Source organism: Lytechinus variegatus, chromosome 17, assembly GCF_018143015.1.
Source record: "Lytechinus variegatus isolate NC3 chromosome 17, Lvar_3.0, whole genome shotgun sequence".
In the NCBI taxonomy this organism is placed as follows: Eukaryota; Metazoa; Echinodermata; class Echinoidea; order Temnopleuroida; family Toxopneustidae; genus Lytechinus; species Lytechinus variegatus.
This window is the reverse complement of record NC_054756.1, coordinates 20123798-20326297: the sequence shown is the minus strand read 5'-3', so window position 1 is coordinate 20326297 and position 202500 is coordinate 20123798. Positions and strand designations below refer to the sequence as shown.

At 35.7% G+C, this 202500-nt stretch overlaps 6 protein-coding genes across 9 annotated transcripts; 4 read left to right on the top strand and 2 right to left on the bottom strand.

Annotated features, from left to right (window-relative positions):
• The first annotated feature begins 10651 nt into the window (after window positions 1-10651).
• LOC121431385 (meiotic recombination protein SPO11-like) lies at window positions 10652-24659 on the top strand. The gene is made up of 12 exons (XM_041628937.1): window positions 10652-11048; window positions 13278-13391; window positions 14237-14325; window positions 14909-14975; window positions 15491-15599; window positions 16866-16952; window positions 18110-18146; window positions 19990-20099; window positions 20951-21050; window positions 21470-21507; window positions 22002-22190; window positions 24540-24659. The coding sequence occupies exons 1-12, from the start codon at window positions 10900-10902 to the stop codon at window positions 24657-24659; spliced, it is 1209 nt and encodes a 402-aa protein (XP_041484871.1). The 5' UTR covers window positions 10652-10899.
• A 5315-nt stretch (window positions 24660-29974) lies between these two features.
• Window positions 29975-117158, bottom strand: LOC121431036 (rho-associated protein kinase 2-like). Of its 3 annotated transcripts, none has more exons than XM_041628498.1 (36): window positions 117052-117158; window positions 112298-112600; window positions 82334-82415; window positions 78337-78437; window positions 77456-77515; window positions 76284-76361; window positions 75395-75570; window positions 74485-74569; window positions 73332-73476; window positions 72044-72182; window positions 71368-71459; window positions 70888-71047; window positions 69733-69751; window positions 64679-64732; window positions 61179-61319; window positions 59559-59639; window positions 58746-58961; window positions 57824-57989; window positions 57330-57436; window positions 56704-56833; window positions 56069-56208; window positions 55543-55727; window positions 55031-55100; window positions 54073-54176; window positions 52632-52694; window positions 51345-51468; window positions 50339-50341; window positions 45891-45984; window positions 43958-44247; window positions 43134-43296; window positions 42418-42574; window positions 41617-41761; window positions 39573-39708; window positions 38804-38869; window positions 37968-38115; window positions 29975-36903 (listed from the first exon to the last, which is right to left on the bottom strand). In XM_041628498.1, the coding sequence occupies exons 2-36, from the start codon at window positions 112391-112393 to the stop codon at window positions 36825-36827; spliced, it is 4095 nt and encodes a 1364-aa protein (XP_041484432.1). In that variant the 5' UTR covers window positions 112394-112600; window positions 117052-117158; the 3' UTR covers window positions 29975-36824. The 3 variants fall into 3 exon arrangements, with proteins under 3 accessions (XP_041484432.1, XP_041484434.1, XP_041484433.1); XM_041628500.1 differs by having other exon boundaries at window positions 64679-64720; XM_041628499.1 differs by lacking the exon at window positions 50339-50341.
• Window positions 117159-126912: 9754 nt separating this feature from the next.
• On the top strand, window positions 126913-165749 carry LOC121430961 (serine/threonine-protein kinase dyf-5-like). The gene is made up of 14 exons (XM_041628401.1): window positions 126913-127078; window positions 147157-147817; window positions 149123-149177; window positions 150495-150616; window positions 151060-151139; window positions 153745-153877; window positions 154297-154468; window positions 155092-155259; window positions 156473-156975; window positions 157415-157551; window positions 159257-159352; window positions 162867-162986; window positions 163781-163886; window positions 164844-165749. Exons 2-14 carry the CDS (start codon window positions 147717-147719, stop codon window positions 164860-164862), a joined length of 1812 nt encoding a protein of 603 aa, XP_041484335.1. The 5' UTR covers window positions 126913-127078; window positions 147157-147716; the 3' UTR covers window positions 164863-165749.
• On the top strand, window positions 127557-141660 carry LOC121430959. Of its 2 annotated transcripts, none has more exons than XM_041628399.1 (11): window positions 127557-127805; window positions 130622-131308; window positions 131747-131875; window positions 132200-132305; window positions 132771-132981; window positions 133562-134102; window positions 134667-134853; window positions 135689-135934; window positions 136246-136417; window positions 136844-136992; window positions 137759-141660. In XM_041628399.1, the coding sequence occupies exons 1-11, from the start codon at window positions 127752-127754 to the stop codon at window positions 137935-137937; spliced, it is 2661 nt and encodes an 886-aa protein (XP_041484333.1). In that variant the 5' UTR covers window positions 127557-127751; the 3' UTR covers window positions 137938-141660. The 2 variants fall into 2 exon arrangements, with proteins under 2 accessions (XP_041484333.1, XP_041484332.1); XM_041628398.1 differs by having other exon boundaries at window positions 127557-127814.
• LOC121430960 lies at window positions 140801-144797 on the bottom strand. The gene is made up of 3 exons (XM_041628400.1): window positions 144067-144797; window positions 143114-143347; window positions 140801-142525 (listed from the first exon to the last, which is right to left on the bottom strand). Exons 1-3 carry the CDS (start codon window positions 144342-144344, stop codon window positions 142360-142362), a joined length of 678 nt encoding a protein of 225 aa, XP_041484334.1. The 5' UTR covers window positions 144345-144797; the 3' UTR covers window positions 140801-142359.
• Window positions 165750-176745: 10996 nt separating the features above from the next.
• On the top strand, window positions 176746-181599 carry LOC121430819. The gene has a single exon (XM_041628229.1). The coding sequence runs from the start codon at window positions 177466-177468 to the stop codon at window positions 179323-179325; it is 1860 nt and encodes a 619-aa protein (XP_041484163.1). The 5' UTR covers window positions 176746-177465; the 3' UTR covers window positions 179326-181599.
• Window positions 181600-202500: the final 20901 nt, after the last annotated feature.

Sequence of the window (202500 nt, the reverse complement as noted above, 5' to 3'; positions counted from 1 at the left end):
CTTTGTAAGCTGTGTCTTTTCTTTTGAGGGACATTGCTTCAATAAACGATACGTGAGAAAATGAATAAGCCTATTATGCAGTACATTGTACAAAGAATTTTTGCATACTTGCCAACACTGACGAAAGGTACAAAAAATGAAACGGCTAGATTCGACAAGAAAACGGATCTACCGAGTCGGTGGTTCTGGGTGGGGAATGTTTTTTCGACCTATATCAGAAGTTTATTTTTTATTTTATTTCTATATTTTTTGTTACCTTCGAAGACGTTTTCACTGTTACATTTATATGAGTATATAACCTGACGTTAAATTTAAACAATACAAGGAACAAAATAGACATGATCATTCTGCCATCTTGTTGACCTAAGCATGCATGGACCTATACTACATCATCTGAGCAAAAAAAAAACTTAAAATGAAAAAACGCAACCTATAAAAAAATGCATGTAAAATGAGGAAATTATTCAAACACGTATATAGGACCTACATCAGATGTGATTCATAAAAAAAAATGATGAAGAGTAGTATTCCCGTTTTCATTTTGTTTTTGTCCGAAACTTAGCCACGGCACTAATAGGGGCTCCCGTTGACCATCATCAGAAACTCCCTCTTTTAACTAAAAATCTGTTTGTATTGCGTGACGTGTCTAACTGATGAGTTGATGTGCATAATAATAATTATAGCCACATCGTGTCCTTTAGCAGTTTAGGGTTTTAGGTTGGTTATTTTGGCGACCATTTGGAATTCTCATGAGTCTTCGCTTTATCCTTTCCCCATTATCATGATTAGACACAGTTAACACTCGACTTGTGTCTTTCCGCTCTATTGTTATCTGAATAAAAAGAAAATCGACCTTTCAAAATGTGAAGAGGTAAAACATCGATAAAATTGCTTGTACCCCCTTTCAACTTGTCTTGTTCTTTCTTTCAGTGTTCGCACCTCACTGCTCTAACGTTCTCACTTCAGCTAGCTACAACGAGCATGCCGAGCCATACGCGCCTGTAATATGCTGACATCTTAAAGGAAAGTTCACCCTCAAGAAAAGTTTGTGTAGAAATAACAGAAAAATAATAAATAATAATGATAATGAAACATTGCAGATTTTTTTTTTAAGTTTTGAGAAAAATCCATCGAAGATTAGGCAAGCTATTACAATGCTTTTGATATGTTGTCATACACGAGAATCTGCCCCATAGGACCTATTATAAAATGCATAAATTTCCTCTTTTTTAAGCTCAATAGTATTTTTTTTAATCTACAAGGAGAAGGTGTGAAATAATGATTTTTGTTGATATATTATGTAGGTGTAGAAAAAATCATCTTTTTGAGAAAATGACATTTCATTAATCTTATTACGGGAAAGCTGCTCCTAATGTCAAAAATAAAAATACAAATCTAATAATTAACTTTTTCCAATCTTTGATGGGTTTCCTTTAAACCTTCAACATTTATATGTAGATGATGATGATGCTGATGACGAGATGATGATGATGATGATGATGATGATGATGATGATGACAATAATGGTGATGATGATGGTGATGATGATGATGATGATGATGTCATCATCATTACCATCATCATCACCATGATGATGATGATGATGATGGTGATTTTTTTTTCAATTTGTTTCCCCTCCACAGGGATTTTATTATTATTCAAACATAACAAGATATCTTCTCAATGACAAATCAAATTAATAACAACGAAATACAGTACAACAGTAATTGCAACAAATATATAAATTGAACTGTCAGGTTCACATAATAGTAAACAATTTAAGAAACAAGCGAGGAGTAAATGAACAATAATATTCATATGTATAATTGTACATGGAAAGGGAACTGAACAGATCACCTCATGTAAACATGGCACGTAATTGAAACCATTTCTTTGTAAACTTTACCATTTTACAATTTGACTCTGCGATATATTTTTCATTCTTGAAATAGTTCTGAAGTGCAAATTTGATATTATCAAAAACAGGTAATTGATGTTTTACTCTGGAAGTGTAAATCATTTGCCGTATCACTATCAATAAACAATTTAATGCATGATTACTTGAACCTCTTAAGCCAAATAATTTTTCTTTATTAGAGAAAAATATTCTATTTCCAGTTTTAAGAAATATCCATTGTTCAAACTTGTCCCATATATGTTTAATACATGTACATTCACAAAGTAGATGAGTGACTGTTTCACGGTGTACATTACAAAAAGTACATTCTTTTTGTTGAGCTAAATTAATTTTAAACAATATTTCATTTGTATATAAAATGCGTTGCATTATTTTGAACTGAAACCAACGTAAATTCACATCGGTAGTACAACTGAATCCAATAGAGCAATACGACTGCCATTGCTTGTCATTCATATCGAATATACACTTCCACTTAAGAAAACTTTTACACTCCACTTTTCTTTTCTTTTTAAGAATCGTATAGATGTGTGAACAACCTTTATCATATTTCATAACAAGTGCTATTGTATCAGGGATAATAGGTTCTTGGAACTTGCTAAAGTGTGTGCCATTGCTAAAACCGTCTCTTATAGCATCACATAATCCACGGTAAAAAAGAAAATTTATTTGAACATTGTATTTTTCCTGAAGGTCATTCAAAGAGAGGAAATTGCCATGTACATCTAAAATATCATTAACAAAACGAACACCCCTATTATTTAGAGATCTACTGTGAATTGAGCTATTACCTATTTTGATAAATTCATTGTTCCATAAGGGTTGGCAAGGTATATCATTACAGTGCATAGATAACAGTGTGCTATACGCTAAGAACATTTCTTTCCAAAAAGTATTTTTAATTTCGTGTGCCAGTCTAAAAAAATAGCTATTTCCCATATAAAGATCCAAGTTTTTAGTTTTATGCAAAAAAGAGTGGAGAAGACAAATAATATTACCGTCAATGGAACCGTTTATCATTTTTTTCATCCAAGAAATTTTCAATGACTGGCAATGCAGATTTATGTCTATCATTTTTACTCCACCTTCAGAATAACTCTGAGACATTTGATTTCTACTTACTTTATCTGGTTTCTCTCCCCATATGAATCTATGAAATTGGGAATTTACATCTTTTAGAAATAACTCACTTGGATTCGGGAGAGAAAGAATTAAGTAGTTCAATTTAGACACAAACAATGACTTGACAACCGTAACTCTTCCAAGGACCGTCAGGTAACGTCTCAACCATGAAGTCATTTGACTTTTGATTTCTTTAAACTTTTCATTGTAATTATGCACTGTCATTTTCTGAAGATCTGTACAAAAATCTATACCTAAATATCTGAAGTATTCATCAAATACCCAATTCAAATTCCTGTTGGCAAGAATACAGTCTTTCTTGTTCTTGTATCCTCCAATCCATATTGCATGTGTCTTTGTTATATTAACAGTCAAACCTGAAATTGTTTTATATTTTTCCAAGATGTCAAAAGCACTACTCAATTCTCTTTCTGAACCGTTTAATGTCAGAAGAGTGTCATCTGCATACTGTAATATTTTATGACATTTACCAGAGGGCATCCTCAAACCATCTATTGACATTGATTGTCGAAACAAAACGCCAAGTATTTCAGCACATAATAGAAAAATATATGGAGACAATGGATCTCCTTGGCGACAGCCTCGCTCTATTGAAAATCTGGGAGACAGGTGTCCATTGATTAAAACACAAGATTGAGCATTTTCATAAAACACATCAAACCATTTAACAATGGTCGGACCGAATTTAAAGAAGTGTAGTACATTGCGAATAAAGTCATGAGAAATTGAATCGAATGCCTTCTCAAAATCTATAAGTAACAATAAACCGGGAATATCGTTTAATTCAGTATATAATAATATATCATATAACAAGCGGATGTTTTCTCCGATAAAGCGTCCGGACATAAACCCTTTCTGATTTTCATGAATAAGAAGAGGGAGTACATTCTTCAATCTATTAGCTATACAAGTAGATCCTATTTTGTATACGACATTTAATAATGATATGGGTCTCCAATTTTTTAAATAGTGTCTATCTTTATTTCCTTTTGGGATTAAAGTAATAACTCCCAACTTCTGTATGTAAGGCATACCAGATAAAAATGAAGAGTTTAAATATCTAACTAAAAATATATGATATGATGATGGTGATGATGATGATTTAGCTTCTGACCCGAGACCGTTATTCCTCTCGGAAATTTGGTACTTTTAATTTTATTATTTTTTTCTTAAAACGTTCTGTTCATTAATGCGATTTTATTTTGATGATATCATGTCGAAGTGTGTCCATGTATATGAACTTTTTTAGGAAAAAGGGAAAAATTGATAGATTAAGAGACTAAAAGATTAAGATTAAGACCTTGTAATCGCTATGAGATTATCCAATATCCATCTCATACCTGTAGGGGAAGGCGGGGTAAGTTGAGCATAGGGGCAAGTTGAGCCACCAGCCCCAGGCCAATAATGAATGAGTCAGACATTGTGGTGGTGTCATGTATTGATGACCCATAGCATAACCCCTAACCCCACCACATTGTTTCCAACTTTGAAACAAAAAGTAGTTTTTTAGAGGGAAAAAATATGAATTTCAGCCAAAAAAGTAAAAAAGAGTGTGAAATAGATAAGTGCTTTATAAACACACACGTCTTTAAATATAATAAAGACATGATAACAACATTATTAGTCCAGGTATGGATCTTCATTCTTGTCATAGTCTTTTATATGATGGATGCATAATAAATATGTGGATACAAAATTATCGCACTAAGTTCGGACAGGGGTAAGTTGAGCCAAACAGCATGGGGCAAGTTGAGCCATGGTAATTCCTATGGTAATGTATCTTAAAAAAACAAACAAACCATAAAAATCGATTGAAATGCAGGCTGAAAGGAGCAAATTTACATGACTGCTCTTTTCCTTTTACAGGATGTTAGTATTTATAGAGAATTAGCAAGTGAAAAGACTTTAAACAAAAAAATGACATGCTGGTTCTCCCCCATACATTTTGTACATAGTTTTTGTGGCTCAACTTACCCCAGAAGGTGGCTCAAACTTACCCCATATATGGGGCAAGTTGAGCCATTTGACATCGTTTTTTTCAAAGGTCACAATGACTTTCAGTGTGGGGATAGAAAGTTATATATAGGTGGAAAATTTTTCAGAAGAATTAAATTTCAAGGCAAGGTACTTATTTCGACACGATTATTAATATCAATTCTAACATGCAAAAAGCAAAAACTGTCACAACTTACCCCGCCTTCCCCTACCTATTATTGTTAAACCATGTAGACTAATCAATGTGAGACACTGGAAATCGTTATCAAAAACGCACAAAAGAGTGACATAGCTGTATTGTCAAGTTTAACGCTCAACTCACTTATATACCGTGATCACGTTTGCTCTACGGCGAGTCGAAAACAGCCGTTTTAACATTTTTTGTCCAACTACTAGAGATTGAACATAACACCAAAGAGTATAAATGTAACAACCAAAGGTGTTTTGATAACACCTATAGGTGTAAGACTAACACCACCAATTTAACACCGGTGTAAAATAACTGGTTTGGTCCTCTGTGTACACCGGTTAACACCGCAGTTTTTGCTGTGAACTGATAATTGGAAAGAAAGGACTTGATCTGAAACCTATATGGGTCTATTTCACTGAGAAAAGATATAGATAACACAATATAATCCTGTCCCTTTCAAAATAACCTGACATGGGCACCGCCCCTGTTTTTAAACTGATCCACGCCTTGACTCATCTATAACAATAATTTACTTTTGAAAGTTGTCACTTGCAGATTCTGTACCATAATTGATTCACAGCCCTGATTTACATCTCAAGTTGTTAAAGTTGACATTACAGTGTATGCATTTCCATTATTTTGGAAAATCATCATCATTCTTTTTCCTATAGTGGGAGCGGGGGGGGGGGGGCTATTTTGTTCTTTTTGGGGGCTACAACTATATACTCACGACTTACTGCCTAATTCTGTAACATTATATAAGCTTTAAACCGTTGCAAACATAATTCTGTGGTTATCATTGATATCACCCTGCCTGTTTTATTTAGTATGCCTATGCAATAGGTTAACACTGCAGATATAAACATGATAAATAAGGATATTCGGGGATCATTATTATTATATTATTATTATTTCAAGTTTTCAGGGTCTGAACATTTTTAGGGCTAAATCGCTTCCAGCCCCTTGTAACTTTTTCCTGCATGGCCATGCTGGCGGGGGCTGTACCGAGAGGAAAGGGGGGTGTTTCAGAGAGAGTCGCATTTATTTTTTTTTTCTTTAAATCTATCAACAAACAATTAAGTGCAAGTCCCGAATACGCTTTTTTATTGGCTCATATAAAAAAAGTTTTTGCATTACACGTCATGATCAATCTCTCCCCTGAAACTGCATTTTCACAGTTTTGGTCTAGCGCCATCTACGATCAAAACATTATAAGTGAAATGTTGATCGATTTTCACGATATTATGCAATCGATCATGCAATCAGCTGTTACTGTCTTGTTTCTATTTTACTGACTCAGTAAGAGGAGGATTACTATAAATTACGCTGATACTAGTGCAGAAAATTTCCTTACGGTAAGAATACGGTAAGGAGTTATACGTGTGATGTGATTGTAGGATTTAAGTGGCCCTAACTAACTTCACTGTTTATTAAGAAGAATCAATGTTGAATTGAATGAGTGCTTGCCACTGCCACTGCACTGGCACTGCACCCCCAGCATCTCAACTCGGCTTGCCCTGGCCCTGTCCGGCTGTCGGCCTTGCCCAGGTCCAGGATGAGTGCAAGTCTGGGTATGCGGCTGGGCCTGGGCTGGGCAGCCTCGTATTCGGGTAGACCAAGCTTTAGAACATCAGACCTCTCGGTTGTATCGCTGAATGATCTAAATAAGAGATTGGTAGACCATGCCATGGGTAGAAAAATGTCAGAGTTGAAAAAGTAAATAAAATCACCATAATAAAAAGACGATAGGGCCTAATTCCTTTGTTTGCCAGCCCAAACCATGTTTGACTGAAGAAAGTGAAACATCAGACCCGGTCACTCACACGTATTGCGAGGTTAAGTATACTAATTCGGTCAGAGATGGCATCTTCTGTTCCTCTCTGCAATTTTTAAACGAGATAAGCATGCTTAAGTCAAAAAATCTAAGCATTTGTCTTATTTTCTGTCTAAGATAAAATTCTTAGCCAAAATGCGTATTCCATAAAGAATTGGCTGAGAATTTTGTCTTAGACTTTGGCTAAGAGGTTTTGCGCAACTAAGACAGATATAGGATGAATGGCTAAGTAACTTTTCTTAAAACTGCAGATTCTGTATTTCATAAATACAACACGGCTAAGAATTTAGCCCTAACTTTAAGACAGCTGTGAGTTGTCTTAATTGTATTTAGTTTCAAGGTAATTCAGCCAACAAAATTTTAGAATTTTTATACCTATATTGCATTTCGAGCTCCTGCCTCATTTGTTAAACCGATTTTCATGAAATTTTGAACACACATTGGTCTTAAGGTAAGGAGGTGGAAGATGCTTTTCTTTTTCAGAAATTGTGTTGCCATGGTAACAATATATTATGGCCCAAATTTTGCCGTTTAAAATACTTCATTATTTTTCTACCAATTCTCATGAAAGTTGGCTCACACATTGGATTTGAGGAAAAGATGTGCAAGACACATTTATGCATGTGTCGGAAATTGTGTTGCCATGGTAACGGTATATATTGGCAAAAATTATGTATAAATCTTGCTGTTCCAACTACTTCCTCAGTTTTTAACCAATTTTCATTAAATGTGGCACAAACATTAGTCTTGATGTGAAGATGTGCAAAACATATTTCATGCCTATATAAAAAAATTGTGTTGCCATGGTAACAAAAAAATACCAAAAATAAATGAAAATCTTGTGATTGAATTACTTTATCAGTTTTCAACTGGCCTATTCTCCTAAAAACTTGGCATACACATCAGTCTTGAGTTGAAAATGTGCAAGAATATTTTTTGTCTGTATCAGAAATCGTGTTGCCAAGGTAACAACATATTATATAATGAAATTAGGTGAAAATCTTGTGGTTTGAAACCCTTTTTAGTTTTCAACCAATTCTTATAAAAGTTGGCTCACACATTGATTTTGAGGTATAGATCTGCAAGACATAGTCTATATTGGAAAATTTGTTGCGTGAACCAATTTTTCTGTGGCCGGTCGAGACAAGTATTTCCTAATAAAACCAATATTTCGCAATTGGTAGCGAACTGATCTTCAAATAAAAGAAATGTGATTAGACATGTGAGAATCAAAAACTATACCGAGATTGCGACAAGAACTTGACAGATTTACAGCGAGGCCAGAAATGAGATTTAGTCGATGTGGATTTTACTAAGATGTACCGGTACTTTGGAGCCAAAAAGAAGAAATTCACATTTGGCTGGATTCAACTTAATGCTAGATCCCTAGCCTGCTTCCTTTTTCATAATTTCAGGCCTACTGTTAGATGAATAGATCTAGACTAGCCTACATTTACTATTTTTTAGAACTAAAATCTATATTTTGATGGAGTCTACAAGTCTCTACTTTAGATCTCGACCTATAACTATTAACACCTAGGCCTAGATTGTTATAGTTCTACTTCTACTAGATCTAGATAGGGTCTAGCTTTTAGTCTTATTTTTCATCTAGATCTAGGCCTACGTTAGAGATTCTAGATCAAACAGTAGACTAGTCTGACTAAATCAGCCAGTCCTATTGTTAGGGCTACCGGCTAGGCTAGATAAAGAATCTAGAATGAATATAAGAAAGTATAGCCATAAAAAATAGGCTAGGCCGCCTAGACCTGAAGTAAATTTTTATATAGATCTAAATCTAGGCCCCAGTCTAGACTGAGCTGTTGGTCTAGTACTAGGGTCCGACTAGGCTTTACTTTAGGCCTGTTTTTTAGAAACATTGATCTAAACAAACTCCCCAAATATATAAATTAAGAAATCCTCCAAACAAATATATGGACCTAAAACAGAAGTAGACCTAGGCCTAGATCTACTTGTCTAGGTCAGGACCAAGCCTAGATCTAAGTTAGGCGTAGTTGGCAAGCAATGCATAGCGATAGGCCTAGCAGTAGCACTGTAGACAGGAATAACCGTCGTTTCTGGGAATTTATTTAAAAGTTTCTGACATATAAGAAAGAAAGTTTATACTGTCACATCACATTGGTGAGATTAGGGTCTGGGCCAACGTAATGTTGTTAGACTGTCAAGTGTCGTACTCGTAGTCGTAGTTTAGTAGAAAAACCAAAATACAGTCGGAGACAGAAGCTTTGGTCTAAAATCTAGGGCTCGGGCCTAGGCCTAACTCTAAGAAATCAGATCTATTCTAGTCCTACATGTAAATCTATCCCTGTCCTAAGACTAAGTAAGGCTAAGCCAGGCTAAGTCCTGAATGTTGTTCTACTTCTAGGCCTAGACCAATACTACTATAGGTCTATATGATGTATTATTTTACTATTATAGGCCTATAGCTTCAGTCTCGGTTGCTCCACTATGGCATGCCACTACTACTTACTAGACTAACAAAGTCAAAGTTACGTTTTGCAGCCTTCATGAAACTAGGCCTAGTAAAAAAGTAAAAAACAATGTTTAATTCTCCTCCAAACAGACGGATATTATAGATCTAATTTGGCCTAGGCTAGATCTAGGCCTAATGTTAGACCCAAGACTAGTCTCAAAAGTTTTCCCTTAGGGGGCCTAGGTCTACTTAAACTGAAGTTAGAGTAAAGATGTCGAGAGGAATATATTCAATTTATATTTTGACAAACAATACATGAAAAGTAATATATGGGACTGATACACAAAAAAACTGTGCAAGTCACTCGGTTTGGGATTGAAATGTTTTGGTAATTAACAAAAATATAGATAAGTTGAATTAAAAATTCTTACCATATATGTGTGATGAATGCTCTTCTCTTACTACAATAGTTGTAATTAGTTTCAATAAAATCCAAATTTTTAAGAAAAAACAACTTTAGTCACATTTTTGCAAGTTTGTTGCAGTGACCTCTGCAGCAATTTATCATTAAGAAGGTCACTGAAGGTCATAGAATTTGAGACTTTGGCTTAGCCATATCGCCTGACTTGAGACAAATGTCTTAAAGTTTATGGAATATCGTTAGGGAAGATTTCTTAGACAAGCAAAATGCTAAGACAAATTGCTAAGACTTAAGCAAAAAGCTTATCTTGTTTATGGAATACGGGCCCAGGGGTATAGGCCCTAATTTGCAGTAGATCTACTTACCCTGTCATTTGTATATTATCAATATTTAATTTATTTTATATAAAATGTTCTGCTGCAGGTTTTGTGAAAAATGTTTATTTTTTCTTAATACAAACGGATGGGAATTGGTGTGTGCTTTCTAATTCTAAGTCGACCCCATCTAGGTTAGATGTAGATCTAGTTCTATGAAATTTAGACTTTGAAGATCTACCTGTTAGGCCTAACTTTATAGATCTCTATATGTTTGATCTAAATGTAGGTATTGTTGGATCTATTGTACATAACAATTAAGTAAGATCTAGAGGTTGAAAAAGAAGGTTAAAAAGAAGTTATCTCGGCCTAACTGATTTTTTTTTCACTTTCACAGAGATTGAAAACTTGGATGACTCACCCTAACCCGGTCCCGACTCTAACATTTTTTCATGGGCTTTGCAAATGATTCAAATTCAACTAGATTTTGTGGATTTGGCATCACAAGGCATTTAACTCAAGTTTGACTTTGATCTCCACTTGGCATCTATATCTACCTGCATTTTACTTTTTAGCTCAAAAAGTTTAAAAAGCGATTTGTTGATAGACACAGGACTGGTTGGTACTCCAAACAGGATTAGCATTAGCGGAGTATGATTGATGAAGTTGAATTCTGGACACAAATAGATAATTTGACTGAAGATTTGAAGAAAGAAGACAGAGCTCGCAAACTGAGAGAACAGTTTTGCCAAACAAGAGACCTAGGAGCTGTGAAATGTGTGAGAACAAAATGCATTGGGAGGTAAATATAAATTACATTAATTAGTAGGAGTGGGCTATACATGGGTCAAAAATACTTTTTTTGTAATTTCAATATGGGAACAGTTTTTTTTTATTCCTTGTAATGTATCTCAACATGAAATGACAATATTTTTTGTCTTGGGTCCGAGAAAAAAGTGTGCCGGGCCAAAATCCAAAATGGCCGCCAAAACCACCCAAAATCACAGTTTTGGCCACAACTTCTTTATTTGGTGGTCTTTTTCTTTGGTTTTGGTGTCTATTCATATGTATTTGGGGGCAGGCAATTTGTTTTTCCTATAATTCGTACTTTTAAACCATTATCTGTAGAGTTAAAAGGTAATTATAACTAAATTTTTCAATTTTTATAGCCTTTTTTCAGCCACAAAGTAGATTTTATCGTCCTGGGGTTCTTGGATATTAGATGGTATGAGGTCTACAATAGCAAGCAGCTTCAAAGAGCTATATCGCTTTTATTCCTCTACTATGGGTTTTACGGATATTTGTGAAATATATCTTAAATAAAAAAAAAATGTTAATTATCCATAGGGGCTATACAGTATACAATGTACTGTACATACTGCACTGCATAAATTCATCGGCCACCATGACAAGGCATGTATTAACTATAGTGTTATACATGTAGAAATGAGATCTTAGGTTTAGAATTAGATACCTCAGAAATTGAAGATATGTTTTGTCTCAGAAACTGAGGACATGTTTTGTCAAATATGCTAATTCAGGGGGCGGAGAAAACTAATTAACCCCACATCATGGCATTTAAACTAGATATTCTGGGCCCTGTTGCATAAAAATTTAACATTATGTTAAATTAATGGTAACTTACATGTAATCCTTGGTTCTGATTGGCTGTTTATCAACATTACCATGATTATATAGTTACCTGACCCCATAAACAGGCCAATTAGACACCACAACCAGGTAAAAAAAGCCTCCAAATGAAGAAGATATAGCTACATGTAGATATGTGATGTACGTATATGATATGTGATATTTTATGTGCAATTTTACGTTGCTGGTTTCATCATGTACATCAGCTGACAAGCAATCAAATTCACAATTCACAATCTAATTTTAAACCTTCTTAAGAGCTTATTTCTATGACTTAAGAGCTTATTTCTATGACGCTATAGTTTATATACAGGCCTTGTCATACAGTATGTCATGGTGGTCAATGCAAGGAAATATGCAGTGTAGTGTGTACAGTAACATTACAATGTATACTGTATTGCCCCTATGGAAAATTAACATTTTTATTTAATAAGATATATTTCACAAATATCCGTAAAACCCATAGTAGAGGAATAAAAGCAATATAGCTCTATAAAGCTGCTTGCTATTGTTGACCTCGTACCATCTAATATCCAAGAAATCCGGGACGATAAAACCTACATTTGGCTGAAAAAAGGCTATAAAAATTTGAAAATTTAGGTATAATTACCTTTTAACTCTACAAATAATGGTTTAAAAGTGCTAATTATAGGTAAAGCATATTGCCTGCCCCCTAAAACATATGAATAGACACCAAAACCACAGAAAAAGACCACCAAATAAAGAAGTTGTGCATGGCCAAAACTGTGATTTTTGGGGGTTTTGGCGGCCATTTTGGATTTTGGCCCGGCACACTTTTTTCTCGGACCCGAGACAAAAAATATTGTCATTTCATGTTGAGATAAGGTAAAAGGGACACAAAAAAACTGTTCCCACAGTAAAACCAAAAATCACCCATTTATAGCCCACTCCTATAATTAGAGGGTTTTTTTTCTATTTTTTTTATAACGGTGGAATTTTTCTGCATGTTTTCTATTTTTCCATTCAAACAGTTTGCAGATTAATTATGAAGTTACACTTGGGCTAACTGAAAGGATTGACAAGAATAATTATTTATTTAACATTTTTTACTTTCTGATGGAAAATATACAAATACACATTAATTTCAGAAAGTCTTTTGATTTGGTTGTCTCTCAGTCAGCAATTGAAAAACAAAAGATTGGGAATAGTGTCTGCAGTTGTATGTCTGTATTAAAGTAGTAAATTTTTTTTTTTTGTGGGAGGGGGACTGATGAAATCCAATGTTGATTAAAAATCACAAGAATCCTCTTAAACTTGATAATCATGTTTCTTTCTGTGACTTTTATTATGAATGTGACTGATTGACTTTTGGTTTTATTGACTATTATTGAACTTGAACTACATATTTTCCCTTTGACAGTCAAGATGTATTGCACAGGATAGAAGCTGTTGTAGAAAACATAGTGACTTGCATTGCCAGAGGAGAAGCACCATATCTTAGCTACTGCAGGAGAAACAGTTGGGATAGTGTTAGGTTGGTATTTACAAAATCATTAGGGATCTCTCTGGTTCAGTGACTCAACACGTAGTACTGCAATCAAGTCCATATTGCCTTAACGATTCACATAATTTTTCTCCACTTTCTGCAGTCTATTTGTTTAGGAAGCAATTTGAACTAATTTAAGGTCTCTTTTGCTGTCTGAGTAGTTTGATCATTTGTCATGTAGCTCTATTGACAAAATTTGTATTCTCTGTATAGAATGCAAATATGACAATTTTAGTAGATATATGAATGAAACCACTTTTATATCAAATCCTTTTAAGTATTAAAAAAGTCCTGGTACAGTGTATTCATATCTATATAAGAAAGCTACTAAGTAAAGGACCAATTCAAAGCAGTTCCTACTTTTTTTAAAAATCCATTGCTATTGGGCTGCTAATCATGTGAAGGTATGTGCAAAATGATACGACCTTTGTCATGGATTACCTCTCTCCCTCTCTTTCAAACTACATTGATCTTGTATGCATGTCTTTCACTTTCTTTCCTTTCCCTGTATAAATCCCTTCATTTCCTTGCTGCCAATGAAACCCCAATTTCCTCCCATCTGTTTGCTTAATTTTGGTTTAATAACTCCTGCCTTTTCATCTCCATTTCTTTTATTCTCCCTTTCTTCCATGATTACACCCTCTTTCTTTCATTCTACCATTCGCATTTGACCTCTTCCGAATTCCACTACCCCCTCTCTTCCCCCATTGACCCTTCTTTCTTGCCTCTGCCCTGTCCTCCATTTTCTCTCATCCTCTATCCTTTTCTCTCACACTCCCCCTTCTCTCTCTTGCTCTCTAACTCTCCTCTTCCTTCTTTCTCATCTCTTACAGTTTCAGAGAAGATGTCGGACTGGAGATGAAGGATGATGGAAAGATGACTGAAGTGAGATTTGATGTACCTACTTCCACAAATAAATTTGGTAAGTTTCAATCAAAGCAATAATGATATTAATAATAACAGCATTTAAAGGAATAAACTGTCAAATTCACATTCATCTAACTATGATTGAGTGTGACAGACATTGATCGAATGCCAAAAAAACTTCAGTGGTGCAGCAAGATTTAAAACACTAAGTTGTAATTGTCCTTAAACATGTGCACAGCAGTGAATGAAACCAATGCAATTTGTACGTATGTTCTTAGCACTTGTCATTTATGTATTTTTTTTTCATTTTGAAATGAATGTTGTTGAACAGCTTTTTATTTATCTTAAGGCAGATTAAAGAGAAATTTATTTATGCTGGGATATAGAAGTACAGTGTACTCGTGAAAAAAAAATTCTTAAAGAGTCATTGAGAGTATTCCTGAAGTTTTCTCATGCTCATTTAACAAAATATGTCTGATATTTTCGAGCATTTAAAATCTTGCTCCTTTTTGATAGGATATAAATGTGGAAGAATGAGAAAATTTTTGGAACAAAGTTAATTAATTTGATTAACATTCTTGTAACAGTGATTGCCAGTAAGAATTTATTTTCTATTATTATTCATTTCCTTATAATAGCTCTCATGTTGAAAGTTCTTGCCTTGTGCTACAGGCTTGTACAGACTGATACATATTCAACAAAGAGGTAAGTTTTTAGTTGATGCATTTCATAAACATCCCACACTATGTGTAAGAAAAGAGGTAAATAAAGTAATTTCATTGGCAATTGCTTAATGTAACTGTATGACAAAATTTATTTTTGGGGTATTATACATGTAGATTGTTTTTAATTGAAAATGAAATGAAATGTGTGCATTCCTGTACCTTTTTGTCATTCCCATCATCAAAATTTATTCGCAACAAGGCAGGCAGATGTTGTAGCAGACTCAATATTTGTTTCTTGTCCACCAGTTTTCAAACCGGACCTAATAAAGAACAGTAATGTTATATCAGCATTCCAGAACTGGGCTAGCTTCCTATAATTTGATTTCTATCATGTATCACAACTCATTTTTATGCATGTTCTTTATCCTTTTTATTTGTTCAAAAACACAAACAAACAAGCATTCAAGCAATCCTTAGCAAATGTTTGATACAGAAAATACATTTTAAACACACACTGTCTCTTATTCATCCAAACTGTGTTTTCTTTGTGTGTAGAGACCTGTACTACAGCGATGTTCAGTCATTTGGCAGTCAGTCAATTGTTGATGACATCGTTGATAACCTATGTTGTCTGTTGCAAGTTCCAAGACGATGCCTTCATGTTGTAAGTTTATCTCTTTTTACATTTTCATCTGAACCATGTTTGAATTATTAGTCTTTCCTACCAAACTTGACCTTCTTCATAGCTTTATCACTGTGTCAAGCAGTTTTAGAATACCTTATTAAAACATGCATTTTCAGTGAAATATTGGTGAATGCTATTGGGTTATGGTAAGGTTTAGGGTTAGTCACACCATAAAAATAATAATCCGTGTTTATATAGCGCTTAATATATTGAAACGATGTGTCTAAGCGCTTTACAGATATATTATTACCCTGGTCATCGGATTCAATCAGTCATTCCTGGACATAATGTGTGCACATCCTCCACTCCTTGGGGAGTATTCCAGTCTGTCGCCTGTAAGGCACACACAGTACTGGACAAGCTACAATGACTTTCACATCCTACTGGGTACCCATCAGCACCTGGGTCGAGAGTGGCAAACTGCGGATTAACGCCTTACCAAAGGACGCCAGACCGCGGTGGGATTTGAACAGATGACCCTCAGTTTACAAGGCGAGAGTCAGAACTACTACACCACGGCTCCTCCACACCAATGAAATCGACTCCAAAGCAACAAATGTTATGCCATTCAAAATAACACAATAGCTTGCATTGGTCAGGGGTCGGCTTTATTGATGCGGCTGTAGAATTAACCATTGCATGAGTTGATTAAAATGAGCAAAACCAATGAGCAACAGCTAAAGGAAATTACCATGATGGATCCAGTTTGACACAGTTGCATTTTATGGGCAATATTGGTTCATGTACAAGAGAGGGCTCCTCCAAAGTGTCTTCAATATGGTGGGATCACGGGACATATTACACTTGGAATAAAAAAAATATATAAAGCCACTTATCCATTATTATTAGATCTTTCTCTGTTTAGCCTTTCTTGTTGTTATATGGATGATAAGATAAATCATGTAGGTTGTGTTATTGTTTTCTATATTTTATTTGTTATTTTTCTTTTTTATTTATTATTTTATTTACCTTAAGACTAGTCTATTCAATGCCTCTTACTCTTAATTGTTCCTGGATCTATTACTATTATATTTGTACCTGTTCTCTTTCGTTCTTTCTTTCTTCTTTCACTGCGCCTTGGGCATTCTGCCGAGTGGATTTGGCGCATTACAAATCACATATATTATTATTTCATTATATTGTTTGTTTGTTTTTTTCAGGGGGAGAGGGGGTTAAAATTAAAAGATAAAGAGTGTATCCTCCCAGAACATTAATGCCTATTCTACTCTTATGTTTTGTGGACAGCTGGCTACGTCAAAAGGATTGGTCTATGGGGACCTACGCTTTACTGATGTTTCTGGATCCTACATTGATTGCAGCAGGAATAGAACAGTGAGTATGGCTAACAAGTAATAGTATTGGTCTCCTGATGAATTCTATCCTAAATGACGTAGGTGGAATAATCTTGGTATGGTAGTCCTGATTCGTGTCTGTCATTGAGAGGTAATAATCCAAAGAGGAGTAACCATGTTACTTGGGCAGAACAATACACAAAGTCCATTGGAAATGCTTAAGGTCAAGTCCACCCCAGAAAAATGTTGATTTGAATAAATAGAGAAAATCAACCTAGCATAACGCTGAAAATGCCATCAAAATCGGATGTAAAATAAGAAAGTTATGACATTTTAAAGATTCTCTTATTTTTCACTAAACAGTGATATGCACATCTCTGTGACATGCAAATGAAATGGTTGATGATGTCTCTCACTCACTATTTCTTTTGTTTTCTATTGGTTGAAGTATACAATATTTCATTCTTTACAGATTTGACAATAAGGACCAACTTGACTGAACCATATACATTAAGCACTGCTAATTCCACATGTTCATGGAGGAATTAATTCTTGTTTCACTTGACAAAGAGGAGAAAATAAGATTATTTCATATTTCATATTATAAAATACAAAAGAAGTAGTGAGTTGATGCTGTAATCAGTCTCCTCATTTGCATACTGACAAGGATGTGCATATAACTGTTTTGTGAAATTAAGCGAAACTTTGAAATGTCAAAACTTTTCTTATTTTACATTCAATTTTGATGAAAATTTCATTGTTATGCTTGTTGGATTTTCTCTTTTCATTCAAATTGATTTTTTGTTGGGGTGGACTTGTCCTTAAGAAGCATTAGCACAATATGTCTGCAATAGAGTGACACATCTTTACAAAGTAGGAGCGGGCACATGACCTGGCTACCATTTTCAGGAGGCACAAATTGATGAAATAATAATTAAAGAGAGAGATGAGGAAAAAAACATGAAAGGTAGGAAAATAAAAGGAAAGAGAAAGAAAGCAAGAAACTTTACCAACAACATCCAAAACCAAATGGCATGTAAGTTGATAAAGGCCACAACTAAAATGATTTCCAGTCGCTGTTTTCATAGATATGCCTTTGATGCAATATGATTTATACTAGAAAAGATAAAAAATGTGTGTTGCAAATATTGTCATTTCGCAAATGCTCTGTGCAATTGTATTTCTTCTTTATTACAGGGAACACAAGTGCCAAATCATGTTGAAGGAGTGACAAGTATCCTTTGAGATGGAGAAAGAAAATGTAGTTGATATTTCTATGGACATGTAAACAAGAAAAACACTGATTTGTTGAAAGAAATAAACTAAAAAAATTGAATTACAGCTTCAATCATGCAATGGATATAATATGAAATTATGTTGTGTTATGAAGCTATTGACCATACATAGCATTCCTTTGATGGTAGTTGAATTCATGTCCAGTATATAAATTTCTCACTAGGAGGCGCACATTGGCTGTTGGAGAAGCTTTATTTATCTTTGAATGTCAAATTATCTACATCCTTCTTTGAATGGAAATGCATATCCATGAAGAAAATGAAGAATATAATGATGGAAATAAAATGTTTCTACATCTAATGAAGATGACGATCAAAATTTATTATGGATGCTTTAACAAATAGCTTTGTGATTGATCTTGGAGTTGATTTCTAAGATTGATTGCATTCATTGTGTATGATCAATAGTAAAAATCAGCCCCACTATCTGTATCAATCACAAAGTTTATGTTACAGTTTGCCCTGAACTTATATTCCATGGAAAATTTGCCATATTGCTCAAGTGTTGAATATATTACAGCATAACCATTGACCACATCAGTTATGCACCATACAAAATTCAGAGTTGTATCCTTTCTGCAGGCATCCTACAAGTGTCTTTCACTGGCAATCTCCACATAACATCATAGACAAGGCGATGAAGCTGCAAGAAAGTCACAAAATGCCTCTGTGCAGGGATTCCTACAACATGTCTCTGCATCATAACTTCCTGCAGCCCTATTGTTTTATCTGTGTTGAAATATGACGATGAGAGATAGAAACTCACTTTAACTGTAGTAATCCTGTGGGGAAGATTGGTCTCCGACTTTTGGCAATGCCCAAAACTGATTGCAGGCTTTGTGTTAATGTATTCATATCTTATGAAGATAGTGGACAACTTCTGCTGGTAGTGTCTTTGAGATGATTCATTCATTCATTCACTCATTTATTTATTTATTTAATTCATTTATTTATTCATTCATTTATTAATTTTATTTATTTATTTATTTGTTTGTTTGTTTGTTCGTTCGTTCGTTTGTTTATTCATTCATGTATTTATTTATTCAATCATATATCTATTAATTTATTTATTCATGCATGTTCACAATGTCAAAATAAGAAAATAGTTTGAGACAACACAGATAATATTTGTAAGTATGAGGAAATTGTCATTTTCTTTTTGGATGACATAAGTTACCTTCTCGGTGACTCAGGTCAGATCATCAAATTCTTTCCAGCTTGTGTATGCTTTGGATTCTTATAGATATGTATCAGATATGATTATTTATTTACGAGATGACGTTTTAAGTCAACATCCGATAGACAGGAAAGGGTAAAATAAAATGAAAATCACAGGGGCATAAGTGACTTTACTGGAGATTTGATCCCTGGACTTCCATGTGCTTAATCAGGGGACTTTGTAAACCAATCGTCCAAGGCATCTCTTAAAAACTACATTCTTCAAGGCATGATCAGTTGTGACCTTGTTTTTTATGTTTTTATCGTGTAAATAAGCACTATCTGATTTTTTTTTACAGTAGAACTTTATGTATGTTTAAAAAAAAGCATTGAATTTCAAGTTTGTGATCTCAAACTGAAAGCTTCCTTTAATGTTACAAGAGAAAATGATTTCATATCTCATGTAGATAACTCAACAAACTTAATTTAAAGAGATTATTTCTTTTTCATAATCTACAAAACACACACACAGGAAATCATTAAAGTGGTTGAGCAGTCATAGCAGCATAATAGGTATTTCAAGTATTGGTTTGATATTATTCCTTGACCAAGATCCTGTTACAGACATCCAAAGTCACGCTAGATTTGTGTTGATTATTGAGAAAGATGCTACCTTTCAGAAGATAATTGATGATGGTCTGTTGGACAGGATACCTAACTGCATCATCATTACTGTAAGTAGAATGAATGCTTGTCTCCTTAATGAGATAGTTTTGCATTTTCTTTTCTCCTCAATGCCCGCAATTAGATATGAGGTGTGATTAGCAAAAGAAAAATATCCTGAAAATTGTAGTTCTTCAGTAATGTACGTTGTTTTGTTGCTAAAAAAAAGTTTGAAAAAAGTTGAATGAATAGTAGTTAACATGTATATTGAATGAGACCAGTGTCTCCTAAATGAGATACCTTTGCAGTTTTGCTTTTTCCTGAATACTAAGAGTTGGAATACGGTGAGAAGAAGAATTTTTTTTGTGCAGTACATCAGTTCTGTTGCTGAACAAAAAATTTTAAGTACACCCCTGAAGTGCACTAATCATTCAGGGAATGTAATGAAAATAATGATATTGCTGTTAACTTTTTGATTAAATCTTTCTGAAAATTATTTTTTACAAACAATGTTAGAGAATGGATGATAATAATTGCTACCACTGTGAGAATGAAATATGATTCATCATAACTAAGACCATTAAAAAAATAAAAAAAATCAGTGGCCATGACATTTTCCTAAGATGTATTAAAGAAGATACTTAAGTATAACTTGCATTATTGACCTTATTAATGCTGACAATGTAGATGGGCATTGGCAGAAGTGTTCTGAGGTGTGTCAATGATTATGGGTGGCCAAAAAATTATTTTTTCATTGAGGCATAGAATTACATCTAGAAACATATCTGATCAATTGAATTACCGGTATCAAAATTTGCAACTGTCTCCAAGAGTTAATATTGTCAGTAATACTTTATTTTGCTTGTTTTTGGAGAGAGGGTATATAAGATATCCTTACATTCCTATTGTTGTTCTTGGGCAGGGTAAAGGATTCCCTGATATCAACACAAGAATGCTGGTCCGTACGCTGTGGGACACCTTGCATATACCTGTATTTGCTCTTGTAGATGCTGATCCCCATGGTAAGATATGCTTCAACGCCAGATGGGGATGACATTAATGATATAAATATAAGAATGATACAAATATATGACAGTTTATTTCGAGTAAGACAGGAAAAACAAAATTATTTTTGTGCATGTCCAATGAGGATTTTGACTAGGTTCTCATCCATTTCATGTATTCTGGGTGGAATTCCAGGATGTGAATTACCCCGCATGATGAAATACAAAAACTAATACTGCAATTAAAAAGGAATTTTGTGGAAATCTCATAGAACACTAAACATTGATATATGTGTCATGATAAATTTGACTGTTAGATAGATAACTATCTAGATATTTTATTTGATTATATTGTTTAAATTCATATAAAAAGGATACTTCAATTTCTGTTCCTTTGTAAAATTATCTCCATCCCCCTCCCTCCTCTCTCTTTCCAGGGCTAGCAATTCTCTTTGTATACAAGTTTGGATCAAGGGTAAGTCTTCATTCATGATATCAATTCATTATTTGTACAAAATATTCCAAGTCCTGCCAATGACAAATTATGTTTATCTGTAATCCTCGAAGGTTTAGTCCTCATTTGGTACCAAATCCCCACAGTCTGTTGAGGCTTTATGAAGCCACACTCAAATGTACTTGAAGGTTCTGATTTTTCTTGTAAGCTCCATGCATTATCATCAGATGTCATTCTGTATAGTCTCTAAACAATGAATACGATGGCTTGGTGTATGGCCATCAGATTAACAATGTCCAATTATTTCTTCTTGACAGTCTTTAAGCTACGAATCTCACAGCCTAACAGTTCCATCCATACGATGGCTCGGTGTATTATCATCAGATTCACGATGTCCAATTATTTCTTCTTGACAGTCTTTAAGCTACGAATCTCACAGCCTAACAGTCCCATCCATACAATGGCTCGGTGTATTACCATCAGATTAACAATGTCCAATTATTTCTTCTTGACAGTCTTTAAGCTACGAATCTCACAGCTTAACAGTCCCATCCATACGATGGCTTGGTGTATTGCCATCGGATGTGAAAGGATTGAGGATCCCAGAGGAAGCACTCATACCACTCTCTCCATCAGATCTGAAGAAAGCTTCTCATCTCATGAGAAGACCATTCTATAAAGAGCTCCCTCAGTGGATGTCAGAGGTTAGTGTTCAGGGCCCCGTCTTACAAAGAGTCACGATTGATCAAATCACCTCAAATGTATGGAAATCCATCAGTGTCATATTTTTTGCAATAGGAAATTCGTAAACAAAGAGAAGCACCCTCACTTTTCAAGAAAGCAATGACTGTATGAATAAACAGCATATCTAGAAAATATTTTAAACAAACATGCATTTCAGATTTTGACGTAGCTGGCTTTCCATACTAAGTAGTTGTGATTTTGGATCAATCACAACTCTTTGTAAGATTGGGGCCCAGATGAATCTTTGTATATTGCAAAGGTCGGGAAGGTGTTTCACAAAGATTTAAGTGTTACTTAGAGTGGCACTTAATTTCAGTTGTATATGTTATAATGTATAATACTTCATCGCATTGGTTGGATCATGCACATGGGATACGCACAATCATGTATCCTTTTATAAGATTGTGTGTTAAATAAGGTGATACACAATAACCAATGCAATCAATTATAGAAATCAGCACTGGCGTTTATCTACATTTGCCACTCTCCACCCAGGTGTAGTGAATGGGTACCCGGTAGGAATGAATTCCTTGAATGCTCGAGCGTCTAATCAGGATAGCCTTGCTAAATCTGGGTTAATAGTATGCAGTGCTTAGAGACATTTGTATGAGGCACTTTACAAATGTCGCATATTATTATCAGTAAATAGCGTGCGCACGTTGGCGTGTAAGCATGGCTCTAAGTCAACTTAACACCTCCCATTCCTTGTAATGGTTTAGATCTTGGGGTTGATTTTACGATTGTTCATACACAATTGCAATCAATCATAGAAACCAGCCACATTGTCAATCGCTAAGCTATATGTCAGGGGCCGCAGAACGGTTTTTTGAAAGTGGGGGGCTGACCATGCTAAAAATCACAATTATATGGTCATTTTTATGTTTTTTTTACACGGTTTTGGAAAAGAGTGGGGGGGGGGCTGAAGCCCCTCCCCAGCCCCCCCCCCCCCGGTTCCGCGGACCCTGTATGTTACAGAGCCCTAAGCTCCGTTCTTTGTAAATGATAGCGATTCTTTTGCCTGATTGCTAAGAAAGCACGAATGCTTGTAAGCAAGCAACCAGAGGACTAACAGCTTAAGGTCCTCTCCGAGGGACCTAGTAATGAGGAATCATAAGGCACCATAAAACAAGTCTAAGCTGCATCATTCAGCCAGAATCATGCTCAGCATCTTATCTTTATATTAGAATGATACTGATCCTAATCAAATGATTGACTGAAATCTTTCACATGACCAGTCATTTATTGTACATTGTAGCTTACCAACAAATATGCTAATGAGTGGGTTTAATGACTAAATTCGGTGAATTCACAATAAAAGAACACTATCTATTGATTGGCAGCGGACGACCAATTTCAATCTGTTGGGTCGACATCACACGCTGGCATGGCGCAGCTAGCACATGCCAGTGCATAGTTCTGGGCCCCTACTTACAAAGAGTTACGATCGATCGATCCAATCAATCCATCAGTGTCATAATTTTTCATACAGGAAATTTGTAAAATGTCGTTTGTAAACTAAGGAGAACACACCAAATTGTCCAGAAATCAATGAATTTATGGATATACATTCATATCTAGAAATTCTTTTTAACAAACAAGCATTTCATATGTTGATGTTGCTGGCCGTCCATAGTTGTGATCGATCGGATCAATCGCAACTCTTTGTAAGACGGGGCCTGGTGTAAAGATGCTTCAAAAATGAAAACCGTAGGATAAGCGGAGGAAGAATGTACTGAAAACGGTCTAAATTTCCCAAAGAAATCTGCAGCAAATTTCTCTCCCATCACCAAGGCCCTGGTAAACAGCACACTTAAATGCAAACCGGCTGAGCCGCGTTGGTGAGTGAATAATCGGATGCATACACACTAGCGCGCTCAGCAGATGTGTTGACTTTTTCCCATGAGGCATTGCAAATTTCAGCCTGTCCGCTGCAACCGATAGGTGAATGGTGCATCATATTGTGAATCCAATGAATTGACAGGACATGGTTTTTAGATCAGGATGCTTTATCACAGGGAATAATTTTGCTTTACAAATTTGAATTTTTGGTCATAAGAGAAAAGCTCTCAACCAAGGAATGTACAGTCCTATGTGAAAGTATGCTATACAAAAGACTTTATGCATAGCAGTCTTTCAAAAATGTGGAGCAAATTGCGATGCGATGCCAGGAAAATTATTCCTTGTATCAATTATACAAGGATCCACATCATAGTTTTATAAAACGTAATACTGATCACTGTGCTTTGGAATTGATAATCACATGCAATTGAAACAATTGAATTGAATCAAATCCATTCATATCTTTATAGCTTCAAGAAATGATGAGATCAGGATACAAGGCTGAGATCCAGAGCTTGACGTCAATCTCAGAAACTTTCCTCACCAATGTTTACCTACCAACCAAACTAAGATGTGGAGGATGGATTTAAGAAGAGCTTGAGATCGATCTCGGAAACTTTCCTCACTTATGTCTACTTACCAACAAAATTAAGATGTGGATGGATTTAAAACGAGCTGAGTAACTGATAAAATATGGTTCATTATCTCAAATTGAATTGAATTGAAAAGGAATGTACTAACCAATGTACCTACATTATATTGTAGACTTGATTTGGTTTATAAACTGTTTATTCATTATTTCTTGCCATGTCTGTGGGTGCTCTTTATATTTGACTTTTAGTTGGCAGTTCTATGACTACCAGTCTACAAAAAATGTGGAAACGTATAACAGAAGTGACAATTTGAAGAATATTTAAAGGAGGAAAAAAAATTGAATATAAGAGGGATAAAGAATTTAAGTGGCTGATTGGTTATATAAACATGAATGGAACAAAGCCTCCTGGTCCTGGAAATATTAATTAGTTGTAATATTAGGCATTTGTGTAACCTTGTAAGTTGTTTTGGTTTAGAAGCTATATTTCAGAATGTTTGATACCATATTTTGAGCATGATGAAATACCTCCACTACCAAAATTTGGTGAGAATCGGTCCATGAGGACCTGAGATGACCTCATAAATACATTCAAGCAGTCAATATCGTTCATATTGCAATCAATAGTTGTATATTACTATTAAGAATAAGGAGTAAACAAAGTTTGAAATTTTTAGTTCACTTTAGAATGCACACGAATACTTGCAAGCTGGGTTAGACTTCAAGCAGCCCAGAAAAAATGGTGTCAAATAAACCCTGGAATCTTTTGTTTTTACGTATCAACTTTAATTCATATATTTTGTTAGACCAAATTTTACTATTTTGGCTTATTACAAAAAGCCTTGCCAGGCAACTTGTTGGTTTGAGGTGAAAGGTCACAATTAATATTTCATAATGTGCAAATATAAGATTTGTGCATACTTCTTTATCATTATGTAAACATGGCAAAGATATGTAGTATATTGTAACTCCTTTGTAAATATATTTATTGGAGAATAGTTATTTTTCTTGTGAACAATATGTATTGATAGCAATGTAATATCTAAAGAAACTAAAGAACTTATTTTTCTCATGAGCTTTCATTAAATGATACAATGCTATCAATTCATTATTTTTATACCAAAGCTTTATTCAATTACATGTACTTCACTTTAGTACAAACGTGAAAGCATTTCCTTTTATTGATGGAAATATCAATTTTTTCTTTTACGATGAATCTGTATTTGTCTATAATAATTTACATTTCCAGCCTTAAAAAGTTTTTCTTTATAAGTTTGTTTTCATAATGGTATGAATGAATTTCTTCATATCAATGAGTTTAATAGACTTCAAAAAATTATTGAGTTATTCATTTACTTTATAGATTATAAAGAAATAGATATGTTGATATATTTTGTATGCCATTGTTTATTGAGTAGTAAATGATTTGAATATTCCAATAAAGCTATGATTTAAAATGGATTTGCATTAATTCCTTGTACTGATTTTCAAAAGTGTAAAAAGGTACATGTAGCATTCCTTATGCTAAATAATAAAGATATGTTTGGCCCTTTTAGCATAAAGCAAAGAGAGGTGAAAAGTGAAGTAAAAAAAAAATTGCAAAAATTACAAAGGGAATTGAGGACAGTATCGGAAAGTTTGTCCGCTGTACTAACAAAGAAAAACATGATGGTGATGACAATGTTATTATGTCGATGTGTACTCTATTCTGAGGTTCACAGTTAACATGCAGTGAAGCCCTTATACATTACGTACATTACCATAGTTAAAGGTCCAGTCCACCCCAGGGAAATGTTGTTTTAAATAAATAGAGAAAAATCAAACAAGCATAATGCTGCCAGTTTCATCAAAATCGGATGTAAAATACACATAAGAAGTTATGGCATTAAGTTTTGCTTATTTTTCACAAAACAGTGATATGCACAACTCTGTGATATCGGGAGTGACATGCAGATGAGTCATTCTATGATGTCTACACTCACTATTTCCTTTGTTTTTTATTGTTTGAATTATACAATATTTTAATTTTTACAGATTTGACAGTAAGGACCAACTTGACTGAACCATAGTATTAGACAATGCTACATGTAATACCACATGTTCTGGGAGAAATTAATTGTTGTTTTACTTGACAATGAGGAGAAAATTAGAATATTTCATTTTTCCTATGATAAATACATAAGACATAGTGAGTGGATGACGTCACCAGTCTCCTCATTTGCATACTGACCAGAATGTACATATAACTGTTTTGTGAAATTAAGCAAAACTTAAAAATGTCATAACTTTCTTATTTTACATCTGATTTTGATGAAATTTTCAGTGTTATTCTTGTATTTTTCTCTACCGGTATTGATTCAAATCACCTTTTTGTTGGGATGGACTTGCCCTTTAACTAACATCACTTTACAAAAAGAGACAATGGATCCATACTTTGTACAATAACTAATTGTACATGATTGTATGCTGTGTGTATGGTATAATGCATTATGGTCTGATATTACATGTGTATTTGATAGTGTGTATAAATATGCACTAAAACAATGGATCCAACCATGTGACCTGATTGAGTGCGCAACAGGTGGTACAGACTGCAAGGTAGATTTCAGACAAGTGGTACACATGTCATTACAAAAGCTCTCTGTTGAAATACAACCTCTCGTGGCATTCTCAAACAGCAGAGGTGGTGGTGAATTGTCTGACATTTCGTCTGGTATTTTGATAACACTTGACTATCGGTGCAATGCAAATAGAGAATTGCGAGATTACCATTCAGCGGTTTAGGCAGGGTAATGACTGTCATTCTACCAGAAAGGATTAGAAAGGAGAATCAATTCCATAACTTCATCAATTAGGCTGCAAAATTTCTTCTGAAAAGCTGGCAAGGATCGGTTACTACACTGGTAAAATGCGTAAGTAAATGTTTACCATTAATTACTTTCAATTATTATTTTTTTTCATTGCAAATTTCACTGAAATACGCAGTCAAAAGTGGCTCTTTGCTGTAGTAAAGAATATCATGTTACCGGCAGTGAGTATCTAAATTATCATCATTTTTGTACAATTGGTGTATATTATTCCTCATCTAAAATATTCCGGATTATGAGCAGTTGAAAATAGAGGCACTGCTCATTAACAAAAAAAATAAAATCACTTTTCAACTGATTTGTTAGTATGGTCTTCCATTATGAATAAAAATTAACAAAAACAAAAAACCTTTTCTGCTGGTACATGAATGTGGTGGACGCACTGTATGGTTACTTATTGTAATTTATACGATAAAGGATAGGGAGGTTGGTATGAAATAAATGGGGTGCGAAATTTGTATCACATGAATAGACATGCATTTTGTATAATTCTAGTATACACCCTGTCAAAATACATTTCACACTTTAGGAAGTCATTCAATTTAAATTGCATGAAGCAATAGATACAAGATTTATATAATAATTATATAATTATCTGATTTCAGATTACTACAGGGGACCAGGAGTGTGAAATATAGGGATGCTTAATAATCTGCAATTATCTACAACTTTTTTCACATGGTTCACCATGTACATATATGTATATATATATACGTGAATATAGCCAGTTCTATAGTCAAGATACCACTTCCACCTACATGTATAACATCATGTGAATGCCTGCATATGGTGCCTTTGTAAACTATTATTGACACAAACTGCTTAGATACATAATCCCCTTTAGGGCCCTGGTATAAAAACATGCTGCTCAGGTTGCCAAATGCTAATTGTTGAATGCGTACTTGCATTAGGCACATCTTACAATATAAATGTCACCCCCTAAAAAAGTCATTTTCATATTTTGAATCAATAGAGAAATATATACCAAGTATAATGCTAGAAGTTCATTAAAATTAAAAGATGTGTAATTAGAATTTCATATTTCAAAGTTTGCTTCATCTTTTGTCTCTTCCTATTCTCTTTTAGGTGATTCACTTCACCATCACCACATTGCAGAGCTAGTGAGCCAACTGGAACCATTTGAGCATTGAACAACAGAACAATTTCAATTGTACAACTAATGTTACTACTCTAGTCCTACAATGTATCTGATTCTAAATTGACTGGTTCACTCTTCCTGTTCAGTATATCGTCGGTTTTTATGTTATACAAAATGCAAATGTAACTCCACTAGAAGTACATGTACTATGATCTATGTACTCGAGATCAACTTAATCATTTGTGACGAGTTGATGGCATTCTTCGTTTCTTAGGCTGGTGCTTAACTGGATTTCCTTGGAATTGGACACCTAGCGGTTAGCTGGACAGGAGAAGTCTGATTGACTAACGACATAAAAGCAACGAATGTGCCGTTATGAGAAATACTGACAGTGTGAGCACCCTTACCATGTAATATTCAAGGAGATACATGTTAAAAGTTAGTATCAAAACAGCTATTCCATATACATGTATCGTACACAAAAGCTTGTCTTTTCAATCCTGCATTTTGAATCACTGCTCCAAGGAAAAAAATAGTCCCTTTCTGCCGTAATATTACAGGACCATGGCAAGCATTAACCGTGATGTGCTACAGAGACGGCTCTCTACTGATTCATCGTGCTCCGACGACTACGAGCCGTGCCGTACACCCCAAGCAAACACGACCTTCATTCGCATCTCTGTTGTCATCCTACTGATTGCCATAACAGCCCTAGTCATCAGCTGTTTTGTGCCGCGCAATGTTGAATTGGACGAACACAAACTCACGGCACGGGAGTACGAAGCCGCGCAGTTGCACTTCGCCCGACGCGCGCACATGATGGATGTTCTAATGGTCGTCGGCTTGGGTGTGTTGTGTGTAGCCTGTTTTCTGTTATCGGCAGCGCACGTGTCTGCGTACTTGAGAGAAATGTACCGGGATCCTGGACGAACAGAGGCTCAGGGTCTTAGGTCAACGATGAACATCAATGGTCATCATGGTTATGGTGGATTGTGGGACAATTGATTAGGTGGAGAGCCATGAAATTTTCCATATGCCTTTTAGGAATGCAAACGCCTTGTAACTCCTTGCTTTAACACATCCTCGAATCAGCAAATTATCAGAATGAAATGCATTCATTGCAGTCTGTAAGGGTTTCTTTACAATATGATTTGAAAAAAACTGTATTTCGTCTGGATTGATTGTTGGGATTATCACTAAAATTAAATGTATGATATATAGTTTCTTCAGAAAATATCAATAAATTTAATGTATGATCAATAGTTTCTTCAGATTTAAATGGTTTTTAATACAATACCATCTTGTGCACACTAAAAGCTAATAAACACGAAAAGGACAACATAATTAAAAGATTAAATGAACTATTTCATTTTTTTTATTGTGAAAACTCTACTTCTGATGTACTTCACTACATATCTCCTTTAATAATTAGAATAATTTCTACATGTACATTTTGTCTCCAACATGAGACCCCATCACGACAAAACTAAATAGAAAATCGTCTGCTTTTTCACTTGACCAAAATAAGGCAAGAAAGTCTTGATCACATGGAAAAGCTTAGGGGTCAAAGGTCATAATTACCTCATATCAGCAGAATACTTGAAAAATTGTACAATTCAATTAGTATTCTCACTCTAATGCAGTAACTTTCTTTTACGATCACATCAAAATTCAGGAATCCCACTTAGAGTGGAAATCGTTCATAATTATGAAAATGATAATGAAATCCATAATGCACATGATGTTACAAGTTTCTTGTATGATATATTTACACACTGATTTCTGATAAATTATTGTTCTTGCAAAACACATGAATAATACTTTACATGTTAAATGATAGATGTACATAAAGCAATATGGTTTACACTTTATATCGTAACAATCCATCATGGATATAATAATATTGTATAAATATGTATAAAAGTGAAAGCAAACTTTAACAAACATAAATGTCTATAGCTGGTACAATGTACAACACGATATCTCATATAATGATACAAGATTTAATAATACAATAAATAGTTTTGTACTGAAGGAAGTAGGGTTTTTGGTAAAGAAATTCACAGAGTACAACACCCATGTAATATACGCCCTGAAAACAGATTGAAATAATAAACCGGAAAGTATCATATAGACCAAAGCATGCACTGGATATCAGCTCTGTAAATGATAAAATCTCTCATGAAGTTGTTCCAACTAAAAAACCATCCTATCTCCTGGATCGTAAGTTTTCTTGAGATCACATTTCTTCATGCAGATATCTTAACACAGATTTGAGACAGACAAAATGAAAAAAATGAAGCAAAAGAAAATAATAGAACTCAAGTCAATCTAACTTTGATTTGCATCATAAATCAATGAACTTAATTGAGAAAATAAACAGGAAGTTAAATAATGAATTGATATCCGGTCAAGTATAAATCAACATGAATTCCTAACACGAGTGTGGAAAAACATAAATGTACACATGAATCGACATCTGTGCACATCACACATGCACTAGGCACAGTAGAAAAAGGAACATAATTTCCATACCATATATACATAATAAAACAGTACATCCCTGTGATTACATAGCATTATTAGAATTTGAAAATATGGAAGCACTTATTCTGGTGGAGTTGACATTTATTGTAATATTTTGGTATACTGGTTATCTCTCTTCCCTTTTCCATTTCAATTGCTTTTTGAGACATCCCATTCACAAACAAGCCTTTGTGCTCTTCAAAGAGTAAACAAATGAATAAAAATGAAGAAGTAATATATTAGAATCAGTTATAAACATCTACAATGGGCAGTGCAAAGCAAAGAGATTTGGGGTTCAATTCTTAATAACTTCATAATCAGGAAGGGTTTTTCATACTCAAAGATAAGCCTACATCCGTGTTTGTGTCTGTGATTGAGCTTTTACAGACATGTATCAATTGGATATGATTATTTACGTCTGGGGCCGACCTTTAACATTACCATTCGAAAGGTGTGAACAGGGCTCAAACCCAGAACATCCCAGGCCCCCATTGCATAAAAGTCATCATTATGGTAACTTTGCCATCCAATGGTTACTTGCATGGAATCCTTGATTCTGATTGGCTGTTGATCAGCGTTAAAATGACAGTTACCATTGGATGAGAAAGTTATCATAATAGTAACTTATATGTAACAGGGCCCTGGGCTCCATACACAGAGCTAAGCTATTGATCGTAAAACAGATTTTCACGTTTGATTGCACTGACCACAATGTACAGGTGCTTCATTCATGAGAAGCATCTTTCTGATTAATTGCAAATCTTTGTGATATGAGGCCCAGGATGCTACGGTAGCATGAAGTGTCAGCATTGTCAATGTTGCCTTTCTCTAACGGTTAACATGTACCATAGCCTAAGACAGAGACCACTGCTTCTGTTCAATCAAATCGAGGAGTTTCACTGAAATGGTCTGAGCGACAATTTAGTCAGTGCGGACAACTTCGATGAAACATCCCAAGTGCTTCTCGAACCAAACTAAACGAAGGATTTCACTGGACTTTTAGAGCCGACGCTGTTAATAGGCAGTGCTGACAACTTTAAATCATATGGGAATAAGGTACATGTATCCAGCACTCATCTTATTAGAGTTATACATGATACATCTTAGCACAAACTCTTTCAAATAACTGTAATTACCAATCCTTCATTAACATAAACCTTAAGAAACCTTGGTTTAGTGGATAATATAGTCTACAATTTTTTTTCATTTCAGATGCCATGATTTTTTTTTCTAAAACTAATTTTTAAAAGAGCAGATCTACAAAAACATGCAGGGAATATACTTCACAAAACTACCTTGCATGCAAAATAAACATTCAAATATGGTTAACCAAAAATGGAACAAAGAAATGGTTAACAAAAACCAAATGATTGAGACTGGATTGAGTTGAATTAGGGATTGTGTGATCAAAGCATTCCCTCCAAACAAATTTAACCCTGTAAAGATTGTACAAACTATATGGGCAGTTCTGTAAAATAAAACAAACTTTTTTGTACATCCGACCCCCATTGTTCTTGGGTTTTACTTCACTTTGTTAACTGACTAAATCATGGTCATTTGACAGCATTACAGACTGTCATAAGAACCAGAAATCAGAGACAGAAGATTTCGTAAAGGTCTTGCATACATGGGGTCGGACGTACATATTTCATGGAATTGTCCATATGTTACGAATCCCCATAAAAAGTTTAGTAATTGGTTGTAACTTGTAAGTTGAATGTCATAATTGATTGCAATACAATCATATCAATCAATCATACAAATCTGCTATACCATCAATCGACAAGCCTGTGTAAATGGGTCCCAATTTCTTTTCCATGGAAGTTCCTAATTTGGTATTTATTTAAGAAATAGAGTATGTATGTACACTCATGAAAGACATGATACATGAAAATGATTTCACCAACAGCATTTTTTTTTACAAACGCAGGAAGATTCGGAAATTAAGCAATCAAAAGATAGCATGATTTTAAAGTGATTTCAAATGAAAAGGAAAAAAATATGAAGTCCCACCATCAAAAGACGTTTCCTGATGACTGTCTTTGCTTGGGATGAAATCAGCATGATCACCCACTCACAGAGTGGGTATATAATTCTGTCTTTGAGCTTGTTATATACATGTAGACATAGTAAATATTTCCTGAATTTACACATGATTATTCCTCTGCTTTCATAGCGAGAGAAATATCAAAGGAAGTTCCAGGTCTCCAACATTATTTGCTCCACAGATTTAATTCATTCTCAAGACTTCCAACTCCCAAGGTTTTGCATACAACATGAAGTCCATCTCATTCATACTGTATAACAATATTTTATCGGAGAATTCCTTTGTTTTAATCAGGAAAGACAGGAATAAGATTTTTAAAATCACGATCTATAAAGAACAAACATTCTTTCTTTACTTTCAACTAACCAATCAAACTACTACTCCACATGTATTTCAGGATAGAATGCCTACATGAATCCACCAAATCATATCTGTAAGATTTTATGGAGATGTTACACAATCAAAGGACGAATCATCTAACACAGCTTGATTGATAATAACTAACATGACAATACATACACAGGACTGGCCTACAATAAAAGTCTATAGTACATGTACATCAAAAAATCAATATTTAAGAGAGAAGTATCAGTACTGGTTTATATCAAGACACAAAATTTGATAAATTTTTCTCATGAATAAATGCTAGACTACAAAAAGTCCATTTCCAACGATGAAATTTATTTGGTTAATCAAAGAGATGGATAAACAAATAGGAGTAGAACCAATTTAAAGACAGAACTTGACCAAGGCAGTATAAAGGCAACCATGAATTGATTCAATTCTGTTTATAGATGGCTAGTGAAATAGGTACATGTACATGCACATCTGAGATGTAACTTACAGATATGAAAACAATCATGCCAGACAGGTACTTTCGAAAAAGGAGGAATGTTTAGTTTTGTGCTTAAACTCATTTTCTCTCGTAAAAATTCATTTTGAGCACCTTCGGTGAATCGGAGTACTACTGCTCACATGCAGTTAGAATATACAGATTATTTTTCCTTCTGTAAACATGCAGAAATGGAATCGAACAATTTTTTGGCTACAGATCGAGGATCTAATCTTTATGATAAAAATGTTTCCTATACGTTTAACCTTTAAACCAACATGAATTATTAGGTTCAAAAGATTTAGGTACATTAATATGATAATCCAAGAATTAAACGTTATCCTTTAATTCCCATTGATTTTATCCATCCCTTTCATTAACCAACAATTACTAGGCCTACACCTTTACATTAACCAGAGGCCAATTACACAAAGCGCTCAATTGATCATATGATTGATTTTCATGATTGATTAAGCATCTTGTTCAATGCATTCAATTTAATGATCAGTGGTATGACCAATCACTAGGCTTTGTGAAACTAGCTCCCTGATTTTTACAGAGTTGCATTGAATTCAAATCAATCAATCAGAACTTTGTATAAATTGATCTTAATTTAGAAGTGAGAGAATGGGGTGACGCTTGTGATCAATCTTAAATTTGTCACTGATTTGAACCAAGGCAGGAGGCCTGAGCCTTATAAACCTACTTCATAAAACGACTTTTTACTCAAATCAATGATATAATTATAAAATAAAATAATACTCATTTCATTTGAGATGAATGAAAATCAACTAAATTTCTGTCCAATTCATGCAATTATGATAATTCATTTCCACACACTTTGTGCAATATCCCATGCAATTGAATTTAAACTCGGTAATAACGGTGCAGGGCATTATGCTAGAATTTTAATAAGAGAAGACTGCTTAACATAAATATTCTAAAATGAATGTTATGATCACAAGTTTTCTGTGTAATCACAAAATAGACCCAAATTAGTTTTTTTTTGGTGAATGGGATAAAATGTGTATGTCATTTGGACATAAATCAAAGAAATATCATATTTCTAGAATAGTTGATGATTATTCATGAATACAATTTGGCCAGGAAGAGGAATATCCTTACATAAGGAATATCAATGAATATTATGGTACCATACATCAATCATTTCCTTATATCAAAGTAGAGAGTAAATCCCTTTCCAAATGATAAAATGTAAATAATCAATTGGTTGTGTAATGTTGTATTGTTTCTCGGGGAGCAAAATTTTGAACCCTGAACAAAAATTATGATCTGGCAAGTGAATAAAGAACAAAGAAACATGGCGGCTACAAAACTGCATTCAATGAAGCAGTTTACCCTGTATCATCATGATGTCGGGGCTTTTTTCCTTAAAAATAACGAGTTTATATATAACTTATAGAGGTACAATCCTTTCCTAAGACTTAAATTTATCTGTTCTCTCTCTTCAAATTGACAAAAACAATTAAGTTATAATTTCAGGAAATCAAATCAGAGACTGCCTCTACATTTATGATTAAAGAAATCCCTTGAAAATTGAGATAAAAGATCTTGTCACTGAGGCAAACAAAAAAAAGAGAAAAGAAAGAAAAAAGTGGTCTTTTAATTCAAACTCCAATTGAGATGAATGTCGGGATATCTCTCTGTTAAAGGGTTCTAGCATGAACACATCTGTGCAGGGAAGATGCACATGATACATCAGATGATCGGGGGATTTAAATAGGATATTAATAATGGACACAAAAGATCCATGTATCATTACAAAGATATAAAACTGGTTGGATCTACATTCAACATAGACCAAAGACATACAAAGAAACCTACCTAGTAACTCACAGTTACCACCTTGCCTACTGGAACAGAAATGTCCTAATTAAAGCCTGTAGGTATTACAGACTCTAGTAGTCAATGGGTTGACCAATTTGAACAGTAGTCACTCAACAAGTGCCATAGACCCTATTTAATTTAGACTTCTGCCATTAATGACCATTTTCTAATATCCCATAAATGACTTCATCAACAGTGTTGACTGTATAATTCAAGGCACTAATGTTCAGAAGATAGTTCATCTATTTTTTTTCCAGAAAATGCATGCAAAATTGTCTATAGTGACAAGCAAATGTGAGTGAAAGAGGGAGCATTTTTAACCAACATGCTCTGTACTGATATACATTTGCAAGCTTTTACATGTAGATCTAACAGAGGACAGTTTAGTTTCTCAAAGATTGCAAGCTTAACACACACACAGAAACTAGTGCATCTTGTTACCGTTGTGTGCAGCAACAGAGAATGCTTTGGCAATGGTAACTTGACTTGACAGATGCCCTCGCTCAGCCAGTCGAAGGTGCGCTGAAAGAATAATGAAGAATCCATTATGTCAATAACATGACAAGTCCACGATGGGCATTCTCAAGACACTAAAGAACAATCATTGATAGAACTTAGACCTGGGATGCAGATCTCAGAGCAGAAATCTGCGAACAGGAAGATTCTTCCACAGTCTGGTCCAACGAATACTGTCCTTTGAGCGATATCTTCAGTGGCAGATGCTGTACGGTGATAACCTTGACCACTCTGATGTAACCAGAATCAACAACATGAAAGGAAAGGTATCCCTTGGTGATAAAGAACTGCTTCTCCCAACAAGTCATCACTTGAAACCCTGTCTCACTGGCATGCAAATCACCAGGTCATAGTTCATTTCCTGTTGCTCGCTCACAAAAAACATGCTCTGTCACATGGTGTAGTCATGTGACATGAGATGGGCGTGGCTACCTCCCTCTGTTCATGCTTGAAGAAGAAGTGACGCGAGCAGGTTGACTGACACGACGGTTCTGTACCACAACATTCCTAATCAAAGTAATGCAAGCAAGAAAAAGAAGAACAAGTAAAATTGAAGTGACGATACTGGATAACGTGCATGCATAAACAAATTCTGGCAGGCAAAAAAAAATATATATGATAAAAACAGAGCATTTCAAAGTGAAAAAAAAGTTCAAGCTCATTCAAATATGATGCCACAAGGCTCAGAAACATTTACCAGTGTTCAAACATTGCCAGACACCATTAAAAAAAAGTACATTGTAAGCTTAATGTCCCCCCCTCCCCCCAAAAAAGGATAGAATTGCATGGACATGCATACAGTAGCTGTCAAAACTACAAGTCCAAAAAACGTGGAATAAAGGATAACAAAAACAAGAAAATTAAGGACACTAACTTTTCCATACAACCCAATGGTACAAACTTTCAAAGGCAAAATTCAGATAGTGTCTTGCCCACCCATGACTACATAACATGAAGGCTTACCCAGGTACATCCCTAACCAAGTTTGATTTCACAAGAACTTCTTGCAGGTAAACTTGAATGTCTGATTTCAAATGACCTTGACCCGACAACGTTACCTCTAATGACGGCATTACACACAGATCCCCAAAGTTCATCTACAACCCAAGGTTAGTTGATGAGTGAAAAATGGGTGCAAAGTTATCTGTCATGTAAGAGCCTTGCAGGTAAACTAATATTTGACCTGGGGAGCATTTCATGAAAGGACTTGTCGGACGTTTTATCCGACAAGTCCCATTTTATCCGACAGTTACTATAGGGACAGTGCCTCTCAGCCAATCAGAATCAAGGAAAGATGTCAGATCTGACAACTTGTCAGACAAAAATGTTCATGAATCGCCCCCCCCCCCCCGGGAGCTTTTCATGAAAGGACATGTCCGACAATTATCATAGTAACAGTGCTTCTTAGCCAATCAAAATCGAGGAAAGTTGTCAGATCTCACAACTTGTACAAAAGTGATGATGAAACGCTCCCCTGAAAATGATCTTTGACTTCACCATCTGACTTCCAAGTCAAAGTACATAAACATAGATACGCAGATTTGCCAAATCATAGACACCATAGAGCTTACCTTGGAGAGGAGCCAATAGATGAAGTTCTTGGCAATGACACTCGTTTATCTTGAATCTGTTTCGCAAGTTTACTGATCCACCTTTGTTGTTCCTCTTTGGAGTTGGCCATGAGTAACATATGCTTGGCTGTCTCTGCATCGATGTTAACTGCAATGAAAGAAAAAGAAATCAGATTAGAAACTAAGCATGCCTTTCATAAATGCAAAGAGGGGCCCTTTATAGAGAGAAACAACTATTGTAACTTTGACATTATGTCAATTACCATGGCAACAGGGAACAGCAGTCAATCACAATGAAGGCAAATTTAAAAAAGGTCAATAGTACTTTCCAATAGTAATAAGACATTTTAGTCAATGGCAATTTTTTTTAATGAAATACCCCCAAGTGTTGTTCATTCACTGTTAATAGCGAATTGACGCTTTCATTAAATGGTATCATTAAATTATCTTTTTCCCGCCTCTCACTACATAAAAAAAAAATGTACATTCTGTATTTAAAAAAAAACACACACACAAAAAAAAATGCTCATATGATGTTTCAATGTTTTTTTTTGACAAAACAACCCATAACAATGTTAATTCCTGGGCACTGCTGCAGTATACAACCACAAAATCAAGTCTTAAACTAGCAGAATGGTTGTTGAAAAATTCCAATGCATGCTTGATAATCTAGGCTACGGACCAAACATCATCAACTGACAAATATCATTTATTATACATGTAAGTTATGAAGTTGGTAAAATTCTATAAGTTGTTATTCTTTGCACCTCTCCCCCTCTTGTATTATCTCCTTTCCCTAAGGCCTCCAGACGACATTAAAATGAGATGCCTCTTACCTTTACATGGAGGGCAAAATTCTTCTTGCTTGTCATAATGTTCCTTGTGTACTTTTAAGCGACATACTGCACCAAAATGAGAAAACAAATAAATGAAGATTACAGAGGAATAAATGACAGTATGCCAACATCGAAGGTAATGATGTTAGTTAACTCTTTCTGCCTCTGTTCACTCTTTGTTCTCTGAATTGGTATGTATTCCTTATATTGTTTTAATTTTCAAATAAATACTACTAATAATAGCCAATTTTTATAAAGCGCTTTTCCCAGAATGGCCCAAAGCGCGTTACAGCATATTATTACCCCGGTCATTGGATTCATTTCAATCAAGCATGAAAAGTGCACAATTTCCACTCCCTGGGGAGCATTCCTTGCATTCATCGCAGCCACATTATGGCGCTGGCAAAATCAAACATACAATATCTTTCGCATCCTACCGGGTACCCATTTAGCACCTGGGTCGAGAGTGGCAAAGTGTGGATTAACGCCTTGCCAAAGGAGTACTACATTCTTTGTATTATCATCTGAACTACTGCTGCTACTACGAGTGCTTCAACTACCATACTACTCGATTCATTTCAATTAAGTTGGTTAATATCTATTATGTACATGTATTGTTATTCTTTGTTCTCTGAGTTGCTATACATTTCTTGCATTCATCTTCATTCCCCAAATATATACTTCATCCTTTATATTATCTTCATTTGCAAAATATCTGTACAACTACTAAATTCATTAAGTATAATAGCATTGGTTTGTAAGTACTTACATTTACATTCCAAAGAAGGTGGAGGCCTGACGAGATGACTGAGGGTTTTACCACAGCACTCACACGTGGTAGGCATGTGGTAATGGACAATAGTAAACTTATGGTTCTTGTGTACAATAGTGCCATCCTCGTCTCCCTGTTGACAAAGTAAAAGAATAAATAATTTCAGTTTAACCCCTTCACTGCTCACCACATTATACTACATCCTTGGCATGTGTACATTCTCTTCATATTCTCCTTATCGATAGCTGATCCTTGGCGACATTACGTCAATATCAAAAGGGTCATTTTACTGGGACATGCATTTCCGGCAACAGTTAGCACAGCAACTCTACCAAGTGCAACCATATATACATGCAAGTTTTCGAGCTCAGCTGATTGTGCAAATTTGAGAGTACAAAGTGAAAGTGCAAATTTCATCATTTCTCCAGTTCTACCAAATTTTAAACTTGTTTGCTCAGTCATATGGATAAATTGCAGGTGCTATCGTAATGAAATGACCATTCTAGTCGAAGATGGAGGCTTACAAGAGAAAAGTTGGTGAAAAAAGGAAAGCAGTAAGGTTGTCTAATGAAGAGGATTTACACAAAACAGAAAGAAGTGGAAGCAGGGAGTGTCATCAGAGTAAAAGATTCAACAACCATCCAAATGAGAGAAAATGCTGACTGAAATGACTACAAATAAAATGCTCTCCTGGCACAGAGCCAAACCTGTCTTAGCGGATATCAGTCTATAGTGAAAAGCAGTCATTAGCACCCGACAAAATTTTCTCCCATTTGAAATAAATATGTGTTACAGAACCTGTTTATAAAGGCTACCTGTCTACAGTGGCTGCTATTTCTGTTTCCCTCGGGTACCCTTTGGTCTAATGCCCACTCGCCCACTCTCCACATGGTCTGACTTCATACAGTCTTATGCCATTCCATCCATCAACATTTCGTCTTATAACCATTTGGTCCAATCATCACTTCGTCTAATCACCAGTTTGTCTTTGACCATTTTCATCTCACAACCAGTTGGTGTAATATCCATTTTATTTTCATTCATTTCGTCCAATTAACACCTAGTCCAATTAGATCAAATGGTATATGGACTACATGGCTACTGGACCAACTGGTTATTAGACAAAATGGTGAGTGGACAAAATGGCAATTAGACTATGTGGATAGTGGACGATCCGACAATAGACCAAACGATAGTAGACGAGTTGGTAATTAGACAAATTGACATTTAACCCTAAATAGACTGGGCTATTCCGACGCCTAAAAAGACTGGGGGGGGGGCTGATTATGATCTCGGCTGTTGATCGCGCGATCGCGACGAAAATTGGCACACGCGTTACCCATGGCATTATCTACAAAACTATAACATCAAATTTGGCAAAAAATCTCATGTCTCATTAATTATGCTAATTTATGCGTAAAATCATAAGTTTGCTCTAATTAATAAAATAATGCCCCTGAAATGCTAATTTTTGTTTCACATACTCTAGATAGGCATCTGATCATATTGATTTTTAAAAAATTTCAAAATCAAATTTATTTTTTTATGTATTCTATTGTTTTCTAAATTTCTTATGTATTTCCTTGTTTTTTGACTTTTTGTTTTTTATTGTTTTTTCAATGGAAATTGTCAGGGACTTTATTTTGACCATAAACAAGATAAAATTAATTGATTTTGAGCAGTAAAAGGAAAAATAATGATACATTTATGAATTTTGGCTAAGAACACTATTTGCATTGGATTTGTACACGAATTCACGTTTTTGAGTAATTTTGGGTCTGCATGCACTTACGAAATGTTGCGTAATTTTGGAACCGCGTACCCGGGGGTCACAATTTTGGTCTCAAAAGTTGCGCGAGACTTGAAAGTAAAAAGTCAGCGAGCGACGCGGTCAAAAAATTTTGCGCAGCGGATTTATCGCGAAAAATGTCGAGGGGGGGGCTGAATCAGCCCCCCCCCCCAGTCTTTTTAGGGTTAAAGACAAATTGGAAACAAACCTTATAGATAGGTGGTTTGACTGTACATGGACATTAACACATACCTCTGGATTTTCATTTGCTTCGTCAGGGACGACCCTCCTGTTCTCTCCCTCCCCTGCATAGAGTAGTTGGAAGATTCTTGGGATGTCTCTCGCTTCGGCTCTGATGACATCACCCTGAGTCACAGCTCGCACATGGAAGAGTTTACTTCATAGTAGAGATAACATTGAAAGGCAGAACGTTTTCAACACTTGTATAATAGAAAATGAAATGAAGAATCTTTCAACACAATTGTTTTTAACCAGGCTCAGTAATTAGATTGAAGAAGAGTATAATAACACGTGTTATATGTAGGACCCATTGAAACAGCAGTTGTCTAACTGAAGTGGTTACCCTGAGACAATAAAATGTTATTATTTGTTACGCAACACTGTACATGTATATGAATGGTATTTTACTTGTGCACAAGTCAACAGGAATTTGATGATTAAAAAGATTTTACAAATCGCGTCAGAGTTTTAACTGCTCACCTTTTCCGATTGAATATATTAATAACGTATAATCCAACATTCAAATTGGAATTTACTCTTTTGCTAGTATCAGATAAGGTTCCTGTTTGTTAATATATTGCTTAAAATTCATATGGAACTAACATTCTAGCTAGCACCAGACATTAATTCTTTTCCTATTATAATATCCTCTGAAGTTCAAATGGAAACTTGGTCTATTGCAAGCATCAGATAAGGTTTCTTTTACTATAACATCTTTTAAAGTTCAAATAGAAAGTTACTACATGTATATCGCTAGTATCAGATAAGGTTTCTCTTACTAAAATATCTTCTGAAATTCAAATGGAAACTTACTCTATTGCTAGCACCAGATACGGCTTCTTTTTCTCCTTCTGTTCCTCCGATTCGTAGAAAAGGATCTTCTTCGAGCTCACTTCAACAAAATGTTTCTTCCAACCATGGCGGCGAAGGTTCTTACCGGGCAAAGATAACCAACCCTCTAGTCTACCACCTTAAAATACAAAGATAATAAAAACATATCTCCAAAATCATTCATATAATAGAATATTTATATTGTACATTAAAGTCTGTATAAAGCCTTAGTCACAGTTCAATAATGTGAAATATATTGGAGTGTTAGCAAACATTTCAATCTGCTCAACTGAAGTGACCATTAATTTTTTTCATTTTTATTATTATTATCATCTTTTTTTGCATGGGGGGGGGGTAAGGGGAGATATATTCTGTGAAAATTTACATTTATTTTGGAAAATATTTATTGATTGCTCGTAGTAATATTCAATTATCCTTTTAAAAAAGGCCAAAGTTAAAAAGTTTATACCCTGAAATTCCCAGCTCATTAAGAAAAAAAATGATTTCACACCAGAAAAAAATAAAGTTTTTATTTTGGTCGGGCTACCAAACAAAATAATTTTTAATGTGAAATTGCAATTACATCCCTATACTTCACATCATCACACCATAATAATTTCAGAACCAAATAAGAAGTAAATTATAATCAAATCTATGCAAGAATGTTGTATTCATTAGAGCCACATTGTTCAACATACCCTGGCCATTCTCTGCCTCGCCAGCACTGTTGATACTCCCAATATCAGAAGCCTGTAAAGCTGTAAGGTTCTTAATCTGCTGCTGGAGTTGTTCAAGCTCACTGTCTCGGCTGTCCAAATCAAGCTGGAGCTCATAATGCTTGACATACTCATCTTGATATTGCTGTAAGAAGAGGAAATATAAACTAATTAATTTGTATATACATATACATACAGTTGAGGCCAAAAGCTTACAAACATCCATGGAATTCAGTGAAATTTGTTCGCTTATCAAACGTCATAAAATTGACTATATCTTCAAAATTTTAAGTACTATCATGACAAATTTTGTATCAAATGAAAGAGCGTACATATTTAAGCTCTCATACATGCACATGATTGGGATGCTGTTGGGATTATTTGTACTTAATAATTTTAAGCAAAACATAAAACAATACATCTGCTTGCCACCTATCAGTATATTCTCTATATCTTGTTTTTTTTGTCATGTCTTGTAATTTGTTTTTACACTGCTCTCATGCCCCTGGGCAAGACATTTTATTGACATTGCTTTTCAAACATCTTTTGGAGGGTGACATTACATGTCGATCCCAGACATTTAATAATCATATCTGATTGATAAATGTACACTAAGGGATATACCCGAGGTCGGTACTTGTAAGTCGCCAGGCAGCTCGAGAAAACATTCTCCCATAGATTTTGTTCACAAGACTAGGCACAATGCCAAGGCTGGCAAAATGTGGCCTCAAGGCTGGCTTCAACTACATACCTATTGCACATGAAAACATTGTAGAAGAGATCAGAACCTGAATACCAAAACTTACCACAGTGAGTTCTTCCTTCTCCTTGGTAAACTTGGTGACCATCTGACTGTATTTATCCCTCTCCTGGTTGAGCTCCTGCTGGAGCTTCCGGCACTCTTTCTCTTTCTGGCTCAGTTGGGCTTGACTGACCTTCTTACCCTTCCTTGACTTGGTGAACTCGTGTCGGCTCATGATCTCGGCCAGCTTGCTGACGGCCTGCTCCTTCTTGAGCTTCTCTTCGGCAAAGAGCTTCTTGTTGTGCTCCATCTGTTTCTCCAGGTCAGCGTTCTTGGTCTCCAGTGCATCTTGTGCTGTAAGGATGGGTAAGAAGACAAACGGGTCGTATGAGGTGAAGATATCTTGACATACATGTATCACGAAGATTGCTTTGAGAGAATTCTACAAGAGGGATGGATTGTATGAGATTAGTGCCAAGCTTGAAACCCCCCCCCCCCAGGAAATCAAATTTCCTTATTTTGTACCATCATGTTTTTCCAGTGCCCCTTGTACTCTGATGACAACAAAATAAGGAATGATTTGATATTTTTTTTCTTTCTAAGAGGAGCGCGACATAACTTTTGAATAATGCTGCCTCTGAAACCCTACACTGAAATACTAATACTATGCAGCATTTATATATATGTAGCACTTTAAACAAAGGTTTTCAAGCTCTACATTTTCCAAGAAGAAGGTACTCCAGCTCAAAGAGATTTTTCATCACCTGGGCTCCATCTTACAAAGAGTAATGATTGATCCAATCAACCATAACTCTGGAAATCCATCAGTGTCATAATTTTTTTATACAGAAAATTTGTAAAATGTCCTCTGTAAACAAAGGAGAAAACACCAAATTGTCAAGAAATCAATGAATTTATGGATTCATATCTAGAACAAATTTCGAACAAACATGCATTTATATCTTGACTTTGCTGGCTTTCCATAGTTGCGATTGATCGGAACAGCCCAGGAGGTACGATAGCTCAGTCGGGAGAGCGGTGGCATAGCAATCCAATGACACACATTCCAATACCTTAACCCTAAATAGACTGGGCTATTTTGACGCCTAAGAAGACTGGGGGGGGGCTGATTCAGCCCCCCCTTATGATCTCGGCTGTCGATCGCGCGATCACGACGAAAATTGGCACATGCATTACCCATGGCATTATCTACAAAACTATAACATCAATTTCTGCAAAAAATCTCATGTCTCATCAATTATGCTAATTTATGCGTAAAATCATAAGTTTGCTCTAATTAATAAAATAATGCCCCTGAAATGCTAATTTTTGTTTCACATACTCTAGATAGGCATCTGATCAAATTGATTTTAAAAAAATTTCAAAATCACATTTATTTTCTTATGTATTCTATTGTTTTCTAAATTTCTTATGTATTTCTTTGTTTTTCGACTTTTTGTTTTTTATTGTTTTTTCAATGGAAATTGTCGGGGACTTTATTTTGACCATAAACAAGATAAAATTGATTGATTTTAAGCAGTAAAAGGAAAAATAATGATACATTTATGAATTTTGGCTAAAAACACTATTTGCATTGGATTTGTACACAAATTCACGTTTTTGAGTAATTTTGGGTCTGCATGCACTTACGAAATGTTGCGTAATTTTTGAACCGCGTACCCGGGGGTCACAATTTTGGTCTCAAAAGTTGCGCGAGACTTGAAAGTAAAAAGTCAGCGAGCGACGCGGTCAAAAAATTTCGCGCGGCGGATTTATCGCGAAAAATGTCGAGGGGGGGGCTGAATCAGCCCCCCCCAGTCTTTTTAGGGTTAATGGTGCACTACTGCCCTTCAATAACACATTTATTCTCATAACCATGTCCCTCAGAGAGGACATTAAGCCATTTGTCCGGTGTTGGCTTGTTTATAAGCACGCATGCATTCCTAGCAATCTGGTAAGAAGTCACAATCACACCCAGCATTGGCTACTTGACCTACCTTCAACCGCATCCTTTAGTTTCTTGTTCAGTTCATCCTTCTCGGTGTTGAGGGTCATTATCCTGTTATTCAGTTGATTCTTCTCTTCCTCAAGCTGTAAAAAAAATAAATAATAGTAATAGATTGTGACATACTGCTAGCGTGCCTTACCACCAGTGTTGCATCATTGCAATGAAAAACAATCTCTCTGAAGTCTGGTCTTATCTCTCACGACCGAAATACCCCGGTATTCCAAATTCAAATTTGGTACCATCTAAAAGTTGGAAGGCTGATCATTCATACCACGCATGGTCCAACACAGATTTGTATCTCGTACTTTTATGTTATATGCATTCGAATGGTGCACGACTTTGCTCACACTGTGTTTGTACCCAAATCCCATGAGTATCAAAAATGTTTTCTTTGACAGAAGTGATGCTTTGTTTTCTTTCCATGACAGAAATTTTGAAATATATGTAAAATCATGGAGTAGTAGAGTTGAATATACATGTACACAAGGAAGATATTTCATGTGATCAATCAATATGAGCCAAAATTGCTGTTCTGATGCTCTATTCACCATTGGCATAGAAATGTAACTCGCTGAACCTACCTTTAAGGCTGGGGACCAAGGCTAATATGGTCATGGTAAGGTTAAAAAAGCCACAGGAAAACTTTCATACACCCCTATTATGATTTTTTATTCTTGCATGGACAAAGATATATAACTGGGTGGATACATAATTTTAGGAAGAATTTCAAGTCTACCATGTCTATTAAATACTGTCTGGGTACATGTATATTGTGAATGCAGTAATACCGGTGTTTTTGTAAGTGCAATAAAGAATGAAGCAATAAACTACTTTAAAGAATTTTTCAGTGTAAAATTATTTATAATGATGCTGGGGAGGGGGTGTGTCACAGAGATTTAAGTATGACTTAAGTCGCACTTAAATTCTGACGCGTACTTGATATGCAACGCGCGATCTTATTGATAGATACGCAGTAGTGCGTATCCCCATGACACGTTCTGACCAATGCAGTCAATCCTTTCATATCGTACGCAACTCGGTATTCAAGTGCGACTCTAAGTCATACTTAAATCTTTGTGAAACACCCCCCTGGTGGGTGTTTTTTTAGAGTATGGGGTGTGTTTCAAAAAGAGCCACGAATGACAAAAGGGCCAATGCACACATACGGTAATCTATATATATCTATAATAAATCATACATGTACTACCAGTGATCCATACTCAGTAGATCTGTATCCCATATGTGACCAATACGCTATTCTGTCACATATCGCATGTAACTGAGTTGTGCAATCTTTAGTCAAACTTAAATCTTTGTGAGGCACCCGCTACAAGTGTGATGTCATAACCATATATCCCCTTGACAAATGGTCCTAAAAAGCTTGAAATTGTAGCCCAAGCAGATGTATGTAACATGGTGCTAACAGGTTTCCAGATAAGACGTCATGTATGCACGCCTTGGGCAAGGATCCATTGCTATAATGTAATGAAATATTGTGACAAGAGTGCAATGTCTTGTGCATATGAATGTTTGAGATGTATGCAAATAATAAGTGCATCTTGCTATGTCACATTTCAAATAAAATATATACTCCCTTAAAATAAAAATGCATTGTCTTTACATAATTTGTTCATTTGTTTTCTTGAATGATAAGTAGTAAGCTTTTGTAAACCACCATCTTGACTGTTCTACCTGCATGTACAGTTGGCCTTAATCTGATACAAACATTTTCAAAACCCTCAACTACAGGTATAATTTTTGTTTTGCAAATAACAATAACATCGCAGCTCGATTTTACGTCAATAATGTATGATTTTAAGATTTCAAAGTTAAAGAGGAATGCCAGTAGTTGCAGTAAGCACTGATTTCATGAGAAAGTCTGTAAATCCAGGTTTAATTGTCAGTATATCATCGAGGATCTACATAAACTGAACTTTGTGAAATCTTGAAATCTACATTGTATGCTGAAAAATGTTCACACTGAAAATCACCAAGACAGATAGGAACACGTGGGACAGTGTATTATTATTGCTGAAATAAAGACCCGACGGAAGTGACCGAATCTGAGCTTATTTTGCTGATTTCTCAGCAATTACACAATTTCTTCCAGAATCCTTTGGCACATATTTTTTATTCATACAAACAGACACTTGGGTGGTCATTATATTAGATTCTGTAAGTCATTTTGAGATCGTTACCAAAACTGGAATTTATCTTTAATCTCATACAAACATTTTCAAAACCCAGAACTACAGGTATAATTTTTGTTTTGCAAATAACATCGCAGCTCGATTTTATGTCAATAATGTATGATTTTAAGATTTCAAAGTTAAACTAAATATGTGTACATGTAGCTCAACATCAGACCGGATGTGATATTCAAGTACTGTGCATAATTCATCATGATGTGCATGTCATCAATATCTCTGGCTAAAAAGATTTCCCTTCAAATTGATGGCTTGTATGATAAGATAAAATGTGCATGGAAGTGATTCAGAACTCCAATTATCTCATCAGCAAAATTTAAAATATGCAGATGTAAACTAAAGTCAATACTCCTAGCAAGCGTTTTTTTTAATACATTAAAATTACATTCTCAAAGGTTTGTTGTTTCATATTAATGTTGTTTGTAAAAGCATGCATAAATTTACAACCAAATTTGGAATATATCCCAGCTTGGTAAAAGTTGAATTTTGTACCTGTCATTGAATATCTAATTACAATTCAGTGTTCTCACATGTAAGCCCAGAGGCCCGTATTCTGAAGTCAGGTTTAACTTAGAATCAGGTTTAAAGTTGTGGTTTAAGTATGGGAAGCCAAAAGTATCAAATTTTTAAAATTAAGTTGTACGTTTCTTATGTTTACTGTGCTCTTTCCTGATTCATTGATGGTGAAGACAATAATCTATATATACTTCCTAGACAATTATGAATGATTTGAGAGCCAAATGAGCTGAAACATGATATCTCTACCATTAGTGATTTATGTATTAATCGGCTGTCCATACTTAAACCACAACTTTAAACTTGAATTTAAGTTAAACCCGACTTCAGAATACGGGCCAAAATGTTTATATTGTCCAGTATCCACAGAGGGTAAAATTGGTTGACTCTCATGAAAGTGAAAACAGTTATGAAAGAAAACTATGACATCCTAATCGAGTTGGACCTCATGAATCTCTGTGCGTATTCTCTATTATCTCATTTTTACTTACATGATTACATTCACTCTCAAACTGTACCAAACAAAATAACAAAGTATGGTTTAGGAACAAGATGAACACATGAAATGACTGGCAGTTGAATTACCAAACATTTTACATAAAAGCATGATAAAAATGTTCAACACTTTCAAATTATCAAATGAAAATAAATTTTTTTTTTTTTGTCTAGCCTTCAGATTTTCTGCATCACTCTCAATTGTTTTGTGTATACAGTGTACACAACTTCAAATTGCTATAAAATCATTTTTTTAAATCCCTAAAAGGTGTTTTTAATTTATTTTTTTTGTAAATTATACTTGCTTGCATTTTTTTTCCATGCACAAAGTTTCAGCACTCAATGTTAGAGAAATAAAATAAAATCATTTTCTTTTCAGCACAAGATCATCTCAGTCAGGTCGGGAAAATTACTTGAATCGCAAGGTGTTACCAAAAAAAAAATCTTCATGCAAGAACCCATGTACCTCATAATGATCACCAATTTCAAAAGAATGTTAAATTTAGAAGCTGCTATAACGAGGGGTACCATAAACTATTACTTCTCCTGAAAAGAATAACTTTGTTCTTTGCTGTTAAAAAAAAAAAACTGAAATGAAATGAATGAATACTAGAAATCACTGCTTAAAATCAAATTTAGGAAAATCAAAACCCCAACCTTATCACAAAAATACTCCTTAGAAAAACAATTTTCGAAGGATATCCCAGTTTTTACTGAATGAGAATGAGCTCTAGATATAGATCCAATGTACATCTATGTATGACATACATGTAAGACTATGACTATGGAAAAAAATCATATATTTCCATTGAGGCAGGAGGGACTGGATACATTCATTAACACAGATCCATAGGTGGTGGAGATTTAGGATAGAAGATATGGAAAAAAAAGGGCAAAAGAAATCATCTATGGTGTCCGGGAGGGGGCATTGTCTCCCAGGAAATATATTTTGGAAGAGGGCAGGGGGGGGGACGAGTAGTAAAGAGTATTAAATGAAGAACTGAACAAAAGATCAAAATAAAAAATAATTACAAAGTAGGGGGAAAAATTAGAAAGCATGAAAGAAATGTGATGAAAACAAACAAAATTTCTATCATTAAAATGTTTGCTTCTGGTAAAAAAAAATGAAACAAACCCAAATCCTCCTCAATCCATAAACTACCATGCTCATTTGTTCATTAATCATGCAGAAACGTCCGACACTCAACATCATACTCACTTCCTGGTCATTTGATTTTCAAAGACCCAAAAGAAATGGTGGGAAAAATAAGAAATTTACAGTAAATCATTACTATTTCAATTTCTAATGTCTCCTTTTAGAAAGGAGCATGCTTCATAGTTGTCATTCCATAAATTGCTTTCAACATACATGCATCTTTACAAAATAAATTCATACTGTACAGTGTATGAACGATGATTGGTCATTAGTGCCCGAGACTACTTCATGTTAATGAGTAGAGCAATTCCATACAATATGTACATCCAATCCCCTATACGTGGGAACTTTACGACATTTTCTGTCTTTGATGTCTTGTTCTTTTGAGAGTCTGTAATTTTCTCAAAGGACCATGACTTCAGTTTATGAAGTGAAGTAAGACTTGAAAAAATTGGGAATGGATGTACAAAAAGGTTGAATATTTCATGGAATTGCCCAGTAGAAATGAAGCATAGGAATGTTCAGACATCTACCCTTGGTAAGACGACTTTTTTCTATATTCAAATTATTTGAATACACTGTAGCTCAGCGAAAATAAAAAATGGAAAATCACTTTTTCTCCACACCCCACAAAAAATTGATATTTTGATAGCTAAATATGATATATAAGTTATCAAAAAAAGATGTTTAGAGTACCAAATATTAAGTAACAGACAATATTTTTGTAAAACACATACATTTTCACCTTTCGTTACAGGGTCCTTTTTTGCATATCAGGGCATTGCATTTTAGAGAAATGACAGACACAACAAGTCCTCTTCCAATTAGGGGTCAAAAATTTGAATGCACTTTGAAGCCCATGTATCTGCCCCTAATTAAATTAATAGCAACATGATACTAAATACAGTACCATAAACCCATTGAGTAGAATAGAATGAGAAGAGGGATATAATCAGGACTATCGACTTCTTCAAGATGAACAGGACACAAAACAGAGGGATATAACTATGACGAGTGACTACTTCACAATGAGTAGAACACAAAGCATAGGGATATAATTACTACTAACCTTGTTAATATGACTATTCTTGTCATTAAGTGAAGACTTTTGTCTCTGGATCTGTTCTTTATATTCTAGTTCTACCATTGTCTTCTCTTTTTCAAGGTCAGTATACTGGTCTTCAGCGATGCTCCTAAGGTAAAGAAATAGGTTGAAGATATCGATATACACTCAAATGCATTGTTATTATGTGATAAGCTAAAAAAAAATATCACAGTATTCTGAACACTGGAAAATTTGAAAATCTGAATTTCATATGCATGTACATATGGTGAAACAAACCGTGCCATTTATGCTAATAAGTATGCATTATCAAGTTTGCAAAGTAGCCATATAAACTTGTGTGGACAAAAATAATGTTATGACATGTGATTTCATAATGACTTCATTATCACATCATGAGTAAAGTTGAATGATGCCAATGGTGTGGGATAACATGTATCTGTCTGGAATCTTAATTGTTATCTCAGCTCTATGCTTGTATTATTAGCAGTCATTACACTATTTACTTTTTATACTACAGAAAGCTATTCAAGGATGAACAAGACAACATTTGCTATATCTGCACAGTTTGAACTCCATTTCTATTTTAGGTAAACACATGTACACATTCAAATAAAAAGCGTTGATTATAAAGCATTATACTCAATGTCTTATCTCTGGGAAATCTGTGTTAACATCCTGGCATTGTGATCTACATGTATTAATTTTCTATTTAAAGTGGATTATTTTTTACTTTACTTGATATGTAGTCTATAACATATCAAAAGTGATGCTTAAGCATAATTTTATCGATCATCAGTATTTCCTATGAATGTAAACAAAGACGAACTGATTGTATAGATAGGGTCATGGAATTATGTTTGGATTTGAAATGGGAAAGATGGAGGCAGTTGGTGAGAAAATAGGGAAAAGGGGGTCATCATGATCGGGAAAGGAGAATTACCCCCTACCCTCCCCCAAAAAAAAGAAAAGAAAAAAAGGACAGGAGTTGATAAAATTAGGAGGGAGGGGGGAGTTATAAAAACGGGCGCATTGAGTTGATAAGATTAAGAGCAGGAGGGAAGCTACTAAAGTAAAAGGGGAGAGAGATCGCAAGATAAAATATGAAGAGTTGGTAAAATAGAGAAGGGGAAGGAAGAAGATAAAGGGAAGGCGGATGATGAGTTTAAGTACGATGAAAAGCGGAGTTTGGAAAATAAAAAAAGTGGAATGGGAATTGGCAGAAAATGGAAGAGGACTGGTACGAAGGGGGCGTGGCTAAGGAAACATGGTTTGAGTGGAACGGAACCATACCTAGCTAGCTGCTCGGAGTCGGCTTTGGTGAGTGTGAGCTCGAGTTGAGCTGCCAAAGATTCTCTACAAAGGTGAGCAAAGTTTACGAAAAAAGGGGGTTAAACGCGTTAATCACATAAAACAGAAAATAAAACTAGATGTACTAGTACGCTGCAACCTGCAAATACTGTAAAGATAAAATATCTCAAGCCTCATTAATATTTCCAAACTACCCACAATCTGCAAACTACCTAGTGTTACCTACGCTTTATATTAAGTTCCCACTGTCAGGATTCGTGGCACAATTGAAACCGTTGTCTGAATTGTTGAGTAATTGCAGTGATCGTGTCAGAGCTTATCAGATATTGAGATCAGTTGTGGCAATCGTTTCTGACTAGAAACAATTTTTGGATGGCTCAAAAATGTTTGCGATCAGCTACCAAAGTCAAAATGTAACTGATCGCACGACAGAGGGAACAAAGTGCTACATACAAAGTTTTTAAAAGGGCAATGCTGCAAAATGTAATATGAAAACAGAAAAAAAATTAGGTTCAACTTCTGTTAACCCTGCCAAAATTGTAGGATCTTTCTTGAGTTATGATCTAGCTTTTTAAATATCATACCAATTAAAAAAACTAAAGACATTTTGTGATACATGTTAGCTTTCCTATCTAGATAACCTATAAGAAACATATTTTACCACATGAAAAGTACAAATTATTAGATGTTATATGCATAAAACCAAAAAAAACTTTGACAAGCTTCACCAAATTCTATGGACACTTACTAGTATTAGGAGTTAAAGAATTTAGTTGATTTTATTAAAAAAAACATTATTTGTTGTTTATTGCAACGTCATAAGAAATCTTAATTTCTTTAAACAAGTTCAAAAGGCAGAAAATATTTGCATGAAGGTCAGCAGAATCATTTCTATTAGGAATTTAGAAAATGAGTTGATTTTAACCAAATTCAATTTACAAACTATAAAGACATTTCATAAATATAGTTGATCCATAATAAGTATTTGACTTGGGGAAACTGATCATGTTCTATTATGCTATTATGTATAATTTACTATATCCACTTTGCTAGCGAAAGGGGACACAACTCTGATGTCTTGTCCCGTGCAATAGCAACAACATGTGCCGTTACTGAACCACTTTTGCGTTGGACGGATGGGGTTTAACAAGGGGACCTAGTCCATCTATCTATATGGTCAAATGAATTGGGGAAACAAATCACAAAATGTTGCAGATTTTATTTTGCAGAGTTAATAGTGAACATGAATTCATCATTTACAAGAAATGCCGTTTGACAAGCAACTGATCCTGCACTGTGCAAGTCTAAAATCATACTATCTTTATTACAGCATCATCTCTACTAAACTAACTATTCAAAACAGTGTTTCTCATGGCTAAGGTAGCAATGAGGGACTAAAGCTATGATAAAATGTTTATCTTACTTTTCGTTGCTCAACTGATGAACATCCTGTTTCAGCTGCTGATATTCTTGCTTAGATTCCATTAATTCTTCATTCAACACCTGGTTTTGACTTTTGTACAAAGCCTATGGGAAAAACAAAAATATATAGAAAAGTATCGTTCAAATGAAAAAGGAATATGAAAATGACGAATAACTAGACGGAGGCAAACCAATTCCATTCATCCACAGAAATGTTGTTTGTGCAAACAATGCGCTAACAGAGTCCCTTCTAAAACCGGTAATGTCCTTACGATGCCTAATGTCACAAAGTGTTACTTACATCTTGGATAAACATTTGTCATCACAATGACTGGGCCAACTGTTAGTGCTAAGTTAGCACTAAAAAAAAAAACAATGTTTCTGTGTGGCCAGTACAGGCAGTTTCAAATATATTTCAAAGCCAAATACAGCAAACGATCACTTCAAGAGAAAGTTTTTGAGACCAAGGTTAGTTGCCACCATATCATACTAGATCTGAATATTTTGCATAAAACCAACTTGGTAAAAGTCAAAGCTGCAAAAATGATCACAATGAAGACCACCAACACAGATAAGCTCATGTGGGAAAGTGCAATTTTACTGCTTGGAAAAAGACTCAACATATGAGCTAAAATGCAGGCTCATTTTGTCTTTTTCTCAGCAATTACACATTTTCTACCAAAAAATATAATTTGGCACTTCAAAAAAAATTATGTATATATACATGTATGCTCCAGTAATTATTTTATTGCTTTCTGTTTGAATTTATTTTTCGATTTTTACTACAACCAATATTCATCTTTACTTGCATTAGACAGAAGAAATGGTAAAAAACATGTAGATGAATATAGAATAATGTTGCATAACATAAAAATTCTCAGTTTGACATTCAGATTCTCCCTCAATTCCTTTTCCTGTAAAACATAGAAAGTGAAGAGAAAGTAATCAGGCCAACTTACAGTGAACGTGTGTTCTGCTTCGAGTTGCTCCTGAAGGTCACTGATTTGTGAGGCGTTCAGAGAGGCGATGCTGAACAAGAAAAAAGGTTAAACATTGATTCAATTAAAGCCAAGATACCCTCCATCTCAAGACCTAAACTACTCGCATAGTCCAAGAATCCTTACCCCAGATTCAGCATTTTGATCAGGTGGTTACTCTGCATGCATTTAATAATATTTGCTGCTCTTTAAAAACAAATTTAACAAGAAAGTTATGTTTGTATTACATACTTCCAGTCCCACCTGTTCATTATAGATCAAATTTGATATCCGATTGTATTTTTCAAATTATTTTCTGCATGAGACTTATGTAAATCGTGTTCCTGTATTTCAGAGTCAATTTTCTATTAAAAAACAAAACATGTACAACTTCCATACGCATGAATGTCTGGATAACTTCCACCACTGATGAAAAGACTGCTCTTTGTTTTACGATCAGTCCGGTTTCACAAAACAACTCAATTGATCCTAACCTCTTTGATTTCTCCAGCGCATCCTCATAGTTCTTTATTTGTTCTTTGACAGTGTTGAGCTCGTTGCGTAGTCTCTTGATATCAGTCTGATAGCCACTGCTCGTCTGTTTGGAAGCCTTCAGGTCGTTCTGAGTGAAGCGATGACGCTGCTCCTCCTGTTCAAGTTGAAGCATCTTCTCTTTTGTCTGTAAGATGAGGCAAAGGGGAATTTCTTTAATGTTTTATTTTTTTTTTTTTTGGGGGGAGAGGGGTTCTCTTTGAGTTGTTCCATTTGAAGGGTGGTATAGGACATAGGTGTTTTCATCCTTGAGATCACCATATTAACAATTGCATCATCATCATCTTCATTAACCTCATCATCATCATCTTCATTAACCTCATCATCATCACTGCCATTATCACCATCATCACCACCACCACCACAACCATCATCATCATCATTATCATCACTGCCATCATCATCGTCATCATCACCACCACCACCACCTCATCATCCTTACTACTCCATCTTCCCTTTGAGACCTACCTTTTGTTCCTCCATCTTGATCATATTTTCTAGCCTGTCAATCTTCTGCTGTGCTTGCTTGAGGTCCAGCTCAAGAATAGAATTTTGTTTGTCCACCTGGTTCCTCATCTCCCTCTCTTGGATCACCGTCTTCTGAAGTTCTGTAAGAGAAAAAACAAGAGAAAATACAATTCACTTATGAATATAATCCTAGCAAAATACTGCTTAAAATTCTGTTTCCAGATATATATTTCATTATTTTCAGTTTATTCTGATTCAGGTTATACATAAATCTGAGCTTGATTTTTTTTCATATCATGTATAGCAATAGTGTCACTTCATTCCTCCTCAAATCAGGTAATACAACATTACACCAAGTATTTGGGACTGAAATTCATCAAACTATATGTTAGAACTAAATTTTAGACAAAGTATTCAGGAATATCTTTAAACCCAAATTTATACTAAGTATTGGGGACTGAAGATCGCCAAACCCAACTTCATACCAAGTATTTGGGACTAAAGATGTTCAAACCAACTTTATACCAAGTACATAGGACTGAAGATCTTCAAACCCAACTTTATACAAAGTATTTGGGACTGAAGATCTTCAAACTAAACTTTATACCAAGTATGTGGGACTGAAGATGAATTACCTTCTTCTTGTGATCTTGTAATTCTCTTCTTCTCAGCATTAACTGCTGCCATAGCATCCCTATGTTCCTTTACAACTTGCTCATGTTTATTCTGCAATGCCTTCAGATCGAATTCTAAACTGGCTTTAGTCTGAATAGAAAAGAAAACATATATTAAATTCAATTCAATTTGCATATTTCATTCTCAATAAAAAAAATGTACATTATATAAAGCAAGATATGACAAAATATTAACAAGCAAGAGTAAAAAAGAAAACGAAATGGGGAAATGCGTAAATAAAGCCAAGAGGCCTTGTATAACAGATGATAATGAAAGCATAAATTATGTTATGAAATTCAAATATTTCTTAATCTTAGGTGAAATTACGTTAAATTCTAGGAAGAAAATGTTAAATCAAATAAATCTATGAAACGATTCTCGACATGAGCATGGTTTCTGATGAAAACATTTAAGAAATCTGAAATTGCAAATATGCATGGAACACTCGTTGATACCTCTAGATTTCAGTGTATAAATAAAAGGCTCACAGATGAGTATCAAATGCATATATCAATAGGGACCCCCTATTTCATAAATGATCTACCCCTCCCCCCCAAAAAAAAGTGTTGATAATCTGGTTTTGTACCTTTTCTAGGAGAATGATGCTTTCTTGATGGGTCTGCATAGTTGCTATGGAACGACTCTCTCCTTGTTTCAACCGATTCATCTCCGTCGTTAGCTGGACATTTTGCCCTTGAAGAGAGAGAGAGAGAGAGATAGGAAATGATGAATGTGTTATCATCTTCTCACTTAGAAAAATGAGCAATGTGTATATTCAAACATGTAGGCCCAAATTAAGGAAGGTGGTTTAGAATCAATGGTTGAAACCATGGTTTAGAATCAATGGTTGAAACCATGGTTTAAGAGTTGTGCTGAATTTAAAACTTGGTATATATTACTGTATTATCAGTAATGATATTAGAATAATAGAATACACTCGATTGCAATCAATACAGTGTATCTACATTATTATCACCTGTCATAAGAGTTTTTTTTCAAGGCCCCTCTTATAAAGATTTGTAATTCATCAAATATATCACAACTTTGGAATTGCAAGGTAACTATATAAGGCATACTTACTTTCTAGCTCTGTTTTGAGATCCTCCATGCGTGATCTTCCGAGTTGTTCCTCCTCTAGTTGTGTCTGCATCCTAATGACCTCTTGGTCTAGGATCATCTTGTTATTTAGTTCTCTGGTGTACTTGTCTCGAAGATCATGGATCTCCTGTTCCAGATGAGCGTAGTTCTACAAAAAAAATAGAAATAGTGAGGTTTCATTTATAATGGTTGGCACAGTTTCAACATGGTGCACTTGTCTCGAAGATCATGGATCTCCTGTTCCAGATGAGCATAGCTCTATTCCCCAAAAAATAAAAATAGTGAAGTTTTATTTACATGGGTGGTATGTCTTCTGCTCTTGCTCTACAACTCCACTCGGCAACTTGAGCCAACCTCCTCTCATCTACTCAAGCCTCTCTCACCTCTCCAGCACAAACCAGCTCTCATCCTGCCTACTCCCCATTTTTTTCCACTCATTCCCATTTACAGTCCTTTTAATGACCACACATTATTCTGATGGATACTTTAATCTCTAAACCTCCACTTGCTTGCCTCTTTCACTGCTACCTCTATTCACCTTTTCTTAGTCCTTTCCAGGACTTCACACATGTTGTACCGGTTGGTATGATAAAAATAATACAGTAAATCCTGTTAAGATGACCCACCTAAGGGTAACAAGAAAAGTCGGTCTCCATGAGTAGATTGTCTTCATGGATAGGTTTCTTCAATGCCTATTTCAATGCATTACTTCCTGAAATGATTTGTCTCTGCTTTTATGCTTTAATATGGAAAGATGTATATGCTTAAATTATCATTAGCTAGAATTGTCTATAAAGTAATGGTCCATGGTTGAATATTTTACATGTACTTACAGAAAAATACTGAGTTAAGTACTTAAAATTCTGGTTTAAGGACCGAATTGAATACCAGCCGTGGTTCTTACCTTTTGGTGATCACCAAACATTTTCTTGGCCCTCGCATGTTGGTCTGCCTCAGTCTGGAGCTGTTTGTTCAGGTTCTCCACCTGTCTCTCTAGCATAGTGGTCTTCTCAGACCGGAGCTTCAGCTCCTTCAGCTCCCTCTCCATATCTGTGATGTGGGAGACCTGACGCTCCACCCTCTTACGACCCTCCTGCTCCTGCTCTGCTCGCCTTTGGAGCTATGGGGAGGTCATAAAGAGAAACAAAGTACAATAACAATAATGAATGAGCTATGCAACCCATACATGACAGAATATCACACATTTTGTCATCCCGTGTCGGCTCTTAACACAGGATTTTCCCAAAATTCATGCACAAATTAATTGGAAATACCCATTTTTATAATTTGCTACATATCATTGCTCAGTTCACATTCTAGAGTGTTTTGACTCAATCAAATGCAAAGTAAGGAAATCATTCAGTCATGAAAAATAATGAAATGTATATAAAGCAATTGATAAATTAAAAAGAAAAGAATAAATTCAAGGCTTTTGTGTAGCTAACTATAGTGTATTGCTCATCAAAATGTTGATGTCAACACAACTAATGAGGGAAATAGCAGAAAAATGCATCAAATTTGCATGATTCAATGTACTATATCATAAAACAATTTTCTTGGTAACAAAAAACAATGAGACACCCTTTATACATGCTTAATGCCAAAAATCACACCTATCGTAGTCTAGGCCTAAAAAGAAATGGGGAGAATTGATCCACCCCCTCCCACACCCTCAAACTTGTTGAAAATGAAACCCAAAGAAAAGAATGATTCTTACCTCTTGGAGTTTGTGTTTGAGTTGAGCCATATCCCTCTCCTTTTCCATCAGTCTATTCTCAAGATGAAGCTTGTCATTGTTCTGAAAGAAAAAGAATGAAACAATAACAAGGACAAAATGATAAAAGGAATAAAATATATATAAAACTACTTGCAGCAAACACTTATTTCATGAAAAGGTCTATAAAACTAAAGTTAATAGTCACTATATTGTAGATCTTGATATGGTATATTCAAATAAATTTAACTCTGTGAAATAATGAAATCTAAGCTGAGAAATTATCACATTGGAGGTCACAGACACAGCTAATCACATGTCGCATTTGACTTCTGCACAGACCGATGTTCAGGTACATTTGTACTTTTAATTATGACTTTGAACTTGACAGTTTTTAGTAAAAACAGGAAACTTGATTTCCTGCTGCCTCTATATCATGAAAAGCAGAATTAGATTGTTCAGAAATGTAAAAATAGCACATTTTTGTGTTTCTATGGTCACAAGCTTAAAGGCAAATGAAAGTAGTAGCAGCAAACAATTATTCCATGAGGAATCTTTAATATCAAGGTTAAGTGCCACAATATATCATACAGGTAGATCTAGATCTGGTACATTGAAATAAACTTATCTTTGTGAAATTTTAGCTGAAAACCGAATATACTGATGACCACTGACACAAAAAGGCATATGTGGGACAGTGTATTAATATTAATTGGAAAAATACCCAATGGAATTCCATGCTTATTTTGCTTGTTTCTCAGCAATTACTTTTTATCCATACATACAAACTCTTGGGTGGTCATTTTATTTGATTCTGTCTAAACTCATTTTGAGATCATTACCACAACTGACATATTTTATCTTTAACCTGCTGAATTCAACACATTCTTTCCTTGAGCCTCAGCATGTCTGAATTCAGGATGTGTCCAACTGATTGGTAAAGATAAACATCTCTGCCATTTCCCCCAACACTTCATTCTGTTTCCAATCCAATGGAGTGTAGTGGAACAGCGTTTATAAGTGGAATAATTTACCTGCTCATTCACATAATGCCGAGTTCATCTGTCATTTTAAGACCCTAAAATCACCATTTCAACAGATGATTCTCTTGAATTTGGCTTTGATTTTCAGTATCAACTGATTTAGAAGTTTCATTTGGAATCAATAGATTAAGTTTATAACTTTTGCATTCTTAGGCCCATTTAGTTTTGATACTTGGTACTAATTATTAATACAAAACAGCGCGATTAGAAAGGCTCGCATAAACGCTTAACAAATGTTTTTTTATTATTATCATTATTATGCAATACTCAGTCTCAAAACCCTGGTACCTGGTCCCTGTCTTACCAAGAGTTGCGATTGACCCAATCGACCACAACTATGGACGGCCAGCAACATCAACATCTAAAATGCATGTTAATTCAAAATATTTTTTTAGATTTGATGTATATCCATACATTCATCATTCTCTTGAAAATTCAGTGTGATTCGCTTTGTTTACTAAGGAGATTGTGCAAATTTCCTTTAGAAAAAGACTATGGTATGGATGGATTTCCATACAGTTGAGATTGATTGGATCAATCGTAATTCTTTGAAAGACAGGGGACCTGGTCTGTAACCTACCTCTAGTTCCAGGTCCTGTTTAATTCTATCGAATTTGGAAGCAATGTGTTTATTCTTCTGGTCCAGGTCTTTATTTCTCCTCATCTCAGCTTCCAACTGCTTCTCCAGGCTGTGACTTTTCCTCTTCATTTCTTCATATTCCTATAACATCATGAGAGAGAAGAAAACATATGTCTTTTAGCGCTTCCATGCTGGAAAAATCAGCCATTTTCGCAATATTTTTCAACCTACTGTCCAAACAAATGAGGAACCTCTATTATCTTTTGTCATTAATAAATTGTGTGTAGCCATGTGAAAAACTGATTATAAACAAAAATATGTTGTCCATGACTGAATAAGAGGTGAAAAAGTTGTGTGTCGTACGGGACATTTCTGAGCCCTTACGACACACAACATTTTCACCTGTAATTCACCCATAATCAAACATTTTTTGTTGGTAATCAGTTTTTCACATGGCTACCCACTATAAATTCATTAATGACAAAAAATACATTGTTATTGCTCAAGCAATCGGCTAAGAGATTAGAAATTATTGTCAAAATGTCCCGTACGACACATACAGTATGGAATCACCCTTTACAGATATACAGCGCCATTGAACTTGTATCAGATCCTGGGGTGGTATTCTGAAAACGTTCTTATCTTTGTTCTTATCTTTTATCTTATCTCACTGAGATAAGAAGACGCTAAAATCATTGCAAATCGGTATTCTGAAAATCTTCTTAACGCGTTCTTATCTCTGTAAGGACTGCCCCCTTCTTATCTCCAACACGCCCATTTTTTAGATTTTACCAATCAAAATGCGCTTTATATTGGCAGTTTAACCAATAGAAGCGTTCCTTATGTGAAGAAAATATCATGGGCGCTGCGCGTTTACCGTTTCTGGCGCATTGCGCGAAATAGGCATTTTATACGCAATGACTGATTTTATTATTTCGAGACGTCCACGTGCAAAAAAAAGTAAGAAAAGTAAATAAAGCAGGTACGAATAAAGAACAAAATATGAAGAAAGAAAGTAAGTAGGTATGAAAGAAAGAAGACAGAAAAGGGTCAGAATGAAGCAGAAAAAAAGATGAAAGGGACAAAGCAGAAAATAATGAAAAAATAAAGAGTAAACGAAAGAAAGCAAGCAAAAAGAATTCAAAAATAAAAAAGAAAGAAAATAGAATGAATAAAAGAAGGAAAAGGAAGAAAAAAATAGAACAATTATCCATGATAAAGTGAAGGAACAAAAATGAAGAAAAAAAAAGAAATTAACTAAAAGGAATACACACAAAAATAGAAAAAGGTCAAACTAATATATTTTTAACAAGGAACCGAAAAAGAAAACAAAGTCTAAAAAAAAACGAATGAAAGAAAGTTAGAAAGAAATAAAAAGAAAGAGAAAAAAGGGAATAAAAATGTAAAAAGTGAAGGAAGAGAGAAAAAAAGAAAATTAAACAAAGAAATAAAGATGAGAGAAAAAAATGAAAGGAAATTTGACGCAAATATAAAGACTACAAAAAGATAAAGAAAGAAAGGTAAATTCATAGAAAAAAGAAATAAGGAAAGAAAGAAAAAAAGAAAGAAAGAAAGAAGGAAAGAAAGAAAGAAAGAAAGAAAAGGAAAGCGAAAGGGAAATTTAAAAGTTTGGAAAAAAAAACGTTCAGGAGAGCTGCATGACATGCTTGAGGTAGACATAATCAATTTGAAAACTGCGACCACAAGTGCGAGCGAAATATGAAGCGAGCGAGTAACTCAAGAAACCAAGTACGGGTAATTCAAAAACGAAAATGGCAAAGCGTGTTGGCAAGCTCAAGAAGGTCTAGAGGTCTAAAGAATAAAGAAAAAGTTAATAGAAGAAAGACAGAGAGAAGAAAGAAAGTAAAGAAAAAGAGTAAATAAAGAACGAACGAAAAAAGAATGAGCAAAATAAAGAAAAAAAAGAAAGAAAGTAAAAAAAGACACAAAAGTGTCAGAAAGCAGAAATAAAAAAATAAGAAAAATTAAGAATTATTAAAGGGAAGGAAGAAAAAGGGGGGAAATGAAATGAATGATTAAAAAAGGAAAAGCATGTATAAAAACGAAAGAATGGAAGAAAAATAAGGAAGAAAAATAAAGATTACAAACAAGTGAAGGAAGAAAGAAAGAAAAAAGAAAAAGAAAGAAAAGGAAGAGAAACGGGGGGAAAGCAGAAAAAAGACTCAGTAAAGAAAAAAAGAAAGGGATAAAACGAAAAGGGAAAATAAAAAAGGAAGAAAGATGAAGTATAAATGAAACAAAGCAAAAGAAAAAAAATAGAAATTAAAAGATTCAAACAGAACAAAAGTAAAGATATAAATGAAGAATGAAAGAAAAGAAGAAAGACAGACAGATAGGAAGAAAGACAGACAGATAGAAAGGAAGAAATACAAACAGATAGAAAGGAAGAAAGACAGACAGATAGAAAGGGCGAAAGACAGACAGATAGAAAGGAAGAAAGACAGACAGATAGAAAGGAAGAAAGACAGACAGATAGAAAGGAAGAAAGACAGACAGATAGAAAGGACAAAAGACAGACAGATAGAAAGGAAGGAAGAAAGACAGACAGATAGAAAGGAATAAAAAATGGAAAAGAAAGAAGGGATAGAAAAAAGAGACGGGCAAAATAAAGGGTGAATGAAATAAATGGTGGGAGGAATACTTGTGGGTACTTGTTATTACTAGAGGCCATCGATTTTGAGCAAGAAAAAACGCGGACATCGTGAGATGTGATAACCCTCTAGCTATCTTAAATATTATCTTAAATATCGTGAAAGATAAGAAAGAAAAAAGATAAGAACGTTTTCAGAATACCACTAGCTTATCTACATTCTGTTCTTATCTTTTAGCGCGCTTTGGTATTATATGCGCGAGTTGTAAATTTACGCGCTCAGCATTGGGTGGAGAGCAAGATAAGAACAAAGATAAGAACAAAAGATAAGAAAAAGATAAGAACGTTTTCAGAATACCAATTTAAGAAAGTGACGTAGATAAGAACAAAATTAAGATAAGAACGTTTTCAGAATACCAATTTAAGAAAGTGACGTAGATAAGAACAAAATTAAGATAAGAACGTTTTCAGAATACCGCCCCTGGCCTGCACACAGTGTAGAAACTTTTTCACTCCCTGGGGAGCATTCAAACAAGAGATTCAAAACTCAACTAATAGGCATATTACAGGCTTTCAAATCCTACCAGGTACCCATTTAGAACCTGGGTTGAGAGTGGCAAAATGTGGATTAACACCTTGTCAAAAAGTCAAGAGGAAGGTACATGTATTTCAGTCATGAATTTCATTCTTTAAAAGAACTTACATGGTGCATGCTCTATTTTGTTTCTGTATTTTTTTATCAACTATGAAATGTAAACATTACATACATATACCAAGTCAAAATTAGACATATATTGTCTTTGATACGATGCTAGAAATTTCCTTTAACAATGCAAAACCAAATTGGAATGAATTGTTATACATGTACATAAAGCTCTGTGCTACTCACCCTGCCTCCAACATTGGGGGTTGATACATGTCCATCTGCCTCCTTTATACCACCCTATAACACAACAACAACATCAACATAGATTGCTAACCTTTCTATAAAGGCTATATCATATATCATGATGCCTTAATAGACAGGTTCATTGAAAAGATAATACAACAAAATTACATGAATATTGCAAGAACATAATATACATCTATGTGCATGTGGTGTATGACTTTGGAAAGTAAAAGTATGCGAATCCTATTATAAGAAAAACATTTAGAGAAAGAAAATTTTACCGATATGTTTCTTGTATTTTTCCGGCTGTGAGTCAAGTATTCATATTAGAATAAAGTGTTATAAACTAAACTAAAGTGAACTAAAATGTGGTTTTAATGTAAATTGAAAATTAGTAAAAGAAGGATTTGTTATTTGTCAAACTCATGTGTTGCATTCTCTTATGGTCTTGAAAGCATTAGCTGCACAGCAAACGTCTCATGATGCACTCATATGAAAGATGGTCAAGTTTGAAAGAAAAAAAATAATAATGACAAGTATAGGACTTAAAAATAAGACTTGCAATAAATCACAAATAAAAATTCTATCAAGCTTTCATTCTACAAACCAAGTTCATATTAAAAGTTTTTTTATGCGTCTTGAAATGAATATTTCATTTTTTGAAGTGCAGAATAATAATCTATTCCCTCTCATTATTCAAATACTTCATTTTTTTCCCTCAGGTTTGACAATGAGCATGATTCATTTACATTGGGCAACTCTGAATATGATATCTTGCCCCCCCCCCTAAAAAAGACTAAAGGGGGTTTCTTTTCATCATGGAATAGAGAAATAAAAATAATTTGGATTTGATAACATTTGCTCTGGTGACTTCTTGGCAAATCTCTTTTCAGGAAACAATAACTCTTCATCACCCAAATCGAATATTCAAAGCAATTACCAAGCACAATCTGAGATGGAAACATTTGATTATAAAAAAACCAATGGTAACATGCATGTATGGTCTCTAGAAACTTCTATCAAAACTTGACTGTGACAAGCAAATTAACAATGTTACATTGATTTACTTTTAGATTTGCAAGTGAAAATGGTTGAATGATATTGGTGATTTAATTTCAGGGCACTGAATGCCTCACATTTTTTTTTTCCATCATGTCCACTATAAAAAGAACACAAAAAACATTGTCCTAAATCTAGGGATGATGTACACTCACAACATTTCCCAGACCATACATGTCGAGTGCGATCTTATAGGGGCTTATCAAATGGGTCCACTTGACTACAATGACACATGTGAACAGTGGAATTGAATGCCATTATCCTCCAGACAGCCTAAAACTCCCCAATATTGATGATGATAATATTACCATGAATTAATTACATTGATTTATTGCAAAAGGGCTAGCATTCCAATGAAAATTTGAAAGAAATGATTGTCAAAGGTCGCCAGAGCATATGTCATTTCCTCAACGTACACATAGCACTCACGTTTGTAATAGGGGTTTCAGGTCACCGCAAACAGACAGACGGTAGGAGGACCGGACAGTTAGTGACCAACCACACACAAGATTGAGAAAAGAGAAACACGCAGATAGATGGGATGGAGAAACAGTTTGTTAAACATAGGAACAGGCAGATTTCACCTCAAAGGCCTGTATTCTGTAGTCAGGTTTAACTTAGACCATGGTCTAAATCTGTGCTAAAACTATGGGAAGCCAAACGTTTCAAAATTTGTATGTTTCTTATGTTTACTGTGCTCTTTCCAGATTCATCGATGGTGAAGACAATTATCTTTTAAACTTCCTAGACAGTTATGAATGATTTGGGAGCCAAATTAGCTGTGATATGATATCTCTACTGTTAGTGATTTATGTAACAATTGGCTATCCATACTTAAACCACAACTTTAAACCTGAGTTTAAGTTAAACCCGACTTCAGAATACGGGTCAAATAGTACAGATGGGATAAAGGATATTAAAGGAAAAGTGGCACACTAGGAGTGAACCTGGAAAGAACCAAATCTATATTCCCTTTTAAGGTAAAGATGGTACTGGTATCGAAGAATTATCAAAGGCCAGGTATTAGAATAACTTGAGCATCATGGTCAAATTTCCATGCAATCCATGGCTAAAACCTAAGCACTATACAACAAAAGGGTTCCAAACATGGCGAAAAGTAGCATATTCACTGTGGATTCTAAGTATTGTTATTCATTAATAACAATTCAATGAAATAACTATTTTTTTCCAGGGTGGCTGGTTGGGGGGGGGCTACAAATTTCAATGCGTTATACTCAAAGCATTCTCTTGAATTTTTAACATGCGTATAGACAAATTGTTAAAACAGTTATTTCTTGTAAGATATTATAATAACAATATAGTGCTTTATCCATGACAGCATGAATGCAAGTACAAGTATTTCCAAACAGTTGTATTCAAAATATTTTTTCCTGTCCTATCAGAAATATATAACAATATTTGCATATCTAAATTTAGTGCATGGTAAGGCTCTGTGATGTATGGCATGCAGGTGAAAAGAATTCCAGTCTTGGAGAAGTAGCAAAATTGGCAAATTATCTAGCAGCAGAATTACAAATGTATGCTACGATGCATGCAAATTAGAATGTTAGAAAAAAAAAATTTTTTTTTTTAATACAAAAATCTATGACAGATTTTCATTAGTGTAAGAGGTAATCATACATGTAGATATAAAGTTAACATTTTGTAAGTTCTACATGCTATACTGTTCTACAAAAATAGACAACCAAAGATTTTACTGTGCAAGAACAAATGCTTCTTTCTCAGAAACGTATCAGAGGGCTTTGCATAGTTATATTGGCATGCTCGGTCCTTTTAGGGCTTTTCATTTGAAACTGAGTAGGGCTACCTTTCAAAGGTAAATGCTTTATGTGCATGAATTTTTTGCCTTTATGAAATGACAATGGGAAGGTGATATTTTATTGTGTAACTAAACATGTGGTATGAGAGTCCTCATGACAAATTTACCTGTATAGAACTGTCATAATGTTAATAACAAATTTCTTGGACACTACACCAAAAATTTGAATTTTTTCTTCAAGTCCTGAATTTTTTAAAATCCTGATAATGAAATGTCCAGAAATAAGATAATTTCCCTAAAGATACATGTATATAGTTTGTTTCAATACAAGCAAAAACAGTTCACAAAAATCTTTCCAAATTTGCTACAAATTGAACTCTCATTTTCGATCGAAATCAACTCCATATTAATTATTATGATCGACTTTCCCCTAATCTGTTTGCTTCATAAGAAAGAAAACCAAAATACCCATCCAACTAAATACACGTATTATATCCTATTCATCCACCAAAATGGTAATATCAATCTAATTATGAACCCCAAAATAACACTGATTTTTTCCAGACAGTATTATTGTACACCGTAGACCTTTAGAATCTACCAATATGCTATATATTAACTTACACAAGACAATCTTTCAGAAAATATCATTGTAATTGTAAACATATGAATGCACTTATGTTAACCCTAAATCTCCCGGGGTATTTTGATGCTTGTCATTCCCGGGGGGGGGGGGCCCATTATGGCCCCCCTTAAGATCTCGGCCGCCGATCGCGCGAGCGACACAAAAATTTGCACGCTGGTAGTGTGCGATGTAATCTACAAGGCTGTATGGTAAAATTTTCCAAAATAATGAGATTTTATTTTATATGAATTAATTATGCTAACTTATGCATAAATCATACTTTTTGCTCTAATTCACTAAATAAAGCTCCTAGAATGCTAATTTTTGGTAAAAATTTTCTTTGTAGCATTCTTAACAATCGTAATTCAAAAAAACTTTGGTTTGGAAATAAATTTCTTATGTATTTTATTGTTTTATGAATTTCTTATGTATTTCTTTGTTTTTTTTTTCTTTTTGTTTTTTATTGTTTTTTCAATGGAAATTGTTCCAGACATAATTCTGATCATAAACAAGGCAAAATTAATTAAGTTTAATCAGTAAAAGTAGAAATAATGATACATTTATGAATTTTGGCTAAATACGCAATTTGCATTGGATTTGTACATGAAATCACGTTTATGAGCAATTTTGGGTCTGACATGCACTTGCATAATGTTGCGTAATGTCGTAACCGTGTACCCGGGCGTCACAACTTTGGTCTCAAAATTTGCGCGAGACTTGAATGTAAAAAGTCGGTGAGCTGCGAGGTGAAAAAATTTCGCGCAGCAGATATATCGCGAAAATTGTTGAGGGGGGCCATTATGGCCCCCCCCCCGGGAGAATTAGGGTTAAAAATAAGAATCATATAGCACTTAGAGTCAAACATCAAAATATCTTGCTCGTAATTTCCTATTATTCAATGACGTCATCTCTCTTTTGTCATAAAACATCAGAAGCTTAATGCAAGTATAATGAGATGATTTGCTGCACGCTGTTATTTTAAGATCAAGTTTGGTCTACAGGAAGCTCAAAATGCCAGTATCAAAGCAAACATGTCGTGCAGCCAATGATAAAGGGATTTCCTAATAATACTTCCAAATCTGGTTAGCAATGAGTATCCATTTCATCCAGAAACCAACACTTTTTGCTGGAATACTTAATGTGCATTGATGTCAGGAAGTCTATGATACTCCAATTGTGGTTATAAGGATTATTAAAGAGCTGATTAAAAAAACACTGCATTTTGTAATGGAAGCATAGGGCAAAGTCATTTTTTGCTTAGTTTTTCAGATTTTCTGGTTTAATCCCCAAAGGTGCATTCATAAAGATAATCATGAGAATGCATTTCCTTGTCTGCAAAAATGTTTGCTTGAAGAGCATTCTCTTCTGCCATTCTCTATCAAGAATAATATTATTACATGCTTCTTTATACACATCTACAAATAAGATCTACAGTGTATATCCATAGTCTTGATATGCCATTTCAGTATGGGTTTACAGAATGTTTTGAAATAGTGTTACTCGCTAATTTCTATGTGTAATCTACATTTTATTCTACGTTTCATTTCTACTAGTTACGGGTAGTAACAAAATATGCAGAATTGCTCTTACCTCTATCGATGTAAACAATCTGAAAGAAAATAGTGATTAAACAGGAAGGATAAAATCAAACAGTTATTTTAACCATTAAGGATTGCCAGACTTGTGAAATTAGCAAAAGGGCAATTCTATAAAATAAACAACACTTAGTAGATTTATTCTGAATTTTTGTTTCATTGGAGTAAACTATTTGAACCATGAAAAACTAAGGGCAATGCATATTTTTATAAGTACTATAAAAAAAGAAGATAAATCATTTCAGAAAGGTCACAAATACATGTATGTGGGTTGGATATATACTATTATGGAAATGCTAAAAAGTAAAAAAATAAATTGACAATTCCAGCTTCTACAGAACAGGATTTCTGTAGCTGTAACAATGCCAGAGAGAACAAAAATAAATAAATGAATAAATTCATGGAATTTGGGTTTGTCTATGAATTTCAAGTAATTTCTAGTAAGTGGATATCTTACAAGGATAACCCATCCAGGCAAAGAAATGCACAAAAATATACATGGACAAAAGAATATTCATCTCTAATGTAAGTTCGAAAAAGTCCTTGTTAATATATTTCATGTTCAGTGATTAATTGGAATTATAGCCTCCTGTTCCGGAAATAACTATTTTTTCCCTGCAGGGGATAATTTTGCTTTACCAAATTAGACTAACATTTTTGGTCAGAAGGGAAAAGGTCTTAACTCAGTTCAGTACAGACCAATTAAGAAGCTGCTTCACAAGAGAATGTAACAGTCTTTGAATAAAAATGTGGAGCAAATTTTGATGTGACACCAGGAAAATTACATGTATACCGTGCTGAATGAACCAGTAGAGGGATCGGGGCAATTTCACCCCAAATGCTCATAAGAGACCAGGTGGGTGTTTCATAAAGCTGTTCGTAAGTTAAGAACGACTGGTGATCCTTTCTTCTGGTAAATGGTATATTCATTGGCGATGGTAAAGCGCGTAAGAAAGGATCACCAGTCGTTCTTAGAGTCGTTCTTAAGTTACGAACAGCTTTATGAAACGGCCCCCTGGAAAATTAAAAAACAAGGTGTCCCAGAAAAATCCCATTCATTGCAATGTTAAAGTTCATCCCATTTTGCAGATGTAGGCAGTAGGTTGTGAAAAGTAAATTATTATTATTTTTTTTTTTGCATGGAACCTACCTATTTGATTTGTTGTAAGTGAAGCCGATGAATGGAAGATTGTTGCCAGCGAATGTCTTGGGCGATTGAAAGCTCTCCTCGGGGTGGTTTTCTGCCTCAATGTCATCAAAGTTACTGGTGTCCACGTCACTGACTAGTTCAGGTACGACCGGAGGTACAGCTGGAAGGAAAATCATAGAGTATGATTACCACATTACAAGGATTGTGTGGTCTAGTGGTTAGAGCACTGGACTCATGATCATAAGGTTGCGAGTTCGAATCTCCACTGTCATTGTCTAAAAGCTAATTATTATTGTAATATGTGGTCAGCGACTATGTCTGATCAACTTAGACATAAAATGTTTCCTATTTAATTGGTTAGACCCCATCTTGCGTTATAACAGCAAAAGTTGTCCTGCCAAGTTCTTACAAGAGTTACAATAACAGAAAGACAAAAACAGTGTAATTATCACTATAAAGCAGATCATTCAAAGTACTTACTATTCCTAATATTTTCATATGTCCACATATCATTCCTGAAAAATCTATGTTGCTTGATTTCCTCAATACCATTCTTTCCTAACCTTGTGTCTCTGTGGAAATGAAAGATAACAGAAAGATACATTGTAAGAATATGGATATCGCACATGTATTGATGGCATCACATTCTGCAGTTTCTCATCATCTTCACCATCATCATCTTCATCATCATCACCATCATCACCATCATCACCATCATCACCATCATCATCACCATCATCATCATCATCATCATCATCATCACCATCATCATCATGCAACCTCTCTCCACTAGCACCAACACCAACATAGACAGATAAGACACCATCACAAAAGCCAAAACCGGAACCACAATCAACAACAAAACCAACACCAACTTCAACAACTAATGATGAAGCTTCTAAAGGTTTCCATGGTGAAGAAGAATAGTGCAGTAGGTTTCACAGAACATGTATCTTTCTTGGGCTAGTGTTGGTCCTGAGAAGAACCACCCAGTCTCGACCCACACTTGTCGAAATGTCGAGTTTGCATGGTCCTTTTCAGGAACAACACTTGCCCAAGAAAGATACATGGTGTACCGTGAAACCTACTACCCTATCAACAACTAAGCAACAACATCAAACACAAAATCAAAACACCAACTATACACATAGCTTACCTGTCGGTTAGAAATTTGCATATAAGGTCTTTGGCAGGGCCAGTTATTGAAATATCATCGGGAAACTCTAGTGAGTTTCTATGATCCATGATCTTGCTGTATGTACCCACAAGGGAATCAGCATAGAATGGTGTGTCACCTATAAAAAAAATATATGAATACATGGTGTAAAACATGGTGTAAAACAAAGGGATTACTTCCTGCACAGTTACTACCAGAAACATGTGCCTCATCTCTTTGCAGAAATTTAACTCAGCATCTTTCCCAGCGACATTCCTGCATTCCCCCAATTGTTTTGTGTATGCAGAAATGGGAGGATGGCATCAAACAGACGCTGAGTGGGATTCCAATTTCCACAATTTGCATAGTGCATATTGCAGAGTCTGAAGTAGTAAGACTAGATTCACAACATGTATGTACCGTGGCTGTCTCTATCACAGAGTTGGAGTCTAGTCTTCACTCCAGACATGGCATAATTGGTTAAGTGTCAAATTTGAGTCTGTGCTAGCAGACTAATGGGGCGTTGCAAGAAACTTGCGATCGATTGCAAGTCTTTTTTGGGGGTCCCTAAAACAATCATAAGTTTTCAAATTAATTGCAAATTTGCAATTGATTTCTAATCTGCTCCTTGAAACAAGTAGTGTAATATGATACGCTACAGTTAAAATTGATCTTTCAATTGTAAAATTGTGACAGAATATTTGGAATTGATTGCAAATATTTTCTTGCAACACCCCCTAAGACAGGGATTGGACTAATTTAGGCCACGTTCTTGGAAAGATCATGTGGACACAACCGGGCATAAAATAAGCTCAATAGATAATCTACAAAATAATGTTTTTTAAATTGAATTGTGTTATCTTATTGATAATAGTTATTCATGTATAAAGTTAGAATTCTATCCAATCAAGAAATACTGTAAAGGTTAAAATATGACAATTTGGGATCCAAACTCCCTATATTTCCTTTTTGAAAATGTACTTTGAAAAAATAATGTTATCAAACTCATCCTAATCCTTGGGTTTAATGCAACCCATCATTTGTAAAATTCACCCCCAATCCATTCAGAATATGGTCTATTGTCCAAGTAAAAATGTAGCACACGGAGCACAGAAAATGAAAGAAGGACGGGATAATTTCTGGACCCGTCTCATTAAACTTGTTACAATAAATTTGAAATAATAACAGTTTAAAGCTACTGAAATCGCTCAATCTGATTGGCTAATAAAAATATGTATTTGTTATTACAAGGCTTCATGAAATGGATCCCTGGAGGGCAAGTTCTTACCAACAAGCATTTCATAGATGAATACCCCTACCGACCACCAATCACATTCTCTTCCATACTGTCCATTACCAGCTTGTGACTTGAGAACTTCAGGAGAGATGTAATCTGGTGTACCTACTGCTGTGTCTGAACGCACCATACCATCCTAGGGGACAAACAGAGATGGAAAAATTAATGAGCAATTATACTTGCTAAAATAAGTTTTCATTTACTCGATCAGGGGTCTATTGCAGAAAGAGTTTCATTCAAACAAAACTTAAAATTCAAGCGCGGAAACCAAATACGCGCAATTCATTTGTTGAAAATCAAGTAGCGCATGATTTTTCAGAGTTGCATTGGATCCCAGCAATTTCTGCAGTGGGCCACAGAATTCCTTTAAGGTCAAGTCCAGCCCAGAAAATGTTGATTTGAATGAATAGAGAAAAATCAAACTAGCACAACACTGAAAATTTCATCGAAATCGGCTGTAAAATAAGAAAGTTATGACATTCTAAAGCTGATTATTTTACCCATAATCACTTGTACCATACTTTAGGAACCATTACCATCTGGGCCCCGGTTTCACAGACATAATCATAATGACTTCACTAGTGTGGTACACTAGATAAGAAACCTCAATTTTGATTATTTACCAATGTATTTTAGGGTGGCCATGGGCCACGTTGCATAGAAGTTACCACTTTGGTAACTTTGCCATGCAATGGTAACTTGCATGGAATCCTCGATTCTGATTGGCTGTTGATCAACGTTACCATGTTACATGTAGCTACCATTGCATTGTAAAGTTACTGAATTGTTAAGTTCACATGATTGAGGGTTCTTTATGAAACTAACCCGTTAACTAATTTTGTAATTTGGTACAGCAATCATAGTATCTGCTAAGTATTGTAAGTCATCCATATAATGCACAACATTCAAGAATCAAAGTTGTGATAGAAAAAATCTCATACAGGGGTTGATGAAACAGAAGAGAAAGATTGCATATTGTTTGCTTCAGTCATCTGTGTGTGGGTCTTTTTTTTCTTATCATACAATTTATTAACGAAACCAAATTGTCAACTAATATTTCCTATTCATGACATGAAAGTGAAGATGAACAATGTGTCCCTGATTTTTATTTCCTTCTCATATTTCTCTTCGAAGGCCACCTTACCCTTTCCATCCTCATACATGTTCCAAAGTCTGCTAACTTGAGATGTCCTGATGAATCTAATAACATGTTATCTGGTTTCACGTCTCTGTAGAAAATATACGACAAAATACAATATCAATGTCATTGAGTTTTTTTCATGCAATGTAAGTTCTACCTGAACTGCACAAATACATGTAATGTCACAGGGGGTTCAATGAGAAATTACATGTATTCTCAAATCTGTGTTTCAAAAAACTTTGTTTTGATGGACCTTTATCCATGTACTTTAAAAAGAATATTCAGTGTTAAACTGTTGACTATCAAATCGTCTTTGGGGACGAAAAAAGGCCAATATGGCTGATCGATATAAAAGAAAAATACTGGTTTTTCGTTGTTTATAAAAAAAACTTTTTCTATAGAGTGGTTGGTATGGCTTTGTAATGGATGTCAATTTGCCCCTTTACTTGCAGAATAACAAAATGGTGCAATTCTAACAGGATCTGAACTGGAATAACTTGGTTCTAGAAGGGAACAGGTGGGTGTCTCATAAAGCTGTAAGTTAAGAGCAACTTAAAGAACGACTGGTGATCCTTTCTTGTGGTACATGTAAATGGTGTATACATTGGCGATGGTTTAGCACATAAGAAAGGTTAAACAGTCGCTCTTATCATACAAACAGCTTTATGAAACGGCCCCCTGGTATTAGACTCATCGCTCCTACTCATATAACTGAGTTTCTCTGTGAAAGTCAAAATGTGAAACTAAAATGAATCGACATAAATATTGCAGGAAAAAAGGGGGGAAAAGAGATAAACAGAGAGAAAAGCAGAAAGACTGAAAAGAATATTAAAGAGGGACAGAGAAAGTGAGTGAATGAGAAACTAGAGAGTAACGATGACGTCATATTCCTGTATATCACATGATTCCTTACCTATGTATAAAGCCCATAGAATGGATAGCGTCTAGCGCCAGGACCACCTCGGCCGTGTAGAACCTGGCCCACTTCTCTGGGATCTCATAGTTGCTCATGAGATTAACCAAGTCACCTCCTGGCATGTAATCCATAACCATGTAAAGATACTTCTCATCTTGGAAGGCGTAGTGGAGCTGGTTGGGAAGACAATCATTAAATGTGACCATGAATACATGTTCAAATTAAGAAGTACTTTCATAACACATGCACTACAAATATAACAATACTTGCATTAAACAAATGAAATACAAATTTAATTTGGAAAATGAGACTTCACTGACGTTGGAAAAATAAATTGAAATAAGTAAATTTAAAGGGATGGTCCGTCCTAAAAGTATTTAGAGCTCAATAAATAGAGTAGAATTCACCGAGCAAAATGCCGAAAATTTCTTCAAATCTGATATCAAATAACACAGTTATTGAATTTCAAAGTTTAGCAATATTTTATAAAAAATCATCATGAATATTCATTAGGTGGGCTGATGTCACATCCCCACTTGTTCTTTTGTATTTTATTATATGAAATCAGGTTTATTCAATTTTTTTCCTCCAAGACCTAGAAAAAGTGGATTGACAACTGATTTAGTGCATTACACATTTATTGCTGCAACTTATTTCATTATACTTGTAAGGGAGACAAATTATTCACACAAGTATGAAATAATGAAAAAAGTATGATTTTATGTAATAACATAAGAAACGGAAAGTGGGGATGTGACATCATCGGCCCATCCAATAAATATTCATGATGACTGTTTTCACAAAATATTGCTAAATTTTAAATATATCTGAATTCCCAATTTAGTTGAAAGAATATCATGCCTGAATTGGTTATGAATCTCCTTACCTGTACAATCCATTCACTGTTAGCATGAGCCATGATGTCCCTTTCCTCCCAGTAAAACGCTGAATCAGATCTCTTGATCTGAAAGAGAAAACAAATCAGACAAAATACTAATACTATTTGATGAATACATCACTCTGACTCCCATCACATATCATCCTTCTTTTTCTTTCAATTCGATTGGCAAAAATAAATAGCAAAAATTAGTTTTGAAAGAAAAAGAACATGCAAAAAAAATATATTTTTATAATGATCACACCTACCTGGCATAGGATTTGGATATTGGAAATATTGATTTGATGATTATCTAAAAGTAAATTGTGAGTTTGACCTATACATATCTACAGATATTTTTGAGTAATGAAAAATGCACTTTCTACACAGATATAATTCATCTTAAGCTCTGTTCAATATGGTCAATAAAGATTGAATATTGACCATAGTATTGCACTGATCATCATTACAATCAAATCAATTATGCAACTAAACTCTACAATCAATTGCCTAGTACTAATCAGAATGGCCGACGACCTTTGTTGACCTACAATGAACCACAATCAATCACTTGAAACCAACCTTCATTCACGACATTAATGAGATACAACACACCCCTTTATGAATAATAGCAAAACAACACTTGTTTCAAATACACAGGGGCAGGCATGTGTGTGTGTCTATTTAACAAAACATTAATGACTGAAATATGGCAGCATTTAACATTGAACAAGATTCTTAAAGGCTTGTGGTTCTTATTCAAATATGAGACAGAAAATGATCGATTATAGATGAAATGGACAGTATTATTTCTGAGATGAAAAAAAGAAGTATCAAAGATCTCCAGAACTGTCCATAAAGAGATAATATTAATACTTTTACAACTGATTGTAGCTTTTTGTAAAAGGCTGAATTTACAGATTTGCAATTAAGCTAAATTGTTTATTGATCGTGTCTTTCAAGCTACATGTACAGAGTCCCTGTTTGGTGATGATTGTAACCAATAATTCCTTGATTCAAATCAACATTCTACTTTACATCCAACAAGATTTTCATTTGTGTCTGAAGAGTTGTGAATGAATTCCCTCCACCCTGGTGGGGGGGGGGGGGTATGTCACTTTTATTATTTCTAATAGTCTACATCAAGGTCAGATCAAATGTTATTTGTGTTTATATCTTACCATCTCAAATTTACTCAAACATTTCATTGCAAAAACCTTCTGACTCGTCTTCTCACGAACCTAGAGAAAAAGAACAAAGAGAAAACCCATCAAATCATTATCAACGTTCTTCAAACATGCCTAAAAATGAAAGTTTTTCACACGTTTCATATTGTAAATTATCAGGGATGTAGTCTACGCTGGCCTGGAGACCAAATGTTGCCAGCCTTGGCCTCAGCCCTAGTCACATGTACAATGTCTATGGGAGAAGGTTTTCTCCAACGGCTTTGTAACTCGGACGTACCAGGCTCAACTACATCCTTGCTAATTCGCAGGTAATTGTATTTTTTTTCAGGGATATTACTCTTTCACACAGGCAAAACATCGGGGGCCATTTCATAAAGCTGTGCATAAGTTAAGAGCATCTTTAAGAACGACTGGTGAACCTTCCGTACGTGCTAAACCATTGCCAATTAATATACCATTTACCACAAGACAGGATCACCAGTAGTTCTTAGTCACTCTTACATGTAACTTTATACGAACAGCTTTACGAAACACTCACTTGTATTCTAAATTTTAGCTAGTCTGAAAGAAACTTTCATCTTGGCATGTAGGGGCCCAGTGGATTAGCTTTCTGACTTCGAAACAGAGGGCCGCAGGTTCAAATCCCAACCACGGCATAATTCTCTTCAGCAAGAAATCGACCCTCTTTGTGCTACACTTAACCCAGGTGATTACCTAGCAGGAATTTTATCCTTGAAATGCTTCCATGCTGCAAAAGACTGCGGGTCTAAAGCAAGGGTAATAATACCCAAGTCCTTTGGAAGCTCATAGGGCATTATATTATAATGTGAAATGCGCTTTACAAGAAATGCATTATACTTTGTTGGTATCCTCACCACTTTGACTTCACCAAAGGCACCTCTTCCTATGACCTTGATGATTTTAAAGTCTTGATATGACAGCCGATGTGATGTGATGTCCCCTGCCTTCTGCTCATCTGTATGAGACAACCACAACAAAAATATGAAACAAAGCAAATGAGTAATCTAATTTAATAGGGGAACTACCACACTGGCATATTCATCACTGAGATATTCCCTAAAAATGAAATAGTCATGGAAAAACGACTACAAAAACAAGCGAAGAAAGATCTTGAATGTAGTATGTTGTACAGACTATTAAAAAAGGAGGCTTCATATTAATTAATACTCATTTCATAATTTCACTCCAAACTACAAAATTTCAGGTTTATATACATCTATAGGTCTACTGCCAGTCTTCTAGAAGGCAGGAGGATGCATAGATGTACAGGTAAGAACTGCATGTAAGGTCTATGTGGAGAAAACTCATTTGGCTTTTTACAAAGTTCTAATTGTTTTCTCCATGATTACAGGGCTTGGGGGTACTGTACATGTATATACATGCAGAGGATTAAGGCATTTCAATTTGGTATCACAACCAGCTGCAGTGTGTACCACTGCTTAAAGGGGTGGTCCAGGCTGAAAATATTTATAGCTTAATAAATAGAGTAGAATTCACTGAGCAAAATGCCGAAAATTTCGTCAACAAATAGCAAAGTTATTGAATTCTAAACTTTAGTAATATTTTGTAAAAACAGTCGTCATGAATATTCATTAGATGGGATGATGATGTCATGTCTCCACTTGTTCTTTTGTATTTTATTATCTAGAATGAAGTTTATTCAATTTTTTTCCTCCACTAACTAGAAAAATTGGATTGACAACTGATTTAGTGCACTAGATATTTATTGCTGCAACTTATTTCATTATAAGGGAGACATTTTATTCACACAAGTATGAAATAATGAAAAAAATGTGATTTTATGTAAGAACATAAGAAAACCGAAAGTGGAGATGTGACATCATCAGCTCGCCTAATGAATATTCATGATCACTGTTTTCACAAAATATTGCTAAACTTTAAACTTCAATAACTTTATTATTTGTTATCCGATTTTGATGAAATTTTCAGCGTTTTGCGCAGTGAGTTCTACTCTGTGTATTAAGCTATAAATATTTTCAGCCTGGACCACCCCTTTAACATGAAGCAATCAAATATTTCATATTGAAACTGAACTCTTAATACATTCTACATGCACATCTACTGCAGAAGGAACCATACAAGTGCATGTACATATGTAACTTTGTTCATTAAGGATGAATAAATGGGTTGTTTACACATCGTTCATATTCTAATCTTTTCATGGTGGCACTGTAATGCTAAAAACAAGAGTAATAATAAAAACAGGTCATTAAACTCAAAAGTGCACAAGAATGCAATAGATGATAACACGATGACAGAATATCATATTGTGAATAATATGTGTATAACACATTAAAAATCATATTGGGCACATTTCAATAAAACATAACGCTAGTAACATCAATGAATTTCTCGGAAAATGTCAACTGAAATTAAAAAAAATCACATTTAACTCCATTCTAGTAATGGTTTGTGTTTCAATGAGATTCAAGCAAGATATTCTTCTTTTTTTTAAACAGATTTATTCCTGATTTTCCATGAATGGGTGAGTCATTTTACTGTAAACACAATCAAAGATGAATGGGCTTATTCCCCTGAAAATCAATATTTTATGCCAATTTTCCCAAGAGGGAAGACCTAATTGACTGACTCATGAAGCGAGCAAACATAATATGAGCTTGTCATTCTGCAAGATTAAGCAACAGTTGAAAGAGCCCAAGGATTTTCCTCTTTTATCTTCTCTTTACATGTATGTCACCCTCTTCCCAGATGCCTGGGAGGTGCATAAATCTGGGAATAATCTTCGAAGATGAGAAAGAAATAAAAAAAGTTCTGAGAGATGAGATGATATCCTATCATTTGGTATAGTATTTCAATTGGTATTTATCTCCTTTCGCAAAGGTTTTTTTTTTAATGAACTTAATGTCTGACTACTGTTGCCTCATTTTTTATGGGAGTTACAATCAGATTCATTTTCATTTTCTGTCAAGATATAAAACCAACAGAGTATCAGAATTCTATATCAAATGAATATACATCAAATGAAAGGATATCACCTCATCTTTTTGAAATAAAAAGAAATTAGAATAAGTCATTCTTTACAATACAGTCCTTTATATCAAACGCTCAAAGTTATCCCTATCAATCTTGATTATTTGTTGCATTATACATGTACATGATTTTGAGTTAGCTAAGTTTTATTTTATTGATTTTATCTTGTACAATACTAAGTTAATTATTGTTTTGTGCTTCATGATTTGTTTTAATTTTCAATTTTACATATTTTTGAGTTATTTTTGTTTAATTAGGACCCCATGGAAGAATGGTGATACTTTGTAAATATCACTGAAATGGGATATCCTCCATTGTAAATATTTTGATGATTTTCATGTATTATACTTTATATTTCTCAATTTATTCATTCTCCATTCGTGGGCTGGATTGGCCTCTTCAGTCACAGGCTGTTCTTCTGAGGGGTCCATGACTTTTTATACGAAAATAAAAACAAACAAAAAACAAGAATTGAAGCATTGCAATTGCAGAGAGATCTAAATCATATATTATAAATAATAATTCATAATAATTCATGCATGAACAGCATGACTGATTACATTTTGTGACAAAGGCAACAGTTTTCTCATTCACATGCTTTTAATGATTCATTATATTTTATGACAGCTATATGTATGTTTATTTCCGGCATTTTAAAAGGCATTGCCCTTTTTACAGTACAATGTACATGTACATGGTAGGTATACAAATAATTTTTTGGACACATCTCTCATTTGTTAGAAACAAATTTGTTATTAATGTATTATTTTATCACTTTATCGATACTGTATGTCAGCATTTGTGAAAATAGACATTTTCCTTTATAAAGACTCCCATTTCTCTTTACAATACTTATGCCAATCAAGAGGATGCAAGATGCAAGTAAGGAAAGCAATGAACAAAAAAAAAAACATTTGTCCCGTTATAAGTACTGGTACAAATTACGTGTGTGTCATAATTTAATACTGTAAACAAGGCAGCATATATTTCCTTGTCCTGTTCCTTTCAGAAGCTGCTAATTCCAAGAAATAATCATTTTGTGACAACAAGTACAAGTGTGTACATGTTTAATACTTGGTTTTGCTCTAAATAGCCTGCAGTGAACATTAATTCTTTTGGGGTATTCTTTTTAAATGTGCTTTGCATGGAAGGTGTTCTACTAACTTCTCATAATATAATTTTTCATTAAAATATAAGTGGCCCATTTCATAAAGAATTGCAGCCATAAACTTAATCATTATTTGAAACTACCATGCTTATCTTGATTGTGATTGGCTGCTGAGCCCTGTTACCATGGTACTTGCCATAATGGCAAATTTACTAAAGTCTTAATTTAATTAAACGGGAAGTTCAACCCGATTATTAACCTGACAATTATTATTGTCATGCTTGTGCATCAAAAATATTGCACAATAGACAAGATTCATATTTTATAAATTTGATTCTTGGCAAACATTGAAACAGGTTATCATCAAAACAGTTCTTAATTCACAGAGGATGGGCGAAAAGAGAAAGAGCCATGTTGCAGAATTGCCCAATGCATTCTGAAAAGTAGCCTCCAATTATTTTTTGCATGCTTGAATGGGTTTTACATATTGATTTGTAATATGATTATGAATGAAAAATATTTATAGTGCTCCTCTAAATTCTGTGGGAAATTAACATGGAAACATTGATTTTTCTCACATACGGCCAAGGCCCATAAGGTTTTGTGCAGAGGGACTCGTCACCCCAACAGTCTTGTTCATATGCAGGAAGTGATTGGGAAGTACAGGTTATTGGAAAGGATAGTAAATTGAAAGTTCATGAGCTGAAAAGTTGGGTAATCCAGACACTTACATCTTGAGAGGAAGTTCTCCACATTCTTGCTTTTCCGTAATGCTGGAATGCCGCAGTCTCGTGTTAAGGCACATAGAGAATCCTGCATATGAGAGAAAGAGAAGAGAGAAACAAAGATTAGTTTTATATGGGTAAATAATAATTAATAATGCATTTGTTTGTAAACTTTTTTGCATCACATACAACATCGTCAATGTTTTCAAACATGACCAAAGTCTTCCCTGCTGGCACATCAGGATCCGTTGATGACTTCTACTCCAAGGTATACTGTCTCTGACTTTGTCAGAAGATACATTTCTTCCAGGAAAATGAAAGATCATTCCGGAAGGTACATGTATTCCATATAGTGTCTCAAAAACTGGTTAAAGGCCTGTTCACACCGCCCGAGCGTTGTTGGAGCAGTTGTGGAGCGGAGAGAAAAAAATCATCACCCCTCGCTACCATTCACCATTTTCAATTTCGATTGGTTTTCAATTTTTTCCCTGATTTTTCCCCCGATTTTGTGAGTGAAATTCAGCCCTCTTTCCCTAACGCTCCACGACCGCTCCAACAACGCTCTGGCAGTGTGACCATGCCTTAAGTATGTTCTGAATGATTGTGACATGATTGTGTCAGGTTGATGAGTTCTACGCCACTATATTTCCCTTTCCAACTTTGTCTGGAAGATACATGGATTACATTTCTTCAAGGAAAGTAAGAGTTCACATTCTGGAAGGTAAGTGTCAGAAATTAATTCTGATATCACTAACACCTACAAAAAAAAATCCTAATGATCATGCATTGATATGTGATGTTGAAGACTTCTGCAATCATAGCAATGCAGCTCTTCTCAGCTATCAAATATAAATTTGTAAGTTTTTCTTTAGCTCAAGTGGCATGATTGAAGATTGGCAGGTGATCGCCGATTACTGTAGAATCGAATCAAATCAGGAACCGCTTTTGAAATCTATTAGATGTCGTAACTTTAAACGTATCCTAAATACATTGTATAATACATATTAAGTATTTTGCAATAACGCAATAGGCTCCCTTTGACATGACAGAAATCACAACAAAGATACAAATAGATCTTGCTGCATTTGATCCTGTCATCACAGTTAATTAATATGTCAATATTACATCAAGGACTAATAGTCACTCTCCTACTTTGAAATCTGTGGTCTGGGGCCCCTCGCCGATCTGTCATATGAATAATGAAAAATGGGACAGTGTTTATTTATCAATCCATTTGAGAGAGAGAAGGGAACAGTTGTATCAGAAGCCACTGCGGTTTGGAGGAATAACCTTGTGAACTTGCATGTGTCGGCACAATGTTTGCAGTTGAAACACCACAAAGCACAAGTGCATGCGCAGCGTACAAGTATGTACAAATAAACTTTACGAGTAATGCCTAGTACGTTAAAGCTTTGTGATACAAGCCCTGTGATCTTCTGTTACAACTGATTAGAAACCAGAAGCAAAAGTTGGTTATGCTATTCCACGAAGAAAAGCTTTGACGATTAGTCAGTGATTTCCCGTTGAATAATTCAGCTTCGTGGCATGAGGAAGTTTTCACTACACATTCCCAAAACAGAACTCTATATTCTAGAAACCAGCTGGAGACTTACCCCAGCTGAGACGCCGAGACGCTGCTCAAGATGTCAGGAATTTTTTTTGGTGATGCTCTATCACTAAAAAATACCATATTTCAATACAGACTGCGATTTGCCCATTGTGTACTACAACTCAATTTTCAATTAATTAAAAGGTACAAACAAACTTTAGGACTGGAGCTGGGGGCACCATTTTTTACATACAAGTAGCAAATACAAGGATTGATTATCATACCAACAAGACAAGAGACTAATAAAAAAATTGTTGCTACATGTATGTTCATGTACACATGACTTTTTGTATAGCACTACATGTACACGTACATGTAGCAGTCTTTAATCATTCATTGAAATGCGATACCAGGAAAAATTTCCCCCATAGTGGTATTCTTCTGTGAAAATTGATTTAGAATGTCTTGAGATGAAGCTAAAGGAACACCGACAGACAATTGATAGGTGTGTCACTGTAAATACACGCTCCATATCATCATTGTGCTGGAATGCAGTTTGTACCACAAGAACTATACCCAATAGTTACATCAAGGCTCCGCACTAACTTTTTTTCTTGGTGGCCCAAACAATCTACCAAAATCATCAATTTCATATTTTTGGTGGCCCTAAAACAATAGAAAACATTACAATTTATCAAAACTTTGGTAGCCCAACCAGGCCACCAAGTGTTGGCTTTTACAAAATTTTGGTGGCCAGACTCTCATTTTTGGTTGCCCCAGGCCACTGCTAATGTCGAGCCCTGTTTACATGTACATCAGGGCAGGGAATTATAAGACTGTTCACACGTCACAAAAAACATCAATGTCTGTGGGTCAAAAGTATGATTGTTCATATATCATAGTAAATAAAATCTGGCTATTAGTATTAATAGTCTAATAATACATTTAAAACAACTGCATAAGTCCTCAATAATGATATTGACATTCCAGTGCCTTGTAGCATAAAGAGATGCAATCAATTGAAAATGTCTCAAATTGGCTTGTCAAAGCAAATTGGTATTGATATTATAGAAGTGCTATTGCTCAGTTAGAAATCTAAAATTGCATTTTGATAGAATTCCTGGTTGCATGTGTGTCTGTGCGGTACCTACATGTACTACTTTCAAGAAAAAAGCTTACTGTAGTTGGATCAAGTTCAGGAATACAATAAATGCATGAGATTTTGTGCACTAATACCTTATCCCCACCGTCAAGATTTGCACAATTGATTGAAACCATTGTCTAATAAATGTAGCGATCGTTTCAGATCTTGAAGTTGGGGTCAATTGTGGCAATCATGATTGTAAAAAAAAGAAATAAAAGATGGCTGAAAAAAATGTTCACAATCAATTACAAAAGACCAATAATCAATGGGAACAAGCCTATAAAGGTACAAAGAAAGGTTTTGAAGTAAAAATTAAACAGTTTGTGAAACAGCCCCAAATAAAGTGAGTTTCTACTGTTCAGCAAAGCAAAGGACATAAAAACAAATCGTAACTTTATTAAAGTTAGTAGTCTTTCATTATCAGTATTAAAAGGAGTTCCCAATCGCTTTTTGCAGGAGAAACATAACAATGTTGGTAGCATGAACACAAGGTAAAACACAAGGTGACAATGAAATGCCTTTGAAAGCCAGAGTACACTCTAGGTTAAGGTCAGGCTACAAAACAAACTCTCTTTTAACCGCTGCAATAAGTTTAGGCACAACAGTTTGTAAACTGAGAAAAAAAAATCTGTGCAAATTGCAATGTGGTTGAATGTTGTCGGCCCTACATGCACCCTGTACCTGTACATACATTCATGGATTATTGTATTAGTACAAGCTACATGTACATGTGCATACATGTACCTGTATGTATTGGTGTAAAAAGAATTATTTTATAGAACCTATGAATATTGCTACATGTATGTGTTCAAGAATGTGATACTGTTCGCACTGTATCATGTATATAGCCATCCTGCATTATTAACTGCACATGCAGAAGGAAATTGCCACTCTCCCAAGAAAGATTGGATCAATAATCTTTCATCGATGTAGTATCATTCCTTCTTGACAAAAACTCTGTTGATTCATTGTAATTTGTTCTGGTCAATTTGTCCTGCATCTGGTGATACAGGTAATGGGACGATTGAGTGATGCCCATTCCTTCAGAGCCAGCTCCCAGAGAGGACAACAAATAGAGGAATTTTGTGACAGCTTTATTGCCATTGCAGATGTCACAGAAAGCATCTGCAGTATCGATCAAGCGTTGCCAGTGATACTCCAAAAGACATTTGTTTTATATTTCACTTCAAAGGCAATACTGTTTGGAAACATTTAAGAATAATGAAATACATGTACATGTACGTGCTGCTGTAAGATGTGCATACTGTACATACATGTATATATGAGTTTTAACACAAAAAACACCTTGTATAGTGTAAAAAGTGCTTCATTTACATTCATTATGAGCATTTATTTTTAACTGAGGACCAATAAATTTCTAAACATCCTTTCAATGTGGCATGTCAAAAGCATGTAGGCCTATGTACACATGGGGCTTTAACATGTGAATGCTGATTAATGTTAATGTGTGCAACTGATTTTTTCAACATTAAAGGTGGTATAAAAGAAACCATAGTCATGAAGAGTTCCTGAGAAAGCTCCCATTTCCAAGAATGTGATTAATTATGGCCTATCCTGGATTTTGCTGCACTAATGTTCTGCATTAAAACGTACATGATGTGGTTTTTCTTTCATACAGACATAAACTACTTTCACTTTTATTACACAAAATACCCACTCAGGTGACAATGTAATATAACTTATAAACCAGAAATGATCTCCGTAGCCCAATTGTAGCTCTGCTAGATACATGTACCGTATCTCTATTAAAAGTTTTGTACATCTACTTGTTGTACACAAGAACATGTAAATGGGAGGGTGAATGTCAAACATTCGTAATGTTGCACACCTACCGTCCAAAATGTACTGTTTCACGTCTTGACATCATTATACGATTCAATTAATACTGCACTTTATTAGTAAATATTATGCAAGTGCACCTAATGAAGACTTGGTCTACGAAAATGATGTAGTGGTGGTCACTCACTTCCCTTTTGTAATACATGTATACATGTAAAGAAAAAAAAATGATCCACGCAGAGAAGTGGACTGGGAATTCTAACCCCCATTTCCCTGATCAATGCATAAATTCACTTTCAAACTTTAATGTTTGAAGCATTTATAGACAGACTCTCATGTATTGTAATTTATGTAACCTTGCAGGGGCCGTGGAACAATTTTCAAAGTGGGGAGGGGGCTGACCATGCAAAAAATCACAATCATATGGTCATTTTTACGTTTTTGTACATGGTTTTGGAAAAAGTTGGGGCTGAAGCCCCCCCCCCCCCCCCCCCCCCCCCCCCCCCCGCTTCTGCGGCCCCTGACTTGTGTGCAGAATTGTCCAAGTGCAGCAATTGGGACCTTTATATCATACACAGTAGACATACATGACAAGATCATGAGGAATCTACAGTGCATGCCAAGTTCAGCCTGGCTGGTTGGACCAGGAGGGAGCCTGCATTTAATTACCAACACTTGTCACCGATACCTCAAGCTCTACTCATCAATCTTATCCCCCATGATCATCATCCTCCTCTCAAAACATTCAAGACCCTGTTTGCATTGAACCTCAACGATAACATTCTCTAGAAACATCATTCATTCTCAATACATTATAAAGGGAGGTAATACACTGTACTATGCATATACATGTACGTAGCTGGGCCACTACACTCTCTTTCTATACTTTTCCTACTCTTTTTTTTTTTGGGGGGGGGGTGGGATGGGTGTTAGTTTTGTTTAATTCTTTGTCATTAATAATATCACTCCATAGTGTAGTACCGACAGTACATGTAAACATTACATGTAAATCTTTAAATACTGTACATGTACATTGGGGTGATTTCAGTACGGTGTTGGCCTTGGTGTTGAAATTTGGATTGTTTCCCCTAGCTTATTCAGAGAACATTAAAAACTCATCAAGATCACATTATTGACATCTCTTATGGCTCGTGGGTGACTTTTTTGGACCATCTTCATTTCATGTTTGGTAAATTTAATCGCTTAAGAATTGACCTAACACCAACAGCAACATTAAAAGGTCAACACTGAACTTGAAATCACCCATTGACTCTGATTTATATGTGGTAAGTGGTAAAATGTCATGATCAATGCAAATTTTTGTGAAAACTTAGAACAATTTGCATTTAACATTGAATGTGCTGTTGTTGTTTTTATCAAAGGGCCGATGGACAGAAAAAAAATACATGTAGATTGATAATAATGGATTCATTGCAGTTGTATCTACATGTATACAATGTATATTTGTGTCTTCTCTTTGATCTGTTTGTAATTTAGCATTGTCACTGATACATCATCTCTATCATCAATCTAAATCCAAACTGATCATTCTCATCTCCTTTACAGACATTCAGCTAGGACTGTTTGCACTGAACTGAATCTACAATGTAATGATGTCATAGAGACCGTTCTCATTACACTTTCTAAAACTAGTTAACTGGAAACCGATTCAGGAAACCACTTTGGAAGATCGCTTTGCTAGCGTTCCCACTTGATAACACGAAAATGGTTTCCAAAATCACTTCACGTAAAGCGCTCTTGTTGCTATGGAAACACTCTCAGTGGGGTGACACGTTTCGCGCAAAATTCGAAACCGCAGCATAGGCATTCTACACCTATCGTGTGGAGTAGCGCGATCAAAATGTGCGAAGATCGCTTCCCGAAGAACGGTTGTGTCCTCACGCTAAAACTAGTTTAACGAGGCAAAGCGATCTTGAAAACTACATCGCGAGGTGGTTTTCCAAAGTGGTTTGGAAGATCGCTTCCAAGACCGCTTTGACCGTTCTCACTACGTGTTTAAACTAGTTTCCACTATTAAAAACTAGTTTTAGGAACGTAGTGAGAACAGCCTCATAATTCCAGTCACATCTTTCCAATTGCAGCCATGGGTGATGTTCCAGAGAGTGGTGTGTGCAATATATGTTACACATGACTTTACCACTTGAAAACATCCTTATTACTACATGTAATGATGCATTCATAATTTTTTTTACATGTACTGTAAGAGAGTGATATCAAATAGAGTATAACTACATGTACAATACCAAAGTATCTACTTGAAAAAAAAAAGATAGAAAAAAACTAGATCACATACATGTACGTGTACAATGTACAGTAATGTACAATTTGAACAATTTAACTGTAATTACAGTATCTCTGTAAAGTGCATTCACAATTGCACATGAAGTATGATAGAACAAGGATATAGCAAAGGACAACATTTTTCATGAAATTTGTCATCATAATAAATGAAGGCCAAAGTACATGTACATGTGCATGTACAGTGCATTGTCCTCTGATAATGACACATATTTTTATCACTTTTTAAATAAAAAATCTATAGTTCAGGCTTCAGGGAAATCAAATGTATGCAGAAAAATCAGAAGAAATAAGCTGTACTCTTATTAGCCAGTAACAATTGTTTCATTGGTTATAATTACTGAAGACATTTCAATGCACAACTTTATGCTTCCACATGCATGTATCATACTGAATGGTAAATTGCCAATACGTCTACTGCCAACTCGTCCATTCATCACATGGTATAATGTCATTCCTTCCATCAACATTTTGGCTAACAACCTTTTGGTCCAATCATCACATTGTCAATGACCATTTTGTCTAATAACCAGTTGGTCTAATATCCATTTAAATTTCATTCATTTTGCACAATATAACATTTAGTCCAAATAGACCAAATGGTATATGGACTAAAATACTAAATGGCTATTGGACCAACTGGTTTTTTAGACGGAATGGCATTAGACTAAATGAAAGACCGCCATGTGATGAGTGGACGAACTGATGGTAGGCCAAATGATAGTAGACGAGTTGGCAATTGGAAGAATTGGCATGAGACGAATTAGAAATAAATCATACTGTACAGCATTTTCATGATAAAATAGCTCAATTATATTTTAGTATTTTGCAGACTCCATTCTAACTATCAGACACATGAATACCAGACTTCCCCACATGAACATTCACAGACATCCTGGTTTATACATTCTAGGTTCAGATGTCATCAAAATACAGAACAGATGGTTTTTGGACAACATATGTACTACACACATTACCAAATCTTTGTACCACATGTCATGTACAATTAATGGCGAATTGATAAAAACATCACTTTCTCAATTACTTCTAAAAAAAATATTGAATGCTCCATTTTTTTTACAGATTTGACAATAAGGAACAACTTGACTGAACCATGTAAACAATGCTAATATTTCTAATTCCACATGTTCAGGGAGGAATTACTCATTGTTTCACTTGACAATGAGAAAATTAGAATGTTATAATGAAATATAATAAAATGAAAAGGAATATTGAGTGGAGGATGTCATCAGTCTCCCCATTTGCATACCTACCAGGATGTGCATTTTGGTTTTGTGAAATCAAAAGGGTAACTTTATAAAATAAAATGTCATAACTTTCTTACATCTGATTTTGATGAAATTTTCAGTGTTATGCTTGTTTAATTTTTCTCTTTATTCAAATCAACTTTTTGCATGGGTGAACTTGTCCTTTAACATACAGTGTATAGTCAATAGGAACAGATACAAAGAGCACACAGAGATAGGAGAGGGTATTATTTTGAGGATGAAGATAACTTCGGTTGGGGACAGATGAAAGAGGACAATCATAACTTGATAATGCCTAGATAAATAATTAGGATGGGTGATATAAGGGCAGAGACAGTTATAGGGTAGACTGAAGGATAAACAGAGAAACAGACAGGGGTATACAGCTGAAATGATAAACAGAGACTGAAGGATAATACTTCAGTTCAGTCACAAGTCAGAACAGTAGTGGCAGCAAACAATTACATGTATTTCATGAGAAAGTCTTTAAAAATCTAGATGCCACCATATTATCATAGATCTGATTCTGGTACACACAACATTGAAATAAACTTTATAGATTTTTTAATATGGAATCCTGATATCTTAGCTAAAATCCGATAATTCTGGTGATCATTAACACAAAAGGGCATATGTGGGACAGTGAATTAACATTGGAAAAATACCCTTCATTTCATGGAATTCTACACTTATGTTGCTCATTTCTCAGCAATTACACATTAATATTGGTCAGTCTGGAGTAGGATTTGCTGGTGAGACAGTACATAAGTAGCAATAGGTGGATATACATGTACATAGGCCCAACTTCATCAGCTGATTTCCAAATTATTCTGTTATTTCTGACCCAGCATAACAATCAAAGTCTGTTACAAAAAAAGATACAATTCAACAGTAACTATTACACTGATGGTAACAATGCTATCAGCCAATTGAAAGGAATGGATTTCATGGAAGTTATTACTGGATGGCAAAGTGACTATAATAATAAAAAAAAATGTTATGTAATGGGGCCCGAAAACAATCTGACTTTATATTAAAAGCAAAAGACAAAGCAATTTCAATCAGCGGGCAGTATCATTTTTATTCAAATTACAAAACAATTCGAAAAAAAATGAAAATATGACACTAGTTGGTGAATTATCCAGATGTCTTTTATTTGATTTTAATCATAAAATGATGTCAAATCAATGTAATAATGCAAACTTTAAATACAAACAGTACATGTACATGTAGGACTATACACTTACTGAACACTATAGGCTTGGGATACAGTAAATTGTATAAAATGAGGGCCAGGGAGAAACAAAAATAAATCTTACTTGAGTTGAAATCAAAAGCAACAAACACAAAAATCAGAAAGTAGGCCACAGAGGTAGAACAGATCAAGAAATATAGGAGTAGTGTGAGGATAGAGACTTTAACGAGGTCATGCATTCTTGACATGGTTTAAAAGTTCAAATGCATCAATATACATGTACATGTACCAACTTCACAAGCTGCATGATGTGTACACAGATCAAATAGGACTCTTCTTTACAACTCTATAGGGCCGTCTGCACCATCCCAAATTTTCAAATTAGCACGCTATATCTGATCCGGCAAATTATCCCGAACTGAACAATCTCGAGATTATTTGCAATGAAGACGCAATTATCGCGCTAGTTCATAGGATTAATCTCGAGATTGCAATCCCAAGTCAACTTGGGATTATTTGCAAAATGGCGTGCTATTTCACGAATTATCGCGCTAATTCGTAAGTGCAGATGCACTAGGGATTATTTATTCACGGCGTTAGACCGTAATGCATCGATTTCTCTCTCGAGCAGGAATTGCTCTTCTTGAGATGGTGGAAACGGGTTTTTTTCAATCTCGAGATCAATCACAAAGAGGGCCGATCGGTCTAAAATCTCGAGATTGAGCAAACTCAGGATGGTGCAGCACCGCCTTATTTGCCACCTTCATAATCCATATTTACATGTACAATCAGCAGAAATACCAACATATACATGTAGTTTTGAATACGAGCTCATTTGATCAGAGATTGCTTTTTTTTCTTAATTTATGGGTTTCCTTCATAAAAATGCTTCAGAACTGCGAGCACATCCTGTAATAATTGATTTATCTCTTTTATTCCTGTTTTTATTGATTCAAATAAAACAGTTTTAAATCAATCGTAAAAAAACACAAAGTACAGCAAGCAATGGCAAAATAAAATATGTTACATCAATCTTCAGTATCAAATCACTTTTTAATATTCCCCCTTTTTAAACCGGTGTGAAAAATCTTTATGGGGATTGGGGAAATCTCCATGGAAAAATCAATAATTTGATGATACTCGTTACCAACATACTTTAAAACAATGTACACACCATCTGGATGCTTAATACTTTAATCATGACTATCATTTTTTTATCAACTTCCTAATATTAAAACTACTGTGACATACTGAACTATCACTTTAAGCGAAAGGACCAGTTTTCAACATCATCAGTTCAGGTTCAGCTCCAATTTGTGTAGCATCCATCAGTAATGGACACTTAACCTTCCCACAATCCTATTAAGAGTTCACTTCCATGCATAAAGGTACATCTTGCATGGGAGGAAAACATCTCACAAAACCAAGTCGGTCATCTCTTAATTGGTTAAAGTTGTTTGCCCATTACCCGAGTACCACATCGCTGTCCAACTCAAAATTACCCTCGACATTTTAATAAATGAGTAGGCCTATGTGAAATTATGTACTTCGGTTTGGATGAGAATAGTGACAATTTACTAAAAAATATATTTATTGCAAGCCTTAGGCAGTTCACGAAGGTGTGTACCAAATATTGTAGCTTGAATATACATGGACATGTATGTAGTATACAGTTTGGAAAACTGTCCAATTCGAGTTCAAAAAATTATCATGACGATATTGATCATTCCTGTGCAAATTGAAGTTACGACTGTATAAGAAACTGAAATTCTCATTTTGTCTTCATGAGTCACATAAACTTCTAAATGTACACTTGTAATTATTTGTTTCACTTTCATCTGTGAAAAGATATTTTTGTCTGGACAGTACAGAAAATTTCGATTTCATTTATGTTTAACTAGATGAACATCAAGAACTTCAAATTACCAGGTGTGTACGGTATTTATTTGTATCAAGTTCTGCCTCTCTTAAGAAAACAAAGAATCAGTTTTGTTTTAGTTGAGCTTGTATTAAACTTAACATGAAAATACTTTATGAAATCAAGATCATTTAAAGCACACTTCAGTTGATATCAAGTATTTGTTTTAAAAGTACATGTACATGTATTCAAGGACATGTCAATATATTTGTAATTTCTCAACTTTGAATGTACATGTATATTGTCAAGAGGAATTCCAGTATTAAAAAGAAACTATCATTAGAGGTGTTTTTTTTTAACAAGTGGAGCGTCACTGGCAGTCTCATCCGCATTACGCCATTCAATATAGCAGCAGTGCTGACTTAAAAAACTACTGTAAAATAATTATTTAAAAAAAAATGCCATTCATAATAGTGATACAATACTACATTTTCATGGACAATAAATGACATTTGACCGTGATCATGCGACCTACTGTAAGACTTGAGTCAGTGATACTTGATTACCCCTATATCCACATTTTATAAACTACACTGTATATCTACATGTATAAACTTTGAAAGTTATGACAGCAATCTGATAATTACCTCCAAAATGGCAAAAGTTCATTGACCTTAACTGATCTTTGACTTTGGTCATGTGACCTGAAACTCACATGAGATGTTCAGTGATACCTGATTACTTGAATGTCCAAGTTGTACATGTATGAACTAGATCTTTGGCTCCCCATAAGTTTAGCAGAGTTAGACCATGGTCTAAGTTACATGAAACCTGACTTCAGAATACGGGCCATTGACCCTAGATGACCTTTGACCATGGTCACGTGATCTCAAACTCAGGCAAGATGTTCATTAATAAATAACCTAATGTCCAAGTTTCATGAACTAGGTCCATATATTTTCTAGTTTCTAGGTTATGCTGCCATTTCAATAACTTAACTTTCGGTTTAGTATGATTTGGTGTTGATGCCGCCGCCGTCAGAAAAGCAGCGCCTACATGTATACCGGTAGTCTTACTCTGCTTCACAGGTGAGACAAAATGTTACACCGCATGCACAGCACCAAAAAAAATTGCATTGCTGAATATTTAAATCACTTGAAAAAATAAAGGATTCAAGTCACTTAAAAAACGATTCAAGAGATCCAGTCCAACTCAGTGCAATTCAGGACACACAGAGAATATTTTCTCCACGCTCCATGAAACTTTCAATTACATTGTATATGACCTCTGTGATGCTCTATGATCAAGGTGAACTTATTTTGAGTTAAAAATATGTACATGTATGTCTTTTGGCAATGTACATGTATACTTTCATTGCTTTGACAGTCACAGAGAACGAAACTTCAAAATAATCTGAAACATAATTTCTTTCTTGACCATTACTTAATCTCAAGTGTTTTGACTGTGCTTGCCAAGAAAAGGCTGTTTTCACAATTTCATACAGGTCTCTCCCACAGTCATGTGCAGCATTACTGAATGAGTTCTACTTATATCCACTTCAAAACTTGGGAGCAAGCCGAGCTTCTCCACACTTACAGTAGTCAGGTCTATTTATACTCAACTTGCACACTGTGTTGAAAATTTCAATCCCATAAAATGGAAGTAATATTGATTCCCCAGAGGTACTGCTCCTCCCATTGAGACACTTCGAACGAAAATTAGACTTCCGCCAGTTTACACGATGTGTATCCTCCAATATCCTTGTGGTAAAAATAGCATTTTCTGATCATCTCTATCCATCAACATGATCAAGAGAAAGTTGTTCCCAATTACATACAAGAAACATGGATTGGTATTAAATAATACCCTTTACACGATAACTATTAAATTTGAAGCCTTCATAATTTCACAACAAATGATTAAAATGTTTGCTCTCTCCCTCAGAGGCACTTGAGTTATCTCAAAATTTTGGCTTACTTTTAGTTTTCATATGAACCTGAGTGCAGGTGAAGCGAGCAACCAGAAATTTTGACATTTTGATAAAAAATATAATTCTGTAATGGATTTCAACATACTTAATGATATAATGATATGTTTCACCCCTTTTCCTTTCCTTTTTTTTCTTAGTCCATAAAATTTGAGGGGATCCATGGCCAAAGTCCCCCCCCCCACACACACTAATGGTCTACGTATTTAATAGCTAATGATATGTACCATGGAATCTTCATAAACATTCATGTGCTAAATAGGTAAATTTCCCCCATGTGAAACCTGACACTACACCCTCTATAATATCGTCTCACGCACCACGAACCGTCCTCTCTGCGCACTTCGATGCTAAAGTTACTTTTGCAGAAAACGCATTTAAAGAAAAGTTTTTTTTTTAAACCAGCAATAATGCACTTACAAGGAGAGCAAATTATTTACCAGTGTCTTCGTTAAAAAGTTCAAGTTTCATCCCGTATCTTTATATTTTCTTGAAGTTAATTATTTACGCCACAGTGATCAACGTAACAGAGAGGACGGTTCGTGGAAAAAATAGTGCGCTTAACTTTCGCATCGAAGTGCGCAGAGAGGACCATTCGTGGTGCGTGCGACAATATATTTGGATGGGTGAATTTGCACTTGCATTACATGTACATTGTAAATCGGGTGATGACTTGAGGGGCATTGTTCTTTCAAAATAGGCTTTATAACAAAGCATGCCATAAGGGCCGTCTGCACCAGCCCCAGGTTTCAAATTAGCGTGCTATTTCTGACTCGGCAAATTATCCCGATCTGAACAATCTCGAGATTATGTGTAGTGGAGACCCAATTATGCTAATTCCCTGGATTAATCTTGAGATTGCAATCCCAAGTTAACTTGGGATTATTTGCAAAATAATTTTTATGAATTATTTTGATTTCATGAATTATCCCGCTAATTCGCAGGTGCAGACACACTCAGGATTATTCATTTATGGCGTCAGAACATAATGCATCGATGCCTCGCTCGAGAAGGAATCGCTCTTCTTGTGACAGTGGAGACAGGATTTCTTGAATCTCAAAATCAATCGCAAATAGGGCCGATCAGGCTAAAATCTCAAGATTGAGCAAACTCGGGCTGGTGCAGCACCGCCTATAGAGTCCATATCACATCAAAGGAACAAAGAAGACCTGGAACAATGCATTCCTAAATTGTTCCCCAATTATGTCATGGTTGACGCAAAGTTCCCGGAACGCCGAAGGCGCCCGCACTCGTCGAAAACTCTATCGGAACACTCCAAAAGCTTTCATAAGGAAATATCAGGTTGCGATTTGGCTTGATCTCAGAGTAGGAATGAATGTAATCAAGACTTGGTTTGGTTTATTCAGGATATTGGACATCATTGCATCAAATACAAGTAGTCTTAGCTCCAAAACCAAACTGTACGTGAACAAGAAAACTACAAACGTCTGGTCCATTTGTTTTTACTTTGATCCATGCTTTAATGCACAGGCACAAATCTAGGCTAATACCCCTTTCATAAACCCAATTACTATGAATTAGGCGGCTAATAGCAGCATAATTTGGTCGTAAAATTGGAGGAGGACAAGAGTTATCCGCATTACTCTGATGCTGCTATTATCCGCATAATAGCGGCATCGGGATAAGATTTTGAGTTTATGAACGCATTTCCAAATAATGCGGATAATTGCCATGGTGCGGTCACAAGGTCACCCTTTTCCAACACAACCGCATCGGAGGGGGCGTGTCCAGTTGTCATGGCGATTATCCGCCTTTTTCAGGACGAGCGCTCGTAAAAATAATGCGGCTTATTTTCGGAGTTTATGAACGCAATTTTTATTGAATTATCCGCACTACTCTTAGGCGGCTAATTGGAGGATAGGTTTATGAAAAGGGTATAAGAGCATAGGATCCAGGCTCAGAGAGAAAGAGAGAGAGGGTGGGTCTAGTATTGGGTCTTGCCCCATCCCGTTTTTGCTTGTCAAAAGCTCATTTTATTTCTTCGCTTGAATTTTTTTTTTTGGTGGGAGGGATAACTTCTGGAGGTGCCCCTGTATTGTATCCCTTTTCTTGTTTCCATGAGTGTGACTGACATTTACGACAGACCATGTAAATCGGGGCTGCACTGTGAGACTAGCCTAATAGCTATCGATACAAATCAATAAAGGATGGTGCACTGACACATAGCACTCTGAATCAATTAGACTCATTAAAAAGTCAACAAGAATGTCCTTGTCAAAAGCTAGTGAAGGGAACAAGTCAATTCACTGACTTATAGCAAATTCAGTGTACTGTATAGCAATACAGGAAAGCTCAAGTTAAAGGGATGCTCCTGGCTGAGAATATCTACATCTAAATAAATAGAGTAAACTTCAGAGTAAAATGCTGAAAATTTCATCAAAATTGGATGACCATTAAACTTTAGCAATATTTTGTGAAAACATTTATATGCATGTCATGAATATTCATTAGGTGGGCTGATGATGTCACATCTCCACTTTCCTTTTTCATTTGATACATGAAATAATTAATGTTTCATTTTTTCATACATAAATGTGCAAATGATGTGTCTCCAACATGATGAAATAAGTTCCAGCAAAAAATAACTAATTGAAATTAATCAGTTATCAATCCAACTGTTATAGTCCTTGGTAGAAATTTTTCAATAAACCTAATTTCATATAATAAAATACAAAAGGACAAAGGGGATATGACATCATCAACCTACCTATTCATGAAGACATGCCTAGAACTGTTTCACTGGATTAATGCAAACCTCTCAAGTTCAATAACTTTATTTGTTATCCGGTTTTGATCAAATTTTCACCCTTTTTTCTCTAAGCTCTGTGAATTTTAATCTACAGGCGGTGCTGCACCATCCCCTGTTTGCTCTATCTCAAGATTTTAGCCCAATCGGCCCTCTTCACGATTAATCTTGAGATTCAAGAAACCCCGTCTCCACCATCGCAAGAAGAGCAATTAATGCTCGAGCAATTAATGCTCGAGCGAAGCATTGATGCATTATCGTCTGACACCATGAATAAAATAATCCCGAGTGCGTCTGCACCTACGAATTAGCGCGACAATTCGTAAAATAGTACGCTATTTTGCAAACAATCCCAAGGTGACTTGAGATTGATCCTACGAACTAGCGCGATAATTGCGTCTCCATTGCAAATAATCTCAAGATTGTTCAGATCGGGATAATTTGCTGGATCAGAAATAGCGCGCTAATTTGAAAACTCAGGATGGTGCAGACGGCCCTTACATGTATTCATTGAAGTATATTCTTATAAAGCCTGGAGCATCCCTTTAAAGGGATCAACTCTCATTGGAATTCAGGGGCCATCTAAGGACTTTGAGCAGTTTGCACACATGGTACTTTATGTCTCAATACTGAGGATTATATGATGACATCTCCATTGTATGTTGAGCTTTACAAACCAACAACATGGAGGCCCACATATTCATATTGGTGTAGGGTTGGATGAGCGAGCAGGTTGCTTTAATATTGCAACACAAATGTCTAGGACTTCGGGTAGAAAAGATTATTCAATTTAAAGATTTATCCTCTTTTGCAAAATACCTTAAATGGTATTTCATACATGCCTTGCTGTCCTCAACATTTTCCCTGCTACACATTGGCTCTACAGGTATGGCAATTGAAAAAAATGCCTTGCCCTTCGGGGCTTTTTTAGATTGCAGGCCAACATTATATGATATTGCTTTTAACATGATTATGACTTTGGCAAACAAAAATTAATCAATGTACATGTAGATCATACAAATGTATTTCAATTTCTCTTCAGGCTATTGCTTAAGTGTATAAACATGAAACTAAACCAAGTTCTGTGCATTTTCACTATTTGACCTCAAAATATCTGCACAAAAAATACATGAAAATGTATTTTGGGAATTTTACATTTGTTGTTTTGTTGGTTTCAAGAATCAGAAGAGGGAATGGGGTTGATAGAGAGAGGCTCTCTCTTTTTGCAAATCTCTCTCCATCACCCTCAACCCTCCCTCTTCCAAATCTCAAAAGCGATCTTCCAACAATGATCTGCCTGTATTAAATAGAATCATTAAGCAATTGAGATATCAGTATTTTCATGAGGCATTCTCTCTGTGGAAGGGTTCAGGACTTTTGGATCACAATACTTCTCTGAGTCCCACCACCACCCTGACTCTCTATCTCTCCATCATCCTCATGTGCCCTAACCCAATCCAGCATTCCCCCCCCCCTGTCCTCCTGAATGGACCACACCCATTTATTTTCCGACCATGATCTAATCATGATCTAATAGAATGAACTCATCATCAAGCAATTGAGACATCACTACACATGCCCATGGCCTTGCCATTGCCAAGCCGGGCCTCTCCTGTGCTGAAGGTTGGGTTTCCTTGGGAAGCAAGACTGTTGAAACAAGAACCACACTGTGAGGCATCTACCAAACACAGCTGGATGTCACCATACACTTGACCAGTAGGCCTACATGCCTGCTGCATGAAATGTAAGAATGAGTTGCCCATGCACCGGAAGGCGCATTCAAACAATTTTCGAATGCTGGATCCACAGACATGGGCTAAAATATGAACCGGTCTACTCATAGAATCACAATGTGAATCAAGAAATCAAAACAGAAAACATGCATGTACTGTGGAAGCTCCTTGATGAGAGCAATCAATCAACCAAGCTGATTCTCTCTCATTTTGAAGCGTGTCACTGCTTAACCATACTTTGACAAAGGAAGTAGGCCTGTACACCAACTTGGTGTGAGCACAAAAGTCAAAACCAAAAGTGGTACTGTGATGTACAGAATCAAGTTGGGATCTTTGTTGCGTTCAAGGGTTTTTTGTAACTGTGGTCTGCAGAGTCAAGTAATATACCAAATCATGTAGGCCTACTTTTTCAACATTTCATATTTTGCAATTTTATATTTTTTAAATCGAAACTGATGACAAATTGTATTATACATGTATATTATGTTCACTTGGAAATAAGATTGACTTTGTATTTGAACTCGATTAAATTAAAACCATGTCTCAAAAACATGATTTGCCAATGAAAGATGGTCACTTGAACATGGCTTTCTTCATTGAAGCAGAAGGATGAGAGTTCAATTGGCTGGCCTATGCCCACCAGTATGAGGGTAGTGGATGACAGACAGTACTGAATCATCTAGATGAAAGCTGAAACAGAAAGATGGAATATGGAATGAATCAAGTTCTATTCATAGCCCAGTACTGTACAGTTTTGTGCATGCACACGCAGTGTCTGTTTCTCCAACGAGATATCTGATGACCCAAACTTTATAAGTTTGAGCTCCATCACAGAGGAATGGGTTGAAAAGCGAAATGCTCTACTACAACTGCATCACAACGGCTCACAAAATGTTGTTCTGGGGCCCGTTGCAGAAAGAGTTGCAATCAAACGCAACTCTAAAAATCATGCGAAACATGATTTTCAACCAATCAAAAGCGCGCATTTTGGAGTTACGATTGATTTTTTGACTTGCGTTTAAACGCAACTCTTTGTGCAATGGACCCCTGATGATTCCTTGAACAATAAATGTTTCATGTGCAGCCATTCAAGGACATTTTTGGCAAAGTCATGAAGGCGTCCCCCTGAGGCTATTCATGACAAAAAGTTTGAAATGAACACCCTCCCATTAACCCAAAAAAAAATATTGTGGTAACTTTTATACTTGATGTTACAATCTAGCCTAACAGGACTCTAAAGCCAATCAAGTTTGTAAAAAAGTTTTGCAAAGTCATCAAACTTTTAATCAGTGGGGGGCCAGGATCATGAATTGAGTTGAAATCAAACATTTCCCTTTCCAATGTGAATAGGCCTCTGAGATGTTTATAGAGACATTGGGATGATCTTTGCAAAGCAGATTACGTGTACTTCAGCTAATGATCAAAGATATTGAAGGGGACATCACAGGCTCCAGTATGAGTTTTGTATGTAACATAAACCTGCAATGTTACAGTACTTGGTACACATATCTGTTTTCTAGATTATTGCACAGTGAACTTTGATGTATCATATCGGCATTTGGAATTCACAAATCCCCATTTTAACTGATAAAAGTTGATTTATATTCATGACATCCCCTCTCCCTTTGGCCTTCATCTCATGATTCTCTCCTGCATTATTATGATTTTGAAAGATCTACTTTTTTATTTCTCACCCTATACAGTTGTATCTGCCATTTTCTTTTTTTTTATCAGGAGACGAGTGTCTGTATGTGTATCTTTGTATCAAACATAAATACCAGTTGTGGTAACGATCTCAAAATGAGTTCGAACAGAATCCAATGAAAATACAGCCAAAGTGTTTGTATGTACTATAAATAAAAAATACGTGCAAAATAGTACTGGAAGAAAATGCGGGATTGCTGAGAAATTATCAACCTAAGCACGGATTTCCATCAAATTTCGGGCATTTTTCGAAGCAATATTAATACACTGTCCCACATATGCTATTCTGTGTTTGTGATCATCAGAACTATCGATTTTGAGCTAAGATTTTGAATGATTTTGTAAAGATAAGTTTACATGAATGTACCTGATCTAGGTGTTTGGTAAATATTTTGACAATAAGTTGGATTTAAAAGACTTTCTAAAGAAATAATTGTTTGCTGCAACTACTATCTTTTACCTTTAAAGACCCCTGATTCTCTCACTGCTAACGCCCCCCCCCCCCCTTCCACCAACCCAGCTATTAACATTCAATCCCCTGTATGACTATAATAGCTCTTTAGCACGGAAGCAAGGCATGAAAGATTCTGTTCAGGGGAGTGGAAAATTGACAAAATTGGATTCGGCAGACCGATATGGGGGTCCCAACCTGCCAAGCGCAATTAATATATGAACCTAGAAAAGCAGAAGAACATTCATAAACACCTTTATCCTTGGAGAATTTACTCAAGAACCCAATAGCACAATCTTGCATGGTATTTTGGTATGCAATATAATGAAAATAAATAAAAAAAGATCAACATTTTCAAAAACACTTCTCCATCCATAAACATGATACTTGTGCACCAACTACAATGGTGAGATGTATACAAGAGCACCTTGATCATTTTTGCTCAAATTTTACTATCTAGCAGTTGGCATTCATTGAAAAAATTAGTTTCATATTTCGTGTATAAAGTCAGCTGAAACCAATCTTCGTGTTGGGTTGGCTACAGGTCTTTCAAAAGAATAATACTAAACTAAATCATTATCATCAGCTGTATATACACGTAGGCCTACATGTGCTAGGACACATACATGTACACATGAAGGTCATAATACATGAAGGCTGTTATGAATTTCCTTTTATACATACACCTGAAGCACACATATTACACATCTTTAGCGACATGTTAAATAGCTGCACAACCTGATGAGTTATTTGGGATGTTTGTTGATCTAAATCATTAATTCCCAGGTATTGAGATCCCAAAGGAAAAAAACAGATATTAGTCAGAATGTTTACAAAGGTTACTTTGAACAATGTATGGACCGACCTCTGTGCACAATGTTGGCATATTTGTAACTGGGTGTGCAGTAGGTCTTTGGTTGAGCAGTCAAATCATGGAGCTAACAGATAGCTCTATGGTCAAATGCTGCTACTAGAAGGCTTTACATGTAGTAGAAAACTCAGAGAAATATACATGTATATACATTGTACATCTAGATCTGCAAAACTGCGGCAGGGACAATTAAAAGTTGCATTTATGTGACCTCATACCAATTTGAATCATGATTAAAAACACAAACAGATCATGGTAGCTTCAGAATCGTTGTGCGCAAATTTACCTAGGAATTATAGGTCAACTACAGTACAATGTGGGATTGATCGCAAAGATATTGATTTTCAAATATATTTAAGAAAAACACATATTTTTCATTTTTAATTTAAAAAAATATTTTTCAATATTCTTAAATTTTCTTCACATATTCTAAGATATTTTTCAAATGTACATGTATATGCATGGCCAATGTGTAAAGTGAAAGCAAAGAATACCACTGGAAGTGAGCAGTATAGCATGAACACGGAAGGCCGACACAATGACATCATAAATGTGTAGAATCATGATTCAAATCACCGGAAGTAATCTACCTTTTTTAACTTGATTGTGCAGAAACATCTTTCCAAATGTCCCTTTTTCTGTGTTTCATGTTTGTGACTTGAAACACGAATACTTTTACTTTGCTGTTCACTACACGCAACCGTGATTCTGCAGAATCGTCTTTCGAATCATGATTCAAGGGTTAAGTGGTGGTGCATTAATTAATACTTAACACGGAAAAGCAGTGCCTATAGTCTTGTTCTGCTAAATATTGGCAAGACGAAAATGGCTGCGCCCATGCAACGATACCATATTATTAAGGGCCAGCAAATTCTGGGCAAGAAAACTGAAAGATTGACCCACTTGTTAATATTTTCCAATGGTCATTGGTTGATAACATCATATGAAACGTTTCAGAAATTCAGTTCACAGTAGTAGATCTATCAAAGTCTTTGATTTCATGAATTTCTAATAAAGGCCACCATTGTATTTGTTTTAAAATTTCAGCGACCCACCAATCTGGAAGAAAGTACATCAGTGTACTGATCTGTTCAACATGAAACCCTTTATATTCAAAAAGCAAATTAAATGTTTGTATATGTAGGCTTGTAAAATAGCGCACTATTTTGCAAATAATCCCAAGTTGACTTGGGAAGTTGGGATTGCAATCTCCAGATTAATCTTACGAACTAGCGCGATAATTGCATCTCCATTGCAAATAATCTCGAGATTGTTCAGATCGGGATAATTTGCCAGATCAGAAATAGCGCGCTAATTTGAAAACTCTGGATGGTGCAGACGGCCCTCATGAGAGACCTTTATAATAGGGAAGAGGAATCTAATGTGATATCTCGCTTGAGAAGGTTTCATGCTTTTTAGACCCCACCTGCTCTGGGTTACACCCCAAGGGATACATGTAGACCATGATGGTAAGGACCAGGATGGAAGGAATGTGAAAAAGGGATGTGGAAGAATGATGGTGGTGGAAGAGGGAAAGGTTGAGGTGTATAAAATGGAAGAGCAAAAGGAGGGATGGATGTGCATGATGATAAATAATACAGATGATGATGAGGAGAGTGATGATGATGATGTTGACGAGAGTGATGATGATCATCATCATCATGGCGATAATGATGATGAATTGATAATGATGAACCGATGATGATGATGAATTGGTTATGATGATGAATTGATAATGATGATGATGAATTGACGATGATGATGGATTGGTAATGATGACGAATTGATAATGATGATGATGATGATGAATTGATAACGATGATGAATTGATGATGATGATCATCATCATCATAATGAATTGATATTGTTTGGCATTGGGTGAGGTTCGAGGGGCTGTACTGTATGTTTGGAAATTCCCTTGTTTACAATTCTTAAGGGCAATATTGTAAATGAAACAATAGCATGGAACAGTAGTAGTACTCTAGATCTAGTGTGTATCAACTTCTGCTGTGTCCATCATCACAAAACCTCTCACTTGCATACTCCTCGTCATTACCAAATGACAGCAATTAGCGTGTATATCAATGCCCTTTATTACATCAACCTCGTGAAGAGTAATTGTAATACAGTCTGTATCCGAGCTTAAGTCATCAGCAGTGATTAATGTGGTTGGAGCTCGTGTGGGTGCATGCATAACATTCTCTGGGTGGTTGGTTGGTCATAGCGGTTTTGATGCGAGACAGAATGGGCCTCTTTATTCATAATCCTTGCTGATGAGTTAATAGATGATCAGAGATTGTATTGGTCCACTGATGAGGTGATAAGCATGACCATGGCAAAGAAAAAATATATTCATGAGCTTCCATACAGTCTGGCATACCCTACATTATTTAGCAAAATATGCATTTGACCAAATTGTGCCGGTGGTTCCTCAAGAGCTGCCAATTGTTCGAAAGAAAATGAAGGACATTTTGAAATCGCTGCATCTTTCAGTTTGTAGGACACCGGCACATCATACAGTTTATGAATTTGTTATGATATTTCCATCATTATTCACTTCTAAACAATTTATTTCATTTGTTGATTCATTTATTTATTCACTCACTTTAATCACTCACTCATTTATTTATAATTTATTTATTTATTCATTTGTCTATTTCTACGTGTATTTATTTTTATTCATTCATTATTTATTATTTATTTTATATCTTAATTATGTCTTTATATTATCAATTTATATATTAATCTGTACATGTAGCAAGGCTTGACATTAGCAGTGGCCCAGGCAACCACAATTGAGAGTCGGACCACCATCAAAATTTCTGTAAAAGCCAACCCTTGGTGGCCTGTTTGGGCTACCTAATTTGTTTTGTGGGTCACCTACATGAACATGTAGAATATTATTTGATGATCCTTGTGGACTAATTGGGCCACCAAGAAAAAAGTTTAATAGTGTGGAGCCTTGCATGTTGTATTCAAATAGGTAAATGTATATATGTACTTGTCTGAGAAAAATTGGATTCATGAGAATTGCGAACACATTACAAAAACCCAACTTCAGTCCTGCTTCTTTATTAAAAGAATCTGTTCGATGAAAAAAGTGTTTTATGGATTGAAATTGGTCATTATCTGTACAGGATATAAATACAAGTCGATTCCAGAGCCATATATGACATCAGCAGTCAGAGAATTTCAAGTTCATACATGGGATAGGATTGGCGTACATGTAGGACTGTGGGATATGTTTTTGGGTGTCGTCTATTAAAAGATTTACCTCACTCCCGGTCTCTACATGTACAGTAATGATTTCATTTTCTGAACCCGGAAGAGTTTGGTGGCAAGTCAAATGTCATTTTTAGGGGATTGGAGTTGGTAACATGGTGTATTGAAAGACATTTAGGAAATATTCAAGATTCATAAAATGTCAAATTCACATGAATTCGCAATTTCAATGAATTTTCATTTCACAGATTCAATGGTTTGATGAAAATTTTTCTTGTGTTATGTGACAATTATCTGTAGTGCGTTCATGTTTACACAACACCTCACTGCATTCAACCTTGACAAAAGGACTAAAAACATCTTTTGGAACCGGTAGACCGCCAATGCAATGGGTGCAATAGTGCATAGGGTATGCATGACAGCCTACAATATACGCACACTAGGGGCCTATATACAGTAGATACATACACATGTAGAGTTGGCCTACTAGTCCTATTAAGTGTTGTGAAAATTGAACTTTTTATATGCAGGGGAGACCAGGGTTAGTTGGAACATGGGGTAAGTTGAAACATTGTAATTTTCTTTAACGCCTGTAAAATAAATTTATGCAATACTGCCCTCTATTTATTGCTATTAATAATACAACAGTTGTAGTATCAATAATAATAAATTGAGGGCAGTATTGCATAAATTTATTTTACAGGCGTTAACGAAAATTACAATGTTTCAACTAACCCCATGTTCCAACTAACCCCGGTCTCCCCTACATGTACATGTACAATACATGTACATGTATGTACATGCATCTAGGAGTACTAGGTTAGTTTGTCTGAAGGCCTACATTTATGGAGTCCTATGCCCAATGAGTACTATGAACATAGCCCACTTGATTCTAGTATTTCCTGTTTCTGACACATATATCTTCATTCCATACACATGCAAACAAAGAATGCCATTTACTATTAACATGGACCTGGGAAGGCCCATCCATGCTAGTAGAATACCAAATTCCGATGGACTTCAAAAGTTTCAAAGCATACTGTACATGTAATGTAGAAGGGGCCTACATTAAATGAATTTACAGGTAATCGTTAGTACAATTTTGGCCTACAAATGTACAGCGTTCATGAATGCTGTATTAAAAAAAGCACAACTGAACCTTCTACATCTATACAAGTGCAATGCTATTGCAAAGTACATGTATGTAATTCATTAGGCCAGATTAATGCAAAGTATTTTAAAATAAATGCACATTATGCTTTTTTGTAAGTCGAATTTCTCCTAATTCGAACAGATTTCTGAGGTCCAAAAATGTTTGACTTCATACTAGACAACATTACTGTACTGTAGGCTACATGTACATGTCGGGCATACATGTTTATGTAGGCTACTTCATACATTTAGGCCTACAAAACTGCAAACTGACAAATTAAAAAAAAAATACTGTACAATGTATACATGTACCATACATCATACATCTACATGTTTACATGTACACTACATGTACATGTATGTACATATAAAATGCAAAGCATAAATAAACCGTACTATACTTGTAGACCTGTCTAAACACTTTACAGATCATTTTGCTGACACAAATCTTATATCAGGTTTGACCTACATGTACATGTACATTTTGGAATGTACAGTAAGAGTAGGCCTACATACATGATTCTATTATTTCCCCCTAGTACAGCACAAGTGGAACAAATTATATTGGAACACAACAGTACTGTATGTACATTCTTTACATTGTAATGCATGTTTGTTTAATTCTAGCCGATTGAAAAGCAGAGAGCCATAGAAAGAATACGTCCTTCTCAATTTAATGCATTTGGGGTTTCAAAAGAATCCAATAGGTTATGACAATTATTCCTCAGCCAGTCTGCGCATTTATAAACATACTGCACACAAACAATGACAAGTCTGTAAGTCGTGTTATGGCTGCATACTTGTTGCATGACAAAGTGTCCACCCCCCCCACCCCCTCTCTGAGTCTCTCTCTCTCTCTCTTTATAAAGGAACTTCCACACCCAGCCGGTCACAAGACATTTAATAGGAATTCTACTCTCTGGTTCTACCCCCATTAAACAATATGTTCGTACCACGAATTTTGCCAATTTGCTTAAAAGAAAACACAGGTCTGCAAATAAATACATACACTGTACATCTACCTGTGAATACATGTATGAACAGAGAACTTTTCCAAAATAAGGGTGTGACTATGTACATGTATGTACATGTATTCCTATGTACATGTATACCTGTAGTGTAAAACAAATTTTGAAGGCAAATGGAATTTGCATCCTTAAAACTGGTTTTATTACACAGTATGCCTCATTCACCTTAAAAAAGGTAATGCAGAAAACACAAGTACATGTAGGCCTATGCATACTACTAGCCTGAACAATTTCTCATAATTGACAGGTATTTTTGTGCTTCAAACGGTGTAAAAGCGTCGTCTCATAATTTCTGCAGGTAGTCAGGGATATTCCAAGTCCTTCTACCGGTTTGTGTAGAACGACACTGTATCTATTACACGAGCTGCATTTCGTTCTCAAAGCATCTTGGAAGGAATTTTTCAGTGACATTACCCTGGCTGTTCATACGCCAGTATGAAAAACATAGAGCTGTTGCATACGTAGACCAAATTGTACACATGAACACAGTGAAGGTGTACATGTAAAGTACATGTAAAGTACAATGTGCAATACTGTAACCAGGGAACCCTGCTGTAACATGCCTTTTGGAGGAAACCTGTCAGCCTACAATATACATGTAGGCCTACAACATTTATAGGGCCTACAAATACATAGGCCTATACCATGGCATGTTTACAAAACAGGATATCAACTACTGGTAGCATTCAGTTTTGGTAATATACATGTACACTGTAGGACATGAAGGAAGATGTACAGGCTTTGTATGCTTTCAATGTAGAACTGAAATGAACTACACAAAAAGTATAGTGTATGAACACGAGTAAAAAAAATGATTAAAGATTATAAAGCATCCTGTAGACAGTAGTCACAGCACAAATGTTCATATCGCAGACAAGCAAATTTGAATTATAATGAACTTCATGAAAATACTGTAGGCCTACACAATTTTGTTGATAAATGCAACTGCCTACATGTACACGTACATTGTAAAGTGTGAGCATTATAGCATATACCACAATACAATACTGTATTAGTTTTACTCGTATTCTTTCCATCTATATCTAAACTACGTACATGTTTGCAATATACGGTAAAGTCTTAGATTATGAAGTTCATGATTAGGCACAGTAGTTCACAGCTCTGCAAGACCTTCTACTGCACGACCTTTACCTCCGAGGTCAACAACGGATGACTTGTCATCTTGTACTGAACCCCACTTGACTGGAAGCATGTAGTCTTCATCCTAAGACCTTACATGTAAATCTTTCATCATTGATGTGTGTAAAAAAAAGTTCAGTGAGACTACATACATGTATAATGATCACTGAATTAAACAAAAATAAATCAGAACTCAAAAGTCAAAATTCTTGTTTTTATTGACTGCATGTAGTACATGTAGGCCCTTACAATCAATATGGTAGAATGGGCATAGGGGGAGAATACATGTACTGAATTTTCTACAAATTTTTGAAATTTCTGGATTGCTTTGAAACAGAAACAAATCCCGAATCAGCTTCAATTCACTGCCTTGCCTTGTCAATTTGCTGAACTTTATAAACTTCTGTGTCTTTAATGACTTAAGGCCTACATGCCATAAAAAGTTACACGTCTCAGTCTCACATAGATAGAAAAATTGTAAATTAGGGTCTGTGTTTGTAGACTATAGTCATATTTCCAACACACCTATAAGAAGACATATTTGAATGATTTGATGTCAGACTCTGGCCTGTCACACACATCATACTTCACTCTGTGGGGCTAAGCCTCTCGCAGTGTCAGAGAAACACCTAGTGCTTGGCTAAAACGGTCTGGTACATGCAAAGTTCCGTGTTTTAAGTGCTCAGAGATTGCTACATGTATGTATAGTATCGCATACAGTACGTTCAGGTATCTGAGTCTGTTCAAGTACCCACGTCTGCACAAAATTACTGACTCCAAACTTGTCATCCAAATTACACAGACAAATATATTCATTTAAAAATATTCAGTTACACTATTTGAAATTGTGTGAAAAAGTGTGAACATGATCATAGACCTACGATTTTGTGAGAAAAGGACAGTTGTTGATTTTCCCCACCACCCACCCCAAGCCCTCCTCCCAAAAATGTAGACCCTAGACAAAAGGAATGGGGGCACAAGCATACTGTCACAATATAAACATTGCCAAGTATTTTTTGATTATGTCATGTTGGTTTAATTTTGATGAGACCTTTCGCACACTTGGTCTGAAGTAAAAAATATGATGAAAAATATGAATTGATATTTTTTTTGTGAAATACTGATGATATTCATGATTGTGGAATGTGCGTACACTATGCCTACACAAAAGGGATATCTTTATACATGGACCTCAGAGGCTGGTAATCATTGCCACTTTTCATGCTTGCATTAGGCAAATAAACTTGTATAAACAAAGCGAATTTTGTGAACGTGCTGAAAATGAATATTTGCTGATTTGTTTATTGCGTTGTGGATACATATGTATAATACCAGTAGACACATCTTTCACTCTTGTTCCATGAATTTGATCCATTCACAGAGAATTAACAAACCTAATTTACTCTTTGAGCAGGAAATGTGTTCCACTTTCATATCTGAAATACATGTGAAGGCCTTCCAGGGTCTGTGGATAGGATCACATGTGCTGAACATAAGCCACTTTATAAAAACCACAGTCTTTTAATCCTAATACTGCAATGTACTAAACACAGTCTACATTGTACAGAGAGAGCGCTCTGGAGCACTGGCTCTGAATAGATCCCATTCATTTCTGGGTGCCTTTTATTGTTGAAAATAGATGCAGTATCACTGTTTATAACGAATTCAAAGAAATCTTTTATTTGGCAGCCCCAGGGTATCACTATCACCCATATTACAGATTATCCATGGCAAAATACTTTATAGTCATGTAGCCAACCTATGTAAACTGCATGCATGAACCTAGTCAGACGGCCCTTTTGGCCTGGTGTTCATCGTGTATTATAAGGCAATGACTCCAAATTACCTTTCGGATAGAACGGTGTGAAATAATTTCTTTAGTTTCAAAAGCCACGGTAGTGAACTTTCGACACTGTACATATGTAAAAGTAAAAAAGTTCTCTTCAACCAATCATACAAATCAATGTTTAATATGAAATGACAGCTACATGTAGCATGTAAATTTTCATTGCAGTTGTTTGCGAGAATTCCCTGGTTAAACAGTATCAGTTTCCTAAGCAGCAATATTCCTTTGTTTATTTTGTGTGAACATTAACAATGAAAAAATAAAGCAATACACAATGCATAAAAGAACACAAATCAAAACAAAAACAAAACAAAAACTAAACCCAAACATGGACAAAGAAAAAAACAAAACAAAATAGTGAGCACCAAAAAAGGAATCAGTTAACTGTCAACAACTGAACAGTAAAAGTGACATAATATGGAATTCTGCCAACAACTGATGAAAAGATAATTTTCAGGGACTGATTTCAGGCTTCAATGAAAACTGGCAGAATTCGCACTAACAAAATATAATTTCCAAGTGCATGCACAAATGCTTCAATACTGTATATTGGTCAGATCATAATTTTTGGACATGCACTACATGTATTCATCAATGAGATACATGTACATACATGCACATATTCGCACTTTAATTTTAGGGTGACTCCAAGTCACACTCGTCTCTCTGTCTGTCAGAGAATTTCATTTTATAAGAACTGTTGTCAGCTACTATAACATTGAACTTACATATAATAGCTGACAGAGAGTTTGCCAGTTGAAACCATCAATAATTTATCAATAAATTTGAAATACTTTTCATAAAGGAATCATATTTTGAACTACCTGCATGCATATCTTGGATTAAATCTTCTATTAAAAGGAACAGACTACTGTTTCAGAATCAAGCTGAATTTGTTACCATCTCAGCTAATATTGGTTGAAAACTAAAACTTACCAGAAGTGCTTCATAGTTGATGAGCGACTTTGGATCTTTGATTCTGTTCTCCAGTGTATGATAGCGCTGGGTTAAAGACATCTTTGGAGCCGACATCTTCCTTTATTTCCTCAGGGTAATCACTTTATACAGAGTCTGTGTGAAATAGAATCCGACCATGTACAGCATGTGTGATGCTGCGAGTATTAGTAATCCTCTGATCGATGTGTCTTGAGTCAGGTGCTTCCGCAGCTGGTCAGAGGACGACACCAGCTCAAAAAGATCTTCTGTCCTGCACCTCAAAACCCGTTGATACTGTAGCTCCTGCATTATTCATCAAAATAAGACATTCAAAATAGCAATCAAAATAATTTCATTGAGAGTAATTTGCACCCACCCCCCTCTGCCAGTTATCTGCTTGACTAACCTACACTGTAAAAAAATATTGGGTAAAATTTCAACCAGCACGAGGGCAATGTTTCTGAATCAGGTACCGGTTCTAAATCATTGATTTTGGGACTGATAAAAAAAGTGATAGAACGATAGAAAAGGGTTGACTGTTTATCACTCACGCTCAAACTTAGACCCCTGTTACATCTGAAAGTATCCTACCCGAGACCCGACCGAGTCCACTTGCAACCTTGACTGGATTATTGGTGGATTAGCTTCGCGAACGGACCGAGTCCGAAATGTGGTCTGTTTACATCACAGTGTTCATTCCCTCCCCTATCACCCTATCTGTACTGTTTCGAGCGGCATTCGATTGCTGACACCTTTAAAAGGCGCTCTCGATCTATCTCCGAATAATTCGCGCGCGCTAATTGAAGTTACCCGAGATTCTGAAAGAATGCTGATGATCCCAGCAGTCGTGGAAGATATGATCGACTTGGAAAGGATACGTTTGAAATGCTTCTTTTCACTCAAATCAAAGACTTTATCAATCACAATTCACATGTCGCATGCCGCAAAAACATTCGAAGAACGGCGGGGCTGGGGAGGGGATAGCACGCACTATATGACGTAATTTGACAGCTGGCGAACGGACCGAGATAGGTTCGAAAGCTTGTGTGCGTTTACATCTACCAATCGGTGGACCGGGGCCGGCCCGATACCTACCCGAGACTACCTCTGGATGTGGTCTCGGGTAGGTTCGCTAAAAGGTGGCCCGAGGTAGGTTTGGGATGTTTACATCTGATTTCTTTCCGACCCGAGGTAGGCCCCGGGCCGGCCCGAGGTAGGGATTCTCTCAGATGTAACAGGGGTCTTACATGTCCATTCTGACATTAAACATCTGGTATTGTTAAAGTATTTGGTTAACATTGGTTTGACTTTTAAAAAAATCTGAGCTAGAAGGTCACACTTGTCACCTGTGTCTGCGATATGTTAAAGTGACCAGAAACACCGTCTTGATTTCATCCCTTACACTTATGTGTACTATTTAGGTGTCTATAAGACGCCTATTTACAAAGTCGGGGTTCGCCTTGATGTTTTAGCTTTTCATTCTCAATAATGGTTGTTTTCAGGGTTTATTAGTTCTAATACACGCACTTGTACACATGTTTCATCTTGGTTTGAGAATTTTTTTTAAATCAGCTGCTCACAAAGTTAAACAATACCTTTAAAGGTCAAGTCCACCCAAGAAATCTGTTGATTTGAATAAATAGCAAAAAACAAGACTAACGTTGAAAATTTCATCACAATTGGAAAAAGTTATGACATTTTAAAGTTTCGCTTATTTTTCACAAACAGTGGTATATGCAAAATTCAGTGACATGCAAATGAGACAGTCCATGATGTCCTTCACTATTTATTTTGTTTTTCATTGATTAATTATACAATATTTCATTTTTTACTTATTTGACAATAAGACCCAACTTGACTGAACAATATACAATTACACAATGCTAATTACATATGTTCAGGGAGGAATTAATCGTTTCACTTGACAATGAGAAATTTAGAATAAATATTTCATATAATGAAATACAAAAGAAATAGTGAGTGGAGGACGTCATCAGTCTCCTCATTTGCATACCGACTGGAATGTGCATATAAACTGTTTTGTGAAATTAAGCAAAATTTTAAAATGTCATAGCTTTCTACATGTAATATTCTAAATCTGATTTTGAAGAAACTTTCAGTGTTATACTTGTTGGATTTTTCTCATTTTATTCAAATCAATTTTTCATTGGGGGTAGACTTGTCCTTAAGTTTACTTTTGCATCAATCATACTTAAGGTAGGACAAAAAAAAAAACGAAACAGCATTTCTACTAAAAAGCATTACCTTAATATATATTCTTTATTACCATTATCATCATAGACATTGCTCAAAACTGACCTAAAAATTTCCTTGATAGTGAAAAATAAGGCTTCATATTCCATAAAATGTGCATGGAAATGCTATAGCATGTTGGTCCATCCCTATATAGACTATAACGTGCGGGCTAGTGGCAAAAAATAGGCATTTTAAAGTCTTTATACTGACTGACGGAGACTGTTTGGGCCTCTGTGAGCAGCCATGGAAACATGTCACATTGATAGTTATACAGTTTATAATCAACTTGGCTGCCAGAATATGAGAAGATGTCTCTACATTTAACTACATTGTTCACTCAAAATACAGAAAGAAAATTTGAGGCCAAATAATGCACCCAGAGCTGCCAAGTTGCATTTTGCATTTTCAGTATTCTTATCCCCCAAAATCAGTATTTTGACAAAAAAATCTGTATTTTTACCGTGAGATGAATATGCATGCAAAGTTCGATCACTTCTTACATTATTTTGCGCCCCACACCGTCGCACACGAGACCAAAAGCTTCAGTCTAGATTTTGGTTGTTCCACCGAACTGCGTTGGCTGACTCACCAATACACAGACTGAAGAATTTGGAGGCCCGTACATACAGACAACGTATTAGCAGTAACGTTAGATCTAGCATTCGACGGAAACCTGATTTTTTTCTGATCGTTTTCTGCACATAAAATCATAAAATGTCACATTACAAAAAAGAAATTGCATCCATATTTACGGAAAAATTCATGAAATTCAGAAATATCGTACCTTAGACCGCAGTTACCGCTAATTCCTTTCAAATGATGATCGAAACATCGTCATATTCGATCCTTCCGTCGGTCAACGTAAGTTGCCATCTTGGATGACGTCATCATCCTTACAGACGTACCAGTCGCAAAGTATCGCGATTTGAGCCGCTGCTTTGCGCTTGTAAACTATGTGCGTGCGCTCGGAACTTGTCACCCGCATTGATTCGTCAGGATATCGAAAATTCTAATCGGAAAGCCTTGATGAAAGCACAACACATTGAACGTAGAGGGCAGCAACACACGGCTGCCATTTTTCATCTCCGCCCGAAAGCTCCCAGACGCTATATAGTGGGGCGAACAATACAATGGAAGGAAGAGAATAAATGAAAGGAAAATAATAAAAATGAAGAAATGGAAGGAAAGGAAAAAGAATATTATATGCATGTGTGTATATATATGTAGGTTATTTACTAATTCCATGTTCATCTAACTTACAACCTTGATTTAACAATGCACCATTCCATTTATTAAAGCCCTTATTTTGGATGCCCCATAAATTTCGAATCATCCTAACCTCCCCATATCAAATTTTATCATTTTTATACAAAGCAAAACAGACATACATGTATTTGATTGGTATATGCGAGATCATTTCACGGGAAAAGACTCTATCATTTTTATTTCTATTTCTTTTTCGAGTTTCAAGACTATAGAGTATCCCAAAGGGAGCCCCCTGTCTACACCGGAGAGACAGGACGATGTCTGGACGGTGTCGTTAGAAAGGACGGGATCATGCGGTAACCTGTAAGATACGATAGTCTTTATGATAATAATAATAATAATAAAAAAGAAAAGAAAAAAAAAGAAGGAGAGGAACGATTTTTTAAAGACACGTCGAAAAAAAGAAAAGAAATAATAGTTGGCCTAACGAGTTGGCGATAATAGTCAAATATGACTGGTCGCCATTAATTTTCAACAAACAACAACATTTTCTTCTCTAATTTGTTTTTCCCGTATTTTATCATGAAAAAGCGTACTGCCGTATTTTAAATTGATTTCCGTATGAAATACGGAAAAATCGTACTACTTGGCAGCTCTGTGCACCTATTGACTTTTTGGACACATGTACAGCACAAATCTAGTGCCATTGGCATTGCCTACTCTATAGATTTAAACAGTACTAAAAGTTAACTAAAGCATGCATCATGAGCATCACACACACACACACCAATAGCCTCATTACTACATAGTTTAAAGTCGAAGTTGAAAGTAATATCATGGATGGTTTAAAGTAAAAACAAACTTAATTAAAACTGGGTCAGTTTAAAATAATTTTCAATGCCAAATGGTCATGATTTTGCAACATGTCCTCACTCAAATTTTTAATAAAATTCAAGTACAGACACAACATTCAAAACGTGAAAATTGCTCATTTGTCCAACTAATCCAAGATAACTAAAATAGTTATACACTTATATTTCATATTTATAGTTTATACAGTCTCACTCGCACTCCCCGTCCGTAACCGCTTCTCGACAGTTACGACAACTCCCACCGCAGAACTTCCGGGCGACTATCTACCACTTTACCCCCCTTCTCACCGGCAAGTCACACTCACACAGTTTATTCCGGTGACAGATCACCAGATTCTCTCCACGAGTTATAGATACTCTGAAATAGATGAAGGTGTCAAAATAGATAATGTGGTAGATAAACAAAGAAAATATACTCACAAACTGATGCTTATAAATGACGATTACTAAAAAGTACAGTTTAATTGAATGAATTCCAGCGGTTTTCACCCCATCATCAGCGTGCCAAATACACGAAAATGGCTGATGTATATACAAGTACAAAAGTGCGTAGCGTGCGCGCGACGCTGGTGCAATTTGGCATTGACGGCACGCGCGGACATACCAAGGGGTGCAGAAAAGAGGGTGGGGCGTTTTTGTTGGTGTCGTTACTTGTCGTTCGACAGGTGCATCATGAACTGTCTGGATGGTGGGGAAGGTGGGGGGGGGGGGGGTGCGTTCCCGGCCCATGCCTCCCCTTTTGAGAGCTATAGTCCATTCAAGGGGGGACCTTTCTTTTAGTTTATTTTCCTTTGGGGGTTGTCAAATTGTACTTGGGACAAAATGACCATAAAACCATTGAATGATTGAAACCATAAAAAGAAGACATCGAAATTGATTAGTGATTACCCAAGCCAATCAAATCCATAGGGGTCCCCCCTATTTTTTTTTTTGCTTGTCAATTTTTTTACCGGTGTCCATCACAAAATTTCAGGTGGACCCCCCCTATTTTTTTTGGCTTCCGCCGCCAATGATCAAATCACATGTAAGTGCAAATTAAAGGATTGCCTTCTTTCTCTGAACTACATGTATTATCAAATTTCCACATCGTGTTTTTGTCTCACCTGCGAAGCAGAGTGAGACTATTGGCGCCGCTTTTCCGACGGCGGCGGCGGCGGCGTCAACATCAAATCTTAACCTGAGGTTAAGTTTTTGAAATGACATCATAACTTAGAAAGTATATGGACCTAGTTCATGAAACTTGGCCATAAGGTTAATCAAGTATTACTGAACATCCTATTCAGAGTTTCATGTCACATGACCAAGGTCAAAGGTCATTTAGGGTCAATGAACTTAGACCATGTTGGAGGAATCAACATTGAAATCTTAACCTGAGGTTAAGTTTTTGAAATGTCATCATAACTTAGAAAATATATGGACCTAGTTCATGAAACTTGGACATAAGGTTAATCAAGTATCACTGAACATCCTGCATGAGTTTCACGTCACATGACCAAGGTCTAAGGTCATTTAGGGTCAATGAACTTTGGCCGAATTGGGGATATCTGTTGAATTCCCATCATAACTTTGAAAGTTTATGGATCTGATTCATGAAACTTGGACATAATAGTAATTAAGCATCACTGAATATTTTGTGCAAGTTTCAGGTCTCATGATTAAGGTCAAAGGTCATTTAGGGTCAATGAACTTTGGCCAAATCGGGGGTATCTGTTGAATTACCATCATAACTTTGAAAGTTTATTAGTCTAGTTCATTAAACTTGGACATATGAGTAATCAAATATCACTGAACATCCTGTGCGCGTTTCAGGTCACATGACCAAGGTCAAAGGTCAATGAACTTTGGCCGAAGTGGGTGTATCAGTTGAATTACCATCAAAACTTTGAAATTTTATGGATCTGATTCATGAAACTTGTACATAAGAGTAATCAAGTATCACTGAACATCCTGTGCGAGTTTCAGGTCACATGATCAAGGTCAAAGGTCATGTAAGGTCAATGAACTTTGGCCATGTTGGGGTTTTTTGTTGAATAACCATCATATCTCTGTAAGTTTATTGGTCTAGTTCATAAAAAGTGGACATAAGAGTAACCATGTATCACTGAACATCTTGTGCGAGTTAGAGTAGTATTCAAAGTCAGCACTGCTGCTATAGTGAACCGCGTGATGCAGGTGAGACGGCCAGAAGCATTCCACTTGTTTAAAGATCAAATTCGATGGAAGCAAATTAAAAAATATATTTGATTTCGGAGTTATATAATACGATTTGGATCCCATGTCATGAAAAAAATTACCTTGAAATTTCATGAAAATCAGATGCCTTACTATATTTACCACACAGGGAATATGCAAATGAGAGAACCAATGGTGTCGCTCACTTACATTTACTTTTGATTATGAAATGTTAAATGTTCAAAATGATATATATAATTTGATAATAAAAATGCATTTGATTGAATATGGATTCCACTTGGAGGAGTCAAAATAATCTGAAATATTTTAAATTGAAATTTAGAAGACTTACAAAGATGTTTTGAAAGGTGACATTGTTATTTTGATGCATTTGGTCTATTAAAAAAATATATGTTCTTCTATGGAGAAATTAAAGCCTATGTTAAGATTCAGTTAATCCCTTTCAAATGTGTTTATCACTATTCCTATAGTAGTCTATACACGACCAGATTATACAAATTATGTAGCCCCTCTGCCATAAGACAGATGATATAATGGTGTAAACTATTGGATAATTTAGCAGTTAATTTACAAAATATATGAGGATATATATTAACTTTATTATTCTACCTATATAAACCAATCCTCAAGCATGAAATTACAGGAAAATTTCAGGATGTCATTTTTGTCTCACAATGAGCCCTTTTCTCGGAAGAAAATCTCTCAAGAGAGGGCGCTAGACGTTGAAATGTCAATATCTAACTATTTTCACAAAGAAGTAAACGAAAATAAATAAAAAATAAAATAAAAAGATTTTAAATGTCAATCCCAAAAAATGCAGTTGTGTACGATTTGATTTTTTAGATGATGTTCTTTTATATTGTTTTGAGGAGAAATAAACGGCTCTCGTTTGAAAAAAAAGGAAAAGGAGATGACATAATCTTCAAAAGTCGCTAGTTGTCGAGCTGATCGGGGAAATTCCATGGGGGGGGGGTGTTCACAGGCAGCGGCGGATCCAGGATTTTCCAAGGGGAGGGGCACATTTTTCCGAGGAAAAATTTGACAAGCAAAAAGAAAAGAAGGTCTTCACTTTCAAAAGGGGGAGGGCACATTTTTGTTTCAACGGCATTTTTACATTACAAATTTTAATTTTGTTTCTCAAGGGGGGGGGGGCACGGGCCGGCTGTGCCCCCTCCTGGATCCGCCAGTGGTGGCGGGGATAGGGGAAGGTGAAATTTGTTAATTTGTGCTTTGACAAATAGGCCCACGGATCTAAGCAAACTGTATAGGGGTGTCCAGGGAGACGAAGCGGCCCATCACCCCCTATTGGCTGCGATAAAAAGGGGAGGGGAAGAAACTTAGAAGGAAAGGGAACGTAAAGTGACAAAATAATAAAAATAAAAGAGAATCAGTGTTGAAAGGGACCTTTTCAAGTTAGTATGTTAAAGATTCTGCTCGCATCGATTGATTAGTTACATAACTATCCAGTTCATGATTACAAAGGGGCTTAGAATGGTAAATTTCCAAGTCGGAAAAGATAAGAAATTCTTAGCTTGCGCTTCGCGTCCTCATCAATTATTGTTAAGTCAGATACCCATCTTGTTCATGATTACAAAAGGGGCTTATAATGTTCATTTTTCAAGTCGGAAAATAATTTTTTTAAAAGATTCACCTGGCGCTTCGCGCTCGCACCATTATTGTTTAGTAAGATACCTGTTTATTGTTATGTTACTTAAAATATCAAGTTTTCAGATCGTAATAACAATGATTTTCTGCTCTTTTCTCATTTCGCCTATAAAGAGTATGGAAGTTCTAGTCCCGTCTAAGACCAAGGGCAGCCATTTTAAAAACGAAGGCAAGACAACCCGTTTTTCTGAATTCAAATGAAAGGGGTGACACATAGCTGTTTGACCTACATCTCATTTTTATGCTGTCGTTTCTTCTCTCTCCTTTAAGTTCTTTTTACTTCATCTCCTCCCTTCTCCCTTTTTCTTATTTTTTTTCAGTTGAAAATTAATTCATAGGGGCGGTTGGTCCCTAACCCTGTAGTGCCACACCTGTAAAACTTTATTAATATACAGTACAGCCAATATAAATTCGATCAATCTCAACTATTTGCTCAAAGAACAATTGTATTCGAAGGACCAAGGCTCTGGAACAATCTTCCAAACGAAATAACTGCTGTTTATCCATTAGTATGTTTAAATGTAAACTGAAATCATTTATTTTGTCCAGTTATGGATACCGTTAAGACGCACTGGCTGAATATATATAATGTATTCGATTTGTACCTTTTAGAGGTATAAGTGGTATAGTTTTTTTTATTTGTTTTTCATTCTTCGCTCATCCCCCTCCTATATTTCACATTGTCCACTTTTCCTCTAACTCTTTACCCCGTGATTTTGCGCTAATCTTTGGCTTTTCCTTTGTAGTCTAATTTTTCTTTAGTGTCCGATCTCCTTACGAACTTCATAATTACTTTAAAGAACCTGCAGACACTACAAGCTCTGCTTTTCATGAAGGTTCCTTCATATCACTTTATTTACTGCCATTATCTTTGTATTTTCTTTGTAATCAAATGTATTTCTTGTATTATGTTATTATTTTGTTATCTTGTGAAGTATGAAAATAAATTCAATTCAATTCAAACTATAAAAAAAATCATCTGATGAGTTTGACTCAATGACATAATTATTAGCAACCAAAACGGGTTCAGTGATTAGTTAACACACCGTCATAAAATCAGTGACTCGATTTATAATTAATGCAAGTATAGGAGGCCAATATAATAAGCGAGAAACAATTCCTTATCTTAAAAAAATAATACTAGTATAAAACAAATGCTAGTGTAAAATGAAGATATATTTATTTTTTTCTATTTTGGTTTAAAGTGGTCTGAATCGTTGTTGCTCTTTCGTAGTCCCTCTATAATTTGGAAACGGGAATTCTCCTGTATAGTTTGGACGTTAGGGCTCCCTGGCCTATTCGAAAGTAATTAAAATGTATATCTGGAGGTGATCTTGATCTCAACATCAGACAACAATTCACAGTTGCTTAGTCGGCATGGTCAGGCAAAGTTTCCTTGCATGTTAATAAACAATGGCACACATTTTACAAGCCCCCAGAAGCCTCCCCCCACTGCGAAGCGAAGCCTCATGTATAAGCCTAACTGTATTTTTTAGGTTGTATTTTTTGTCTGTGCGGATTTTGAACAATGCCCCTATAGAAAGCAACTATAATTACATCCGTCTCCAAATTTATCTTTTGTTTTCTTAGTGATGATAATCTCTCTGTCCTAAATTAGCTGGCGGTGTATTGAATACAGTAGTTTGCGTCCTGTTGTCATTTTTAAAATGCCTTTTAATCTCGGCAAAGAGGCCCCAGTAATTTAATTTTTTTTATGACATGCATCGACTAGATGAGACGAGAAATTGACAATGATAGATTGTAACTTAAGGATGGTTCATTTTTGTTCGTTTTATTTTTCTTATTGAGAACATACCACTTTTGCTCTCGATTTTGCGGCTACAAAGTTAGAACAATAATAATATTTTCCTGACTTCTTGCGTTTTTACATCCTGCGTCACGAACCTATATCGCTTCGACCAGCAACACTGTACATTAAGTGTTTGTGTGCGTTAGTGCGTGTAGAATATAGTAAAATGCCCCGCCCCCTGTATGTCCTTTTGAGTTCCACGTGGATTCACTCCTGTTTCAACTGAATCATTTATCCTCTATCTCTTTCTTTCCCTCCGATTCTATACCTCCCAGAAAAAACATATATTTTGAGACATGGCGAGGGGTACTGGCGTATATACTATTCGGGCAAAATTTGATCACTGGCGAGCGATTTTCTTATTACCCCTTTTCACCCGAAAATCAATTTTCGTGATTTTGCTCTTATTTCATTTTCTTTCTTTCCTTTTTTTTCTTCTTGGATCGTTGGACTCGATTCGGGAGATGTGCCCAAAGTCCCCACCTATAAAATTCACCGGTGGGTGACAACAGTTCCCAGACTCTGGTTGCTTCAGTGGCACAGACTAATCTCTCTTGCCCCCCCCCCCAACCGCGTAGCTATAGGATCTCATTTTGGAGGGGGCGGTAAATGCACGCGAAGCGTGCCAACACTTACAGAGCTCGCGAAGCGCGCTCCCTAGGGGGTGGGTGCAGGGAGGGGGAGTTTCCCCCTCCCGCGCGAAGCGCGAAGCTTTTAATGTATCATAAATTAACTTGAAAAGGAGCCGTTTCTCTTGTCTCTAGCACCTCCAATTCGGTTGACTATATTGCGATTTTGAACCTTGTTTTCAAATGATTGTGAATGCACAAAAGAGGTATACAATGGAGGAAATTAAAATGATAACAAATCCGCGCGAAGCGCGGAAGCTAAAGCGTTTTATCAATTTTTCTTGCCATAAAAAGGGTCCCGAGAAAAGGGTTTTCTCAAAGATATATTGAATACTTTCTTTGGAAAGAGCAGATCATTGATTACAAACAATTTAGCAACAGTGCATATTTTTAACTCGCAAAACAGATGAGAAGATTGGTAGAGGAAGATATTCCTCCCCGCGCAGAGCAATGAAACTCTGAAATTTCAAAGGGCGGACGTTTCATTAAATGTAGATGAATACCCAATCGGCTCTAATTCAATTGATTTTCTAAGATTATTGAACTTCATTACAAGGAATATAGTGCGCAAAAAGTTGAAACTTCTGCGATTTATTGAAACTATCTATCTATATAAAAAAAAGGATGCCTAATTTTTTAGACTTATCCTGAAGCGCTTCATTTTGAATATAAAGAAACTTAAGTGTCATTCAAAATTTCAAACTGAGGGCGCAAAACAGGACAGGAGATGAATGTATACAGGGAAATGACATGAAGTTTAATACAATTTGATAAAAAATATTGTACTTTATTTAATACGACACGAACGAAATTAGGAACCTGTTTGCCCCAAAATTATAGTTGTTTAGTAATGAGCTGAAAAGCGGGAGAAGTTGACTTTATGTAGGTGACGGCAGAAACTGATATAAAGATTTTACCCGCCCGGAGCCGACCAGACCAGAAGTTGCGCGATCAATTGAAAAAAAGATAACTTCATATATTTACTTCGGTCTAACCTTACTCAAATTCATACCCTAATGTATACAATTTTGACTTTAACTGGCAAGAAGCACATAGCTGAGGTGGAAAAACAGGGTTAGAGAAAAGGTGGGGAAACAATGGAGAACTTCAATATTGTCATCTAACCGCGCGCAGCGCGGAAGCAAAATTCATATATATATTTAGAGCAAGAAAAGTGAAGGGGTTTCTCTTTTGAGAAAAAATTAAAGAATAAAAAAAAAACACAAAGCTACATTCCTTTCTTCCCTTCCCTTTTCCTTTTCTCCTTTCTTTTTTTTCTTTTTGGGGACGTTTTTTTTTTTTTTTTTTGGGGGGGGGGGGCGACCGCCCCCACCGCCCCCCCTGGCTACGCGCCTGCCCCCCCCCCGCCTTTCGCAACCAACCAACCACCATGACCACGGAATTTCCGTGCAACCAACTTCCACTTTTAAAAATGTTATATCAACCCACCAACAGATGGCGGTAGATAGGCAAGGCCCTATATAGGGCCTTGGGTATAAGATCAGAGTTTGGTAAGATCTCTGGCCATGGCATTCTCTGCTGCTGCTACCTTCTCGTATACTCTACCAAATTGTTTTACAAAAAAATATATAACATAATCAAACGAAAGTTCCCAATAGATATATCGATAAGTTGATCGAACCACTGATCTTCTGATTAGTGGACCTAACACTTCTGTGTCCACTAACCTCATAATCATGCCTCGACCTCCCAATTCCTTGGTCTATAATCAACATGACCAAATTAGACAGTCAAAATCTAAAGACGGTAAAAATTGGCAATTCGTCTTTTGCCAACTTGTCCACTCATCACATTGTCTGCATTTATTCAATGCCATTCCGTTCATCAACTTTTCGTACAACAACCTTTTTTTGTCCAATAATCACTTCGTCTAATCACCAGTTTGTCTATGACCATTTCGTCTCATAAGCAGTTGGTCTAAACATTGTAAAAATATTAAAATATTGCGTAAAATTTTCACCACACGAAGGTAATTATGTGTCCAATCGATTTGCCAAATCGATTGGACACATAATTACCTTCGTGTGGTAAAAATTTTACTGCCCAATGGGCAGTATTTTACCCAAAGAGCATAATGTTCATGAAAGGTATGATATCAGCAATTACTTTAGAATGAGCAAAATCTTCATCACACTGGATAAATAAAAATGCCTCCGACCACAGAAATGCCCAATGTTACCCTCATGGAGCACTTTTACCCAATATTTTTAGAGTGTAATATTAACTTTGTTTTCATTGATTTCGCACCAACTGGTCATAGACGAAATGGTGAGTGGACGCAATGGCAATTAGACCATGTGGATAGTGGACGAACTGATGGTAGACCATGTATTCGGTAATTTGGACGGATTGGCAATTTTTGGCATTATACCATGAAATAAACCTAAGGGAAGCCCGACGGGACGTGGGAGACATGAGAAAATCATCTATGACACGAACAAAACCCGGAAATGTACTAATTCTGATACCCTTGTTGGTGTGAACAGGGAATCCCGTAGACCTACCTATGTTTATACCCTAGCAAATTAGTGCCTTTCTCATTAAAAACATAATACAGCCCAAATTGATACAGGGGCCCCTGAAAACCGGCGGTTTTGAAAGGGGAGGATGCGAAGCAAATCACAATTAGATTTGTCATTTTTAATAACAACGTTTTTGTACTTGAAAAGAGGGGGGGGGGGGGGGAAGGTTGGCGCTCTGCATGGGTAGCAGGTGCGTGGGTGCTGAAGCACCGCCCTAAGACTGGGTGCTCTTTATCCTATACACAGACAGCACCCACTGGAAATCCGTTTGGTAGGCCTATGCTGAAAGGTAGAAATTTTTATCAAAATTACCTTCATTTCTGTAAAGCGCGAACTTTATTTGAACCTAATAACATAGCGTCATGTGAAGGCATGACCCTCATCATTCCTGTCATAATTAGGGCGATCTCAGACAAAGGCAAACTGAGCCAGGAGAGTGAGCAGCGATAGAATTTTGTCATTTAAAGGGATACTCCGGTTGAAGATATTTATATCTCAATAAATGAAATAAAATATCACAGAGCAAAATACTGAAAATTTGATCAAAATCGAATAACCAAATAACAAAGTTTTCGAATTTGTACAGATTTGCATTATTCTGATGAAACAGTTCGAGGCAAGTCAGTCTTCATGTGAATATTCATTAGGTGGGCTGGTGATGTCATATTTCCACTTTCTACCAGGAACCGAAGTAATTGGATTGAAAATTGGTTTAGTGCATTAGTTATTTCTCATAATGGAGACACACCATTTACGCATTTATGAAAAAAATGAAACAATAATGATTTCATGTAACAACATAAGAAAACATAAAAAAAAGGAAAGTGGCGATGTGACATCATCAGTCCACAGAAATACAATACACGTTAACAATTCGTTGCATCAGTCCACCTGATATCATAAAGACATGCCGAGAACTGTGTCACCGCGGAATAATTCAAATCTTTAAAATTCGATAAATTTTTTATTTTGTAATCCAATTTTGATGAAATATTCAGCATTTTGCTCTAGATTTTACTCTAATTCAGCCCGAAGCATCTATTTAATTTTCCTCCCATTTTACCTACATTTTTTTCTTTCTCCCATTTTTTTTGCTTTTCATTCTCCTCTCCTTACTTCTCATTTTCTTTTCATTATCATTTTTTCAATACTTCCTCCCTTTCCCTTTTTTTATTGCAACGTAGGACCTATGACCCTTTGCCCCCCCCCCCGTTCCATTGAATCCACTTCCGTCTCCCCTCCCCCAACCACTGATCTCTAGGGGAGAGATCAGTGCCCCCAACCAACATAATTTCCTCCGATCGTCGATCGTGTCGAGCTCATTAAGAAAGTAGACAGACTTTGGGGAGATCGTAGACTATCGAACGAGTATTCACAGTTCACCGTCTATTATCTAAATTCACCTATTCGACGATGTGCATATTGCTATGGCATTTACGTGTAAATAAATTTGTGTGTGTGGTAGTTGTGTTCGTGTGTACGTGTGTGTGTAATGTTATGCAGCAGCAGCAGTATGTTTTCGCGATACTGAGACTTTACGAAGTGTTTTCGTTAGTTTTTTGGAAAAATATTGAACATTTGAAGCCAATTGTGTGGGTAAGACGATGGTAAGTTTTCATTCGAAACTGCTAAGGTTCTGTTTGATGTATGTAATGTCGGTAAAGGCGTTTGAAAGGTTAGTGAAGCTTCTAATGTTCTGTCGTTGACTAATTCGAGTCCACCATTTCTTCCTCCATCATCCCCGAGGCTTTACGGAGACGAAATCGAAAGTGAGGTTAAGAATGTATGCGAAGCTAAATTGAGAAATGCACGATTTAACTTTAAAGAGTTATGGTTAACATGTTTTTGTTTCAATATTCCACAAATGTTGTAGACTATTTGATAAGGTTCCTAATATTCTAAAGAGCAACTGTGACAGATGTCTCATCAAAATTTACAGCAACGAATAACAGAACTGAAGTGAATTAGCCTACCTGTCCTTGGCTGCCAAAATTCAGTCCACTGTCCAGATCGATGGTCATCCAATTCCAGGATTCCAGACAAGACAGCTGCAGGTGCTTGTTCAAGTCATGCAAGTTGTTAAAGACCCAGACCGGACCCGAAAATGATATTGACAAATTACCTATCAACGTGAAGAATAGGAATCAAGGATCACAAACATACCCTCAAAATGCGATTTACTTGGATATAAAAAGAGTAATTATGTCCGTAATCTGTGAATCGCGAGCTTGCTAAACGGCCGCCAGAGACTCTTTCTTCATCGTTTCGTTTTCTCCGGTGATGTTGATGACGTCACGTTGTGTAAGGCACGAGCAGCACTCTGTTAATTTGCATGTGAGTAAGGTAAGTTTTCCAAGTATTTGTGTGTTTTCAAATAGTGATTTCGTGTAGTTCTAGTATGTTTATTAATAAGATTTCGTAGCATAAGTATTAATTTAGCAATTCACTTTGACATGAATAATAAAATCTTGAAATTAATGATGAATTTGGCCGGAAAGATATCAAAATCGGTGGCGTTTCCTTGCTCTGGCCCCTCTGCTGCTGGCTGCTGCACCATGATGAGTGGCCGGGGTTGCACCGACTATGAATCGGGGAAAGGGCGGGCCGCTGGAGGTGAAGACGTACCTTGGCTGTTGCTCCTTGCTGAAGCTAGCCTAATGTTTTTACTACTCTACTAGTACCTAGTTCGATCCTTCCGATGAATATTTTATTTTGCCTTTGATTCTTGATTTAATTGAGCTGTAATTCCATCATATTGGGAGTTGAAGATATTTTTCATTTGATCTAGGGCACATTCGTTTGCCCACCTTTTCCAAAATCAGAACTTGAAGTTCAGTGAAAACAATTTTTTGTGAAGTTGTGACAGTGACAGTGCATGGTGTATGAGATTCATATTTTCCAAACAAAGTGTGTAGTATGAGTGAAAAACTTTTTCTTGTCAAATCTTTCAAACCAGCACACCCTATAATTATAAAAAAATTGTTGCTAGTTATTGCCTAGGCTATATATCTAGGCCTATTATGATATAAAAAATTGGTAACATTGTCATTCTCAATTCCATTTTTGTTATTTAAAAATTCTGATTGCCGTTTTTTTTTTTTACTTTTGACTTTGGAGGAAACTTGTCCTGAGTCTGAGATTAGGCCTTTGTTTGACCTTGATCCATGATCAGGCACGATGAAAGGGGGTTTTTCAGCTGAATTTTTAAAAATCTACCTGGCATAGGCAGTGCGCAGCGGGGGGGGGGGACATGTCCCCCCTAAATTTGAGATGTGGGGGACGTACCCCCCTAATTTTTGTGTTTACAACCTTTTTTTTTATGCTTGTCAATTTAGTTTCTGTTCTGGGTACCCCCTTAAAATGTCTCTGGTCCCCCCCCTAGAATTTACATTGATGACCATTTTTTTCTTCTTTTTTTGCTTGTCAAATTTTTTCACCTGTAGTGTCCATCACAAAATTTAAGGTGGACCCCTCCTAATTTTTTTTGGCTTCTGCCGCCAATGCCACCTGGTCTTTAAAAAGTGATGGGGGGGGGGCTGATCCACCCTCTTATTTCATTATATTTACAATTTTGCGTCATACAATATTAGGATAGGGGTACTGTTCGTTCCCTCTGCATATATGCCTGTCTACACTAGGATATACTGTCTGTCATATTTTATTTTCATGCATTCATATTCTATAATACATGTATAAGCTCATGGAATGTTGTCTCAGACCTCCAAAAAATGGGGTTTGCAAGTTTTTATGCGTGCTTGAGCAGGAAATCAGTAATCTCATCCCACATTTGATCTTGGCTGTTGAGCACGTGATTGCAACCAAAATATGTCCATGTATTAACCCTAAAAAGACTGGGGGGCTGATTCAGCCCCCCCCCTCGTCAATTTTCGCGATAAATCCGCCGCGCAAAATTCTTTGACCGCGTCGCTCGCTGACTTTTTGCTTTCAAGTCACGTGCAACTTTTGAGACCGAAATTGTGATCCCCGCATACCTGGTTCCGAAATTACGTAACATTTCGTAAGTGCATGCAGACCCAAAATTACTCAAAAACGTGAATTTGTGTACAAATCCAATGCAAATAGTGTTTTAAGCCAAAATTCATAAATGTATCATTTTTCCTTTTACTGCTTAAAATAAATTAATTTTATCTTTTTTATGGTCAAAATAAAGTCCCTGACAATTTCCCTTGAGAAAACAATAAAAAACAAAAAGTCGAAAAACAAAGAAATACATAAGAAATTTAGAAAACAATAGAATACATAAGAAAATAAATGTGATGTTGAAATTTTTAAAAATAAATTTGATCAGATGCCTATCTAGAGTATGTGAAACAAAAATTAGCATTTCAGGGGCATTATTTTATTAATTAGAGCAAACTAATGATTTTACGCATAAATTAGCATAATTAATGAGACATGAGTTTTTTGCACAATTTGACGTTATAATTTTGTAGATAATGTCATGGGTAACGCGTGTGCCAATTTTCGTCACGATCGACGGCCGAGATCATAAGGGGGGGGGGCTAAATCAGGCCCCCCCCAGTCTTCTTGGCGTCGAAATAGCCCAGTCTATTTAGGGTTAATCATGGCATGTTTTACAATACTGTAAGGTCAAATTCTATGAAAAATCACATTGCTTATTTTGCTAATTATGCAATTTCTGATTTATGCGTGAAATCAAAAGTTTGCTAATTATTAGATTGTGCCTTTAAAGTGCATTTTTGCTTCACACATCTCTAATATTTTATTGTTTTCTGAATTTCATGTTCTTATTTATTGTTTGGGATTTTATTTTGACCATAAACAAGATTAAATAAATTGATTTGATCAATAAAAAGACAAATGATAAAAAATAGTTATACATTTACGAATTTTTGCTATAAACACTTATTGCATTCGATTTGTACACATATTCATGTTTTTGAAGAATTTTTTGTCTGCATCCACTTACCAAATGTTGCACAATTTTGGAACCACATACCTGGGGATTGAAGTTTTGGTCTCAAAGTTGTATAAAGTGAATGAGCGCCACGCTCAATTTTTTTTTTCTAAAAATTTCCAAGGGACTGAATCAGCCCCCCTCGTCTTTTAAGAGTTAACCTCCTACTCTCCTGTAGTTAGTAAAATCCATGTTATTTTTTTTCTCATAGACTACAACTATCGAATTCATCATCATGTCAAAGCGTGACAAAGGAGGAGAGGATCCTGGAGGGTCAGGAGATGTACCAACCAAGAAGATAAAGCATGTAGGAGGGAATAGATGTGTTCTTTATGGATGCAGCAACACAATGTACAATGGATTTGCTATCCATGAAATGCCAAAGCAGGGATCAATCAGACGAGCATGGATCAATTTTATCCAGCTGAGGCTAAAAGGATTTCATGCAAACGAGAGGGCCCGTGTTCATGTATGCAGTGGGCACTTTCAGAGGGAACAATACGACCAGTCACAAGTGATGCAATATCAGTATGGCTACAGAAAGCTTCCGCCCCGTCTGCTCCCCAATGCTGTCCCCAGACTTCACCAAGCTGTACAGCCATTCCCTGCGGAGTGGTTCATCAAGGAGTCTATTCCTCCGGCAGAGCCAACACCGACCACATCTACTCTCACAGTGGCATCATGTAGAAGTTCCGACACCAGTACCGTGCATTCTAGTTCTACCAACATGACAGTTGCGTTTCTACGCAGTGAGAAGTCAAATACAAGTACTAGGAAGGAAAATGAAATCAAAGACCCTCGGCCAGTCACATTAGCTGATGCAAGTACTTGTATGTCTCCTACGCTGCCCAGTTCTGGTGGAAGCAAGCGGAGAACATCTTTGTTCAGTAGGAAGAAGGTATGTTTAAGGCAAAACTTTTATGCCTTTTGAATAATGTGTTAAACAAAAAAACCTAGAAAATTTATTGATTTTACAATCAGGATTTTTTATTGCTGTTACATGGAAATCAAGTTGTGAATACTCTAACATTGAAATGTTTACAGTGTGTAGCATGATTCTTCTATGTCATCAAATGTGAGACATTGTTGAATTACATTTTACATGTTCATTCATATCCCTCATCAGATGTGATTGCATGCAACTTTATATTCTCAGATATATGAAAATAATTTACGATATTGAGCTTTAATTGGAACTCAGAGTATATTGTACTTTGGACTCATGCTAGAAATACTTTTTAATATACCAGTTCGCAATTACGTTAGAATGTCTGTCAGTAAAATGTCATATAATTACAGTTTTATTCAAAATATTGTCATTGCTATTTCATTTCAGGAGGTCTGTAGAATAGCAGAAGAATATGCAAGGAAGGAGGAGGAAGAAGCAGCACGAGAAGCAGCAGCACAACAAGCTAGGAGGGAGCAAGAGAACACTAAGGCTGTTCAGGTTCAGTTGTTTCCCGATGTAAGTAAATGAAATAAAGATCTAAAGATGTTTTGTGGCAAACCAAAGTGTCATATTTGCAGTGACACTGAAGTTTGGAATTCAGTCATTGCCTTTTACTCAGATTTGTTTAAATTTGTGTGTTTTATATATAGATATATATATCTAGGTGTTTTCATTGTCTGCCTAGATTACCCGTAAGGATTTAATCGGAAAGGGGGTGGGGTGGCATTTGTGAGTTTTACATCAATCTGTCTACCTCTATTTTTTTCTCTCCCCCCTCATTTTAAATTATCTGTTATTTAATATTGTTTTACATTTACACATATTAACCTGTCCCCTCAGATGGTTGATAAGCAGTTTCAAAAGAAACCAAAGACGAGGACTTGTGCTGTGCAGGTAAAGCCTGCCAAACCTCCAAAACCTATCAAGCCTGTTACGAAAGAGAAAGGTGAGTAGTCATACACTTATTATTTATTTGTGTTGTATGATATATTTATGGGTTGCATGTACCATGTAAGGATATGGAACTCATACTCTTTATTACTTTGCCAAATTTGAAAAATAGATAAGAATGCAATTATACCTTGGGGGTCATATCATAATGCTGGTCCTAATTTACGAGTGATTTAAAGAACAACTGGTGATCCATTCTGGTGGTACAAGTATGTAAATGAGGTTCATCCTTAATATGCTCATTGGTGATTATTTAGCACATAATAAAGGCTTGTCTGTCAACTTCAGAACAGTTTTATGAAACACCCACCTGGGTACATAATTGGCCCAAAATTTCTCTATATTTATAGTTGTCAAAATGTATTCCAAGCACTAACAAATTTGGAATAAAATAAAAATCAAAGTAGAGCCCCTATTATGTAATGCATTACAGTCCAGTTTCACCATGTTCTTGATATAGGAATCCAGGTTTGCCTTTCCTCTGGAAAGGTGGTCCCTACAGTCACATCCTCAACCCAAACAGACCATCTTGAAGCAGAGTCAGAGGATAATAAATATGATGACAAGGACGATGAATGTGATGACGAGGATGTTGAATATGACAACAAGGATCCAGATTATATACCAGAGCAGGAACTTGAAGAAAAGGATGCAGAAGAATTTGAGAAAGTGTAAGTGGTTTTCAATTATGATGTTAATGCTTGTCAAAATGCTATCATAAATAACTTTGAAAGCTTTATGGATCTAATTGAAAACGAGAAGGCAAAAGGGTGTACAAGCATCACTGATGGTCTTGCAGAAGTCTTAGGTGGTATGATGAAGGTCACAGGTAATTTAAGGTCAATTAACTTTGTATTTTATTATCATAATTATAATGATGTGTTTTTTAGATAATTATTAACATAATGTTTATATATATCAATAAAATTGTTTTTAAATTCGTCACTGGTTATATATTGAATCAAATAATGCAAGAAAGACTGCCAGGTGTTCTTGTTTTATTTACAATTTGACTGATCGATATGTTTTGTAATACAGATTACGCATGATTGCAGTTCATTTGCTATCAGTAATCTACCTAGAAGAGCCATAATACAGGTGGTAACTGGTAATAATTTGATTAATTTGGAGTTGCTTCTTCCGTTATGACTCTTAATTAAGCATTACTTCACACGGTAGGTTTTCATTTCCTGTCTCTATTATTTGATAATATTGGTTACACTTTATGGAATGTTTGTTTGTTTTTTACAGGAACATGCCTGCTGATATCATCAGTCAGCAGAAATACATTGTTTTCGAGGAACAGCTGATTGAGCTATTTAGGCAATGCAGGAGCTGCCACTTGCCCTGCTCAGTGGAAATCCAGCAGCCAGCAAACTTTGGGAGTCGGATTAAAGTGGTATCAACATGTGAGGAATGCGGCTCCAGACACGAATGGTCTTCACAGCCAACAGTGGGCAACTTATCAGCTGGAAACATATTGTTATCGTCAGCGATTCTGTTTGCTGGGGCAAGTGCCACCAAGATATTTAAGATCTTCAAGATAATGAATCTACGTGGTATATCAACATCAACATTCAACGAACACCAGACCAAGTACCTCCAGCCAGCAGTCATCTTGGAATGGAGGAAAGCTCAATCAGCTATTTTAACCAACATCAAGGCCAGTGAGCATGACCTGATTGTGGGAGGGGATGGCAGGAGTGATTCCCCGGGACATTCTGCCAAATTTGGATCATATACCTTAATGGACTTGAGGACAGACAAGGTCATTGATGTCCAGCTGGTGCAAGTGAGTGATTTGTGTCATTTATTTTCAGTTTTTATGGTTCAAAGCTTTTTTTTATGTAATTGCAAATTATCAAGAAAATCAAGATTATTTACTTCCTTGACTCAGAAAGATCATTTTCTGATGTTCCACTTGGTAAATACTATAGTCCCACATGTAGACTTTCATGATGTTGCAACATTTACTCCAAATGATCATGGACCGTGTGATTGCTCTGATTGTTATTCATAATTTACATTCAGTCAACACCATGAAAATGTACATGTGGGACTACAATATTTACCCGGTGTAACATAAACAATCTGTAAGAGTCAAGAAAGTGAATATTCTGCACTTTTTTCAGGAATGTTTAAATCAAAAATATTCCAAGGAAATATAGAAAATAGGTGGCAATTTCTTTTTGGTCAGGTTTCTTTTTTCCTCCTATATTGGTCCTAGATCTGCACTGTAAGTATGGTTAAACAGTTGTCAAAATAGATAAAAGGAATTACTTTTAACAGTTGTTTGAATGGCGTTAAAATGTTTTGAGTCTGCCCTAATTTTTTTTTCTTTCCCTCCCATAATTAGTGTACAGAGGTGAAGAATTCCAATGCAATGGAATTGGAAGGTCTGAAACGGGCATTGGAGAAGATGGATGCGGAAGCTGTAGAGATAAAAACAATAGTGACTGATCGGCATCTTCAGATAGCGAAGTTCCTGCGGGAGAATTACCCCCATATAGATCATCGTTACGATGTATGGCATATTGCGAAAGGTAATTATCAGAATGTGTGCTTAATTTTATGTCAGAAAAAATCAATAGTACTGTTTATGTTGAAATTTTATTGTGTCTTTTTTAGATGTCTTATATTTTAACGTTTCTACATATTACTAGATGCATATTAAAGAAAAATGCCAGTAGTTGCAGTAAACACTGATTTTATGAGAAAGTCTGTAAAACCAGGCTTAATTATCAGTATATCATCGAGGATCTAGATCTGGTACAGTTACATAAACTGAACACTTAAAATCTTGAAAATCTATGCTGAAAAATGTTCACACTGAAGATCACCAACACAGATAGGCACACGTGGGACAGTGTAATATTATTGCTGGGATAAAGACCAGACGGAAGTGACAGAATCCGCGCTTTTTTTGCTTATTTCTCAGTTATTACACAATTTCTTCCAAAATCCTTTGGCACATATTTTTTCATTCATTAAAACAGACATTTAATTGGGTGGCCAGTATATTAGATTCTGTAAAAAGTCATTTTGAGATCGTTACCAGAACTGGAATTTATCGTTAAAACAACCAAATTATCAATGCAATGTAGCACCTTATGTCTACTTGGCTTTGAATATAGAATCGCACAGTACGCTGTTTTTTTTTCTTAGTTTCACAATCAATTAATAATAATAATAATTGGCATTTATATAGCGCTTTATCAATCTACGACTGTTCAAAGCGCTTCACGCTTTTGACAATTCTATGTTTTTATTGGATCTTGCCTAGTTGCCTTTCTTGTGCCATTGTATGACATGTTCTTATTTTGTATACTACAATTGATACTTTGATTTTTGTTTTTATGCTGTCTTTGTATGATGTAGGATTGAAAAAGAAACTGAAAGCATTGGGCCGAGTTAAGGACTGTGAACTCGTGCAAGCATGGTTGAGGACACTCATCAACCATGTGTACTGGACAGCACTCTCCAGTCCAGGTGGCGACAAGGATGTCATGAAATCCAAATATAAGAGGTCAATGAACCACATCCGAAACATCCACACTGACCAAGACCCAGAACAGGCATGCGAACATGGGGACGATTATCCAGCACGGGAATGGATGAAGTCAGGTAAGCTTTATGATCATTGATTGCATTGGTTTACTTTGACTGTTTTTTAAATCACCAAGTAAAGATATACATTTGCTTTTCAATTAAATTGTGCTTGAAAATATGCGTTTGTTCAAATATTCAATTAAGTAAAATTGATGACAGGTTTGATATGAATATTGGAGACATTTTATAAATCTGAAGTCATTACTTATGTACCTGTTTTCGAATGAGAAATGTTTTGATATTTTTAAAAGTATTTGGGACATGATTCCAAAGTGATTAAGTTTTACACCAATATATAGTGTGTATTGTTCATATCCTCATTACAGGTACAAAAGTGTACGAGAAGTTGCGGGAGATAATGTTGAATACTAGAATTCTCAATGACATTGGGAAGATGTCTCCCCATGCACAGACAAGCAAGGTGGAGGCTTTCCACAATGTTCTTCTACATTGGTGCCCCAAGTTGCTGGTATATTCATACCAAGGGATGAAGTGCAGGTAAAGTAGGCCATTAGAACGAGTTAGATTTATATTTTTATAAACTGAAATCATTCTTTTTCATTCATTTATTATACTGCTAGCAAACAAAGTTTGAAGGGGGTATATAGGAATCAGGGAACCTTAGGTCGGTTTGGAGGATAGTCAAGGAGATGGTACTTCAGTTACTAATTTACAGATTATTTCTCAATTTTGGACCAATTTTGAAATTAACCACATACATTGGTTTTGGGATAAAGACATCTTCCATATGGGTTGTAAATTGCATTAATGTGGAGTGGGTAGCAGACATCTTTATCTAATATGTGGTTTTACTTTTTATTCACTTCTTGTTATATTGGGGGGGGGGGTGCTATGTTTGGTTATTATGTCATACTGATCACATTGTCCCAAGTATGCCAATCCTGTATAAAATGAATCTTTCAGATTATACTTGGCTGCTTTGCATTGGAACGAGAACTGTGGTAGATCGCAGGCTCAAGATGTGGATGGCAATCCAGTGTACAAGTTGAAGTATCCACGTTCCAAGGAAGGAGGTCACACAGTTGAAAAAGTTCTGACTGCTTGTACTTATGGTAAGTACTACTTATGAGAAGAAGGGACTTTCCACTAAGCTATTTTAGTCTTATAATTTTCTTTTCTATAGAGATAGTAAAAAGTCATCAGAAGTCAGCTTATTTTGATTTGACTGATGATTCTTGATGGAAATGTCTTTTACATCGAGCACCAGATGGACTGGCAAAATTTTTCATCAATGGTTATACCTACTTGATTGCTTGAAATTTAAAATACACTATCTTGGGTTCTTGTTCATGTCCTTGCGCTACTAAAAATTCATAGTGCAGTTTTTCTGTTGAAATGAGATAAGAATCCGATTGTGCTTTTTACGTTATCTTGCAGCTTTTAATTACACCCCATCACTTGTTTAAAATCTATAAAGAATCAGACATGCTGGAATGTAGTTAGTAGGACGGCAATAATGTGTATGGACATTTTTTTTTAAAGTCTTTATACACTGAGTTTATGTGGAGACTTGAAAATATATTGCCTTTTTTTTCTTGTAGTTGTTTTTTTCTAAAGGTTGACATCTAAAAAGCTCATACCACATCGTTCTCTCCAAGCCTGGCAGATGAGATGCAGGCAATTACCTGCAACAAAGTTCTGAGTTCAAAACTTTTTTCCTTGCAAATAAGATGTGTGCATTTCTGCAATCATTTGTGTGTGAGATGCATGTGAGATTCTGTCAATGCAGGCGATTGACACATGCAAGGCTTGCACAGAACGATGTGAGAGGGCCTTGAAGTATTTTCTTAACCTGTAGTTTGGGATTTTATCTTGCAGATTATGTGAAAGCTCTACTGAGAGTAGTTCTGGATCTGGTGGAAAACAAACTGCAAATCAGAGGCGAAATGGACGAGTTGCAGCCAAAGCCAGCCCGAAGTGCCTCATACCAGAAACCCAACAAGAGCGAAGCTGTTCAGGCTTTCGAGGAGCACCATCGCTTTGCTGATAGAACCTAGTTTGATTTTGAACAAATTCATCAGTGAATTTTAGAAGTAAAACCATGATTAATGAACCAGACTTTGTTACTATATATGCCTTTTCATGAAACATGGTGAATGCATTTTCTATCAGTACACAGAAGATTATCGGTATGATTTATGCACGTGAGTAGTGTATAATAAATATGCATAATAGAAAAAGCAGAGATGCCAAGTTCAAAGACCAGCTATGCGTGAGATTTTCTGTGAATCTGAGTGAGATCACAGACATTGTGTACAATGTATATGGAGATAGGCTTTGATAGTTGCGTGAAACAGAGATTAGAGGGGATGAACCAGAGTCCAAAATGCTTGAGTCTCACGCATAATGTGTGAGACTTGGTTGCTCTGAAAAAGGTGAAATACATAGTATACCACAATATATGTGGATCTCGGAAAATACCTGTAAACTTATGTATCCTGTCCTAGCATTAGGGAATAAATTATTGCTGCTTTTAATGTAGGACAGCAGCCAGTGTCAACATCAAAATCTTGACTGAGGTTAACTTTTTAAATGTCCCAACTTTCATTGCCCATGACATTATTTTTAGGATAATACTTCAGGTGAATGTAATTACAGTTAAATGAACTGTGATTATGCTCAGATTTAACAACGAAACTTGAATTTTCAAGTCAAGTATGAAAGATTGATGCTGCTTTTTGGATAGTAGTCAGTTCGACATCAACATCTTGAGTGAGTCCTAAATTTGTATTGTATATGGCTTTAAGATCAGGAAAAATTATCCAGCTTGGACGTTATCAGGCTATAATGAACTTTGATCATGTGTAGGTGTAAATATGAAAAAAATCCTAGATCAGTTTTCCTTGCAAATTAGATATAAAGGGAATGCTAGATAAATATACAAACTGACTCCTTTCTACCTATCCCATGCACACAAATATTGACATTAGACCATCTCATTTTGATGTTTAATGAAGCTTGTACACAAAGGGTAGGAGTACAAAGTAAACTTTTTATGGAAGTTTTAAGGGGGTGATGGGATAAAATCATTTTAGGTAAAAAAAAACTCCCCAAAACATGGTTACTGGTAATAGCGTTATATGTACCATTTTCATAAGTTCATTAACACATCTATTTTATTTCGAATACTGCAACATTTTGTCGGTCTATGAGACAAGTGTATGCCCAGGTTTTCCATTGCAATGAGATCAGGGTATAGGGTACTTCTTTCTATAAAGGGAATACTAATGGGTATTAGAGCCACTTAATTTGCATCTGCATCTTAAATTTATGGCCTAGAGTTGTTTAATTGCACAAAGTGTGTTGGGGGGTATTTTAATGTCGCATAGTCAATTTTCTATTTGTATATTATAGGCAACACTACCAGGCATGTCCCACCTTCCACCTGTTCATTTGAATATTTACCAAACGACAGATTTATTGCACTATGTCATATAAATGACTTATGTACACCTTGTTATAGATAGTGAATGATACAGGTTATGCGACTTCTCCTAAATTGATATTCAGTAAATTTGACAGAAAAGAAAATTTCTATTGGGAGTTTGAAAAGAATGTGTACAATATAGAACAAGGTGATTTGTTAAAATATAAGTAAAGAAATACCAAGAAAAGGAAAAAAGAACAGTTTGTTTTACTTTTATTATTGTATTTATGTTTTCTAGTATGCTGAGACTTGGGATAATGAAGTGATAGAGAATCAAGTATATAAAGATGTAAAGGGAAGAGAGAAAGATATGGAGAGTGACAAAGGGGAAGGGTGAGAGAAGATATAAGAAACACAGAAACGGAGTAAAGAGGGAGAAAGATAAATGAGAGAGGGGGCAAGGGCAGAATGACAGCGAGAGAAAGTGAAATAGGGGGGAAGGATGATGGATGGGAGAGAGAAGAGGGGGTGAACTGAAGTCGTATGGATGTATGTCAGGAAGAATGGGTTATTTCGGACGTTTTTAGGGGCATCCATTGTGTAGGAGAAATAATAAAGTATTTTTTCCCCTCTGTAATCACATCTTATCTGCAGAAAACCATTAAAACATGCAAATCAAATGATCAACAAATTATTTTCCAACCATTTCTTTCTTTTGCTGAATTGTCGAATCAGCCAGATTTCTGTGGTCAGAAGAGTTTGACATGAAGATTCAACTAGTTGATACCATAACTTTTTTCTCTATTTTTGAGAGGGAACTGGTGAAAATGGATCAATCACAGTGATTACTTTCTGACCAGTAGCATATATCAGACAAATAAAATTCCATCATAAGAAATTGACTTCCTCGCTAATTTCTGTTCTGTGTCTACCATCGTTTTCACACTTTCTCTTTCCATGTCTCTCCTATTTTTCTTCTTATTTCTCTATACGACTTTGCACTTGTTTCTCAATGTAGATCTTTGCATTTCTCGAACTCCTTCCCCTTTCATTCCTCTCACAATATTAAATTTATAAATGAAATATAAAAAAAATGTTTTCACTTCTTATTTCTCTATACGACTTTGCACTTGTTTCTCAATGTAGATCTTTGCATTTCTCGAACTCCTTCCCCTTTCATTCCTCTCACAATATTAAATTTATAAATGAAGTATAAAAAAAATGTTTTCACTTCTTATTTCTCTATACGACTTTGCACTTGTTTCTCAATGTAGATCTTTGCATTTCTCGAACTCCTTCCCCTTTCATTCCTCTCACAATATTAAATTTATAAATGAAATATAAAAAAAATGTTTTCACTTCTTATTTCTCTATACGACTTTGCACTTGTTTCTCAATGTAGATCTTTGCATTTCTCGAACTCCTTCCCCTTTCATTCCTCTCACAATATAAATTATAAATGAAATATAAAAAAACGCAACAAATGCATCATGTTCAAGTTCAATTCATTTCATATATTTTAAAAAAGACAAGGTTACAATACAAAGTGAATGTTAACAAGATTGGTTGACATGACTTCCTACTCATCTGCCAGTGAAATAAATGCTCAATGTAATAGATGGAAATAAGGTGTATAATTATTCAGTTCTCCAAAATTTTCAATCCAAATTCAATGACAAGAAATATATTTCCTTGATGAAATAGTTACATAATGGGTGGATACATCTCAACAATTTTGCATAATTATGTCAAGTGAGAAGCTTGTCATGCTTTTGAGACGATACTTCCTACATTGTACTACCAGTAGTTCTGAAATGAAGCAACACACTCCAAACATATGTCACAGAAAAAAAATCCTCAAAATGTGATCATGTAAATAATAATAATAGCAGGGCCTGCTGGGAGAACATCTTTCAGAACTGAAGTGGGTTCCCTGGGTAAATTTTCTATACTATTATTCCTGTTACAAAAAAAAAAATACACTATAACTGTTACAAAATGATTTCCAACTTAAACAGTAGGGAACCAATTTCTTATTTCTATAAAAAATATAAGCAAAAAAGTAAAAGACAAATAACTGCATCAGAAAATTTTTAAATGAAATTGATTCACAAAGAAAATTAATGATTCCAATGATTTATATATTTCTAATGAAAAGTCTTCACACAACAAAAAATGGATGTTAAAAGGGTTATAGATTTGCAGCAAAATCCTAATATCATGTCTAGATATTTAAAGTATATTTAATGAACGTGAAATAAGTGGATGCAGAAAAATTAATGCTAACGTGTCATTAAATGTCTTTTATTTTCCTATTATCAGTCAAATTACTGTTGTGATCACGATATCTGCAGACAAGATCATAATACCTTCAAGGGCTGAGGGAAATGGAAAAAAATTAAAAAATTCCCTGGCTATTGTAGAGTTAAAACCTTTATTTTTTTAATACTAGTAAATGCTAAGGACTGAAATTTTTGTACTATTAAATAATATGCCACTCATGGAATTTGATACATATGTAAAGACCAAATATGGAGTCTGAATTACTGAATCACGTATGAAAAAGAGTAAGGACACAATTTAAGATATGACTACAGATTATGAGATTGGTACTAGTAATTTATCTCAACCATGCAAACCATGAAGGTTTTAAGGACAAAATGCTCACTTACAAATGGTAGTCTACACTGACACACTAAATCTTTATTGATGAACTAAAAATAAATACATATATAGAACATTCTTACATCCACATAACTTGTGTGTATTGCTATGTATATAAAATGAGAGTGTAATAGATGATTGGGCAACAATGCAATTATGTGATCACATGCACATGCTTGTACATGTAGATGAACAAATTAAAACAAATATATAGATGATAGTACACATCTTGTTTTTTCTGACATTCTTCAGGAAAAATATACAATGTATGTCACAATTAAATAATAATGATTCATGATTTCATAGACAAAATGAACCAGACCTTCAGCTACAGTGCTATAGCAATTATTGTTGGTTGGAATGTACATACAGGTAATTGACTTTAAGCTCATCTTAGGCGACGTAGGATGGTGCCCTTGTACTGATCCCCTCCATCTGGATAGGCTTCCATGATAGCAGCATGGATGCATGCAGGCAGTTGTACCCTGATGTCTTTTCCAAGCCAGCCCCAACACCATCTCACCACTTTCCGATATGCCACATATCGGTATTTCCTTAATAATATTAAATGAAAAAAGAGAAGAAAATGATAAATATGGCTTTAATGCAAGACTCGTAATTCATATAATTAAATGATACGTTGGGAATTTGATTAGCAGTTTTGGTCAAACAATGTGTGAAAGTGTCATATTGTTTCTTATATTTTTCACATTTTTCATCATACTACATTACTGGGTGAGTGACTGTGAGGGGGGGGGGGGGCAAAAACAAGGTTAAATACATTGCACTGCAGTTGAGTGCTCTAGACAAAAAGGGTAAAGAAGAACTTAAATTTTGTCAAGTCAATAATGGTACATATTTGTAGATGTAACAAAAATTATTCACTAGACTTTGAATCTTACAAAAAATAAAACATCAGAGTAACACTGTATGATGAATCTGACCAATTATCCCCCCCCCATGCATAGATAATCTGTCTTCTTTATGAGCTGCTTTTTGGGGAAAAATAGTCAAGTCCATATGTAATTTTCCCCTTCCCAAAAGGTATGAAGATAATTGAAGACATTTTTACATCAGAGCAAGGTACGTTATTTTCTTCTGATACAACTTCCAATGTAATTAAAGAGCAATATATGACTTACTCGTTATTGCGATCACCAAAACCTCTCGCTGCTCGACGCCACCGATCTGTATATTCCAGCCAACCAATATAGAGCGATGTGGCATTAAGTATGGCAGGTTCGAATTCATCTGATTCCACCAGACAGCGTGCTCCCTGTCGGTCAGCCTCTCCAAGTACCTCTGGTGCTTCCCTGCAGCACAAACAATCTCCTTCGTTGAAAGAAGGGTGCACACGACACCTTCCACATGTACACCTGGATACAAGAAAGATTTTTTTTTTAAATATGACCTTCCATATTTTCCATTTAACAAGGAACACAAATAATTATTAAACACAAAAGCAGATGCAAATCCTCCTTCTAAACTCAAAGTTCAATTTGGTCTATGACTCGACTCAAAAGGCTGAGCCGCCCATGGTCCATTTCATCATGAACGAGCACAGCTGAGCTGAGAGTCGGTGAGAGTGCGCTGATTAAAAATACCGTATGCCAAATGAAATTTTGGTTTAAATACAGAGGTAGGCCCATCCCTCACTATACAGTATTAGTTTTACTTTGTGTGTTAATTACTGTTAGCCCCCCGAAAAAAATAAAAAATGAAATACTGAATGGATTGACATGATTGACCGAGTCAGAATCTTGCATTGCATCTTGTCTTGCATTGATCGGACTTAGCAAGCATGCCCTGCCTTGGCTTAGACAAAAAGCTTCAATCTCTGTCATATGGGTTGTTCCGCTGAACTCCATTGGCTCCACTCATCAAATAATTTTTTTTCAAAAAAGTTGGATTAAACTCCTCAAACAGATGGCTGCCAGCCGTTAGCTCTGCCTGTGCATGCTGATTGCTGGCCCTTGTTTGCCGAATGCATGCATTTATATTAATTATGACATGCATCAGAAAGTTGTTAAGACTACTATAAGGTACCCGGTATCGTATCTATACTGTTCGGTAAAAAATATATTTGAAAATTTACCAATTATCGACGTTTTCCAGAAGTCGATTAGCATTAGCTGGCCCAGCATCCCCGACATTCTGCCCCGGCTCACCACGGGGTAAGGGCTCGTAATCCCATTCGACGAGCTGCCGGTTCTCCCCGTCATCAGCTTCGCCTCCATCGCTATCACTACTGCTGCTCGTCTCATCACTCTCACTCTCAGTCTCACTATCGGTGCCATCAACATTTTCAGATTCAAAATCCATAATCAAGTCTTGTTGATCGAGCGCATCTTCTCTCTGAGCCGGGGCCGTCATTCCTCTCCTTATAATATCAATAACAGAGTATGACGGAAGCAAACAAACTTTACAATCACTGCCAACAAAGTCAAAATCGATAGGTACGGAGTATGCAAACAGCGAACAATATGCACACCCACGGCCGGCCACAGTCTCGATATCTCCGCCGCGCCGGCCGCCGGGCTCGCCGGTGCAATCGCAAATACAGCGTTGATATCAGCTCAGCTGTGCTGCTCAGCTCAGCCAGGCCAGCTCAACTAGCTAGCTAGCTCCTCCGGATCCGCGCTCTACACAACTTGACGTCATCATTTTCGGGCGACGTGGGGGGTCGCTCAATCGAAGGGAATTTGGAAGGGGTGGTTTATTAATTTTTCTTTCATTGTTTTTGAGCAATGGAAGGAGATACACGTAATATGTTTGGTATATTTGTATTCTATGAATCATTAGCTTTCTTTTGATGTATGGTTGTTTTCACATCGGTCAGGATCTTTAAGAGAGAATTTTGAGTGGATGAGTGAAAGTGATTGTGAGTCTGTCTTGTCTTTCTCAGTAACTAATGCCTAATGGCCACAATCATATGGCAATATTATCTTGTTTCCTTCCTCCGTTAAACTTAAAGTCGGAGATTGATACTAAAACTTTTACAAAGTGATAATTCGACAGTAAAAATGAGTGAAGACGTTTCCTATGGCTATGTAAGGGTGCTGATGTTAGAGTTAAACAGGTTGCTTAGAAGATTTTGGCGGGTGATGTGAAGATTGCAAATGAAGTATGAAATAAGAGCATGGAGCTGGATTTTACTGGCACTGCTGATGCGGTCAGGGGGAAGAAACAAGAAAGAGGAGAAATGTCTTGGGGTCTGTCTTAAAGAAACCTGCACATCGTCCGGCATTGTTGTTCTCTATGCGATTGATGAGGTCATGGCGCACAGGTGGCCATACGCACTCTTTCAATAAACAAGGTGTGGCAAAATAAGGTTGGCAATGTTTGTCTTTGTTTTGGGGGACAAATGCTTAATTTTTTGCCAGTGCCAGTTTCCATTGCAACTATTCATCAATCATCATATTGGTTCTTAAGTAAATTGATTTTTTTTTATTATTTTGATTTTAAATATTTTTCTGAATTAAAAATAGAGATTGAAAAATGAAAATTTTCTTGAAATTTTACTTTTCACCAATAGTGATCATTTGCATATTTGAAAAATGAAAATCTGAAATTGAAGGATTTTGTGTACTTTTTTTAGTGATTTTGTTTCTAGTAAAAGTTCAAAATTTCTCCGTGGAGGGGAGGCAAATGCCGCCTTGAATTGTGTTTTCCCCTTCCGCTGCACACAGCCAGGATTTGCAATTTGAACTTGAAAATTGACCAGCAGACCTGTGCAATACATCAGGGGATCAGATGAACCCTACCCTAAATTTTTAAAAATAAATGATAGGTTGTGATAAGGGGTGTCGATCCATGTTTCGGATCCATGACGTGGGAGTGGGTGTGGGGCAAAAGTGAACCAAAAAAACCTAAAATATTCGGCATGCTCAGTTACTCATACCAAGGGCGGAAATCTCTCCCCAAAGGTAGTGGACCAGGGACTGAAAAATTTGACAAGTAAAAAGGAAGAAAAAGGGTTTTCACATCAAAAGTAAGGTCATCTCATCCAAAATAATGTTTTATTTCAATTTTGAATGATGTATTTCTTTCCATCATATGTAAAATACCCAAAATAGTAGGGGATATTTGATATTGTGTCCCCTACTATTTTTTGGAAGGGGGACGTTTTCCATCTGGGATTTCTGCCCATTACTCATACAGAATTTGGTGCATAATTTAAATTCTGTTTGTATAATGGTATTTCTATGCCAATTTTAATGCTCTCTAGGGTAGGAATTAATTTTCATTTTTAGGGGATAATTTTCTTTTTCACATTGGGGCAATTGCAGAATTTCAGGGGCTATTTCTCTCATTTGAAGGGCTACTTCTTTAAGGGGTAAGAAATTGTATAAAGTGTGCAGTAAATATTAAAAGCAAATTATTCTTCTGCCATTGTAGTTAGAATATTGATTTTCTAAAAACTCTTGAATATTGTTTGGAACAGACCTTGGGGAATATAGAAAGAATGGTCGCCACCAAAAAAAAAGCAATTTGGGTGAATTTTAGGGGTGATTTGGACTGTCATGGTGCGAACGTGAACGTAATGCCACGCAGAACTCGCCTCGCTTTGTCTTGAAGCCATTGATTGTTGATGAGGTGACTTCTACAGCAGGCAAAGAGTTCTAGTCGTTAACGATTCTAACACTGAAGATGTTTTGTCTCTCACTCAGTCTACTGATGATTATGTTAATCCTAAACTTCAGGGGGGCGTTTCATCAATATTTTCGTCTGACAAGTTGTCAGTTCTGACAACTTTCCTGGATTCTGATTGGTTGAGAAGCACTGTTACTATAGTAACTGTCGGATAAAACAGGACTTGTCGGATAAAACGTCCGACAAGTCCTTTCATGAAACGCTCCCCAGAAGTAAATTTGGATACATCATACTGGTCAGCAATAATTGCTTAAAATCAACTGTAATGTGTAGACCCATCAAATCTAATTCATATGTTGTAGGAAAAAACATCAGTGTTACATGTATGCTTATTTTTTTAATTTTTTAAAATTTTTCATTCATTAACGTCAACTTATACATATGTATGATGTAATTGGGATGGATTTGGTCAAAAGTTCATTCCAGGCTAGACTCTGTAACTGACTGAATCTTTCAATTATTCATTTTTATAACTCTTTGCATGTATTTCAGTTTTTGTATTCTTTCATTTTGTTTTGTTTTGTAAATCCAGATAACTTCGGCATCTACGTGCAAGCTATGAAGATAAATGCAGAGTAGGAACAAAGACCAATCACAGCTGTTGAAAATTACACTCATCGACACATACATTCCTCCCTCGTGCAGCACCTCAGTGAGCATTGAGTATGGTGCCAGCTGTATGCATGTACATCACACTACCATCAGAGTATAAATAGGACCCAGCCAAGTTAGCATTCCATTTGCCACGTTCACGTCTGGCAACCATCCATTAGGCATGAGAGTATCGTGATTAATTATTGAACACATAATTGCGAATCAACACTGGATCATACATTGTAACATTGTACTGTAGGCATTGTTCAGTTCATCACAGGAAACTGATCCGAATTTTGTTTGAGGAGTGGTGATATAACAAGCAAACTCTTCCAACTATGGCTATCTTTCATGCATCCATCGTCAAAGATCAAAAGAGGACTTCATAAATACTCATCGCTCTCTTAGGAATGCATGTCATGGCAATACGAAGGACATCTTAACAGCAGACATTAAAACTCTTGTTTGAAAGTGCTTTTTTCAAGTTAGAATTTCACGATGAACCAGTATCAGCTTCAAAAGCAACTGGGAGATGGGACGTATGGGAGTGTTATTCTCGGCTGCAGGTTCGATAATGGAGAGAAAGTCGCCATCAAAAAGTAAGTTTAACTTTAAAAGTATTGATACACACATCAGCAATTGCATTGGTGAGAAGATACATTTTGAGCAGTTATTCTTGCAGAATACAGAGAGTTTTTGGATTGTCTGATGGTACAGGGTGGGGATTATTGTAATTATTGTAATGTTATTATTTTCTTTAATAACCTGTTGGAGACAGAGCACGCATCTAGCCTAGATGCGGGCTGGAGTCTATGTAAAGCATGTGTTAAAAATGTAGCAAAATAATCCATCCTCCAACAAGTTTAATGGTGTATCCTTGTATTACATCTTCATCTCAAAACCATTAGGGGTCATACTTAAAACAAGTACATGGATGTGTATTATGACCACATATCGGTAAGATAATATACAGTGTACAGGCTATTAAGGCAAAAAGGGGGGGGGGAGGAAATGTACAAACTATTTTGCCTACATGTGTGTTTCATGTAGATCAAGTTGATAGTCTCCTTTATGAGCAATTGGATTTATTAAGAAAACGTGATAAAAGACAATAATAAACGTGTACAAAATTAAAACAACCCAATACTCATCAGTTTTTGTACAAATGAAACATGGCCGATGACTAGCTGTGCATTACATACGATGACAAAGTAAATACATGTACAGTATGCATGTGATGCTTTGAAACAAGTTTTAAGTATAGATACATGTATGTACACATTTTGATAAATTTTCATGCCCAGTATTGAACCCAGTAAAACCCAATATCATTCAATTATGTACATTAAAGTGCTATTACCTGTCTGAACCACAAAAACCCCTTCACGCACTTTACCTTCATCATCTATGCCTGATTTGAGCAAGTCAATGGAAATTACTGGTGTAGTGCTTGAAATCTGGTTGCCATGGGAACAGGACGCCGTCTGCACAATAGGCAGATAATATCCGTTCTGTTGTCGGTACGTAATTGCTTTTCTGTGTGTATGGAATGAACACTGGAAAGTTCAAAAGGGTACATATTGCTGTGGACACCTTATGAAGATAATGTGTATCAACAAAGGCTATAATACATTTACATTATAAAGATTCATTAATGTCCTCATTAGTAATTGAAATTGGGTATTTTATGGTTTGCATTCAATTTTTATTTTCAATATAATATATACATGTAGGATTATTCTTTATTCAACTTTTTTTTTAATACTCCCACCATATTGTTGTCTTCTATATTTTTGCAATGTTTACCATCTACCGGTATGAAGTTAAAGGATTGAAAACTTTTTTTGCTGATATCCTTTGTGGCTTTAATTATATATTTTGTTGTTTATTATTTTTTTTTGTAGAATGAAAAAGAAGTTTTATTCATGGAATGAATGCATGGAGCTGAGAGAGGTCAAGGTAAGCTAATTAGTTAATCAAGCTACAAAATTCAGTACTGTATAAAAATGCATATTTATATAAAGTATAAAGTATGAAGTGTGGATTGTATAGATGAGAATTTGTGGTTAAAAAAATATGTAGGCTCATCTGACTGCATGTTTGTGAGCATCTGCAACTGTATTTGCACATAAACTAAAACAAAAGGTTAAATGTGATACTGTATTGTATGTACATGTATTTGGAGTTTGGGGAGATATCTCTATCTATAAAATGTTTCTTTAACCTTTGATGACCATTGGATTCTTTGTTCCAGCTACTGTATGACTTATTTCTTGTTGCTACATGTATATCCATACTTTTACACTGTTGAGTGTACAAGTAAATGTAAATTGTAATATTGCACTGCCTGTATGTTTGATTGATGTTTTGTTTGCATTTCCCATAGGAAATTGTTTAAGGAAAAAATAAATGAAAAATTTAAACGTATTGTAGAAAAAAGGAAAAAAGAATACATGTACATGTACTAGAAGATCATGTTATATATCAGGCGAGATTTTCGTGAACCATCTTGTAATCATTGCTGAACATGAATAGAATAATGTACACACATGTGCATGTACTTGTAGGGTATTACATGTAGACTGTAAAATACCCAGCATTCTTGTAAGGGCTCATCCATTGTTGCCTGGCAACAGTAATCAATGAGTGTCGTGTAGCGATGTGCATCCCTGACTGCCCCCAGTGCACAGCTCGCTACAAACCATACTGCATATCTACATGTAATTCAACACTGAAGGGAGATGCATGAGTTGAAGAGGCAGTTGTGCATGTGATTAAAATCACGATCAAACCCCAGATTGTTTTTTGGCTACACGCCTTCACAGAATATGAAGAAATAAACATCTGTATACCCATCCATATTATGTGTAGTAAACCTGTATCACATAATATGGATGTATGTAGGCCAAAAAGTGAATTGCACATATCCACATGGCACTGCTACAGAATATCAGTGCACAACTCCTTTTTCACCCATTACTTTACATGTACATGTACACTGTATGAAACAAACATGTACATCAGTACATGTACATGTATATCCTATGAGTACAAACCAAAATTACTACTGAACCAGCTTTATAAAGTTATAGGTACATGTACATGTAGACTTTAATCATTTTGTTTTTCTGTCTCCATTTTCCATTAAAATTGTTTTAAAAAAAAATCAGTGCAAATTGTTTGGATTATGTAAACGTGGAGGCCCTACTTGAAAATCAGATGGTTGTGTATTTACATGTAGAAAATAAAATATTTATTTCCTCTTTTTTTTTGCAGTCTCTGAAAAAGTTGAACCATGCAAACATTGTCAAGTTGAAGGAAGTGGTTCGGGAAGACAACATTCTTTATTTTGTGTTTGAGTACATGCAAGAGAATCTTTATGAACTTATGAAAGGAAGGTAGGTCATTACAAATCTCATGTTTTATGTTGTAGTTTTACATGTACATGTAAGCCCCTGTTTGAGGGTTATGAACTTGTGATTGATACAAACTAAACCCAGTCTTGTGTCAGATTGATTTTTAATAATTTCTAATCCTCAAAAGACATGGTTTTGATGATTTGAAAACTAAAGATAGATTTTAAAAAGACATACATGTAGCTACTTCTATTCTTTAATCATAGGAGTATTTTTACATTGTACAGTGTACATGTAGGTTATTAAATTTTTAATCAGCAACTTTGAGAAACTGATTGATTTCCTCTTTCCCTTAAAAAAAGAATGATTCTATGATCTTTCACTTTTACATGTACACGGATTGATTATTACCTGAACATTACACATGAACTGTATACCAAATTATGGGTATATTGATGTTTTATTATTGTTGTTTACCTTTACAGGGTTAAATTAATAGCGGAACCAGTTATCAGGAATATTGTTTACCAAATTCTCCAAGGACTAGCGTACATCCACAAAAATGGTGAGCATTTCTGAAAATAACCCCAACCAACTGTCAAGTCATGTAATAATTTTTACCCATATAGACCCAAAATCCTTTTAGCGTCTAAGTACTACCCATACATGTATGTATTTTACATATTTTGAATGATTCAGATGTTTTTTGTCTGTAATATTTTTGAAGGGATGTGAATCGCTTTTTTCTATTTCCATATTCAATTTAAACAGATATCTACATGTACATGTACACTACTCCCCCCCAAATAAAAATGCATACATGTACATCAGAAATATTTAACTGGTATGAGAGTTTCCCCTTCAAATAGTCTGCAGTGAATTAAAAAGATAAGGAAAAGAAAAGCTGTATTTCTCAATTAGACAAAATCGATGCATTAATTGTTCATTTACACACAATGAACCCATAATTTACCATTTAGAAACCATAAAAAAACCTACAAAAGAATTTATTTCAAAATCAAATTATGAGAAAATCATTAAACATTATCATGATACACTTCCAAAGCTAAAACTTTCCCATGAATGTTTTACTCTGGACTGTATTGATAATTTCCATTTTATAATTCATATTTTATGAATATGATGTACATGTAGAGAAAACAATAAGGGGGAGATCAATAGATATAGATGGCAGAGATATAGATTTTCGAAACATACCCACCCCCAAAAAGGGAAAACAATAGTGAAAGATGATTAGCAAAGCAAGATAACAATCCAGCTTGAAGTTACTAGGCAACTGCACCCAGATACAAACATGCGGGAGGAATGGTTTTTTATATTCCAAAATAAAATTGTAAAAAAAGCATTGAACATTGTGATGATATGCTTCCAAAGCTAAAACTTTCCCATGAATGTTTTACTCTAGACTGTATTGATAATTCCTATTATATAATTCCTATTTTATAAATATGATGTACATGTATGTAGAGAAAAAAATAAGGGGGAGATCAATAGGTATACAATGTAGATGGCAGAGATATAGATTTTCGATACATGTATCCACTACCAAAAATAAAAAAGGCAAAACAATAGTGAAAGATGATTAACAAAGCAAGATAACGATCCAGCTTGGAGTTACTAGGCAACCGCATCCAGATACAAACATGCGGGATGAATGGATTAATGGCCTAATGTTCAATACAGATCATTGTATCCCTCATTACCTGTAGTTTGAAGGTACACGTACAATCTCAATGAACTTTTGCAGGTTGTTCACTCTGTGTATGTCATGTGGTCTATTAATGTAAGCCTCATTGCACTTGTACTTTTCACTTTCACCATTGTATGAAGTAAAAAAGAAAAAGAAAAACCCAAGCAATATTAAATGAATTAAAAACTCTGATATATTTGTATATTAGAATGATCACTGTACACTGGGAAACAAAACTTCATAGCAAATACCATGAAGAACAATCCTCACTCTAATTTGATTGTTCGGCAGGCCAAATGTTAGTTGTTAAGTATTTTGGACAACTTTTTTTTTCTCTCTTACAATTTTTTTTAAAAAATTCTGTGTTATTTATAAAAAATTAAAGTTAATTACAAATGTTACAAATGATTATCAAGTGTTTGCAAATCACGTAAACACAAGTTGGTAACAAAAAAAAAATCAGATTACCTTGATTCATATCCCCTACCCCCCCCCCCCCCCCCCCGTATTTTGGACAACATGGTTGAGAGGATTAGAGCCTGTTACTCCTCCTAAGCAAGACTACATGTAGCATCAAGAAAAGAAAAATGTAGCTGTCATTTTCTGGTGTCAGAAACTGTCTGCAATTCCAGACTATGAGTGTGTCTGGATTGCCAATTAAAATCAATAATGAATGGGGAGGAAATATTGAATTGATATTGAATGTAATGTGCATTTGAAATGGCAATAATGTGGCAATTATGCTGCAATGCTGTACAACTACATATGAGCTTACAGGTATGTTGAATATCCTGATATCTATGCAATGTTTATCCATTCCATTATCTTTTAGATAGAAGTTTTTATCTTTTTTGTAAAGTATCTCATGGATTTTTGGGGAATACATGTAGCTATAGCTGGAAAACTTTCAGGAGTAGTGTATAGCATTTCTACCTTAAAAAAAAAGTTATATACATGAAGCTCTCTATTTGAGCTGAACTCCCAGTTAAGACAGTTGTATCGAACTCCCTTCAAATTACCAGATACATCAGACTTGATTCCTTGCTATTTGCCACCCTGATTCCAATTAGCATAGGGTGGTACTGTACAGTTGTATTTTTAATAGTGGTTCTGCCGTGTAATCCGAGGGTTGAGTGTGAAAAGCACTTGCATCCGCAATTGCTCAATTGCTATCTGGTTGGATGCAGATCAATGTTGTTGATTTACAATGAAGAGGGACTTTGCTGCTCACTGTGGGAACACACCCTTGGGAGTGGAGATTGTGCGTGTACATGTAGGCAACCCCGGATCTGATGAATAGGGTAATGGTATTAAGGCGTTGAGAGATGCCATTTCAGTGGAAATGCTTTGAAATTGGATAACTGGTAATAATAATGATGATGGTAATGAATCACTATTTCATGGTGCATATCCCCAAAATTTAAATCAAGTCCCTGTGTGTTGTTACATCTTACCTAAGGTTTCTTCCACCGAGACATGAAGCCTGAGAATCTGTTGTGCTGTGGACCTGAACTCATTAAGATTGCTGATTTCGGTCTAGCGAGAGAGACCAGATCCCGCCCTCCGTACACAGACTACGTGTCAACAAGATGGTAAGATTTCATTCACATCATACCTTTTGAATTTTTTAGATTTTTAAAATTCACCAGAATTCATCTGGTTTTTGTGGACAAGGGGACATTGTTTTAAAAAAAAAAAAATTCATTTAATCTCACCTGTCAGTTTAAAGTGCCAATATGTGTTTGGTGAATTTACTTACAATTATATTTATATGAATAAGTTGTCATGCTTTGCATGATGTGCTTTAGATATGCACATGTACACCCTATCTGTTTTAAATTTCATATTTACATTTTTAAATTCAACCAAAAGTGGAATTACGTTTTTTTTGCAGGCTGTAGATCTGTTATCCTCTGAGTCAATCAAAATGTTGTAAATAAGGAACATGTACGGTATATATTCTGTAACTCTACCGGGGTATTTGACAGTATCAACTCTTCTTTTGTTGTAGGTATCGAGCACCGGAGGTCCTACTACGCTCCACCAAGTACAGCTCACCGATTGATATGTGGGCAGTAGGATGCATCATGGCCGAGCTTTATACGTTAAGGCCTTTATTTCCTGGTAGTAGTGAGGTAGATGAGATATTCAAGATCACTACGATATTGGGCACCCCTAAGAAGGTAAGACACACTCCCACCCCTGGCAATTTCTTTTTACGGGGGGGGGGGGGGCAGTGAATAAGGATTTTTATGGGCTTTTAAAATTTTTTCCAGGGCTCCGAGTCCTCTTGTATTTTTCCCCTCCTATGCTTTCGACCCTCTACCAAGATAATACTCAAGAAAGAACTAAAATAAAAAGTAGGAAGATGAAGAGTTAGATTTAGATCTCAAATTAATTGACTATTTACACATTGGATTATTCTTAATTCTGTGTGGTATTAAGACAGATGAAAAAGAAGACAAATTACAAAAGATTGTATTGCTATAACTAGATGTACATGTTTACATCTCTTGACCATGTTAAGAAAAATTTTAGTACGAAGAAATATTTAATGCAATGAATATTCCAACGTATGCCAACTGATCAGCATAGGAAGTATACGAGGGTGATATGCAATTTTGCCGTCACGAAGTTGAAGATCTTTACTAATTAGATCCCACTGATGTTCCTCTATTACAATTTATTTCATTTTTTTTCAATTCTGATATCAGCATATTATATTCCACTTTTCATGAAAGCTGAAGGTAATACACTTTTAATCAGTCTCCATTCATGTTCTTGGCCTTCGTTTGACTCTCCACAGGAGGAATGGGTAGAGGGATACAGGTTAGCATCCCAGATGAACTTCAAGTTTCCTCAATGCGTAGCCATGCCGCTCAAGACAATCATACCCAACGCAAGTCCCGAAGCTCTTCAACTCATACGTGACATGCTTGCCTGGGATCCCCAGAAGAGACCCACAGCAGCTCAAGTGAGTATGGGGTCTTTCTTTTGGGTTGGGTCCACTTTTGTGACATACCAGAACTAAACAACTGTGTCTCATTTAAAGCAAAATGATAGTAGTTGCAGTAAAACACTAATTTCATGATAAAGTCTGTAAAACCAAGGTTAAGTATGACTATATCATCGTGGATCTAGATCTGGTACAGTTTACATAAACTGAACTTTGTGAAATCATAAAATCTAAGCTGAAATATGATCACACAGAAGATTGCCAACACAGATTGGCACATGTGGGACAGTGTATTATTATTGCTGGAATAAAGACCTGATGGAAGTGACCGATTCCGTGCTTATTTTGGTTATTTCTCAGCAATTACACAATTTCTTCCAGAATCCTTTGGCACATATTTTTTATTCATACAAACAGACACTTGGGTGGTCATTGTATTAGATTCTGTAAAAAGTCATTTTGAGATTGTTACCAGAACTGGAATTTACCTTTAAATAAGGCAAATATCTTCCAATTATCACTTCAGCAAAATATCTGTGTCCCACTAAAGGTTTACTTAATACACATGATGTATAGACCAGTTCGTAGTTACTTCATGGGCAATTTTGGTCAAATGACCTTTCATTTCTTTCATCATGATAGGCAGATTTCAAAGCAAGATATTACGTAAGCTTGCCTTACATAGCAGGATGAAGAAATTGAATAGACCAGGTGACTAGAATAGCACACCAATGAACACTTAATGAAGGTATTTGTTGCATTCCTACTTTGAATGCATATCTTAGCATGTTGCATAATGTACTTGACAAACTGTGAAATACCAGTCGTTCTTGGAAGCATTGTTGTTTTTTGTGGATGTAAATGAAAACGACAATTCAAAAGAATGTATGAATAATCAAGACATCAAAGTTGGTGCTTATCTCATTAGATTTTAAAGCACCATGTCACTTTAGTGCAAATGACCTTCTTCTGATCATGCGTAGAATCTTTTGATCATGCGCAGAAAGGAACTACGAACTGGCTTATTGCAATGTCAGACCTGACAGGATATTGCCAATGATATGTAAATGTGATGCCCATGTAACAGTAACAAAAATTGATTAAACTACAACATATCCAAGATTTTGAGATCAAAGATGGCTGTCAATGGTTGGAGATCTTCCTCACATAGAAACATCTATCTGTAGCCACATCTGCAAATACATTCTCTTTCCCCTGCTTATATCCTCAGTGTCTAAAATACAAGTACTTTCAAGTTGGCGTAGGTGAGCTTGGTGCCAAAGTTCAGCCGTCCACTCGACAACAGCAGCAGCCAAATCAATTACCACAAAGGGAAGCACCCAATCAAAGCTCTGCAAAGAGGAGAGTCGTAGCGGAACAGAAACCAGCGCAAAGCCCTCTCCCCAAAGTACAACCCAAGAAGGAAAATGCCCCTCCCAAGGACAGTATGGACGATTTCTTCGCCAATTTGGGAAAGTCCAAAGAGGTGGAACCCTCAAAACCCGTGAATGTCGGAAACAAGAGCGGGAGGAGAAAGTGGGAAACGGTGAAGAAGGTGGAAGACAGTTGGGGTGATGATTTTGATTTGGATGAAAGTCGGGGGTTCGGTGGTAGCAGTGCCAAGACTAAGAAGATAGGAGGATTGAAAAGCAAGGCGTTACCTACAATTGGTGCAGGAAATGCAGTCGGGAAGAAGGCCTCATTAGATTGGGATGATGATGATGACTTTTTAAGGTAAGTAGAGTGGATTGCAGTATGCATGTGTCTTGATATTTTATCACTGTATATATTAACCTGTGTTTAGGATCATTTCTAAATCAAACTTACCCCAATTTTGAAGACCTCTCTTAATTTTGATAAAAATGAAAAAAAAAAGCAACCTTCTGGTGCATAGTAAGGAACTATCCTGCCTATTGTTTTTAACAGTTTCATATGACATTTCAAATACAGGTTTTGTATTCTGACTATTGTGGCATTACCTTTATGATAATTCACAACTCATACATACAATTATTTTTTCCTAAAAAAAAAGTGGAAATAAACAACGATAGATTGCATAGATCGGAGTTTGCTATACATTCATAATACTTAAAAGATATAAGTTTTAACTCAAAGAAATTGTTTTTCTAATAGCTGAGGGAATTTTTTTTTGTATCCTTTCCTTTCATTACAGGAGTCCACCTAAGCATAGAGTAGGTCATTTGTCAACAAGAAACCAACCTGGAGTGGCTAGGGTGGGACTAGAGTCTGGAAAATCCTCTGCTTCATCTGCTAAACAGTTCTATATGGGCAAGGCTAGATATGTACCAGGTAAAATCCACAATTTGCCACTCTCCACCCAGGTGTTAAATGGGTACCTGGTAGGATGCGAAAGCGTATGTAGTATGCGTAGCGATTGAGTCTTGGGACTCTTGTTGGAATGCTCCCCAGGGAGTGGAGAAGGTGCATGCATTGTATGCGGGCATGCAAGGATCCGATGACCGGGATAATATATCTGTAAAGCACTTAGAGACGTTGTTCCGATGTGTAAAGCACTATATAAATGCGGATTATTATTATTATTAAAATATACCCATATGCCGCTCTCCACTGAGGTTGCATTTATCTGAATCAAATTGCTTTGAAATACATGTTCTTAAAAGAGAATTGGGTTTGTTTTGAGGCATTGGTTTGATAGGTTTATTTATTAATAATAATAGTTTAGTTAAAAAAAAGATGCATGTAGAGAGAAGCAACAGATGTAAATTTTTACAATATTTTTTACTAAAGAATGCAATACATGAAACCATACCTTGATATGCTTATAATCTCACTTTACACATTAAAAGTTGCATGCAGATGCATCTTGCAGCACATTATCGCAGAAGTCAGGTCATGTTTTTTTCATGCGCTCAACTGCATATTTTTCATCAATGACTTTTGTCAGTTTACACTGTGGATATTGTGCGATAAGAGGATTTAGGTTATATTTTAATTCTTCTGAAACAGCCCAACTATGTACATTTTATTTTTTCTGGGTTTGAAAGTAATGAGCCTGCTCCCAAGCTAAACTTGCATTATCTTTAATAGTCAAAGCCCTGAAGAAACCATTGAAGTAGCTGACCATAGCTCAATGAATAGATAAGATTAGGCTTTTAATCTTAACAGGATGAAAGGATTATAAGGTGTTCAAATGTATAGCCAAGTTTGAGTTTAATCCAATAATCCCATTCACATGATTTAATGAGGATGTTCCATTCAAAGCTTTCTTTGTTAGGGGTATTAAATCCAGGGGAGCTTTTCATGAAACATATAGTCAGTGATTATCACTGGCAACTCTTATAAGCTACTGAAATCCTTGTATCTGATTGGCTCAGAACACATCAGTAGATGAGAATCACCGACTTGATGATTCATGAAACTCTAATAATAATAATAATAATAATAATAAAAAAAAAAATAAAGAAATAATAATAATAATAATAATAATAATTATAATAATAATAATAATAATAATAATAATAATTATAATAATAATAATAATAATAATAATAATGAACATTTATATAGCGCTTATTACAATAGTTTCTAAGCGCTTAACATTTATATCTTAACGCAATACATGTATAAGGATTATGAAGAGCATAATAAATTATATCGTATTAGGTTGCATAATATAGTATACATGCTATATTGACCACATTTTGTCCATTCCTCTAGAAAGTAACTTGTCTGGCTATTTCATAATCACTGTGTTAATATTTCAAAGGGATTTCTTCATCATGTAAATCAAGTTCTAAGATCATTTGGAAGCAATTCTGCTGCATTCAACAGAGTTAAAAATAAGGAAAGTCAAAGTTGTGACTTTTCTGTAGTGAACAATCACAAAGTAGGGATAGTCCTGTACAAAATTTACTATCATACCAGCAAGCTTGTTCTTGTGAAGATTGCACTTTCAATACCCCCTCCAAAAAAAAAAGAAAATAAAAACAACAACCAACCAGGTAACAATATATATAAACCTTTTTCTTATCAGGTATGAATGTGAAGAGTCCAAGGAAGGAATCGGGCCATGGTTTACCTGCTCTCAAAGGTGTAGCCTCAGGTAGTGCTCATAGAACTAACTTAATAGGTGAGTCAGTCAAAATGACTATGACAGGCCAGTCTTACTAAAATTTACCATTGATTATTCCTGATTTATTGTTGTTTTATTGCTATTTATAATGTTTGTCTTGTTTACATCCATGCGTACATTTTACAACACATGGAAATATACACAAAGTGTATGTTCAATAAATCAACATAAATATGAAATTAAATAAAAGGAATAATGAGCATGATCGGTTAAGGGTTCGCATTGAGGTGAAAAAATTTTTTTAAGGTACTTTTATCAAATTTGCTTTTAAAATGATCTTTGATATCTCAGGTTTCAAAAAACTAAGTTTCATGAAGATTGATGATTCCGAAAGTACCGGAATAGTCCATTTTATTCATGGGGGTGCTGCTACCTCTCATCACGGACGGACATTTCTACTCAAATTAAATTCACTCTAGTTTTACTGTTTTTAAAGTTACTCTAATTTGGTTTGGATGTTCTTGCACTCTGAACATTTCTCTATTATCAGACATAATATAGTAGAACAAAAATATTGGGAACTAATTTTTTTTGGTAGGTGTTAACATTTCCATTTTGAAATTTCCGTCCGTGATGGAAAAAAAGATGAAAAGTTTTTTATTCTTTATCAGAGTAGAAATAAAAAATAAAAAGGTTTAGAGGTATCTCTCTAAACACTGTACATTATTTTATTTGAACATGGCTAAAATCCATACATTTTATCCATATCATAAACTCAGTCAAAAATGATCACGGACGGACATTAATTTGATCACGGACAGACAAAGTTAATTCACTCAAATTCATTTCACTCTAGTTTTATTGTTTTCAAAGTTACTCCAATTTTTTTTAATGGTCTTGCACTCTGAACATTAATCTATCATCAAACATAAATTAGTAGGAAAAAAATATGGAAGTAAACTTTCCTTGTAGATGTTAACATTTCCGTCCGTCCGTGATGAAATTAATGTCCGTCCGTGATCATTTTTATTAGGATAATGTCTATGGATTCAGCTTTTTATTCTTTATCAGAATAGAAACAGAAATAAAAGTGTGTAGAAGTATTTCACTGGACACTGTTCATCATTTTATTTGAACATAGCTAAAATCCATACATTTTATGCATTTGATAAATCAATGAAAAATGATCACGGACGGACATTAATTTCATCACGGACGGACGAGTGAAATACTTGTGGAAAGATTCATATATGCAAATGAGAAACTTTGCTGAGCAGATTATGAGTTTAATTTTAGCTTCTAATTGCAGTGAAAAATGGCTCTGAGAATTATTCGGAACTCAAATGGAATAAGCCTACAACTCTTCACAATTTTTTGTGATATCTTTGTTTGGCCGTTATTGGGGCTATATTGTTGTCAGGAAAATTGTTAAGCATTATTGGAATGCAGATAGAGTTGAAAAGCTACATGTACATGTATATGCCAAAAAAGCGGGAAACAAAGTATGGCAAGAACACATCCAAAGCTGTAGATTTCATCAATTCAAGCTTGCAGAAAGTGATGGAGAAGAAGTAGAATGCAATGCATAATCTGATAAGCAGAAAAATCAATTTTTCCATGTACAAACTTATGGATTCACAATGCTTCTAACAGAACATAGGTTTGTGAAAATTACATGAATACCTTTTTTCGAAGTCCATTTTGGAGCTAATTTTAAGCAAATCGCTTATCTGGTAAACTGTGAAAATGCATAAAGCTTGCACTGCAGTGTTTAGAAGTTAAGCTTTGGATTGGAATATCAATTTCAATTTTGGATTCGGTCAGGGCCTAAATACATGAGGGCTGTTGATGTTATGGGGTGTCTCCGCTTTAATGCAAAAGATGGATTTAAAGAGAGCCCATGACAAGTGTTGATCCAACAAACAAGCATAAGGATCAGTGACCTGTTAATCTTTTAGATTTAGTTTTTGGACCTTAAAAAACATCTTTGCTCTTGGAAAATTAATGCCTAAAATCATCATGATCATAAAAATACTTGTATCAACATGATCAATAATCAACTAGCTGTTGATTTTGAACCTACTTCTATTCTACACTTTAAAAAGACAATAGGGGAAGGCGGGGTAAGTTGTGACACTTTTTGCATTTTGCACGTTAGAATTGATATGACTAGTAATATTGTAGAAATAAGTACCTTACCTTTAAATTTGATTCTTGGGAAATATTTTCACCTATATATAACTTTCTACCCCCACGCTGAATGTCATTGTGACCTTTGAAAAAAAGGATGTCAAATTGCTCAACTTGCCCCATCTGTGGGGTAAGTTGTGCCATCGTCTGGGGTAAGTTGAGCCACAAAAACTATGTAAAAAATGTATGCGGGAAGAACCAGGATGTCAATTTTTCATTTAAAGTCTTTTCACTTGCTAATTCTCTATGAATACTAACATCTTCTAAAAGTAAAAGGACTGTCATGTGAATTTGCTCCTTTCTGCCTGCATATCAATGGCTTTTTATGTTTTTATTTTTTTTTTGTTATACATCACTTATTCTTTACGTTCGATTTTGACAAGAAATATGTTAAGAGCAATCGTATGTCTAGATTATACTGTGCGTCTAGCATAGAAATCAAGTTGCTACATCTTAAATCAAGTTGCAGCAACTTGATTGTGCAACTAATACTGTTTAATATTATTAAAATATGTACAAATCATCAAAACAATTGCATTTGTTTACCAAAAAAGTACTAAGAACTTTTTACAGAGTACTTCCATTGTATTTTAATTGTGTCCGTCCGTGATGTCCGTCCATGATGTCCGTCCGTGATGGAAAATATTTGCAATTCTCTCGGAAGTTTGATATTGGTTAAGAATTCAATATGCTGAACATAGAAGCTAACATACCCGAGTGTTAGGTGCATTAACAATAATTGGTCCATGTAAAGCTGTTTAGATAGAAACAATAAAAATGTACAAAAATTCTAAAAACCACATTTCTATCTTGTCCGTCCGTGATATGGCACATTTAGTGGATACCTGTGTTTGTAGGTAACCATGGCAACAAACTTTTTTAACCATTCAGCATACTATGTCCTACCCTTCACTATAAAACACAAAGGAACCTTGTTCATCTTATTCCTAATTTGTTACAAGCCTTCAAAACTTTCAAAATCTATCAAATGTCCGTCCGTGATGAACCGATCATGCTCTAATATGATTCAAGTGTTGTGAATGGAGAATCGATGGTTTTATCATCGTCATCATCATGATTAAAATTTCTGTATGCTTGAAACCAAAGTTGATCCTGACACTGCAATTTGTCAAGAATTATGCCTCAGTTTGTGAATAGTTTTTATTATTACAGAAAATTACGACCTTGTATTACCAGTATATGAATAGCATTTAATATCATTTTGGGGGGCTTGTTTTGAAGAAGTCTTTGTGATAGTTCAATAAAAATCATATTAGCGAAAGTGTGATTGCAAAGAATAAATTGTGACAAGAATGCCAATGCTTGAAGAGTCTGTCTTACAAGTCATTATCTATATATGATGATCTTCTGTCTGCTCCAGGATCTAATTACGCAAGAAGACCAGATAACAACTTTGGTGGTGGTGGAGGAGGAGGAGGGAGCTACATGCCATCATTTTCATCCAAACCAGACAGCTCTACAAGAATAGGAGGCTATAATGGTAAGAAATAACCCCCCGCTTCCATATTCAGTTGTGCATGTACATATGCTTCTACGATGTAACGTCTGTGTGGTAATAAAACATAGTATCTCAATATTTGTTTTGTTCTCTAGATATTGAAATAATGGGTATCTCAGTCCTACAGAGCTGCCAAGTAGTACAGATTTTCAGTATTTAGTACTGAAAAATAAGAAGAATACTGATGGTTTCATGTAAAACACTGATTTCTAATGTTTCAGTTTTATATCTTGTCCAATAGTGTTTCATTGAGAATACTGATTTCCTCAACAAAATACTGCTTTTCTGATTTGGAAATACTGAAATGTTCTTGTTCAGGTTGGCAGCTGTGGTCCTATAGCTTTTTTCTTTCTCCATTTTTTGCCACTACACAATTTCAAAGGAAAAACGGTCAATATTTCTGTTTGTGTTATTGGCAATACCATGAGCTATGTTCTTCAGATCTGACTTCTTACATAAGGGACTTCCCAGGAATGATTGCCTCAATTTTCTCATTTATATAAAATGATTTGAAATAAAGGTGCAGGGAACTGAATGTTGGGCATGCATTACTGGTAACTTATTTTCCTATAACGGCAACCACACATCTGCACTTCATAAATACGTACAGTAACCCTACCGGGATGTAAGTTTTTCTCACCATTTTCTATAAAAAGAATTATCAGTGCGCTGTTGTATATTGTATTGTAATATCCCATTGGAAGCAAATTTATCTTATAATTTTTTTCTGCATGGGATGTTGCAAAAGTAATTTGAATATTTGCCATTCCTTTCAGAACCATGGAAGACATCAAAAGCAGGAGTAACAAATACATTTGGAGCAGGAAGGAACAACGGGCTAAGAGCACAACCTGTACACGGTAGAACAGATTGGGCATCCAAGTAAGTCATTCCCACTACAATAGTTCAAATAGAATTAAGCAGTGTAGGTCTCATTAAAAATTGTCCTGCTCGGTTCCATGACTATTGCTCCGGTGACAGTTGCTCGGCTATGAATTTCACACATTAATGGAATGACCATATTTAACCCTGGATTTAACACTATGTCCTATCCTTAACCTGACCCTAAACCTAATATAAAACCATATTGCAACCCTAACCTTATATCTTAGACGAAATAAAGCCTGGAGCAAATGTCGTTTTACTGTTCAGCCCCACCCCTTTCTCGTAGAAATTGTGTTATACAGATTTCATTGCATTATTAGTTTACCATGACAAAAGTGAAGCAAATCTTTATAAGGGGTATTGGGATTATATATCCAGTGATTGAGGGTGAGAATTTCATGGACATTAACAGGTAATTAATTCTGGAAAAAAAAAGAAACCAAGCAGTGGAATGGAGAAATAGTACAAATAAAAATATAGAGAGACTTCTGTTTTCTTAACAGTGGGGCAGAGTGGGCCTGATAATAATATCCTATGAGATTATCAGCTCTTATTTTTAAGTGACGTGATTTAACAATAACTTTATTTGTCACATTTGATCATTTAATTCAATACAAAAATATTCTTTGCCCTGATATTGTATTGATTTACAGTGAAAATTTCAATCTTCATCTCCATACTTGAACTTAAGCTAATTCATTGTCAAAATCTTGAGAGATGTATCTAGCCTGTTATCTTTCAGTCTTGTCTATAGCTAGTCAAAACGTTAATAAAGCCATTGTTTTTACAATTCTTACAACAATATTACCAACACAGAGCATGTATGGCTCTGTTGCTTGGGGCTTACTCTTTAAACATTTCCAAAAATTAATTAATATCAACATTACCCACAGATCCACAAGAGTTTGGGAAAGAAGCAAGACAATATTAACCCTTTCTTTTCTTTCATCACAGGTATGGGGGTGTGCGGTAATATTCAGCCGAAGTTCGATCTAAAGAGTGCAATCAATCAATTGAGGATTATAGAACAAGATCATCGTATTAAATATCAATGTTGGAGACATGGCAGGACCATCCATGCGGTTTGTGGAAATGAAATCACTCATTCGGCTCACTCAGAATTGCATCTGACAAGGGTTAGATGTGTTAAGGCTGCCAAGTGTCACTGAAAGTGTGTACCGGTACTCTGAATCTTAGGTCCACTCATAAATATTCATGGTGGTGTTTAATTAATGTGTAAACTTGTAGCTTTTACATTACACGACTTTCTTCTTACACTGAATGCTCATGTCTCGTTTAAGAAATGTTCAATTAGATCTTGCAGTACTGGAGTTTGTATCTTCTCAGTATCACCTTGACTACAGTTTGAAATATTGTAATTATATCAAAAGTCTGCAGATGCGATCTTTTTTAAATGCAAAATAAATAAATATTCAATAATTTCAATAAAGCAATGCATAGCTTAAATTTGTACAGTATTTTGTCTGAAAATCAGAGTTATATGCCTTGGGGTATATTGTTGAATACGCTAAAGTCAGGCTACTAGTTGCAGTACTTCACAGCCTGCCTATTCATGAGACAGTTATATAAACTTTTTTTGTAAATATGTGCCTGTTGTCTATTTCAAATAAATTCAATAATCATGACTTTATAAAGTCAAAGAAAAATAAAAACTATAGAAATAAAATTGTAACTTCGCAGAATCGCAAAAAATCAGCTTCATTAAGAATGAACAGAATTACCATATTCCTATTCTAAAACTGTATGTGAATAACTTGCATGTACAATGTAAAAGTGTTATCACTGATAAGACGTTAGTATTGTCAACTTTTTTTGATGAGAAATAATGCTTTTAAGTCTTGTAAATGGTTGGCTGATCTGATATTCTGATCTCATGTATATGTACAGCTTGTCTGATTTCCTATTGCCTTATTGACCTCTAAAAGTAGGTGCTTTATATTCTACATACAATGAGACCAGGAGAAGGTGGACAGGGGGGGGGGGTGTTTAAGAAAGATGTAGAGGAAAATGGGACCTATGTTTTTACATATACACTGTACATACAATGTGCAGGTTTATATCGTACACGTAGTTTCCTGCATAAAAGTTACCATTATGGAAGAGTTTTCCTGTGGAATCCTTGATTTTGGTTGGCCGTTGGTAGTTTCCACTGGATGGCAAAGTTTATTTTTGATGAATTTTGTGCAACCGGGTCCAGGAGTCTGATGCAAAGTGAGGTGTGTTTATTCACGAGTAAGATTTGAAACAGAAATCAAGTGCAAGTCCCAAATGTGCGCTTGTGAGTCCCATCTTACAAAGAGTTGTGATTGATCAAATCAACCACAACTATGGAAAGCCAGCAACATCAACATCTTAAATGCCTGTTTCTTTAAAAGATTTTCTAGATTGGCTGTATATTCATACATGCAATGTTTTCTTGAAAATTCAGTGTGTTCTCTTTGTTTACAAAGGACACTGTGCGAATTTCCTGTAAAAAAGTTGTGACATTGATGGATTTCCATACAGTTTGATAAGATTGATCGGATCAATTGTAACTCTTTGTAAGATGGTTGCATACCAAGTTGTGTATGATTTCCACAGTTGCATTTTTGATCCCGACCATTTCTCCAACAAGACTTGCTTATTATTCTGAGTGATGTTCAAGGAAATATTTGGAATGGTGTCATCTGTGTCAATGCAGTACTCTGCCCATGCCTTGAAATTGGTAAGATAAATCTTTGGTAAAATGCCACAATTTCACAAAGGGAAAAAAAAAATGATGTCACTCTCCTGGTAGTTTGGGTCCCTCGAGTTACACAAAGGATTGCAACCGATTGCAAACTGGCAATGGCCATTTGAGATCATTGTTTCATTCTATTTTTTTTTCTGGGAATGCAAACAGTATTGCCATGTGGCATCACTGACATGATTGAAAACAATGTCCTCTCTTACATAGTCTCAGTATTTTGCATGAAAAAGATCATCACCTTGTTCGAACATTTGCCAAAGCTGTAAATTAAGATACATGTATTTGTTTCAATGATGTGTGTGCTCAAAATGATTAGTATGTACATGTCAATGTGATTAAAAAAAGACTTTAATGAAAGATGTAGAACAAATGCACACAGTCGCTTCATAGCTTCAACATAATATATTTTTGTCAATTCTTATGAAATTTGAACATACTCTTATTGCATAAGACTTTTATATCACAAGCTGATATGAATACATGTATGTTTTTATTCATACCACTTTGTATATTTTCAATTGAAAAGTTACTGGTAATTCAAAATTCAGAATATCAATGTATTTTTATGCTTGGTATGATATACATTAGGCCCGTTTTGAAAGTCCATTTTTGATGCACGTGTACACGGCATGTTTTTCGGTCGTGTACACGTTGTAAACACGGTGAGAGCGAGTTATGTTTTCATGTCGACACGGACCCGCATCAACATGTCATAAAAGGGGGTCTATATAACCTAAGTCACGGTTCTAAAGCTTACCTTAGAAGTTTGAAGTATCAATCCACAAAAATTGGCGCAAATTAAAAGTTTACTCAGCTTAGCAGCGCATTAAATTAATAAAGAATGCAAAAGAAAATCAGTGCAGGGCCCTAGCTAGCGCCGACGCTCGTTGGATGCGCATTTTGTATACTGTACTGTACATGCATGCACAGATCGCTGCAGAATTAAGTGTAACTGAAGTTATCGATTGATTTTCATTATTTTGTTGCCAATTTGAGGAGCGTTTGTTTGTAGGCTTATAGCACAAGTGTACGAGCGTATAACACGTAAGTTGTAGCAATGATCGCTGTCGCAATTGGTGATTCTCAAATTGGCTCTGAGTGTGATTGAGCAGCGCTTTCGGGCCATTTCGTGGTACAAAAACTTGAGTCTCCAGAATGAATGTGGATTAAATCGGCGATTTTTGAAGTGAGCTCACTCTAGATTAATTGAAATATATTGACATATTAGTAATTAAAATATGTGCAGTCTCTGAGAACTAAGATTTAATGTGAGGCTGTGAGCTTGTTCACTGACTTTGTAGTCCCATGCAAGCTTTATGTAGATGCTACCGTGTACACGGTGATGGAATTTAGTACACGTGCACTGACTTGACCGTGCGTGTACACGTGTACACGTGTACCCGAAACGGGCCTAATATACATAATATGTGTTATTAATGCATTCTTTCTTTCAATTGACATAAAAAAGGCAAGAATGAAAGCATTCTGAACTTGCAATCTTACAGAATTCATTTGTAATGCAATTCTATCCGATCCTAGACTTTGAAAAGTACACACTTACATGTATAATGATTCTGATTTGATAAGAAATAGGAATTCGATTGCATTTACTAATCACACAGCAGTGAGTAAAATAACATTTATCATGCATTGAATAGGCCTATATCTATTTTACTAAATTTCTGTTATCAGATGGTCTGTATATTGTGACAAATCCTAAAATGAAAATGAAAGCAAAAAACATTGTATATTCACAGCCTTGTTGATTACCTCTGTAATGTACATACATGTACATATACAGCATTTTCTAGATGGTTTATTTACACTTTCTTGCTTTTATACATGTATATTTCAGTCATTGCCTTTACTTCCATCAATTGAAAACTTCTGTGAATGTATCTATAGCTTTTCTCTTCCATGCTTAATGCTTACCAGTGTCTTATCAGTATGTTTTGAGAGGTTTAAGATAGTTAAATGTATAAACAAATGGGTGTCAATTCTGTCATGATTGATAGGATTATGTGTTTGCTCCTGCAACGACACCTTACATGCAAAATGCAAAATAAACCAAAAAAAACCCACCTAACTTAAAAGCAGATACAATTATTTGAATCACCGCTCTTAAGCCAAAACAAGAATACAACAACAGTTTACATAGTACTTTTATAAGAAGACAAGACCACAGAAGTTGAAAAAAAAATTATGACTACATAAATCCTGTGAACATTTTATTTTCTGTGTTTACCATTACCAGAGTTTTTCTTTCATCTGGCACTGTTTGAAGACACGAGGGCTCCGTAACACAAAGGTTAGCGATGAATTGCAAATATGAAAAAAACGCTCTGATTGGTCCCTGGTCAATATTTCAAACCTAATGCGCGTGTAACGTTGATAATGATTGGTCAGTTGATTTAGCGATTGATCACTAATCTTTGTGTTACGGAGCCCTGGTTTCATTAATTTACATTCTAGCTCTGCATGCTGCTGTGTTGTGATGTAAATCTGTATATTTCAACTGCATTCATTCTGAAAGTGAGTTCTAACAGTTCACTTAGAGAGAGAAAAAAAAGCAATACTTGGTGAAATATTTTTGTAGCGTTTTGATTTGTTGTCTTCTCAGCTCATTCCCACCATAGACTTGTACATAACTGTACATGAATGTTAAATTAAGATGCTTTATTGCAGAAGAAAAAAAAATGCCAAGAATCCAATTAACTTTTGTTTTTAATACATGTATATTTGTAATTACTTTGGAGCAGTTCAGAATTCATTTTCTGCATAATCCTCCGAAAGTCATTTGCTTTGGAGTAGAAAGTTTGAAATTATACTACAGCTTGCTCTCCACCAGCCAATCAAGTAATAGGACTCTGTAGCCTGTATTGATAAAAGGTTGAACTACATGTAACATAATTATATAATGAAAATCAATTATTTGAATATGGGGAGCCAAATGTTACACAAACCGAATGCTCGATTTATTTGCATAGATTTGTGAACCTAAAAATGTTGAAAAATATGGACAGAACAGGAAATCGGTCTTCTTGCATTCGGCTCCCCATTGTCAAGTTATAAAAATCTAATATGAATGCTTTCACTTTTGAAAATATATTTCAGACTATAATGATTTGATAGATAGAGGTGACTTGTGGTTCCAAGTTTAAGCATCATCTAATCTCAAGATGTCTCACTCTTTCTGTGTTAATATTTGAAGCGATTACCCTGCTAAGCTGTTTTAAATGAAATTTTTACACTTTTCAATGTTTAAATTCAGCCTCTCAATCTGGCCCCCGTTTCATGAAACTTGTCATCGATCATAAATGAAATGCTTCTGTTACAAGCCACTGAAATTGTGCCAATCGATTGGCCAAAAGCACATTTGTCTTTTAATTTCAGCTGGTGCATTTGATGACATCTTTGCTGAAGCAGGACCCTCGATTTTTACTAATTAAATTTCTCAAGTGTGTTTTGTACAATTTGTATTCAGAAACTGAAATTTGTAATTCTCAAGAATCTGTAGACAAGCACTTTAATTGATTCTTTATTTTATTCATGTTGGAAAAGACACCTTTGTACTGTGTCAATGTTGAAATTGATCTGAAGGTTTTGATATCGAACAATGATAAGAGTACAACATTACCAGATAACCGTCTTATGCGATAGGGAGGGATATATTTATAGTTATTGACATGACTGATTTTTTGTTTGTCAGTAAAGATTCTATTGTAAGATATGATTTTTATATCATGTACATTTCAAATTGTATAAATAATGAATTTAATAAATTCTTAGAGACTTCAGATGAAAGATATGTATTGTGACATTGTTTAAAGAGAGAAAGAGAAAGAGAAAGATAAGGGAAAAAATGAAAATAAAAAGTAAAGGAAAAAGAAAGGGAAAGAAGAGAGGGAGAGAGAGAGAGGGGGGTGGTAGGAGGATAACAAACACAAAAATTTAAATTTAAAACAAATTGGAGGTTGGTTTCATAGGTAGGCCTATCTTAAGCTTTGGTGTATCCCCAAAGTGAATGTCACTATTCCATTTGCTTAACTAAATTATTAATGCGTGTGCCCAACAGTTGTGATGTGAAGGATATAAACTGATAATGTGTTTTATTGGATAAATTTACAGCCTGTTAAATTCGATCGGGTGCTCGAACAAAAGAGAATATCTGCGTATTTTGTCTTGGTTATGTAAAACAGCTTTCTCAAACATGGAATGGGTTGGAATATCAGTATCCCATCAGAGTATAATATTTCTCGGTAACTTTCTAAATCTAATTACTAAGTAAAGCAAGTTCTCAAACGGCTATTCTATACAAAAAATTAAAACATTTACCGAGAGAAGGTGTTAGATTTTTATTTCAAATCCTAACGATCTGAAAAATGCCATATTTAAATTCTAATAGGTAAAAGATGCATTCAGTTGTCTGCTTGTGGGTGTATCAGTCAGGTAATCAGTGGGTTGTGGTCCTGCCTGATCATGACATCATCCATCTCTAAAGGGGAATACCCTGTCTGAAGCGAAGACCGCTTGAGGCGATGATCTGTTGACCGTATGGTGTCTTTTTAAGAAACACTCATCATAAAGATTGGAAAGTAGAACGTTATTCCGCCGTTGCTGGAATTTCGTTTGACTATGAATTCTGAGACAAAGACTATATATACACAGTAAGAAATTTGACTGATTAAAAAACGAGAATTGCAGCTTACAATTCATGAATTTAAATCTAATGACTTTTTGATTGATCAACATGTTCAAATGAGCATTTATGTTCAACTGAACTCGGTCCTCTGTGCCCAAATTGTGAAAAGGGTCAGCAATCATAGAGATGTTCATGTTTTAGGCCTGTTATACCAATATACTGTGGTGGTCAAAATTATAATCGGGGCAATTTACCCGGGGGGCAATTTAGGATGATCATTTTGTGATCTTATAGCATTTGGCTTATTTTTTTCATGGGGAAAAACACATTGCATGATAATAATGAAAAGAACCATCGAAGTTCTTTATCATGTATTTTGCTTTCTTTAGCCCGCCAAGCAATAATTATGTTACCATGACAGTATACTACATTAGACAACCATATTCGCTCTTGCGAGGATGGAAGGGTTCTAAACGATTTCGCAATGCCGGAGATGTAAAAATGGCGGGAAACGGATCATGCGATTTGGACGATGTTTATTTTGGCGCGGGTCCAAAATGGTATGACATGTCCGATATGATTAATGCCATGATACAACAATATGCATATATCTAATGGTTAGAAATGCTTGAAGAACAAGGTCTGACCAACATGGTCCATTTACTTGTATATATCACATTTATGAATTATACATGTTATATAAATTTTCTTCTTTTTGTACACCCGTCTGATGTCTTCCGCATTTGATTATCATTATCTATCTATCTATCTATCTATCTATCTATCTATGATGAAATTTACAGTTATTCAAATCCTTTCCTCTCCCACTTTCCTTTTGTTTTCCTTGTCCTCTCTTGGACATCAGCTTATTTTACTCATTGTTAAAATGAGTACCCGAATAATGCCTATATCTATAGTGTATATTTGTATATATAAGTTGTTTTGCTATGTTTTGTTTTGATTTTGTCTTTTGTTTTGTTTGACATCAAATACTATTTTGTTTTTGTTTATCTGTTATATATTTTCTTGTTTTGAACAAAATGTTGGCAATTGCCAGTGACGTTCTGTAATAAATTCAATTCAATTCAAATCGAATTTTTGTTGGGGTGGACTCGACCTTTAAAGGGATGGTCCGGGCTAAGATAAATAGAGTAAAATTCACAGAGAAAATGCTAAAAATATCGTCAAAATCGGATAACAAATAACGAAGTTATTGGATTTTAAAGTTAATCAATATTTTGTGAAAATTGTTATATGCACATCGTCATGAATATTCATTAGATGGGCTGATGATGTCACATACCCACTTTCCCTTTTCTTATGTTATTGTGTGAAATCATAAATGTTTCATATTTTCATACATGTGCATAAATGATGTGTCTCCATTATGATGAAATGATTTGCGGTAATGAATAAATAATGCACTTAATCAGTTGTCGAACCAATTGTTTTAGTTCTTGGTAGAAAATTTTGAATACACATAATCTCATATAATAAAATACCAAAGTACAAGTGGGGACATTATCAGCCCACCTAATGAATATTCATAAAAACATGCCTAGAATTGTTTCATCGGAATAATGAAAAACTTTAAAATTCAATAACTTTGTTATTTGTTATCCGATTTTGATACATTTTTCAACATTTTGCTCTGTGAATTTTACTCTATTTATTGAGATATAAATATTTCCAGCTGGACCATCCCTTTAACATCAAAGAAACAACCAAATTAACCTAGCAGTGATATGGTTACAACCTTTTCGTACAATATGATATAAGGGCTCATTTTGCAGAAATATAAAAAAGTGAATAAAATAATTTGATTCTATAAATTGAAGAAAAGGATGAATTCGATGACTTGGGCTCACAGAATCATAGTGGAGATTCGACGCCCCGGTTTTCCGATTTCTAAAATGTCGATTCCGTGTTCTTCTTAGGTGACACGTAGGCGGCCATAAAACATTATCAAAAAGTAGTTATTATAAATAGTGAAAATCTTAGAAAACCCTTGTGCAGATGAAGCTTCGCAAACACATGCTAATTTGTTTTTACATAGGCCTATGCACAGTTTTGTTTTACTGCATTGAGTTTGCTTCCATATTCATGAATTTCCAGTGTTTTACACCCATGGGTAGGGGGTCAAAGTAAATGACTCATATTTGTCATGTTTCATTATACACAAAAATGGAAAGAAAACGAATTTGTTGAAATTCCCTTAAAAAATCCCTCAAACGACGACCGTGTTTATTTTTCCTTTGGAGATCACTCATGGATAACATGGCGGATCAACTAAAGCCAGTCAACCAGGAGATTAGGAGCCCTCCGACCAAATTAATTTATGTTCGACACCCTAATATGCTGCATGTGATATATGAAGGGTTTAGAATATTTTGTTGTGTTTATAAAAAAAAAGAAATATGAATGTTGTTATCGGTACAAATTATTGTTTAAAAAATTGACCCTTTTAAAATGAGAAGGAAAATAAATAACGTGTTGTAAATGGGGGGGAGGGATAGAAAACTGACTAAAAACACATTCAACCATGAGACTTATTAAGAAGAAGACGACGACGACGAAGAAGAAGCGAAAGAAGAAGATGAATAATAAGAAGAAGAAGAAGGAGAAGAATTAGAAGAAGAAGGAGGAGGAGGGGGAGACGAAGGAGAAGCGAAAGAAGAAGAAGATGAATAAGAAGGAGAAGAAGAAGAAGAAGAAGGAAGAGGAGGAGGGGAGACGAAGAAGAAGGAGGAGGAGAGGTAGAAGATGAAGAAAAATGAAAGGAGAAGAAGAAGGAAAAGAGAAAGAAAAAGGAAAGAAAAGAAGATACGTTTCACCAATGTTCACCTAGCACCCAAATCCGCACTTGAAAAGAAATGTGAATATTAGTTCCGCCACCGGCTAAAAAACTTTTAATCCGATCAGGTAGTGCTCGGTACAGTTGCTGGACAAAAAACATTTCCGTCCTTAACAATATCTACGGCTTTCTGTATTGATCGCTATTGTATTTTTCATGGACAATTTGAGAGAGACAGACAGAGAGAGGGAAAGAGAGAGAGAGAGAGAGAAAGGGTGGGTGGGGGAGGGGTGGATGTTGTATGAAAGTTGTATAAAGGCCTAACCATAAATTTACCATAAACCGCTCTAAATCTGAAATGGAAGTTTCCAGCCAAGTGTCGGTCACTCTTATTAAAAAAAAAGTGTCACCATTATCGTCCAACAATCCAGAATGTGACTCCTCGATTGTTTCAGGTGCACTTTCAGACATTTTCGGCCTTAAAAACACGCCCCTATATATAGTTTTCCCATTCAAAGGACAATTGTGCTTTTGGCACTCCTATTGCCGCATGCTCAAGTACATTTTGTCGAAGTCATTACAGAAAAAATGCAAATTAGGACCAGTAACTAACGGTCTTTCCAATTCGAGTACAAATTTTCATTCCTTTTTTTTCTCTCGAGTACTCTTCATACTCATGAAAGCATCCTTCCGCGAACATGCTAAAATTTTCCATTAATTTTGCCTGTGCCGGACGTAGTCAATGGTGAGCTCTATTTGGCTGTTATTTTGGAAAGTAAAAAAAATAAGTATGATTTATGCTTATATTAGCAAATGAAGACCAATCGACCAACCTATACGTCCCCATCATTCTTTGGTGCAATTAAAACAGCAACTGATGGCCTTTTTTTTGGGGGGGGGGCAAATGCCTTACTGCAAAGCGTAAAATCTGTTTAGAATGACACAATTTTATATGAACTGTGATTCAAACACACAATTGCTTCTAATATACCTTTTTTCATACTTAAAAAAAAAAAATTTAGCGAAACTTTCATTGCCAACAGGGCCGAAGCGGGCCTGTGAACGGAGTTAAGACTCTTAAGAGATAGAATCTATATACTTTCTTATAATCTACTGTCGTATTTCGTCTTTGTAAAATTCGTCACCACATCTTTGATTTTGGATTTCTGTTGAAGAATCGCTATATAAGTGCGAATACAGTATTAAAAAAAGATACTCCTTTGAAACCCCAAAAGTGGAACAAATAAAAAGCATATAGGGTCTCTAAGTCAACGGTCGGAGATCGCGGGTGCGGTTAGCGTACAAATATAATTTTCAGGTTGTGGATGGCTTCAGAATAACAATCGTTGTCGGATTTCTGGTCGGCCAATTTTGATATGATGAATAAAGTAAATCAATAATTAGATTACATCAACCAAATATTACCATGGCATTAATGATAATAGAACCTGCCATGGATTGTTTAGCCTTCAGAGCATGTCCTGTGTCATATCACGAGGCTGGGAGCTGAACGCTACATTAATTCTAAATTATTGTTATAGTTATCATTATCATAATAATAATAATTATTATTATCATTATTATTCCTCTTATTTTTGTTATTTTTTGGTGTCGCCTGGGATGCGAAAAACAAACTGAGTCACAATGACCCAGAGGTCTCTCTTCTCAATATAACTAAGTTTGAATAATTGAGTATAATGTTAAATACGCATTTGAAATATTGAAACTGCGTTTTTTCACTGCGTTAATTAAAAACCTTAATTACAGCAACAAACAAACAAACATGATGAATATTCATATCACTAATCTGTAAAGCTTACTTATAGATTTATGTGTTCTTAACTTTTCATCGATGTCTTATTATTCAAGATTCTGCTGTTATTTACTCTGAAAACAAACCAATGCAAATGCACTGATGACAGCTAGGTTCAGATGAATTTAGTCCTTTCTGTTTCCTAGGCATATTCAAGCAGATCATATTCGGTCATGTCGTGAGTAGACCAATTAAGGTAGATACGCGGGTCGATACAGGAATATACACTTGGTGGTTTTGCATGATTAAAGTTGACTACGATATCTTGTTATTTCAATTAGGCCTAGTCGGGGCCTAGTGTGTTTTTAAAAGTGTTGTTGTTCGTCGAAATTACCTTTTTATTTCAATACACCGTGACAAAAGGTGCAAAACAGAACAAAAAGTTATGTTTAAGTTCATGAAAGTTTTATCTAGTGATTTACATTATACACTTATTTATTATAAGCGAGCAAGCATCTTCCTGTTAGAGTTAAGATGATAGCCTAGTTTAGAGGCCGGTGTAAGCCTATAAATAGTACATGCCTAAACTTTTCGTTAATGACGATGACGAGTCATTGCTTTAACATTGGCGTCGTTACATTATTTGGTCTGAATGGGTTGATGAGGGGATTGAAGATTAAGTGTCAGATAAGCGTCTTATACTAATGAATCTATTCTCTCATCAATAAAGCAACAAGCACTTTAATATGCAATGCAAGGGTCTATAGACTGCACTATACAACCATTGAACAGGCGCCTATTCGTGTCATACAGGGGTGTGAGAGCGGGTTAACTTCATGGACTTTGCTCCTACCAAGGGGGGCATTGAATAAGATCGCTGGTGCAAAACATGTTTGCTAAGCGCTCGAAATAATGCGGCGCTGTTTCCGGACTAGGCTTCGCAAATAAAAGAACTTGTTTGCAATACGTAACCTTTGACTCCGTTACTTCCGATCTGGCATAAAAGGGAAAATTGAGAAGAGGAGAAAATAACAGTTGAGGCGTGATTTTGGGCAGGCTGGGATCGCGCTCAGCCGTCATTCGATTGCAACATCTAAAACAGTTCAGACAAAATACAAGAGAACACGGATTATTACCTAGTAGTATGTGTTGATGAGCATACATTTCCGAATTTGGAGTCGCCAATGATTTGATCCAACAAACCAAGTTCGTCGGAAGTAAGGGGGTGAACATTTTTTTTTACCGGAGATATGTTTGCAAGACTTTATGTTGTTTTATGAGCTTCAATTAAGGATATGGACTAGTGTATCAATGATGGACACGGACCAGTTAGTAATTTTGGCATTCAATGTCTCTTACTTTGAGTAAACTTGAACTTTATTCAGTCATAAATGTGTTGCATCGATAAAGTTTTCCCGGCTGGGAACTGAACATTTCTATGTTCTTACGGTAACAGTTTAAAATATAAAGTGGGACTCTTATCTACGAAGGAAACCCATCATTGATAGTATAAGGCGCCAGACGTGATAACCGGATAAGATTTGAACGTGTTTGACACTGCCGTGAATTAACTTAAGCGAGACTTTGTCACTGAAATGTGATATTCTCTAATAGTTTTTGTCATAAGACGAAAACAAAATGGCAGATCGGTTTCTGGAGGACCACAACTCATGCGACGAGTGCGGTGAGAAATGGCTGAGTACGGTCAATGATAGGGAGCCCAATGCCAGATACTTCACGAGAAGAAATCTCTGTTCCAGATGTGCGCGGGGAAAGTGTGCTAAAACGATATTGGATTCCCCGACGTCTTCTTCGCTTTCAAACATGAGGTGCTGTGAGCATCGACATCGGGATATTTTTCTCTATTGCATGAAATGCCGCCAGCCAATATGTGATGTTTGTGTGCTCCTTACCCACTCAGGACACGAATATCAGGATATTAATAAAGTGGTGGAAGAAAGGCGTGAAAGCGCCAGAGAATTACTCGGGAAAATTCTTGATAAGGACAAGGAGCTCGTGTTCGATCGTCGTAATATTGATGAATGCACTGAGGCTGTCAACGAGCGCTTCAAGAGACTGACATTCGCAGTGCTTGTCCGCGTTGAGGATAGGTCAAGAAACATTGAGGAGGACTACCGCGTTTCTGTAAGAAAGATCGAAAGTCGCGCAAAAGACGAGAAATTAAAGATAGACAGATGGAAAGACAATCGCTTGAGAGAGATGAAAGAGGAAAAAGATGCGAAGAGCCGAGAAATCAAGCAAAGACAAATCACACTCATGCATGAGCTCGATGAAGTGAAGCAGAAGCTGCTGGCTCAGATCGAAGAGGTTCGAGAAGGTTTGGATTCAGCCGATGAGATTATAATGGAAGCGAAAGGACTCGCAGAACGGACACTGGATTACGGGAGCCAGGAATTAATACAAATGGACGGTCCAATGACATCTAACTCCCGTCTTGCTGGATGTATGGAGCTGGAGCTCGACCAGGACATGATTAATACAGTCAAAGATATCGCAGAGAGCGTGAAGTTTGAACCAGAAAAGAGCGATGTTGACGATGTGAACTTACTTGGTCGGTTCGTCACCACTGCCCCTGCCTGGTGCAAGGAGCACACTATTCAAGTCGGTCTTCCAAAGTTTCGGTTGTTGAATGCGACCACGGACACAAATCGCGTGGCTTTTACGGGCGAGAACGACGATGATCAGTACGGGCTATATACGATGAATATTGAAAATGGAAGCACGAACCTTGTAACATCTGAAAGTCATTGTATCACAGACTCATCTTCAATCGAGGCCGATTTAATGGCAGTGTGCCGAAAAGGGCGAACGGCGATCGAAGTTTGGAATACGCAACGTGGAAAGGTGAAGCGGCACATTAAAGTTCCACGATCGTGGTCTCATACATGCCTCACCGTTGACCACGACGGCATGATCATCGCTCGCAATCACTCCAACACCCAGGGGAAACTTAACGTCTACCGGTCCGACAACGGTGAAAAAGTCCGCTCCATTCCGTACAATGGAACAATTTACAGTCTCCATGCGTTGTCGAACGGTCGTCTCGTCATCCAATCGGCAGCGACTGAGTTGGTTATTATAAACAGTATCGGAGCTACATGCGCCAACATCAATCACGAGGTCTGGCAGTGGGTACGATGTGCTGTAGCAAGGGATGACTCCATCATTGTCGCATACGGAAGGAAAGATGACCCCTCGGCGATTTACGTTGACTCCTATTCATCCAATGGCGAATTTCTTGACCATGTGACGAAACAGCGATGTTGCCCGTCCCTCGATCACATTGCCGTGGTCGTGACGAGATCGGGGAAGATCGTGCTCCAGAACGGTGACGATGTAATGATCTATGATCGCCTGATCCCCCTGATTCCCGTGACTTCGTCCACCAGGACGATTGACACGGTCTCAAGGTTGTCGACGTCTTCGCCGCCGAGATCGCCGACTCGCCGAACTATTTTCATGTGTATTCCGACATGATAGAACGCAATGTTTTCTTAAGTTGTTTTCAATATGTTTTTGTTTACTTTAAATTTTGATACACAGCATAACCACAAGAAGATATTTTCAGTATTCGAATGGATCAAAGTTAATTTGAAAACTAGAAGATTCAAAGGCTTTAAATGTTCCGCAGATTTGTTGAAAAAAAATCCTCGGTGATATCTATTTTCTGAAAAGATTGGAAGTTTGGGACAAAATAATTTCGAACCAAGTCATCACAATTTAGATCAATAAGATTTAATATCTAATTCTATGAGAATATTTTTTTCTGATCTATTTTTTCTTTCATTCCTTCCCGATTACAGTCATCACAATATGTTGATACCAATGTTTGGATTTTAGAGAACAATCATGGCTAGAATGTTGACCCGAATTCATGAAGGTGAAAACTGCGTGTAAGTTTTCTTGCATAAAATATCTCCTCTATATTGGGAACGCAATACTCAATACAAGTACAATACAATAAAAGTACTTGTAAGGGTTCAACCAGGGAAAATGTTTAATAACTATGAGTTTTGTAATTCATATTCTTCTGCTGCTGTTTTGAGATTGATTAAGGTAAAGGTTAACCCTCTTTAATTGGGGAGGGGATTTGTTTTTACTCTATTGCTGAAAGTGCTTTCCACCAAGGTTTTTTTTTTTTTACGTCGAACATTTCACATTTGAGCTCTGAAGGTGGAGGGGGTCAAATTATTCTCAAAACTACTACGCGAAAAGCCAGTTGATATATGGTTGATTAAACCAATAATAGTGAGATAAAATTGTAAAAAAAACAACAAACAAAAAGACAGACAGAGGTGGGACTAGGTAATAAAACCGAAACTTGCTGGAAGCAATTCATACTTGCTTGATTTCTCGAATAAAGTTATGAAGATTCGACAAACTTTGCTATTTTTAAAAGATAGATTGTTTATGACAATAGTATTTATAGGCCGCGTGGCTAAATATGAAATATGTATTGACAGTTCCAAAATTTATAGAAGCCTAATCATATTTAGTATTATCATTATTATGTTATTATTATTATGTGCAATAATCATGTATGAAACTAATTCACGAATTTGTGCACGGGGTATAGACCTGGGTCCCGTAACACGAAGATTAGCGATTGATCGTACGCATGAGTTTTACGATGGATTGTACATTGCAGTCAATGCAATCTATCGTAGAGAAATGTTGTACGATCATTGCTAAGCTTTGAGTTACCGGGCCCCAGATTAGCTTGATATTCTTATTATAATTTATTTCCTGGACGATTCTTACTGTATTCAGTAAATAGTATTCCTTCTTAATGTTTATTCAACTCATGTTTGTTATAACTACAGTTTTACTCTGATTGATAAGTTATCAATTTTATTATACATGCTTACAAATGGATTGGATGATTTCATAGCTTTAGTTCAACAAAGCCTAATCATTGAGAACACATGCACATACAGCCCATCTGAGCCTCAATATCATATAAATGCCAATATATATTGGCGTTTGAAATCAAACCACATAAAATAAAAGTTTATGTATTTTTAACGAAAAAATACAACTTTTTTCATTTATTCAAATTTCGATTTCGTAAAAAGAAACATATCTTGCAAAACAATTCTTCCGCTATGATATTTTCAAAGCCCATTGTGAGAAGTAAAATATATAAAACGTCAGGATCTTTAAAATAATAATCAACTTTGTACATGTTTGTTAATGTATGTAAGCTTTTCGAAACACTATAACGAAAAATAAATATTTTCTTATCTTCCAAAACGTATTTGGTGAACATTTCGGTTGAAGATGAATCTTGTTTGTCGATAACTGTCTTGTTCATGTATTCATACTCAATTGAACTATGTCACTGCCTATTTCATTATGTAAACAAACATCTTTCTTTAGTGTATTCATGTATGGTGTCGTATTTCGACGTAAGTACCAAAAGTGAAAGCAATAATTACGATAATGATGATGAATCATATTTTGATAATATTGTAAAAGCCGTTATAGAGGGAAATATTGACAATACAAATTGTCTTATATTGAATAGCAAACTTTGTGACATTTGTTGCTTTTTAATATGAGTGATCTTCAAATATCAGAACTGCTATGTTATCGCGTATAACAGTTGCTAACCATATACCTGCTTAGGACGCCTTACATGTTTCATTCTATTTGATATGACTTTGTTGAGATTTCAACATCAGCTAACTAAGTTAATGCGACTTCCTCTGTTTCAGAAAGTGAATAAACAAATCTTAAAATGATTATTCACATTATTTTGTAGATTGTTTCGTTTTCTTCTAGGGAACTGTATGTTTGGTTAAATCAATTTCATAGATGAGTAGTATCTGTATGCTACATGAATGTAGATTGTGTGTTTGTTTATTGGTTGTGGTGATGTCATGATGAATTATGAACGATTCGAAGCTGAACACGCAAATGCGATGCAAAAATTTTCATAGCAAAAACTGTGGTGTTAACCGGTGTACGTAGAGGACCACACCAGTTATTTTACACCGGTGTTAAATTGATGGTGTGAGTTTTACACCTATAGTTGTTATTACAACACCTATGGTTGTTACATTTCCACTCTTTGGTGATAATTATGTTCAATCTCTAGGGTGTTATTTTAACACCTCAGGGTGTGGTCCTCTATTAACACCAATTTGTGTCCGTTTTAACACCACAGTTTTTACAGTGTTATTACATTATTATATCTCTTTTCAATTGTGGCAGAAAACACAATTCGCTTCTTGTTATCTATCGCTAAAATTTGAATTGAATTGTGGGTAATTGAATTTAAGCTCATCCCTCAAAATGAGTTTAGAAGCCAGCTGGCTTTCGTTTTCAAGTTGTTCGTAATGTTTATTTTTCTGGAAATAGGGGGTCTTCTACTGATTTTTTTTCAGCATTTAGATCCTAGATTATTTAGGTGCCTGAATGAAATTCAAAGCAATTTAGAAGAGAGAGAAATATACATGTAGATTAATGACAGAAAGAGAACTCGACAAAGAGAAAGGGAGAGAAAGAAAGGAAATTGAGGGGGAGAGAGAGAAAATGGGAGAGAGAGGGAGACAGGGGGGGGGGGGAGGGGGGAGAGGAGGTGAGAGGGGTTAGGGAAAGAAGAAAGAAGAGAGCGCAAAATAGTGAATGAAAGTTCAGACATGCGATGGAAGAGCATGTTATAAAAAAAGAATCAGCGGTCGTCAAAGATTTATTGGCTCCTGCTCCTTTGTGAGCTTGTTATACGAGATAACAGGGACGGATCCAGCTTTCGCCAATAGAAAAGGGGGGGGGGGGGGGGGGGCACAACAATTTTTTTTCACCGGCATAATTTCCCCGATCAGCCGCTCAGAATTGATTTTTATTATAGAGGTATACATACATAACTGAAGACCTGAAAAGAGGATTATTTTTAAGAAGTTTTTTTAATTTTACGAGTCTCCCCTCATCTTGTTTCATTCACTCGTCTTCCTCCTTTTACTTTCCTTTTTCTTTTCTCCTCTAATTTACCTTCATTCCTTTTTTACCATTTAATAAAGCTTTCAATCATTTTTCTCCAATCATCAGCTTTAAAAGGGATCAATCAATCAATTAATTATCAATCAGTCAAACAACCACCCACCCACCACCCACCAACCCACCAACCAAACAACCAACCAACCAACCAACAACCACCAAACCAACCAACCAACCAACCAACCGACCGACCGTCAACCAACCAACCAACCGACCGACCGTCCCACCAACCAACCAACAAGCCGACTGACCGATCCAACAAGCCGACCGACCGACCGACCGACCGACCGACCGACCAACCAACCAACCAACCAACCAACCAACTAACCGACCAACCGACAAGCCGACTGACCGACCAACCAACCAACCAACCAACTAATAAGCCGACTGATCAATCAATCAATCAATCAATCAATCAATCAATCAATCAATCAATCAATCAATCAATCAATCAATCAATCAATCAATCAATCAATCAATCAATCAATCAATCAATCAATCAATCAATCAATCAATCAATCAATCAATCAGTCAATCAATCAATCAATCAATCAATCAATCAATCAGTCAATCAATCAATCAATCAGTCAATCAATCAATCAATCAGTCAATCCGACCTACCGACCGATCAATGAATGAATGAATTAAAATGATCAAATAGTCAATGGATGACTTAATTTGAGCATGGTGGCTCAGTGATATAGCGCCCACCTAGTGAACGGGAGGTTGTGGCTTCGATCTCCGTCGAGTCATACCAAAGACTTAAAAAATATAACCTTTTGTTTTCTATCTTGGCGCTCAGCATTAATTGGATAAGGGTGATAAAATTAATCATTTGAATTAGCTTACGTGGAGAAATGAAAATACTCCTCATAAAAATTATTTTTCAACTAATCCAATTTTACTATGTTCGCGGAATTACGTGTCATCTGGATAAAAAAAATAATCGTCATGACTGATGAAAGATTACGTTGACATAGGATAAAACAGAGGAAAGAACTAGCGATGTGGGGGCGCTCTTCAGGAAAAGAAAACAGATTTATTCATCTCCTTTATTTATTTTTTTTGTCAATGCATTTACGTTACAAAGGGGGTGAACACGAACTGGAGGTATAGTATTATATTTAGGGAATAGTGCGTATGAAATGATGTGTATGTGTGTGTGTACGGGAGAGGGAGGGGAGGGGGATGACGCTAGTTAAGTGTGTGTGCGATTTTTGCGGAGAGACATGGAGGTACATGAATATCTTCATATACCACATAATGTTACATTATTATTTGTGTTATAAACAGTCAAGTGATTGTAATATCTTTCTTTGATAACGTTCTTTGTCTAAAAAAGTGATGTTATGGTGACATTTTCTTCTCTCACTCTTTCTGTTTCTGTTTGTGGTAATTCCCGTAGGAACTCGGCAGGACAGCATTTTGCTGGTAAACGCCAAGCTGGTATATAACCAATTACCTTGGAAACATTTTACATCTAGGTTAATCAGTCATAGCGGCTGACGTAATAGACGACAGATATCACTCTTGGGCCTTTTTATCAAAGTTGAGACAATGACAGAGTTGGGATTCGAACTCACAACCTTGCGACTATGAGTCCAATGCTCTAACCACTGGACCACACGACCTGTCTCCTAGTGTCATAGAAGAGATCCTGTATTCGTCATTGAGGATATTTTGCCATAATATTTCCATATTGTTGATAATATAATATCGTAATATCCTTAAGGGCCTATATTACTCCAAAGTGTTCACATCCTGAAGTACTGTTGTAATTAATTCGATTCGATTTCAAGAGGAAAAGTAACATAGCAATTTCCTTATTATACTACCTATCATTATGTCAGGTATAGAAACTGAAAGAATAACAGTTATTTCCCCATGATACTAATATTAACATAATTGATTCCGGGACTAAACTGTGATTTGTCATCAAGAACACATTTGATCATCTTCATTTATTTTGCTCATATGACCCTTTTACGGCGATTTGAAAGTAACTATACAAGCTTGGCTGTATCTCTTTGAATATCAAGACTCTGAAGCTAATTTGAAATTAAATTATTGATTTTCACATAAACTACTTTTAACCAATTTTCATGACTTTGAAAATTACAACACAAAGGATACTTTCTGTTCGTGCACAGATTTCACTCGTGTAATACTAGACTTTGTCAAGTGAAGAAAGTCAACTTCAAGGACAAAGAAAAGCAATATAATGGATAAAGCACCTTACGGACCCACCCTTCTGCGTTGTCTTCTTTTAAGCGTCGGTCTGTGCTGCGCTGTATTTCCATTCATGCCACCAGATCCAAAATTTGGATCTTTGGCTAGAGTAGATCTGTCTTTCATCATAACACGTTGCTTACTCATCGCTTTTACGTACTATGTTCAACTTCGTGCCGTTCTGCTTCTGGTGAAGAGGAGAAAGTTTCACCGAGAACAACATGTATTTTGGTCGCTACGATGCGGACATTGCGCCAATGTGCTAGCCAAGTTGTCCGATGGTTACTTCCCTCGGGGCGAGCCTGTGGATGGCTACAGATGGAAAACCACACCACCAGTCCAGGGTGGAACAGGAGGATCTCAGAATGAAGATACAGAATCTATGCCTTCCTTACGGATACCAGAAAATCAATTGCCTGTATGGGCAAGGTATGAAAACGAGATTGCGCCATCCTGTTCACACCGAAGCCTTCTAAATCTTTCTTCGTCTCTACCAGATCTCAGCGCTTTGAAGGATGAAATGGGAGGGACCGTAGGCCTATCGAAAAGAGAAACGGGATCCATTTGGCCGCACATGTCAAAGAATCGTCATGGTCATCCAAAATTGTTCACAGAGCCAGATAGGTCACTGCTAGTCGTCTTTAACATTTTGGGTGTTACAGCGCTCTTGAACATCCCCCTGCGACTGGTCCGTGTTGTCAAATGCTTCGAGGTTGTAGAAATGACCGCAATGTCCTCTGCAGCAGTGATAACCAGATTGATACTTCATATTAGCTTCATCACTCTCATTCTCTGTGCCTTGATTTTCTTTAACACTTACCATGATGCAACCTTTCTTGATGGAGCAATTCAAACGAATTTGTTTGGAATCACGTTCGTGTTTTGTTTTTGGATAATGGCCGTCAAAGTGGTGGTACCAATAAGTGAATCCCTGAATTCATCTACAGACCCTTGTGAACTTCCTGGATCATTGGAGAAATTCTTGTACAAACACAATGAGATATCTTCCAAAATCGACGCTGAGTGTGGATTCATTGCTGCGGGAATTATTTGGGAGATGTGGAAGTCAGTCATCCCGCATCGATTTATGAACGCGGATATCGACAGCCCCAACTTTGTGCCGTTATTTGAACACCAGGCTTCGCGCCTGTTGGCAGTTCGAGAATCGATAAGAGCGTTTTTTGCTCCCTTAAAAGTCTGCAATAGAAATGTTCAACAAATTGACGATACGCAAGACCTTTATCCATCTAATCGAACTATAAGGTATTCGTCGTTGCCTTTAGTTTTGATGTTGTTTGCCTCGTTTATCTTTGGTGTAATTATCGTTACGGTTAGCATGGTGCTACCACAAAATACTGCACAACCCATGCTCTATGTGGTCTGGTGTTTGAAAATTGCCTGCGCGAATCCCCTAATTGGACTCATTTTCTACCAGTCCTTCTTGTCGAAATCCTGCAGAAATCCTCCACTGGACGACGGCCCAAACCACAAAGACATGGCATTACAGGGACACGAGGTCATACTCCTAGTGAGTTGCAGTTCATCCTTCTTGCTTAGCATTATCAGAATCGCATGTGCCATTGCCGCAATATCATGCGCACCCTTCTTTCCCACGACGAACTCATCTTAGCCTACTACACCATCCTTTATGGATTCTTTTGTATATTCCATCTCTTGGTAGTGGCAAGGTTCCTACTCGTGGTCCAACGACAGGTGCTAAGTGGTCCTTCTGTGGCGAAGTGGACGAAAATCTGTCTGGTGTACATCGTTCTGCTGAATGGTATGATCTGGTTCATTGGTGTCATCGGCATTCATAATTCGGAAGGACATGATTTACGTCTCTACTACGGGAAAACTCTGGCGAAGTTCTTGACGGAGATGTTCGACCCCCTGAACTACCTTTTCCCCCTTCATGCAGCCATTATTGCTTACGAGACGTACACAAGAATTAAATGAGAATTGCATGTGTGTTATATTTTCATTTGAAAAAAGGAATACAACCAATCTTTTATATATAGTGCTTTTTAATTAAGGTTGAATGGGGCTATACATTAAGAAGTATTAGACAGTATGCACTTTGGTTTAGAGAGATAACACATAGATGCAAGGCATGAGACATTATTTTAATGTCTTATTTATTAATCCATTCGTTTTTATTTCATTTCATTTATTTATTTATTTATCTATTTATTCATTTTTTTGGGAGGGGAGGTGAAATAATGATGTTGAAAAATGTAATATAAATCAGACGGCCACTATATTTGTGTATGACGAGAATTTTGGATGATATTCGAAAATAGATCACATTTTTTACTCTGATCAAACTTTAGATAGGCCTTAACAAAATAATAAGTAAAATGATACAAGAAACAGTCGTATCATGGATATAATAGTTAAACTGACAAGATACATAGGAAACCTGAAAACAATTCAGATTTATCCCCTGTTATTCATTATTGAATAAACTCGAGCTTGACAGTCAAGCCCGACAGGAAGAGAGTAATGTGTAGCATCCAATAGTGATAATTTAAAATAGGAAAATGATTGCAAAGATTATTGTTATTTGACATTTTAACAGATTGTTATAAACATGTACAAAACATGTATATTCAATATTTGTAAGATATCATAATATGTAAGGTATTTGCAAATCAATAAAATACACGAGCACCAATCACTATCCAATTATTTTACTGCTGACTATTCAATCAAGATGTTGTGAACGATGTCTTAAAATTAGAGAAAAAAATCAAGTTGTATGTCCAGGTTATTACTGTACATAAGATTTAGAAATGCATGTATTACCGTAACGTGCTTAAGTTGTTGATAAAACGATGTAATTTCTTCACGATCAATATCAAAAGTTTTTAAGCAACATGACACATATCATTTATTCAAAATCACTGGCCTCTCTATCCGTAGCAATGAATACTATAGAATATGGGAGACATGAGCTCGAAAAATGCTACTTTGGCGGCCAATTTGTTTATGCAAATTAGATGTGACAACGCGGGAAATTGGTTTGGAATCGGTCCTATCGGTCATGATCAGACTCAGCAGACTTAACCATGTTAACGGGTTTCTAAACTGAAACCGAAAAATGCCTCTGACAAATACGTTCGCTCAGACAGGTCTAGTCTATTGAAAACCCTGCTTTAATTTTAATAGTAATCAGAAAGTTATTAACAATAATTATCAGCAACATTTATAGGGCGCTACAATGTTTCTAAGTGCTGCATTCAATTTATTACCCCGGTCTCAGCAATGCTACCCTGATCGGGCGCTCGAGCATTCAAGGAAGTTTTTTTTCTACCGGATACACATTTATTATACCTGATTGAAGAGTGGAAAATGTAGATAAACACCTTGCCAAAGGCCGCGATGTTGCCTTGGGGTTCGAACTCCATACCTATCTTGTGGTTCGACGAAAGGAGACTATCCACTGAGCCACAATGCATCTACAAGTCAAGTTTATATGTTTGTTTTAATTAACTTTATTTTTCTCTTGATATTGGATCTACTGTGCGTCCCAGAAAAAAACGAAACCGAGATTAAGCAATGATTTATCATAACTTAATCACAAATACAATAGACAAATGACCTACCAATGTAAAGCTTAGAAGCTCCTCTTTCATCCGATATTACTTAGATTATTCCCCAATTTTGCATACGTGAGCAAAAACACGAAGAGGATACCAAAAACAATTTGATGAAAAAAAACTAATTTATCTGAATTTCAAAAGAAAATCACATGCCTACAAAGTTCAATATCTGCTCTTTTATTAGATACCTTAATCACAAAAAATGGTCAAGAAATAAAAGAGTAATATTCCCTCGAAACAATGCTTGTATTTCCATAATTTCATTACATAAACGTGTTTTAATTAAACGGTTTCCCACAGAAGCTATCGCATGGTTAACAAAAGACTTAATGCATGGCTGATCGTCAACAAAACGGAGTGTCAAGTGGCTAGCTGTAAAACCTCTTCATTTTATGAAATTAAAATTCAAGCCTTATTTCAAATAACAAGAACTTTATTTCTTGACCATTTTCTGTAATTGAGGTATCGAATTAAAGAGCAGATATTGAACTTTCTAAAAATGTGGTTTTCCTTTTGAAACACAGATACAGCCCGCCAAATGACTTTTTGGTATCCCCTCTTCAAATTGTTTTTGCTCACTCATGCATGGATGAGAAATAATCTAAGTAATTTCAGATGACAGAGGAAATTCTAAGCTTTACAATGGTAGATCATTTGTCTATTGTATTTGTGATTAAGTTATGATAAATAATCTCGGTTTCGTTTTTTTGTGGGACGCACTGTGATTTGCTAATATCGTAAAAGGCATGCTAGACTAGGCATATTTCTACAGTGCGTATATAACAAGTTTACACTTACAAATAATCCTGTAAAATTATGTAGTTGTAATATCCTGAAGCATTTTTCACATTTAAGCATTAAGCAAATGACGGGTGTGACTGTCGTATATCTTCCTGCTCGAGTGAGCACACACACTTTTGAACAGTTCGTGAAAAATTGATTTTCGCAGAACTTAAAAATAGTTCTATGAATAAAAGTAGTCAATAACACATGGACTTTAACTAGGAAGATTATTTCAAGATATCTTTTTAAATTCCTTGCCCAAAAACACTTCATAGAGCGCCATTGCGCCCACACACCGAGGCCATCGTGATGATAATTATCTGCTCTACGCGGATATGTGATTCACGTGAAATGGGTTATGCTTGAATTTTTCATTTCAATTCATTTCATTTCATTTATTTTCCATTTTCAACATTTGCTTTGTTAATCATTGTCAAGCTTGGCAAAAGTGTGGAGAAACAAGTATTAAATGAAATATTAAATGTAAACCAATTTTAATGATAAAAACTTAGCGAAAGAAACTTTGGTTTACATTCAGTTATGTCATCAGATCCAGCTGGAACAAAAAAAGGTAAAGGTTATGCTTACATAGGGTTAAGATGTTAATTTGGGTGGCAAAGTGGTTACAAATATTCAGATGTATCTGTTTTATTTGAATTGGATAAAAATGCAATAGAAATGTTACATGAGAAATGTTCCGCACTGTCAGTGATATTGCTCTTACCTCTTTTTTTTCGTGAAAATGAGCATCTCTGCGCAAATCGATTTCTACGCGCTTTACGAAAATGGACAGTGCTCTCTCAAGAGTAACAGTCTGTCAAAACTTTTGCTCTCATTGGATAGGTGAGACCCAAAACCCAAGAATACATGTGAAAAAATTATCCCCATTTTGTATATTTTTTAATATCCACGACTTTTTCAAAGTGTAAACTTTTTATTGATACGCACTGTATAATGGAGTAAAGTCATAATGAGTAATTGACCTGGGGCCCGTTGCAGAAAGAGTTGCGTTTAAACGCAAGTCAAGAAATCAATCGCAAGTCAAAAATGCGCGCTGTTGATTGGTTGAAAATCAAGTTGCGCGTGATTTTTAGAGTTACGTTTGATTGCAACTCTTTCTGCAACGGGCCCCTGTTCACTTTCAGGCAGCACGACTCCAAGTAGACAATTAATTAATGTTTATCATCCATGATTATAATGGACTAACGACCACACACAAGTCAGTCTCATAACCGTTCTGTGATTATTTCATTAAATTTCATTAAATTTATTGTGATAACAGCACGCATGATAATAACAATTCTTCCGACGTGTGACGAGGCAGTGAATGCCTCGGTGACAATACTCAATATACTTAAAGCCAGAGTAATTATCATTATTTATTTAATGAAACTCACCGGACCATCTCATGGGCAAGGATGAAATGAACAATTATTATCTCGAGGAAAAATAATTGCGCCTACATTAACAGAGGCGGATCTAGAAGGAGGGGGGTTAAAGTAATTAAAAAAGGAGTGTGGGATCAAACTTCAACACCCTTCCCAGCCTATTTAGAAGAGTTGCACATACAGAATAGAGGCGGATCAAGGGGGAGGGGGATAAGAAGCTCATCGTTATCGGGTCAAACCCCCTCTTAGCAAAAAGCTAGATCAGCCACTTACTTCAATACAGGGAAAGTGGAGCGGGGGGGGGGGGTGGCTTCACCTTACCCCTTTCAAATAAGCGTGTACAAAACGCACAAAAATATCATCTAATTGTCATCTTTGAGCCCCTAGTTTCAAATTCGTTTCGCGGTCCCATTTAAAAGATAAAAAAAAAAAACACTCTAGAAATAAAAGAATATCATTTAAATATTTGAAAAACTATACCCTGAAAGTTAACATTATAAAATTTATCAATATTATTCACTTTATAATATTAACTTTCAATAATAAAAACATAAATGCATAAAAGAAATTCATAAACCCAATTATCCGCATAATTTGGTCGTAAAATCGGAGTAAGACCAGAGTTATCCGCATTATTTACTTTTTCAAATTTGAAAAAAATGGTAGGAAAACTAGGAATCACAGTACATACATGTACGTGTACAATGCACAGTACTGTACAATTTGAACAGTTTCCAGGTGTAAAGTGCATTCATAATTGCACATTAATGCCCCTTTCATAAACCCAGTTATGCGGCTAATATCAGCATAATTTGGTCGTAAAATTGGAGGAGGACCAGAGTTATCCGCATTATTTTGATGCTGCTATTATCCGCATAATAGCAGCATCGGGACCAGATTTTGACTTTATGAACGCATTTCCAAAGTAATGCGGATAATGGTGCGGTCACAAAGTCACCCTTTCCAACACAACCCCATCTGAGGGGGTGTGTGTAGTTGCCATGAAAATTGTCCGCCTTTTTCAGGTCGGGCGCTCGTAAATAATAGTGCGGATTATTTTCGGAGTTTGTGAATGCAATTTTTATTGAATTATCCGCATTACTCTTAGACGGATAATTGGAAGATGAGGGGTATCATTTAGTCATGACTTATGACTCCTGAAAAACCAACGGGTAGAACAAATTTGGGTTTACATAATGCAAGAAGTTTAGGAATCTCTTCAAAATATTTCTTTCAGTGAATATTTATGAAATTGTGTATGCTTTTATAATGTACCGTTAGTCGAACGCCCTCTACTGTTTAACCAATTATTAATCTCTTTTAAAGGTGGTGGCTATTTGGAATCTAACAAGTTTATCTAATGTATTATGAAGCGCTTTGTAAATGTAATTAAAATGAGCCATGGATTTCATTGGATACCGAGATGCTTTCATTTGCACCAGACCATTCTTACTAGTCACGCCTACAAGCCTGCTCATGGAACAAGTTTAGCATTTTCATCAAAGACTCGAGGACGCTTACAGCCAGCTTTGCTCTTATCTTATACGGAATAAGCATCTCTCCGAATACGGTTAGATTGGAGGACTTTAATAAATTCATCATTATCGATTTTGGGCATCAAATATTTATTTTTATGATGGTAAGAAAATATTAACGTCTTTTCCTTACTTAGACTTAGAATGGATGGAGGTTTTAAGAGAGTGTACAGGTGAGTGTTTCTCAGGGGCCGCGAAAACGGGGGGGGGGGGGGGGGTTCAGCGGGGGCGTCAAAAACCGTGTACAAATGACAACGTAAAAATGGCCATCTGTTTATATTTTTTTGCATGGACAGCCCCCAGTCTCGGCTCAGCCCCCCGACTTTCAAAACCGTTTTGCAGCCCCTGTTTAATAAAGCTGTTCGTATATGTTCAGGGCGACTTTTAGAACGACTGGTGATCCTTTCTTGTTGTAAATGGTATACACCAAAGGCCTGGTCCCCTTGGCCGACAGGTACAAAACATACTTATTACGGATTATTATTAATATTATTATTTTATTTGGCATAATATAAAGCAAATCAAATACAATTATAAAAGAATAATTGTTACAATAATACAATAATGATATAGTAAGACAAAATAATTAAACACTGGATTCATGTGGAGGATGCGCTGCCAGGCATTGGGCAAAATTAACCAAATAACTGGAGTCCATGGACCGCCCTAACCCATACCCCATCCAACGATAGAGAAAACGGACCGAGCTGCTCAATAGGGCAATTGTTATTATTTTTTTTACAAGTGTAATAAAAGTATTTGGTGCACATCTCACATTTGCACATTTTTCATAGTTTTCATTAAATGTTAAGGAAAAAACGTTTTCACAACAGCTGATCGGGAATTTGCCCCCCCTTCCTCTTGGTGCGTACGACCATTCTCTGAAGTCCACTTAAACATATCTCATTATAACAGAAAAATACATCAATCTAAACATTTAATCTTTCTAAAACATGAATAAAGAGAGATTGATAAACTTAATAAAGAAAGAAACAAACAAAAAGTAAACAAATTATGCATGTTATGTGCGATATCAAAATCCCGTGTACTAACCCTTTTATTGCGATGAGGCCAATAGTTTTGTATATTCATTGAGAAACAATTTTTTGTTACTATATACATGCAATGATACTACATCATGAATCATTTGGAATAGATCACCAATCCAGGTTTAAATATCATTCAATTTTCATGTAAGTGATGTACAGGCCTATATACATAATTTGGTATATATATATAGATATATATTGTGATGCTTTTCACTAAATCTAATGCAATTTGTAATGATGAGTGATTTTTATCTAATTACTTTGATGAAACTGGATATAATGCTTAAGACCTGAATACAGAAAGAGATCCTTCAAGACAGAGCTTTGGAAATAGTTCTCCAGTTTTACAGGTACCGGTATCTCTGTTTTTAACTTCTGCCTGAGTGATCAGATGAATGTTATTTAACATCATGGAAGATGAAAATAAATCAAAATTTGTGGCGTAAACATTTAAACGTTAAAACAAAGGTATTAGCAAATTGTATTTGTACATTGAATATGATATTTAGTGGTTTAAGGTCTAACGAATATTCGTCTGGTTGCGTAATTATACACTCCCAGGGAGCGTTTCATCAATATTTTCATCCGACAAGTTGTCAGATCTGGCATTTTTCCTTGATTTTGATTGGCTGAGAGGCACTGATCCTATGGTAACTGTCGGATAAAATGGGACTTGTCGGACGTTCTATCCGACAAGTCCTTTCATGAAACGCCCTCCCCGTAATTAGCAACGGGTTTTAGCAAAGTTTTGGACTAAAATATCAAATCATCTTCATAATCGTAGTACCCGGTACTCCTTTTCTGCGATGTAATTTGATACTCATCAACTGAGATTAATATTTCAGAATTACTTGTGATATGAATATAATTGTCTATACAAAGAGAGTCTCATGGTGGTGCGACACTACGAAAGGAAACTATATGAGAGAATCGGGGTTCGAGGTTAGCAACCAAATATACCCAGAAAATATAAACCACTAGAATTTGTCAGAATGTGTCAAAATTCTGCAAATAGGTCAATCTTGTAACTTTTGGAAAGGTACTTTCGGGAACTAATATAACATGTATAATGAATCTCTCACACATGATTTCATTGGAGTGATAATTATTTTCAAGTAACACATGTAAAAAAAAAAGTATTGATCAATTTCAGCAACGTCCTGTGCTGAAGGAGCAATGCTTTCAATTGTTACGGTGCATTGAAAACAAGTTAATAACGTTTAATACGAGTTATTCAATGGATGAAAAGTTAGGAAAATATTCTCTGAATGCTACTGAAAAACATTTTTTTTTTTAAATTTGGTAGGCAACCATAGGCAACAGCTTTACAATACTACTGAAGGACTTGAATTAGAATCGCACCACGTGCTTATCGAATATCGCCGCTCCTTTTTAAATGAGGGGTATCATCATCCTTGGTTTTTGTACGTACATCTACTCCATGTCTCATCTTCTTTTGCCTTTAAATGTTGTTATCTTAATAATGATAATAATGAAAAATAATGATAATAACAATAATAATAAGATCCATTAAGTATGATGAAAAAATCCTAAGCCAGTGAAAAATTATGAAAGATATTTTTGTCAAGTCTTGAACACTTTCTAGAGAAACACTATACAGTAGTAGCTGTCTTACACTAAAGGCCATAGAGGTTACACAATGTGGAATGTTTAAAGAAGGAAAGTGACAGATTTTTTTTTATTAAAGCATTGGAAAATAAAATCAAAATTAAAGGATTTGTATGATTCTGGGATTTTTTAAATAACAAATGAAAGATTTCATGACATCTTTGGGCAACTGCCCCGCCCCAGTCCACTCTGTAAGGGCATGCGCCGATAAGCTTTGTTATTCGTTATGACCATTCAACAATAAAATGTATAACCAGATGCCGATGATCATTTTTTTACCGGCGCTGATCTAGATTTGGTTGGCAATAGGCCCTTCTTCATTATTCTACCGGCGCCTATTTATTGGAATCAGGGGACGCTGATTATTCTTCACCGGTGCCGATTTAAATTAAGGTGGCGCTGGTTATTCTTGATCGGCGCCGGTTAAGACAAAGGCAGCGCCGATTTGTCTTGACCGGCGCAGATTTAGAACAAGTAGTGCTGATTATTTTTACCGGCGCCGATTTAGATTTAGGTGGAGCTCATTATTCTTGATCGGCGCGCGGTTAAGACTCTGACAGTGCCGATGTATGTCCAAATGGCGCTGATTATTCTTGTCCGGCGCCGATTTAGATTTAGGTAGCGCTGACTATTCTTGATTGGCGGCAGTTATATGCAGGCAGCGCACTGCTGATTATATTGAACCGGTGAAGTAGTTTGGGAAAATGGTAGTTGAAAGAAAAGATAAGGAAGATGATATCACTATGCTTTGCTGGGGGATAGTCTTTCCTTTACTGTTGCAAATATTATATCAGTGTATATTTTTTTTAAGCGGCGCCTTTTCTTTCTTTTAGTTTTCTTTTATTTTTTGAGCGGCGCCGCTCAAATATTGGGGGGGGGGGGGAGGGGAGGGGGTTTGCGCCCCCTGTGCCCCAGGATACGCCACTAGAATCTGTTATTCTTTTTTCTGGGACGCACTGTAGAGCGTAAGAAACACGTATGCAAAGAGTACACAACGGAGTCATGACGTTTCCCAACGGATGGAAAGATTCTTTTCCGTTTTACATCATCTCTGCATCTGTAAGTGCAGAGGGACCAAGCCTGTACATTGGTGATTATTTAGCGCGTCAGTCAGAACGGTTCACCTGTCGTTTAAAGTCACTCTTAACTTACAAACAGCTTTATGAAACGGCCCCAGATATTATATACCTTCGCAAGTGCAGACATCTTTTCTAATAACCATATCATCATGTATTGGTGTATATATTATTCGTCCTTTCGGTATAAGATATTAGATATTTAAAATAATTTTGCTGTTTTATACACTGTGTTTGTTTTTGTGAAAATTCTTGTGGTAGTGCATTTATTTTGTTCATACAGTGCTTCATTTAGTGGAAGAAATTCTCCTTGTGTCAATTAAAGCAGAAACGTATACTCTATTTATCAAGTCTATTAAATGCAATTTTCTAGTCAATCATTTAATCAATCAATCAATCAATCAATCAATCAATCAATCAATCAATCAATCAATCAATCAATCAATCAATCAATCAATCAACAATCATCAATCAATCAATCTCAATCAAACAATCGATTTAATCAACTTGCTTAGGATTTTATAATATATAGTATATATATATATATATAAGTCTTAAATGTCTCTTATTTTCAGGCGATTGACCAGTGGACATCTCATTTTATCATCATCCTCATCCTGAAAATAATACTTCTTGCAACAGGTAAAGGCCATTGAATAACACACAGACTATTAAATCATGTTTTTACTGAACACATTTCCTGCCTTCAAGATCGGGTATAGCTTGAATAAAATAGGCCCATGCTCGCATGCAACTACCCAGTTATACTGTTTTGACTGTCTCCTATACACATTGCGTGACTTCAAGTACAGTGTTGACTTTTTTGGTGTTGGTGTTGGGTTATTTTTTACAAGAATATAACACAAAACCTAGAATGAAGAAGCCTCTAAAAAGCCAGTCCATAGGTGTTCAGCTGTTATAATATCGTGATCTGGATTATTGTGTAAGCTGAGACTAGGTTTTGCATTCAACACCAACACCAACACAGTACTTGAAATCACCTATTCTCTCAGGGATTGACCCTTTTTAATGCTTATTGTAAGTTTTAGACATATCAGATTTTAATCTGCCCCTTTGTCATGACATGTTTAATAGACCTTCATATCATATTTGAAATCATTTTTCCCAAGAAATTACCTTTGTGGATCTAATCCCTTATACAAACAAAATATTGAACAGTTGAGCAATGATGGTAATTGTGTACACACTAAATGTTGGTTTCGATAGATGTAATTTGATATGAATAAACAGAAATATTGAAGTTTGCAGCAAGTCACCTGGAATGCCCCATTGCCCCAAAACCGATTTTAAAGACTTGGTTTTAAATTCACATGATAGACTAGTATAAGGACAAAGTTGATCTGTAATAAATGTATTGCCACGCAATATTGTCCTTAATGGATCTGACGCCTTTTGCAATCAAATTATAACGCTAAATTGTAGGGATTTATAAATCCAGATAAATTGTATTTAGGGACCAATAGAATTCTAGATTAAGTTTTAATGCTAAAAGTATTTTTATGTCTCGAGGATTTGAATTTATACACTTGAGATTTAAAACTGAATCTATAGGATTAAAATTAAATTGAGAAGTTGATTGGTCAATATCTGCAGTCCAACTTTTTTACATCCAGTAATTAGAGTCTAAATATGTTTAACTTTCACACTCTTTATGACTTTGATCTTCAATGTGAATTCAATACTAAATAAGTTCTTTCATTAATTCCCATATAGCAGCGTCATATGACGTACAAGACGTTTGCCCACTCTTGACATGAAGTCATGTAAAAAAATGACTTTGTCGAATGGTGAAACTGTGCAGTACATCCCAAAACCCATACCACCGATGTGAAATGGCTTACGAAGAGCCTGCCAAGGTGTCATTCGATTCCACACGATGCACGACAATTCTATTGTACCATACCAGGTAACCATACACAGAAGTAATATAATTTTCGTTAGTACATTTCTTGCTTGCACCAGTAAATATTTCACATTTCACATTATTTCGTAATGTTATTGTTGAACTTGAAATGAAGAATGCAAAGAAGGAATGAATAAGTGAATGAATGAGTTAGTAAATGAATGAATGAATGAATCAATCAATCAGTCAATCAATCAATCAATCAATCAATCAATCAATCAATCAATCAATCAATCAATCAATCAATCAATCAATCAATCAATCAATCAATCAATCAATCAATCAATCAATCAATCAACAATCAATCAATCAATCAATCAATCAATCAATCAATCAATCAATCCGACCGACGATCAATGAATGAATGAATTAAAATGATCAAATAGTCATTGGATGACTTAATTCGAGCATGGTGGCTCAGTGGTATAGCGGCCACCTCTTGAACGGGAGGTTGTGGCTTCGATCTCCGGTCGAGTCATACCAAAGACTTAAAAAATATAACCTTTTGTTTTCTATCTTGGCGCTCAGCATTAATTGGATGATGAAAAACTTGATAATTTGAATTAGCTTACATGGAGAAATGAAAACATTACTTATAATTATTATTTTCCAACTAATCCAATATTACTATCAGTCAATCAATCCATCAATCAATCAATCACTCAATCAATCAATCAATTAAATAGGATCACAAAGAAAATTCTTGATTTTTAAACCAGCGGGATTTGACCCTGTCATCTATTACCTACCTGCCATACTGTTTTGATGAAAGCAGAGGTTTGTCAAACATAGCAAAAACTGAGTATGCTCAAATTGATTCTTATCACTTGCCAAATACCGCCCTGAGGTTCTTTCTCGGAACCAGCCTCACCCGACTATTTTCAATGTTATGTTTGTCTGAATTTACTTAATTTGTTCCAAACATAATGCTTTCAGACTGGAGTTTCCTTATTAGGCGCCATAAGGACAAGGCCGAGCATTAAGGCAGTATAACACTGGATTGATTAATACAAAATAATGATGGATGAATCCTACTGATGCGGAGAGCAGGACCTTTGTGTTTAGAGAAAGAAGATGTGAATGCGACGGCGATAATTTTATGATACATTGTAGCCCAGTCACGGTGGATGATGATGAATTTAATTATTGATAAGCTATATCCAATCCTATTTTGATAAGCCGCGAACAAGAAAAAAGAAACAGATAAAGACAACAAAAAAAAACAGCGGGAGACAATACCATATGACAGGAAAACTATAAAAATCAATATGTAATGTAATTAAATTTTGTAATTAGCAAGTAAGGTAAGCCAAATCTAGTTACGTTTACGTTATACGGATAAGTTTGTTTAAATTGCCTTCCTTTCTTACATTGTGATAGGCGAATTTTAAAGCAAGATATTGCATGAGCAAGCCTTACATAGCAGGGTGCAGAAATGGAATAGAACAAAATATAAGCACACGAATGAACACCCTATGAAGGTATTTGTTATATTTCTACTATAAATGTTGTTATAACAACATTCATTAGCATGTTGTTATAACAACGTACTTGATCAGCTGTTTAATACAAGTCGGTAGTGTTCCTATTACTGTCTTCGTGGATTTGGTAAAAACACAATTTAAAAGACTATTTGAATTAATTGATACATCAAACTTGATTCGTATCTCATCGAATATGTAGAGCATGGCCACCACGTCATTTTAGTACAAATGACCTCCTGCTGATCATGCGCAGAATGAAACTCAGAACTGGCTTAATTTTAACTTCTCACCCTGCTCAACCCACACCTGTCAGGTAGAATACATGGTAGAACATAAATTGAATGCTTTAAGGAACAAAATGGAAATCAAATCGAATGGATAATATGAATATTGAGATCTGTCTTGGAAGTATACAAGAAAGCGTATTCCATGATAGACTATAGCAGTAAGTTCCATATTGTGGGACCTGTATGTCTTATTTTTGCATATACTGTTTATCTATACTCTATATATATTCCATGATCATCATCGTCTCTCAAGAAAGTGTATGGAAGTTTGAAATTAAATAAAGTCACACAACCTCGATATTACGGGGGTGGCGGGGGGTTGAAAATAGGGAAAGGACAGGTAGTGGGTCTATAATCATGATATGAAAAATGGAGTATGAATCTGCAATCATCACAAACAACGTAGAATTTATGTTCCTCACTTTCTTCTCCCTTTATAGACCATTTCATTACTTTAAGAATATTTTAAAGATATACGTTTCGGTTTTAACGAGTAGCATATACCTTTATCCTTATCACGTACTAATGTTAACGGCGGGATTTATACTGATACACCAGTTTATACTTATCATAATTTCTGTTCTGTGCGTATTGATGTCGCTAGCATGCCATTCTAGACCCTGTCTTCATGGAGGGAGTTGCGAGGAAACAAACACGGGATACACCTGTCTCTGTTTGGATGGTTACCGTGGTTCAAGATGCGAGCATGGTATGTGAAACTCCTTCTTATTCCGTTGCAGTAAGTTCGTGCCTATTTTGTACCCATAACTTTAATAGATTTTCACACTCAATCGTCAATAACATCACGGTTGTGTCCACATCTGATTTATTAGAGCGATTCTCACCATTCACAGTTCATGCAGAATGATACTTCTTGACAACCTGAATACTAGCTGGATGATTACCAGACATAGCGGCAAGTGGGCCTTTGAAACTTGCTGCCAAATTTAATACTTCCCGTTTATCAAAGCTATACTTTTCATATACTGTTAACTCATGTTTTTTTAGTCTGCACCGGTCTCACACTAAAATAGTCCGCACCACAAGCGTTCAGTAACTACTACCGTGTTTACACTTAATCGGCATTTGGTTCAGAACCAAAAGCCGACGCAGAATCGGCTTTTCGTTTGCGTTTACACGTTGACAGCTCGAGGTTCAGAACGCGAGCCGATTCAAAAGCCGATTAAGTGTAAACACGGTATTCATAGTGGAGTCGCGCGCCCTGATAAAAACTTTCGTTTTAAAAATAGCAGAAAAGAATATTGATAAAGGTTTGAGGAAATCCATTAAAGATTAAGAAAGTTATTAGACTTTGAATTTATGATTTGTGACGTCATAAACGAGCAGCTGCCCCATATGTTAAGTCTATGTAATATGAAATGCATAAATTTCCTTTTTTTGTATGGTTCGTGCGTGACGACTTATTTTTCATTTTCTTTTTAGCAGTGGGTGTGCAAACATTTGTTTATTGATACACTGAAGGTGCGATAAAAACCATTCGATATGGAGGAAAGCTGTTCGATATGACGTCACAAATGATATAATTGAAATTCTATCAACTTTTGTATTCTTTAATGGATCTTTTTCAGACCTTCGCCAATATTTTTCATTATTTTTTTCTGCTATCAAAATAGTACCGGTCTGGACCAGCGAGTTACTGAAAGCGGTATGTGATATAGTTCAATTGGTTTCCACGAGTAAACGTACTTCCTTCCCTTTTTTTAATTTCGCAAAGCTATAAAGTGTCCCAATACATTACACATATTCACAGTTGTTATCGTAAAATAAAGATATGAACGTTTTTTTGCAATGTAAACCTGTAGACATGTTCATCCAATCGTTAAAAGTCCTTGGACCGATGAAAATCCGAGCGAAGGACCACTTGCTCTGACATCACGCTTGCTCGATAACGAACACGTGCTCATTATCTGGAGAATTGGAAGAGTAACTATTCCAACTGGCATGTCAGCACCTCGGTTTTGAAGGTGAGGTAGCTTTCATATTAAAGGAAAATTACCATTGGTTAAAGGTCAAGTCCACCTCAGAAAAATGGTGATTTGAATCAATAGAGGAAAATCAGACAAGCACAATGCTGAAAATCTCATCAAAATCGGATGTAAAATAAGAAAGTTACGACATTTCAAAGTTTCGCTTATTTTAATAAAATAGTTATATGAACGAGCCAGTTACATCCAAATGAGAGAGTAGAGGATGTCACTCACTCACTCACCATTTCTTTTTTTTTTATTGTTTAAATTATACAATATCTCAATTTTACGAATTTGACGATTAGGACTCCTTGCCCGAACCACAAATGTTAAAATAATGGAATTCCACGTGTTCATGGAGGAATGAAACTTCATTTCACATGACAATGACGAGAAAATCAAATAATTTTATATTTCATATAATAAATAAAAAAAAGAAATAGTGAGTGAGTGATGTCATCAGTTCCCTCATTTGCATACTGACCGAGATGTGCATGTAGCTGTTTTGTGAAATGAGCGAAACTTTAAAATGTCATAACTTTCTTATTTTACATCCGATTTCGATGATATTTGCAGCGTTATGTTTGTTTGATTTTCTCTACAATTCAAATCAACAATTTTCTGGGGTGGACTTGACCTTTAATTATGAGAAACTTTCACTTCCGGGTGACCAAGGAAC

What these genes read in the sequence shown, in the direction of transcription:
- LOC121431385 (XM_041628937.1), top strand. Translation starts at nt 10,900, where the DNA reads ATGATTGATGAAGTTGAATTCTGGACACAAATAGATAATTTGACTGAA. An exon ending in AGAACAAAATGCATTGGGAG is followed by an intron (nt 11,049 to 13,277) that starts GTAAATATAAAT and finishes TCCCTTTGACAG; the next exon opens with TCAAGATGTATTGCACAGGA. An exon ending in GATACATATTCAACAAAGAG is followed by an intron (nt 14,976 to 15,490) that starts GTAAGTTTTTAG and finishes CTTTGTGTGTAG; the next exon opens with AGACCTGTACTACAGCGATG.
- LOC121430819 (XM_041628229.1), top strand. Translation starts at nt 177,466, where the DNA reads ATGGCAGATCGGTTTCTGGAGGACCACAACTCATGCGACGAGTGCGGT.
- LOC121430959 (XM_041628398.1), top strand. Translation starts at nt 127,752, where the DNA reads ATGTTGATGACGTCACGTTGTGTAAGGCACGAGCAGCACTCTGTTAAT. An exon ending in TTAATTTGCATGTGAGTAAG is followed by an intron (nt 127,815 to 130,621) that starts GTAAGTTTTCCA and finishes TTTTTCTCATAG; the next exon opens with ACTACAACTATCGAATTCAT. An exon ending in TGTATGGCATATTGCGAAAG is followed by an intron (nt 134,854 to 135,688) that starts GTAATTATCAGA and finishes TGTATGATGTAG; the next exon opens with GATTGAAAAAGAAACTGAAA.
- LOC121431036 (XM_041628498.1), bottom strand. Translation starts at nt 112,393, where the DNA reads ATGTCGGCTCCAAAGATGTCTTTAACCCAGCGCTATCATACACTGGAG. An exon ending in AGAAGGAAGAACTCACTGTG is followed by an intron (nt 43,297 to 43,957) that starts GTAAGTTTTGGT and finishes CTCTTCTTACAG; the next exon opens with CAATATCAAGATGAGTATGT. An exon ending in TCTATTGGCTCCTCTCCAAG is followed by an intron (nt 36,904 to 37,967) that starts GTAAGCTCTATG and finishes TACTTTGATTAG; the next exon opens with GAATGTTGTGGTACAGAACC.
- LOC121430961 (XM_041628401.1), top strand. Translation starts at nt 147,717, where the DNA reads ATGAACCAGTATCAGCTTCAAAAGCAACTGGGAGATGGGACGTATGGG. An exon ending in GAGAAAGTCGCCATCAAAAA is followed by an intron (nt 147,818 to 149,122) that starts GTAAGTTTAACT and finishes TTTTTTTTGTAG; the next exon opens with AATGAAAAAGAAGTTTTATT. An exon ending in GACTACGTGTCAACAAGATG is followed by an intron (nt 153,878 to 154,296) that starts GTAAGATTTCAT and finishes CTTTTGTTGTAG; the next exon opens with GTATCGAGCACCGGAGGTCC.
- LOC121430960 (XM_041628400.1), bottom strand. Translation starts at nt 144,344, where the DNA reads ATGACGGCCCCGGCTCAGAGAGAAGATGCGCTCGATCAACAAGACTTG. An exon ending in CTGGAAAACGTCGATAATTG is followed by an intron (nt 143,348 to 144,066) that starts GTAAATTTTCAA and finishes TCTTGTATCCAG; the next exon opens with GTGTACATGTGGAAGGTGTC. An exon ending in TTTGGTGATCGCAATAACGA is followed by an intron (nt 142,526 to 143,113) that starts GTAAGTCATATA and finishes AATATTATTAAG; the next exon opens with GAAATACCGATATGTGGCAT.